The sequence below is a fragment of the Lithobates pipiens genome, unplaced genomic scaffold (genome assembly GCF_037356315.1).
Source record: "Lithobates pipiens isolate NorthernLeopardFrog02 unplaced genomic scaffold, aLitPip1_a1.2 Scaffold_10, whole genome shotgun sequence".
NCBI lineage: Eukaryota > Metazoa > Chordata > Amphibia > Anura > Ranidae > Lithobates > Lithobates pipiens.
Window position 1 is genome coordinate 181,344,623 of NW_027507686.1, and position 288,358 is coordinate 181,632,980.

At 44.5% G+C, this 288,358-nt stretch overlaps 1 protein-coding gene across 1 annotated transcript; it reads right to left on the reverse strand.

The window, feature by feature from the left end:
- Positions 1–63,156: 63,156 nt before the first annotated feature.
- Positions 63,157–193,091, reverse strand: LOC143925970 (intestinal mucin-like protein). Its single transcript, XM_077450218.1, has 11 exons — positions 192,999–193,091; positions 158,752–158,880; positions 124,778–124,876; positions 122,290–122,415; positions 119,638–119,736; positions 117,048–117,176; positions 115,157–115,255; positions 96,767–96,895; positions 89,594–89,639; positions 82,776–82,881; positions 63,157–64,378 (listed from the first exon to the last, which is right to left on the reverse strand). The coding sequence occupies exons 1-11, from the start codon at positions 192,999–193,001 to the stop codon at positions 64,195–64,197; spliced, it is 1,149 nt and encodes a 382-aa protein (XP_077306344.1). The 5' UTR covers positions 193,002–193,091; the 3' UTR covers positions 63,157–64,194.
- Positions 193,092–288,358: the final 95,267 nt, after the last annotated feature.

Sequence of the window (288,358 nt, forward strand, 5' to 3'; positions counted from 1 at the left end):
GAACAGGTCTAGCTAAACTGAATACAGTGTATAAATATATATACACAACACCTAGGATGCATAAATATCCTCTACACACTGTAACAGAAGCTAACTGACTCGCCTGCCTACTCTATCTAACTCAAATTAAATGACACTGTCTCTCTATTTCTGTCTTTAACCACCGCCGCAACACACTACACAAGGCCACTACGCAGGCAGCCTTATATAGTGTGGGGCGTGTAGTAAACCCTCTGAGACATAATTGGTGTAAGCCACCCTGGCTTTGGCCAATTATGGCTCTCCGTTTATTCTACACTGTGATTGGCCAAAGCATGCGGGTCATAGTGCATGCTTGGCCAATCATCAGCCAGCAATGCACTGCGATGCTGCAGCGAATTATGGGCAGTGACGCACCACTCGAATTTGGCGCGAACGACCCATAATGTTCGAAATTCGGTGACCGGCCGTACAGACGATGTTCGAGTCGAACATGGGTTCGACTCGAATTTGAAGCCCATCCCTAGTCATGTGTACAATTGCGATACATCCATAAATATTGCCTGAATGGAATAGACCAAATAAGGGGCACAGGGTGAGCACTGCCAGCATGTAGATTACTATTACACACTTTATCCTTTCGATACAATGCTCTAATTAATCTACCATCTTTTTCCTTCAATATTGTGATAATGAGGAAATTAATAGAGGAATTTCTATATGTCATGGCAAATTTCAAAATGTATAGATTTCTATTCGTGGCATCCAAACAGACAATTAACAGATCGGGGGGACCAGACCAAACAATTCGGATATCATCTATGTAACGGTTCCAACTTAAAATTGACTTGGTCAGAAGCAAAAATGTATCTTCAGACAAAAAAGATTGTTCCCACTCCCCCAGGTACAAGTTGGCGTAGGATGGGGCACAACAAGACCCCATAGACAAGTTACTCATTAATGATTTCAAAGCCTGTCTTTCATCAAAGGATATATTGTCCTGTTCAGAGTGTGATATATTCATTTTACAGATATCTTTATAGGTGAGCTTGATAAATTCTGGTTTCGAGGGAATTTCCTTAGAATATAGCTGTTTTATAATTAATTTCCTTGCAAATAATTGCAAATCTTTTAAAACTTCAAATTTATCCAAGTTTTGGTTGGGACAAAAACTAAGTCCACAGGCCAAGACTCGTACTTCATTTGGATCAAGCTTATAAGAGGACAAGTTTACCACATTCAAATCTGCAGCATTACGAGCTGGGGTGGAGGTCTCAATTGTACTTACCCCGTCCCCGGTTCATTGTGGGTCGCTGCTGACATTGGATCTGGTTTTTCGATCATCCCGGGGGAAATATTTGCATGTAGTGCCTTTCTACCTGTGGATTGAATTTTAGAGACAGTTTGTGTTTTAACCAGTTGCCGACCGCCGCACGACGATGTACGTCGATAGCATGGCACGGGCAGGCATATTGGCGTACATGTACGTCCCTTGCCTCCCGCGGGTCGGGGGCCCGATCGGGCCCCCGCCCGGTGCCTGCGGCGGTCGGTATTCGTGCGGGAGCGATCCCGGACGAGGGGACGGCCATTCGTTCATGGCCACCCCCTCGCGATCGCTCCCGACGAATAGGAATCCCCCGTGACATCACTTCCTCTCCTGTAATGTAAACACAGGAGAGGAAGTGATGTATTCTCTCCTCCGTGTCGGTATTTTTCGTTCCGACACGGAGGAGAGCGGATCGGTGAGTTGCACCAACACTCTACACACACAGTAGAACATGCCAGGCACACTCACACCCCCCCTTTACCCCCCGATCACCCCCCCAATTACCCCTGCCCCCCAGTCACAGTGACACCAATGTCATTTTTTTTTTTTTTTTTTTTTTTTTTTGCATTGGTGTCATTTGTGACTGTAATAACTGTTAGGGCAGTTAGAGTTAGCCCCCTTTAGTTCTAATGTACCCCCCTAACCCCCCCAATAAAGGTTTAACCCCGTGATCACCCCCCGTCGCCAGTGTCACTAAGGCTGGGTTCACATTGCAGCGGTTTATGAGAACGAATGTGATTCGCACCGCACTGCAGTGCAAATCACATCCGATCTCTGTGCGATTCGAGTTCAGCCATTCGCCGCACCCGCCGCACCCGCCACACCCGCCGCACCCACCGCAAATTCGCACGGGACCCTTTTTTTGGCCCGCAGCAGAATCGGATCGCATGGGTGTTCACACCATGCGATCCGAGTTTGCAGATCGCACTGCGATATGCGAACTGATCTGGGGGTGTCAGTAACATTTCACTGACACTCCCAGCAGTTCGCATAGGGCAGTGTGAACTGCCGCCGGGAGGCATGCGATGCGGGAACCCGCCGCGCATTCGTGGCGTTCCCGCATCGCTCCAGTGTGAACCCAGCCTAATAAGCGATCGTTTTTCTGATCGCTGTATTAGTGTCACAGGTGACGCTAGTTAGGCAGGTAGGTATTTAGGTTCGCCGCAGCTTTTTATAGCGCCAGGGACCCCCATATACTACCGCATAAACCCCCCTGATTGCCCCCTAGTTAACCCTTTCACCAGTGATCACCATATAACTGTTACAGGTGACGCTGGTTGGTTAGTTATTTTTTATAGTTTCAGGGCACCCGCCATTTATTACCTAATAAAGGTTTAACCCCCTGATCACCCGGCGGGTGTCATTTGTGACTAATAACTGTTAGGGCAGTTAGGGTTAGCCCCCTTTAGTTCTAAGGTACCCCCCTAACCCCCCCAATAAAGGTTTAACCCCGTGATCACCCCCCGTCGCCAGTGTCACTAAGGCTGGGTTCACATTGCAGCGGTTTATGAGAACGGATGTGATTCGCACCGCACTGCAGTGCAAATCACATCCGATCTCTGTGCGATTCGAGTTCAGCCATTCGCCGCACCCGCCGCACCCGCCGCAAATTCGCACGGGACCCTTTTTTTGGCCCGCAGCAGAATCGGATCGCATGGGTGTTCACACCATGCGATCCGAGTTTGCAGATCACACTGCGATATGCGAACTGATCTGGGGGTGTCATTAACATTTCACTGACACTCCCAGCAGTTCGCATAGGGCAGTGTGAACTGCCGCCGGGAGGCATGCGATGCGGGAACCCGCCGCGCATTCGTGGCGTTCCCGCATCGCTCCAGTGTGAACCCAGCCTAATAAGCGATCGTTTTTCTGATCGCTGTATTAGTGTCACAGGTGACGCTAGTTAGGCAGGTAGGTATTTAGGTTCGCCGCAGCTTTTTATAGCGCCAGGGACCCCCATATACTACCGCATAAAGCCCCCTGATTGCCCCCTAGTTAACCCTTTCACCAGTGATCACCATATAACTGTTACAGGTGACGCTGGTTGGTTAGTTATTTTTTTATAGTTTCAGGGCACCCGCCATTTATTACCTAGTCTCACTAGTGTACCCCTAAATTTAGGGGTGTCTACTTTCCAAAATGGGGTCATTTGGGGGGGGTTTGTGCCATCTTGGCATTTTATGGCCTTCAAAACTGTAACGCCCTTAGAAAGCCTGAAGGCGGTGCTTGGTTTTCGGGGCCCCGTACGCGGCTAGGCTCCCAAAAAGTCCCACATATGTGGTATCCCCGTACTCAGGAGAAGCAGCAGAATTTATTTTGGGGTGTCATTTCACATATGCCTATGGCATGCGTGAGCAATATATCATTTAGTGACAACTTTGTGAAAAAAAAAAAAAAAAAAAAAAAAGTTTGTAATTTTCCCGCAACTTGTGGCAAAATATAAAATATTCCATGGACTCAACATGCCTCTCAGCAAATAGCTTGGGGTGTCTACTTTCTAAAATGGGGTCATTTGTGGGGGTTTTGTGCCATCTTGGCATTTTATGGCCTTCAAAACTGTAATAGGTAGTGAGAAGTGAACTCAAAAATTTACGCCCTTAGAAAGCCTGAAGGCGGTGCTTGGTTTTCGGGGCCCCGTACGCGGCTAGGCTCCCAAAAAGTCCCACATATGTGGTATCCCCGTACTCAGGAGAAGCAGCAGAATTTATTTTGGGGTGTCATTTCACATATGCCCATGGCATGTGTGAGCAATATATCATTTAGTGACAACTTTGTGAAAAAAAAAAAAAAAAAAAAAAGTTTGTAATTTTCCCGCAACTTGTGGCAAAATATAAAATATTCCATGAACTCAACATGCCTCTCAGCAAATAGCTTGGGGTGTCTACTTTCTAAAATGGGGTCATTTGTGGGGGTTTTGTGCCATCTTGGCATTTTATGGCCTTCAAAACTGTAATAGGTAGTGAGAAGTGAACTCAAAAATTTACGCCCTTAGAAAGCCTGAAGGCGGTGCTTGGTTTTCGGGGCCCCGTACGCGGCTAGGCTCCCAAAAAGTCCCACATATGTGGTATCCCCGTACTCAGGAGAAGCAGCAGAATTTATTTTGGGGTGTTATTTCACATACGCCCATAGCATGTGTGAGCAATATATCATTTAGTGACAACTTTGTGTAAAAAAAAAAAAAAATTTTTTTTTTTGTCATTATTCAATCGCTTGAGGCAAAAAAATAAAATATTCAATGGGCTCAACATGCCTCTTATCAATTTCCTTAGGGGGTCTACTTTCCAAAATGGGGTCATTTGGGGGGGTTTTGTACTGCCCTGCCATTTTAGCACCTCAAGAAATGAGATAGGCAGTCGTAAACTAAAAGCTGCGTAAATTGCAGAAAACGTACCTTAGTTTGTAGATGTGACAACTTTTGCGCAAACCAATAAATATACAATTATTGACTTTTTTTTTACCAAAGACATGTGGCTGAATACATTTTGGCCTAAATGTATGACTAAAATTGAGTTTATTGGATTTTTCTAATAACAAAAAGTAGAAAATATCATTTTTTTTCAAAATTTGCGGTCTTTTTACGTTTATATCGCAAAAAATAAAAATCGCAGAGGCAATCAAATACCATCAAAAGAAAGCTCTATTTGTGGGAAGAAAAGGACGCAAATTTTGTTTGGGTACAACATTGCATGACCGCGCAATTACCAGTTAAAGCAGCGCAGTGCCAAAGTGTAAAAAGACCTCTGGTCATTTACCAGCAAAATGGTCCGGTCTGAAAGTGGTTAAAGATCGGTGCAACTGACTCATCCTTAAATAATTACGGAAAAGTACCTATAGTACCTACTGAATTACCCGTTAATGCTTGGTTGAGATTCAGGGACATTGATGTCCCTATTGGCTCAGTAATTTGTTTCTTATATTTTTTTTTCATTTGAGCTATTTCCATTAGAGTCTCTTTTGGCTTTTTTCGACTTTCTGGGGCCTTTAGAGCCTCTAGAAGAAACAGACGAAATTGAGGAGGCATCTGACAGACCAGGATCTTTATTTTGTTTTCTGGATCTAAAATTTGGCCTTGCTCTGGCCTGCAAATTTTTCCAACTGTATGCCTTCTGTTCATGGAATGATCTCTGGTCTCACAGAAATTTATTTTCCTTTTTTATCAGTATTCATCTGTTAATTTATTCCAAATGTTGATTCAGTTCATTATCATACTGATTGTATAATGCATGTTTCTTAGGCTGACAATTGGTTATAAAGTGGTTCAATCTCCTTGTCCAGGCCACTAATAACTTTTTGGTATTCCTCTATGAGTAAGTTCATCATTCTATTTGAACAAGTCAAAAGTTCTCTTCCCAATCTTTTTTGAATCCAGGTCCAACATTTTCCATAGTAGGCAAAATCTGGACCCGTAGTCCAAGAGGGTTGATCTTATTTTTAATGTAATTCTTAAATGATTGTATATGCCAGTAATGTGCAGACTTTTTCTCTAACAATTTACTCCGATTAGAGAAAATAGATATTAGCTTAGTATCCCTTTGTTCGTTTTTTGCAAAATTCCTGTAATGGCCCGACATGGCCGTGTCCCAATTGGGACCCGCATAGTTGGTCATGTTGGAGTAAATAATATCAAGTACATTATTACAAGTCACAAAAGAAAAGGGGCTAGACTCAACCTCACCCCAAAGAACAGAAAATGGAACAAAGTTTTTCCTCTATGGGGATTTTGAGATAGGGTGAGTCGCCAATGAAGTATCAAGCGCATATTAAAAAGTATATCTTTTAATGATGATATAAAAAAATGAGCACATACATAATGAAAACATAATCCTATACAAAAATATTTATAGGAGGCTGGAGAACACACATAATAATTCGTACAATCAATATAAATCATACTTATTCCGCTGCACTATAAAGCAGTGTGGCAGAGATACTCAACGTGTTTCAAGACTATGCTTATATTGCTTTCTCTTCCTCAGAGGTGTGTGCAATTAACGCAGAACAAACGTCTGCAATCAAACAGAAAGGAGTTACATACACATAAATGTTACAATGAGAAAAAAACTATGATCTTTGTATAGTCTCTAATTCCATTTACTATAGTTTGAAAGCGTATACACTGACCATATAAGTTATAGGTGCTCCAGCATCCAAGTAAAAAAAATATATACAATATATGGGTAGGCATGTCACTGATGTTAGTGATGGAGTATGTCCGAAAAGTCTAATTTGTCATCCTCGACCGCATCCATTCTGGGATGCGGGGGGACGACTGGAACTGGACTCTACTCCAGCATGAACAACGCTGGATTTTTTGCCTAAAGGCCACCGTACCCCCAGGCTTGAATGGAATGATATCATTTAGGCCGTTTTTGGAAGGGAACCACCTGATAATAATTAGGTTGTTTTTTTGTTCAAAGTTTATCTGTCTGTTTTTTTTCTATTATTCAAAGTTTATACTACATTACAATATACAATGTATTTATCAGATATGTGCTTTATTATATGTATGAATATTTTAGCTCTTTTTTTTTCCCGTTTCATTTTTCCATACTTATGTACTGTACCCCCTCTCTGGCCCTGGGTCTCACATGGCCCCTTTACCGTTTTCATTGCAGTATCCGTCGATTTGTGTTCCCTCACTCTGTGCACAGGGGCCGCCGTTGTTGTATATATGTTGACGGGGTCTACAGTGGGTCACATGACTGGACTGTTCGGGTCATGTGGCTGTTGTGTGTGCATCGTGGGGGGCTACGCGGGACAACGCAGCCTACACTACACCTCCATCTTCTCTGATCAGGGCTGTGGTCCTTGCATCACTGCATCCCTCCATCGACACAGGACGCTTGCCTGGTAACCATGGTAGCGGTGGAGGCGTTGTCCATGCGCCACCCTCCCGGGGGACGTCCCGGCTGGCCCTGCCCTCCTCACAGGAAAGATGGTGACTGATTGGTTTATTGATCCCAATCAGGCACTTTAAAAATACTTTACCCACAGAGTTATTTGTGATGCGGATGGTGAGGACTGCCTTACACCATGGGCGCACATAGCAGGTATAATTCGATACAGCATTATAGTTAACCTTCTTGCCTACGCTATCACTGTGGCTGTCAGACTGGGTGTACATGTAATCGTACTGTGCATGCTGGACTGTCTGGCTTCGCCACTCTGTAGCTTCATGTATGGTTTTAATCTACTTTGGGACTTTCCCCTCTTGTTCTTCTGCTTACTCTAGGGTAGTGTACCTGACTACATTTAGTACTTTGATACATTTGTGTGGATGAGTGCCGATTGCGGTCTGTTTCATGAACATCAATAGATCCTCCCAATAGTTGGCCTCCCCTCTAAAGGTAGTCTTACATATATTGATTGGCTTATTATTTATTATGCATATACCTAGATAGCAGTGCTATGCATGTCTGTGTATCTGTATAGAGAGGCATGTTGCCTGATATACCCTTGGAAATTAAGCATATGGTAAAAATATTTAAAGCCGTGCTTTGCTTTTCTATGGAGTATGGGTATAAACCCCCCCCCCCCCCCCCCCTTCCCTGTTTGAATAAGTCTCTTTTCATTGCATTTTTCTGCTACTTTGTGAAAGGGTCTTGGTGCATTATACGTACATATTGGTGTATATATGTACAGAAAAGCTAACTTACTGAAAACACTGAATAGGTGTATATCTGCATGGAATGTGCACTATATCTGGGATACAGATATGCTTCTTAAAACCCCGCTATGCTACATTTATAATTATTGGTGTAGTAATTTGTGTAATACAACAGGGTTATCTACCTGCATTCCTTGTATATCATTGTTTATTTTTCTTCTTCTTCTTTCTTTCTTTTTCTGGGGGGACGTAGATGATTTATCCTCATACGGCTACACTGGGGCATCCTTTGTGGGGAAATTCACCTGCCTTGGAACTTGCTGTATCTGGAGGGCATGTTGAATTGGCCGGTGGAGCTGGAGACCAGAGAGGGGTTAATTTCCGCATTGTATATATATATTTTTAATATAAATTATGATATAGCGCTCTTAGAAAATATAAACAACATATGGAAAACTAAATTCTTTTAAAAGTTCAATTTGATAATTAGCGACTTCCAATGCGATATCCTTGGATATTGTAATCAGATTCATACGTAGAAGAGGGAATGATCATATTCCATTTCATATGCAAAAGAAGGGGGGAAACCGTCACCAACACCCAAAATCACTGACTCTTACCATCAGTCTGCGAATATAAACGCATGTAGTGGATCAAAAAAGAGAGACGATCTTCTATGCTGATTTCCCTTCATCTACAAGAACGTAATCCTCTCAAAGAAAGTCATCCAATGGGAAAAGAATTATTATTCCTGCTTAGTGGGCACTTCACTCCCCAGGAATTCATCTGGTTGTTAATTTTCAGACCAATAGTTCTCCCAATAACCATAAAAAATATAAGAAAAGTGGTCTCATTGCGCAGATTTAATGATAGGTCAATAACCTTTTATTAAATAAAATGATGTTCAACTCACATTTAAGATGAGGTAAAAAAGCATCAGATAACATTCAGCACCAGATGAAAAAAGGATGAAGACCACTCCCGTGCTCCTTCTAGTGTCACAAGTCCCAAATACGCCCATGTGAGTTGAACATCATTTATCAGATATGTGCTTTATTATATGTATGAATGGAACAAAGTTTTTCCTCTATGGGGATTTTGAGATAGGGTGAGTCGCCAATGAAGTATCAAGCGCATATTAAAAAGTATATCTTTTAATGATGATATAAAAAAATGAGCACCAGTGTGAAAGGGCTCTAACACTGTCATCTGTACACTAAGAATGTCTCTTACATTGGTGGTCAGTAGAAGAATGTTCCTTACATTGGTGGTCAGTAGAAGAATGTTCCTTACATTGGTGGTCAGTAGAAGAATGTTCCTTACATTGATAGTCAGTAGAAGAATGTTCCTTACATTGGTGATCAGTGAGAAGAATGTTCCTTACATTGGTGATCAGTGAGAAGAATGTTCCTTACATTGGTGATCAGTGAGAAGAATGTTCCTTACATTGGTGATCAGTGAGAAGAATGTTCCTTACATTGGTGGTCAGTGGGAAGAATGTTCCTTACATTGGTGGTCAGTGAGAAGAATGTTCCTTACATTGGTGATCAGTGAGAAGAATGTTCCTTACATTGGTGGTCAGTGAGAAGAATGTTCCTTACATTGGTGGTCAGTAGAAGAATGTTCCTTACATTGGTGGTAAGTAGAAGAATGTTCCTTGCATTGGTGGTCAGTAGAAGAATGTTCCTTACATTGATAGTCAGTAGAAGAATGTTCCTTACATTGGTGATCAGTGAGAAGAATGTTCCTTACATTGGTGATCAGTGAGAAGAATGTTCCTTACATTGGTGATCAGTGAGAAGAATGTTCCTTACATTGGTGGTCAGTGGGAAGAATGTTCCTTACATTGGTGGTCAGTGAGAAGAATGTTCCTTACATTGGTGATCAGTGAGAAGAATGCTCCTTACATTGGTGATCAGTGAGAAGAATGTTCCTTACATTGGTGATCAGTGAGAAGAATGTTCCTTACATTGGTGGTCAGTGGGAAGAATGTTCCTTACATTGGTGGTCAGTGAGAAGAATGTTCCTTACATTGGTGGTCAGTGGGAAGAATGTTCCTTACATTGGTGGTCAGTGAGAAGAATGTTCCTTACATTGGTGGTCAGTGGGAAGAATGTTCCTTACATTGGTGGTCAGTGGGAAGAATGTTCCTTACATTGGTGGTCAGTGGGAAGAATGTTCCTTACATTGGTGGTCAGTGAGAAGAATGTTCCTTACATTGGTGGTCAGTGGGAAGAATGTTCCTTACATTGGTGGTCAGTGGGAAGAATGTTCCTTACATTGGTGGTCAGTGAGAAGAATGTTCCTTACATTGGTGATCAGTGAGAAGAATGCTCCTTACATTGGTGATCAGTGAGAAGAATGTTCCTTACATTGGTGATCAGTGAGAAGAATGTTCCTTACATTGGTGGTCAGTGGGAAGAATGTTCCTTACATTGGTGGTCAGTGGGAAGAATGTTCCTTACATTGGTGGTCAGTGGGAAGAATGTTCCTTACATTGGTGGTCAGTGGGAAGAATGTTCCTTACATTGGTGGTCAGTGGGAAGAATGTTCCTTACATTGGTGGTCAGTGAGAAGAATGTTCCTTACATTGATGGTCAGTGAGAAGAATGTTCCTTACATTGATGGTCAGTGAGAAGAATGTTCCTTACATTGATGGTCAGTGAGAAGAATGTTCCTTACATTGATAGTCAGTAGAAGAATGTTCCTTATATTGATAGTCAGTAGAAGAATGTTCCTTACATTGGTGGTCAGTGGGAAGAATGTTCCTTACATTGGTGATCAGTGGGAAGAATGTTCCTTACATTGATAGTCAGTAGAAGAATGTTCCTTACATTGGTCACCCCACCGGTTCACCCTAGAAACAATCAGATGATGTGGCCACCTGCTCCCGTACCATTGTTGCACTTTAATGTACATTTTATTTTTCTTTAATACCTATAATAAACATTTATTTTGAATATAGTGTAGAGAAATTATTTGAACGCATGCAATGTGGGCAGTGCAATATGTAGGTGGGGCTTTGTGTGGATGTAGCTTGAACGTGGGCGGGGACACATGGGCAGATACACAGGGGGCCCCATGTTCTCCTTTTGCCCGGGGGCCCCATGAGCTGTCAGTCCGCCCCTGGCTGAAGGTAATTGGTACTGTGTGACAACTCTTTAATTTTTTCAACAAGTTGCTGGTTGTGCTGTCCTGTGGCAGAGGATTGCACAACGATTTCATTTAAATTGACAAGTCTGTGGCAGAGACTTTGTTTGAGCATCTCACCAGCTGCTAGGTCAGTGAGAGAGGCCTATCTGGTGATTGCTAGATCCAGCCTGTGAAAGCTGTTTGTCCTCTGGATCAAGGAAATACCTCTAACCCGCAATTACAAGGTACCTGAACTCTCTTTAACCCTCTATCCCTCTATTGCAAAACTTTATGTTTATTTCAAATAAATCTTTGGAAAAAGGACTAAGTGTCGGAGATAACATTCTTTAATCCACTCTACAATGGGACCCCTGAGACGGACACAGTGAGCAGGTGAGGTAACGGTAAGGCCAATAAAAACCAGCAGCTCCTTCGGGGGGTCAGTGGTACAGTAGTATGGTTGCAATTTTTGGATACTATATTGCTTTCTTTATCCCCTCTTTTTGCTGTACATGCTTTGATTCACAATGAGGGTTTTGTATGGTCTTACATGACATTAAAAAATAAATTAATTCTTTCTCTCCATTTTACATTTTTCAGTGTCTCCCACCCGGCACACCCAGAGATGTACATGCCTTTCTTGGGTGATGTCATCCCGATTTTATTCATGGCTTTTGCTATGGATTGCATCAGTGCATGGTTAGCGCAGGGCATCACTCGCTTCCTGGGGTTGTGCCGGTGCACTTCTCGTGCAGGGGGCTCCCTCCCTCCCCCAATCGGGACTGTAATTTGCCGCCCTCTAGACACCAGTATTTCGCATTTGTTCTCTACAATGCAACGCACACTAGGTTTATTCTCTTTCCAGGCACACCAGCATATTGTTTCCATGCAATTGGTTTGCATTGTTTCTGTGCTGGTGTGTCTGAGTTGTTATGGTAACAATATGCCGTTACATACTTGTGCGCGTCATCTACCCATGACCCCTTCTACTTGCCATCACGATTACGTCACACCTTGGCATGCAACCTGGCAGGAAAAGAGGAGAGGGAGAGCGCCCCCCATGAACCATACCAGGCCACATGCCCTCAACATTGGGAGGGTGCTTTGGGGGAGCCCCCCAAAGCACCTTGTCCCCATGTTGATGGGGAGAAGGGCCTCATCCCCACAACCCTTGCCCTGTGGTTGTGGGGGGGACTGTGGGCAGGGGGCTTATCAGAATCTGGAAGCCCCCTTTAACAAGGAGACCCCCAGATCCTGGCCCCCCATGTGAATTGGTAATGGGGTACAAAGAAGAAGAAATTAATAAAGGAATTGTCAAAAACCATCTCTTGTCTTTTTTAACTTTTTTGACACTTTTTTTATGAAATGGTATGGGTACATTTGTACCCCATTACCATTTCAAACAGGGGGGGCGGGATATGGGGGCTTCCAGATTCCAATAAGCCCCCCACCCACAGACCCCCACAACCACTGGGCAAGGGTTGTGGGGATGAGGCTCTTCTCCCCATCAACATGGGGACAAGGTGCTTTGGGGGGCTACCCCAAAGCAGCCTCCCAATGTTGAGGGCATGTGGCCTGGTACAGTTCAGGAGGGGGGGCGCTCTCTGGTCCCCCCCTCTTTTCCTGTGGCCTGCCATGTTGCGTGCTCGGATATAGGTCTGGTATTGGATTTTTGGGGAGAACCCATGCCATTTTTTTTTTTATTTTGGTGCAGGGTTTCCCTTAAAATCCATACCAGACCTGAAGGGCCTGGTATGGAATTTAGGGGGACCCCACACATTTTTTTTTATTTTGACTCGGGGTTCCCCTGTGGGGAAATCCAATGCTGTTTTTATCAATGAACTTTTATGTGTATTGCCTGGACCGACAATTCATTATAGCCGCGAGTAGTTGTAAATTACTTTTTTCCTTTAGAAATGTCATTTTGCTGTCAGACTGTTCTAAACAGGGGAAACATACGCCACTTTACAGGCATACTATAGACACTCCCCAGGTACGAAATGGAACCACTTCAGCCCCGGAAGGTTTTACCCCCTTCCTGACCAGAGCACTTTTTACAATTTGGCACTGCATCGCTTTAACTGCTAATTGCGCGGCCATGCAATGCTGTACCCAAACAAAATTTGTGTCCTTTTTTTCCTACAAATAGAGCTTTCTTTTGATGGTATTTGATTGCCTCTGTGATTTTTATTTTTTGCAATATAAATGGAAAAATACCCCAATTTTTTGTTAAAAAATGATATTTTCTACTTTTTGTTATAAAAAAAAATCCAATAAACTATATTTTATTCATACATTTAGGCCACATGTCTTTGGTAAAAAAATGTCAATAAGCATATATTTATTGGTTTGCGCAAACTTTATAGTGTCTACAAACTAGGGTACATTTTCTGAAATTTACACAGCTTAGTTTCGTTTATGACTGCCTATCTCTTTCTCTTTCTTGAGGGCAGTACAAACCCCCCCCCCCCCCCCAAATTACCCTATTTTGCAAAGTAGATACCCTAAGGAAATTGCTGAGAGGCATGTTGAGACCATTGAATATTTGAAAGTAGACACCCAAAGCTATTTGCTGAGAGGCATGTTGAGTCCATGGAATATTTTATATTTTGCCACAAGTTGCAGGAAACGTTTTTTTTTTATTTATTTTTTTGCACAAAGTTGTCACTAAATTATATATTGCTCAAACATGCCATGGGCATATGTGGAATTACACCCCAAAATACATTCATGTGTGGGACTTTTTGAGAACCTAGCTGCGTACAGAGCCCCCGAAAACCAATCACCGCCTTCAGGATTTCTAAGGGCGCAAATTTTTTATTTCACTCCTCACTACCTATCACAGTTTTGGAGGCCATAAAATGCCAAGATAGCACAAAACACCCCCAAATTATCCCATTTTGGAAAGTAGACACCTCAAGCTATTTGCTGCGAGGCATGGTATTTTGCAGCTCTCATTTGTTTTGGAAAATGAAGAAAGACAAGAAAAATATATATATATATTTTTTTCAATTTTCAAAACTTTGTGACAAAAAGTGAGGTCTGCAAAATACTCACCATACCTCTCAGAAAATAGATTGGGGTGTCTACTTTCCAATATGGGGTCATGGGGAGGAGTTGTGCCATCTGGGCATTCCATGGCCTCCGAAACTGTGATAGGCGGTGAAGAGTGAAAAAATGTACACCCTTAGAAAGCCTGAAGGTGGTGCTTGGTTTTCAGGGTCCCGTACGGGCTACGCTCCCAAAAAGTCTCACACATGTGGTAATGTCGTACTCAGAAGCAACAGAATGCATTTTGGGGTGTAATTTCACATATTTCCATGGCATGTTTGAGCAATATATAATTTAGTGACAACTTTGTGCAACTTGCGTCACAATATAAAAGCAGCATCATTGGTTAGAATTATAAACTGGCAACATGATAGTAAAAATAAACAATGGGTAATGTTGGAAGAGGATATCATGGGGACACAGTTAAAATTCTTGCCGTGGATAAAACCTGAATTAAGGGGAAAAAAAGGAACTGCCAATCTTTGCGAGAGCTACTTTAAAAATATGGGATGCGATGCTGAAAAAAGGTAAGCTATCCTCCAGGACTGGACCCTTGTCTCCAATGATGTCCAACCCAGAATTTAAGCCAGCATTGGAAAGCGTTAGCTATTTGAAATGGAACAAGATGGAGAATATAAGACTGGTCCAGATCCTGGTGGATGGAAATATGCCTAGCTTAATTGATCTAGGATTAGAAGTAAAAAAACACTGGTTACAATATCATCAACTAGAAACATTTATTGAAACAAAAAAAAGTTTAATAAATAGACCATTAACTAAATTTGAGCAGATAATATTGAAGGAGCAGAATCATAAGAATAAACTATCTAAAGTATATGTATCGCTGTTACCCACAGGAGATATTAGAGATTTAATAGGAATAAGAAAGTGGGAGGAAGAATTAGGAGAGATAATTACAGAAGAAGAATGGAAAAAAATTATAGGAATAATACATAAAACCTCAACGGCGTTAAAACATCAAGAACGAAACTATAAAGTGACAATGAGGTGGTATTGGAGTCCAGTGGCATTAAAAATAATTAATAAAGGAAATACAGAGAAATGCTGGAGGTGTGGGATAGAAAAAGGGACAATGGAACATATCTGGTTCAGTTGTAAGAAAGTAGGAAACTTTTGGTTAAGTGTTTTTGATATATACCAAAAAGTGACTGGAAACAAAAATGGCTCCAGATGTGAAGGTAGCATTATTCTCTCTTACGACAGATACAGTGGATAGTATGAAACATGGGATAATACAACATATGACAACAGCAGCTAGAACAATAATAGCACGTAAATCGAAAGAAACAGCTAGTCCAACGGTGTGGGAATGGATATGTGAAATGAACAAAATATGCTTCATGGAAAAACAAATAAGAGAAGGATATATAAATAATCAGTTACCAATTGTATGGAAATAATGGGAAGAGTTTCGGTTCTCAAATGGATTGAAAGAATATTTATAATTTAAAAGAAGGGGGGAGGGAAGAAGAGAGAGAGGGTTAAAGAGGTGAAACATTGATACTAGGGGGGAGGGGAGATAGGTAAGGAGGGGGAAAATTTAAGAAAGGGAATAAGGACTGGGTTTTTTTTTTTTATGTTCGGGGGTATTTTGGATGTTAATAAATGTGGAATATATTGAGTGTGTTTTATGTATGATGTTGTAAATGAATCAGTATGTATTATGATTATTTTTAAAATAATAAAAAGAAGATTTGAAACAATATAAAATATTCCATGGACTCGACATGCCTCTTAGCAAATAGCTTGGAGTGTCTACTTTCCAAAATGGGGTCATTTGCGGGGGGGGGGGGGGGGGAATTGAACTGTTCTGGCACTTTATGCACAACATTTAGAAGCTTATGTCTCACATCACCCACTATTATAACCACTTGAAGACAAGGCCATTTCTGACACTTTTTGTTTATATGAAAAAAATATTTTTTTTTTTTTGCAAGAAAGTTACTTTGAACCCCCAAACATTATATATTTTTTTTAAAGCAAAGGCCCTACAGATTAAAATGGTGGGTGTTTAGTTTTTTTTTTTCACACAGTATTTGTGCAGCGATTTTTCAAATACATTTTTTTGGGGAAAAAACACACTTTTTTAAATTTTAATGCATTAAATACACTATATTTCCCAAATGTTTGATGAAATAAAAAAGATGTTCTTAGGCTGAGTACATGGATACCAAACATGACATGCTTTAAAATTGCGCACAAACGCGCAGCGGTGATAAACTACATGCATTTTTAAAAGCCTTTTAAAGCCTTTACAGGTTACCACTTTAGATTTACAGAGGAGGTCTACTGCTAAAATTACTGTCCTCGATCTGACCTTCGCGGTGATACCTCACATGCATGGTTCAATTGCTGTTTACATTTGACGCCAGACCGCTTGCGTTTACCTTTGTGCGAGAGCAGGGGGGACAGGGGTGCTTTTTTATCTTATTTTTAAACTGTTCTTTTAATTTTTTTCATCATTTTATTGTTATTGTAAATATCCCCTATGATAGTAATAGGTAGCGACAGGTTCTCTTTTTTTTTTTTTAATGGGGTCTATTAGACCCTAGATCTCTCCTCTGCCCTCAAAGCATCTGACCACACCAAGATCAGTGTGATAAAATGCTTTCCCAATTTCCCACATTCCATCCCACTGCTTGTAAAAGCAGTCTAGAGGCTAATTAGCCACTAGGATTGCTTTTACATGAAAGCCAACCGCTGGCTGAAAAGAATGATACCAAGATGATACCTAAACCTGCAGGCATCATTCTAGTATAACCACTCAAAGTCCAGCAACATACCAGTACGTTGCTGGTCCTTGTTGGGCATATATTGTAATCTTTTTTTTTCATGCAGACTGTGGGCTGAATGAAAAAAAAAAAAAGAGATTGATCGTGGTTATGCCCACCATCAGAATACCTCCCTTCATCCATCCACTTCCAATGATGGGCATACATGCACCATTTATATATGTCTAAGCATGGGGGCATCCTCCCCAAAAGGTAGGAGCAAATTGCTCCTCCAGCCCTGCTGCCCTCATGCTTCGGCATATATGCTCTTTTTTTAACTGTGGTGGTGAAATCCTACAATGCTGGAGTCATGGCTTTATGTATCGTGGGGGGAGAGAGAGAGAGAAAAAGAGAAAAAGAGAGAAAGAGAGAAAGAGAGAAAGAGAGAAAGAGAGAAAGAGAGAAAGAGAGAAAGAGAGAAAGAGAAAGAGAGAGAGAGAGAGAGAGAGAGAAAGAGAGAGAGAGAGACGGACGCTATAAAAAGCTGGCGGCAAACCTAAATACCTACCTGCCTAACTAGTGTTATCTGTGTCATTAATACAGCCAAAAACGATTGCTTGGTGACAGGGTGATCACAGGGTTAAACCTTTATTGGGAGGCTAGGGGGTACCCTAGACCTAAAGGGGGCTAAGCCTAACTGCCCTACCACTTATAACAGTCACAATGCACCAATGCAGTAATCAGTAAAAAAAAAAACTGCTATTGGTGTCACTGTGACAGTGGGTGAAAGGGGGGGGGTGACTGGGGGTGAAATGTGTGCCTATGTGTTCTACTGTTCGTGTTGTGTTGTGTTGGTGCAAATCACTTTGGATGTCTTCTCTCCACGGGAGTCGGAAAGAAAAGGCTCCACGAGGAGAGATGACATCACTTCCTCTGCCTGTTTACATTACAGCAGCAAAGGAAGCATTTCATTCACCGAGAGCGATCACGAGGGGGTGGCAATGAATCAGTGGTCTTTCCCTCAGCATGGATCGCTCCCGCAGTGATGCTGACCGCCTCGGGCACCTTTGCCTGGCCGTGCCATTCTGCCGAAGTATATCATCACGAGGTGGTCGGCAAGTGGTTAAGCTTTTTGGATAACATAGAGAAGGGTGATCATCACCCCTGTAACATTTGTTTTGCTGTCTGTGCCCTGTTCAAAAGATTTCACCTCACTTTCTGTACCAATGACAACTGGTTTTTGAAAATTTGGGGTTATTAGGGAAACAAGGATTGGTAGTAAAGCATTAGTGGAGACACCTTTTTCCCCATATTAACTCTTACAGGATAGAATTTCCATTCCTAGGGGTAGATTTCCCCTCACTTCCTATTGTCGCCCTCTGTTTGTAAGGAGAGATGACATCACTTCCTCTGCCTGTTTACATTACAGCAGCAAAGGAAGCATTTCATTCACCGAGAGCGATCACGAGGGGGTGGCAATGAATCAGTGGTCTTTCCCTCAGCATGGATCGCTCCCGCAGTGATGCTGACCGCCTCGGGCACCTTTGCCTGGCCGTGCCATTCTGCCGAAGTATATCATCACGAGGTGGTCGGCAAGTGGTTAAGCTTTTTGGATAACATAGAGAAGGGTGATCATCACCCCTGTAACATTTGTTTTGCTGTCTGTGCCCTGTTCAAAAGATTTCACCTCACTTTCTGTACCAATGACAACTGGTTTTTGAAAATTTGGGGTTATTAGGGAAACAAGGATTGGTAGTAAAGCATTAGTGGAGACACCTTTTTCCCCATATTAACTCTTACAGGATAGAATTTCCATTCCTAGGGGTAGATTTCCCCTCACTTCCTATTGTCGCCCTCTGTTTGTAAGTAGGAGTCATTTGTAAGTTGGATGTTTGAAAATAGGGGACCGCATGTATATATTATACGGCCTGCCCTATACAGTCTGTGGAAAATTGTGCCTTAGGTGTTGGTGGTACCAGAACACTGTAAGCCCTCACAGTTACTCTTGGTGGGCACTGGAACGGGCCCTGCTGTGAAATATTATATCAAGAATTGTAATTACATGCCCCTGTTAAACAGGGGCAGAAAAATTGGGCCTTAGGCGGTGGTGGCACAACACTGTAAATCCTCACAGATACTCTTGCTCAGCGCTGGAACAGGCCTTGTCATGAAATATTAGAGCAAGAATTGTGATTACATGTCCCTGTTAAACAGGGGCAGAAAAATTGGGCCCTAGGTAGTGGTGGTGCTGCCATAACACTGCAACCCCTCAAAGATACTCTTGTTGAGTGCAGGAACGAGCCCTGCTGTTAAATATTTGATCAAAAATTTTAATTACGCACCCCTGATAAATAGGGGCAGAAAAATTGGGCCTTAGGCAGTGGTAGTGGTGCCACAACACTGCAACCCCTCAAAGATACTCTTGTTGAGTGCAGGAACGAGCCCTGCTGTTAAATATTTGATCAAAAAATGTAATTGCACGCCCCTGTTAAACAGGGGCAGAAAAATTGGGCCTTAGACAATGGTGGTGGTGCCCTGCTCCCTCTATGAAGGCTGGATAAGTTCTGCAACCTTACCCTTGTAATGTGAATCAAGAAGGGTTGCCAGCCAGTAATGATCCCTCTTGATATCACAAATCCTAGGGTCCTTTCGCAGGCTTTGCAGGATCAGGGAGGCCATGCAGCATAAGTTTGCAGAGGCATATGATCCAGAGTCCTCTGGGTCACTAAGAATCACATGATCCTCAACCACCTCCTCCCTGCCACGTACAGCTCCATGGGTTCTGGGGACGATCCCTTGAAGACTGCTGCTGTGTTATCCTCCACGCTGACACAATCCTCCTCCTCCTCTTCTTCTTCTTCCTGTGTGATCGGCGGGCCCACAGGAATATTATCTGAAAAAAAGGGGCATTGAGAGGTAAGGAAGTAGTACTCCTCTTCCTCCCGCCTTAAGTGCCCTTTCCATCATTCCATGAAGCGTGTGTGCCAACAGGAAGACAAGAGGGACAGTATCACTGATGCAGGCACTGTCACTGCTCACCATCCTCATGGCCTCCTCAAATAGTGACAGGAATGTGCATGCATCCATGATCAGTAGCCACTGGCGTGGCAAAAAAAGCCAAGCTCCCTTGACCCTGTCCTGGTGCCATACTCACACGGGTACTCATTGATGGCCCTCTGCTACATGTGCAGCTGCTGCAGCATTGCCAATGTTGAGTTCCACCTGGTGGGCATGTTACACATGAGGTGATTCTTGGGCAGGTTGCATTCCCTTTGAAGGTCAGCCAGCCGAGCACTGGCATTATATGACCGGCGGAAATGACCAAAGACTTTCCTGGCCTGCATCAGGAGATCCTGTAAGCCCGGGTACCTGGTCAAGAACCACTGTATCCCCAAATTCGGGACGTGAGCCAAACAGGGAACATGGGTGAAGTGTCCCTGTTGGAGGGTGGAGAGGATGTTGGTGCCAATGTCGCATACAACCATTCCTGGCTGAAGCTGGTGTGGCATCAACCACCTCTGAGCCTCTACTTGCAGAGCTGACAGAATCTCTGCCCCAGTGTGGCTCCTGTCCCCTAAGCAGACCAACTCAAGCACTGCATGGCATCTTTTTGCCCGAGTGCTTGCGTAGCCCCTTGAATGCCTATGGAGCACTGCTGGTTCAGAGGTCCTGCATCCTTTCCAGCTGCCAGCAGTTACCCAGTGCGCCGTGAAAGAAAGGTAACTTCCCTGTCCATGCCTGCTGGACCATGAATCAGCGGTAATATGCACCTTACTGCTGACCACCCTGTCTAACGAGACCAAGACATTGCCTTCCACATGCTGGTAGAGAGCAGGAATGGCCTTCCATGAAAATAAATGGCACTTGGGAACCTGCCACTGAGGTACTGCACATTCCACAAATTCATAAAAGGGGGCAGTCTACCAGCTGAAAAGGCAGCAGTTGCAGTGCTAGCAATTTGGCCAAGCTAGCATTCAGATGCTGAGCATATGGATGGCTGGGAGCGAATTTCTTTTGACGGTTTAGCAACTGGGGTAGGGAAATTTGCCTGCTAAAAACCGATGTTGGTGTACCACTAACAGATTGGCCGCAAGTACTTGAGACACCTATTTCTATACCTTCATTCCTCTCAGTGCATGTTTCTGAGAGGACTGGAGGCATAGTGGGGTTGGAGATCCCAGCTGATGAGGAGCAAGGAGAGGTCCGCCTTGTTCTTTGATGTGGGTCTCTTAAGTGCTGTTGCCAACGGATTGCATGGGAGGTCGTCATATGTCTGGCCAAACATGTGGTGCCCAAGCGGCTGCTGTTTTGGCCACACATCTGCTGCACACTGCCTGTCATTTATAACTCACGCAAAACTTTGTATCAAAAACTCCAACTTCTATACACAGAGACTCTGGAAAATAAAAGATCTGTTTTTGCATGAAAACCGGCTAACTATTGTACAGGGCCTTGTGCATTCCCGGTTGGATTGCTCTAACATATTTTTTGTTGGACTTTCATTGAAGTGTCAAAGAAAATTGTGAGCAACTCAGAATCAAGCTGCTCGCCTGGTCTCCGGATGCACCAGAACAGACCACATCTCTCCCGTGCTGTAAAAACTGCACTGGCTTTCAATCGGCAAGTGAGCACTATTCAAGGCAATGTGCTATATGTATAGGGCACACTGGAAACTGGGCCCAATTTAACTGTCTGAATGGGCCTCTCACTATGTATCATCACGACCACTCTGATCGGCCAACTTACTTCTCACAGAACCGACAATCAGCAGACTAAAATTTACTGGTAACAGACGCCTGGTTACAAATGAGCTGTGGAACTCCCTTCCAGGGTCTCTAAGGTCCTTACCCTCCCTCCTGAGTTTCAGGAAGAGTTTAAAAACCTTCCTCTTTATCCAGGCCTACAGATAATCTGATGAAGAATAGGAATCATGCAAAAAACATGGATTTTGTATGCTCTTTCTCCTCCCCCATCTGGAGAGTTAGTGCCTCCCCCCGGTTTTTCTCCGTTTTACTTTACCTCTTTCATATTGGGCACCCTAGGCTTCTTTTTTAACTTTCTATTGGAAATCTCAACTTGATTTTAGGGTCTCTGTGTGCTTAGACGCGATCCTAACAGAGCGCATTTGGCTCAGTACAAATCCCATATCAAATCAGATCAAAATCAAAGCAAAAAAGGCCCACACCAAATAACTTTTCAAAATATGCGGGGAGTCAGCACTGCCCTGCACCTGCTTAGCTCTGCGGTGTGAACACCTGGAGGGCATCCTGCCTCGTTAAAGATTTGCCTCCTCCTCCTCCTCTCTTCTATCAGGCACCCAAGTAGAGTCAGTGACCTCATCATCCCCTCCCTCCTCATCACTGGAGCAAACTTGGCAGTATGCTGCAGCTGGGGGAACATGACTGACAGTTTTTGGCCTTCTTGGGCACCCCCTCTCTCTAGGCTCACTTAACTCCCTTCCTCAACCTGGGTACCATCATCAGAGCCTTCAGATCGCTGTGCATCCTTCTGCAGCATGTACCCGACACTGGTCGAATAGTTCGGGGGACTCCTCCCTGCATGATGTTGAGGCTAGGAGTGAATGTTGACATGGAGCCCATGGAATAGGCTGCTTTGGCAGCTGCATTGGCAGGCAAACTACTCTGAGCCTGGGTGACAGAGGATGGGGAGGATGAGGACGGCATTGTTATCCAATCCACCAACTCTTTTGCATGTTGTGGCTCAATAACATGGCCAGCTGCAGAAAAAAAAGGAAAAGTGTGCCCCACAGCCATGTGCTGAGGATGCACTGTGTCCATGAAAAGCATTGTTGACTGTAGACACAGAGCCTGCTTGCCCTCTTTTAGTGGCCTATGAGCATCTGCCTCTCCTTGATGGCCTTCTGGATATGCTGTCAATTTTGTTTAGAAAAACTACACTACACTGTATTGTGTACAGTGTACACCACCAGAAAAGTAGTAGCAACTGCACTAGGGGTGCACGGTACTGTGTACACCACCATAAGTCTAATAGCAACTATGGGTGCACTGCACTAGGGGTGCATGGTACTGTGTATACCAACAAAAGTGTAATAACTATGGGTGCACTGTATGTATTGTGTACACCACCAGAAAAGTAGTAGCAACTGCACTAGGGGTGCATGGTACTGTGTACACCACCATAAGTCTAATAGCAACTATGGGTGCACTGCACTAGGGGTGCATGGTACTGTGTATACCAACAGAAGTGTAATAACTATGGGTGCACTGTATGTATTGTGTACACCACCAGAAAAGTAGTAGCAACTGCACTAGGGGTGCACGATATTGTGTACAACACCAGAAGTCTAATAGCAACTATGGTTGGAATGTATGTATTGTGTACTGTGTACACCACCAGAATAGTAGTAGCAACTGCACTATGGGTGCACGGTACTGTACTGTACATATATGTACCGATTCAACTGTAAGGCTCGATTCACATCCATGCACTGCTGCAGTTTTGCTTGAAGAGGAAGCCGAAGAAGAGGAACAAAGGAGAAAACATCGATTTTGGGTGCATCCAGCAACTGCTAATAGGGAGCAGAGAGGGCAATTCTGGATAATTTACAACAACCTCTGAGCCCATAAAGACAAGTTTATGGATTACACACGTCTATGTCTATTAAAGGATGAGTTCAAGATTTTGTACCATTACTTATCCCTACTCTGGTTTAGAGTTAGGTTAGTTTTAAAAGTCGGTTTTAAAATTTGGTTTAGGGTTAAAAGTCGGGTTAGGGTTAGAAGTAAAAGTAGGGTTAGGGTTAGAAGTAAAAGTTGGGTTAGGGTTAAAAGTCAGGTTAGGGTTAAAAGTCGGGTTAGGGTTAAACGTCGGGTTAGGGTTAGAAGTAAAAGTAGGGTTAGGGTTAGAAGTAAAAGTTGGGTTAGGGTTAAAAGTCAGGTTAGGGTTAAAAGTCGGGTTAGGGTTAAACGTCGGGTTAGGGTTAAACGTCGGGTTAGGGTTAGAAGTAAAAGTAGGGTTAGGGTTAGAATTAAAAGTCGGATTAGGGTTAAAAGTAGGGTTAGGGTTAGAAATAAAAGTCGGGATAGGGTTAGAAGTTAAACTAGTTAGGGTTAGAATTAAAAGTCAGGTTAGGGTTAAAAGTAGGGTTAGGGTTAGAAGTAGGGTTATGGTTAGGGTTAAAAGTCAGGTTAGGGGTAGAAGTAAAAGTCGGGTTAGATTTAGAAGTAAAAGTCGGGTTAGGGTTAAAAGTAGGGTTAGAAGTAAAAGTCGGGCTAGGGTTAGAAGTAAAAGTCGGGTTATTGTTAAAAATCAGGTTAGGGTTAGAAGTAAAAGTATGGTTAGGGTTAGAAGTAAAAGTAGGGTTAGAATTAAAAGTTGTGTTAGCGTTAAAAGTCAGGTTAGGGTTAGAAGTAAAAGTGGGGTTAGGGTTATAATTAAAAGTCGGGTTAGGGTTAAAAGTCGGGTTAGGGTTAGAAGTAAATGTAGGGTTAGAATTATAAGTGAGGGTTAGGGTTAGAAGTAAAAGTTGGGTTAGGGTTAAAAGTCGGATTAGGGTTAGAAGTAAATGTAGGGTTAGGGTTAGAATTAAAAGTGAGGGTTAGGGTTAGAAGTAAAAGTCGGGTTAGGGTTAAAAGTCAGGTTAGGGTTAGAAGTAAAAGTCAGGTTAGGGTTAGAAGTAAAAGTCAGGTTAGGGTTAGAATTAAAAGTCGGGTTAGGGTTAAAAGTCGGGTTAGGGTTAGAAGTAAAAGTCGGGTTAGGGTTAAAAGTTAGGTTAGAAGTAAAAGTAGGATTAGGGTTAGAATTAAAAATCAGGTTAGGGTTAGAAGTAAAATTCAGCTTAGGGTTAGAATTAAAAGTTGGTTTAGGATTAAAAGTCGGTTTAGGGTTAGAAGTAAAAGTCGGCTTAGGGTTAGAAGTAAAAGTGGGGTTAGGGTTAAAAGTGGGGTTAGGGTTAGAAGTAAAAGTAGGGTTAGGGTTAGAATTAAAAGTCAGGGTTAGGGTTAGAAGTAAAAGTCGGGTTAGGGTTAAAAGTCGGGTTAGAAGTAAAAGTCGGGTAAAGGTTAGAATTAAACGTCGGGTTAGGGTTAAAAGTCGGATTAGGGTTAGAAGTAAAAGTAGGGTTAGGGTTAGAAGTAGACATGTGCATTTAGTTTCAGTCCGAATTCGAAATTCGGACGAATTTTCATTATTCGGACATTCGGATGCATCCAAATTACCGAATTACAATGCTAACAAAGTCAACCGAATTCGGACGAAATTTCGAATCGAATTCGAAAAAATAATCTTATTTGAAAACAATTCGAATTTGAATAAAGATTGAAAAAATATAAATCGATTTCTAAAAAAGAATACAGTAAAATAGAATATATAAAATAGCACAATAGAATGAAAATAAAAGAATAGGAAAGAACAGAATAGAATTTAATAGAATGTAATAAAAGACAATAGAAGAATATGACCTTCTTCTGAAATTATAATTTCGAATAGTATAAATTTGAATTCGAGAATAGATTTGAAAATAACTCAAAACAATGGAAACTAAAATAATATATATTATTATATTATATTTTATTATAGTCTATTCTTAGTCTTTTCTTTTATATTCAAATTTGATCCAAATTTTTATACTAAATTAGAATTTCAGAAGATGGTTATATTTTATTTATATATATATATATATATATATATATATATATATATATATATATATATATAACCATCTTCCGAAATTCAAATTTCCTATAGAATGAATTAGAATAGAAAAGATTTGCATAGAAGAGAATAGACTAGAATAGTATGAAATATTTTAGTCTATTCCAATCACTGAGTCCAAGCCTTAGTCTTCAAGGGGAAACCCTATCCCCAACCCGAACCCCAAGTTGTGGATTGTCCACTTGTCACATCACCTGCCACAAGTTGTGTATTGTCCACTTGCCACATCACCTGCCACAAGTTGTGTATTGTCCACTTGCCACGATACCTGCCATAAGTGCCACGTGACTGACCACGAGTGCCACGTAACCTACCACATTACCAAGTTGTGGATTGTCCACTTGCCACATCACCTGTCACAAGTTGTGTATTGTCCACTTGCCACGATACCTGCCATGAGTGCCACGTGACCGGCAATGAGTGCCATGTAACCTGCCACGTGACCAAGTTGTGGATTGTCCACTTACCATGTCACCTGCCACAAGTTGTGTATTGTCCACTTGCCACATCACCTGCCACAAGTTGTGTATTGTCCACTTTTTCACATCACCTGCCACAAGTTGTGTATTGTTCACTTGCCACAACACATGCCACAAGTGCCATAACACCTGCCATGAGTGCCATGTGACTGGCCACGAGACCGGCCACAAGTGCCCCGTTACCAAGTTGTGGATTATCCACTTGCCTCTTCACCTGCCACAAGTTTTAATAGAATATAAAATAATAGACTAGAAAAACAATAGAACAGAACAGAATAAAATATAATATATTCTATTCTGTTTTATTGTTTTTCTAGTCTATTTTCTTATAATCTTTTCTATCCAAATTTAAAATGAATTAATTAAAAAAAATTTAATTCATACTATTCAAAATTCAAATTTATTCTATTCGAAATTCGAATTTCAGAAGATTTTCTTTCTATTTTATTCTATTAAATTATATTTTTTTCTATTCTGTTCTAATATTTTCTATTTGAATTAAACATTTTGGAAGATGGTTAGTTACTTATATACATCTGTCACATGAACTTCTCATACTTACAGTGTACCAGTGCAAAAAAACACACATCTTATTTCATTGATATTTATCGCATCAATGAAGTTGTAAGCATGCCTGATTGAAGAAGTCACGGATGTCGATCGCAAGGCAAGTACATATGCTGTATTTCATTGTCCACTTGCCATGTCACCTGCCACAAGTTGTGTATTGTCCACTTGCCATGACACATGTCACAAGTTGTGTATTGTCCATTTGCCACATCACCTGCCACAAGTTGTGTATTGTCCACTTGCCACGACACCTGCCACAAGTGCCACGTGACTGGCCATGAGTGCCACGTGACCTGTCACGGGTGCCACATGACCTGCCACATGACCTGCCACATGACCAAGTTGTGGATTGTCCACTTACCATGTCACCTGCCACAAGTTGTGTATTGTCCACTTGCCACATCACCTGCCACAAGTTGTGTATTGTCCACTTGCCACATCACCTGCCACAAGTTGTGTATTGTTCACTTGCCACAACACCTGCCACAAGTGCCATAACACCTGCCACGAGTGCCACGTGACTGGCCATGAGTGCCATGTGACCGGCCACAAGTGCCACGTTACCAAGTTGTGGATTATCCACTTGCCCCTTCACCTGCCACAAGTTTTAATAGAATATAAAATACTAGACTAGAAAAACAATAGAACAGAACAGAATAAAATATAATATATTCTATTCTGTTCTATTGTTTTTCTAGTCTATTTTCTTATAATCTTTTCTATCCAAATTTAAAATGAATTAATTAAAAAATTTTAATTCATACTATTCAAAATTCAAATTTATTCTATTCGAAATTCGAATTTCAGAAGATTTTCTTTCTATTTTATTCTATTAAATTATATATTTTTTCTATTCTGTTCTAATCTTTTCTATTTGAATTAAAAATTTTGGAAGATGGTTAGTTACTTATATACATCTGTCACATGAACTTCTCATACTTGCAGTGTACCAGTGCAAAAAAACACACACATCTTATTTCATTGATATTTATCGCATCAATGAAGTTGTAAGCATGTCTGATTGAAGAAGTCACGGATGTCGATCGCAAGGCAAGTACATATGCTGTATTTCATTGTCCACTTGCCATGTCACCTGCCACAAGTTGTGTATTGTCCACTTGCCATGACACATGTCACAAGTTGTGTATTGTCCACTTGCCACGACACCTGCCACAAGTGCCACATGACTGGCCATGAGTGCCACGTGACCTGTCACGGGTGCCATATGACCTGCCACATGACCTGCCACATGACCAAGTTGTGGATTGTCCACTTGCCACGTCACCTGCCACAAGTTGTGGGGTTTCTAGCACCAAGTGACCCCCCGAGATATGTGGCCCCAAAGTCAAGTCATAAAATGTCATTCTCTGCTGCAGAAAAGTGCTTGACATTTTGCGTCCCGACTTTGGGGCCTCGTCCTTTGGGGTCACTTGGTGCTAGAAACCCCAAATTTGGAGATGTTGTAGTGCTATACCAAATTTAGGGTTTCTAGCTACAAGTGGCCCCGAGATATGTGGCCCCAAAGTCGGGTCACAAAATGTCGGGTCACAAAATGTCAACCACTTTTCTGCAGCAGAGAATCACATTTTACAACCCGACTTTGGGGCCACATATCTCGGGCCACTTGTAGCTATAAACCCCAAATATGGTATACAAACACAATAGAACTAGCACTACAACATCTACAAATTTGGTGTTTCTAGCACCAAGTGACCCCGAGATACGTGGCCCCAAATTCGGGATGCAAAATATTTTTGAATCCGGTTGAAATAGTTTTGAAAGCGGTTGAAATAATTTCGAATCATTTCAAATCATGTTGAAATAATTTTGAATCCGGTAGAAATATTTTCGAATTCGGTTGAAATATTTTTGAATGCGACCGATTTTTCGAATTCGGTAGAAAACTAAACAAAATCTGAAAACAAATTTAATGAATTTAACTAATATAACTAAACTAAATTAATTAATGAATTAAAACTAAACTAAACTAAACAAATTTGCACATGTCTAGTTAGAAGTAAAAGTCAGGTTAGAGTTAAAAGTTGGGTTAGGGTTAAAAGTTGGGTTAGGGTTAGAATTAAAAGTCGGATTAGGGTTAAAAGTAGGGTTAGGGTTAGAAGTAAAAGGTTAGGGTTAGAATTTAAATGTCAGGTTAGGGTTAAAAGTTAGGTTAGGGTTAAAAGTAAAAGTAGGGTTAGGGTTAGAATTAAAAGTCGGGTTAGGATTAAAAGTTGGGTTAGGGTTAGAAGCAAAACTCGGGTTAGGGTTAAAAGTTGGGTTAGGGTTAAAAGTCGGGTTAGGGCTAAAAGTAGGGTTAGGGTTAGAAGTAAAAGTCGGGTTAGGGTTAGAAGTAAAAGTCGGGTTAGGGTTAAAAGTCGGGTTAGGGTTAGAAGTAAAAGTAGGGTTATAGATAGAATTAAAAGTAGGGTTAAATCTAGCCCAAAATTTAAACCTAAACCGAAAGTGAAATCTCCTGACTAAATAGGTTCAATGTAGGTGCTTGTATAGGCGACATTGTGCTTGTGGTTTTCTCAATGCCCTTTTTTCCCCACACAGTTTTGATGCTTTGCTTGGTTTACTCAGCAGCAAGCTGCAACTTCAGAACACATCCTTCAAGGACTGCATTCCACCAGTTGAAAGGCTATTACATTGAGGTAATTTTTTACTTTTTGTTTTATACTTTAACACACAAAGCGTTAATCAATTGAACAGGCACAGTAAGCTGGGAGGACAAAGAAGGAGCACTTTCTCCATAGTGCTGGTCCTGAGCAAGACTGAGCATTTGTGAAAGGTTGGCCCCCTTTTTGCCCACATCTGGTGCTCCAAAACTGGATCCTGGTGGCCCAAGTGCAGATGTTAGAGGAGGTTGTTGGTGATCAAGCTGTCTAAGTTGTGGTCTAAATGGGTATTGATTTCCTGGTCTGTAACTTTGTTGCATAGGCATCTGGTAATATAATGGAGGGTTTGGGAAAGAAGCATAACTGGCTGTCTGCGTTGGCTGCAGTGGAAGATTTCTGTCTGTCTGGTAACTGGTTTGGGGACTGGGGAGATAGGATTTGATGCATTGCATCACTGAAATTTGCATCTCCATTTTCAGGGCATCGGGCACCTGGTCAAAATAGGGCACAAGGGTGTTTGCAAATTGTTGGGAGAGAGACAATTGCCCGGTAAAACGATCAGCCAGATCCTTTAATAAAGTGTACATTTTCTCAGACTTTTTCATTTGCCCGTTTGGTAGCACCCCCTTCTTAGTTGTGCGCCAATTGTGCACTGGTGCAGCAGCCCCCCCCTCCTCCTGTTCCTCTTCTCCAGCTTGCTCAGCCATTTGCTTATTTGGAGATCCTGGGTTTGGTGGCTCCTGTGTTGGCGCTGATGAGTCTTCTGCAGCTTCATCATCCCAGCAGGTGTCTGTGCTGCAAATCGCAAAACAAACCAGACCATTATTTTTAGGGGGACGGGTAATATTTGGACAGAAACACAGATTAATTTTACCCTTTTTCAAAAAATTATCTTCGCATCTCCAGAATGGGTCTAAACAATTCAAGGTCTTTGGCATACGAGTATGGTGTGAAGGACTTTGCAGCCGAACCACTTCTGTGACTCCTTTCCTTTTTTAACTGACTGTTAAAGCTATCCTTGGCGCTACGCCATCTGGTTTGCAAAGCTTTTACTTCAAAATAATGAAAACATATTTTTGTTATAATTTCAGATACCTGGCAACTAGACACTCCATTTCTAGCCTGCATTTTCTGTTCTTGATTGGGAAATCTACTGCTAGCTACATAATCCGGGACACATGCTCCATCATTTGGGATGTTCTTAAAGAGGTGGTCTTCCCGAAACCTACAACTGATGAATGGGCAAAGATAGCAGATATCTTCTGGCAGTAGTGCAATTTCCCAAATTGTGTGGGTGCTATTCACGGAAAGCATATACGCATCCAAAAGCCAGTAGGCAGTGGCAGCAACTTTGATAACAATAAAAAATATTTTTCATTTGTGCTTTTTGCAATGGCAGATGCCAATTACCGTTTTGTATATGTTGATATTGGGTCCTACGGCAAAACTTCAGACTCGAGTATATTTAGCCACTCAACCTTAGGGCATTTTCTACTTGAAAATAGGCTGGGACTACCAGCCAATAGACCTCTCCCTGTAACTAGTGGGCCTGCAATACCATATGTCTTTGTGGCTGATGAAGCATTTGCACTAGGGGAACACCTTCTCAGACCGTATTCAAACCACTCTTTGAGCCCCGAAAAAAGGGTGTTCAAATATAGACTCACTGGGGCCAGGAGAGTTGTGGAATGTGCTTTTGGCATACTGGCCAACAAATGGCATTTGTTGCACACACCAACCTATCTCAAAATGGAACATGCTATACAGGCTGTGAAAGCTGCTTGTGCTCTCCATAATTTTATTCGAGAGCATGATGGGTTCCAAATTGAGGACACCCTTGCCATTTAGACTATGCCAAGAGCTGAAATAAGATCCACTCTGGGCAGCAGGAGTGGTGCTGCTTTCCGAGAAAATTTCTGCTCATATTTTATGTCTCCAGAAGGTCAGCTGCCATGGAAGCTAGATGCAATAGCCTAGATAGACCACATTTTACACATCTTCTAAACATTGTGAATGTGTTTTTTTTTGTTAAGGTTATATTTGTTGGGCAGTCCAATACAGCTGTCAGGGAAATATAAGTCCCATGAAGCACTGCAAGGCTGACAGTTAGAAGCATCAGTGACTAGACATGTGCATTCGTTATCGTCCGAATGCATTTTCGTCCGAATTTCAGCTATTTTCGTTTTCGTTTTGACAAACGATAACGAAAGCACAAAATCCGAAAAACGAAAGATCCGACATAAATAAATGCTTTATTTTCGTTTTCATTGTTACAACAGTTCGATATAGAATAGGAGATTCGACATGACTCTGACAATAACAATCTGTCTATAGAACCTGTGGTCGAATGTGCCTAACCTTACCTCTATTAGTCCAAGATTATATAGAGAAAATATTCGACAGAGAAAAAAGATTTGACAGAGAGAAAAGATTCTGTAAGTTACTGTCCTAAAAAGTGTTTGGGGACCCGGGTCCTGCCCCAGGGGACATGTATCAATGCAAAAAAAAGTTTTAAAAACGGCCGTTTTTTCGGGAGCAGTGATTTTAATAATGATTAAAGTGAAACAATAAAAGTGTAATATCCCTTTAAATTTCGTAGGGGGGGTTGTCTATAGTATGCCTGTGAAGGGGCTCATGTTTCTGGTGCTTAGAACTGTCCCTGCACAAAGTGTCATTTATGCAGGAAAAAAAGTCCTTTAAAATCACTCGCAGCTATTATGAATTGTCGGCTCCGTAATACAGAGAACACTCATTGAAAGTCATTGATAAATAAAAAAAAAAAAAAAAAGCGTGGGGGTCCCCCAAATTCAATTACCAGGCCCTTCAGGTCTGGTATGGATATTAAGGGGAACCCTGCCTCAAATTTAAGAAAAAATTTGATGTGGGGTTCCCCCTAAATATCCATAACCAGACCCTTCAGGTCTGGTATGGATATTAAGGGGAACCCCGCGTCAAATTTTAAAAAAAATTGACGTGGGGGTCCCCCTAAAAATCCATACCAGACCCTTTATCCGAGCACGCAACCTGGCAGGCCGCAGGAAAAGAGGGGGGGACGAGAGCGGCCCCCCCTCCCTCCTGAACCGTACCAGGCCACATGCCCTCAACATTGGGAGGATGCTTTGGGGGTCTGTGACCCCTCAAAGCACCTTGTCCCCATGTTGATAAGGACAAGGGCCTCATCCCCACAACCGTGGCCGGTGGTTGTGGAGGTCTGCGGGCGGGGGGCTTATCAGAATCTGGAAGCCCCCTTTAACAAGGGGACCCCCAGATCCCGGCCCCCCCCTGTTTGAAATGGTAAGGGGGTACAAAAGTACTCCTACCATTTCACAAAGAAAGTGTAAAAAATGGTTAAATAAAACAAACACACTTTTGAAAAATTCCTTTATTAAAAATAAAAAAATAAAAAAAAGATTCCAGCGGCGGTAATCCACTCTTGCTATCCAGCGACGGACGGTCATCTCTCCAGCGATGTCTCATCTCATCCAGCGCAGCGAATACATCCTTCTTCTGTCTCCGTGGAGGAGACACTGCAGGCATTCCGGCGGCGACGTATGGGTGACCCCGCACCCCTCTGATGTAACACAGGCAGGTTTCCGTTACATCAGAGGGGGGCGGGGTCACCCATACGTCACTGGGAACCCCGGGTTTCCCCTTGCGTCAGAGGGGGGCGGGGTCAGGTGACGGGTGGCCCCGCCCACCGTATATAAGAAACGTCAGGCCGCCGGAATCCTTGCAGTGTCTCCTCCACGGAGACAGAAGAAGGATGGATTCGCTGCGCTGGATGAGATGAGCCATCGCTGGAGAGATGTCCATCCGTCGCTGGATAGCAAGAGTGGATTACCGCCGCTGGAATCTTTTTTTTATTTTTTTATTTTTAATAAAGGAATTTTTCAAAAGTGTGTTTGTTTTATTTAACCATTTTTTACACTTTCTTTGTGAAATGGTAGGGGTACTTTTGTACCCCCTTACCATTTCAAACAGGGGGGGCCGGGATCTGGGGGTCCCCTTGTTAAAGGGGGCTTCCAGATTCTGATAAGCCCCCCGCCCGCAGACCTCCACAACCACCGGCCACGGTTGTGGGGATGAGGCCCTTGTCCTCATCAACATGGGGACAAGGTGCTTTGAGGGGTCACAGACCCCCAAAGCATCCTCCCAATGTTGAGGGCATGTGGCCTGGTACAGTTCAGGAGGGAGGGGGGGCCGCTCTCTCGTCCCCCCCTCCTTTCCTGCGGCCTGCCAGGTTGCGTGCTCGGATAAAGGGTCTGGTATGGATTTTTAGGGGGAACCCCACGTCAATTTTTTTCCTAAATTTGAGGCAGGGTTCCCCTTAATATCCATACCAGACCTGAAGGGCCTGGTAATTGAACTTGGGGGACCCCCACGCTTATTTTTAAATTAATTAATTAATTTATTGATCAATGACTTTCAATGAGTGTTCTCTGTATTACGGGAGCCGACAATTCCTAATAGCTGCGAGTGATTTTAAAGGACTTTTTTTCCTGCATAAATGACACTTTGTGCAGGGACAGTTCTAAGCACCAGAAACATGAGCCCCTTCACAGGCATACTATAGACACCCCCCCCTACGAAATTTATAGGAATATTACACTTTTATTGTTTCACTTTAATCATTATTAAAATCACTGCTCCTGAAAAAACGGCCGTTTTTAAAACTTTTTTTTGCATTGATACATGTCCCCTGGGGCAGGACCCGGGTCCCCAAACACTTTTTAGGACAGTAACTTGCAAATTAGCCTTTAAAATTAGCACTTTAGATTTTGAACGTTGGAGTCCCATAGACTTTAATAGGGTTCTAAAGTATGCTATATACTAGCTCCGTCGAATCTTCTTTATACATTCGACAGACACCATAAGCCTTCAAAGACAGATTCGACCGTAATTCATGTGGATTTTTGGACGAATGCAATTTTTGAACGAAAAACTAAATAAATAAAAACGAATTTCGGGAGTAACTAAATAAATTAAGTTTTCGGACGAAAACGAAATTCCGAAACGAAATATTTTACTCTGCACATGTCTATCACTGACAAAGGTCGAGGCATGCTAGAACCAGCAGGACCACAGGCTCAACACATATTATGCAAATGTCTATTAACTTTCAAAACAAAGGGACATTTTAATCTCCTACACTTTGGGGGCTACAATAACTGGATAGTGACTAGACGTGCAGTTTGTCAAATTTGTAAGAATTTATAGAAAATAGGACATTTGGAGGTCTCTGAATTCATTTTTTACAATAGTAACGAATTTAAACAATTACTAAATAATCAACCAGAAATTGAGCATAAATTATAATCAATTCAAATGCAAACAAAAAAATGAATAAGAATTTGCTCAAAGTAAAAAAAAATTAAAACATGACAAGAGAATCTAAAAAAAAGACAAAAAAAATAATAAAATAGAAAGAGAATAGCTATATTGTTTCTATTTTATTCTAGTCTCTATTAATTATTTTTCTAATCTTATGTAGTTTAATTTGTTAGAAATGATTCTGAGTTTTAGCAAATTTGGAAGAATTCAACACAAATTCGGAAGAATTCAACTCAAATTCTGAAGAATTCTACACAAATTCGGAAGAATTGGCCCAAATTGAGTTAAATTTGTCACAATTTTAATGCAATTTTGCCCAATTTGAATGGATTTTTGCCCAATTTGAATGCAATTTTGCCCAATTTGAATGGATTTTTGCCCAATGTTAATGCAATTTTGCCCAATTTGAATGGATTTTAGCCCAATTTGAATGCAATTTTGCCCAATTTGGCACAAATCTAAAGCTGAACTCCACTAACACCGTAATAAAAATGTAAAAATGTAACAAATGTAAATGAATTAATTTAGGTAAATAACTAATTAAACAAAACTAAACCCTCAAAAATGTTTGGGTCCTAAGTTTTTCTGTTGTACAGTTTATAGGTCACATTAAGGTGTAAAAAGTTCTTCAAATGATTTTTGTCTCATTTTTCAACATCACATAAACCTCAAAATTGAACAAGTGTGTGTAAACCTTTTCAATTTTACGTACATTTCATGTCTGCTTGTTTCTTGGAGAAACTATCCCATTGTGGATACAACTCCTTGGCAATTTCAAGCCACCCCTGGTCCCATTTTCTATGATTCTTGTGTTGGGGATCAGCAGGAGTGTACAGATATGCTCTTGGCCTCACCAGGCTGATCAGATGCTCAGTCCTCACCATGTTTGCTGTAGTCCAAACCTGGGATTTCCTGGTTCTCAAGGCATCCTGGGTAGTTTCTTTTTAAAGGGAAGGTGTTTGATCACATGCTGCTTTCAAAAACGCAAAATTCAAAACACATCAAAAACACATCAAAAATGATGGGCTTGCATTTTTCTTGCATGCTCATTGAATTCTATTACATGCAAAATGCTGCATTTTGTGGGAAAAAAGTCCAGACCCTTTCCAAAAATGCAGAGGCACTAAAATGCATGGATGTGAACATGTTCCATAGGAACCCATGTTAAAAAATATTCCTGCATTTCTGCAAAATGCATCAAAAAACACATTAGTGTGAATCAAGACTTAATGGTCATGGTAATCTCACACCTAAACTTGTTATGGTTACTGGTTATCAAAAGCAATTCACAGGCATGACCCCAAAGACAACACTACTTTTGTAAATGTTTTTATCCAGATAAGCATAGAAATAAAGCATCTTCTTAGAATATCTGGTGAACAATCAGCAAGTGATATCAAAAACTGTTTTAGCCACAAAAAAAAATCACTATGTCTGACCAGTTTTATTGATAGAGAATGGGGGGTCTTACTTAAGCATAGAAGGTGTGGGACTTCATGACCTTGAACCTTTGACAGCCTTCTGGCAAGGTCTACCTGGAAAATCATCATAAATGAATGTCACTATTTATCTGCTTTTTTTCCTGTCCTCATTATTGCTTTCAAAGATTTGTTGGAACGTCACTATGCGACCTAACCAATCATGTGTCCTTTAAAGTGAGCACACTGAAGTCGACCATAAATGGTTCGAATCTCAGGCAGTTCAGTAGGAACCATGTATGGGCAGGCAGAATGTACCCAAGTTTATTGATCGATCAACTTGGGTACAAAAAGCCTGTCAGATTTTACATGTGATTATTGCTAGCTGCTAGGAGACCACAATGTCTCTGAGGAAGGGATTCCCCCATCAACACTGACTGTTGCAGGAAAGAAAATCACTTCGTCTATGGTTTAGAGCTGAACTCCAGATAAACAGCTAAACATTACAAATGATATACAGTATATATATACATATATAAAAGGGGGCTGTTTTAATTGTCAAATTATTTGTATATCTGTTCACACCAGGATATTGTAAAAACGTGCCTGGTAATGCCCAGTAATGTATATTATGTGTGCTGGTGAGCTGTACTATGGATTCTATATGTCTGTAGATTTGGCCATAATGTTGTTGGTCAGGCCATCTTTCACAAAGAAGCTGAATACTCAAGAAGTCTAAATTACACTTCTTTGATCAGATTTACAGCAAATATATTCTCACCTGAGCTATATTGAGTCGTTAGGACAGTTTTGCTTGATTTTTCAGAAGAATCTCCACCGGGAGAAATATCATAAATTAACGTCACCATTAGGGCTCTTTCACACAGGCGGTCTGCCCAGCAGATTCCGCTTTGCTCAGCGGGGGATCTCTCCACGGATCCCAGCTGAGCAGGTGGATGACAGGTCTGTCTCTTCTCACTGTGCTGAAATGGACCAGTCAGAGCCCCGTTCCCCTCCATAGAGTGAGATTGGATGAAAATGGACCACCTGTCTAAGGCCCCTTTCACACAGGCTTTGCGGTCAGGTCTGCCTGCCAGTTTTTCAGGCAGACCTGATCGGACACTCCATTCACCTCAATGGAGCAGCATATGTCAGCAATGACATGTCCACTGACACCCACTGCTATCCGATCCAATCCTGTCCGTGATATCCAGATGGATGCTGACCTTATTTTCCATCTGTCTGGAGGACTAGACAGACGGGGCTCTGACAGGTCCATCACACCATAGTGAGCAGGGATGGACCTAATCAATCATTTGTTCTTTTAAATGCACACATTTATATCTGAACTCCAGACAATCAGCTAAACATACAGGTTATAATTATATATATATATATATATATATATATATATATATATATATATATATATATATATATATATATATATATATATATATATATATATAAGGAGGCTGTTTTAACTGTTTTAACAGTTTTATCAGTTGGATACATACATTTTCGCATTGTCAACCGGACAAGTCAAACTTTTATTCAGAGGCTATAGCAGCGTTAATTACTGGTATTCTTCACATCTTAGTGAATTTTTGCTCCATAGGATAAAGTGTTGAAAACATTTTAGGAGGGAAAAAATGCTTATGTGGGTGATCCCACTCAGAATATATAAGCTTTTCCAGCAATGAATGTACAGGAAAGGCACGCAAGGCTTGAGGAGGCTTTAGTGAACTCAATAGTTAATAGTTTAGTGAATAGTTTAGTTAACCCAAGAATTGGGCTTTTCCACTGACTAAGGGTAGCTTAAATGGGGAGTGGACCATTTCAGTAAGAGAATGCACCAGCAACTTCTCAGCATATGAAGCTTAAGAAGGTCCTTCCCCACTTGATCCCTCAGAAGAGGAGTCAGTCTCTCCATGGTCCCCTGAGAGGGATTCATTTCCCCCCCTCCCACGGTTCCTCTGTTTAAGGATCCTGGGTGGTGGAAGGGGACCTAATGCGCTTTCTTCCACTCTGTGAAGATGCAATTAAAGTCACTAACTTTTACTCTAATCCACTGATAGTTGAGGAAAAAACCTCTTCAGTTACATAGGCTGAAGTATCAGATGCAATTGCAGCTCCTGATGACTCCCATGACTCATGCTGACCAGCCTCCCTAGATCTTTCAGGGGGGATGGTGTTGCAGAGGGGGGTCCTTAGGGCCTGAGGGTGACCCTTTTGTGCCCTTATCTTTTGCGGTATTTGTACCATTCCCTCTAGTTATGGTGCTGAGCACAAACGCAGAGGTACAGCCAAGAAAATACACCTACTGCTGAGCAATAGTCCAGCAACTGCCGCTGCTATTAAGCTCAGCTCTATGTCCCTCCTTTAGCTGTATGCCCCTGAAAAAAGGTGCATTTTATAGCTATACAGCCCGCGTTGAAGCATGCCGATGCTGCTAAGGCGCGTCCCCCCTTTTCTCCGACTACCCGCTGCACCCCCCTCCTTCATCTTTTTCAAAGATACAGATTTCCCGCGTGAGCGGGCTCCAATCCACCGGATCATATAAAGAGGAGGGCTGGGGTGGAGGAGAGGAGGAGAGCCGCCGGATGGAGGACCACCGTAATGGTGGCGGGAGTTAGCGCGGCACACCGACTGAACCATGCTTCCTCGGCCTCCTGGGGTGAAGCTGTCCAGGAGGGGGAACATTCCCAAAAGGAAAAAAAAACCCTTCCCTGCATCTTACCTGGGGCTTGGGCTGAAGGAAGTATGCAGCTTGACACAGAGGCGAGATTGACAAGCATAGAATCAGGTACGTGCTCTTGACAGCCCCCGGTGGTGATTATAGGCATGACAACATTTACTGTAAAGGAGAAATACCCACAAGAATTAGAAAAATTCCTTAGGAATCTCCCTTACCTTATCCAGCTGCATGGTCCTGTGGTAACAGACCCAATCTTCACCTCTCACCGTAGGCTCCATTAAAAAATCTTCAGAGACTGGGGCTCCCTTTTTAACGGGGGACCCACAGCCCTGGTCCTGTAAAAAGCACCCTGCCAGGAAAATGGCTGAAAAAAACAAATACTGGATCCCGGGGTTCAGCTCCAGTGTTACAGGTAAAACCTTGTTTCTTCGGACACAAGGCCCAGGTACCATTCAATTCAGTATGGAAAAGATACTTTGAATGGATCTGGTTGCATGGCTTGCCCCAGTAAGGAATAGTCCAGCGGAGCTCAGCACAACACATCTTTACTCATGACCAACACCTAAGACACTGGCAAAAAAACTGAGGTACTCTCAGTAAGGGGAGGGGTTATATGGGGTTTTAATTGAACTTCCTGTCTAGGGTGTGCCAGTGTCCATCAACTGAAGGTGCCATATAACCCATACAGTAATTACTGTTGCTCTGTGTCCCATAATGTACGATAAAGAAAAGGCTTTATGCCAGGCATGTATGTCACCGGATCCCAGTCAGACTAGGCATTCCCCAGTATATATACCCCTTAAATTCTTTAAGGCTATGGACAATAGCAGACAAACTACCCTGGTGCACTTTAAAGAATCTGGCCTCTTTAGAACTCGCTGCACTTTAGCCTATATTAACTTGCAGCTCAATTGTCCCATTTCAATTACATAGATTAATTCCATCTCCGTTATTCAGACCCTGAGTGCCTATGCTGTGATGTTTCCACGCGCCTCTGCCTTGGAAGAGCGGAACTCCAACATTGATGGCGGGATCCTGGCATCTTTTAGAATGCTGTGTGATGTTTGCAAATATTGGATTAAACTGCAAGAAGGCACTGTTCAACATGGTGAAGGAAAGTTAAGGACAGTCTAGTCATTGCACCTAGGTTTCAATCAAGCTTTAGCGTGATGGTTGTTGTTGCTTCTTCTGGTAGTGGTTGGGAGGGCCTCCAGACAGTCATGCATAAATACAAAAAAAGAGAATGTCAGTGTACAATTATTGGAGGAATGCCGGACAGGAGCAGCGGGTTGGCCATTAAGGCTAAATACTTATAAAGGGGTGTAATGTGGATGAGTAACGTGGGATCCCCACAGGGTACAGAGTCCGAGCAACAGCCATTATCATCTATGGCCCTTGATGGTAGGGATAGTCAACACTGCTTGCTATTGCCAGGTCCCTGGGTTCACCACACCTGCTCACGGGGCTCAGGTTAAAGCAGTAGGCAGACTAGGGGAGGTAGACTTACATTAAGACATAAGACCTGGATGTCCAGGGATACTTTGTGAGACCGTTTATCACACACATTGCACTTTATATCAGAGTATTGAATCGGCATTCATGAAAACAAAACAAACAATATATAACTGTCCAGGAAAATTATTATAAAGTGCCTTAAAAAATAATATATTGCAGCTGTTGAAGCAGCAGCTTGGCAAAAAAAATAAAATAATAATAATAAAGAGGAACAACAAAAAATAAAAATAGATAACTCCTCTCCCATATTAGTGATCAACAGGTGAACAGGATCACTGTCACTAAAAATCTACAGGTCGGGTACAAAAAATATTAAAAAGGAAAGACTAAAACAATGGTTGCCAAAAACTTTTAGAATTTAGGCAAACCTGACTGCACTTTATTGCTCAAAATTCTTTAGAGGCTTTTTCCCAAAACAACAAAAAGAAAAATATAGTTCTAGGGTCCTCTTTATAAATGCACACAATACTCTGCATTGGTCTCTTAATAGATACCCACATCTTGACAGCAACAAGATAGAGTTTACTAAAGCTGTGGCCCTAAGACTGTACCCGAATAAACTTTTCCCAACAAGAAACCTTAGTTTGAGACACTTGGATTAACCTATTTTGATCTTGAGATCACCCAAATCATCCACTTCACTCCTCCTAAGCCCCTGTACACACGGTCGAAGATTCTGCCAACCAAATCTGTCGGATTTTGTCCGTCAGATTTAGTCTGACGGATTGTGTCTGAAACTGTTGCATACACACGGTCGGACTAAGTTGTCGAAAAATCTGATCTTTCAGAACGTGATGACGTAATTTCGTTCAGGCTAGTAGCCAATAGCTTTGATGTAGGAATTTTATCTGAGCATGCGTGGCACTTGGTCCGATCAAAATTCTCTACACATGATCGGATTACGTCCGACCGGCCCAGTTGGTCGGGAAATATTTCCAACATGTTGGAAAATTGGGTCCGACGGAGATTCGGACGGTATCAGTCCGATGCATACCACACACAGTTGGATTATCTGACGACACGGTCCGATAAGACGCATTCAGACGGATTCTCCGACCGTGTGTACGCGGCATAAGACATCCTAATTTCCAGCTCCCTTGTTACCTTTTCCCCATGCTCAACCTCAGGCCTGCTCCACAACCTCTGGAACTCTCCACCCCAATATGTCCAGCCAGCTCCTACCCTGTCCACCACTAGGTGATCCCTAAAAACTCTTTTATTCTGGGAAGCCTACCCTGCCTAAAATTTTACCTCAGCCAGCTCGATATCAGATAATTCCCAGAAGCTATTATTTTTGTTTCACCCTCCTCCTCTTAAGTCATAAACCCCTTGAGCAGGGCCCTTCTATTCATGCCCTGCATAAACTGTTGGCACTAAACTAATCCCGTTGCCCAAACTACCCAACTCCTCCCGAATCCCAACGGAAGTTTCAGTAAGGTGTAAGGGGATGTCAGGTTTGCTATAAAACCTTTCTTCAGGGGTGATTGGGGTACAACCCAGTGTTCCTGCTATATCCATGCTAAGGGCAAGAGGAGATGTACAATAGACTCCCTGAGGTAGTGTACCCTGCTGAGTACCATTTATCCTGATGCTGAAAACAGTGCATCATTAGACGTGATACCAGCACCAGTATCCTGGTCTCTGGTCTTAAGTATTTTTAAGTTTGTTTAGGACCAGTTGGGACACTACCCCGGCATCCCTTAGATACGACCCCCTCCTGTGCCAGCATTGTTGCCTTTTCTCATGGCACAACACCTTCCTTTCTTCAGCATTCATCAGTACCAGTCAACTAAGGCTGTCCAGACTCAAACCATTAGAACAAGATGGACTCCAGGGTGTAACCCAGTAGAGTGACAGGATAGTACCCATATTGACCGTGATATCTGCACAATGATTCATCCCTGCCATTAGGGATGAGAACAGTGCAAGTTAGATTTTGACAATTCTGGAACTGAGGCCCTCCAGTTTAAACAGTGAATGCGTGTGATCGTGCGCGCGCATCCCTGTTCCCTTGGTGGCGGCATGTCACAGAGACCCCGCTCGCCACCGAGGGTGGTAAACAGTCATTGGTCATAGCTGTTTACCACGTGATCGGCCGTGGCTTCACAGATAGTTCCAGCCTAATGTGAACGGCACATGCGCGCGATCTGGAGCGCGCTGCTCGTTCACATCGGTGGCGGCGTGTTCTCCGGGAACACAGCTCATCACTGATGCCGGTAAACAGCCATTGACTGGCTGTTTACCCATGTGAGTGGCTGTGAACCTTTCACAGCCGATCACTAAATGTAAACACAGAGCGGTAACTGGCTGTTACCAGCTCTTCTCTCCTCACACACCGTTTCCAGTGTGAGAAGAGACGAGCCTGGAGCAGTGAGTTACCGATTTGTGTTCTGTAGTGTCTGCACAAACACCTCACATATCAGATCGCCCCCCCCCCCATTGTCATCTGTCACCCAATAAAGGGAACCTGTCACATAGGAGACTGCCATCAGTGACCGTCATCGGTGCACCTGTCACCCATCCCCCATCAGTGACCGCCAGCCATCATCGACCAGTGACCGCCAACCGTCACCCATCACCCATCAGCCACCGTTGGCCATCACTCGCCACCCATCAGTCACCGCCAGCAGTCACCCATCAGCCATCACCTGTCACCCATCAGTGACCGCCAGACATCATCCATCACCCATCAGCCACCGCCAGCCATCACCCATCAGCCATCACCTGTCACCCATCAGTGCCCGCCAGCCATTGCCCGTCATCCATCAGTGCTCGCCAGCCATTGCCCGTCACCCATCAGTGCCCGCCAGCCATTGCCCGTCACCCATCAGTGACCGCCAGCCATTGCCTGTCACCCATCAGTGACCGCCAGCCATTGCCTGTCACCCATCAGCCATTACCTGTCACCCATCAGTGACCACGAGCCATCACCCATCACCCATCAGTGACCGCCAGCCATCAGTGACCGCCAGCCGTCACCCATCAGCCATCACCTGTCACCCATCAGTGACTGCCAGCCATCACTTGTCAACTGTCACCCATCAGTGACCGCCAGCTATCAACCGTCACCCATCAGTGACCGCCAGCCATCAGTGACCATCACCCATCAGTGACCGCCAGCCATCAGTGACCATCACCCATCAGTGACTGCCAGCCATCAGTGACCATTACCCGCCACAGTCCATGGCCTGTCACACCGTCATTACCGGACACCCATCGCACAGTCCATCAGTGACCGTCACCTGTCACACAGCCATCAGCGTCATGTCCAAAAGAGTATACACCAGTGAGGAGGTGTTCCAGATCCTCTCCATGACCGATGAGAGCAACGGGGAATTCTCATCAGATTCCAATTCCAATTATGATTCTGATTCCGAATCAAATTTGGCATTTAACCCGAATAGTGAATCGGAAAATGATTCGGAGGAAGAATGGGTCCCTCCTAAAAAGGCAAGGCCCTCTGGAAACCAGGATTATATTCCCAGGCCCAGTACCAGAGCTCCTGCCAGCAATAGGCCCCAAGAACAAATTCTCAGGCCCAGTACCAGTGCTGCCGCCAGCGTTAGGCCCGGGAACAAATGCCTAGTACCAGCTTTGCTGCCGGTGATGGGCCCCACCAACAAATGCCCAGACCCAGTACCAGTGCTGCCACATCATGCCTGAGTACCAGCACAGGAAATTCCAATCCAACTACTGGAGTGTCACATCCCCCAAGAGCCAGGGCCTCTACATATATGCCAGATGGTCTTGCCAACCCATCATGGTTGCCTTCCTACTCGGCATCACAAATTATTCCCCCTTTCACAGCACAGCCAGGTGTGCAGACCAACACCTAAAATTTCTCAGAGATCGATTTCATTCATCTGTTTTTGCCCGACACATTTCTGTAATTAGTTGTGGATCAGACAAATTTATATGCCCAGCAGTATATTGCCAATAACCCCCAGTCATCATACGCCCATCCCTTTGAGTGGAGAGATCTCACTTTGGAGGAGTTCAACATTTTTATGGGCCTCACCCTGAACATGGGGATTACAAAAAAAAAAATTAAGGACATGCCTATTGGTCCACCCACCCCATCCATCACATGACCATTTATTCTGCCGAAATGTCCAGGTCCCGATACAAGAAGATAATGCGCTTTCTTCACTTTAGAGACAACACCCAGTGCCCTCCCCACAATCATCCAAATTATGACAAGTTATATAAACTTTGCCCACTGATAAATTTCTTTTCCCAACAATTTGCAGAACTCTATTTCCCCGATCAAAATATATGTGTCGATGAGTCCCTGGTACCCTTTTCAGGCCGGCTAGGAATAAAGCAATATATACCTAGCAAAAGGGCCAGATATGGAATAAAATTATACAAGCTGTGCGAGAGAGCCACGGGATATCTGTATGCGTTCCGCATATATGAAGGAAGAGATTCCCAGCTCCAGCCCCCTGAGTGCCCGGCCTACATGGGCACAACTGGAAAGATTGTATGGGACCTAGCATACCCACTTCTGAATAAAGGATATCACATATACCTTGATAACTTTTACACCAGCCTGCCCCTTTTCAGACACTTATACCTTGCAAAAACCCTGGCCTGCGGAACCTCCAGAAAAATAGGAAGGGCTTCCCACAATCACTGGCAAACAAAAAGCTGCGAAGGGGGGAAAGAGCATCACTGAGATGCAATGAAGTGCTGGCCTTGAGGTGGAAGGATAAAAAGGGATGTGCACATGATGTCCACCATCCATGAGGACACTACAATTGAGGTTCAAAAAAGACGAGGTCCCATTGAAAAGCCAACGTGTGTCCAAGATTATAATCTCTACATGGGGGGGGGGGGGGGGTGGATTTCAACGATCAAATGATTCAGCCCTATTTGTCAATAAGGAGGTCCCGATTCTGGTACAAGAAAGTAGCAATCTAATCCATTTGCCCATTTATAATTCCTATGTAGTCTACACCAAATCCATGGAAAACCCCGCCCCCTTCCTAAAATTCATCGAAGAAGTTGTCAGGTCCCTCGTCTATCACCAAAGACCCCCCCAGAAGACCTTCGCTCTGAGGCTGTTTGCTGACTTCATTCCCGCCACTTACCCTTCAGCATTCCATCATCTGAAGCAGGCCCAAGACGGCAAAAAAAATGTCACGTGTGCACCAAAAGAGGGTTTTGAAAAGATACCAGCTACCATTGTCCCCAGTGTCCCTCCTAACCTGGCCTTTGCATTGGTGAATGCTTCCAACTTTATCATTCATCCCTAAAATATTAGCCCATATTTTTAACCATTTCCCCATTTTCATCATCTGTGCTGACCATTTTTCATGCTTCCCCAAATAATCATGCCACTGCCTTCCACGTGAACTGACCCTGGCCTGTTTTTTGACTATGCCTCTGCCTACTGTTTGGACTGCTTCTACGTGAACTGACCCTGGCCTGTTTTGTGACTATGCATTTGCCTACCATTTGGATTGCTTCCACATGAACTGACCCTGGCCTGTTTTATCAACTTCGCTTATGCCTACCGCTTGGACTGTATATTTTTGGAAACTTCTGCGCTCTATGGGAAATAGAAAAGTAACTAATGGAAAAAAGCTGCAATCACTAAATGAGTTGTCTCTCACCACTAAGAAATTGAAATAAAGGATGTGATGCGCTGATTTCCAACCATACAATGATCGCAATAGGCCACAGGTATGCGATTATCAAATAAAGTGCAACTGTGCATAAATTAATCAAGTGATGCTTCTGTGCATATATAACAGTAATAACTAGTGCATAAAACCATAAGGTGACTCTATGTGCAAACAAACGCAGATTTGTCATATAGACCAAAATACATATATGAAGTGTGTAAACTTAATTACAAAATGTATATAGTGAAGCAAAGACAGATTCTGGATATAAGTTATAACTGGATATACGTTAAAGTGATAACTGGTGCAAAGACCATAAAGTGACTGTATGTGCAAAAAAACACGCAAGTTTGTCATACAAACCAAAAAATTTAAAAAGTGAATGTTACTTATCAAAAAGTGTGTAAAATGGAGCACAAACAGGTAAAGAAAGAAAAAATATAAAATATTCAATTCAAGTGGCCGGCGTGATTGAAGGTAAATGTCCCATACACAGTCAGATCATGCAATCCGGTGAATACACTAAGTAAAACGTGCAGCGTGCTGGGCAATTAATCCATCCGTGATGATCCGTGCAAAAAAGCAAATATTATGCAATTACCTCACTGCTGTGAGTGAACAGCAGTATAGATGATGAACACCAGGATGATTGCAAAAAACGGCTGTGTAACACAATCTATAGGAGACTTCTCTCACTTCCTCGTGCATGGCAGGTAAACTCAGAAAAATAGATTAAGAGGGACCGCCATAGTGTAGTATTTAAAGCATAGAAATTTTATTAAATAGGTTTAAAAACTACTCACAAACGAAGCTGATAAAAGCACATCTGACAGACAGCATTAAAGTAAGACCGGATATGAACGTCACTTCCGGGTTCCTACGCGTTACGTCTTGGAGACTTCAACTGGGATGATTACACAGGGTACAGGAAGTGACTTATAGGTGTACTGGGCGGAGCTACGTCGCCCATTTCATTAGTATGCCGATGCGCCGCTTGTGTAGCCATAGTAATGCTAGTGGGGGGCGGGCCAATTAGACTTGAATGTTCTGAGTGACCTCCCATGTAAATAAATAAGGCATTAAACAACAGCGCAACGGGAAGAGTAGATACAGGGGCAGAGCAAAAGAGCGGGGGAAGGGGGTTTGGCCGGACATTATGCTAGGTTTGGCGAACTGATTAAATTATAACTGCGGACTGCGCCGTGCCATAGACCGTGCTATATGTTACTATAATGCTGTGAAGCAATAGAGCACGTCCGGCGGCCATTTTGTTGGAGCTTAATTCTAAATCTGTAGGTGGCCATGTTTTTGGAGGTTTAGTAACGTCTGGAGCAGTAATTTAAATAACAATAAAGCCAGAGTTAAAAAATAAAAATAAAAGGTACGGAACCGCACCAAACACAAGAAACCTCAATAGATATTAATATATCTTATTGGGTCAGCAGAGGAAGGTAAATAATGAATAAGAAAAGATGTCTTATATCAATAGATACAGAAAGCTATACATAAACAGCTGTCTTTGGGAGACAGAAAAAATAATTAAAAACAATTTAAAATATTGTTCAATTTTGAAATAAAATAGTGTCCAAAGGGAGGTTTCTGGGCAGATTACAAATGCACATAATGTGGAGACACGGAGATGACGTTCACATTAGGGATGCGATACAAACATAGCAAGTTAAAAAAAATTTAAAATACATAAAATCGCATAAAGTGTTTAACCTAAAATTATAGGAACATATGCTTAAAAATCGCATGACATTAAAATGACAATATGCAAATAAATCGTTATTAAAAAGGTATAAGAAAATTAAATGTTAACAGAACATAAAAGCACCATAGCACGAAATCGCACATAAAAAAGTATATCATTGGGGGGCTAAAAATCGCTAATAAAGCAGTTCAAGTCGAACTCTATATTTAATCCCCTGGGGGCAAAGGTGTCGAGGGTATATATCCGCTTGGACTGCTTGCACGTCATCTGACCCTGGCCTGTTTTATGGACTATGCTTTTGCCTACCGCTTGGACTGATCTGTTGCCCTGCTACACAGGGGTCTCACATATGTGAGGGGCTCCAGAATAGTTTTTCTGGATGGAGGAAACAATGTTTATTGTTTTTTCCGGTTTTCAGATTAGGGTCTGGAGTCAGGAGGCTTCACAGAGATTTGGTTGGGTCGAAGTTTCTACCTCTGTGCCCCTGTGCACAGGTCTTACCTAATTGCGGCCCTCAGCCTGCCGCTGACTTACTGCCACCATGCCCCTGCCTGCTGCATGAACGGACCACACCGCTACCTGAACTATGCAAATAATTCACTGTAGCAAGAGGCTGTATGTTTATGAAGGGCTGGAGAGCGGTACGATAATGAGTGTCTGCAGGTAACAGTGTACCAGGACCAATATTATGGCTGTGCTAGCTGTCTCTGCCTGGACAATTTCTATGGACTGCTGTGCTGACAATATCCTTGTGCTGACTATAGACAATATTCCTGCCGGCTGCCTGGATAATTACTATTGCTGTCGCTAAGCACATCCCTGCCTGCTGCCTGGACCAATTCTCTCTGTGGATACTGCTAAAAGCACAGGTAATGCTTTTTTTTTACCCTTTCCACAAAAGAATTTATTTTGGATTGTAATTCTTGGTATATACATGCTATGTGTTAGAAATATGAAGGGCCTTCAAAAATTATAGGTTGCCAGGAAACTATATGTCATTTATGCTCCTAGAACGTCAACTTGGATGTTGGGCCTTTGTATGTGGCCAGGCTGTGTAAAATTTTCACACATGTGGTATCGCCATACTCAGGAGGAGTAGCAGAATGTATTTTGGTGTGTCATCTTTGCTATGTACATGCTATGCGTTGGAAATATCTGATAGACAACTTTGTGTAAAAAAAAATGCGTTTTCATTTTTTTTCACATTTTCCAAAAACTTCTGGAAAAAAAATGAACCATTCAAAAGACTCATTATGCCTCAGACTATACGTTGGGGTGTTTGCTTTCCAAAATGGGGTCATTTTGGGGGAAATTCCATTGTCCTGGTGCTCCAGGGCCTTCAAAATTGTAATAGGTGGTTGAGAAATGAGATGTGTCATTTATGCTCATAAAACGCCTGAAGATGCTTCTTCAATGTTGGGCCTTTGTATGTGGTTAGGCTGTGTAAAAGTTCCACACATGTGGTATCGCCATACTCGGGAAGAGTAGCAGAATGTATTTTGGGATGTAATTTGTTGTATGCATATGCTCTGTGAGAGAAATAACCTGTATATGACAATTTTGTAAAAAAAAAAAAAAAAAATCTTCATTTTGCAAAGAATTGTGGGAAAAAATTACAACTTAAAAAAAATTCATCATGCTACTTACTTAATACCTTGGAATGTCTACTTTCTAAAAAAGGGGTCATTTGGGGGGTATTTGTACTTTCCTGACTTGTTAGTGTCTCAAGAAATGAGATACATCTGATATACTGAAGGCCTGATCAGATGTGATAAATTTTCAGTGATTAGCACCATAGATTGTAGACTCTATAACTTTCAAAAAGACCAAATAATTTACACTAATTTGGGTTATTTTTACCAAAGATATGTAGCAGTATAAATTTTGGCCAAAATGTATGAAGAAAAATTATTAATTTGCAAAAAAAATTGACGGAAATAAAGAAAAAGGCATTTTTTTTCAAAAAAATTATGGCATTATTTATTTATAGCACAAAAAAAAAAAGCCACTAGTGATTAAATGCCACCAAAAGAAAGCTCTATTTGTGTGAAAAAAAGGATGCAAGTTTCATATGGGTACAGTGTTGCATGACTGAGTAATTGTCATTCAAAGTGTGAGAGCGTTGAAAGCTGAAAATTGGTCTGGTCAGGAAGGGGGTGTATTGAGGTGGTTAATATTGACTGGACCCTAGCAAACATTTTCTTGGGCCCCCTCTTCCACCCAATTTTGCTCTCCACTTGCTTTGATATATACAATAAATAGCATCTAGACTCAAAATCAGTTTATTGATTCAGATCAGGCAGTGATTGTGATTTTTTTTGCCAGAGGCTACAGTGTATCATTACCGCTCACTGACTGGCTGCTAGAGATTAAAGCACACATTATGGGTCACTGTTATTTTCGAGGTTACAGCACATGACTTCTGCTTGTTGATTGGTTGCTAGAGATTACTGTACATCAATACTGCTCACTGATTGATTGCTATAGGTTACTGAACATCTATACCACTGACTAATTGGTTGTTAGAGGTTACTGCAAATTATTACTGCTCACTGGTTGCAAGAGGTTAGTGCACAGCATTACTGCTCACTAATTGGTTGCTAAAGGTTACAGCACATCATCGCCTCACTGCCTGCCTTCATATTCACATGCACCAAAATTCAGGGTGCTGTGGCACCTTGTTATTTTGAAGAAGGGTTCCACCTCCAATTTGCTTACTTTTGCAGAACAGGCTGATGTTAGGCTTAATGACCACAGTTGTAGGCAGGACTTTCAAGCATGCTCCTTTACCTCCCCAGTGGGCAGTATTCAGCAGACATAATGGTGGATGTGACCTCAGGGGGACATGATATACCTATGAATGCCACCTCTATTTACATATCAATGCTGTGGTCCACGACTATTTACATATTAATGCCATCACTATTTACATATCAATGCAGGTTATGTACATGTAAACACAGGCTCTGCAGGTGAGTCATCTCTATATGGCAGTAGGGCAGAGCTGGGTAGCAGCAGCAAAAGTTTACACTGAGATATCGGGACACAGCACATGACTAAAACTTCAAGGAATAAGGGAATTTAAACTGGGATAGTTGGCAAGTATGAGGCAGCTGCTTTGGGCCTCACAACAATGATGGGGACCCGGGTAGCTGCCCCTTTTGCCCTGCCTTAAAAAACTTCCTGATTATGACTCATAGGCAACCTGGATACTATCCCCACCTGTCTGTCCTTGCCAAGTGTAAATTGTCCCATTGAGAAAGAGTCATTCACTTCTCTGAAGTCCTGCATGCTGGACAGAGCTAGTTGGCTTTCCTAACCCCTTTCCTCATATGTAGCATAAGACCTCCCAATGTGATTCTGAGTATCTCCAGCTCCATAGTGTTTTAAAGGTACCCAGTGCCCCACCTACAGCTCCAAAGGCAGTCTCCATTAAGCCTCTCTTTATCCTAAGTATGAGAAATAGTCTGAATACCCGAATTGAAAACCGCCTGCCAACGGGTACACTTGTTTCTTTATAGAGGCCTCACACCTTTTCCCTCCTTTATCAATTTGGTAATCAGACAATGTTATTCTTCACCCATACAAAATACATTATCTACACTCTTCAGACAGGACTCACATGAATGACAGGGGCATAGTGTAGCACTGGGGCACTGGTCTTCCTGGCATGCAGGACACAGACAACTAGTTAAGGAACACAAGCAGTATAGGACAGGAATGACACCTATGGGTATTAACTGAGGAGAATACAGCATGCCCACACATATAACCAATGTGAGGGTCCATGTAACAGCCAAGAGCTGGTAACACACCACACAATCTTCCTGCACAACTCTTCTCCAGACTCACCCAAAACTATACAATATGAGGCCAGACCTATATACTCTCAACTTGTATGCCATCAGGCAGGCCCTTGTACTACACATCTGAAGGTAAATCTAAAGGAAACTGAACAAAAACTGCATGTGTATCAAGCTCAATGAACTGCTGCAACCAGACACAACTGGCCAACAGGCAAAGAAAAATCCCTTGCAGCACTGAGGCTCTGGGATCACTGAAGAGTAGGGGGTACAATTCGAGCCAACCGATGTGTCTTGAAACACCCAGATATTAGTGACAGATATGCCACAGGCACATTAGACAATTTGTAAAAACCAGCCACGTAGAAACAAACAGGAAACTCTAGGAGCAAATGGCGATGCAAGGTGACACTGGGCAGGAAGCAGGCCTGAAATACACTTGGGGACACACAGACTTATAAGGGACATTAACATACCTTAGCCTACCTTAGGCAATGAGCAGAGCTTGAACAGCCAAGCATGGCTGGGCATGTAACTAATTACAATAACAGCAGGGGGGTTAAGCAGTCTTAAACAAGTCTACACAAAAGTCAACATAGCTACTGATTTTTGAGGATTGGATCCAACAAAAAGAAAAACAATTTTTGTATAAAGTTGGCTATAGAGGCTGTGATTTACCTTTGTTCTGAATGTCATGAAATCCAATCATCGAATCTGAGGGATAAAACACCAATAGAATTTTTGTAACATTCAATTTTTCCTCCTAGACACAAAATAAACCAATGGCTATATACCTGTAACAAGACATTAGCATATGAAACACAAACATACATTACATTATATTCCATAAAGAAAGTTTTATTTGTTTTGGAACAGTGCACTTTTTAAAAAAATACCAAATTGATTAGCTCAAATTTAATTCTATGTGGATTTGTTTTATGGTATACCATTAATTTCCCCCCCAAAAATGTATTCACCATGGTGAGAAAAAAAATTGCAATGCGTAGTAAACCTTTTAGCGGTACCAATTTATCTACAACTCATAATACCTCACCCCAAAGAATCTCTTGCAGAACTGTCTCTCTGGAAAACAAACACATTTTAGTAAATACACATTTCAATTCACTATTACAGATATTTATCTTGGCTCAGATAATTTGCATGGCAACAAAGTTCGCTTTACACTCTCACCGACCTGGTCAGAAAGAAGGGGGTTCATTTGGGTGGGTTCTCAGCAGTTGAGACAGTAGACCTCAGAGATAGAAGACCCAACATATATTCCATATTCCACACCCACACACTCACACAATTAGCTAGGTTAAAGACGAACTCTAGACATCACACATATCAGCATGTTTTCTATAATGACATGTACTTTTTCTAAAACCCATAACATCTGTTTTGTAAGATTGTAATTCTTTCAGAGATCCATCCCATTTCATTAGCCCCTTCTCAGCCTGTATGGATGCATTCTCAGGATTTTGGAATGGGACCCATGACCTGTGGTCCATACTTCTTACACCTAGGCCACGTGGCAAAGCGTGCAGAGTACACTTCAAAATCACGTCTTGTGATCCTATATGGATTATGTTTACAGACTTTTTCACTGGAACTCGATAGACAGAACCTTGCAATGTGACCAAACACCCCACACAAGTGACATTTTATCTTATCTAAAGTGGTACAATATCTCTTAACAAACGGCTTTGTTATAGATGACTGAGAATGTTTGATGGCTACTACTGGATAAGTAGCTGGCTGTTTACAAGAGAAAGGGGCAATTTTTAAAGAACTCTTACCTTCCAGGGATTTATTCTTGTTGGTACATACCTTAGGTGTGGAGGGTGCCCCCCTGAATTCAGACCTACCCAAATCAGTTGCTTTGTTATCCACTCTGAGAACTGAGCAAACGGCTCTTGGCAGCTGACAGATAATGGTTTCACTTCACTTTCTGCATCCTTCAGTCTCTTCCCAATTCGATGAACGTCCTCCTGTAATTTCTGTTTTTCTAGTACTAATTGCTGGTGGATAGCCTCAGAATTTGACATAGAAGCTTCTAAAGTACTGATGTTACCTTTGGTTATTTCTAGCGCTTCTTTTAGGGATGTGTTTTGCACTTTCAAATGTTCGTAAGAACAGAAGTAGCGACCCTCTGGACTGTGATTGGGTTGACAGGTACTGCCCCTGTCACTGTTGCTGATTTTCACTACAATTTCTCTGTTTGTAACGATAGTCCTTCAAGTCAGCCTGGAGATTTTCCCAAACTCTTTTGTTCAATCTCCCCCATGGACATTTCAGAAGTATAAAAAAAAAAGGCTTAAAGTAGGGCTATTACTTTTGTTATCTCAAGAATGATTAGAGCAGACTTTGATAACAAAAGAAAATATATGCATCCTTGGAGTACAGAAGGCAGTCAACTGATGGACACTTATTTGCAATATGATTTGTATCAGTTACAGTGTAGCCAGTATCCCTAATTACAAAGCTTACAGTTCCCAAGTTTGTAACCGCAAAGAAGAAAGATTCATACACAAGATCATTCAGTGTGATTTAGTCTCAATTTCCCATGATGCAATTTGTCATGCAACTTTGGACACAAAGTTGCATTACAAGTCGCAGCCCATTGATTTCAATAGCACCCGTTCCAATTTATGCAACTCAAAGCTGCAGCGACTCTGAAAAGGTACCTGCTCTACTCTGATACGAATCTGGATGCGACTCTGACCCAGAGTGTAAATTTGGATCAAAGTCACATTCAAAGCTACACCACAGTCACACTAAAATCGCACCTCAGTCACACTCTCAATCGTGCCACCTTGGAGTTGCACCAGTGAAAACATAGCTTTATGCCCATAGGTGCATTTCAGTCACAACGATTGGCCTAATCTCATTCAAAGGGTCAACTGAAATTGCTTTTTGGCAGAGAGGCACAAATCCTTTTCCACTGCCTCCAAGATTCCAAATGGAGCCCTTATCATTCGCAATTACAATTTCATTTTATATATACACAAAATCAGCCTCATTAAAGTATTAGTATAGACAAAAGGTAAAAAGGAAAGTTCTGATAAGTTTGTTAGTCTGGCTATTCAGACCAGACAGGAGACAGGTAAACACAAAAGACATAAGAAAAAAATGCTTACCATTTCTGGGGTTAGGTATAAACCAGCTCTGTTTTTCATACAAGAAATCACATTCACCCAAACGTTAAAATTTCTCACACAGGGGCACCATCTGATAAGGCAATTTTTACCTACCTTACTTAAACGATTAATGGTACATAAAATAAGTGATCAAAACCTTTTATCTATATATGAATCAACCCATGCGGTTGTAGCTATAACCCGTGAAATCAATAAGGAATGATACCCTGTTTCCCCTAAAATAAGACCTAGCGTGATTGTCGGTGTTGGCTGCAATATAAGCCCTACCACCCAAATAAGCTCTACTCTGTTTCCTCAAAAATAAGCCCTACCCTAAAAAGAAGACCTACAAGGACTTTAACTAGGGCTTATTTGGGGGGTAGGGCTTTTATTGCAGCTATCACCGACTGTTAGAAAAGGTAAGATAATTTAAATTATTCTTAATTATTTCTGAGTCTTTACTTCTCTTTGCTTCTGGTTTAATGTGTTGTAATTGCCGACATTGGTATTGATCGTATAATATCTAGATGATCCAGTGCTCGTAGACAGAGACACTTGGGGACGTTGTCTAAGGTAAAAAATTACGTCGCCCGCTGTCCGGACAGATAACAAAAAGATTTGAGGTATACCGAATGTCAGAGGTTGAATGCCTGACTATTTAAGCGCTGTTTAGTTAAGTGATCTACAAAGATCGCAAGGCTAACTTTCTTCTGTGTGTGTTTACTTTATCTTTGTTCATGTTTAACCCTTTTTGATTCTCTCGATAGTGTGGGGAGTGCCGATATTTTTTTTCTCTTGTATTGCTTTGTTCGTTTACACGTTTTGTGCTGCATATTTCTAAGGAGATAAGAAGTCATTCTTCACCTAAGACACTGCACTCACTCTCCCCCTCCCCCTCCCCTCATGGAAGGATTGCTTCTGCAAGAAGTTGTAAAAGTTAACCCTTGATTAGCTATGACAATACAGAAGGGTTATATTGTAAATATTGAAACTTAGCATAAAAGAAAAAGAAGGTAGATTGCACTTTGGAGTAAATAGAATGTTGTAGAATTATCAGGTGGCTTGATGAATGTGAAAAGAAAGAAAAAAAAAAAAAAAAAAGGCTGAGAATGTTTTCATTGCTATGAAGGTCAAGAAGCTGTTTCTCGGAAACAAGAAAATGCAGATTGCCTGACAGAGGTTAATTTGTGCATCTGTGAAAATATTAGGACTTTTGGTGGGAAAAGAGTCTGAAAAATAGTCTTAAAGTAAATATTTATATTGGATTGGAGTTATTTTTAGAATTCATAGACTTTCAACTGTGAAGTGTTAATGATGCAATGCTGTTTATATTTGGGTACATTTATAAAGTCAAAAGGCAAAGTTCAAAAAAGGTATGGGTTGGAAATGGCGGAGTATTGGCTTCAGCATGCTAAAATTAGGGTAGAAGGAAAAAGAACAAAGGAAAAATGCCAAGACCAATTGTCCCTAGTGGACAAAGAGGATGATCTCATCTGCTACACCCAGAGACCACCTCCCTATAATGGTCCTCCCCCTCAGGTGCAAGTAACTGCCCAGAGTAACACCTTCCCTGTGACATCCACCCCTGTCAAAGGAACCGCCTCTGAACAAAATCCCAACTCCACATCCTCAATCTCTCCAGACAGTAGTTCAGTCCTGGAGATGAACAGATCGATCCTTGAAACATTAACTGATGCCATAACTCATGTACTAGGTGCCCCAGCAGGAGCCAAGAGACTAAGTAAACCTCCTATTAGGTATGGTGTGGAGGACGGTGAGGAATACCCCTGCGCCCCAGAAAATGCACAGGGACGGGGGGATCCATTGCCTCCAGAAAGCCCAGACTTAGGGAACAGGTTGACTGCCTTATTGAACAGATGCCGGCTTAGATGGGTACAACGGACTGATTGGCAAAAAAATAAATATGACAGTACAAGAAGACAAAGAAAGTGTCAGTGACTACCTAAATAAATTACGAGAGATTTTTAGAGTGTTCTCCGGGCTCCCCGAAGCTGAGGATGTGAATAGTGCATATCAGCAACAGCTAAAGATTGCTTTTTAAATGGATTGAAACAGGATCATAAGGATTACATTGTTAAAAACATGGTTACTTACCGAACTGCATCAGTTTTAGATGTTTTACAATATGCTAAGCATTCTGAGAAGTATTTGAAAGCAAAAGCAAAAAAGAATGTGAAAGTAAAGGTTCTTATGCAAGGTGATGAAGGAGAGGAGGATGCAGAAGAGTACACTGCTGAGGCAGAACTAGAGGGGTCTCATAGAGGAAGGATTACTCTACAGAAATAGACAGTGCAACGAGAGTACTTCCACCCTGTGTACAAGCACTGGTAGCATCAGCGGTGTAGTGGTTAGCACTCTCGCCTAGCAGTGAAGGGGGTCACTGGTTCGAATCCCAATCATGACGCTGCCTGCCTGGAGTTTGCATGTACTCCCTGTACCTGTGTGGATTTCCTCCGGGTGCTCTGGTTTCCTCCCGCACTCCGGGGACATGCAGGTGGGTTGATTGGCTTCTGTCCCGGTTTGGCCCTGGTATATGAATGGGGACGTTGGATCCTTGGGGGTGGAGAACGATGTGGGTGTACAGGGGTAGGGGCTAGACACTCACTCAGGCTGAACCGGATGGACTGGTGTCTTTATTCAACTTTACTAACTGAAAAGGTACCACATGCAGTGTTTGTTATCCTGTTACAGCAAAAGATATCACATTTGAGCCCAGCACGACACCTTTCCTGTATGACAATACTCTTGACACAACCTCACTTAACAATACAGAGGTGTACTACATTAAACCCATCCACGCTACTACCACTTCCTACTGACGGGTATAAACATGACTGCACTGTTGCCATCGCTGAAAAGGTACTGCCACGAAGTGATCTGAAAGATGTACCATTATCTAACCCTGACATGATACTTTTTGTTGATGGTTCTAGTAAGAAAAATCCAGATGGCACAAATGCAACAGGATATGCAGTAGTGACACAGGATGAGATTTTGGAAGCGGGGCCACTACCAAAACATTATTCAGCACAAGTTGCAGAACTTGTAGAACTGACAAGAGCATGTATACTGTCAGAAGGAAAATCTGTAACCATATACACTGACAGTCAATATGCCTTTTCAACAGTGCATGTTTTCGCACAACAATGGAAAAACAGGGGGATGGTCACCTCCAGTGGTAAACCAATTTCACATACGGACTTCATTTTAGAACTCCTAGATGCAATACAGTTACCAAAAAAGCTTGCAATCTGTAAATGTCGAGCACACACAAAATATACGGACCCCATCTCAAAGGGAAATAAAAGGGCAGATGAAGCTGCACATAAAATAATGACGAGAAATCATAGTGATAGATCATACAGTCCTTACTGATATGCAGCAAAATGCCCCCCCTGGGGAAAACAATATTGGAAAACAAAGGGTTGCATAATAATTGATGACATTTACACATCACCTGAAGGGAAACCGGTATTACCAAAATCTTTATTTAGGTATGCAGCAGTATTGACACATGGAGTAACGCATGTGTCAAACAGGGGGGTGACTGAGATGTTAAATAAAGTATGTACAGCCTATGGATTCACAAACTACTCAAAAACTTTTTGCTCTCAATGTCTTATATGTGCAAGACACAATGCTCAGGGAGGTATAAGACCACAGAAAGGGAAGTTCCCTACACCACAATATCCATTCCAACACATTTGCATGGATTTTATTGAATTAGACAAATGTGAAAGGAAGGAATATTGTTTGGTACCCAGGCACCCTGACCAAATGGGTGGAGATATTCCCGACAGGAAGTGCAGATGCACAGACTGTAGCCAAAGCATTACTAAGAGATATTATTCCTAGATTTGGAATCCCTGAAAGGATTTACAGTGATAATGGACCCCATTTTGTAATTAACAAATATACAACATTTGACAGAAGTGATGAGAATTAAAGGGAAATACCATTGTGCCTATCATCCCCAATCAGCTGGATTGGTAGAAAGACATAATGGCATTCTAAAAAGCAAACTGAGAAAAGCTATGGAAGAAATAGGTAAAAATAATTGGATGTATTGCCTACTAGTAGCTGTGACTAGTATGCATATTACACCCACAAAAGAAGGTTTGAGCCCATTTGAAATAATATATGGAAGGCCATATAAAATACCCTTACTGCCAAATGAAACACCAGCTGAAGAATCTGAACGTACTCTATCAGAATATATGTCTAATCTGTTGAAACAGAAGCAAATTAATGAAGTCTGTTCTATTCCAGAAGGTCCAATCCAAGGAGAAGAGAAAATCCATATTGGAGACTGGGTCCTGGTAAAAATAATAAAGAGAAAGCATTGGCACTCACCTAAGTGGGAGGGACCGTATCAAGTTCTTCTCATCACTCCCACGGCTATAAGGATAGCAGAGAGGTCTACCTGGATTCACCAGTCCCATTGTAAGAAGGTTTTACAGGCAGAGTAGGGCCAGTTGGCTACAAGAGGTCCAGAAAATCCGGCTACAAAGGGAGGTCTCACACAAGGTGGGACTTGTCTCAAACCGGTGAAGTCTCCCTCCCCTTCCAACTCCCCTATCCTATCCGCTGGAACTCTGTAGCTGGTTAGGATGAAAGGGACAGTAATTATCCTTGGGTTACTGGTGACTCTAGGAGAGGCATCCATAAGAGGGGGTAGGCGCTACGGAAGAGTAGAGGAACCTTTGAATTAGGAAAGAACAGGAAAAGCATTAAATCCAAAACTTTATAGAGGGAATAACTAGCACTATACTGGTAGACTTCTGTCAGATTGCAGATTGTGGGGATACAACTGGGGCTAGAGGACTTCTATGGGCAGATAAATATATCTGCTGGCTCTGGAATAAGGCAGGATGTCAAGCATGGGATCAGGCCCTGTGGACTACAGCGCATCAAGATTGGGGGTATAATCAACCAGGGGCTAAAAAGAGTGGTATAAAGGAGAGACTCATAATCACAAAAGCGGCCAACTCCCCCTGCACAAATAGTAAGAACTGTAACCAACTATTAATAACATTAACGGAGCCGAGGAAGGAAGATCAGCGGTTGTATTCCATGGGAGCATGGGTGTCAGGAACTGATCCCTCAGGAACATTTTTCCTTGAGGTATTACCACCTAATAAAATTAAACAACAGGAAAAAGTAGACTCAGAAGGGAAAGAAGAAGGCCATACTAAAATAGAAGTTCTGAGTATAACTATAAGATTCACTAACGTAACAATAGAAGATGCCATAGCTTTGGAGACGGGCTACCAAGAAAAAAATGAGTGGTTAGAATGGTTGAGGTACACGGTTAGAACTCTGAAAAAGGAAAACTGTTTAGTTTGTGCCGGAGCCAGACCACATTTAGCAACAGTTCCTTTTCCTCTAGATCACAATACAGATCCAGAAGGTTTAAAATGTATGTTGCAATTGTATAATAAGAGCTATAAACCTGAAGCAAATTCTACTTGTCACACATTGAGTTTGTTGTTTCCCCCAGTACAGAGACCTCAGATACCTCCAGCGGTTACCGCTTATCCGGGCAACTTTACTTGTTTTGCACTCCCAGGGAACCGTAGCGCGGTGGATCTTGGGTCACTGCCTGATGACTACTGTGTGGAGAGGATTAACACGGACAACGGTGACTGGGTTGGACATGACATTCAGAGAGCTGATGTCGGGTGGATGTGTGGGGATAAGAAACTGCGAGCTAGACTACCAGCCAATGCCCAAGGGGATTGCGCTATGGTCCAGCTGGCTATGCCCCTGAGAATCCTGTCAGAATACCCGTGGACTAAGAGTCACCGACAGTATCGTAGGGACACCTCTCCCTTGGGGTCATTTGACTCTCAGATCTACATAGATGAGATTGGGGTTCCTCGCGGGGTGCCGGACGAGTTTAAAGCCAGGAATTAGGTGACAGCTGGGTTTGAGTCTCTTCTCTGGTGGGTGACTATAGATAAAAATGTTGACTGGATTAATTATATATATATATATATATATATATATTATAACCAACAACGATTTGTAAACTATACTAGGGATGCTGTGAAGGGCCTAGCAGAATAGTTAGCCCCCACATCTCTAATGGCCTGGCAGAACTGAATGGCTTTAGATATGGTCTTAGCTGAAAGAGGAGGGGTATGCAAAATGTTTGGTAGCATGTGTTGTACCTTTATCCCCAACAATACAGCTCCTGGAGGGACAGTGACCAGAGCCTTGGAAGGACTGACTGCGCTATCGAATGAATTGGCGGAAAACTCAGGTATTAATGATCCATTCACAACTTGGCTTGAAGGATGGTTCGGTAAATGTACTGGATTTATCACATGTTTGATCTCAATCGCTGTGGCTTTGGCTGTTTTGGTCACTTGCGGATGCTGCTGCATTCCCTGTATTCGAGGACTTTCACAAAAACTCATTGAAACTGCAGTCTCAAGAACAATGTATCAAACCCTCTCTACCTCTGAGGATACCTATGTGGACATTGAAGCTCAACTTAATGACATACAGTCCGAAAGTGTATAACACAGGGACTATCATCGAAATGTGTGGAGATAAAATAGTCACACAAAGAGGAGGGAATGTTAGAAAAGTTTTAAATGATTATTGTGTGACTATTAGAAAAACAATAGTCCTGAGACTGATTTGTTAAAAAGCTTACTTCTGAGCACATTATTGTATTAACTCATTGTATTGTTTTGTCCTAATTAACTCCATAGTAAGTAGGATGATTAGATTGAACTAAATATGATAGCCTAAGAATGTACGGAACATGAATAGCTAATAAAGTGCTAGCCTGTGCCATGACAACGTTATTTATGTTCCCTCAGCCAATAGAAGCATAGAGATGTTATTCTTATGGGGTATGTGAGGGCCGAACACAGTCTTTTGGCAGACATTTTTCTTCAGCTTTCGTGCTGTAAGCATGTCTCTCTGTTGTGGGCCACATCAGAAATAAATTTTCCTGCTTCTCAGAACACCTGAAGTTTTTTTACTGATCACAAGGGAAATTCCTAACACCGACAATCACACTAGGTCTTATTTTAGGGGAAACAGGGTAACTGTGCAAAAAGAATAACAATCACATTTATTTATACAGAAAAGAAAGATTAGAATAATGAGAGATTACCACATATAGCATAGTGATGTTACAAATACAGTGTTGCCAGTCTACAAAGATAATTAATGCAAAAAGGAGATATGGTTACAACTGACATACACATGCTATAAGGCTCGGTTCACACAGGGGCGACTTTTTCAGGCGACTTCGCCGCCTGACAAGTCGCGCTCCGTTCTGTACTACGGAACCGTTCTAATAGGAGCGACTCAAGTCGCTCCGACTTAGAAAAAAGGTTCCTGTACTACTTTTGCGGCGACTTCGGACGACTTGCATTGACTTTTATACAGAAGTCGTTTTGCAAGTCGCCGCTGATCGTGTGCAGGTCGCGGCGCTGCAAGTCGTGCCGCCCGTTGTGTGAACCGAGCCTTAAAGGTAAGGCAACTCCTAGGAGAGAAAAAGTTAAGAAGAGAGACATAAGAGATAATACATTGTATAGAGAGGTCTTACGTGACCATCCTTCAGCTAGACCATGAGCCAAAGAGAGATAGCCAGGGCTGTGTATTCTGATATATACACACACTTGTAATCCCCCCCCCTCCATATGTTAAAACTGCTACATTGAGTCAATGGTGGGGGGGGGGGGCGCTCTCTTACCAGCTACCATTTTATGACCACGTTATTCTTGTTTCCTTCCCACCTCCTACCTCCTTTGAAGTGACATTCTACCAAATGATCAGAGAAGAGGCTTTTGTCAGATAGCTACTCCAGATAAGATTCTACAGCCGGGTATGGTGTCTCTGTTGATTCTAAACATGTTCTGAAACTATCGAGTCATTGAAAGATCACTGTAATGCCCCATACAAACGGTCGGACATTCTGACCACAAAATCCGTCTGATTTTTTCCGAAGGATTTTGGTTGAAACTTGTGTTGCATACACACGGTCGCACAAAGTTGTCGGAAAATCTGATCATTCGGAACAAGGTGATGTACAAAACATACGATGGGACTACGTAGAGGCCAGTAGCCAATAGCTTTTGTCTCCAATTTTTTTCTGAGCATGAGTGGCACTTTGTGTGTCGGAATTCTCTACATACGATCGGAAAAAGTCAGATCGGATTTTGTTGTCAGAAAATTTTAGATCCAGCTCTCAAACTTTTTCCATCAGAAAAAGTCTGATAGAGCCCACGCATAATCGGATTTTCCGACAACATAATCTGATCATACTTTTTCCATCTGAATTTCTGACCGTGTGTATGTGGCATTAGTCACATTAATAATAAAGTCCATCACCTTCAGGGCCCAAAATTCCACATCAGTGTCCACTAAGGTATCAGACCGCCTCAGACAAATGTATCTCCAGGACAAGGCTTAAACTCCAATACGTATGTCAAAAGTTTGCACCTAGCAAAATCCTCTATGCCTGATGTGCTTAGTTGACCTAGATATGTTTAGTCATCTTTTGTGAGCTTGTCCTAAGTATCCAGGGTTTTGGGCACAAAATGTTTACATGACAAAATGGGGTCATTGTTGTTCTTGAACCCTAAACAATGTCTGCTGGTACCATATACTTATCCCCATTTAGTTCATATTCATATATGACATACATGGTCTGAAGACAATATTGGAGTCTGATTTCAGCAGCAGTCAGTTTTATTACATGTTGAAAAAGCAACATTGACATCTATGCATTGTTTTCACATTCTCAATAAATGATCTTGCTATGATTTAAATGCAATCTAATTTACTCATCATTATGTTTTAATACATTGAATGTGAAACTTTCACAATTACAGTTACTTCAAATCTCAATATGTAACATAACATGGGCACAATACATCTGAAATATCCAAACATTGTGGTTTAGAAACATTAAAATGTTGCTGAAACTAAAAGTTCATTACATACATTTAAAAATCTTCCACCACCTGCCTGCCACTAGTGACAGTGAACCAATTGCCTAAGAATTTTAAAAGGCTGGGTAGTTGGAAAATGGGAAATCCTTAACAAAGCAGCTAAATATCTTTACTGCCAATTTCTAGAACATCGGCTGCCACTTGTGGTCATACTTTTTTTTTTACCTAAAATTGCAAGCATTTTGTAATTGTAGCTTAATTTCGAGAGAAATTGGGCACAGCCATAGCACAAATAACTATAACTACTAACTTTATCTATCTAGTCTACACATAGACTTAAGGCTGATAAGAAATCAAATCGGAATGAATATTGAATCTTTTAGGGAACATATTTTCATGTTCTGTGCTTGCACAATTTTACATGTTTATATACTGTAATTTGTTTTGATTAATTGGCAATCTAAAATCTGAAACTATTCATATTTTACTACGTATGTAGTGTAAATGCTCACCTAATAACAAATCACTAGCTGTTACCAATTTATAGTGAGGCAATGGTAAGGTTTTGTTACTTTCAGGATCACATGGAGATAATGTTACATAAAAAATAGTCTAAATACTTAGTAAGACGTATCTGCAACCATGTAAAAGGGTTTTCTGAAGAATGCATTACACACACTGAAAGCGCACACAGTAGACAGTGCTTGAAAGATGCAGTATAGTAAAACAGCCAAACTTTAAAACCAACCTAAGACCGCTCAAGAAAGTAGCTTAAACAATAGGAAATGTATAAAAAGCGACACACAGCATGAATTTTCTAATCATTTATATTGTATGTATTCTTGCACATCAGATTGTCACAGCCACATTTTTCAATGTATTCATATTTGTAGTTAATTGTTTTTCCATTAGGACACTTTAGTTTCACTGTTCTCATATTTGACTTCTGTATACCACAACACAAACATGGTTTTTCTTTGCCTGAAGATAACATGGGGCCTCTGCAAAGAAAGAAGTTGCTCAATGAAAATTAAGTTGCAGATACGTGCCAACAATCTGAAAAAATTCAATGAAATCTAAAGCAGAGCTCCAGTCTCTGAAGTGAAAATTAAAAGTCAGCACCAAAAAACTGTAGCTGCTGACTATTAATAAACAGCTACTCACGTGTCCTATGATCCAGCGCTGTGCTCACCCCAGTTGTGTTCTCCCTGTGTCCTCCCTGGCTTCACAGCCAGGTGCCCACTGCACATGTGAGGTTGGCAACCCGCTCTTTGACTGGTTACAAAGTTTTTTGCAATCTGTCATGTGTCCCAGAAGACTTCAGGAGGGAAAGGGGAAGGAGAACTTCCTCTTCTGATCTCCTCAGGCAATCAAGTAGAAGTGGGAGCCAGGTACATGTCCTCCCATTCAGGTTGAATGACACTGGCAATTATTTAACCTGGAAGATTGAGGGCATCTTTTGATAGAAAAAAGGGACTGCTGGGGACAACATCAGACATCATTTGTTAACACCCCCTACCCTAAGCATAAATATAGCCATTTGTACTAATTATTACAGTAAGCATTATGTATTCTGGGGGAGGGAGTGTATCTGGCCAGTGGAAGGAAAACTTTGTGCATGGAGAGTGAACTTGACATTTGAATCTTGGCATATTAATCTATTTGACAAGAAGTAGCTCAGGGATGCTCCTGCATAGTTACTAACATTTAAAAATAGTTAGGGGAATGACACCTTGAGGGATTGGGCGTGGCTTATAAAGTGAATGACACTTCACAACGTATGCCTTGTAGTATATGCCTTTTGTTAAGGGACCTTGTGGTATACTAAAAGTGGTAAAATAAATAAGCCTCAACATTTTTTTTAGTGGCACTAATAATCACCAGTATTGGTGTCAGTGAGAGGAGAAGTGAGGAAACACTACCTTGATTTATACGGAGCCATTCCATTGTAGCAGCCACATTAAAACGTATTCTTTATTTGTATTAATTTTACAATAACATTTTACTTGAAATGCATCACCACTATTTATCTCTACTCTCCTAAACGATTGAACTTTCTCTATTATTTTGAACATGCAATATCTATATTGGGGGAACTAAACTTCCATCTTACTTTCTAAATGTGTTTTTTTTTTTTTTTACAATACCTATAGAACTTGCACTAAGCTTCTCTATGTATTGGCTAGTTGTATATGTATATCTGAAAAACATGTTAAAATATTATTGCCTTCCTTCAAATTATTTTAAAGTATATATATATATATATATATATATATATATATATATATATATATATATATATATATATATATATATATATATATATTTATATTTATATATTTTTTAATAGCAAACACATTAGAATAGAATTGTACAGAACAACCCTGACTCTCTTCTTCTGGGGTCTCTTGCCTGCACTGCACGTCTGCCTCTTCTCAGTGTGCCAAAGGAAGCCGATTCCTAAAGTGATGTACCTTTGGGCTTGATCCCGAACCATACTGCCTGTATCCATAGACACAGACAGTGTGGCTTAGCCCTGCCCCTCATCACAGTCAATGGCTCCTGCTGGCTTAACAAAGCCTGTGAGAGAGCGGGGAGAGCCACTACAGATGGGCGCAGTGATGGATTGAGTGAGGGCTCAGGTAAGTATAAGGGGGCATGAAGGGGCAATACTAATACCTAAAAAATTTTTACCTTAAAGTGGTAGTAAACTTTGCCTTTCAACTTGTACCTATAGGTGAGCCTATAGGGCTAATCCCCTGTACACACAAGCGGAATTTCCGACAGGAAAAGTCAGACAGGAGCTTTTCATCATATATTCCGACTGTGTTTATGTCCCATCTGACTTTTTACAGTGAAAATTCTGAGGGACCTAGAAAGGGAGCATGCACTATATTTTTCCAACGGAACCAATTCCTATCGGGAAAACCGCTTGTCTGTATGCTATTCCGATGTACCAAAAACGACGCATTCTCTGAAGCAAGTACAAAACGGAAGCGCTCGGTGTGGTAAAACTAGCGTTCGTAATGGAGATGGCACATTCCTCACGCGCCAAATTCTGTGATCTTTTAATGCAGCGCATTCTTTTGTTCTTTATAATGCTAGAACAATGAAGTTGTTTTACTGCTGATATTCACACAGAGTTCTCACAAACTTATTTCTTGATTATTTCTCATGATCTCATGAATAATCTTTTATTTTCTAAAAGCCAAATCTCCATAATAATGTTTACAATTATTTTTTATAGTTATCTTTTATTTTTTTTTATCTCATCAAGATATCCTTTTTTTTGGATTATTGAAAAATTATTTTCTAGTGATCTCCATATATAATTGTTTTTGTGTGTGTCAAGTTAAAACAATAACATTATTATCTTGTAATTTAAAACCTCAAGGAGGTTGGTGTCCCTTGTTAATTTGACATTGTCTTTTTGAAATGTACCTGCCTACTCACAAACTGCCCTATTTGAATAAAAACGCATAGGCAAGTATTTTCCAAAAATAAAATCTCCATTTATTCTGGGAACAAAATAAAGAGGAAGGCAATGCTGGATAAACGTTTGGAATTTGCGAAGCCTTTTGGCCCCCCAGGGCACACATCAAGTCTGTTGAAAAGAAAATTATCTTGAGAAGTCCATATAATTTGTAGCCCAATCTGGTCCAGGACTCCCAGAGATCAGGACCACCAGCAGATAACATATCTGTCCCCAGGCTTTCGTACTACAATAGAAGATAGAAGATAGTGTCTTCTGTCAGACCAGACTGAAGGCAGGCCATCACTTTCGTCTCTTTGCTGCAGCCTTCCCTGCACACTTCCTTGGAGGCTGTGGCTCTGGTGGTGTACTTGTGGCAGGAGGAGGAGTAGGAGGATGGGCGAGCTCACATACATGGCTGTTGTCAGTCAGCTGGCCCCTCAACCCCTTTTGAAGGGCCTAAGCAAAAATACCCTCACAGAGGAGGCATTTGCCCTCCTCCAATTTTTGCAATCTGGTGGCTAGATAGCAGTCACAGGCCTCTTCAGCGTCGGGGGGGGGGGGGGGGGTCCTGAGGACCTCGCTTGATTCCCTTATGAGGCCCAGTGCTGCCTCCTCCATCATTGTACCCTTCCTGGGCCTTTTGGTTGTAAGGCAGAGGGGAGGCACTTGTGACAGAATGAGGCCACTGGCCCCGCTGACCTCCTGGCTGACACTGGGCCTGCCCACCTCCTGGCTGACACTGGGCACAGCCCACCTCCTGGCTGACACTGGGCACGGCCTCCTCCTGGCTGACACTGGGCATGGCCTCCTCCTGGCTGCCACTTTCCAGACCTTCCTCCTGGCTGTGCTCATCCTGTGTATAAAAAAAGGACATAGTTTTAGTTTTTGGTTCATCAGTCACACACAATTTTCAGCTCATGACTTGCAAATTCAATGTTAATAAATAGAAAAGACTATCAATCTGACCCCAGCATTTTTCATTCTTGTCCAAAACATGTTTGCCCCCTACTGTCTATTGATATGCAAACGTCACTTTTGTTTAAATCATTAATTTGTTATCAATTATAACATCTAGTTAACATCATTAATATTAGGACAAAAAATATGTCTAAAAATAATATACCTGACTCCAGCTGGATGCATCCACTTCTTCCAGGATGGAAGGCCTAGGTTGTTCCTCATCAGCCTCTGCTGTGGTTGAAGGAAGGGTGGAGGGAAGGCTGCAGGGAAAGGTAGAAAGTGATTCCCTGGCTTCACTCTGGTCACTTAGAAACCACAGTTTGTTGAAGTATCACAGCCTGGGTACATACACATCCTCTGCTGATGCTCCTGATTTCTGGATCTTATTAAGCTCCTTCTTATACATGTTCATCAAGAATCCAATTTTCTTTTTCAAGAACTGGAGGGGTTGCATCGGGTACCCGAGTCTTCACAAATTCCAGAAGTTTCTGCAGCGTTGACCTCCTAGCTTGTTTATTATAATCTAAGCTGTGTTTCACCTCTTACAAATTCCTCATCTCCCTGTACTTGTCAATGAAACTGGCCATGAACTCTGGGTCCTTAAAGCGATTCATATTTTCTGTAAGACAATACACAAGACAAAAACAGCCTAAACTCTCATAATCTTATCCCAATATAGGCTTCAATCTCGAAGCAGTATAGGCCACTGATGTACCAAAGTTAAGATGTTACCTTCATTAGAACATTCGTCCTCCTTCCTCAGCACACCGAACGTACGTACGACACATGCGTGTTACTTTATATACACTGTGCATGTGCCGTACACCCCTGATGTGCTTTCTAGTCTATTCCCTGCCCCTTCTCTGCACGCACTAGGAGTAACATGGCGGAGACACAGCAGGTGTCTGTTATTAATAATTTGAGTAACGAGGAGGAAAGCCGGAGGCAGAAACCTCTTGATCCCAGAGGCAAAGATTTAATGCCTCAAATATGTCCTTTGGTGAGATGGTGGAGATGGTGGACATCTTGAGGACGACGACTATGATGTGAAGTATGGACTGTACCTAAACCCAAATGTGAGAAAGGCCAAGATCATGTCTAAAGTTGTAAAGAGTCTGCACAGAAATTTTGGGGTATGACGACCCAAGGAGCAACTGAAGAGACGCTGGTCAGACCAGAAACTGAGGGAGCTGAATTAGTATAGAATGTGCCTCAAAAATGTAATTATTTCTCCTGTGTTCTTCTTCTTATTATTATTACTTGCATGCTGCTCCATGTGCTTTTTACTGTGTGGCAAGTTTCAGGTTAGTGGGCACAGTAATCGGTCATAGTAAACATTGTTCGCTCATTAAATATGATGTTTTGGACAGATACAGGTTAAATACATTTGGTCATGCCTAAATATCTGTGTGCTAAGTATACTTTTTGTTTCATTCTCATAGGGGACCAAAGACTCGGAGGACACCACTCAGGCCGCGTACACACGGGCGGACTGTTCGCCCAACCTTGTCCGCTGAACAGTGTTTGGGCGGACAGTCCGCCCGTGTGTGGGCTTTCAGCGGACAGTTTCAGAGGACAGTTGGACGGACAAAGTCTTTCGGAAATTCCGAAAAACTGTCCGCTGAAACTGTGTTTGAGCGAACAGTCCGCCCGTGTGTAGGCTACTTTCGAAATGAGCAAACTGTTCCCGCTCGGAAAGTCCGCCCATTTCGAGCGCGTGTACAGGTAGGCGGGGCCCGCGAGGGAGACGTCGCGGGCTCCGCCGCCTGGAATGGGCTTAAAGGGGAACCCCAACGCCGAAAAAAATCGGCGTGGGGGTTCCCCCAAAGTCCACACCAGACCCTTGTCCGAGCACGCTACCCGGCCGGCCAGGAAAGGGGGCGAGCGAGCGCGCCCCCCCTCCTGAGCCATACCAGGCCGCGTGCCCTCAACATGGGGGGTGCCTTGGGGAAGGGGGGGCCGCACGGCCCCCCCACCCCAAAGCACCTTGTCCCCATGTTGATGAGGACAAGGGCCTCTTCCCGACAACCCTGGCCGTTGGTTGTCGGGGTCTGCGGGCGGGGGGCTTATCGGAATCCGGGAGCCCCCTTTAATAAGGGGGCCCCCGGATACCGGCCCCCCACCCTATGTGAATGAGTATGGGGTACAATGTACCCCTACCCATTCACCTGTGAAATAAAGTACAAAAAAAAACACAACACAGGGAAAAAATATTTTATTGCACAGCTCCGGGGGTCTTCCGTCTTCGGGGGTCTTCTCGCCGGACTCCTCCGCTATCTGTGTGTAGCTCTTTTACTAGCGGAGGAGCCCGGCTTTCTTCCTCCCCGCCGCCGGCCTCTTCTCCCGACTTCGGGGGTCTTGTCCCCCTCTTCGGTTCTTCTGCCGGGCCACCGCGCCTTCTTGTAGCTCTTTTACAGGCGGTGGCCCGGTCTTCTGTCGCTGCTGCCTTCCGTTCTTCTGTCGCCGCCTTCGGTTCTTCTGCCGGGCCACCGCGCCTTCTTGTAGCTCTTTTACAGGCGGTGGCCCGGTCTTCTGTCGCCGCTGTCGTCGCCGCCGCCTTCCGTTCTTGTTCTTCTTCTTCTTCTCCTGGAGATGTTGACTCGACGATCTCTCCGGCCGGAATGCCAGAGCCGCGCTGTGCGGTCACTTATATAGTGACAATGGGGCGGTGTCACATGGTATATGTCACATGGGTTGGTCACATGGGTTGATGTCACATGGGGACTATGACATCGTAAGGGGGCGGGGTCACCATGTGACCAACCCATGGGACATATACCATGTGACACCGCCCCATTGTCACTATATAAGTGACCGCACAGCGCGGCTCTGGCATTCCGGCCGGAGAGCTCGTCGAGTCAACATCTCCAGGAGAAGAAGAAGAAGAACAAGAAGAAGAACAAGAACGGAAGGCGGCGGCGGCGACAGCGACAGCGGCGACAGAAGACGGGGCCACCGCCTGTAAAAGAGCTACAAGAAGGCGCGGTGGCCCGGCAGAAGAACCGAAGGCGGCGACAGAAGAACGGAAGGCAGCGGCGACAGAAGACCGGGCCACCGCCTGTAAAAGAGCTACAAGAAGGCGCGGTGGCCCGGCAGAAGAACCGAAGAGGGGGACAAGACCCCCGAAGTCGGGAGAAGAGGCTGGCGGCGGGGAGGAAGAAAGCCGGGCTCCTCCGCTAGTAAAAGAGCTACACACAGATAGCGGAGGAGTCCGGCGAGAAGACCCCCGAAGACGGAAGACCCCCGGAGCTGTGCAATAAAATATTTTTTCCCTGTGTTGTGTTTTTTTTTGTACTTTATTTCACAGGTGAATGGGTAGGGGTACATTGTACCCCATACTCATTCACATAGGGTGGGGGGCCGGTATCCGGGGGCCCCCTTATTAAAGGGGGCTCCCGGATTCCGATAAGCCCCCCGCCCGCAGACCCCGACAACCAACGGCCAGGGTTGTCGGGAAGAGGCCCTTGTCCTCATCAACATGGGGACAAGGTGCTTTGGGGTGGGGGGGCCGCGCGGCCCCCCCTTCCCCAAGGCACCCCCCATGTTGAGGGCATGCGGCCTGGTACGGCTCAGGAGGGGGGGCGCGCTCGCTCGCCCCCTTTCCTGGCCGGCCGGGTAGCGTGCTCGGACAAGGGTCTGGTGTGGACTTTGGGGGAACCCCCACGCCGATTTTTTTCGGCGTTGGGGTTCCCCTTTAAGCCCATTCCAGGCGGCGGAGCCCGCGACGTCTCCTTCGCGGGCCCCGCCTACCTGTACACGCGCTCGAAATGGGCGGATTTGCCTCCTTACGTGGGCGAGTCCGTTCATTTCAAAAGTTGAGCGAACTGTTTGGCAAACAGTTAGCTGAAACAGTCCGCTCGTGTGTGGGCAAGTCCGCTCATGCAAATTTTGAGCGGACTGTTTGCCGAAACTGTTTGACGAACAAGGTTGGGCAAACAGTCCGCGCGTGTGTACGCGGCCTCAGAGGACACCAGAAACCACCCACCTGAGAAAGAAGGGGAACGCAGAACAACACCATACCCGAGGATCTGGAGGAAGGAGAGGTGGTGGAAGTGGGTGAACTTGTCACCACAACAGGTGAGTGTCTGACACCCCAGCTTCAGGTAATATATGTATTTCTGCATATTTATAATACATGTTTTTCACAAAATTATTAGGTGATTTGCTGGTTGTAGAAGAGCAAGCAAGAGCACAACTCCTAATCCAGGACATCATGGTGTGGAATCGGGAAATCAACATCATAAGGAATAAACTAAATGTTCTTGAACAACAAATGAAGAACATGATTGATGTGTTGGGGAGAATATAAAAGATCTTCAAAATGCAAACATTTTATTAAGATTTCTGGCTTTAGAAAACCAATTTTTTTTTTCAAATGTTTAAAAGCCAAATTTTTAAGATGCAAACAGTGTGTCAACATGTGCTATCTGCCATCACGGGAGATCGATGTATGCGTTTTGTGGGTGCAACCCCTTTTCTCCAAAATTAAGCAGGTGAGAGGAAGGGGTTGCACCCCAAAACACGTCCATTGATCCCTGATGATGGGAGATACCACATGTTGACATTAGGCCTGGGATCAGGAGAGAACTACCCATTTTGACTTGCAAATTGTGTGCATCTTCAAAATTTGGCTTCTACATAAGCCCATCTGATGAAGGCAATATCAAGAAATTTTGGACATACTAAAATGTCTGATATTGCCTTCAGTTTGTCTAGGTTGAACTTTGTAAGTTCCAGAGTTTTGTATGTTATGTTTTTAAAAATGCCTATTTAGAACAAGAAAAAAAAAAGACTGTAAAAAAAAAATGAATTTTTATTTTATTTTATACAACAATTTTAGAACGCACATGTGTGAATGTGCACACAGTAAAAAGTTTGATAATCAACAATGTGTGGCTTCTTCTTTCAATGCTCAATACCAGTTTTTTAAGTAATTTTGTGTTTACAGTGACAATGGGGTTTATTTACTAAAGGAAAATCCACTTGACACTACAAGTGCACTAGGAGACAGCCAAAAAGAAACACAAGCAACAAAGAAAATTCAAGATTTTATCAGATTTTTATTTTTTTTATTAAAAATGTTTTTTTAGACATTGTCTGGCATAGCAATGGCCCCCTACCCATAAAATAATTGATGTATATTTCTAGCGAACTTCACGGGTGCTTTGGGGGGCCAAGCCAGTATGGCCAGTATCCAGGACTGTCAGATTAGCACTAATAAGTCCGGCCTCAGGCCCAACTGAGGCAAGATAATTTTGGGAATTTGTCTGTAAAAAATTGTGCAATATGCAGCAGCATAAGATGATGTGGTTGATTTTGTAGTCCGCCACATGGATTGCTGTCAGAAACAGGTGGAACCGGCTGGCCATTATCCCAAAAGGTATTCTCAACAACTCTTCTTGCTCTGGCCAGCCGGTAGTTAAAAACCCTCCTCTCTGGGATGAGGGTCCTCTGGAGGAATGGCCTCATCATGTGCTCACCCAGACCAAATGCTTCATCAGCAAGAAAGACAAATGGGAGTCCTTCCAAGTTGTCCACATCAGGTGGCAATGCCAGGCCACCAGTCTGGAGACATTGGTAAAACTCCGTCTGGGTGAAGACTCCTCCATCCGACATCTGGCTATTCTTCCCCACGTCCACATAGAGGAACTCATATTGTGCCGACACCACCACCATTAACACTATACTATTAAACCCCTTATAGTTATAATAGTAAGACCCCGAATGGGGTGGTGGCACGATGTGGATGTGCTTCCCATCTATAGCCCCTCCACAGTTGAGAAAGTCCCAATGGTCAGCAAAATGGGAGGCCGCAGTCTGGCATTCCTGTGGCGTTGAAGGAAACCGTGGAGTCAAACCAGAAAAAAAAATTGTACTTTTGCACATAACATTGCAAGCAGATTACACAAAAACATTCTTGGCTAACATCAGTATAACATTTATTTTAAGGAGTATTTAAAGACAAAATTTTAGGAGGGGGGCTTTGAGCTGAGTTTGGGACCTATAAAAAAAAAAGCTCTGGCACTCTGCCTGAATTTAAGCACACACATAACATTTGTACACACTTTCAGAGGTGTTTAGGGTAAAGCACTACAATGGAGCTGACAAAATACATTAAGTGACTAGGCTAGGTGTAGATGGGCCCAGGTTAGCATGCTGGGGAGGTTAGTGAAGACAAATATGCATGTAGGCCAAAAAAGGAGCATTAAAAGCTTACAGCATGCATGAGGATAAAGGGGACACTCACAGCATATTACAATCAGGGTAATTAGGGAATGATGAAAGAAATACAATACATTAGCAAACATTAAATAGATAGAATGTGATGTTAGAGGAGAAAACTTACCCTGAATGAATGAATGAATGAATGACTTATATAGCGCTACCTATACGAACTGAATCGCCCTAATATAGTCCTTCTGCAGGACCTGAATGATGGCAGAACAGGTCTCTGGAATAATGATCCCCAGAGCCCGGGGAGAGATGCCTGTAGAGAACTTGAGGTCCTGCAGACTTCTCCCAGTTGCCAAATACCGCAACATGGCGACTAGTCTCTGCTCGGGAGTAATGGCTTGCAATATAAGTAATATAAAGGGTCAGCAGATGGTGAAAAATGGGGTCCGTCATCCTGAGAAAGTTCCTGAAATCATCAGGATTATTCTCCTGGATCTCACGCAGCAAAGGCATATGAGAGAATTGGTCGTGCTGGAGTAATCGATTCTTGGTCCATGAACTCCTCTTCGCCCTGTTTATGGACTGGACTTGGGTCAAAGTATGAACCCCAACACCAAGCCCCCACACAGCATGAACTCTACAACGAGTACGTACCTGCAACATGGCTTCAAAACCGTCGGCTGGTCAAAACTAACTAACCAAACACACTGAAGAACAGCAAGGCCTATGAAGAGCGAGCTGAAAATCAGCCACGAGTGGACAAGAACGCACTGAAAAACAGATACAAACTGACTGCACGCACTGAAGAACAGATACAAACCCACAAGCACAAACTGAACAGCAGTTAAAATGATCTGAAAAGCACAAGTCTGAAAAGAGCGAATCGTCTCTGACCAAACTTCTAATAACACGAGATTAGCAGAAGGAGCCCAAAGGGTGGCTCACTAGGTATTGAACTTCCTTTTTCTAGTTCATGTTTTACGTCACAGGGCATTACCTGTAGGTACAGTGAATGTCTCAGAAAGATGTGGTGCTTCAGAGATATTCACACCTAAAGCAATTGGTGACGTCACCAGCACATGCTCTGAATTTACAACGGCTGCCCAAATTCTTTTATTATTACAGGATTTTACTACTGCTTTAGGCAATGCATTAAAAGGGGTTGTAAAGGTTTTTTTTTCCTTTTTTTTAAAAATAACAAACATGTCATATATACCTCTTGCACAGAGGGGCCTCCGCTCTTCTTCTTCTGGGGTCCCCCAGCAGTGCTACTGGCTCCTCCTATTCTCGAGTGCCCCCACGGAGACCTGCATTCTATGGGGGCACATGTGCAGGCATGCTCCCGAGTCTTGTTGCTGCGTTCATTGACACAGACAGCAGGACTCGGCCCCATCCCCGGCTTCTGCGTCACTGGCTTAGATTGACAGTAGTGGGAGCCAATGCTCTTGCTGCTATTAACTCAGCCAATGAGGACCCGAGACAGCGGCTGGAGCTTCTCTCCTCGTCCCTGTAACAATCGAGTTCAGGTAAGTAAAAGGAAGGAACTGGGGGGCTGCTGCACTACAAAAGGTTTTTCACCTAAATGCATAAAATGCATTAAGGTTACCCTCCCCTCAAACTTGTTCCCTCTACACCCCCCCTCCCCCAATTCTCCAACCTCCCAGAATCTATCCCTTGCCCCATGTCCCATTGCAACTCTTACAGCCTAACTTATCACGCTTTTTGGTGTCTTGTTAATACAGTCCTTGCTGCTGTAGATGGTAAATACCCCTACTATGGCACCTACCCCGCCCAGCAGCCATAAACCTCTTATCAAAATTAGCTCGCTTAACACAAAAGACTCAATATTCCAGAAAAGCGATTCCAGATCCTCCTCTCCATGCAAAAAAATAAAGCAGATATAATATTTCTGCAGGAAACGCACTTCCGCATGGATGCTACACCTAGACTAACAAACTGATACTATCCTACTGTGTACCACGCAACCAACCGAACGTCCAAATCAAAAGGGGTCTCCATGCTCCTAGCAAAACATTGCCCTTTCCAACTCACTGACACATAATCTGATGAGGAAGGTAGGTTCCTCTTTCTGAAAGGGACCTGCCACTGTCAAACAGTTCTCTAGCGAACATATACGCCCCGAAAAAAAGCAAGTGACCTTCTAAAAATACAGCAGAGTGAATTATATCCAAACATGGCATAACATAGCAAAAAATAGAAATAGTACTCACAATATCCGATGTGGAGAGAATACACAGACCATGATGGAGAGATGGGGCCTCAGGTCTCAGAGCTGTTTGTAAATGGCAATTGTATACCAAAAACACGGAACCCCCCATTTTGGAAAGCAAACACCCCAACGTATAATCTGTGAGGCATAATGAGTCTTTTGAAAGGTTCATTTTTTTCCAGAAGTTTTTGGAAAATGTGGAAAAAAAATGAAAACTCATCTTTTTTACACAAAGTTGTCAATTTATAAGATATTTCTAACACATAGCATGTATATGGCAAAAATTACACCCCAAAACACATTATGCTACTCCTCCCGAGTATGGCGATATCACATGTGTAGGACTTTTACACAGCCTAGTCACATAGAGAGGCCGAACATTGAAGTAGTACCTTCAGGCGTTCTAGGAGCATAAATGACACATCTCATTTCATTCCTACCTATCACACTTTTGAAGGTCCTGGAGCACCAGGACAATGGAATTACCCACAAAATTACCCCATTTTGGAAAGCAAACACCTCGACGTACATTCTATGAGGCATGGGCTGCAAATAGGCACTCGGGTACTCTGATGGGCTGCAGAGAGGTACTCTGGTACTCTGATGGGCTGGTGACAAGTACCGTATATACTCGAGTATAAGCCGAGATTTTCAGCCCCTTTTTTGAGGCTGAAAGTGCCCCCCTCGGCTTATACTCGAGTCACCGCCGTCTGTCTACCCGATCAGCGTGTCGAGCAGACAGACGGCGGCCATTCCATTATTCAAAAGCCGCGCCTCCCTGTCTGTGATAGGCGGAACACTCAATTTCCCAGCAGTCAGTGGTCCGCCTATCACGGACATCCGCTCATCCTCGTACTACGGACGAGGATGAGAGGATGTCCGTGATAGGCGGAACACTGACTGCTGGGAAATTGAGTGTTCCGCCTATCACAGACGGAGGCGCGGCTTTTGAACAGTGGAATGGCTGCCGTCTGTCACAGACGAGAAGAGGTGCGGCGATCCTGGCATGTTTTTACATGCAGATCGCTGCAGAAGGACACAGGCTGCAGAAGGACAAAGAGGCACAGGACACAGGTAGGACGGACACACAGGGATGGACGGACACACAGGGATGGACGGACACACAGGGATGGACGGACATACAGGGATGGACGGACACACAGGGATGGATGGACACACAGGGATGGACGGATACACAGGGATGGACGGACACACATGGATGGACGGACACACAGGGATGGACAGGCATGTCTCACCCTCGGCTTATACACGAGTCAATACGTTTTCCTATTTTGTTTGTGGTAAATTAGGGGCCTCGGCTTATATTCGGATCGACCTATACTCGAGTATATACGGTACTTGAGTTCTCTGATGGCCTGGTGACAGGTACTCGGGTACTCCGATGGCCTGGTGATAGGTTCTCTGATGGCCTGATGACTAGTATTTTGGTACTCTGAAGGATAGGCACTCAGGTACTCGGATGGACTGGGACAGGTACTCGGGTACTCGGATGGACTGGGACAGGTACTCGGGTACTCGGATGGACTGGGACAGGTACTCGGATGGACTGGGACAGGTACTCGGGTACTCGGATGGACTGGGACAGGTACTCGGGTACTCGAATGGACTGTGACAGGTGCTCGGGTACTCGGATGGACTGTGACAGGTACTCGGGTACTCGGATGGACTGTGACAGGTACTCGGGTACTCAGATGGACTGTGACAGGTACTCAGGTTGGGCTGTGACAGGTACTCAGGTACTCTGATGGGCTGCGACAGGTACTCGGGTACTGATGATGGACTGTGACAGGTACTCTGATGGACTGTGAGTGACAGGTACTATGAGGGGTGGTGACAGGTCCTCTTTATTGGGTGGCAATCAGTATGATTGGTGTGTACACTGTAAGCGGTAACGAGATGTTACCGCAATCTCCTTCTCACACACGATTGGTGTGTGAGGAGGAGAACCCGGTAACATCTCGTTACTGCGGTTTGTTTACATTTAGTGATCGGCTGTGAAACGATCACAGCCGATCACGTGGGTAAACAGCCGGCCAATGGCTGTTTACCAGCGTCGGTGACGAGCAGTGTCACCGGGAACATGCCCCCACCGATGTGCACGCGCAGCGCGCTTGCGATCGCGCACACACGATGTGCACAGTGGGGGTGTAGCCATCTGTGATCGGCCGTGACTTCTTCACGACCGATCACATGGTAAACAGCCATATCCAATGGCTGTTCACCCCCCTCGGTGGCGAGCGGAGTCTCCGTGACACGCCGCCACCGAAGGAACAGGTCATATGACACCCTCCTGCTACAATAGGTGTGCCACCTGGCCGTCATTTGATGGCCGGCAAGTGGTTAAACAAAAGCCAGAAACTGGGAGAATCCCAGGTCTGCGTTTTGTCATATGTTAAAGTGGAAGTAAACTCCCCTATCGTTTTCAGCCAAGGAAGCTGCCATCTTTGCCTCTGTTTAATCTTCAACTGCTATGGTGCTGCACATGTGATTCATTATGACACCAGCCATTTTTTGCTAGATTGCGCTTCTCTGAATTATGGGTGTTCCTTGTGAGCCTTGATTTGCTACTCTGGGGTATAGGCAATGCACACCTTAACATATGACAAAACGCAGACCTGAGATCCTCCCAGTTTCTGGCTTTTGTTTAAAGCACATCAACCTTGAGAGTTCCCTGTTTTTGGTATACGGTTGCCATTTACAAACAGCTCTGAGACCTGAGGACCCGTCTTTCATTATGGTCTGTGTATTCTCTCCACATCGGATATTGTGATTACTATTCCTGTTTTTTGCTATGTTATACCATGTTTGGATATAATTCACTCTGCTAAGCAAATATACAGATATATACTTTGCATTGTATGTTTTATCATATTAAAATACAAACCCCTTTATTTCTCCATTAGACATATAACGGTTTGCTTCCATTGAACCCGAGGAAGGAAATTTACATGTTTACTCTATTCCCCTGCTTTTCCGAAACAAGTTGGGATTTTTTTGCGATCATATTATCCGCATGATCCCTCTTTTGGAGTCTATTTGTGATCCAAGAATTTAGCAATGTTATATGTACCTGTAACCTATTTACTGGTTTTAAGAATATTTATATTGTATAATATTGTTATTTTGTAATAAAATTACTTGTTTTTTACATATACTTTTGTTTTTTCTTCCCTTACACATACACCTACCCGCACAATCCGTTAAGGGCATTCTTTTTCCACGTTCCAGGAAGCCTGCCGTAAGCACAAACTATCTTCAACACCCGGCCCTATGAACCCACTCCGACAAAACCCAGATTTCCCTCCAGGAGCCTCCACTTCCTTTCTCACAGACTCGTGGCCATACTCTACAATCTGAGCAGAACAATTCTACGTGAGAGGCTGCCTTCTCACACAATCTCAACTAGCCTCCCAGATGACAAATCATACATTCCCATTTTGGACATATGTATAGATTCAACACTTCCTCGAAAATCCTAACCCTCGACCCGACTGGTCCAGTCAGAAGACCCCTTTTGAATCACTGTTCCTGAAACAGAACCCCAAAATCACCTAATTTCTGACACATATGCCCGGATAATTGCAGAAATTGAACCCAAATCTAACCTGGCAGTCGCAGATGGGAGCACAAACTCTCCACTGATCTATCAGATCAAGAGTGGGAGAATATCTATTCATGTATCCACAAGAGATCTGTATATGTGTATGCCTAAAAGAACATAAACATTCAAAATAATTTTCGAGATGATACAGGACCCCCATAGATTGCATGCAATATTCCCATCAGTCTCCGCACAATGCTGGAGATGTGAAGGGGAGCTGGGATCACTTCTACACATCTGGTGGGCCTCCCCAAACTCCAACCTTTCTGGAAAGAGGTTCACAGACTCACAAACCAAATTACCACTTAGTCTCTCAAATTTTCACCAGCACAGATTTTGTTACACCATTCTTCGATTCCAAAAACTGCTTATATTAGCTCACTTGCCATGCATATGGTAAATGCAGCAAAGATGTGTATACCAGCTATATGGCGCTCTCTAGAACCACTGACTATAGCCAACTGGTTCAAGTGCATACAAAAAACTGCAGAAATGGAGGACCTCATTCACCAAGCCACCCCCTCCAAATTTGGGAAAATATGGTCTTGCTGGCTACATTTCGTCACCACCGATGAATACAAACAACTCATGAGTTGACACACCCTCAAAGATTTGTGGTGGGAGAGGAGGGTTAAATTCTTGACCCACCCTCCCCATTTTCCCCACCCTCATAATGCGAGACCTCAGATCACATTTCTATATTCCATTGTTTATTACAGCGGCTGCGCCGGCAAATATGCTTTCTAATGTTCTGTCTTTATCCCATAAAATAAAAAAATCTTTAAAAAAAAAGAATGCATTAAGGTGAAAAACCTTGAGGATTTACAACCCCTGTAAGGTAAAAAAAAGTTTAGGCTTTAGAACTACTTTAACCATGTGATTGGTTGGGTCACATGTAAACACGGAGATGTCGGTAATTGGCGCTCCTAGCCTCACATTGACAGAGCGTGTGGAGAGGAGAGCTGATCAGCGGCATCTCCTCACAGGAGACATCTAGGCATGTAATCAGGACACTGATAATCAGTTCCCTGATTACAATAAAGCGCCCACAGTGCCAAAAGTGAGTGTCCACCAGTGACAGCAAACAGTGCCCACAGGTGTCAGCAAGTAAGTGCTGGCTATCACTGCTGCCCATTAATACCCATCACTGCTGCCCATCAATGCCACCCATCAATGCCCATCAGTGCCGCCTATCTGTGCCGCCTATCTGTGTCTATGAGTGGCACCTATCTGTGCCCACCAGTGCCCACAATGCCACCCATTATTTCCCACCAGTGCCGCCCATCAGTGCCCATAAGTGCAGCATATTCGTGCCTCCTCATCAGTGCCCCCTACCCCGTCTCCCCGAAAATAAGACCCAGCGTGATTGACGGCGATTTCTACAATATAAGCCCTACCTCCCAAATAAGCCCTACCTTGTTTCCCTGAAAATAAGCCCTACCCTGAAAATAAGACCTACAAGTACTTTAACTAGGGCTTATTTGGGGGGCAGGGCTTATATTGCAGCCATCCCCAACAATCACACTAGGTCTTATTTTCAGGGAAACAGGGTAATTAGTGCCCATAAGTGCCACCTCATCAGTGCCCATCAGTGAAGGAGAAAAATTACTTATTTTCAAAATTTTCTGACAGAAACTAAGAAAAACTTTTCATTTTTTCCAAATTTTGAGGTTTTTTTTTTTTAAGAAAAGATAAAAAAAAACAGCAGTGATTAAATACCACCAAAAGAAAGCTCCATTTGTGTGAAGAAAATTATAAAAATGTCACATGGTTACAGCGTATTGAAGTAGTTAAATAAATGCTTGATCTTAGAAGATGGCAAACCTTTGGATATCCAACATCTATTTATTTAGTAATGACAGAATGTGTGTCAGATTTGCCTTAAAGAAGAACTACATTTTTGTTCAGAAAAAATATCCCCTCTGGATAATTAATGCACATTTCAGGGATTTTCAATAATTTTGTAGCAGAACTCTTTTTTTTTCACCAGACTTGCATACTCATTCTGAATTGAAAAACTGATGTATGCACTTTCTGTGTTTTAAAACAGTTTTTCAGCCAGAAAATGAAAGTACCCATTGCCCACCTCTCCTCCACTCCACATATACACACGCGCACACACACACACACACACACACACAAACACACTTTTTTTTTTTGCTGTTTCAACTTTTTTTTCCTGTAGAAAAAATGGTTTCGACCCGCCTCGGCAAATGACATGTACTGTGCGTACTGTACCTCTTGGGATATATACATCACATATCTCAGGAGGCCTTAGTGTGTAAGTAACAGAGCAGGAGGAGCAGGGGTGGGGGGGCAGGCCTCTCAGTGGTGTGAGCGATAACATTGTAGCACAGGACTGAGCGGTAGCAGGGCATGAGAGGATCTCCATAGGACAACGCTGTATCTGGTAAATGGGTATCTGAAATGAAAAAAGCTGCAGCGTCTGCATCCCTTTAAGGTGATTAACCCTTGGTAGTTTCTCACAAAAATTTATATTTCAGGGTTGCCCAAAATCTCACTTGTATCAAACTTATAAGAAAATGAATGCATCAATTACACAAGGAGGGAATTAAATTTTTGGAGGCTTAGTGTTGACCAGCTGTGTACACAACGCCTCCAGGTTGCCATATTGCATTGAATTTTACAGAAAATTACAGTGCTGCAGATTAATAAGGAAAGGTCATTTTTAATAACTTTGAAATCCAACATCTCTTGTGTAGCAATTCTATATGCTATATTTTTATTTACTATATTTTTTCATAACCCTTTAAAATATTAAACTTGTGTAGCTAAATTAAAGATGAATTGCAGTCATTTCATTTTGGTATACCCCTCAATAGTCATAAAGGATATTAATACACACTGTGTGTACCAATATAAGCAGACAATGTAATATCACATTGTGGCTAGTATGTAATAATTTATAATACTCACGGCTTTGTGATGCAAACACCATCACAATATGGAACATTCTCTTGAAGTTGACAGCCCTTTTCTCTCAGTGTTGTAATGTTATTCACTGCCCTGCAGGTCTTGGGAGCTAAAACAAAATATATTTCATATTCAGCTTGTTTTGTATTCATGTAATTATGGGGCATATATAAATAACAGTATATCCAACAATCATCAAACATTCAGTGCAGGTAAATCTTCTAGGTCAGGGTTTTTCACTTCCAGTCCTGAAGGTGCACCAACAGGTCATGTTTTCAGGGTTTCCATTATTTTGCACAGGTGATTTGATCAGTTTCACTGGCTTTGTAATTACCACAGCCGTTTCATCTGAGGGAAATCCTGAAAACATGACCTGTTGGTGCACCTAGAGGACTGGAATTGAGAAACACTGTTCTGGGTTCACGTGTTTTAAGTGGCAGTGGCTGATTTACCACCAGTAAATGTTTGGTGAAAATCACGGTTGCTTCTTTTTAAATGGACCCCTAAGGGGTCTATTTATAAATGTTTTCATGCAAGATTTACATATCATCTGGGTACCAATTATTTTGTAATTCTTTGTTAGTCTTTTAAACTTACACTTATCTGCCACCTTGCAAAGCTAGAAAAATGCTTCTTGATTCAGTTTACAGGTTACACTGGGAACCTTATTCCCCCTGAGATGATGATAATGATAGCAATGAAGTTTCTATTGAGCAGGCAGGGGGCAGAAGGTTTACACAGGAAGTTGCATTGCTGAGCCAGAAAATATGGGAGGCACCTGGCTGGCTAAGCGTGGTGTGTGAATCAAAAGACTGGCTGATTAGAATGACAAATTCTTTGAAAGATAAACAGTAAGCCCCCATTCACACTTGAGCATTTTCTGTTTGTTTCCTTACATCTGATTATACTTTACATGTAGAATCCAATTCTTTCTGTCTGTGTTCACATGTGTACGCTCAGTCACTCTACATTCTACACTCAAAAAAGTTAATAAGCTTTTTTGATTTCATACTGTCATTTTTACCCCATAAACTTCATTAAGAGTGTCTGCTAACAAGCAACACACGCCTTTGTGCGTTTTTACGCCTGAAATATTCCTCTCCGGAAACAAACACCTGAAGCTTGGTACATATGCAAAGCATCTGGGAAAAAAAAAATTCAAAATCACTAGAAATATGCTCTGCTCAGGTGCAAATGCAGGCCAAGTTTTTATGTATCTAATTTGTATATTTTGCTCTTTGTTTTAAAGACATCCTGTCACCATAGAGGTCTTCCTGTAAAAGAAGTGTGCACATGCTTACCTTTTCTGCCTCTCTCACTGCTGAACACTGCTGAGAAATGGTCTCCCAAAGTCTGCTAGGAAACTGACTTATCCAGGAGTGTCAATTTCATGGGTCCCCTGCAGTGCTGTGGAGGTCAGCACAAGGGGCCTTTGAGAGTTGTAGTGTTTATCAGCAGATTTTGATAGACCATTTCTCAGCAGCGGAGTAGGATTCAGCACTATGGGCAGCAAGAAAAACAAGTATTTATGCTCTCCTTTCCAAGTAGACCTTCTCTTGGAAACTTTAGTATACTGATCAAGACTTCTCTTATTTACTCCCTTGTGGTTTGCTAACTATACTATTGAAAAAAATGTGTTATATCTGTCTGATAAGCACAAACATTCCTGTTGATTTTGTCATAAATTTTTTGATCTGGCAACTTCCAGTGAGGTCCGGAACGGAAAAGACAGAAAAGAAAAAGTAGTGCAAGGCCGGGCATGACCATGTGTTTAGGGGAGACAATGCATGGGTTAATATGAAGAGATAAGAGGGGAGGGGACACTGAGTAAAGTCCAAGGGGGAGTGGTAATATATAAGGAGGAGGCGGGGCTGGGCTGGGGAACAGAAAGTTGTGGAGAAAGAAAGGAGGAGGCAGTTTTTTGCTCTGCTCCTCCAACATGGCTGAGATGTCACTCGGATGAGGGTCTTTATGGATGACCAGATGAACTGATTGAGGCTGGGAGGTGAGGGTTGCTGTGCATGCAGGGTTGGCAGCCTCTGGCACTCTGTTTTCACCAGGGCCCTCATCTGGGGACATGCGGCAGGCGAGGAGCCCTCTGGGGGGAACAATCCGGTCCCCCAGCAAGGAATAGCCAGCCGTCTGCCTGAGTAGAGTCTGGGCGGACTCCGCGTCACCAGCCCAGCTCAGTGGGCGGCACCACGGGCCGTTATGGTGCCTCTTCCCCGCCCATGAGTCACAGGACTACTACCTCCTCTGCCTGCATCGCTGCGTGGGGAGGAAGGTTTGGCAATGGAGACTTATTAGTATGGCCGTCAGGCTGCTTATACAAAAAAAAAGGGGATGGAGCTCCATGGGTGGGCGTGGCCTATACGGGCGGCGCGAGATGGCGGTGGAAGGATGAGGTTGACCTTCCAGGTCATAGTATGTGAGGGCATGTGTGGAACCATGGCAGGAGGCGGAGCTTCGGGGGTGAGACAGGCACTACAACGGAGGGACTCCACGGCCCCCAGGACCTCTTTGCCTGGGGGGCTGATGACACCACCGGTCCTGGTCTAGGACGACAGGTCGGAAGGCGAGCTGACAGTGTGCGAGGAGGAGGAGCCGCAGGAATGCGAGCCAGCGATGGAGGCAAGCAAAGCGGCTGTTGGGGTTCCAGTCAGCCCAGTAAGTCAAATAATGTCTAAATGTTTTTTGTTTAAGTTGCATTGCAGGATTTGTTGGGGGGTTGGAAAGGGGGGTGCAATGTCAGCGGCAGTTGTTCCTCCAGGAACAGAGGTGGTGGATGCTTGCCCACAAGTGGCGGGCGGTGCACCTGCCAGTTTGGGGACAGTGGTGCAGTGGTGGGGTTTTCAAGTAATGGTAGGATGGAGATGGTAAGGATTGCAGTGCAGATGCAATAAATAAATAAATAAATAAATAAATAAAATGTGAGATGGACGGGTGCTTTGAGGGTCCCCTGGGAGCACAATTAAATAGGAGGTCCAGGATACGATTTGAAAAGGCAAGTGTGTGGAGAGCTTCTCGTTATGGCTCCCTTAAAAAAAAAGGGGGGAATTTACATTTTAAGTGTATAGGGTCATGCAGGAAGATTAAGGGAAAAAGGATGAAGGTAAGAGGAGGTACCAATTGATTTTGTGGAAGGCGGTCGCCATTATGCGATTGTCATGGGAGGGAAGAACCCGAACATGGTTCGGCGTTGTTCTGTTATATGTAGGCCATTGGTAGGTGCACATGTTAAAAAGGGGGATCTGATTGGCTACGGGATGATGAGCAGTTTAGACCGCGCAGGTCGGTATGGTTGTCTCTTAATGGGGATCAAAGGATAGCGGCTTCTGGATGCGGTTTCTGTAGTAGTAGAGGCCCCCGAAGCAGTTCCTTCGGGGGGGGTATACCCCCCTCTGGATGGTCGGCCGAAAAGAAAGGGGGGTGGGTTGGCAGTGCAATGTGAGCTCCTGTCAGTTCATTGTTTTTTGATGCTAAACACGAGTGTTAAAAGGGTGGGGGGACCCATCCATTGTATTGTGGCTTCATGTGAGGGCAATGTACAGGCGAGCCTAGTTACACAAGGGATGACTTTTGGAAGGGGGTGAAAAGGTTGCAGCCTTTCATAAGTAGATGCGGAAATGGCGAGACTGCTTGCCTCCGGGGTTTTTAATGGCGTCTACAGCGGGGGTGGTGCCTGAGAAGGAACCAAACAAGTTTTACCTCATTTCCCCACTTATCTGTCAAAAAAAAAAGAGTTCTGTCACAATCTGATGCGGTGCACTGTGTCCGATACTTCACGTACACAGCTATAAGGTGGGTTAGGTGTGATGAAAAAGGGGCACCTATGGCACACTAGGAATCCGTGTTCCACTTGCTTACAGTTTATTCGGAGAGCTTTGGCTGCTGTATAGATGCTGGCAAGAGGAGTTTTTTACTTGGAATGATGCTTGCCCATGGGTTGCTCAATTTAGTGGGCCATGGTTAGATGTTTAGTTCTTTACTGGAGTGGGGGGGTAGAGACGTGTCGGTCCCTGATTCAATCATACATGGCTTGGACGTTTTGGTGTGTTGGGCCGCCTTCCTCCGATGTGTGTGTGATTATACTTTATACATTGCAGCACATTGCAGGTAGGTTCATTAGTGCCATTGGCTGCAAAACATAGGGGGCCAATGAGGGATATTGTACCATTTTGTTCTGGCATTGTGATTGTTTCAGAGTTTACGGAGGGTCATCTGCCGGTTGGAGGTACTATAGAAGGGGGTATGGGAGGCCCAGGGACGGCGTGAGGTACAGTTGAGGACTTTGCATTCGTTGCTGGGTAAGTTCAATTTCACCTGCCGGTTTTATTCCGATGAGTGGGTTATGGCTGATAGCTGACGTCTGCTACAGTGGGGGTTTCAGGCCCTGGCTGATTTAAACAGTTAAATGCGGAACATAGGGAGGGTTAGAAGGTTTGGTATGAGTTCTTGACCACATATAACAGACAATAGGTGGATGCCAGGTCAATGGGAAAAGAGGTCACAGGTTTGGGGAAAAATTTTCTTTGAGGGGCAATAGAGTGAGGAAATTTGGCCCCAATTTTGTTGGGTGGAAGTGGGGTGTTCATTCGTAAATGTGTGCTATTGTAATTTTTCTAGTGGTTCCGGCTATGGAGCTGGGGTAAGGGTCAAGCAGGAACCTGACACAGAGTTGAATTGTGATTATGTGGGTGTGGTTTACGTGGTCAACCACATATCCGCGTTGTCACAACTGGTCATACGGCGGCTACGCCATTTTGTGTTGCGTTAGATGCAGTTGAACATTTTCTATATGCTATTCATCTTGCAGGCTTCGGAAACACGGGGGCCTTACTCCTTGCATCTATTTTTGGTGGGATAGGTTTAGAGAGTTAGCCGGCCACAGAGGGGGAGGAGTTCCCTACTCGGACTGGATATGAGAGTTGGCATTGGAGTCACCACGGGAGGTAACAGGGCGGCTTACGTGAAGGTATGAAAAGAAGGGTGGGTTGTTCGGTGCAGGAGTCTGAGGTCAAATATGGCTATTTGGGGGGTAAGGTTGTTGGTGGTACTGTGGTTCCAGGAACTTGGTAAACGGAGTTGGTATCTGCCATTGAGCAGAAACTGGTGGGTTTTTGGCTTTTGTTTAACCTGCTGTGCAGGGTGGATTGAAAAAAGGAGTTTGGGTTGGACAATTAAAAAAAAAAAATGATCAAAGAGTTAGAGGGGTGGAGGTGCTACGGCTTGTGTTACCAGGATTCAGGGTAATAAAAAATAAATAATATAAAAAGGGATAAAGGATATGGGTTGGATAAGGTGACGGTAAGGAGTAATGGTAGGTGGGAAGCAAAGCGATTACGCACTTACCTATGCCTTCATGTGGTGGTGGAATAAATAATAAAAAAATACAAATAAAAAAATAAAAACAAGAGTGGGGGAGTAGTCTGTACATAAAAGCTGTGTTGTTTGTGGTATGGGGTACATTTGTTTGGCGGTTTTTTCGTCCAAATGGAGGACTTATATGCCTTGTCTGGATTTTCTTTGTTATCTGTATGTTTGTTGGGGGGCCAGGAGAGCAGATGCTAGATCGGTTGGCAGACAGTTGGGTAGTTAGAGGAGGGAGGCATGTATTTACTGGCTAGGTGTATGGGGGTTGAGGTGGAGCAAGGTGATATGGGAAGTGTAACGTTGGGCGCGGTGGGATAAACCACCGGCCGTTTGGGTTATGCATGCAAGGGGTAATGCTTTTGGGTTCGAATGATCAGGGAGCTGATCTCGGACGTTAAGTCAGATATTTTACGACTTTGTACAGTTGTCTAACACTCAGGTGGTGGGGAGGTTGTGGCTCAGAATGGGGGGCCTGGTGATCAGGCAAGTAGAGGTGGAAACAAATGTGGGCCTGTAATTGAGGGTGTTAGAATACACCTCTAGGTAGTGGGGATTGTTTTCTGGGCTCTGGGGCTGCAAGATGGGATCCAGCGGGCCCCGGGGGTGTGGGGGAGCCCTTAAGGGTAAGGTGTCATCCTTGCGGGCTGTGGCGGTGTTTTGTTGGTCTTTGACGGTGGCAGTATACATATGTGATGGAAAGGGGCTCATCGGTAGTATGTGCCCCTCCGGTGTATTCCAGCGAAAGGTTAGCTGGAATACTGTAATGGTTGCACTGCGGGAAGGGGGTTGTCTCCGAGCTGATTATCCGCTGGAGGCCTATCATGTGGAAAAAGGTCCCGCAGTGTATTGGTGGAATATGTGTTGGAGTTCGGGGGTGCCGTCAAAGACCAACAGACTGGAGTTAAACAAGTTGTTACGGAGGTGATATTTTGGCATATATTTTATATTGGAGTTATTTATATGGTGTGAATAATAAATAGGCTGCTATGGCCATTTATACTCCAAAATTAAGGTGTGGTCTCATCATTTTAGAAGGGTAAGAAATGGGGGATGTTGGAGTACAAGTGTTATAGCAGTAAGAGGCAGGTTGGGTACCTCTGAACTACACTGGTCATGTGCTCTTTGGCTTATGGAGATGCAGAGGAATCTGATATAATCCATCAGAAATTAAGTAGGCAGCACTGGCACCATCTGCTTATGTTGCCATATCAAAGAGGAAGGTAGAAGTAAACTATATTTCTGGCACACGAACAATTCTTTTCCTGTACTTTCCTGTTTTAAAATATAAATGGGGAAATTTGTGAGTTCCAAAAACATATCAAATATGTTTTTTTATATATACTTTAACTATTGCAAAGAATGTTGCATAAACTTACAAAATGCCTGCCTTGATATTGTATAAATTAGGTAATAGGAACTCATTAACAGAAATTTGACAATAAACTTACGTATGCATTTAATGCAACAGCCATCTGCACTTAGTTGAAAGGTGCCCTGTTAACAGAAAGAAAAATAGAAACTTAATATTTGAGTATATGGCTTGCAAATAACCTTCAGCACACTAAAATAATACAAGCAGAGCACAAGGAAACAGAATTTAAAGCTATGAGCAAACTAGGGAAGATACAGGGCATCTCTCCTTAGCCAGAACCTCAACATGTACAGTAAGAGCAACATGGACACAGAAGGGATATACTGATAATGAAAGTTCACATTTAAAGGCATAGTTCACCTTTACCAGAAAACAAATTATGCAGATAATGGAAGTCTGTAGATAAAAACAAGCTCTGTAGCTTTGATTAACATTGTTAAAGTACTTTCTGTAGGTGTAGGCCATTTACGCACCTGATGAAGCCTGACTGAAACACTCCCAAAGATTGCATCTCCCTGTCCTGCCTTATTGCTAGGCCATTGCAAAGACATGCCCAGCTGATGTGAAACAACTCTAATTACCACATACTTGCCATCTTTGATTCAACTGGTAGAAAACAATCCTAAATTAGCATTGTGCGTCACTTTTCTGTGTCACAATTAATAGTGCAGTGGCAGCAGAACAGGAAACCAGCTCAACTAGCAACTTCTCATAAAGTGACTATTGTCAATAAATTGAAGATGCCCTCTCCCAGAGGACAAAGCAGTTTTCAAGTAAGACATCATTTAAAGGCTGTTTTTAAAGTGTATATAAGTTCAAATCATTTTTTTCTTTGGTTTGAATAGAGTAGAGAGAGGTTAAAACCCTCGTCGGGTTATTTTTTTGCTGTCCTGTGTTTCTGTGATCGTGCTTGCGGCTTTTGAGACTGCAGTTGGAGCCGATAACTATATACAGTAACCATGCTTTTGTGTGCTAGTGTTGGGCAGACACGTGTGAAAATGTGAGTGCTTTTAAAAAAGTTTTAATAAACAAGCATTATTTTTAACAGTATTACGCTGTGGAAATCTTTTTTCCTTCCTCCTAAAAATCCTACCATTCATTTGGGAGAGAAACCGACAAGAGAATATGTCAGAGACAGCATGGTGGAGAGGGGATTTGCTTGATATACAACACAAAAAGAGCCGTTGCTGGTTTATAAATTGACCAGCTACAATTTCTGGTACGCTACTTTAGGATTTATGGTGAAGGAGCACATTGGGTGTACAATTATATGAAGTGTTGGATTACGGTTTTGCCTTTAATCCTTTGTGGGACTGGAAACTTTTGGATTATACTTTTGGCTGAAATTCAGAATATGAACTTTATTTTTTGCACAATTGCACTTTATTTATGAAATAGATTTATTTTAGACTGAGAAACACATTATATATATATATATATATATATATATATATATATATATATATATATATATATATATATATATATATATATATATATATATATATATATATATATATATATATATATGCATTTTGAAAAAAAAAATTCAACATATGAGATTTTTTGGATGTGAGCACGTTTGTACAGTGTATGTTTTCACATATCATTGTGTTGACACTTTACAACAACCCTGGTTCGGTTTGCAGCAGAACATGCGAACAGGAAAAAAATTTGTGCGAACATGAGAACACCGTTAAAGTCCATGGGATACGAACGTGAAAAAAAAAAGTGCTAATTTTAAAAGGCTTATATGCAAGTTATTGCCATAAAAAGTGTTTGGGGACCCAGGTCCTGCCCTAGGGAATATGTATCAATGCAAAAATAGTTTTAAAAATGGCAGTTTTTTCTGGAGCAGTAATTTTAATAATGCTTAAAGTCAAACAATAAAAATGCAATATTCCTTTAAATATTGTGCCTGGGGGACTCCTTAGTCTGCCTGTAAAGTAGCACATTTTTCCCATGTTTATAACAATACCACAGCAAAATGAAATTTCTAAAGAAATTTAATTTAAAACTGGCTGTAATGTATTCTCAGATCCTGGCATTATAGATAAAAATCTATGAAAAAAAATGGCGTGGGTTCCCCCAGTCCTTTACCTGGCCCTTTGGGTCTGGTATGGATATTAACCCCGCACCAAAAAAAAAAAAAAAAAAGGCGTGGGGGTCCCCCAGGCACTACACTACACTACTAGTGGTGGCCCGGTCTTCTGTCGCCGCCGCCTTCTCTTCTCTTCTTCTTCCTTGAGATGTTGACTCAACGCTCTCTCTGGCTGCAATGACAGGGACGTGTTGCTCGGCGACTTATATAGGGACAATGGGCGGGGTCACCGGGTGATGTCCCCGCCCATTAAGATGTCACAGTTCCAGCATCCCCTTGGACTGTGACATAAGGGACGGGGACATCACCCGGTGACCCCGCCCATTGTCCCTATATAAGTCGCCGCGCAACACGTCCCTGTCATTGCGGCCAGAGAGAGCATCGAGTCAACATCTCAAGGAAGAAGAAAAGGCGGAGGCGACAGTGGCAATAGCGGCGGAGAAAGAAGACCGGGCCACCGCTAGTAAAAGAGCTGAAAGAAGGAGCCGAGGCCCGGCAAGAAGAACCGAAGAGGGGGACAAGACCCCCAAAGTCAGAAGAAGACCCCTGGGCGGCAACGAAGAAGAAAGTCGGCCTCCTCTGCTAGTAAAAGAGCTAGCAGAAGATAGCGGAGGGGTCCGGCGAGAAGACCCCCCAAGACGGAAGAAGACCCCCGGAGCTGTGCAATAAATTATTTTAAACCCTTGTGTGTTTTTTTTTTTTTACCAGGTGAATGGGTAGGGGTACATTATTTAATAAGTATCTGGGGGACCCCTTATTAAAGGGGGCTCCCAGATTCCGATAAGCCCTCCGCCCGCAGACCCCCGACAACCAATGGCCAGGGTTTCGGGAAGAGGCCCTTGTCCTCGTCAAAATGGGGACAAGGTGCTTTGGGGTGTGGCTCCCCCTTGCCCAAAGCAATCCCCCATGTTGAGGGCACATGGCCTGGTATGGCTCAGGAGGGGGGAGTGCTCGCTCGTCCCCACCCCCTTTCCTGACCGGCTGGGTTGCGTGCTCGGATAAGGGTCTTATATGGACCTTAGGGGGGACCCCCACGCCATTTTTTCGGCGTAGGGCTTTCCCTTTAAGCCCATACTAGGTGACAGGGCCAGCGACGTGTCAATCTCGCCGCCAAAGGCACCGACATTGACTTCCTTCGCTAGTCCCGGCTACCTGTAGCTGCGTTCAAAATGAATGGACTTTTCTCGGTGTGCGGGAAGGTCCATTCATTTCAAAAGTCCGGCGGACAATTTTTGAGTCAAAACTTCTCTTTCTAAGTATGCCGGACTTTTGGGGGGAAAAAAAGTCAGTCGGTGCCCACGTGCAGGCAGACTGTCCGGCGGACTCTGGTCAAGTCCACCGGATAGTCTGATCGTGTGTACGTGGCATCACAGTTACTCTTGTTGGGCACAGGAACGGGCCCTGCTGTGAAATATTATATTAAAAATATTATATAAAAAATATAGCAATTTGGCCAAGCTAGCATTTAGATGTATGTGGATGGCTGGGACCAAATTTCTTTTTATGGTTCAACAACTGGAATAGGGAAACTTGCCTGCTAAAATAAATTGGTGGTGTATTGATAGCAGATTGGCTGCAAGTACTTGGGACACCTATTACCATATCTTCATTCCTCTCAGTGCAGCTTTTTGAGAGGACTGGAGGTATAGTAGGGTTGGAGATTCCAGATGAAAAGTAAGGAGAAGTCTGCCTTTTTCTATGATGTGGGTCTTTCAAGTGCTGTTGCCAATGGACTGCATGGCAAGTCATCATATGTCTGGTCAAGCATGTGGTGCCCAAGCAGCTGCTGTTCTGGCCATGCTTGATCCGTTTCAGACATAGGTTGCAAACAGCAATGGTGTGATCTGATGAACACGTGTTGAAAAAGGCCCACACCAAGGAACTTTTAAAAGGTAGTGGGGAGTCAGCAGTGCCCTGAACCTGTGGAGCTCTGTGGTGTGATGCAATAGGATGGGATTCAAAATGCTAAGCTATCTCCAGCAGCATATAACCGACACTGTAGTCTAATAATTCTGGGGATTCCTCCGTGCATGATGGTGGGGCTATGGAAGAAGTGGCTGTGGACAAGGAGCTGGTGAAATAGGCAGCTTTAGCAGCTGCGTTGGAAGGCAACCTACTCTGAGCCTGGGTGACAGAGGATGAGGACGGCTTTGTTATCCGCTCCACCAACTCTTCTGCATTTTGTGGCTCAGTAACTCGGCCAGCAGCAAAAAAAAGACAAGCATGCCCCACGGCCACTCGCAGAGAATGCACCATGCCCACGACTATCACTGTTGACTCTAGACACATAGGCTGCTTGCCCTCTTTTAGTGGCCTGTGAGCGTCTGCCTCTCCTTGGTGGCCTTCTGAACATGATGTATTTTTTGTTTTGCAACACCACGCTACACTGTATTATATACTGTGTACACCGCCTGAAGTGTATTAGAAACAGTACACCACCGAATAGACATGTGCATTTGTTTTTGTCCGAATGCATTTTCGTTCGAATTACGGGTATTTTCGTTATTGTTTTAACAAACGATAACAAACATGCAGAATCCAAAGACCGAAAGATCCAACATAAACAAAGGCTTTATTTTAATTTTCGTTGCGACAACAGCTAGATATAGATAGAAGATTCGACATGGCGCTGACAATAGCGTTCTTTGTCCATCGAACCTGTGGTCGAATGTGCCTAACCTTAGCTCTATTAGTTCAAGAGATTATTCTACATAAAGAGAAAAGATTTGACATTATAGAGACAATGGCAAAAAAGTTTGAATGTGCCTAACCTAAATCTATTAGTCCAAGATTATTCGACATAGAAAGAAAAGATTCTACATGAAAATTCGACGAAGCAGTCGACACAAGTGGACATTTATGGTCAAATGCTCTGCCCATAGGCTATAGGCTATAGAAGAATTCTAATGTTGGTTGACTAGTAATAATAATTAATAAATATAATTACTACTAGTGTCAAACAACATTAGAATTCTACTATAGCTTGTAGGCTGAACATTCGACCAGAAATGTATGATTGAGGCGTCGTACAGTTTAGCTGCTCCGTCAAATCTTCTTAGAACATTCGACAGACACCATAAGCCTTCAATGACAGATTCGACCTTAATTATTTTGTATTTTCGGACGAATTCATTTTTTATCGAAACAAAATAAATAAAAATGAATTTTGGGAATAACTAAGTAAATTAAACGCCCCTTATGTTTGGTTTGTTTTAGAACAAACACACACCTGATGTTCAAGTCAAACTTACACTGGCTCATCCCTAGTGGATATACACATTGCCATATGTTAGGAGAACAGTGCTAGTAATGGCATACTATTCACAGGGTGAATTGATTTGTTTTAAATGTGTTTATTGCAAGTTATTTATCATTAGGAGGTGCTCATTTCCCTTTTTATTTGTACTAACTAGTGTTTCACTAGTACCAAGTGGCAGCATTTCTAGCTAATAATCCTCCCCCATCCATCAATATTTTTGGTGCCGTTTCTTATTTTGTTCTAGCTAATAATCCTCCACCATCATGCTGTTTCTTATTTTGTTTTCTCCCGACATTTTAGTGCACCTAAGAGGGGCAGGTGCAGTATTCAGCCCCACTGCCTATATCCTGTTAAAGTGCATGTCAGCCTGCCGCCTGAACAGGCTGGCAGAGCTTCTGCATTCGGGGCACTCATCCCAGAAGTCAGAGGGCTCTAAATGCTGATACATCTCTGTACAGCATTCAGCCCCATCCAGCTGTAGCATAATTGCCAACTGTCCCGAATTTCCCGGGACATTCCCGGGATTAGGACATTTTTCCCGAATTAATTTTGTCCCGGGAAATAACCCGGAAAATTCGGTTTGTCGCAGGCCGCTAGAGGTCTGCGGCTAGCGGAGACAATGTCTCCGCCGGGCGCCATTTTTAAGAAGACCAGAAGTTGGTCTTCAATAGAGAACCCGTGGCGCCGCCCACCCCAGCTGCTGTGTGCTTGTAAAGTGCAGTGGGCGGTGCCACAGTTCAATGTCTCTGCGCAGCAACGGCGGCATGTCGGGGGCCAGTCTGTCACTGTGGATGTCGGGGGCCAGTCTGTCACTGTGTGGATGTCGGGGGCCAGTGGTATGATAATGTCAGGGGCCAGTCTGTCACTGTGTGGATGTCGGGGCGGGGGCCAGTCGGATGTCGGGGGCCAGTGGTATGATAATGTCAGGGGCCAGTCTGTCACTGTGGATGTTGGGGTGGGGGCCAGTCGGATGTTGGGGGCCAGTGGTATGATAATGTCGGGGGCCAGTCTGTGGATGTGGGGGCCAGTCTGTGGATGTCGGGGGCCAGTGGTACAATGTAATAATAGAAATAATGCGCTTCAATCATCCTGACACCATAACAATCATGGTGCCCGGATGATTGAAGTGCTAACACCAGGTATTTGGAGTATCTTTATCTGCTGATTGTCAAACTCTGGAAAACACATATTGCTATTGTAGTGTAGGATCGGGGGGCTGCTGCCCCTCCTTTCCCTCCCCCCCCTCCTTTCCCCCCCCTCCTTTCCCTCTCCATCCCGTATTCATCTCAGACTCTAACCACACCCCTTTGAGCCACGCCATCATGTAAGCCACGCCTGCTATTTTACGTAAACCACGCCCATATTTTGCCGCGACATAGTTGGCAACTATGCTGTAGCCTGCCATAGATTTTGACATGCTACAGGTTGCGGGGCTGGATGCTGCAGCTGTCTCTCCTGGGTGCACTAAAATGCCAGGAAGGAATAACAAGCAGCTAGACGCCCCCATGTGTGAGGGGCATAATAGTTGTTACAAGCACTAGGTTATTTCAATTGTGAAAACTTATGTTTTATTTATTTGTTCCTTTTCCTATTATTTTTTTCTGTGACTGACATAGCATATTTTTGGCAAATAATTAGTCACTTTACAAAAATGCAGTTAACCATTCTCTGAGGAGCAGGAGTCTCTTTAATACTCTAGTCTCAGAATAATTATATTGCTTTATTTTCAGAAGCAAAATCTGTTTATTATTAAATAGGCTGCAGCTACAAAAAATATAACCTATAGACTACATAATCAAATTCTAACACGGTCTTTCTATTTTATTCTATATAATACCTTATATTCAAATTTCTAATGATCACAACATATAAAATTCCACATGACTTACACATCCGCATTCCTGTGGCGTCAAAGTTTGACATGTCTTGTTCATAAGCATAGAATAAATCTGTCCATTTGACTTGATACAGCCGTAGGATATACAGGGATTACGTATTGAAGTCCAGTTTTCCCCTACCTTCAAGAAAATAAATTTAGGATTAAAGGCTACTCAACCATAGACTGATAGACTATATAATAAACAAAGCCTCTCTTTAGACCCCTTTCACACAGTGCCACCACCGGTGCATCATCGGTAAAGCGGTGCTATTTTAGCGCCGCTTTACCGTCATTTTGGCGGCTCTATTTGGCCGCAACTGCGTTTTGCCAGCAGTATAGCAGCGGTGCCCCATTGATTTCAACGGGGAGGAGCGGTGAGTTCACCGCTCCTTCACCACTCCAAAGAAGCTGCAGACGCCCTGCCAGCGCTCCGCTCCAGTGTGAAAGCCCTCGGGCTTTCACATTGGAGTGCATGGAGCAGCTGTTTTAGGGCAGTTTGCAGGCGCTATTTGTAACGCTATAGCGCCTGCAAAACGTCCCCAGTGTGAAAGGGGTCTTAGTATTATTTTATTTATATGCAAACCTTTTAGAAGCTTGTTTTGAAAGGCATCATTTGTGTAGACTGTCATTTGCATTAAGCTTAACCACATCACATCTGGGCCAATTGTGTAATTTTTTACATACATGTAAAAATCAGCATTATTTGCAGCACCATTATAGATTTTCTGAAAGCCGAGGCCCTGGAGAATAAAATGGTGGTTGTTGCAATTTTGTTTGTTGTATGATATTTGCGCTGCATTTCGAAAAATGCAAATTTTTAGGAAAAAAATACACTTCCATGCATTTTAATGCACACAAACACAATATAATACCATTGTTTTTGGTAAAATATAAAAATGTATCTTGCACCAAGTAAATAGATCCCAAACATGTCAGGATTTTAAATTTTGTAGACCTCTGAAATGAAGACAAACTACAGTATCTGGTGCTACAATGATGTTCACGGTGATATCACACATGTGTGGTACAATCACTGTTTATGTATGTGTATGAGACCTATGCTCATGTTTGCATTTTCGCGTGAGCATGGAGGGCTGAAGACACTTTAATTTTTTTGTTTTATTTTATTTAAATGTACTTTTTTACAATTTTTTTCCCTCCTCTGCCCTCCAAGACAGCTGATGAAACCTAGATTGGATTGGGCAGGTAACAGTATGTAGCACCCTCTAGTGTGCTAGAATAGCAATTGTTAGGTTCTTCTTGTTAGTGCAGTTAAAATGTTCAGGCTTGGCTAACACAGCCTATGTTTCTTATCTGGGTGAAGGTGAGTGACTTAAGGAGGCTGGAATGACTCAAAGGCAGTCTCTAATACCTCCCCCTACTTCTAGAAACTTGGAGAATATTCTAGAACAATGGGAGTGGAGGTTAGGAGGATACTCCAGTCCAGTGACAGGGGAGCAGGTGTGAGGACAGCAGAAGCAAGAGAGCACGTCTGGGAAATCTCCAAGGAGAAGACAGCCAGGTGGGCTAATGAGTGATACAGTCAAAGAGGACTGAGAGGCAGCCTGATAGGACTGGGTGAGAGCAGTCTGAGATGGATGCAGAGTCAGTCTAGGAGGACTGTGGAAGCTTAGCTAGGAGGGCTAGAGAAATGGGGTGTCAGGGCTGGGCTCCTCGTTCCTGTTTAAAGACTGGCTTTGCTGACATCTCTTCTGGCTACAGATCCTGCTTGCTGTTCCACTACTTGATCCCTGACTCCTGGCTTGGCTTACTATCCTTTCAGGTTATTGAACTTTTGCTATGTTTTGACTACATTTGTTCTTTTTACTTTTATTATTAAACAAGTGTGATTTAACTGTACTTCTGTCTTGGTCTGATTTCATGGTTTCTGACATGGGGCAACTGCATTCAGGTGGGCTGGCAGTACCCGAAGAGGTGGTGCTGGGATCAAAGGGGCCCACGGTTCCTGCCTCTAAAGGGTATTTGCTACTAATCTGACTGAGCCCAATTGTCAGATTCCTTAACAGTATGCCAGCTGGTCCTGGGAGTTGTAGTGCTTCAAGCAAGAGTTGTACTGAGGGAAGCTGAGTGTAAATTGTCTGTACAGAAGAAGTTGTGAATGAAAAGTTCTGCTAAATTCAAGTGGGCATCCCACAATCGCCCTATCACCATTCACATTCGAAACCCCTAATAAAAACAAAAAAACAAAACTGCAAAGACTGTTTGACTCTCTGACTCCAGAGTGCTGTGGAAAATTTGTGGAATATGTGTGTGCCTGGCTGTGCAGGATGGGGGGGATCCCTTATTTACCGGCGGCTCCTACAGGGGTGGTGCTACAAGTAAATGACCTGATCCTATGTGAAGTGTCTAGTCTAGAAGAACTAAGGTCAACAAGCAGGACAACTTTTTTTGTGGAGTCACTTCTATCAGGTCTCCCTTGCTTTCCATCCTACCCATCTGTGAATAGTTGTTTTTCTTTCTAAAAGCTGACAAGATGGCTAAAGTTTTTTATCGCTCCAAAAAGCTACAATTTAAAAGAGAATTTTGGAATTAGAAAAAAAACAAACATTCTCACTTACTTAATGCAGCAGCTGTCTTCCGCTAACTCTAGACCCAGAACTGAGCGATCGAAAACTGCTAATCACTCAGTTCTTTGGTGAGCAGAGAGGCGGTGACTATCAGTCCCCAGCTCTCTGCCTACTCCTCTGGTGCTTACTGGCTGTGGAAGCTTGCTCAGGCCCTTGGCTCTTGGCGGCACACTGAGAGGTTGTAAAATAAATGTGTATGATTCCGTGCAAGGAAAAAGTACCAGCAAAAAAAACAAAATAGAAAAAGAAAAAAGAAAAAGGAAAAGAGAACTGCTGCCTCTACTAATTACACCACCTGGGTGGGGTAAGCAAAAGTTAAAGAAAATAAAAATAGATGTGGTGCTGCTCATGCGATTCATACAATATATTCTAATCTAAATATAAATCAATAATGTAGTCTCAGTAAATTGAAGTCTCATCCATCTAAAAACTAAAATATGTGCTGTCAATGGTTTACACAAAATGGTCCCCTACACCTAAAACCTTAATTAAATACAGCCCTTCTCTCCTTTCATATGGTAAACAAGTGGAACACCAAATAGAATATCCTGGATTGGCTAAGCCTAAGCCCTTGTACACACGGTTGGAAATTCCGATGGAATGTGTCCGATCGGACCATTTTGTCGGATATTCCGACTGTGTGTGGTCTGCATCGGACTGATTCTGTGGGAGTATCCGACGGACCAACTTTTCCAACTTGCCGGTAAAATTTTCAGACAAAATGCTCCTATCGGACATACTCCGATCATGTGTAGAGAATTCCGATCGGACAAAGTGCCACGCATGCTCAGATCGATTTCCTACACCAAAGCTATTGGCTACTAGCGTGAACGTAGTCCCGTCGTAACAAAATAACGTAATCACGTCGGATTTTCCGACAACTTTGTCCGACCGTGTGTATGCAACAGTTTCGGACAAAATCCGTTGGACAAAATCCGACAGACAAAATCCAACGGATTTGGTTGTCAGAATCTCTGACCGTGTGTACACGGGCTTAGGGTGCTACACAGTGGAAAATACTGTGAATGCCTCATATCCCAGGAGGGGGTGGAATGTCTGGTGAGTGCAGTCACAATAAGAGCACAAAAAAGTCACGTATGCTTTGATCACATTGAGAAGAGGATTTCAAACCAGCTTTTGAATTTCTTATTTCTTCACCAGCACAAAGCACTTTATGAGCACAAATATTGAACTTTAAAGGGAAATCATCCCTAATTTTTTCATTTATTTATGTGTACTAATTTTCATTCAGATTTCATCATATATTTTTTCACTCTATCACCTAATTTTTAGTTTTCAGTTTTAGATATTTTTACTCACGTTCATGATTGATATCCACCACTATGATGTTTTTTGCACATAACTGTATTTAATTAAGGTTTTAGGTGTAGGGGAGCATAAACTATTGACAGCATATATTTTAGTTTTTAGATGGGTGAGACTTCAATTTACTGAGAGGTTGAGCTGGCTGCTGGTCCAGGCATCTGGATGGATCCCAACATTAGAGCCTGAACCAGCTGAATTGCATCAGCCAACAGTGGGCTTTAGCTGAATGGAGTTCACAGGAATGCAGAACTAAGTGCACTCCTGTGACCTACGGGAGAAATAGGGCCAAAAAAGCTTTGGCCCTACTTCTCCTTTAAAAGAGAAGTAGGACTTAAAAAAATAAAAATAAATAAGCAATCATACACATCTAGATGGCTGCAGCACTGATCCCTTCTTTAGCTGTTCCCTGCCACCTCTAAGGCCCCTTTCACATTGACGATCCGTTCAGGTCCGCCTGTCTGTTTTTCAGGCGGACCTAAACGGATGCTCTATAGAGGTCTATGGAGTGTCAGATGTCAGCGGTGACAAGTCCACTGACACTCGACTCACTCCGATCCGAAAAAGTGTGACAGAGGAAAAAGCAATTTTTCCATCCGTCATCGGATCGGGTGACGACGGACACTACGGTCCGTCGTCACTCGATCTCCCATAGGGGAGAGCGGCGCTGTGACAGATCCGTCCCTGCGTAGTCTGCAGAGACGGACCTGTCATCTTCCTGCTCAGCAGCGATCGCTCCGGCAGTGATCCGCCCCGTGTAAAAGGACCCTAAGTCCGAGACCTGGGCAATCAAAGACCAATGACACTCAGTTCTCAGTCTTCAGTGAGTAGAGAGCCGGTGATTGAGTCAGCTGCCAGTCCAGGCATCTGGGTGGATTCCCACTGTAAGGTCCACTGACTACACTCCTGTGATCCATAGGAGAAGCATAGCCAAAATTGGCTATACTTCTCCTTTAACCGCTTAAGGACTGCCCGCTGCAGTTGTACTGCAGCAGGTTGGCTCCCCTGCACGAACCACCGTCATTGCACGTCAGCTCACACAGGACTCTATGTCCGCCGGTGACCCGCGATCGCAGGGAGGAGAGGAAGGGCATTTCCCTATTCTGCCTAGTGACATGACAGAGAACACGCTAAGGGAACACACTTAACCCCTTGATTACGCCCAGAGTGTTAACTCCTTCTCTGCCAGTGTCATTTTTACATTGATTAGTGCATTTTTATAGCACCGATCAATGTAATAATGTCACTGGTCCCTAAAAAGTGTAATTTGGGGTCAGATTTGTTTGCCGCAATGTCGCAGATCACCGCCATATGCAGTAGAAACAATGAAAAAATAAAAGTCGCTAAATCTATCCCGTAGTTGTAGACGCTATAACTTTTGCGCAAACCAATCAATATACGCCTACTGTGAAAATATGTAGAAGAATATATATTGGCCAAAACTGACCAATTATTTTTTTTATATAGATTTTTTGGAGATGTATTATAGCAAAAAGTAACAAAAAAAAAGTTTTTTTTTTTCAAAATAAATACCGTATTTTCCGGTGTATAAGATGACCTTTTACACTTAAAAAAATTGGCCAAAAACCAGGGGTCGTCTTATACGTCGGGTCAGCCCCTCGGATGTCTGCTGGGAGTTCAGTAACACTGTATGTAGCCAAAGCTGAGCCAATAACAGTGAGCGATGTATTCAAATGAATACAGAGCCTGCTCAGATTTGAGTAACAACCTTTGCCAATCCGAGCAGGCTACATAGATTAGCCTACTCGGATTGGCTTTGAGAGTCAGAGACGCATGGGCTGATGTTACAACCTCTGCCAATCCAAGCAGGGTTTGTATTCATTTATAGAATGCATCACTCACTGGGATTGGCTCCAGCAAGCAGGAAGAAGGACATGGTGCCAGCTCCAGCAAGAAGGAAGAAATATGAAGCGTCGGAAGCCTCGGAACGGGGCTCATCTTAAACGGTACATACAGACAAAAACGCTTTAACAACTGTAAAATTAGGGAGACATCTAATAGGCCGGGTCGCCTTATACACTGGGAAAAAAGGTAATAAAAACTGCAGAGGTGATTAAATACCACCAAATCAAAGCTTTATTTGTGGGAAAAAAAGGACATCAATTTTGTTTGGGTACAGTGTCGCACGACCGTACAATTGATAGTTAAAGGGATGCAGTGCCGTATCACAAAAAATGGCCTCGTCATTAAGGGGCAAATCCTTCCAGTCCTTAACCACTTCAGCCCCGGACCATTTTGCTGGCCAAAGACCAGACCACTTTTTGTGATTCGGCACTGCGTTGCTTTAACTGACAATTGCGCGGTCATGCAACGTGGCTCCCAAATGAAATTGACGTCCTTTTTTTCCCACAAATAGAGCTTTCTTTTTGTGGTATTTGATCACCCCTGCGGTTTTTATTTTTTGTGCTATAAACAAAAATAGAGCGACAATTTAGAAAAAAACGCATTATTTTTTACTTTTTGTTATAATAAATATCCCCCAAAAATATATAAAAAAAATTTTTTTCACTCAGTTTAGCCCGATACGTATACTTCTACATATTTTTGGTAAAAAAAAATCACAATAAGCGATTATTGATTGGTTTGCGCAAAAGTTATAGCGTTTACAAAATAGGGGATAGTTTCATGGCATTTTTATAAAAAAATTTTTTACTAGTAATGGTGGCGATCAGCGATTTTTATTGTGACTGCAACATTAGGGCGGACACATCGGACATCTTTGACACATTTTTGGGACCATTGTCATTTATACAGCAATCACGGACAGTCAGTTTAATCACTAACTATATAAATGGAGTGATTCCTGTGTAAATGACACTGGCAGTGAAGGGGTTAACCAGTGGGTGGCAGTGTAGGGGTTAAGTGTTCCTAGGGGTGTGTTACTAACTATTGGGGGCTGGGCTTTAATTTAGTGAACACTGATCTCTGCTCCAATCACATGGAGCAGAGATCAGCATCACTAGTTGCTAGGCAGAACGGGGAGATGCTGTTTACAAAGGCATCTCTCCATTCAGCCACCCCGTGAGACGATTGCGGGTATGCCTGAGGCGATCGAGTCCGCGGGACCCACGACCGGACTCACGGGGGCCCGACCAGCCGGCGGCGCTCTCGCGATGGCAGGGCGGCAAATTTAAAGGGACTTACAGGTACGCCCATTTGCCTGCCCGTGCCATTCTGCCGACGTACATCGGCGTGCGCTGGTCAGGAACCGGTTAAGTGGTTAAAGAAGTTTTTATGGGGGTATAATAGTGCAATGAAAGCACTAACAAATACAAAATAATATAAATGATCATTATAGTTGTTACTATTATTATACCTAATTATTCTACAACACAGGTCTTGGCTATGCTCACAGCTTTCTTGCTGCCTTTTTTTACACCTACTTTATGGTAAGCTCAATTACACTATTGTCTCAGTTGATACTGTCAGGTACCACAGATAGAGGTCATGTGAGATCTCATCAAAAAATTGCTATGGGCACGTGTCACTCCCCTACTCTGCATTTATTCTAAATCAAATAAACAAACTGGATTATATATGAGCAATTTATGTATGAGTGAATTAATGTGTTCAAATCTTAAAAGAAAAATTTTGGATTTTTTAAAATTATATTTACCAAAGAAGATGCTGCATCGATCTGATGCTGCATCTGTCCCCCGCTGGCTCTTAGGCTGAGAACTGATCAATCAAACACAGCTGAGTTCTCCCTGCCGCTCTGAGCAGAGAGTGGCAACTGTCAGTCACTTCTGTCTGCTCTGCCCTTCCAGTGCTCATTGAAGTCCTGGGCTATGGAGGGGAGAGTGAAGCTGGCTAAATCAGCTGAGAGGCTGATCCAGGTGCCAGTCCAGGCTCCTTGGTGGATCCTCACCATATCCCCACCTTTCCCCAGCTTGGACTGACCCAGTGACGTCAGTCAACAACAGGCTTTAACCCAAACTGCACTCTTGTGGTCCACAGGAGAAGTACAGTCAAACCAGCTTTAGCTGTACTTCTTTTTCAGCCTCCTAACTGGGAAAATACATCATTGTTTTGAAGTGCAATATCGGGGTTATGGCTGCAGCTAGATGAAGAATTTCAGCAGCCACTGCTCTTTCTGTTAACAGTAATATGAGCAGCTGATTAGCTGCTGGATCACTTTTAAAAGCAGTGGGAGGGGCCCCCCCCATACCCCTTTCCAGTGGTTCTCAGGCTTATCTGGCTCATCATGAAGCCTGGGAAATGACCTGGGGGTGGTGGCGGCTGGCCATAGAGATTAGCACAGGAAACATGGCCTCTGCTCATGGCTAATGTAAACAAGGCCTTTTTTTGGAAAGATTTTTCTATCTGATGCTTTCCATTGTATAGGAGTAGAGATGGCCTTGCGGTTCGCCCTGGCGGTCAGTTCGCGGCAAATTTTGCTCTTTCGCGATTCACCAAACCGGCCGACTTCTGGCGCAGTTCGTGGCAGCCATATTTGTTTACATTGTGAAGAACTTTGACCCATGACACATCCATCATGGGGTACAGGACAGCCAATTGAGACATTTCAGCACATGGACAATTGGACATTCCCCATACCTTATAAATAGACCTGATCTGGCGTCCATTTTACATTCTGTCTTTTGTCAGTGTAGGGAGAGGTTGTTGTGTGGAGCAGGGACAGACTGTAGTGACACAAATCGCTAGCTATTAGGTCCACAAAAGTCCTTTTAAGGACTGGTATAGGTGTACAGTATATAGGGTTCTGGTGCACTGCTGCTGACTGCTGTGCTGCTGATTGCTGAGTGCACTGCTGACCGATTCTACAGCTGTCTTTTGTCAGTGTAGGGACAGGACCTTGTGTGGAGCAGGGACAGTCAGTTTAATCACTAGCTATTAATATTAGGTCCACAAAGGTCCTTTCAAGGACTGGTATAGGTGTACAGTATATAGGGTTGTACACGTATAATATACTTTCTTTCAAATATACAAAGTATATTATGGTGCACTGCTGACTGCTGAGTGCTGCCCGATTCTGTAGCTGTCTTTTATCAGTGTAGGGACTGAGGGACAGTTTGGTATTCTGAGCAGGGGCAGTCTGCAAATCTCTAGCTACTAGGTCCACAAAGGTTCTTTTATAGGTGTACAATATATAGGGTTGTACACGTATAATATACTTTCTTTCAAATATAGACAGCATATTATACTTGACTGCTGTGCTGCTGAGCTGATTGCTGCCCCGATTCTGCAGCTGTCTTTTATCAGTGTAGGGACTGAGGGACAGTTTGGTGTTCTGAGCAGGGACAGTCTGCAAATCACTAGCTACTAGGTCCACAAAGGTCCTTTTATAGGTGTACAGTATATAGGTGTTGTACGCGTATAATATACTTTCTTTCAAATATAGAAAGCATATGATAGTGCACTGCATGCAGTGCAGCTGACCGATTCTGCAGCCGTCGTTTCTCAGTGTAGGGAGGGACAGTTTAGTTTTTGGAACCGGGACAGTCTGCAAATCACTAGCTACTAGCTAGCTACAATTAGGTCCACAAAGGTCCTTTTAAGGACTGGTATAGGTGTACTATTTGGTGTGCAGTATATAGTGGTGTAATACACGTATAAAATACTAGCACATATAGAAAGCATAGTATAGTGCATTTCCACTGTGCAGCATTGTGACTGCTGAGCGGTTCAGCAGCGATACTACAAAGAGTGACAAACGCAATTAAAAAAAGTATTATAACTGGTGTGATAGACCAGTGGCCCCCAAAAACGACAGATTGAAGCGAGGTGTTATATACCTTCTTCCACATACATACTGCACTTCTCTAGAGACTTTTGTCACAGGGTCATTTAAAAAATGACAGGCAGAGGAAGAGGCAGGCCCTTCCGCAGGGGTAGTATGGGTAGGGCAGGAGCAACAGGCTTGAGCCAAAGTGGCAAATTGCAGAAGGTGCGTGCGATTACGTCAAAAGATGCACCAGACTTGGTTGAGTGGCTCACTCAGCCTTACTCTTCTGTACCCTCCTCATCCTCTCGATCTGCACCCTCTTCTTCACTCTCTGCTGTGTGCACCCCCAAACACACTACCACCAACACCACCACCACCACCATATACCCTCCGCTTAAGTCACAGGAATTATTTTCCGATCCATCACAAGACATTGCCGATGCGCAGCCACTCTTGGATCAGGAAGAGGAGGTAGCAACCGTACCCAGATCAGCCCAACAAGGAGGTTGGTGCCCGGTGTTGCTACCTACTCCAAGATCTCTAATTACAGCGGTGGGGAAGGTGACGTCGATGATGACGTGTCTAGTGATGTCACGTGGGTGCCCAGAAGAGAGGAAGAGGAGGGAAGTTCAGAGGGAGATATGGACCAGCAGATAGGGAGGAGAAGCAGGCAGAACTTAGATTGCACAGGAGGGACAAAGCAGACTGCTAATGTATCAGGAGCAAGGCATCAACCATGTACGGTCACATCTGCCGCTCCCAGGACGCCGGCACATGGCTCCGCAGTGTGGGCTTTTTTTAACGTGTCCCATGCTGACAATAGTGTTGCCATCTGCAGCCTTTGCAGTCAACGCATACGTTGCGGTAAGCCCAACACTCACCTAGGGACGACCGCCTTAAGAAGGCACATGAGCTGCCATCACCGAACCCAGTGGGAGCAACGGAACCCACAAAGCCACACTCCAGGCTCTCACCGTCCAGCCTCGTCTTCTACTTCTCCTTCTCCTCTCTCCTCACAATTGTCCTCCACTCCACCTTCCATCATGCCATTCTCAAGTTTTTCTGGAAAAAAGCAGGCTTCCGTGGGCCAAATGTTCGAGCGTAAAAAAATGATGAAGCCAGATAACCCTCTTGCCCAACGGTTGACGGCTGGCTTGTCAGAACTGATAGCCCGCCAACTACTGCCATATAAACTGGTGGACTCGGAGGCATTTTGAAAAATTGTGGCCATTGGAACACCACAATGGAAGATCCTAGGAAGGAACTATTTCTCAAAGAAGGGCATCCCAGAGCTATATGGCCATGTTCAGCGGCAAGTGAATGCATCTCTGGCACACAGTGTCAGTGCCAAGATACATCTGACCACAGACAAGTGGTCTAGCAAACACGGGCAGGGAAGGTATATAACTTTTACTGTCCACTGGGTGAACCTTCTGAGGGCCGTCAAGCATGTAACCCGTGGCACCCGTTTTGATTTGGTTTTACCACCATGGATTGCATGCAGGCCTGGCTCTTCTCCTTCTTTTCTGATGCTAACGTCTCTTCTGCTGCGCCGCCCAAGCTCCCCAGAACCTATTCGACATGCCAGGTGAGACGTTGCCATGCTGTGCTGCGTCTGTTGTGCCTGGAAGCCAAGAGCCACACTGGCCCTGCACTCCTTTCAGCTTTGCGTTCACAGGCAGATCAGTGGCTAACACCGCTCAATTTGACATTTGCTAAAGTGGTGTGTGACAATGGTGCCAATCTGCTTAGCGCATTGAAACAGGGCAAAATTATGCACGTGCCATGCATGGCACACGTCTTAAACTTGGTCGTGCAGCGATTTGTTTTCAAATACCCTGGGGTCCAGGACATCTTGCGGCAGGCAAGGAAAATCTCGGCCCATTTCAGAAGATCTTACACGGCCATGGCTTGCCTTGCTGACATTCATCGGCGACACAATCTGCCAGTCAGACGTCTTATTTGTGATTGTCCGACGCGATGGAACTCAACCTTCTATATGCTTGATAGGCTGCTCCAGCAGAAACATGCCGTTTAACGACTACCTGTACGAACTCTGCAGCAGAACAGGTTCTGGGGAGCTTGGCTTTTTTTCACCGTGCCAGTGGCTGCTCATGCGCGACGCATGCAGACTTCTGTGCCCATTTGATGAGCTCACCAAACTGGTCAGTCGCAGCCATGGCACCATCAGTGACATCGTACCTTATGCCTTCTTTATGGAGCGTGCATTGCGTTGTGTCATTGATCAAGCTGTGGAGGAGCAGGAAGATGAGGAAGTCGCAATGTTGGATGAATTCCCAGGGGGGGCTACTCTATCTGAGACAAGTCAATAACAGGAGTCTTAAGAGGAGTCAGAGGAGGATGGTGCCGGGGCGGATGAGGAGAAGCAAGAAGAGCATGCTTAAACCTTTCTGGGATCCCTGTTGTTGTGCGTGGATGGGGAGAGGAGAACGAGGAGGACGACATTATCCTGGATGATGAGCAGGAGCCAGGCCACCACACCGCTTCCAGTTTAGTGCAAATGGGGGCCTTCATGCTCCAGTGTTTTAACAGGGACCCCCTATAAAATGCATAAAGGTCAAGGACCAGTACTGGGTGGCAACGTACTTAGACCCCCGGTACAAACACAAAATGGCAGAAATGTTACCACCATCACAGAGGGCTGTCAGAATGGAGCACTTACAGACAAATGCAGACACTTGCTTCGACAAATGCTGCATTCTGCTTTTGCGTGCGCTGGCAGAGGAGGAATTCCCACTCCCAGAGAAAGAGTTGCGGGTACCAATCCAACAGCGCCTGCAAGAAGAGGGTGGTTTGAAGATGTGTTGGTGACTTCTGATATGAGGTCCTTTTTTCAGCCGACCCATCGACAGGTGTCATCCGGATCCAGCATCAGGGAACGCCTAGACCGACAGGTGTCCAACTACATCGGGTTAACGGCCGATGTGGAGGCTCTGAGAAGTAATGAACCCCTGGACTACTGGGTGGGCAGGCTTGACCACTGGCCAGAGCTTGCCCAATTTGCAATGGAACTGTTGGCTTGCCCCTCGTCCAGTGTCCTGTCCGAAAGGACGTTCAGCGCAGCAGGGGGGATCGTGACCGATAAGCGCACTCGCCTAGCTCACGTCAGTTTTGACTACCTCACATTTATAAAAATGAATGAGGCATGGATCTCGGAGGAATTCAACACATGTGACCAGTAGACCATGTATATGCATAACTCTATAAACTATTTATTTAATCGAGCACACAGACCTTTTTTCTACCTTTGGCTCACTTCCTTGTACAAAAAAAAGCACACCGTACTATATGTCCGTACCCTCCTGTTTGAAGAGGTTGAGCGGTGTCATATTTTTGGGTCCCGCAGCGAGTTGCTGGTATTAGTGCTGCTGTCAGTGCTCTCTATCTCAGTGCTGGTGTCAGTGCTCTCTCTCTATCTCGGTGCTGGTGTCAGTGTTCTCAGTGCTCTCTATCACAGTGCTGATGTGGTCTCAGTGCTCTCTAAAGCCACGTACACACGGGCGGACTGTCTGGCCAACTTAGTCCGTCGAAACACATTTCAGCGGACAGTCCGCTCTTGTGTGGGCTTCAGCGGACTTTTTCAGCGTGCAGTCTGGCGGACTAAGTATTTCGGAATTTCCGTAATATTGTCCGTCGTACTTTGGTTTCAGCGGACAATCCGCTCGTGAGTAGGCTAGTTCGACGGACTAAGCATGGTGCATGCTCAGAAAGGATTTACACGGCGAAAGGTTGCATTGCTGTGTATTGGACTTCCTATTTCTAGTCCCATCGTACGTGCTGTACACGTCATCGCGCAAACTTTCGACGGACTGTCTGTGCATCCGTGTGTGGTCAAGTCCGTTCATTCGAAAGTAGGACGGACTGTCCGTCGGATTGTCTGACGGACTAAGTTGGCCATACAGTCCGCCCGTGTGTACGCGGCTTATCTCGGTGCTGGTGTGGTCTCAGTGCTTTCTATCTCGGTGCTGGTGTGGTCTCAGTGCTTTCTATCACGGTGCTAGTATGGTGTCAGTGCTCTCTATCTCGGTGCTGGTGTCAGTGCTCTCTATCACGGTGCTGGTGTCAGTGCTCTCTATCACGGTGCTGGTGTCAGTGCTCTCTATCACGGTGCTGGTGTCAGTGCTCTCTATCACGGTGCTGGTGTCAGTGCTCTCTATCACAGTGCTGGTGTCAGTGCTCTCTATCATGGTGCTTGTGTCAGTTCTCAGTCTCTATCGCGGTGATGGTGTCAGTGCTCAGTCTCTATCGGGGTGATAGTGTCAGTGTTCTATCTCAGTGCTGGTGTCAGTGAGGGAGATAGCAGCGGAGAAGTCAATCAACAGGCAGTGCCAGCACCATGGCTGAGGATCAGCACTGGACTGGCACCTCTGGACCTCCGCAGTGGAACCCTGCATAGGTGGGGGTAAGGGCTGGGCAGAGGGAGGGGCTCAAGCACAGGTTGGCACACTGGGACACTGGCACAGGACTTCGCTGCCCTGACTGTGGCACTGATCATTTCCTGCACCCCCTTCATAGCCTGCCCTGACCTTGCCTCCTCTCCATGGCCTTCATGCGCTCCTGAATTGTCAAACTTTCACAGATAAAAAAGAATGCTTGTAGTTGTCGATCCCAGATTCACTTAATACTTTTGTTATGTCAGTGTCCATGTTGTGGGACTATGTGTGCACAGCTAGTAAGTATTTTGTGGCTGAAAATATGACCTGGAGGTTTTTAAGGTTCGCCTGCCATTAAAGTCAATGGGGTCCACTACGAACTTTGCAGTTTGCGAACTTTTGGCCGAGTTCGCAAAACTTCCCATCGGAAGTTCATCCATCACTATATAGGAAAGATGTGGGGTCTTATTGACCACAGATTTCTCTATAAAGAGGACCTGTCATACTTTATTGTGGTCAGAAGGGATGTTTACATTTCTTGTGACAGCAATAAAAATGATCAAAAAATAAATAAAATATAAAGGGACAGTCTAAAAATAAAAAAAATCATGCAGTGTGGGAATGCATGCAAAGGTCATGCCAATATATGTAAATGTGTTTGCACCACACATGTTAGGTATCACCATGAACGGTTTAGCAAGACCAATATTTCTAGCACTAGACCTCCTCTGTAACTCCAAACTGGTAACCTGTAAACATTTTTTAAAGCATCACCTTTGGTGATTTTTAAGTACCGTTTAGCGCCATTCCACATGCGTGCACAATTTTAAAGCATTACATGTTAGATAACTATTTATTCGGCTACATAGCTAAGTCCATAGAGCTTGTACATTAATTATATCAGAGTACAGAGAAAAGCCTTTAACAAATGTAAGGTAAAAAATTGTGTTTAAAAAAACGCTGTGCAAATACCATGTGACATAAAAAATTGCACTGAATATATATAATGTTTGTGGGTTCTAGCAAAAAAATACAGATTTTTACTTGTAAACAAAAAGTGTCAGAATAGGCTTGGTCATTAGTATATTCCTATGCAATTTTAAAGGGACTATTACATCTGTACATGACTTTGCTAACACTCTCCACCCCTAAAATAAAGTCAGCCAAGCAAATTGTGGGGTAGTGATTATGCTCTTGTTGAGGTCATGTGGTCAGCGCACTGCACATTGGTGCATGTCTGGTATTCAAATGTAGTTCATCATCTATTGTGTTAATCATTACATGGTATACTATTTAGATGTTCCAAAACTGCTTGGGTTTTACCAATGGCAGAGAAGTGGGGTAGGAGTGATAATTTTCTGTGTAGATTTTGTAAACAGAAGAATCATTTCACCAGCTCTTTATATAAAAAAAGTAAAACACAACTGTTATTTCTGTGTAAATAACCAAATAAAGGATGTTAAACAATAAATCAGCATGGCAGTAATTGTAACCAAATACTAAGATTCCTACTGCATCAAAACTTAATAGTTCAAATAACTGTACTTTTTATAGGAAAATGTAAAAAATATATGAAATAATATACCCTTTACTGTAAATTATATTAAAGCCCAAGCAACCTCTTATAAAAAATGTTACCCATGGTTCCAACTCACACCAAAATGAGAGGTTAGGAATGTTTTACCTGTCATCTCAGTGTAAGAATGCCCCATGGTCACTTACCCTTTCCACCTCTAACCTGCAGCTAATAGACCATTGTTTGTTGTGCTTTGTGATAGCAGTGATTTTGCCATTTTGCTGTAGCGGTCTGACACATCACTCTGCTGAGTCAGGCCAATAGCTCCGCAAGCATCAAGGAGCTTAACGATTGCAGAGCTATTGGACTGAATCAGCATGGCTTTGATAGGCACAATATTTTGCAGTTAAAAAGCTAAAAAAGACCACTGCTCTCTAAAAGTACTCACATTTTATTTGGTGGTTTATTCATAAGCCCCACCTGTATAGCTCTGAAATCAGGAAGGAGCCTGGGTTCAATTTTTGGGATTTAAGATTCCCAAGATCAAGAAAGTAAATCACACAAGAAAGTTCTATCGGTTTTTCTTCTGGTTGCTGTTATGGGTTCAAAGCACTCTAACTGAACCCTTTGTGTTGGTACCAGATCTAGATAATAAAAATCACCCCTACTCTGCTAATTTGCCAGGATGAAAATATCCAAAATATACAGACACTAAATTTGTATGTGTTAGAAAATACAAAACAATATTAAAATTGAATTCATACAAAGCTTAAAATCCCTATGTAGCAGTGTGTAAATAAACTTAATGTGCAATGGATGAAAATACATTAATAAAAATCTATAAAAATTCTAAAAATGTATTGAATATATTCAAAAAGCACGAGTGACCATGGTCATGAAATGTACACCTAGTCTTGCCAACTTTTTCATGTCTGAGTGGGGAGACAGGAAAGGAGATCTGAATTCCAGTTTTACAAGAGGTTTATACTATAGATGACCTCTTCTTCATATAGGAGGGCACCGAGGGAAGTCTCTGTGAGTTGTTGAATAACAACAATACCATTAGATTGGTGTATAAATTATATTTAAAGGATTAAATGTTTTGGATGTTACTATATCCTAGGATGATGAAAGACTGCATTCTAAAGTTTTTTCAGGGAAACAAATATACATTTTGAACCCCCTATTAATAGTCCCCTCTGGCTAAAAAATATCCAGGTCATATGATAAAAGTGAGGAGGAAGTGTACCAGCGATGATATCATTGAGCAATCACATATATTAAAACAGAGGTTTGTAGATAAGACTTATGCCACGTACACACAATCAAACTCTGACTCTGGTCCGCTGGACAATCCGCCCATGTGTGGGGTCCGGTGGACTTTTTGTTCCCAAAAGTTCAGCAGACTTAGAAAGAAGTTTTGACTCAAAATTGTCTGACTGACAATCCGTCCGCCTGAGTGCTAGACCGCCAGACTTTTGAAATGAACGGACTTGCCCACACACGGAGAAAAGTCTGTTCATCTGTGACATCATAAGGGGTGGGGTCACCATGTGAAATCACCCGGTGACCCCGCCCTTTGTCCCTATATAAGTCACCGCACAACACGTCCCTGCCATTGCAGCCAGAGAGAGCGTCTTCTCAACATCACAAGAAAGAAGAAAAGAGGAGAAGTCAGCAGAGGTGACAGCGACAGAAGACCGGGCCAATGCTAGTGAAAGAGCTAAGAAATTAGTGGAGGCCCGGCAAGAAGAACCGAAGAGCAGGACAAGACCCCCGAAGAGTGGGACAAGACCCCGAAGTCTGAAGAAGACCCCCGGATGGCAGTGAAAACGAAGAAGAAAGCCGGGCTCCTCCTCTAGTAAGAGAGCTAGCAAAAGAGCAGAAGATAGCAGAGGAGTCTGGTGAGAAGACCCCCAAGATGGAAGAAGACCACCGGAGCTGTCTAATAAATTATTTAAAAAAACTTGTGTTGTGTTTTTTTATTTACACTTTTTTCACCAGGTGAATGGGTAGGGGTACATAGTACCCCATACTCATTCACATAGGGTGGGGGGTCGGTATCTGGGGGCCCCCTTTTTAAAGGGGGCTCCCGGATTCCGATAAGCCCTCTGCCCGCAGACCCTGACAACCAATGGCCAGGGTTGTCGAGAAGAGGCCCTTGTCCTCATCTACATGGGAACAAGGTGTTTTGGGGTGGGGGCGCAGGGCCCCCCCTTCCCCAAAGCACCCCCATGTTGAGGGCACGTGGCCTGGTACGGCTCAGGAGGGGGGGTGCTCGCTCGTCCCCACCCCCTTTCCTGACCGGCCGGGCTGTGTGCTCGGATAAGGGTCTGCTATGGACTTTGGGGCGACCCCCACGCCATTGTTTCAGCTTAGGGGTTCCCCTTTGAGTCCATACCAGGTGACAAGGCTAGTAAGGTGTCAATCTCGCCTATGGAGGCAGCGACATTCACTTCTTTCGCTAGTCCCGTCTACCTGGAGCCACGTTCAAAATGAACAGACTTTTCTCTGTGTGTGGGTAAGTCCGTTCATTTCAAAAGTCTGGCGGACTCCCGCCATAGCCCGATGGATTGTCAGCCGGACCTAGTACGCCTGAAAAGTCTGGCCGTGTGTGGGCAGGGCCGCTCGTTCAGAAAGTCCTGTGGACCTCCGCTGCTAAGTCCGGCGGTTTGTCCGCCGGACTAAGTCCACCGGATAGTTCGATCGTGTGTACACGGCATTATTGATAAAACCATACAGGATGTATTGATAATTCTAAAAGAACAGTGGATATTTAATATTGGTTCCAGATCTAGCACTTCAAAACTGAACATTTATCACAAAATGCAGTCATTGTTTTGGATTACTTAAATATGAATTAATAACATACATTCAAAGTTTTGTTTACTCCACCAGCATCTATAATCAGGCATTGTGTCTGGACACACTGACCACAGCACTGACCAGGGACCTTCTGATATTTTTCTCCCTGGAGAAAACAAAAAACTGTTCAAAAGCAGGTTTATGATGACTTTGGCACTAAACATAATAATGGAAGTGGATATTGCATATTACTGGAATAAAACAATTATTTTTTTTTTTTACTATTTCTGTAACTGCAAGTCAAGAATTTTTTTTATTCAACTTAAACGTGAACCGCAGGAGATGGAAATATGCTCAATCACTTGGATCATTTCTTGACATTTGACATGTATTTTCATTTGCTAAAAGCAGAAGAACTCCAACCTGCACTGACAACACTCGGCATAAAGTGGATGGTTCATTAGATTTGAATGGTGCTTTTGGGCCAGCATGGCTTAGCCCTCTAGAGTAAAACCATGAATAAAACCCCTTATTTTTCAGATTTGTCATGGAAAAAAAGACATGTAGATGTGTTCTGTTTAACCACTTCTCACCCAGCCTATTGTCAAAGGATGACTTGGCGGGACCTTTGACATCTTCCCAGAACAGGCCGCGCTGTGGCGCTATCTGTCCCTGGCTGTGCCTGAAGACTGATCAGTGTAGCAACCCACTGCTGGTACCAGGTGATCACTGTGACCATTCACAGCAGATCACATTACAATTGTACACAATGAATGGCTTTGATTCATGCCATTCATTGTGTGCAATTGTGTTGCCAGCTGTGATTGGTAACAGGTGATCTCTGTGATCAATCACAGCAGATCACATGACAAATGTAAACAATAAATGGCTTTGATTCATGTCATTCATTGTGTGCAATTGTGTTGCCAGCTGTGAGTGGTAACAGTGGTCACATGGTATACACAGGTCCAATCACAGCCCATCTGACCCATGTGATTTGCTGTGACAAATCATAGCTAATCCCAAAAATTCACACTGAATGAATCCATTTCATTCAGTAAAAATGGTTTCTTATACCATAGAAAAAAATAAATCTTGATCGCTTCCCTAGACTAATACAATGTTACTATGGTAACACTGTATTGCTCTGGTCGCAGTGTGTTAAAGAAGAAGAGTAATAAAAAAAGAAAGTAATAAAAATTGAATTGAATTGTTTAAAAAGGCCATGCTGTGATTCATAATAAATTCACAGGTTTTTTTGGGCTTCTTTAAAGCGGGAGTCCCACAAAAATATTTTTTTTAAAGTCAGCAGCTACAAATACTGCAGCTGCTGATTTTTAAAATAAGGACACTATCGGCACGCAGCAATGTCGGCACCTGAGGTCGAACCGTTCCTCAGTCCTTGGATGCTGGTGCCGCCATCTTCGGTAAGGGCATCAGGAAATTAAGCCTTGCGAGTCGCGATGCGCAATCCAAATGGTCCCTGCTGTCTCTGGAACCTGTGTGTGTCCCAGCAGACAGTGTGGGGAGACGGGAAGAGGAGCAGACTCCCATGGGTGTCTTTGCCCAGAAGTGGGTGCAAATACCCGTCTTATACAGGTATCTGCACCCTCTCCCCCCCTGAAAGGTGCCAAATGTGACACCGGAGGGGGGGGGGAGAGTTCCGAAAAGCGGAGGTTCAATTTTTGTGTGACGCTCCGCTTTAAGTCCACCTTACCATACTGTGTCTAATTATATTGTGTCGTTGGTCCCAAAGCCATACGTCATAGAAGTCATGGTTTCAATACACTGCAATAATGATGATCAACATGCAGTTTGGAATAAATAGCTCTATATTGTCAGACTGTATCTCTGCTGTAATGCGATATTAGTGGATCCACAGATGGCCTGGTGGTATCAATAAAATTGCAGATAGATAGATAGATAGATAGATAGAGATAGATTTCCCTTTAACTTACAGCTTTGCAGTCCCGAGCACTCACGTGCTCACATGTCTTCTTTACTGACAAAGTTAAAAATTGTCCATTTGTCTTCTTACAGTTATAAACTGTACAAATGTCGCTAGGTTCAGGTAAGGTTTGTCCATCCTTTTGCAAAGAAAAAGTAGTAGTTACACAGAGACTCAAACCAGTTTTGCACAATGCATTGTAACGATATATGCATTCCTTTTTATAGAAATAGTTTATTTTATGTTGATTTCCAGTGTGATACCTCACCTGTAAGGTTTCACTGCATTATCAGTTATAGTGTACGTGAAGCCAAAAACTTTTTTTCTAGCTTTGGATAGAGTGGCTCCTGTTTCTCTGTGTCTCCTGTGCGACCAGAAAGTGAGAGCAGCAGTGCTGTACCCGAGACATCACTCAAGCGTCAACAGGAGTCAGGTAAGTGTAAAACTGGTTTTAATAAATGTTTAAAAAAAGTAATAATAACTTTTTAATAAATGTTTTTAGCTGCTTCAGCCCCGGAAAATTTTACCCCCTTCCTGACCAGAGCACTTTTTGCGATTTGGCACTGCATCGCTTTAACTGACAATTGCGCGGTCGTGCGACATTGCACCCAAACAAAAATTAACGTGCTTTATTTCCCACAAATAGAGCTTTCTTTTGGTGGTGTTTGATCACCTTTGCGGTTTTTCTCGGTTTAGGCTGATATGTATTCTTCTACATATTTTTGGTTAAAAAAAAAAAAAACGCAATAAGCGTATATTGATTAGTTTGCGCAAAAGCTATAGCGTCTACAAAATAGGGGGTAGTTTTATGGCAGTTTTAATATTTTTTTTTTAATAGTAATGGCGGCAATCTGTGATTTTTATTGGAACTGTGACATTATGGCGGACAGATCGGACAAAATTTTTTGGGACCATTGCCATTTATACAGCGATCAGTGCTATAAAAATGCACTGATTACTGTAAAAATGTCACTGACAAGGAAGAGGTTAACACTAGGGGATGATCAAGGGTTTAATTGTGTTCCATAGTGTGTGTTCTTACTGAAGGGGGAGGGGACTGTGTAGGGGAGATGACAGATCGCTGTTCATACTCTGTATGAACAGACAATCTGTCTCTATCCCCCCAGAGAAGCGGAAACACCCACAGATCCCAGTTCTCCGTGTGTCAGCAGCAATCGTGACTTCCAGGCAGCTCCGGGGGCGAGCAGCAGGCACTCTCCTAGTGGCTACAGGGCAAAGCGACATAACATAACGTAGTTTCACCCAGCCGTGCCATTCTGCCTCAGTAAAACTGCATGATTATTGCACATGTGTGGCTTAGGCTGGCCACAATAAAAGGCCACTCTAAAATGTGCAGTTTTACTGTATTGGGGAGGTGGGGGTATTTGGGGGGTCCAAAAACATGTTAGTATCTGGCGTAACCACCATTTGGATCAGGTTGTTGATTGTGGCCTCTGGATTGTTGGGCCATTCCTCTTCAATGGTTGTGCAAAGCTGCTGAATATTGGCAGGAACTCGAACACACTGTCGTATACGCCGATCCAGAGCATCCCAAACACACTCAATGGGTGACATGTCTAGTGAGTATGCTGGCCATGTAAGAACTGGGATGTTTTCAGATTCCAGGAATTGTGTGCAGATCCTTGCAACATGGGGCCATGCATTATCATGCTGCAACATGAGGTGATGGTTGTAGATAAATGGCAGAACAATGGGCCTCAGAATCTCGTCACGCTATCTCTGTGCATTCAAAATGCCATCCATTAAATGCACCTGTGTTTGTTGTCCCTAGCATATGCCTGCCCATACCATAACCCCACTGCCACCATGGGCCACTCGATTCACAACGTTGACATCAGCAAACCGCTCACCCACAGGATGCCATACACACTGTCTGCCATCTATCCTGCACAGTGAAAACTGGGATTCATCCGTGAAGAGAACACCTCTCTAAAATGCCAGACGCCATAGAATGTGAGCATTTGCCCACTCAAGTCGGTTACAACGACGAACTGCAGTCAGGTCAAGACCCTAATGAGGACGAACAACATGCAGATGAGCTTCCCTGAGACGGTTTCTGACAGTTTGTGCAGAAATTCTTTGATTATGCAAACCAATTGTTGCAGCAGCTGTCCGGAGGATCTTGGAGGTGAAGATGCTGGATGTGGAAGTCCTGGGCTGGTGTGGTTACACATGGTCTGCGGGTGTAAGGCCAGAGATGGCTTATGGTAGAAAAATGAACATTCAATTCAATGGCAACAGCTCTGGTGGACATTCCTGCAGTCAGCATGCCAATTGCATGCTCTCTCAAAACTTGCGACATCTGTGGTATTATGCTGTGTGATAAAACTGCACATTTTAGAGTGGCCTTTTATTGTGGCCATCCTAAGGCACACCTGGGCAATAATCATGTTGTCTAATCAGCATCTGGATATGCCCCTCCTGTGAGGTGGATGGATTATCTCAAAGGATTAGTGCTTGCTAACAAAGATATAGACAGATTTGTAAACATGTTTACTGTATGTAAAGCACCAAACAAATACAAAATATTATGGAATAAAAACATTATCATTTTTATTTAAAGAGTTAACTAAAAATACCTCTAGGGTTGTAAGCACTCCATTAGCTGTAGTGAACACGCATGACTTCTGGACACAGTTTCCACAGCACTGATTGGGAATAGTCTGGTATATATAACCCTGGCGATACACAACCATAAATATGAACTTTGCATTGTTGAATAACAATGTATTAATAAAAAAAACAAAAACATATTAGGAGTCCTATGGCAATTCAAATAAAAACATTCTAATCAGTTGGTAGCAAAAAGGCAATAAGCACTTATTCACACTGGTGTGTAATACACCACACTGTGTGCATTTGTGTGTGTTGTGGAGCACTGTATTAGGGAACCAATTCAAAATAAAAAAATTGTTATGCACTTCCTATCATATCATAGCACTATCATATGAAAATAAAGTTCCTGCTGTCGTTTTTTTTTGCAGTTCAGCATACGCATTGTGACGCCCAATGCACAGCTAGCCGATAAGTGACTGATCCCCTTAACAGGAAAGGCTGCCAATATTCTGAGGGGTAAATTTCCTGATGATTTAACCCTAATGCCGAGTACACACAATCAGACTATTCGGAGGACAATCCGCCAGTGTGTGGGCTGTGGTGGACTTTTCCTTCCCAAAAGTTTACACTTTTTTTCCCCAGGTGAATGGGTAGGGGTACATTGTACCCTATACTCATTCATATAGTGTGGGGGCTGGAATCTGGGGGCCCCCTTATTACAGGGGGCTCCCGTATTCCGATGAGCCCCCCCGCCCGCAGACCCCAACAACCAACGGCTAGGGTTGTAGGGAAGAGACCCTTGTCCTCATCAACATGGGGACAAGGTGCCCCCCTTCCCCAAAGCAACCCCCCCATGTTGAGGGCACGTGGCCTGGTATGGCTCAGGAGGGGGGGTGCTAGCTCATCCCCACCCCCTTTCCTGACCGGCCCGGCTGCGTGCTCCGATAAGGGTCTGCTATGGACTTTGGGGGGACTTTCAGGTTAGGGGTTCCCCTTTAAATCCATACCAGGTGACGGGGCTAGTGAGGTGTGAGGTGTCAATCTCGCCGATGGAGATGGCAACACACTGACTTCCTTCGCTAGTCCCGTCTACTTGGAGTCACGTTCAAAATTAACCGACTTTGTGGGCAAGTCCGTTCATTTCAAAAGTCCGGCGGACCCCCGCCATAGTCCGGCAGATTGTCCGCCAGACCTAGTCCACTGAAAAGTCCGGTCGTGTGTGGGCGTGTGTGGGCACATCCGCTCGTTCTGAAAGTCCGGAAGACCTCCGCTGCAAAGTCTGGCGGGTTGTCCACCGAATACTCTGATCGTGTGTACAGGCCATAAAAGGAGACAATTACATTGGGGCACATGCTTATATGTTTTTTTCTCTCTTTTTTTATTAGAGTTTAAAGCTGAACTGAAGGCAAAGCATTAAATTAGAGCTTCACCCAAAAGGGGAAGTTCTGCTTTTCCGGCTCCCCTGCCCCCTTTGGTTTTTTTTCTCTGGGAGGGGGTACCACATCTGGTTGGATCACCGTGGCAGACTTTCCAGAGGTTCTCCTCAACCCTCCTTGCCTGCAGCCTTCTGGGACACGTCAGAGGTCCCAGAAGGCTACGGGACCTTTCACTAAATGCAGTACAGCTGCTGCCCACAGTAACAAGTTAGCACCAGGGACCAAAGACCAGGGAAGAACTGGCTCAGGTGTCCTTTTGTAAAAGTCAGCATTAGCATCTAACCCCTCCTTACTCTCTAAAAAATGATATACAATATATGTCTTTAGATATAATTTAACAAACTTTTTTTGCGGTGCAAGAGCACCTTATATAATCTCTAATACCTGACATTTTTATGAACTACAAATCTGTTCCCACCCCTGGCACATCATCTGGATGGACAGCACAGTTTAGAAAGGGCAGTTATAAATCTTCATGGCACAATGGAATCCAAAGTGGAAGGAGCTTAGAGCCCACTTAATGTCCAGGGGACCAAGCTACAACTTTCATGCTCCTGTAATAAACCAGGGAGATGAGACAATTGTACAAAGCTGTGCACCTGCCTGTCAATACATAAGTGAGTGGAGCTGGCAGGCAGGCAGTGCCTGATTGAGACATGCCAGTAAATATATTGCATAGCCAAACAAGACTCATTGGGTCTGAGGACCAAAGGGCAAAAAGAGAATTATTTGCATATTAGTGACACTATACCTACAACTGAAAAGAGTATGGAAAAACTGCCCCACCATTGTACTAGTTCTGTTTTAGGTTTACAGACAGAGTGAGCGAACTGTAAACACTATTACACCAATAAAAGTGGACCGACTCTGCAGTAAAATTATCAGTGATGACCCAGCAAGACTGCACTCGCAGGTAGGCAGTCTGGAACCTTTTGCTATACACAGTAATGCATTACTGACAGAAACCCCTGGTACTCTAAACCCTGACATATGCTGGCTATGTGGAAATCCATCCACACATACACATTACTCACTGGACCTATGAAAAAGACAGATTTTTCCTTCTTGAGAATATATAAACCCAATCAGTGGAGCTGGAGATTATTTTAACCGTGTTTCTGGATGCACCTTCTTTTAGGCATTTTCCCTTTTCCTCTGTATTGCTTTAGCTATTATTTAACAGAGAGCCTTAATTTTCACAAAACTGTAACAAACTGTTTGAATGTATTTGCAACTTACAAGTCCACAGTCCTTTGCACTGGTGTAAGTGCATGTCTCTGTCACTGAAGATGTAAAAAATTGTCCATTTATTTTTTTACAAGTAACAGTGGTGCAACTGTCATCAGATTTCCAATTTTCACTTTCCTAAAAATAGGAAAAAATAAAAAAAAGCGATTAATATGAAAGTCTCTGCTAGTTTGCTTTATAAATTAAGCCAAAGTGCACATGTCAGTTGCTTTTTGAGGGCTGCCGTTTTGTGACCTAAACAGATTCCAAATGTTTCCTAACATATATAAACATTACATTATCATCTTGTCTCCAAGCTGTGGTTTCAATTGACTTGCCAGGTAAAATACAAAATCACAAAGAACCCCAAAGAAACTCTAGTGGACCCACAGAAAGAAGAACAAATTGTTTTTGATATTATGGTTGGGCACCAATAGATCTTACTGCACTTTGTTCATATATTCTACCAAAAAGTTCCAAAAAGTTTGATTTTCAGAAAGCAGACCTTCCAGGTGGATTGTAAACTTGTGCAGGAGAAGGCGTTTATTAATTTCATATACATTTGATAAATGCTTCCCATCAAGATATTGTAATTACCAGCAGATGAAGTTGATTCTAAAGCTGGCCATAGATGTACAAACTTAATTAAGCGACCAGTTTTTCTGCTGGAAAAATCTGAACACTGTTCACAAAATGCCCATATTTTTCCATTTTCAATTCAATCTTTCAGTCAATGTATTATATATTGAATATATATATAAAACTACGCATAGTGCCAATCTAAATGTACATATCCCAATTACTACAGCCACACTCTAAAAGCATAAAAAATACAAATGCATAACACATAAATACATTTTAAAAAAGAGTTGCGCTGTGTTTGCCCTTGTACACACGGTCGGAAAATCCATCGGAATGTGTCCTATTGGACCGTGTCGTCGGAATAATCCGACTGTGTGTGGTATGCATCGGACTGATTCCGTCTGAATATCCGTCCGACCCAATTTTCCAACATGTTGGAAATATTTCCCGACCAACTGGGCCGATCGGACATACTCCGATCATGTGTAGAGAATTTTGATCGGACCAAGTGCCACGCATGCTCAGATCAAATTCCTACATCAAAGCTATTGGCTACTAGCCTGAATGTAGTCCCATCGTAACGAAATTACGTCATCACGTTCTGAAAGATCGGATTTTTCGACAAACTTTGTCCGACCGTGTGTATGCAACAGTTTCGGACAAGATCCGACAGACAAAATCCGACAGGCAAAATCCGACGGATTTGGTTGTGGAAATCTCCGACCGTGTGTACAGGGGCTTAGTCTAATCAATCTAACAAATAACAAAAAAGTAATCAAACACAATTATAAATGATGTGTCTGCAAGAACCACCTAATAATTAGGTGAAATCTATTATAAGTTCCATAAAAATATACTCAGTGTCCAAAAAGTGCCTCTCTACTTCTAAGAAAAACTTGTCTTTGAATTCCACAGGAATATTCAATAATCAAGTGACAAGTAAACCCACCACCACCAAGAGGCAGTCTGTTTGGCAGTGGTGGGTTCATTCGTCACTTGATTATTGAATATTCCTGTGGAATTCAAGGACAAGTTTTTAAAAGTTGAGAGACACTTTTTGGACACGTAATATATTTATATGGAACTTATAATAGGATTCACCTAATTTTTAGAGGATTCTTGGAGATACACCATTTATAATTGTGTTTGATTAACTTTATTGTTATTTATTGGATTGATTAGACAAACACAGCGCAACTGGTACTTGGTTTTGATCAAGGAAGAACTGGCTTGGGTAAGGACAGGACTGGATCCTTGGACAGGTAAGTGTCTTGTTTAAAAATCAGCAGCTATAGTATTTGCAATTTATTCCTAGGGTGACCACTTTAATTATGGTGGTCAACCAAACTCAAGGGTGATAGATTGCACAGTTTCTGGCGATAACTACATAATTAAAGTGGTTTTAAAGGCAGAATTTTTTTTACCGTAATGCATTCCCTGTATTACTGTAAAAAAAACCTTGCCCAATCTTGATCCAGCGCTGTGCCCGAGAGCACCACCTCTCCCTGCTCTCTCTCCTCAATTTACAGGAGCCCTTGGCTCCTGTTGCTGTCAATCACAGACAGTGAGCAGAGTGCTGGAGGCAGGGCCAAGCCACGCTCTGCGTGTCAATAGACAAACAGCTTGTGTGCAGCTTGGGATCGAGCAAGTGAAATGCTAAGTGGGAGAAAGAGCCAGAAGTGCCAGCGGGGATCACAGAAGTGGAGAGTCAGGGCTGATCTGTGAAAAATAAGCGCAGATAAGTATGACACGTATGTTATTTTTAAAAAATAGCTTTACGGTCACTTTAAGTGATTGACAGAAATAGTTTTTTATATTGTCTGGATAATCTGAGAACATGAGTGAATTTTTGCAAATTCCCTTGCAAAGTGAGCAGCCTTTTTGCATTTATTAAATCAACCCCAATGTGTTACCGTACTTTTAGGAGTATGGTCTTTCCATCTGGAGTTATGTATACGCAAGATGTTGGCACACATTTTCCACAGCACTGCTCAGAGAGTATTTGATACTGGTAACCCTGGAAGGCAAACATGGTAATGTTAATTACATCAAGAAACTGAAATGCATCACTAATATGTCACATAAGACTAACATTTTAACCATATACAGCTGAGCAGTTGTATTGTGCTAATAAGGAGAAGGCTGCTAGTGTGACTATAGTGCACTCAGGGACTGATTTATGATATACTGTATGTAGCTAGCATAGAGCTGATGTTCTGAGTAATCCGAGGGGGACATGTAAGGAGAATAAGAAACAGCATTTTATCTTACACATGATTGGATGATAAAATCAGCAGAGCTTCCACTCATTTCAGACCCCCCCCCCCCTTAGATTTAGAGCGACTGCATTTCCAAGTGCACTTGCAGTGCAAAGTGGATTTGCCTTTCGTGAATAACCACCATTGTATTATGCTTAGATAACTCTACATGAAAAAGGTATTAATAACCTAAATTATTGGCAGAGTATTGTAGATTATTGACAGAGTATTGACAGAGTATTGCAGTTTATTGGCAGAGTATGGGCAGAGTACTGCAGAGTATTGCAGAGTATGGGCACTGAGCAACTCTGTGGGCACTACAGATCCAGCCCACAGCACTGCTGCAAACCATCTCTCCCCTCTCTTCCTCTCCCCCCGCGCTGTACAGATCAGTACAGAGAGGGGAGGGAGGGAGGGAGGAACCGGCGTCATGACATAACGCTGGTTTGTTTACAAGTGATCGCTTCGTCATTTGACAGAACAATCACATGGTAAACGGCCACTACCAGCGGCCATTTACCGTGATCTGTGATGCGCTGGGTCTTCTGGCAGTCACGGTCATGGACGTCCTCCCAGAATAAGCCGACCACACTGTAGCCATCTTTTGGCTATGGCCCGGTTGGCAAGTGGTTAAGTAATATAGCTTGGTCCAGGACCCACCCAATCTCTAACTGAAAAATAAATTAATGGTAGCACATTGATTAAGTCAAACCTGTGTTCATCCCTTCTGCAAGCATGCTCGTTGTGTTGGACTGACAGCAATTTGCTGAGACCATGGTGAGTGTTGACCTTTCCTCTACTAGTATACATTTGGCTGTACAGGAGGCTAATTTTAAGACATATTTCAATATACAGTAGCTCACAAAAGTGAGTACACCCCTCACCTTTTTGTAAATATTTTATTATACCTTTTCATGTTATAACACTGAAGAAATGACACTTTGCTACAATGTAAAGAGTGTACAGCTTGTATAACAGTTAGACATGTGCGGGTTGTTTCGTCCAAATTGAAAATTCGTACAAATTTCCGAAAATTCGTACATTTGGAAGCATCTGAAAAATATGAATTTCTATGCTTCCGAATTGTATATGAAATACTAAATTTCGTTGACGAATTTCAGATCCAAATTCCGTAACGGAAACGTGACTGGTGTTTTGTTGACCAGAGTTTTTCTTCTGCTGTTGAGTGAGGGTTGGGAAAATTACCTTTTTTAATATGGGAGTGGGAGACTAGTACTGGTAGTCGATGGGAGATTCAGAATCGGACAATATAAGAATGTTTGTTTATATTGTTTTATTATTGTCATAATAATTATGATTGTTTGTTATGATGAAGTTAAAAACTCAGGAAGTCAGCACAGGGATGGTGGGAGCCCCTCATAATGAGCACAGCAGGGGTACAGCCCCAGGAGGAAGTCAGCACAGGGATGGTGGGATGGTGGGAGCCCCTCATAATGAGCATAATGAGTTGACGACTGCCATATCGAGAAAGGTATTTTTTGCTTTTTAAATTCATCATAACGAACGTAATTGTTCCAAAAAGTGAATGAACCTAGCGAAAATTTGTATTTCGTAAGAAAAATGAATTTAGGACACAAATTACAAAATACTAATTAACAGCCAATACGAAACGGAAAGAAACAAAACAAATTTATTGTCATGTCTAATAACAGTGTAAATTTGTTGTCCCCTCAAAATAACTCAACACACAGCCATTAATTTCTAAACCGCTGGCAACAAAAGTGAGTACACCCTAAGTAAAAATTTCCAAATTGGGCCCAATTAGCCATTTTCCCTTCCCGGTGTCATGTGACTTGTTAGTTCTCATATGAGTTACTGGAAGTTTAACATGGCACCTCATGGCAAATAACTCTCTGAGGATCGGAAAAAAAGAATTGTTGCTCTACATAAAGATGGCCTAGGACAGGGGTAGGGAACCTTTTTGGCTGAGAGAGCCATGAACGCCACATATTTTAAAATGTAATTCCATGAGAGCCATACAATATGTTTAAAACTAAATACAAGTAAATGTGTGCATTTTATGTAAGACCAACACTTTGTACAGTACAATAAGTCTCTTAATTAAACAATCAGGTGTTCTTTATTAAGGGATAAATCACAGAACAAAGAAATACAGCGAAGTTGCAGAACATGACATGACCTCTGAATTCTTTTTAATAAAAGTTGTTATGCTGGTGCTAACCAATGATGAATAAAGTACTTCTTACCATTAATGCGACATCTGGTGCTGCATGGTTTTGCTGATGGCTTTGTAGTCTGGTTGATACGTGGTGAGGTTAAACTTCATGCAGGCATTGAGACTTCCATCCATTAAATGTGATCGTAATTTCAATTAATTATAACTGTAATGTCATCTTCTTCCCCACTGTAATGTCCACATCTCCCCCCACTGTAATGTCCACATCTCCCCTATGATTGTCTTGCTTGCTTACCACTACATAAGCAGGCCGATCCACGAGCAGTTGAGGTGGGTGATGATGACATTAGCGTGCCGCTCACCTAGGCTGCCGCCAGGTGTCCCAAGATGGCGGCCGCTCCGGAGCTAGGCCGAAGCCGCGGCCTTTCTTATGGGCTCAATCCATGGATCGGCACACCACGTGATCTGTGGATTGAGAGGCGAGAGCCAGATGCAGCCATCAAAAGAGCCACATCTAGCTCGAGAGCCATAGGTTCCCGACCCCTGGTCTAGGCTATAAGAAGATTGCCAAGATACTGAAACTGAGCAGCAGCATGGTGGCCAAGACCATACAGTGGTTTAACAGGATGGGTTCCACTCATAACAGGCCTCGCTATGGGTTGCCCAAAGAAGTTGAGTGCATGTGCTCAACATCAAAAATAGATGTATGAGTGCTGCCAGCATTGCTGCAGAGGTTGGGGGGGGGGGGGGGTCAGCCTGTCAGCGCTCAGACCATATGCCGCACACTACATCAAACTGGTCTGCATGGCTGTCATCCCAGAAGGAAGCCTCTTCCAAAGATGATGCGCAAGAAAGCCCACAAACAGCTTGCTGAAGATAAGCAGACAAAGGACGTGGATTACTGGAACCATGTCCTGTGGTCCGATGAGACCAAGATTAAGCTATTTGGTTTAGATGGTGTCAAGCTTGTGTGGCAGCAACCAGGTGAGTACAAAGACAAGTGTCTTGCCTACAGTCAAGCATGGTAGTGGGAGTGTCATGGGCTGGGGCTGCATGAGTGCTACTGGCACTGGGGAGCTACAGTTCATTGAGGGAACCATGAATGCCAACATGTACTGTGACATACTGAAGCTGAGCATGATCCCCCTCCCTTCGGAGCTTGGGCTGCACTGCAGTATTCCAACATAATGGCCCCAAACACACCTCCAAGATGACCACTGCCTTGTTAAAGAAGTTGAAGGTAAAGGCGATGGACTGGCCAAGCATGACTCCAGAGCTAAACCCTATTGGGCATCTGTGGGGCATCCTCAAATGGAAGGTGGAGGAGCGCAAGGTCTCTAACATCCACCAGCTCTGCAATCTCGTCATGGAGGAGTGGAAGAGGAATCCAGTGGCAACCTGTGAAGCTCTGGTAAACTCCATGCTTAAGAGGGTTAAGGCAGTGCTGGAAAATAATGGTGGCCACACAAAATATTGAAACTTTGGGCCCAATTTGGACATTTTCACTTAGGGGTGTACTCACTTTTGTTGCCAGCGGTTTAGACATTAATGGCTGTGTGAGGACAGCAATATATATAATAAAATATTTACAAAAATGTGAGGGGTGTACTCACTTTTGTGAGATACCGTATATGCTAGTTTAATGTTAATATATTTAATCATTAACTCAATAAATAACATGAATACATTTTGATTGTTCTAGCGTTCCGAAATTGAGCTTTGAAGCCCAATTCCTGCCAGGTCCTTTTTTGTTAAAGTGGGAAGGGGATTATAACTTCAATCAGATTTTTACTGCTATAATTTATCTGTTTGAGAGGTATCTCTTAATTTTCTCTGTGAACACCAGGGAAAAAAGTAATGTATTTAGGTATGAAACCTACTATTTACAGCAGGAGTCTCCGACCCCCGGGCAGCGGCCCACTATCGGGTCGCAGCCTGTTTACAGGTGAGCCACGAATCCACAAAGTCTGCACAATCTGAGGTGCAGTGGTGGCGAGCGAGCAGAGAGGTCACTGCCAACACCGCACTTCCACCCACCCAGCCCAGCTGCTACACTGTTGGGGGAGAAGCAGACAACCAGAGAGATAACATCATCTCCCACCACCCGCCAGCATCACCGCTGTTCCACCCATACAGCCCGGCCAGTATACTGTTGGGGGTGAAGCAGGCAAGCAGAGCAATGACATCATCTCCCACTGCCCGCCCACATTACCGATGTTCTGCCCACACAGCCCAGCTGTTGGAGGTGAAGCGGGGGAGCAGAGAGATGACATCTCTCACCGCCTGCCCCTCATCACAGCTGTTATTTCTCACGCGGAACTCACCACTCCACTGCACTGCCTCTGTGCTTAGTGAAAATTTGCGTTTGGGAGGCAGGAGACAGTGGCATATGCAATCTGCATATGGTGGCATGTGGCTGTGGCAATCTGCATCTGGTGGCAAGTGACTGTGGCAATCTGCATCTGGTGGCAAGTGACTGGCATGTGGCAATCTGTATCTGGTGGCATTGGCAAGCTGCATCTGGTGGCATCTGACAATCTACATCTGGTGGCAATCTGCATCTGGTAGCATGTGGCAATCTGCATCTGGTGGCATGTGACAATTGCATGTGGAAATCTGCATCTGGTGGCAGTCTGCATCTGGTGGCATATGGCAAGTGGCTGTGGCAATCTACATCTGGTGGCATGTGGCAATCTGTGTCTGGTGGCATGTGACTGTGGCATGTGGAAATCTGCATCTGGTGGCAGTCTGCATCTGGTGGCATGTGGAAAGTGACTGTGGCAATCTGCATCTGGTGGCACGTGGCAATCTGCATCTGGCGTCATATGGCAAGTGACTGTGGCAATCTGCATCTGGTTGCATGTGGCAATCTGCATCTGGTGGCATGTGGCTGTGGTATGTGGAAATCTGCATCTGGTGGCCATCTGCATATGCTGGCATGTGGCAAGTGACTGTGGCAATCTGCATCTGGTGGCATGTGCCAATCTGCATCTGGTGGCATGTGGCAAGTGATTGTGGCAATCTGCATCTGGTGGCATGTGACTGTGGCATGTGGCAATCTGCATCTGGTGGCAAGCAATGTGGCAAGTGGTAATCTGGTGATAGGCACCGTAGCAAGCTGCAGCATCTGGATTCTGCATTATGGCGAGCTGAACTATTTAATTTTATATTACAATATAATAATAAAAATAATGTGCTTCAATCATCCTGACACCATATTAACCATGGTGTTGTGATGATTGAAGTGCTAACGCCTTTTTCTGACAAATTGCCCGCAAAAAAACGCATTGTCACCCAGAGCCCCCCCCCCCTCCCCCCTTGGGCCTTGCCACAATTTTCATTCACAATGCCGATCCCCGGTGCCAAAAAGGCTGGGGACCACGGATTTACAGTGTCCTGTGTAGTGTCTGCAAAGGTTCTCATTTATCCAGGTCAGCATGCATCGGGAAACAAAGCAATCACTCTACAAACACACAGTCCACCAAAGAAGGGGTCCTCTGCAGGTCATAACTAAGCAGTCTTCCTACAACGTAAAGCTGAACTTTACTCACTCAGTCAACATTAACTATTTTTAATCTATATACTGCTAATCTTCGTACATATTTAGGAAGGTACTGTATATTAAAGTTACTAGTTTTAAACCTTTGTGTTTATATTGGATCAGTTGCTTCCTGGTTTCTGGTCTAGGCCAAAATGATGTCATATATCCCAGAAGTCTTAATAGACATTTTTTTTCTTTCATCTGGATGAAGGGAGGAGGGTTTTTCTTAGCCAAGCATACCCTCCTGCCTGCACGCCTGAGCTAAGAGCAGATGGATTCCAGGAAGTAAATGCTATATGAATCATCCCCCTTACTCAAAATGGCCTCAGCTAGAAACGCTAGTGTGGAGTGTTTTTCAAAGTGATTTCTCAGCAAAATAAAGAATAAAGACATGGACGGATAGATGAGCCCAATTTGAATATTAAAAATTAATTAAATAGCGATTTCAGTTTGTAGTGCTCAGATACAGTTAGGTTCCACTTTAAGGTGCAGAAAGACAATGAGGTTCAGTTCAGAAGAAACTGGTTTGTAAAAGACATGAATAAGTCGATCTACATTATACTGGAAAACTATCCCTTTAAAGGAGTGTAGGTCTTCAACTTTGCCTGCCACTCAGATCAAAAAAATATTTTTTCAAGGTTTGTCAGGTTAACAACAAAATTATGATTGACAGGTAAGCATGGAGTTGCAAAATACAAGGAGATTAATGCAATACATCATCTTTTGTACAGATGTTCTGGAGGGAGTACAAAGGTTAGTGTCAATTATGCATTCGGGCAACAATGCTAATAAGAGTAACGTTTGTACTTCAGCTTAGGTGTTGCTAACATCATGAGTTTTAATTAAAGAAAAAAGGAGGAAAAAAGAGAAGAAAGAGAAAAAGATATAGGAAAGCAGATAAGTCCACTTATAAAGGGTTAAGTCAAAAAACTGCCCTGATTGAGTCCTTATTTAAGGTGTTAGTGCCGTAACCCAATAGCATATACAAAACATCATGAGGCTTCTGCTTCTGATGGTGTAAAGTATGCCATAGTGGCAACAGTGGTGTTTTAAAAAGCCTGTGTCTCTGTGTGAGAGAGTTGGGGTGCATGTGAGGCTCAGGGCTCAGATGGTGGTTTGGTATATACCAACGCGGGAAAACCCAGGGCCCATTCACCCTTATAGAGACCTTGCTGTTAATGGGTGGGAGCCAATGGCAATTGTGTGTGTTAAGTGCATATGTTCGGTATAGTAAGGCCTACCAGGTAGCCCCATGAGGGTGTTGGGTTTTCCAAGGGTGGGGGGGGGGTAAGGGTATCCAGTGACCAGTCGTATTTCTACCTTTGCCTGGTACTCAGTAGAAGCGATGTTTGGGTCGGGTTAGGTACATGTGGAAACCTCCTAGGTTCACTTTTAGGGGAGCCTTCAAGTGTAAGGAAGGAGTGGGAGAGGAGAAGCTCAAGATCAGTTCATTGTAATCATCAATGGGAGGTGGTCAATTGGATGGGTTGGTCTATGCCATGGACTCCATGAAGTGGAGCCAACAGGCCCAAGTGTCATTACATTTGGTTGGGTCATCTTTTGCTTGGCAGATGAGTTTTTCCATTTCGGCAGTTCTGTCCACCCGTCTAAACCAATCAATCACCGCGGGGGGTGTAGCGTTCCACCAGAGGACTGGAACACACATGTTGGCCGCATTGATGAGGTGTAGTGTAAGATATTTTTTGTATGAGGGGGGGGCGGGAGTATGATGGAGCATGTATTGTGCAGGGGAGAAGTCTGGAGCGTATGTGGTGATTCGGATAATTAAACGCTGGAATTCTGACTTAAATGGTTGGATGAGAGGGCACTCCCACCATATGTGGACTAGGGTGCCTCTCGCCGCGTTGCATCTCCAGCATGTTGGAGGGACGGTGGGGTGGAAAATGTGAATCTTATCTGGTGCCCTGTACCATCTGGAAAATATTTTGTACCTATTCTCCTGCATCAAGACATTAATCAAGCCTTTATGATTGTGGCTGTGTATGCGTTCCCATTCAGCTGGTGTGAGGTCTATGGACAGGTCAGATTCCCATTGTCATGTGATCTTGTCTGCCTTAACAATGTGGTTTGGAAATAGGAGAGCATAGACAGTTGAGATCAGGTGATTTGGGGGTTTTTCACTGGTGGTCTTGCCGTATAAAGAAAGTTGCAGGTATTTGTAAAAGGGGATGTTGTATTCTGGGAGTTTGGCGGAGACGGCTGGGTGAGATAGGAGTGTACAATTGTGGAAATAGAGTTGTGACCTGGCATGAGAGTTGTGTGTTTCACTAGCTGTCGAATGGTCTGGAGTTCAGGTTGGAAGTTTCTAGCATAGAGGGCGTGTAGATTAGCAGGAATTTTGATGCCAAGGTATGTTATTTCCTGGGGTTTTCAACCGAATGAGAAGTTGCTTTTGCATTGCATAACAAGTGTGGTTGGAAGGGTGATATTGAGTGTTTTCGATTTCATGAAATTGATTTGAAGGTTGGATAAGGTTTTGAATAGTCAGAATTCTGCAAGCAGGTTACTGATAGTAGTGATGGGGTCTGTGAGGAAGCGTAAAATGTCGTCTGTATAGGCGGCTATTTTATACTGTTTCTGGTTAATGTCTATGCCCTTGATGGCAGGGTTGTCTCTCAGCCTGCGAAGCATAGGTTCCATGGTCAGGATGAATATTAACGGGGATAGGGGGCATCCCTGGCGGGTTCCATTTTGACAGAGAAGGCGTTTGACAGGCGGCCGTTGATCCTGAGCTTAGCTGTCGGGGAGGAATATAGAGCTAGAATCATTTGTAGTAGGCAGGGTGGGAAAACCATTACACGGGACATTGCTTCCATGTAATCCCAGGTCACTCGAACGCCTTCTCCGCATCCAGGGAGAGGAAAAAAACAGGGGTGGAAGTTTTGGAGAGCCAATGGTGGATATTTATGGCTTTGGTGGTGTTATCCCTGGCCTCTCTGCCAGGGACAAAGCCAACCCGATCTAGCGAGATTAGTTTGGGAATGAAGGGGAGAATGCGGTTTGCCAATGCCTTGGCGTAAAGTTTTAAGTTCATGTTGAGAAGCGAGATAGAGCGGTAATTGGAGACCAATGTGTGGTCTTTGCCCTGTTTGGGGATGAGAGTGACGTGTGCTTCAAGGATGTCCCTGTTTGCAGTGGAGTCCGGAGAGAGGTTATTAAATGCTCTGGTGAGATGGGGGATCAGGATGTCTGGGAAGGACTTATAATAGCTGACCGTCAGGCCGTCAGGTCCAGGGCTTTTGCCTGTTTTCATCTGTTTTAAGGGTGTTAATGTCTCTTCTACTGAGAGTGGGAGATCTAGATCTGACGATTCATCAGGGGTGAGAGGGGATGGACTGTATTTTGCTAGAAAGTCTGTGATCTGTGATGGCTGTCATGCGGTCTGAGGTGGCTGTGGTCGGATGTGTGGGGGTGAGGTTGTACAAATTGGAGAAGTAATGGACGAATTGTTCAGAAAAGTACCGGAGGGGTGTTTGATTTTGTGGATCGTGTGGGCAGCTTTTTTAGCTTGAAGAGCCCTTGCCAATAATTTACCGGCTTTGTTGCTGAATTCATAAAAAAGTTTTTGGGTCAAGGCAAATTTATGTTTTAGCGTATGGTTAAGTTCTTCTAGGAGTTCTTCCCTAGCCATGGTTAGTACTGCCAAGGAGGAGGCAGCTGCTTTGTGTGTATGCTCAAGTTTGTGGATAAGTGTAGTTAGTTAATTTAGGTGTGCTTTCTTGATTTTATTCTATCTTTATTTTAGCTGCCAGGGATATAAATTCCCCCCGTATGATGCATTTATGTGTGGCGTAGTTAACTGGGAGCATCGGGTTAACCTCTTGCCGACCGCCGCACACGCCAATGCAGAATGGCACAGGCAGGCATATTGGCGTACAGGTACGTCCATGCCTTCCCGCAGGTGGCCCCCCCCCCCCCCCCGGCGGTCGGATTCCATTCAGGAGCGATCCGGGATGAGGGGGCAGCCATTCATTCATGGCCACCCCCTCGCGATCGCTCCTGATGAATGAAATGCTTCCCCTACATCACTTCCTCTCCTGTAATGTAAACACAGGCAGAGAAAGTGATGTAATCTCTCCTCATGTCGGTATTTTTTGTTCCGGCACCGAGGAGGGAGGATCAGTAAGTTGCACCAAACACTACACTAACAGTAGAACACGCCAGGCACACTTTTCACCCCCCCCACCACCCCCGATCACCCCCCCCAATCATCCCCTGCACCCCCAGTCACAGTGACACCAATTGCAGTTTTTTTTTTTATTATTGCATTGGTGTCATTTGTGACTGCAATAAATGTTAGGGCAGTTAGGGTTAGCCCCCTTTAGGTCTAGGGTACCCCCCTAACCCCCCAATAAAGGTTTAACCCCGTGATCACACCCCGTCGTCAGTGTCACTAAGCAATCCTTTTTCTGATCGCTGTATTAGTGTCACAGGTGACGCTAGTTAGGCAAGTAGGTATTTAGGTTCGCTGCAGCTTTTTATAGCGTCAGGGACCCCCATATACTACCGCATAAAGGTTTTAACCCCCTGATTGCCCCATAGTTAACCCTTTCACAGTGATCACCATATAACTGTTACGGGTGACGCTGGTTAGTTCGTTATTTTTTTATAGTTTCAGGGAACCCGCCATTTATTACCTAATAAAGGTTTAACCCCCTGATCACCGGGTGATATAAGTTAGGTTTTAGGGTCAGATAGGGTCTGCGTCGCCCCAAGCAGCGTCAGGTTAGTGCCAGTACCGCTAACACCCACACGCAAAGCATACACCTCCCTTAGTATTATAGTATCTGAACAGATCAATATCTGATCTGATCAGATCTATACTAGCATCCCCAGCTGTTTAGGTTTCCCAAAAATGCATTGTTAGCGGGATCAGCCCAGATACCTGCTAGCACCTGCGTTTAGCCCCTCTGCTCAGCCCAGCCCAGCCCACCCAAGTGCAGTATCGATCAATCGCTGTCACTTACAAAACACAACACACATAACTGCGGCATTCGCGGCATTCGCAGAGTCAGGCCTGATCCCTGCGATCGCTAACCGTTTTTTTTGTAGCGTTTTGATACAGTCGCAGACAGTCTAGGTGCTTTTTTACCTGTGAGTCTCACTAGTGTACCACTAAATTTAGAACCAAAAATGGCAAAGCGAAGGTACTTTTGTTGTTGATGTGCAAGATTCGCAGGTCCCTTGTATGGAGCAGAGAAGTACTAGTGCCGCTATTCCTTCTGGTGAACTGGCAAGCACCAGCAGCCTAGTACACCCTGGTCGTACATCCAGCACTGCAGTAGCACGTGGTGACGTGGCGAATCCCATAAGTGCAGTTCAAGCTGGCGAGGTGGCAAGCACAAGTAGTGTCCCGCTGCCACCAAGAAGAAGACAAAAACAGGCCCGTCGTGCCCATAGTGCCCTTCCTGCAGAATTTGCCAATCCTGATTGGGTGCCCACCACTTCTGCAGAACCCGTACTAACCCCCATTCACTGGCCAACCGGCATTAACGTGGAAACAGTTGATTTTACGCCACTTGATTTTTACTCCCTGTTTTTCACCGAAGATCTCTATAGATCTACTATTCCCCAGTCCTCCCTTGCCAGACAATGGAAACCAATTACGGTTTCCAAATTTAAAGAGGGATTCCACCTACAAAAAAAATATTAAAAGCCAGCAGTTATAAATACTACAGCTGCTGACTTTTAATAAATGGACACTCACCTGTCCCGGTGTCGGCTCTCGGCTGCTGCCGCCACCATTCTAGGTGAGGGAATCAGGAAGTGAAGCGAATCGGCTTCACTTTCCGGTTCCCTACTGCGCATGCGCGAGTCCGCGCTGTCTCTGAGATCCGTGTGTGTCCCAGCAGACAGCGCGGCAGGAGTCTATGCCCGGAAGTGGGTGTAAATACCTGTCTTTGACAGGTATCTCCACCCCCCTCCCCCCTGAAAGGTGCCAATTTTGACACTGGAGGGGGGGAGGGTTCCGATCAGCGGAGGTTCCACTTTAGGGTGGAACCCCGCTTTAAGATCTTTCTGGGCCTTTCCCTCAACATGGCCATAACCAAAAAGAGTGAGTTGCGGTCATATTGATCTACTGACCTAATTCACCATATGTACGTGTTCTCTGCTTCTATGGCCAGGGCCTAATACGAGCAGATTTTGCGGTTCATGCACTTCAACGACAATGAACTCTGACGTCCTCGTGGAGACCCTGCATACGATCGGCTCTACAAAATTCAGCCCCTCATAAACCACTTCAACCAACGTTTTGCAGACTTGTTTACTCCCCTTCAAGTTGTCTGCATTGATGAGTCCCTGATTAAGTTTTCTGGCCGCTTGTCATTCAAACAGTACATTCCCAACAAGCGTTCCAGATACGGGGTCAAGGTGTATAAGCTCTGTGACAGGGCCACAGGCTATACACGTAGTTTTATGGTTTATGAGGGCAAAGATAGTCACGTAGAGCCGGACAACTGCCCTGACTACATAGGAAGCGCTGTCAAGATTGTGTGGGACTTGGTGTCACCCTTATTCGGAAAGGGGTACCATTTGTATGTGGACAATTATTACATGAGCATGCCACTGTTTAGTCATTTGTTTGATCAGCAGATTGTGGCACCATGCGACCTAATCGCCGGGGCTTTCCCCAGCGGCTTGTAGATTCTCGTCTTAGGCTGGGGGAGAGAGCCTGCTTGCGGTGTAATAATTTTCTCTCTATGAAGTGGAGGGATAATAAGAATGTTTTCGTTCTTACCTCCCTTCATGCAGACACGACAGTCCAAATTCATATGGCGACTGGTGTTGTGGAGAAACCCCTCTGTGTCCACAAATATAACCAAAATATGGGAGGGATGGACCTCAATGACCAGTTGTTGGCACCGTACCTCGTTGCCCATAAGGCCAGACGCTGGTACAAAAAAAGTGTCTGTTTATTTATTCCAATTGGCTATGCTGAATGCTTATGTGCTACACAGCGCTTCAGGATGGACTGGATCCTTCCTTAAATTCCAGCAGGATATCGTCAGAGCCCTTCTGTATCCAGACGGTGCTCCACCTCACCTATTCCAACCAAATGCAGTAAGCCAGCTGCATGAGAGGCACCCAACGAGCCCCCCAAAGAAAATGTCGCCTATATCCACGCTTTCTGCAGACACAACATTTTCTTTGGGGGGCTCGTCGATTTGCTCCTACCTTTTGCAGGAGGATGCCCCCATGCTTCGGCATACCATATATACTCGAGTATAGGTCGACTCGAATATAAGCCGAGGCCCCTAATTTACCACAAAAAAACTGGGAAAACGTATTGACTCATGTATAAGCCAAGGGTGAGACATGCAGCAGCTACTGTTACAGCTTAAAAGAGTGGAAAAGAGGGTCAACAGTGCCCATCTGCAGCTGTATACCTCCCTGTGTCCATCCCTGTGTCCATCCCTGTGTCCATCCCTGTGACCATCCCTGTGACCATTGCAGCCTACCTGTGTCCTGTGCATGCCTCCGTGTGCCAATCTGCAGCCTCTGTGTCCTTCTGCAGCCTCTGTGTGCCATTTTGCACCGATCTGCATGAATAAAAAACATACGGCGGCCATGCCATTCAAAAGCCGCACCTCTCCTCCTCGTCTGTGACAGACGGCGGCCATTCCACTGTTCAAAAGCCGCGCCTCCGTCTGTGATAGGCGGAACACTCAATTTCCCAGCAGTCAGTGGTCCGCCTATCACGGATATCCTCTCATCCTCGTCCGTAGTATGAGGATGAGCGGATGTCCTTGATAGGCGGACCACTGACTGCTGGGAAATTGAGTGTTCCGCCTATCACAGACAGGGAGGCGCGGCTTTTGAATAGTGGAATGGCCGCCGTCTGTCTGCACGACGTGCTGATCGGGTAGGCAGGCGGCGGTGACTCGAGTATAAGCCGAGGGGGGCACTTTCAGCCTAAAAAAAGGGGCTGAAAATCTCGGCTTATACTCGAGTATATACGGTATATATATTTTAGGCACAGGTTGCGTTAAATGTTTTATTTTTTGATACTTTTTTTTTGTATTTGCTTTGCAGGTATGGTAAGTCCTACTGTAATGTTACGTTATTTTATTGTTAACCATCATTTGCTTAGCAGGTATGCCATTCAGCTTCAGCACGGATTTATTTATCTTGACAGCAACAGCGTTTGCTCCCACAATACATAAAGCCGTGACTCCAGCACTGTCAGAGGTGATTTCACCATCACAGTTAAAAAAAAGAGCATATATGCCGAAGCATGGGGGCAGCAGGCGTGGAGAAGCGATTTGCTCCTAACTTTTGCGGGAGGATGCCCCCATGCTTCGGCATATATAAATGGTGCATGTATGCCCACCATTAGAAGTGGGTGGCTGAAGGGAGGTATTCTAATTGTGGGCATACCCACCAATCAATATCTTTTTTTTCCGTTCAGCCCACAGGCTGCATGAAAAAAAAATTACAATATATGCCCAACCAGTTCCAGCAACGTACTGGTATGTTGCTGGACTTTGAGTGTTTATACTTAAAGAATGATGCCTGCAGGTTTAGGTATCATCTTGGTATCATTCTTTTCAGCCAGCGGTCGGCTTTCATGTAAAAGCAATCCTAGCAGCTAATTAGCCTCTAGACTGCTTTTACAAGCAGTGGGAGGGAATGCCCCCCCCCCCCCACCGTCTTCCATGGTTTTCTCAGGCTCTCCTGTCCAAACAGGGAACCTAAGAATGCAGCCGGTGGTTCCGCCAGCTGACCATAGAGCTGATTTGAGACCAGAATGGCTCCAATCATCTCTATGGCCTAAGAAACCGGAAGCTACGAGCATTTCATGACTCAGATTTCGCGGGATGTAAACAGCGCCATTGGGAAATTGGGAAAGCTGTTTTGGAAATTGGGAAAGCCGATCTTGGTGTGGTCAGATGCTTTGAGGGCAGAGGAGAGATCTAGGGTCTGATAGACCCACATTTTTTCAAAAAAGAGTACCTGTCACTACCTATTGCAATCATAGGGGATATTTACATTCCCTGAGATAACAATAAAAATGATAAAAAAAATATATAAAATGAAAGGAACAGTTTAAAAATAAAATAGCAAAATAAATAATAAAAAAAAAAACACACCCCTGTCCCCCCCTGCTAAGGAGCAACGTCGAACGCAAGCGTCGGTCTGGCATCATATGTAAACAGCAATTTCACCATTCATGTGAGGTATCACCGCGAAGGTCAGATCAAGGGTACTAATTTTAGCAGTAGACCTCCTCTGTAAATGTAAAGTGGTCACCTATAAAGGCGTTTAAAGGCTTTTAAAAATGTATGTAGTTTGTCGCCGATGCACGTTTCTGCGCAATTTTAAAGCATGTCGTGTTTGGTATCCATGTACTCGGCCTAAGATCATCTTTTTTATTTCATGAAACATTTGGGCAATATAGTGATTTTTAGTGCATTAAAATGAAAAAAAGTGTGTTTTTTCCCCAAAAAATGCGTTTGAAAAATCGCTGCGCAAATACCGTGTGAAAAAAAAATTAAACACCCACCATTTTAATCTGTAGGGTCTTTGCTTTAAAAAAAATACTTAATGTTTGGGGGTTCAAAGTAATTTTCTTGCAAAAAAAATTATTTTTTCATGCACACAAAAAGTGTCAGAATGGGCTTTGTCTTCAAGTGGTTAGAAGAGTGGGTGATATGTGACATAAGCTTCTAAATGTTGTGCATAAAATGCCAGGACAGTTCAAAACCCCCCCAAATGACCCCATTTTAGAAAGTAGACACCCCAAGCTATTTTCTGAGAGGCATGTCGAGCCCATGGAATATTTTATATTTTGACACAAGTTGCGGAAAAAATACATTTTTTTTTTTTGCACAAAGTTGTCATTAAATGATATATTGCTCAAACATGCCATGGTTATATGCGAAATTACACCCCAAAATACATTCTTTTGCTTCTTCTGAGTACGGGGATACCACAAGTGTGAGAACTAGCTGTGTACGGTACCAAAAAATCCAAGCACCACCTCCAGGCTTTCTAAGTGTGTAAATTTTTGATTTCATTCCTCACTGCCTATCACAGTTTTGGAGGCCATGGAATGCCCAGATAGCACAAAATCTCCCCAAGTGGCCCCATTTTGGAAAGGAGACACCCCAAGCTATTTGCCGAGAGGTATGGTGAGTATTTTGTAGACCTTGATTTTTGTCACAAAGATTTGAAAATTGAAAAAAAGAAAATCTTGGCATTTAATGGCCTTCAAAACTGTGATAGGTAGAGAGGCATGAAATCAAAAATGTATGCCCTTAGAAATCCTGAAGGTCGGGCGTGGCCTGGCGAGCTGAGGAGATGGACGCTTAGAGACAGAGCTCCGGAGCAGGCTGACAATCTCCTCATAGGCGTGATCGTCAGAGCAGAGAATGGACAGACTATCTAGAGGAGGAACTCACAGTAATCACCCCCGCACATCGGGAACCACCAGATCCAAACAGATTCCCGACATCTTCAACCCACAGACACAGGGAAGGGGAGACATACCCAGAGACAAGATGGCGCGCTCACACACGCGGGAGGAGGAAGATGAGTTTGACACAGATTCCCTGATGAACTCAGAAGACATGGTAAGAGACTACTCACCCCCTGATCTACCACTTACTCATGCAGCAATGATGGAAATTGCTGCAGACATAAAGAGTTCTTTTTCCACTGCTATCACAGACTTGAAGGCTGACATTCTCATGCTAACAGAACAAATTGCGGCAGGGGAGAGGGCAGGCAGACACAGGGACAAGGCTATACAAAGGCTGGAGGATATCTCTCATACCCACTCACAACATCTGATTGCAGTTAATAGACACTTAGAAGATCTAGACAACCGGGGCAGAAGGTGCAACATCAGGGTTAGAGGAATTCCAGAATCTGTGTCTGCTGAGCAAATCAGACCTGTTCTCTGTTCTGTCTTTAACAAGTTACTGGAGAGACCACAAGAATCACCCATAGACTTTGACAGAGCACACAGGGCATTGAGACCAAGGGCTCCAGACCCTGCACCACCACGTGATATTATTTGCTGCCTCACTAGCTTTACTTTAAAAGAAGAAATCCTGCAGATAGCTAGGCAGAATGATCAAATCCTTTTTAATGAGACTGCCATTCAACTGTTCCAGGACCTCTCTCCCATAACTCTCAAGAACAGGAGAGCGATGAAACCACTCCTAGATGCCCTAAGAGAGAAAGGGATACTGTATAGGTGGAAATTCCCTTTTGCAATTCAAGAAACTATTAATGGCAAACAACACCTCCTACGCACCCCTGACGAGTTACCTGCATTTTGCAATAGCATTCAGATTGATCCAGTGGAACTGACTGAATGGTACCAGGAGTTTTGCCTCCCGCCACCAGGGACCGCCACGTATATCACCATGTAAATCTCCCTATGTTAAAGGATTGGGAGGGAAGAAGCAAAAGCTTTCCGAAAGCTACCACCCTGCAACACCACCACAGAAGTCAAGCAGAGCAAGAGACAATCGCTAATTCGCTTGACTTATGATTTAGGATGTATCGACAAAAGATAACCCTGATCATCTCCCGCTTTGAACAATAGACAAGCCCGTTCTGAAGTTCAACAATTCCTCCTTAACTGAATGCTTGAAAATATTATTTACTGATTTTTTATTTATTTTTTCCTAACGGTGAATATCTCAAATAAGATACACCTACCACTACCTACCACTAGATGGAGACAACGTTAAGATTAACAACGTGATCACTACCTGTCACTTCTTCACAGTGAAGTTGGATCCCATCTTAAGCAGACTGTTTTGAGCTCAGGTAATGGCCCTTTACATACAAAATGCCCCATTTTCACTGTTTCCACTGTTTTGATTACCTCAGGAACCTGCAGCCACAAAGTCCACCACACAATTCAGAAAAGCTAAACCTTACCACAGTAAACTTTTTTACAGTATGGCAATGTTGCTTTTCTATGTGGATCGATTCTTACCTCTGCCATATAACCTCTCCCGAATTTCAAAGGCTCAAAATAACGGCTCTGGCAGCCAGGTGAAGTATGTTATTCACCCTACGAGACTCATATGAAGACTGGACAATTAATAAAACAAAGCATTGTTCCAAATGAGCCAAGCGTGATCCGAACTGAACCACAGACATTGGCTACAGTTTCCGATTTTTCTCCCCTGTCCCCAGACCGTTTTTGCTGTTTTTTTTTTACTTTTTCTGTTTGTTTCTGGTTGACCCTTAAAAGGGAAGAAGGACCCTCAGTATGTACTTTCTCATTGGTATAATTTGGAGGTTACAACTCCAATCTGATATCTCTTATTATAAGACAACTGAACATCACACACCCATGGTACAAATGGTACACCTGAAATATGTAGGCGGGGAGAGAAAGGGGTCTAATGTAAGAAGACATTATTTCTATCTTACTGTTTCTTATAGCCCCTTCAAGCTACTAGGTATGTAGTAGAATGACATATACCTTTATAAATCTTCATACCACTTTAGTCTGGTCTATGCGGACTTGAGGGACCTTCCTTCTCCCAACCTTACACAGGGCACGGCTATTATTCAACTAGATTGGTGCCTGTGGGAGGGAGGTGCAAATTACCTTTTGGGGGGGGGGGGTGACCCTTACTCAATGGGTTACTCAAAATGCCTTTTGAGCCGCATGCAGGACTAAGACTCCCTGGTGAACTTTCACTAGACAATTCCTCTGTTCAGGCAGTTAATATTCACTTTTCTGAATGTTTTGGTTTATTTTTATAGTAAAATATTTTCGACAGAGTGCTACATGTGTTTGTAGGATTATGCATATATATTGGCGCACTTCTTAGATAAGATGATTGTTGAACTTACCGTTTAAGAAATATAAACGATCACTTTTCATTACGAGACTATAAAGAGGCAGTTAATTTCTCAAGTGACACCCTTTGGGCTCCTTCTGCTAATTTCCTGTTAGTAGAAGTTTGTTGAGTGTTGATTTGTGCTTTTCAGTTTGATTCTGAATGATCGTTCATCAACCAGCCATGTTGCTTAATTGGAGGAGAGAACATGTCATTATTGGGTTTGGAGTTATTGCTTTGACCCAAGTCCAGTCCAGGAACAGGAGGAGGAGGAGTTCTTGGACCAAAAATTGCTGGCTTAATCGGGACCAATTATGTAATATGCCATTGCTACTGGAGCCCCAGGAGAATAATCCGGATAATATTCGGAATTATCTCCGGATGACCCCTGCTTTCACCAATTCTTGGCATCGGTGACCCCCTATATTAAGAAACAGGGCACATGCATGAGTCAATTTAATGATACAAGCTATAATAGATAAAAAAAATCAAAGAACAATTAAATAATCATAATAATAATTTCCCTTCGCTCCTTGCAAGTTTTCTTTTTGAAACTTGCCTCCTCTCTTTCCTTTCTGCCTCGTAGTGTATCATATATATGTAGCACTGACATATTTTCGCCTATTAATGTGATGTAAATGTTCTACAATCCAAGCCTATGGACAATTCTATGGCTTAGTATTTGGCATATCTAGCAGTCAAATACAGGAAGTGGACTGTGATAACAGTTTTTTCTTAAGTGTTGAACACAATCTCGTTCTCGTTTGCCATCCTCATTGACTCCAGACTCAGAGAAAGACTTTCTCTTAAGGAGCACTTGTGGAAGCCTCCTTTACATTTGCCTCCGAGCTTTGTAGTCCCACACATGCCTCCCTCACCTCCCATGCCTCCTAGTACCGAGTTGGTCAGTGAAGATGAACCCATGCACCTGGGCTTCACGAGTCTCTCTGCGGATGAGAGAGCCTTTAGGAGGAGGGAGAGATTGTGCCTTTATTGTGGCCAGGCAGGTCACTTTTTGATGTCTTGTCCTACCCGTCCAGGGAACGCCCGAACCTTGAGGTCCTGTCATGGACAGACCTTAGGTGGCGTTGTTTCATCCCCAGTTATCCAGAAGGATAAGCCCCTGGTTTTGGTCACCCTTTCTTGGGCTGAGTCGTCCATCGAGATACAGGCTCTAATCGACTCTGGGGCTGCAGGCCTGTTCATTGATGCTGCATTTGTTTCACAGCACTCAATTCCGCTTGCCATTGAGGCTCTTGACAAGAGATCTTTACAGCCTGCCCATGTGACTCATGAGACAGTTCCATTGTCCATGGCCGTAGGGGCTCTTCACCATGAGATAATCCAATTCCAAGTTATTTCCCCTGGTTATTGGTTATCCCTGGTTACAGAGGCACAACCCCTCTTTTGATTGGCTCCATGCTGAGGTTCTCTCCTGGTCACCACAATGCAGTGAGACATGCTTCCTGAAGGTATCCAAGGTCCTGTGCACCACTTCACTCCCCTCCCTGCCAGAGGAGTACCGTGATTTTGGCGATGTCTTTGATAAAGGTCAAGCCGGTAGTTTGCCTCCACAACGGCCTTATGATTGCACAATTGACCTTCAACCTGGTGCCATACCTCCTCGTGGCCGGGTTTACCCTTTGTTGGTCTTGGAGGATAAGGCCATGGAGGAGTATGTTGCTGACAAACTTTTCTCTAGGTTTCATCCGCAAGTACTCGTCTCCTGCTGGTGCTGGTTTCTTCTTTGTGAGAAGAGCGGTGAACTGAGACCTTGTATAGATTATAGGGGTCTCAATCGTGTCACGATTAAGAATGCCTACCCGATTCCATTGATTGCAGAGTTATTTGACCGCCTCAAGGGAGCAACGGTTTTCACAAAGGAGAATACAATCTCGTGTGCATTAACCACTTCCCGACCAGCGCACGACGATGTACGTCGACAGAATGGCACGGGCAGGCATATTGGCGTACAGGTACGTCCAATATTCAATGCTGCCCTGCCATCGGGAGCACGCCGCCGGTGGCACGCTCCTGCGCTGGTCGGGACCCCCGTGAGTCCGGTCGCGGGACCCGCGGACTCGATCACCGCGGGCATCCCCGCGATCGTCTCACGGAGTGGCCGAATGGAGGAAATGCCGAGTAAACAGCATTTCTCCATTCTGCCTAGCAACTAGTAACACTGATCCATGTGATTGGAGCAGAGATCAGTGTTCACTAAATGAAAGCCCAACCCCCCCACAGTTAGTAACACACCCCTAGCAACACTTAACCCTTACACTGCCACCCACTGGTTAACCCCTTCACTGCCAGTGCATTTATATAGAAGTGATTGCGGTATAAATGACAATGGTCCCAAAAATGTGTCAAAAATGTCCGATGGGTCCCCCACAATGTCGCAGTCACAATAAAAATCGCTGATCGCCACCATTACTAGTAAAAAAAAAATAATAAAAAATTATTAATAAAAATGCTATAAAACTATCCCTATTTTGTAAACGCTATAACTTTTGCGCAAACCAATCAATAATCGTTTATTGCGATTTTTTTTACCAAAAATATGTAGAAGAATACGTATATCAGCCTAAACTGAGGGAAAAAAATGTTTTTTTTATATATTTTTGGGGGATATTTATTATAACAAAAAGTAAGAAATAATGCGTTTTTTTCAAAATTGTCGCTCAATTTTTGTTTATAGTGCAAAAAATAAAAACTGCAGGGGTGATCAAATACCACCAAAAGAAAGCTCTATTTGTGGGAAAAAAAGGACGTCAATTTTGTTTGGGAGCCACGTCGCACGACCACGCAATTGTCAGTTAAAGCGACGCAGTGCCGAATCGCAAAAAGTGGTCTGGTCTTTGACCAGCAAATTGGTCCGGTCTGAAAGTGGTTAAAGAGGGCGACGAGTGGAAAACTGCGTTTATTTTCCAAGTCCCTGGAGAGCCACCACACAGATGTATGTCGTGTACTTCAGAAACTAAGAGAGAACAATCTCTATTGTAAACTGGAGAAGTGCGAGTTCCATCGTGAACAGGTTACATTCCTGGGCATGTCATTTCCACTGCTGGTTTTTCGATGGACCCAGAGAAACTTTCGGCAGTGCTACAGTGGCCTCGACCCGTGGGTTTATGTCCTCTGCAGTGTTTCCTGGGCTTTGCCAACTACTATCGGAAGTTTATTTATAACTTCTCGTTTCTGGACAAGCCTCTGACTGATATGACCAGAAAGGACGGTAACCCACAGAGTTGTTCTCCGGAGTCCATTAAGGCCTTTGAGACTCTCAAGGCTGCCTTTGTTTCTGCTCCTGTGTTGGCACATCCTGATCCTACGTTGCCTTTTATCCTAGAAGTTGATGCTTCTGAGACTGGAGTTGGCGCCCTTCTGTCTCAACGTCCTAACTCTGAGAGCACTATGCATCCGTGTGGCTACTTTTCCAAGAAATTGTCACCTGCTGAGTGCAATTATGAGATTGGTGACAGAGAGCTGTTGGCGATCATTTTAGCCCTGAAAGAATGGAGACATTCTCATTGAAGGTACCACTGTGCCCGTTGTTATTCTTACTGACCATAAGAATCTTATTCTTGTCTGAGGCTAAGCGACTCTCTCCCAGAAGGGCACGATGGGCTTTTTTCTTGTCGAGCTTTAATTACATTGTCTCATTCTTACCCGGTACTAAGAATGTAAGGGCTGATGCCTTGCCACGACAATTTTCCTCCACTTCCAAGTCGGAGTCGTTTCTGGTTCCTATGATTCATCCTGATCGTATCTTGGCTACGGTTCGCACCAGTCTTACTTCTCCTTTGAGGATAAGATTAATAGGTTATGGCGCTAAACCCAAAGTATATATAAATATGCTCTTAGTGACCTTTCTCCAACCTCAGTGGTATTATAAGTGCTAGTTGAACCCTATAGGAATTAAAGTGCAAATGCGTGCTGACTCTACTTAGTTAAATCAATATGAGTGTCGTATGGTAATGACCTCAAAAAAGGAAAACATAATCAAAAAATCAAAAAATTCATATAAGTGCCATATAACAATAAATCAAACTGCAAAAAATTCATATGGAAAGTAGTTCATATGAATAATAGTTGATACCAAGTCCTTATGCATAAAGGAAACTTTTCAAAGCCGCATAGAATCACTAAACATGTCCCTCAGTAATATCCTGGCTATCTGTGACACAGGATAAAAAGTGACCAGTGAAAAAAGTACAAAGAGGTGCTAATCTTCAATTCAGGAAACAGTCGCATAAAAAACGCTACAAGTGTCCAATATTGGTATTATAGATGATAATGATGCCAAATCAAGTGACTGGTGCAAACAGTGCAAATCTTCAATGGAGAGAAAACATTCATCCCCGGTGCGCCACTCAGTGCTATGGTATGTGAATGCTCTCACCAGAACTTGTGCCCCTATGGGGCTAGATGGACCTTCACAGTGTGAGCTACTGTGTTGCTGTCTGGGTGCTGCTGCTGGTTCGCTGAGGAGATGTTCTCACAAAAAACATATAATATATATATATATATATATATTGTGGTAGTGTGGTACCCCACCAGTGTATGTACCCAGAATTTTCAACCAGATGGGTTGAGGGGCTCCAGGGAGCTTGCAACGTTAAAAGGAAACTGACTTTTCAGTTTCCTCATTATTTACTAAAATCTGTTTTGGGATCTGGAGCCTGGAGATTTTGTAGCGATCTGGGTGGGATGAAATCCCCAGTCCTGGGTCCAGATTTTGGGACTCACCAGCACACTGACTGGCCAAGTGTGTGTTGGACTATTTCTAGACACCTGACCATGGTTCTGGGCTCCACCCTCCTGAGGAGTCCAGGCAAGCAAGGGAGAAGTGTGCATGTCTGCATGGCTCTGTTTGTCCGAGCAGACAGAGGGTCAAAGCCGGGGGGTGGAAGAGCAAGGAAGCTGGGAAAGAGTGCTGAGGTACAGTAATACTGTTATAAAGTCAAGAGGGCTGAAGCAAAGCCTGAGCAGCAGAGCTGACCATAGAGCCAGGTGGCTTGGTATTTTTTTGTTTATTACTGCTGTGAAATTGAAACCCCTGCATGGGAATTATCGATGGACACTTTCTTTCTTTAATAAAAGTGGGTCAAAAAGCCCTGAAATAGAATTTCTGGTGTGGATTGGTCTCGCTAATGGGTACACTTGAGTTAAACAACCCCCGATATCACTATATATATATATATATATATATATATATATATATACATATATATATATATATATATATATATATATATATATATATATATATATATATATATATACATATATACATATATATATATATATATATATATATATACATATATAAATATATATATATATATATATATATATATATATATATATATATATATATATATATATACACACATACACACACACTGTATATAGCAAAGGATGTGGCGCTAAATAAAATAACATAAAAAATCCATTTGGTGAAAATAATGATTCAAATAATATACAAAATCCAACATAGCTAAAAGTTCACCAAAACTGTCGATTAATATTGAAATGTGCATAAAAATATTTTCAGGAAAAAAAATCTAAAAATTCATATATAAACCATGCTTATAATTATAAGCATGGTTTATATATGAATTTTTTGGTGAAATTTTTTTTTATGCACATTTCAATATTAATTAACACTTTTGATGTACTTTTAGCTATGTTGGATTTTGCATATTATTTCAGTCATTATTTGCACCAAATGGATTTTTGATGTTGTGGGTTTGTGTTAACCTATTTGATGTTGGCAGCTTCTCACTACTGCAGTTGATTAAAAATAGGTGTGCGCACTAGTTGTTTATTTTAAAATATATAATGCAGAGCCAGGCTTCGGGCAGGTGACAGGGGGTAGAGGGGGGCTGGAAAATAAAAGACCATCAGGGGGCCCACAGAATGAAGAGGCTCTTGTGGGAAGAAGGGGCCCTAAGGAATGGGGATTAGAGATGTAGAGGCCCTATCAGAAGGACCCTATGGAATGAAGGGGGCCCCAATGAGAAGGACCCTACGGAATGTAGGGGGTTGTATGGTATGTAGGGGGCCTAGAAGAAGGACCCCAGAGAATGAAGAGGGCCCCAATGGGAAGAAGGACCCTATGGAATTTAGAGGGTGGTATGGTATGTAGGGGGCCTAGAAGAAGGACCATATAGAATGAAGGGGCCCCAGAGGGAAAAATTGGTGTTATGGTTTCTGCATCAGTCTTGATGACATCAGAAGACCTTGGAGCATGGGGGGAGAAGACTCTGAGGACCATTCTAACAATATGGAGGATCAAGTAAGAAAATCTTCCATTTTCATGCCTGGACCTAAACAAGCCCTTGCAGTGTGGGCACGATTTTATTGTCGCATTACAAACTTACCTTTGAAGCAAAGCCCTCCAGCAGTGTGCTGTCACTGCTCCCAGGGGCTTCCCCCTTCGCCTGGTCTAGCTTCTGGGTTTGCATACTCTTGCTATGTGGCTAACAAGGCCATGATGACGTCACTCTCGTGCAAGTGCGCAGAATACTGTTTTTGTGTGTGTTTGCAAAATTAGAGTGGGTCGGTCTGGATGAAGTCCAGGGCCAAATTTTTGTCCGAGTCCAGCCCTGGGTGCAGACACCTCTGTCCACTTACTTTGTCAATAACTTAGACCCACTTCTAACTCGCTTAAAGTAGAAAACTAAACAGTGGATGGACCTGACCCTGGATCTCATGGGGAGGGCAAATACCCTCAAAATGATCTATTTACCAAGATTGCTATACATCCTGGCCAACTCCCCATGCAAAATACCTAAATCTATTTTCAAACGTATAGACACAATCTGTACGTTCCTGTGGATTGGCAAATCCCCCAGAGTGGCGCTTGAGACACTAAGGTTACTGACACACCTGGCAGGATTGGCATTTCCAAACTTCTTTCTATATTACCTAGCATCTGAACTGGTGCATATCCATGACTGGCTACACCCGATAGCAGAAAATGTATGTACTACCACTGAGGGGGCCATTGCATCCTCCATGGAAACCCTTCACAATATTGTTAATAGGGGCAAAGTCTCGCCCCACCCTGGCACCTCTATGCTGGCCAAATCCCTTTCATTGTTCAAATACATCACCAACAAAATAACACGGCACACATGGTCGGTATCCCCAAATAACCCTCTATGGTTCAATTCCACCTTACAGGAGCTTTACTCTTTACCTGACCCTAAACATTGGTACTCCAAAGGGATTTAATACCTTTGTCACCTATACACTGCACAAGGCTTTAAATCCTTCCATCAGCTCAGACTTGACTTTGATGACTCAACTAACCTACCACCACTAGAGAAATTGCTGAGACAACCGGACCCTACAAAACTTATATCTGCTTATTTCACTGCCCTAATGACTGACTTTAACCCCAGATTTAGTAGGGCACAGGAAAAATGGATCTCTATGGACATCTCCCTTGCAGAGGAGGACTGGACAAAGTTTAGTGACATGTACAAAACATCAGTTGTTTCATCAAGAGACCGCATTATACAGGTAAAAAATTTCCATCAATCTCACCTCACCTCAACCAGGTTGAAAAAGATTGGTTTGTCGTCCACGGCTGAATGTTTCGGCGGCTGTGGCCAGGAAGCTGACTTCCTACACTGTTTTTGGGCATGCCCAATGGTTCAGGACCTCTAGGCAAAGGTGGGCTCCTTTATCTCCACAGCCCTAGGCCTCCCTAACATTATTCACCCCAAGAATTGTCTGCTGGGCATCTTTGGTGACCTGCAAATATCGATGCCTGCCAAAAGGCTACTCCACATTCTCCACTTTTATTCTAGAAAAGTTATATTGTTGTAATGGAAGCGAACACCTTATGGTTGAAGCTAATCAACGATGCTATCCCAATGTACAAACTTGCCTTTGAACTTTGGAACGAAGCAAAACATTCCACAAAATACGGGACAGGTGACTGGCTAGCCCCTTGACCCTCCCCTCACAATAGAAATAGATTGCAGATTGCCTGTAGGTCGTGCCACTCTATAAACTATATATATATAAAATTTTACTGGTGCTAAGTAACCGACACCTTGATCGTATTCTACATACAAATGTATCAGGGGCGGACTGACAACTCATGGGGCCCCCGGGCAATAGGAGATTATGGGGCCCCCGGGCAAACATGCATGAGGCTTGCCATCACTCCCAAGCAAAGGACCTCAAGTTTACGACTGGGACCCCCCCCCCCCCCAGGCTCTGGAACACATTATTCCAGAGACCTGCTCAGTTTGCGTTTAGAAGCGTTTTATATATATATATATATATATATATATATATATATATATATATATATATATGTATATATCTATATAAATAGGCAAAAAAAATAGCCACATTTAGAAGCATTTGGCGCTTGAAATGCCTGTAAACTCAGCTTCTGGATTAATTCCAAAAAATGCATCTAAGCTCAACTGCCTAGAAACGACTATAAACGACCCTGTGTACATGTACTGATAAGGTAACATTGAAGAGAGTTCAGGGGCAGCTGAAAAAAAATGCCCAACTGCTCCTAAATGTTTGTTTACCAGCAGCAGTGTACATGAGGCCTACATGGACACATGTACATTTACAGCTGCCACTTCATAGAGGAAAATGGAGGTTCCAATCAGGTCTGCTAGAGAAATGGACAGGTGGACCCAATCGGAACATGTGAAGGGGCTTTAGAAAGCCCCCACTCTGGAAGAAGCATAGGGGGCACTGCAGACAGCAGCATTGCCAGTCTCAGGGGAAGGGGAATGTTAGTGTATATAAATCTGCTAGTACACCTAACACATTGAAGCCAAACTCCAGCTCACATTTTATGAGTTACAGTAAACACCTGTTTTCTGCTTTCAATGGCAGCAGTTATATATCCAACTCGGAATAAGTGAACAGTGTGGACGGCTTAGCTGTGACATCCTCTCTGTGGGAGATAAGATCTGATATTGTGCACTTCATCCCGGCCTTTGGAATCTAGTACCTTTTGGTTAAACATAGGATTGAATAGCCTGAATTGTCAATCCCTTTGTATTGGACCCTTTCTTGGCTTTTGGGTGAAGCTCTTCCATTTGACCCCTGGTCCGTCTGTCACAGACAGATGCCCGGTTCACATTTCAATGCTCTGGCAGGAATGTGTAATGCCTCTAGGGGGCTTGCCAAAGTCAATATATACCAGAATAACTACATTTATTTCCCTACAAAGAAACCCAGACCCCTGAAGAAGCCGACAGGGCAAAAAAAAGGACAGGTTGTGCATCTCCTCATATATGTGAAATATTGTCTGTTATGGTTATCCATGACTGCCTATTACATTTATCTATAGAGGATTTACTATACTTTGGAGGGGTGGGGGGGGGGGGGTTGTTGTATAATCTATTACGTTACAATGTATAAATCTTGCTTTTACAATATGTCTATTTTTTGGTAAAGACATAATTTTAATAATTTATTATAAAATGAAGTTTTAATATCACGTTGTAAGATTGATTATTCTAGGAGGAGGTTTCAGCACTTACAAAGTCCCAATATTTTGTGTTTTCTTGTTGTAGATGAATGTACGTTAAAGGGAGCTTGTTCTTTTGAAAAACAACAAACCTACTGGCCAGATCACCAGATGAAAATAGAAGAAAGAAAGCCTAAAAATGAAAATGAGTGCAGCCATTACATGTACTAATTGGTAAGCTGCAATGTAATAAATGATTTATTTTTGGTTTATTACTGCTTTAACCTTAACAGAAAGGCAATTAAGCAGGTTGAAAGGTTTTTCCATTTTAGGTGGAGAGGCAGCATTTTTGAAATTAATTCATTGCAAGAAACTCTAGGATTTGAAGACACACTGGACATTCTAAAGGACTTTAAACTGTGACACAGATGGACTGTTTTCATTTGTTTATATTCTTTTGTAATTGTTTTAATGTAATATATGGACTAATTTAAAGTGGTTGTAAACCCTTACAAACCACTTTGACCTACAGGTAAGCCTAGATTAAGGCTTACCTGTAGGTCCAAGAAATATCTCCTAAACCTATACGGTTTAGGAGATATTTACCCGAAGACAGCCACCGCTGTCTACGGCGCATGCGCCGTAGACAGAGGCACGCAGGTGCACTGGGCAGGCCGCAGATCGCGGCAAGTGTCAGCTCCTGTGCACATGCCGGGAGTGACATCATCGCGGCTCCGGCAAATCACAGCACCAGAGCAGTGAGACTCGGAAGTCACTCCGGGATCCATGGCAGCGACGAAGAGGAAGACGGAGGACCGCTTCGGGGGCTTCGTTCTCAGGTAAGTTATTCATAATGAGCTAGTATGCTATGCATTATGCCTGTGTTTTTTATTTTTTATTTTTTTTGCCTTTACTTCCTCTTTAACATTATATTTCTGGATATACGGCTTTTACCTTTAGGTGGTACTTGGCATCTTAGGGGCCTTCTAAATGGTTGACAGTGGGTGCCAAATTGCTCAACCTCCCACCCTGCTTCCTCTTGGATAGGACAACAACCCACTGCTATAGCTAATCATCTAACAGCCTAGGGCCAGACCCCTCTGTACTATTTTACTGATTGTGTGGGTGTATTGTCCTTAGATGCATGGCATATATGCTCATAGCAATAGGACGCTGTATGCAGGCATGTTCCTACAGCTATATAATGTCACACATTTCTGACATCATCTGACCTCAGATTTAAAGTTGTAGGCAGGTAGAGTTTAATGCCGCCCCACCCGGGAAGGCTAGTGTTTTCTTCGGTCCGACTCTAAGGTCCTGGGACAGACCCAGGAGGACTCACACACACACAGAGGTAAAGAAATATGTGGGAAGTGCTCACTGCTATTGCCGGAGTCTGGGTCGCCAGCGCCATGCCGAGTTCAGAGATTGCTGAGACTTGCAGTCCTCTCTGAAGATACCATCCACGGATTCTGACAAGAATGGGCTCTTGTATGTTAATGTATTCTTCAGTAAAGCTTTGAAACTTTGCCTTTGCCTGGTCTAAAGTTACTAAAGGAGTGTAATGCAAGTAACGGACACATGTAGTCTACAACTGGGGTCACTAAACACATTGTGATATGAAGACATTAGTGTGAGAGCTAACACAGTGTCTAGTACAAGCAAGTGGTTACCAAGGGTAGAGAAGGTTTCTCTAGCAGCCTAATAAGCATGCACATGTGACAGGAGGGAAAGCTTCTAGCAGGAGGAGTTATTGTTGGCACTCTCTCAATAAGAAGGTCTATCTCTCATAGCAATGGGAGCAGATCAGCACCACAGAGGTCCCCATCCTATATGGAAGAGTTAAGTAAAGTGTCCACACGTGAAGTCAGAGCTAGGTGCACGGCGGGGCTTCATCCAGTTACTGGGAGTGAGGTAGCGGTTATACGCTGGACAGGTAGAGAGGGCATAGACTCAGCATGTCCCTCTTAAATGCATCAGGAACCATAGTGGCAGAGGCGGCTCTAGGCTTTGTGAGGCCTTAGGCATAACTTAGAAATGAGGCTCCACTCACGTCCATAAGGGAAAAAATAATTCAAGCAATAAAATTGAATTGCATATTAAGAGTACTGGTGTCTGTGTCCTCTATTTCAAAGCTGGTGTCAGGGCTGGCATGCTCTCAGTATTGGTGTCAGGGCACTCCATCCCACTGCAGTATGCTCTCTCTCTCAGTGCTGGGGTCAGTGCTTTGTCTCTCTCAGTGCTGGTGTCAGTGCTCTGTCTCTCTCTCAGTGCTGGTGTCAGTGCTCTGTCTCTCTTAGTGCTGGTGTCAGTGCTCTGTCTCTCTTAGTGCTGGTGTCAGTGCTCTGTCTCTCTTAGTGCTGGTGTCAGTGCTCTGTCTCTCTGCTAGTGCTGGTGTCAGTGCTGTCTCTCAAATTGCTGGTGTCAGTGCTCTGTCTCTCTCAGTGCTGGTGTCAGTTCTCTGTCTCTCTCAGTGCTGGTGTCAGTGTTCTGTCTCTCTCAGTGCTGGTGTCAGTGTACACTCTGCTAGTGCTGGTGTCAGTGTACACTCTGCTAGTGCTGGTGTCAGTGTCTCTCAGTGCTGGTGTCAGTGTTCTGTCTCTCTCAGTGCTGGTGTCAGTGTACACTCTGCTAGTGCTGGTGTCAGTGTTCTGTCTCTCTCGTCATCCCTGTTGGGAAGCAGTAGGTCCCCTCGGACTCCTCATAGTGGAAGAGCTCCTGGTGGGAGCCACAGAGAAGCCGATCATGAGCACTGCCAGCGCAGAATGAAGAGCGCCTTGCCCACCATGGCTGAGGATCACACTGGACTGAGCTGGGACCTCCCGACCACCGCAGTGGAGCCCTGGGTGGCTGGGGATGAGGCTGGGGTGGAGTCAGGTCAGGAGGACACGGGTTGTCACATTGGGACACTGGCAGAGGACTGAGCAGACCTGACTGTAAACCCCAGTCACATGTACCCCCCCAAACACATTCGCACCTCCCGTTGCATGCTGACCCCCCCCCCCCCGTCGCATGTACCCCCCCAGTGGGATGCACACCCCCCAGTCACATTCACACACCCCCAGTCACATGCATACACCCCCAATCCCATGTTCACCCCCCTCTAGTGACATGCACACCCCCCCAGTCACATGCACACACCCCCAATCACATGCTCACCCCCTCTAGTGACATGCACACCCCCCCCCCCCCCCGGTGACATGCACACCCCCCTGGTGACATGCACACACCTCCCCCAATCACATGCACACACCCCCTAGTGACATGCACACACCTCCCCCATTCACATCTCCTCCATTCACATGCACACACCTCCCCCAATCACATGCACACACCTCCTCCATTCACATGCACACACCTCCCCCAATCACATGCACACCCCCCCGGTGACATGCACACACCTCCCTCATTCACATGCATACACCCACCTATTCACGTGTTCACCCCCCTAGTGACATGCACACACCCCCCAGTCACAAGTTCACCCCCCTAGTGACATGCACACACCTGCCCAGTCACATGCCCAGCCCCCCAATCACATGCACACACCCCCTAGTGACATGCACACACCTTCAATCCCATGTTCACCCCCTAGTGACATGCACACACCCCCAATCACATGTTCACCCCCTCTAGTGACATGCACACACCCCCAATCACATGTTCACCCCCTCTAGTGACATGCACACACCCCCAATCACATGGTCACCCCCCTAGTGACATGCACACACTTCCCCCATTTACATGCACACACCCACCTAGTCACATGTTCACCCCCCTAGTGACATGCACACACCCCCCTAGTGACATGCACACACCCCCCCAGTCACAAGTTCACCCCCCTAGTGACATGCACACACCTGCCCAGTCACATGCCCAGCCCCCCAATCACATGCACACACCCCCTAGTGACATGCACACACCCCCAATCACATGTTCACCCCCTAGTGACATGCACACACCCCCAATCACATGTTCACCCCCTCTCCCATTCACATGCACACACCTCCCCCATTCACATTCACACACCTCCCCCAATCACATGCACACACCCCCCGGTGACATGCACACTCCTCCCCCATTCACATGCACACACCCACCCAGTCACATGTTCACCCCCCTAGTGACATGAACACACCCCCCTAGTGACATGCACACACCCCCCCAGTCACAAGTTTACCCCCCTAGTGACATGTACACACCTGCCCAGTCACATGCCCAGCCCCCCAATCACTTGCACACACCCCCTAGTGACATGCACACACCCCCAATCACATGTTCACCCCCTAGTGACATGCACACACCCCCAATCACATGTTCACCCCCTCTAGTGACATGCACACACCCCCAATCACATGGTCACCCCCCTAGTGACATGCACACACCCACCCAGTCACATGCCCAGCCCCCCAATCACATGCACACACCCCCTAGTGACATGCACACACCCCCCAATCACATGCACACCCCCCAGACACATGCATGTACCCCCCAGTCACATGTTCACCCCCTAGTGACATGCACACACCCCCAATCACATGGTCACCCCGTCGCATGCACACACCCCCAGTCATATGTACCTCACACATAGATGCTCTGTCCCCTTACAGCTCAGTCAGCACATCATCAGCTCACTGAGCTCAGTAGTCAGTCGGGTGCACACAGACAGGCTACAGCGAGAGAACTTGAATTGGCTCCGCCTCCACCACAGAAGCCCCGCCCTGGAAGGAGGGTGGAGTCGCAATCCTGCTGAAGTGTGAAGTGCTAGCTGTGCCCAGCCTTTGCACAAGGTATCAACTCAAGGGACGGACAGCATTTGCTGGCAGGGCTGTGAGGGGCGGGGCAGTTGTCAGTCTCTGCCGGCTGTTCCAATGGAGACTGGGCAGTCATCTCATGAGGCATGGTGTAACAGAGCAGAGAGGAGGAGGACTGTTTATAAACTGAACGAGATGGGCACAAAGCTCCCCTGCGGTGACTTTACTAGAATTGATGCAGGATGATAGTAGAGGCAGCTCTTTAGGCAAACTAGGCGGTGGCGAGGACCCTGAGAGGGCGAGGCCTTAGGCCATCACCTAATTTGCCTAATTAGAGAGCCGCCTCTGCATAGTGGTATATAATTGCATTGAGAAAGTTTATTAGAGACTCATCATCTGTTCCAGTAAAGGTACCCTGTGTGTGGGATAGTATTCATTGTCTAACATAGCCCATAAAAACCCACCCCAGGGGAAGGCATTTCATGTGGCTCTCTCATTGACACCGAATGAGGAAGGGAACATAGAAGACTCAATTACCATCCCATTACTTTACCCTCCTACACTACTCATAAAGTGCCTGGACAGAGGATTCTTTGTTTCCATTGATGCTTTGGGAGTTACTATAGATTTTTAGATTTGCCACTTTGGTTGTGACTTGGCTTGTCTCCAAGCAAAAGACATGTGTTGCAAAAAAAACAGCAGGAAGTACCAAGGCAAGAAAATGAAATAAATAGCATATGTACATTAAAATTACCCCTGGTTGTCAGAACTGATGTTTTGATATTGCAGTACTTACATTAATTATTTAAAGTAAAGATTTATAATGACTTGTTGGCTACAAGCTTAAATCCAGGAAAAAATACAGTACAAAGCATAATAACTTACAATTCCACAGTCAGACTGAGATTGATGCTCACAGCTTTTCACTTGTTTTACAGCACTGAGCTTCCCCATTGAGATCATGCAGGTGTAGTTTATACATTTGTCATCAGGTGAGGGAATTGTCTGTTTTTCCTTGAAGTCAAAATCAATGAACATGTTAGAGATATTAAAAGACAGTCTGTGTAGTAAAGTACATTTTCCTTTATCACCACACAAGGATGAGAGCATATATATATATATATATATATATATATATATATATATATATATATATATATATATATATATATATATATATATATATATATATTAGAGAGCCATCACTGTTATTTTGATTAAAACATATTACAAATAAATAATCACAAGAAAAGGTGTAACTACCTTATTAAATAAATTATGACATAGCATTGTTATTACTCAAAACATTATTTTTAGTTCCTAAGTTATTTTTTTGGCCTCCTGAAGGTTAAAAAACTGATATTGCTGCAATACTCCTCTTCTCTCCAGTGCTCCCACAGTACCTCTTCTAAGCCTCAAGATGTTTCAGGCTAGGTTGTTATAGCCTTCTTCAGATAAGAACACATGTCACAATACAAATAACCATATACATTTACTGTATATACTCATTGAAAAGTCTGGAATCAATCTCTTAATTATTTAATTTAATTAACCATTCAATTACTATCTTTTTCTCAAAAACACCACAATATACAATTGCATGTACTCATTTTATAGAGAGAAGAGTCAACATGAGAAATCATTCTCCCACATCAATTGAATGCAGTCCCGACATGGCACCTTAAAGTGGATGTAAACCCACTCTCATCCTTTCTAAACTACTGCCATAGTGGTTATCTATAAGGATATACAAGCCTCCTGCATGTATCCTTACCTGTCAAATGTCTCCCCTCTGTCTGTTATGAGACCCAAAAAAACTGCAGATTCTGTGGTTGGGTCTGGAACTCAGTGGATGGAGTCGTGATGTCAGACTCCCCGCCTACCTCTAAACTTCCCTTTCCACAAAAACATTTCTCCTGTGTATTTATGCTATGATCACTAACATCAAGTCAAAACCCAGAAAAGTCACCAAATGACTTGAAGGGGTTGTAAAGCTTTGTTTTTTATTTTCTAAATAGGTTCCTTTAAGCTAGTGCATTGTTGGTTCACTTACCTTTTCCTTCGATTTCCCAGCTTACTGAACATCTTACTGAGGAGGAACAGGAAGTGAGAAATTCAGACGAAGAAAAAAAACATTTAGAAGGGAAATCGAAGGAAAAGGTAAGTGAACCAACAATGCACTAGCTTAAAGGAACCTATTTAGAAAATAAAAAACAAACCTTTACAACCTCTTTCAGTATGCCCAATCATGATGAGGTGTGGAGCAGCCAATCCTGGGAGAGCTGGAGAAGTAATTAGGAGGGGATGAGGAGAGGATTGCTCAGAGCTGGATTAAAGGGGTTGTAAAGGTTAGCTTTTTAATTTTTAAAAATAACAAACATATCATACTTACCTCCACTGTGCAGCTCATTTTGCACAGAGTGGCCCCGATCCTCCTGTTCTGGGGTCCCACGGCAGCTCTGTCGGCTACTCCCCACAATAGCTAACACCCCAGGAAGCTCTCTCCCGAGGGGGTTACCTTGAGGGCACGCTGCCGTCTCATACACTCTGCATCCATAGATACAGAGTGTATGTCTCGGTCCCGCCCCTAGGTTGCTGCATTATTTGGATTTGATTGACAGCAGTGCAAACCAATGGCTGCACTTCTATCAATCTATCCAATGAAGAGCCGAGAATACCAGGCCGAGAAGAGCCAAGAAGCCAGTGCATTCTAAACGCGGTACTTTTGAGGGCTCAGATAAGTAAACCCGGGGGGCTGGGGGGCCTGTAACTATCAGATGTTTTTTTCACCTTAATGGATAGGATGCATTAAGGTGAAAAAAACGTAAGGTTTACAACCCCTTTAATTCTTCTTGGCAAGACTGGGCACAGATGACATGAAATCCTATACTATACAAGGTGCAAACCTTAATTTAAAAAAAAAATTAAAAAATCGGGTTTACATCCACTTTAATGTCAAAGAGGAATATAATAAATAATCAGAACTTCAAAGATTGATGGAATAACAAACATCACACATTGTTACAGTCACCAATTAAAGACATAAATACAGATTAAAATCGTCCCTCTTGGACACAAAGGGGTTGATTTACTAAAGGCAAATAGACTGTGCACTTTCAAAGTGCAGTTGCTTCAGAGCTTAGTAAATGAGATAAAGTTTCACTTTGCAAAGATTCGCTGCCCAATCACATGCAAAGAAAATAAAAAAAAACATAATTTTTGCTTGCACATGATTGGATGATGGAAGTCAGCAGAGCTTCTGCACATTTAATGGGCTCTGGAGCAACTGCTCTTGCAAACTGCACAGTCTATTTGTCTTTAGTAAATCAACTCCACAGTGCCCAATCGATTTAATTCAATTTTTTTTTCTCTTCTTTTGTTATTCTCTCTATATGTGCTGGGTTGTATGTTATCGTTGTTTGTATATAAAAGAAATAAAAATTTGATTTAAAAAAAGTGGATGAAAACCCAATTCATGAAATTTGAGCTGGGTACATATATCTGCAGTGTTTTGTTATCTCTCTTTAAAGCACTAAGTCCCGTAGCTGTCTCCTACGCTGTTCATCTGTTATCAGCCTGATAATTCCTGGCAAATTCTGTCACATATGATAAAAGTAGTCTGAGTTTTGTGTTGGAGAGGATGCTATAAATAGATCAGCAGAGTGCTGAACTGTTCAAAGAACAGAGCTGAAAGTCTCTACCTATGAGGAGAGGGGGTGTGTGCATTTCTTCCAATCAACTTTCTTGGCTTTATGCCCAGGTTTCACTGCAATGCTAACCAGGAAGAGAAAATCTCCTAACATTCTGTGCACTTTCTAAACAGTATATAAAGATGAAGACAGCAGATATTATGTAGGGAGATTTGTTTAATCTCTGTATATCATCTGAGGCTGTTCACTTCACTGGGTATATATGAGGGTTTACATCCACTTTAAAGCCAATTCCCTGTAACCTCCACACCTATTGTGGGCCACTCCATAAATTACCATGTAATTAAGTTCAGAAACGGTATGTCCTCTTTCCACAAAGTGTCAGGCTAAAGGCATTTGCACCAATTTGTCCCTAATAGAATATTTGTGATGAGCAATACAGTCTTTGACATTTTGTGTGGTCTCTCCCATATACAATAAACCTCAAGGACATTTTATGATGTAAATTACATATGATAGTTGACAGGTATAATGATCTTTAATATTTATACCATATCCCTTATGTGAATGAGGGAAAGATTTCCCTTATATCACACTATTGTATACAGGTCAGGCAGTGATGAGAACCTGTATTAGGAGGACCTAAAAATGTGTTTAATGGGATTGATGGATGATACTGGTGAGATCTTATCAATTTGCTGTGTATGGTCCTTTCCTGATAATTAAATTCTGGTATCTTAGGGTAATTTGTACTTAGCACAGATCAATGTTTGTTTTAATTATTATATTAAACACTTTTTTTTTAAAAGGAGTGATATTGCAAATTGTCAGGAACGGTGTCATTACTGGTTTCACCTTCTGGTGGCACTGATACACTCAGCACCAAAGTGTGTAATTCTGGTGGCCACAAGTGGGTGTCTCTCTGCCTGGACTACGAACCAGCTATCAAGCACACCTGTTGGTCTGCTGGTCTATATAAACCCATCCTGAACCAAAACTCAAATGCTTCAGAATTCCCTCTGCTAGACTTGTCCCTGCCCGTACCTGATTTTGTTCCTGCTTGTCCTGGATCCTGTTCTGTGTATCCTGTCCTTGACGCCTCTTACCTGCTCCCTTTACGGTCTGCTTCCTTATACCTGGCTTCTGTTCCCCTGTTGCTTTTGTCCCTGCCGTGTTTATTTCATGTTTGTTAACTTTGCTTGTGTATATATATTAGTTCATTGGTTAGGTGTTTTTGGGGTTTGCACATATTTACTTGTTTATGGTTTGCACATGTGTCCTTATCTTAAATAAACATCCTTTTTCATTTATTCATTTGTCACTGATTCCTTGGTGCAGCCCAATGAACTGATCACCCGTATTGGATGTTTGTGTATAACATCCTTGACAGAATTCTGAAGCCATACAATAAGATTGGTTGCACCTGGGAATTGGGTCTGAGTACTTGCTATTATTAAAGATGCATCTGGAAGATATTCTGTATTTATCACTCCTGGCAACAGATGACAGAGATTTTTGTTATCAGACATTAGGTGAATGCACTAAGGAACAATTGTTAGAATACATCCGTCTAGCTCATGTTTTTATTGCTCAAGGCAGTTTTTTGTTTGAAGACGTGCAACCATTAATTCAGATCTGTGCTGAGTCGGCCATGTCTAATGCCTCCAGGGGAGGTGATGACTATACACCCCCTTTTAGTGCAGCTCAGGTAGAGTCTTTGGTTTGGCTATTGGAATATGACTCAGCCTTTTTCTTTGAACATTATTCAGCTTGCCCTCAACAGGTGGTTGCAGAATATATTGGTTTAGTGCAGTGTCTGGTCAGACGAGCAATGCGCAAACCTGTTTTTGTGCAATCACTATTACAAGCCTGGTCAAGTTTGTTGCACTCTGCCTCTATCAGCCCCAACCTCCCATTTCGGTGGCTAGATACCAGCCTGCTGAAATGTCTTCCTCACCTTTACCCCCAACAACCACAGTTGCCGCCCAATACACCCTTCTACCAATGAAGTACCAGTACCCCGTTTCCTCCTGCTGCACCTACCCTGCCTTTAACCCCTCTGCTTCTTCTTGGCTGCCTCCATCAGCTCCACTCTTTGCTTCTACCAGCGGCATCCACTACCTACAGCCCTGTATCCACATACAAATCTTCAGTGGCTAAAACCAAAAATAATCTGGAGTTTTTCACAACCCATACCATGATGCCAGTATCCAATCTTGCCTCCACGCCAGCTGATCTGTTCCAGCCTGAAGTTCTGGTGCCGGCGGTCCAGCCTGAAGTTCCGGTACCCGTTACCCAGCCTTAAGTTCCGGTGCCCATTACCCAGCCTGAAGTTCCGGTGCTCATTACCCAGCCTGAAGTTCCGGTGCCCATTACTGAGCCTGAAGTTCCTGTGCCCGTTACCCAGCCTGTGGAGCCAATGCCTGTTACCCAGCCTGTGGAGCCAGTTCCTGCTAACCAGACTGCTGAACCAGTGCCCGTCACCCAGCCTGTTGAGCCAGTATCCATCACCCGGCTTGCTGAGCCGGTGCCCATTGCCCAGCTTGCTGAGCCGGTGCCCATTACTCAGCCTACTGAGCCAGTGCCCGTTACCCAGCATGTTGAGCTGGTACCCATTACCCAGCCTGCTGATACGATGTTCATCGTAAAAGTTTGTTTTTATTTGATCAAGCCCCACCCACTTGGCATCCCATGTTATTAGATACTTTTATTATTTTTATTATTATAATACAGGATTTATATAGTGCCAACAGTTTGTGCACTGCTTAAAAAAATTAACGTATACATTACAATTTGGTACAAGAGGAATCAGAGGACCCTGCTCATTAGAGCTTGCAATCTAAAAAGGGAGGGTCAATTGATACAAAAACGTAATAGCTGTGGGGGATGAGCTGATGGAGGAAGTAAAACAGTGTATTAGTTAGAAGCAGGATAGGCTTCTTTAAAGAGAAGAGTTTTCTGGGATTGTCTAAAGATGGATAGATTAGGGGACAAATCAGACCGATTGGAGTAAGGAGTTCCAAAGGATGGGAGAAGCTCTGGAGAAATCCTTGAGTTGAGCATGGGAGGAGGTGACAAGGAAGCTAGAGAGCAGGAGGTCTTGGGAGGACTGAAGAGAGTGGCTTGGTTGGTATTTTGGGACTAGCTTAGTGATGTAGTTGGGGGTAGTGTTATGGATGGCTTTGTAAATTATTGTTAGTACTTTTTTTTTTTTTTTTTGGTGAGTGGAAGCCAGTGGAGAGATTGGCAGAGAGGGGTGAAGGACACTGAATGGTTAGGTGGATGAGTCTTGCAGCGGCATTCATTATGGACTGAAAGGGGGGATAGTCTATGTAAAGGTAATCCAATGAGGAGGGAGTTGCAGTAGACAAGGCGAGTAACAGGGGTTTGGACCATCCAGGCGCCTCAGCCGTGTCCCTGCGTGCATGCGCGACGGAATGGCATTCCGGCGCATGCACATTCGCGGTCCGGCGCTCAGGCGCACGCACATGCGCACTGGCGCACTCCTGTGCGCATTGGCGCACATTTAGAGTCCCCCTGGCAGCCTATAAAAGCTGCTCTGACGCACACATCAATTGCTGGTTTGTCTTCAGCTCCTGTTACCTGAAACCTGTTCTGTGCATCTGATTATCCGTTGTGACCCGGATTGTTCTTTGACGCTGCTGCTTATCTGCTGGACTTGACCCTTGGCTTTGTTATATGAACTCTGCTTCTCTCCAGTGTTTGACCCTCTGCCTGTGACACGGACCTGCCTCCTGTCTCCTGCCCTGACCCATGGCTTGTGACCTGGACTTGCTTGTGTCTCCCAAAGACACCTTACCTGAGCCTGTGTTTGCATGGACTGTCAGTGCTTGACCCCCAGCCTGGTTTCCTGTCTACTACAGCTACCACCCAGTCAGTCGCTACACAAGGTGCTCACCCCTACCAGACCTTCACGCAAGGCTCCCTCCTGCCACCTGGGTTGCCTGTGCCTCTTTGGGCCATTTGCTCCCTGTACCACCTCCAGGGGGCGAACTGCGCTTAGTCGCAAGGGTGAACCGATAGCGAGATATAACCAGGGAGTGAATTAGAAGCTTGGTGGTGTCATTGGTTAAAAAGGGGCATATTCTGGAAATGTTGCGGAGGCTAAAGTGGCATGATTTAGACAGGGATTGGATGTGGGCCTGAGATGTGGGCCTAAGGTTACCCCTAGCATCCTGGCATGTGAGGACAGACTGATAGATGTGCCATTAATCTTGATAGAGAAGTCAGGGGAAGGGGCACATGGAGGAGGAATTATTAAGAGCTCAGTTTTAGATTCAGTTTGAGGTAGTGGTTTGACATCCAGGCTATTATGTCTGTTAGCAAATTAGCAATGCGTGAGGAGATTGATGGGGTGAGCTGAGGGGCAGAGAGATAAATTTTGGTGTCATCAGTATATAAATGGTAGTGGAAGCCATGGGAGGCTATCAGCTGACCCAGGGAGGACGTGTAGATCAAGAATAGTAGAGGTCCAAGGACAGAACCTTGGGGGATCCCAACGGTAAGAGGAGTTGGAGAGGAGGAAGTGGAGTTGTAAGTGACACTGAAAGTGCAATGAGATAGATAAGATTCAAACCAATGGAGAGCACAGACATGGAGACCAAGCAAATTTAGTTTTTTGAGGAGGAGGGGGTGGTCAACTGTATCAAAGGCAGCGGAAAGGTCCAAGAGTAAAAGTACGGAATAATGACCATTGGTTTTGGCTAATAGTAAGTCATTTGTGAGTTTTAGGAGGGTAGTTTCTGTGGAGTGCTGTGGGCAAAATCCAGACTGAAGGGGATCAAGAAGGTTATTGTCAATAAGGTTGCTCAGTCGGTTGTAGACTAAACGTTCAAGGAGTTTAGAGGCAAAAGGGAGTAAAGAGATGGGTCTTAGGTTATTAAGATTGGTGGGGTCTAGTGAGACCTTTTTTGGTATGGGAGTGACTAGCACATATTTTACAGGGTTGGGGAAGATGCCAGTAGAGAGTGAGATGTTGAAGATATGAGTTAAAGAGTGTAGGATAGAGCCAGATGGTGGCTGTAGTATTTGAGAAGGAACAGGGTCCAGTGGGCAGGAGGTTAGGTGGGCATTAGAAAAAAGTTAACTTCCTCTATAGTATATAGGTTAAAAGAGGGAAGTATTGATTGTGCAAGAGGACAAGAAGTGTAAAGTTAGGGAAATATCTGTAAAGTTGAGAACTCGAGACAAATTGTCTCAATCTTATTTTTGAAGTGATCAGCAATCTCCTGGGCAGTGAGTAAGTAGGTGGGTGGAGGTAATGGATGACGAAGTAGAGTGGTAAAGGTAGAAAAGGGTTGACGGGGACTGCGTGAAAGGGTGTTAATGAGGGTGATAAAGTAGGTCTGTTTGGCAGTGCGGAGGCAGGAATGGTATTTTTGAAGGGCAGATTTATATTGGCTGAAATCTTGTGCCTTTGCGGCTCTGTTTTTGAGGCATCTGGTATTGTCTGTCTTCCAAGGTTGTAGTGTTCAGGGCCTGATTCTGTGTGTAGTGAGGGGGGAAAAGGTATCCAGGGTGGATGACAGTGAACTGTTGTAGATAGAATTGGCCAAGTTGAGGCAGGACATGGATGAGATTTTGTCTGTAGCAGAAAAAAAAAGAGAAGGGTTAAGATGGTGAAGGTTTCTACGGGTAATAGTTTGGTTGTTGGAAGGCAAGGAGGAAGATAAGGAGAGCACAAAACTAATAAGGTGGTGATCAGAGAGAGGAAAAGGAATATTGGAGAGGTTGTGCGGAGTGCATAGGTAGGAGACTATCAGGTCAAGGCAGTTGCCAACAGAGTAGAAGCGTGTGTTCATTGTTTTAGGTCAAAAGAGGATGTTAGGCTCAGCAGCTTAGAAGTAGCCCGAGTGTTAAGATTAACAGGGATGTTGAAGTCACCAAGAATGATTGCTGGAATTTCAGAAGAGAGACAGTAGGATAGCCAGGCAGAGAAGTTGTCAAAGAGGCTTGATACCGGTCCAGGGGGACGATAGATCACAACAATTCTCAACGAAACTGGAGAAAATATACGAATACAGTGAGCTTCAAATGAGGAGAGGGACAGGGAGGGGGGTGAATGAAGAACCTGAAAAGTGCTTTGAGGGGATAGAAGGATTCCAACACCACCTCTTTCCGTCCACTAGGCCTGGCAGAGTGAGTCCACAGGAGGCCAACATAGGAGAGAGCAGCAGCAGAAGGAAAGTCAGATACTGGAATCCAGGTCTCAGTAATTGCAAGTAGGTTCAGGGAGTTTGTGATAAATAGGTCATGGACGGAGATGAGTTTGTTACAAACAGAGCGGGGCACAGAGAAGGGCACAGGAGAAGGGGAGGCTGGTTCTAGGCAGAAGAGGAATAGAAATGCGATTGTGTGTATTGCAGCTCCTATCAGAGGATGGGGGTGCCGGGTATGTTTGCCAAAGGTAAATGATGGCAGTCCAGGATTTGAGGAAATATCTCCAGAAGTTAGGAGAAGCAGAAGGGTGAGAGAGGTGATATCGGAGTGTGACTTATGTGGGGGGACACGTCCCAGTGTCCTGCAGGTTTTATTGGTATATGGGTTTAGAATTAGCAGAAGCTGATGCATGAAGTGATAAGGTGAAGATAGTAGTGAGGGTGATAGATATAAGCTGGGGGGTGGAGAAGAGGGATGAAGAAGATAGAGTTTAAGGAGTGAGGATGCAACTGTAAGAAGGAAAAGTAAGGAGTGCATGATACAGAGTGGTGAGATTGAGAGGAAGCCTAGATGACAGATGAAAAAGATGAGAGATAACAAATACACCAGTTTGGCTTTGAAGATATTAGACATTATATTTAATCAAACTCCACCCACGCCCACTTTGCACCCCATGTGATTAAATATAAAACCAAATATACCATTCGTTCTTGCTGATTTGTGCCACAAAAATAACATTTGTGCTGGTTTGGTTTTGGAGAAATTGTACATTATACTTGATCAAACCCCCTCCACATGTGAGAATCACGTGCTAACCATTTCTTTTTCACCCAGACAGTACTTTTTCAACATTCCGAAACCATTCTTCACATAAAAAATGAGTGCACGTGAAAAAAAAAAAAATCATTTTGTGCCATTTTGCTCTTGTAAGAGGTCTGGGTGAATACATAGTCTGGAAAAACAATTGCTAATATCTTAAAGAGAAAAAAAAAAAAAGAAAAAAAGCAGCACAAACGTAATTTTTTTTGTCACAACACAGCACAAATATAATACAAAAAAAACACACTTGAGTTTTTTTCTGCTGGCAAAATAAAAGTACATTATAGAGCTTGTTTGTTGTGTTTTTTTTTCCCTCTTTTCTTTCTTCTTTTTAATTAGTTTTGGGGGTGGTGATTTTGGTGAAGTGCAATTTTTAGATCTTATCATTTCTATATGTATTTGCGCGCAAAAAAACGAATCTCTTCAGCACACCTGCAGATACATGTTAAGTGGAAGCTTTATATATAATTGCTGTGGAGAATAGCAGGTAATGAATTCAGCTGGTGGATAGGCAGTGTTGTATGTGTCAGCCCTGGTTCACATTGGTGCGATTTGACATGTTAAATCAGCGGAAATTGCACCGTTCTAATTGGTGCGGCGCGGCAATTTCCAGATGTAGTTTCTGTACTTCTTTTTGGCGACTTCGGGGGCAATTTATTTTTTATTTTTTATTGACATAAGTGCAGTAGCACAGATGTCTGAAATTTCCCCCGCAGTCGGTACTGACATGTGGGAATGAAATTGTGATTTCAGCTGAACAATTTTTCCCCGCTTTCAGTGTGAACCAGGGCTCAAACTGGGCCTTTGTCTTTGTAATTCACCTGCTGCTATCCCAGGGACACTATTTCTTATTGAACTTCCTTAAGTTTACCTTCAAATATCATTATATGCATATCTGCAAATAAACAAAAATAAAACAATTCTAATTATGGTTGTGATCAAAAGATCATGGTTTCACCTTCTGACCTGGAAATTAGTCATTGTAATCATCCAGAAGTTCCTGTGCTGGTCAGGATCTCCAGCTAGGTAAACATGGCAAGGTTCCTCTTTAGCACAAAGAAGGTGCTTCTCATTTGCTAGGTAAGTGTAAAATATGTTCTTGTGCTTACTCAATGTGGAGGTGGATGTGGTAGTTAGAGTTGGTGTGGTTCATTGATTTGTTTGGCATCACCACACATTTGCTTCTGGCCCATGTTCACACATAACTTCCTGCATTTGTTCTGCTGATGTAAATCAGCAAGGACTACACAAATATAAATAAGAGTTCCTTTCTATTAAAATATATATGATTTGTTTCACAGTTGGGTGACTTTTCCAGAAAATGTGGACCTCCGAGTTGCATGACAAGTTGTACCCTATGATTCTCAATGAGATATATATATATATATATATATATATATATATATATATATATATATATATGCTACTTCAAGTTGCAACAACTTCAAAGTAGTCCTTGTACTACTTTGATGTGACTTTCATCTGACTTGAGGTACAAAAGGCACAATATTACACAATATTGCACAATATTACACAGGCATTCCCAGAAGTTGGGGCCAAGTTGCAGCAGCAAAGTAGTGTGACTTTCGGGTCGCAGCAGTGTGAATGAGATTCATGGATAATACCTTTGAATTAGGCACTGTTCTGACTTGTGCATCCTGCAAGTGGGTCAAATTCGTCCCTGCACTACTTTGGTTTGACTCTGATGCAACTTGAGGTCCATATACCGCAAGATTACACAGGCATTGGTCGCAGAAGTGCAAATGGGGCCTAATTCAAGTGTGTTATCAATGAATCTCATTAGGTTCCTTTCACACTTGGCCGAATTTTCATACAACTTGAGGTCCATGAGGCCCCTTTCACACTCATGCGACCTGAAAGTACAGCGATTTTGCAATGCTTTGTGCTGCAAATTTGATGTGATTTGAAGCAATGCCAGTGAAATCTTGAGGTCTATGGACAGTCGCAGGACAAGTCACACAAGTGTGAAAGGGGCCTTAGGGCTGGTTCACACTGCTGTGCTGTCCAACATCGGATGTGATTTGCCCCACACTGAAAATCACATGCGATGTCTGTGTTATGCAAACTCAGCCATACAGATTGTATTGTTGAATTTGCATCACATTTGGACCAAACTCGCACAGGACCCTTTTTTTAGTCCACAGCAGAATCAGATCGCATGGGTGCTGTCTGAATTTGCACTTCACTTTGTTATATGCAAACTGATTTGGAAGTGTCATTAGCTTTCTACTGACAATCCCAGCAGTTCGCATATGGCAGTGTGAACTGCCTGCGAGTTGTATGTGATACGGGAACCCACAATGGATCCGCAGGGCTCCCACATCTCTCCAGTGTGAACTGGCCCTGACCAAAGGTTCCTCCTATGCATTTTTTGTGCGTTTTGCAGTTTGCAGAAACAATCTACAGTCCATTTAACATGGTTTCCTATGGTACTAGTTCACATCTATTCATTTTGCGGCCAGTGCATATTTGGAAATGATCGGGGACTTTTTTCACGCGATTTGGGGTAATAGATTTTAATGGAACAGCACCAGAAATGCAACTGTTGCGTTTGTGATGCAATTTTTGATGTATTTTGCGGTTATTATTTTAACACTGCATATATCTGGTTGCTAACCAGGGAGCCAGCCACCGTGTTCTTAACAACCAATGAGTCATCAGCTGTCGACGGCTTCCCCACTGAAAGCCAAAAAAAAAAAAAGATTCCAAAAAAAAATGCATAGGGTCCCCCTCAGGTCTATACCAGGCTCTTCGGGTTTAGTATGGATTCAAAGGGGACTCCCCATGGCGACATTTAAAAAAGAATGATGTGGGGTTCCCCCCCCAGTCTATACCAAGCCCTATGGCTCTAGTATGGATTTGGAGGGGACCCAATTTAAAAAAATTACATGGGGTTACCCCAAAATCCAAACCAGACCCTTATCCGAGCATGCAACCTGGCAGCCCACAGGAAAAGAGGGAGGGACAAGAGAGCGCCCCCCCTCCTGAACCATACCAGCCCACATGCTCTCAACACGGGGAGGGTGCTCATCCCCACAACCCTTGCCCGGTGGTTGTGGGGGTTTAAGGGTGGGGAGCTTATCGGAATCTGGAAGCCCCCTTTAACAAGGGGACACCAGATCCTACCCACCCCTCCCTATGTGAATGAGTATCGGGTACATTGTAGCCCTATCCATTCACCAAAAAAAAGCAGTGAAATGTGACAAAAAAACAATAGCCAGTTTTTGACAATCCCTTGTAATACTGTAAAATAGCTCTGAGTGGTCTTCTCCCCCGAGCCGTGTCTCCTGCCGACATCGTCTCCTGGTGCTGTCTCTCTTGCCGCCATCTTTTTTTGCCGTCTTCTGTTGCCATCTCTCCCACCAACGCCTACTTCTCCTGCTGCTGTGTTCTTCCTCGCTGCTGTCTCCTCCATTGTATTGTCACTCACTGTCTGGTGTTTCTTACACAGCCATGGGGCGTGACCATCCGTTGACGTCACACGGAGAGCCCAATCCCCTTTATTTTTTGGGAAAAAAGGGGGAGGGCTTTCTGTGTGTCATCAACAAATGGTCACTCCCCATGGCTGTGTAAGAGACACCGGACAGCGGGTGACAACACAACAGAGGAAGACAGCGATGAGGAAGAACCAGGCAGCGAGGAAGAACAAAGCAGCGGGAGAAGTAGGCAGTGGTGGGAGAGTGTCAGGTCACCTTGAGGCGAGGTGACAGGCGCACACCGTAGGGATCAGGAGTGCACCGCAAGGTTGTGGACCCTACGGCTGACTGCTGCAGACGGGGGACAGATCTCACTGGGGTTAGATTGTAAGATTCCCTGGGGCGTGGAGTCTAAGAGCCAGCAGGTGTTCACCAGCGCCTCTGGTGGTGAGGATGGACTTGGCTGCAACTGGCTCCAGGTCGCGACCCCCAGGATCCCCCAGCTCACACCCACAGTAGGCAACAGGAGGATAGGGATGGTGAGGGACAAAGCCAAGGTCGGGGCCACAAGCAGACAAGAATAGTCGGGTACACGCCAGAAGGTCAGGATCACAGGCAAACAAGGATAGTCAAAACGCACCAAAGTCGGTAATGGAAAACAGTAGCAGAGCACACGGCAGGAAACAGGAAGCTAACACACAAAGGAATACACAATGGTTGATCAGATTGATGGCCTGCAGTGCACAGGTTAATATAGGGCTCCCTGATAGGGCCTGGGGTGGAGCCATGCTTAGAGGAGAGGTTATTAAAACCACCAGGTGGAAGTGGCTGGCCCCTTAGTCTGAAGACACGAGGGGAGGTAAGCAAACACAGGAAGATCACTGCATAACCATGACAGAGAGACAGCGACAGAAGATGGCGGCAAGAGAGACAGCACCAGGAGAAGATGACGGCGAGAGACATGGCTCGGGGGAGAAGACCACTCAGAGCTATTTTACAATAAAGGAATTGTTAAAAACCATCTATTTTTTTTGTCTCATTTCACTGCTTTTTTTAGGTGAATGGGTAGTGGCACAATGTACCCGATACCCATTCCCATATGGGGAGGCGGGATCTGGGGGCCCCCTTGTTAAAGGAAGCTTCCAGATTCCGATAAGCCCCCCCACTCGTAGACCCCCACAACCACCAGGCAAGGGTTGTGGGGATGAGGCCCTTGTCCCCATCAACAAGGTTTTTTTGGGGGACCCCAAAGCACCCTCCCCATGTTGAGGGCATGCGGCTTGGTGCGGTTCAGGAAGGGGGGCGAGAGACCCCTATTTTCCTGTGGCCTGCCAGGTTGTGTGCTCGGTTAAGGGTCTGGTATGGATTTTGGGGGGACCCCCACGCCATTTTTTTTTCACATTTTTGTGCAGGGCTCACCTTAACATCCATAACAGACCTGAAGGGCCTGGTATGGATTTTGAGGGGACTCCCATGCATTTTTTTTATTTTGGTGTGGGGTTCCCCTTAATATTCATTCCAGACCCAAAGGGTCTGGTAATGGAATGGGGGAAATGCTGTTTTTTCAATGATTTTTATCTATATTGCTGGTATCCAACAATACATTATAGTCGCAAGCAGTTTTAAAAGACTTTTCTTTTAGCAATGTAATTTTGCAGCGGTACAGTTATAAACATGAGAAAGATTCTCTACTTTACAGGCATACTAAGGACACCCCCAGGCATGATATTTAAAGGAATATTTCATCTTTATTGTTTCACTTTAAGCATTATTGAAATCACTGCGCCTGAAAAAAACTGCAGTTTTTAAAGCTTTGTTTTGCATTGATACATGTCCCCTGGGGCACGACCTGGGTTCCCATACCCTTTTTATGGCAATAACTTGCATATAAGTCTTTAAAATAAGCACTTTTAGTTTTTCATGTTCATGTCCCATAGATTTTAACGGTGTTTGCACACATTTTTTGCCTGTTCGCAAGTTCTGGTGCAAACCAAATTGGGGGTGTTTGGCTCATCCCTACCCAATAGCCAATGGTACATGAGTGTGGTTGGTACCATAATATTAATGCCTCAAATGCAAAACATTATTGTATAGAATGAAAAGAAGCGGAGGAAGGTAAAAGAAGAAGTGAGGGAAGAAGAAGCTGGAGGAAGAAGGAGAAAAAAAAAAAACAAGACTGGAGGAAGATGGAGAAAGAAGCGGAGAAAGAAGAAGACATTTTTTAATAAAAGAATTGTCAAAAACTGGCTATTGTCTTTTGTCACATTTCACTGCTTTTTTAGGTGAATGGGTAGGGGTACAATGTACCCGATACCCATTCACATGGGGGGGATGGGATCTGGGGCCCCCTTGTTAAAGGGGGTTTCCGGATTCCGATAAGCCCCCCCGGCTGCAGACCCAACAACAGCCAGGCAAGGGTTGTGGGGATGAGGCCCTTGTCCCCATCAACATGGGGACAAGGTGTTTTTGGGGGGACCCCAAAGCACCCTCCCCATGTTGAGGGCATGTGGCCTGTTATGGTTCAGGAGGGGGGGGTGCTTGCTCATCCCTCCCTTTTTCTTGACCTGCAAGGTTGTGTGCTTGGATAAGAGTCTGGTATGGATTTTGGGGGGACCCCTACGCCATTTTTTTTTATATTTTGGTGTGGAGTTGCCCTTAATATCAATACCAGACTCGATGGACTGGTGGGGGGAACCTACATCATTTTTTTTCTTTGAGTTTTACTCTATATTCCTGGGAACCAGCAATTCATTACAGCCGCAAACTATTTTAAATTACATTTTTTCCTTTAGAAATGTCATTTTGCTGAGGTACAGTAATAAACACGGGAAAGATGTGCTACTTTACAGGCATATTAAAGGAAACCCCCAGGCATGATATTTAAAGGATCTTTTTCATTTTTATTGTTTCACTTTAAGCATTATTAAAATAACTGCTTCCTGAAAAAATTTTAGTTTAAAAAAACAAAAATTCCAATTGATACATGTCTCCTGAGGCAGGACCCAGGTCCCCGTACACTTTTTTATGGCAAAGAACTTGCATACAAGCCTACAGTGAGAACTTTGGATTTTGCAGGTTCGAGCCCCTGTGACTTCCACTATACCCTTAGATGTGATCTGACATGTTCACCGGCAATAGCGCTCCTTTACATTTGCATTAGAGCCCAGTTTCTGAGAGTTTAAGTCTTAATTGGCCTTAAGGCTGGATTCACACCTATGCAGATTTGCACTACAGAACGTGTTCTGAAGGAAACCATGTTACATGGACTACAGTGCAAATCTGCAAAATGCAAAAAGCACAAAATGCATAGGTGTGAATCCAGCATAATTGGTTGCTATTTTCCGGGACTGCAGGATCATTTATTGGCACTATTGTGTCCAAGAGGGTTAAACTAAGGTTTTGAACTGTATTTATTTATTTAATTGGTGATTGTAACATTTTGTGATGTTTGTTATTTCAGGAAAGAAGTTCTAATTGATTATGAATTATATCCCTATTTGACATTGATGTAGGAAAATGATTTCTCCTGTTGACTCTTGATTAATACATGCAATTGTATATTGTGTTTTTTTTTTATTTTTAGCAAAGGATAACAATTAGATGGTTAATTCATTTACATAATAAATAGATTGATTCTAGACTTTTGAATGAGTATATACTGTAAATGTATATGATTATTTGTATTGTGGCATTTGTTCTTATCTGAGGAAGGGCACTAAGAACCTAGCCTGAAACTGTCGTGGAGTACACTATGCATTGTTTGCAACCTTTTTGAATTTTTAAATACATTTTAAGTGCAGCAATCCTTTGTGTGTGTATGTATGTATGTATGTATGTATGTATGTATATATATATATATATATATATATATATATATATATATATATATATATATATATATATATATATATATAGTGACAGTGGGGAATGTTTTACTCAGTGGTAGATGCCTGTTCAGTAAGTTCACAGTGAACAGGAACTTTAGTTTAACTAGTTGCTGACCGCCAGCTGTCAAATGACGGCCAGGCGGTGCAGCTATTGTGGCGGGTGGCCGTCATATGACGGCCTCCCGTTTAAACAGGGAATGCGTGCGATCGTGCGCGCGCATCCCTGTTTCTTCGGGGGCGGCGTGTCACGGAGACACCGCTCGCCACCGAAGGGGGTGACCAGCCATTGGTTATGGCTGTTTACCACGTGATCGGCCGTGATGAAGTCACGGCTGATCACAGATGGTCACACCCCAACTGTGCACGGCGCATGCGCGTGATCGTGAGCGCGCTGCGCGTGCACGCCGGTGGCAGCGTGTTCCCCCGGGAACACTGCTCGTCACCAATGCTGGTAAACAGCCATTGGCCGGCTGTTTACCCACGTGATCGGCTGTGATCCTTTCACAGCCGATCACTAAGATGTAAACAAACCGGGTTCTCCTCCTCACCCACCGATCGTGTGTGAGGAGGAGATTGCGGTAACATCTCGTTACCTCCTACAGTACACATCAAGCACACTGATTGCCCCCCCCCAATAAAGAGGACCTGTCACCACCCCTCATAGTACCTGTCAATCACAGTCCATCAGAGTACCTGTCACAGTCCATCAGAGTATTTGAGTACCTGTCACAGCCCATCTGAGTACCCGAGTAACTGTCACGGCCCATCAGAGTACCCGAGTACCTGTCACAGCCCATCAGAGTACCCGAGTACCTGTCACGGCCCATCAGAGTAGCCGAGTACCTGTCACGGCCCATCAGAGTACCCGAGTACCTGTCACGGCCCATCAGAGTACCCGAGTACCTGTCATGGCCCATCAGAGTACAGAGTACCTGTCACAGTCCATTAGAGTACAGAGTACCTGTCACAGTCCATTAGAGTACCGAGTACCTGTCACAGTCCATCAGGGTACCCGGGGACCTGTCACAGTCCATTATGGTACCCAAGTATCTGTCATGGTCCATCAGAGTACCCGAGTACCTGTCACAGCCCATCAAAATACCCGAGTACCTGTCACGGTTCATCCGAGTACCCGAGTAGCTGTCACAGCCCATCAAAGTACCCGAGTAGCTGTCACAGCCCATCAAAGTACCCGAGTAGCTGTCACAGCCCATCTGAGTACCCGAGTACCTGTCACAGCCCATCTGAGTACCCGAGTACCTGTCACAGCCCATCTGAGTACCCGAGTACCTGTCACAGCCCATCTGAGTACCCGAGTACCTGTCACAGTCCATCTGAGTACCCGAGTACCTGTCACAGCCCATCTGAGTACCCGAATACCTGTCCCAGTCCATCTGAATACCCGAGTACCCGTCCCAGTCCATCTGAGTATCTGAGTACCTGTTCCAGTTCATCTGAGTACCTGAGTACCTGTCACAGTTCATCTGAGTACCTGAGTACCTGTCACAGTTCATCTGAGTACCTGTCACAGTCCATATGAGTACCTGTCACCGCCCTTCAGAGTTCCCAAATACCAGTCACCAGGCCATCAGTGTACCCGAGTACCTGTCACCAGGCCATCAGAGTACCCGAGTAACTGTCACCAGGCCATCAGAGTACCCGAGTACCTGTCACCAGGCCATCAGAGTACCCGAGTACCTGTCACCAGGCCATCAGAGTACCCGAGTACCTATCTCCAGCCCATCAGAGTACCCGAGTACCTATTTGCAGCCCATGTCTCATAGAATATACGTTGGGGTGTTTGCTTTCCAAAATGAGGTCATTTTGTGGGTAATTTCACTGTCCTGGTGGTCCAGGACCTTCAAAAGTGTGATAGATAGGAATGAAAGGAGATGTGTCATTTATGCTCCTAGAATGCCTGAACGTACTACTTCAATGTTCGGCCTCTCTATGTGGCCAGGCTGTGTAAAAGTCCTACACATGTGGTATCGCCATACTCGGGAAGAGTAGCAGAATGTATTTTGGGGTGTAATTTTTGCTATATACATGCTATGTGTTAGAAATATCTTATAAACTGACAATTTTGTGTAAAAAAAAAAAATGCGGTTTAATTTTTTTCCACATATTCCAAAAACTTCTGGAAAAAAAATTAACCATTCAAAAGACTCATTATGCCTCACAGATTATACGTTGGGGTGTTTGCTTTGCAAAATGGGGTCATTTTATGGGAAATTCCATTGTCCTGGTACTCCAGGGCCTTCAAAAGTGTAATAGGTGGTTGAGAAATGAGATGCGTCATTTTTGCTTGTAGAACGTCTGAAGGTACTACATCAATGTTGGTGCTCTGTGTGTGTCCAGTCTCATACATGTGGTATCGCCGTACTCGGGAAGAGTAGCAGAATGTATTTTGGGGTGTAATTTGTTGTATGCATATGCTGTGTGTGAGAAATAACCTGATAATATGACAATTTTGTAAAAAAAATAATAATTAAAAAAATCTTAATTTTGCAAAGAATTGTGGGAAAAAATGACAACTTAAAAAAACTCACCATGCTACTTACTTAATACCTTGGAATGTCTACTTTGTAAAAAGGGGTCATTTGGGGGGTATTTGTACTTTCCGGACTTGTTAGTGTCTCAAGAAATGAGGTACACCTGATGTACTGAAGGCTTGATCAGAAGTGATCAATTTTCAGTGATTGGCACCATAGTTTGTAGACTCTATAACTTTCACAAAGACCAAATAATATATACTAATGTGGGTTATTTTTACCAAAGATAGGTAGCAGTATACATTTTGGCCAAAATTTATGAAGAAAAATGACTAATTAGCAAAAATTGATGACAGAAACAAAGAAAAAGGTATTTTTTTCACAAAATTTACGTTTTATTTTATTTATAGCACAAAAAAAAAACCCACTAGTAATTAAATACCACTAAAAGAAAGCTCTATTTGTGTGGAGAAAAGGACGAAAGTTTCATATGGATACAGTGTTGGATGACTGAGTAATTGTCATTCAAACTGTGAGAGCGCTGAAAGCTGAAAATTGGTCTGGTCAGGAAGGGGGTGTAAGTGCACTGTATTGAGGTGGTTAAGGGCATGGTAGCTCACTTTTATTAAGAGGAACAAAATAAAGTTCATACATGCACTTGGTTGCCCACACAGGGGTTCATCTTCCAAAAACAATAAATGAAAAATGCAGAGCCACCTGGCTCTCTTCAGCAGTACTGCCACTTAGGCTTTACGCTTCAGCCCTCTTGGCCATATAACAGGGTTCCCGTACAACTACTCTACCTCTTTTCAGCTTCTTTGCTGCTCAGGCCTTCCAATTCAGGCTCTCATCAGTCTCCTTAGATGCACACAGTTTCAACACACACAGCGTCTATCTAGAAAGCAGCTCCCCCACTGCTCTGATCCTCAGACTTGGGTTTCTGGCTTTCACTAGTGCACACCTGCACTCTCTGGAATCCTGGAGATCTCCTATCTCTCTGGGTGGAGCCCAGAACCCTAATCCTGACTCTGCTAAAAGCCCAGGACCCACCTGCTCAATCAACCAGCCAGACTCCTGGCTGTTCCTAAACCCCGATCCCAGGATTGAAGATTCCGTCCCACCCCTAAGGCTGGGTTCACACTGCTGCGGGGGGAGATCCAGATGTGATTCGCACCGCAAATCACATCCGATCTCCGTAGCGATGCGAGTTCAGCCATACAGATAGTATGGCTAAATTCGCATCGGTCCCGCAGCAAACTCGCACGGGACCCTTTTTTTGGTCCGCAACAGAATCGGATCGCATGGGGGTTCACACCATGCGATCCGATTCCTGTGCGAGTCGGCAGATCGCACTGCGATATGCGGACGGATCTGGGGGTGTCATTAACATATCATTGACACTCCCAGCCGTCCGCATAGGGAAGTGTGAACTGCCGGCGGGAGTAATGCGATGCGGGAAAACGCCGCGGATTCGCGGCGTTCCCGCATCGCAGCGGTGTGAACCCGGCCTAACACTATGGAATCTCCGGGCTCCAGGTCCCCAACTGAATTTTACAAACTTTGGAGGAAACTGATAAAACAGATTCCTTCACATTAAATACCCCTGGAGCCCCTCAACCTGCCTTTTTGAGAACCCTGCGTGACAATTACTAGGACAGGGAACTGTACTGTCACTATATATATATATATATATATATATATATATATATATATATATATATACACACACGCACACACACACACACAGTACAGTGGATATAAAAAGTCTACACACCCCTGTTAAAATGTCAGGTTTCTGTGATGTGAAAAAATAAGACAAAGATAAATCATTGCAGAACGTTTTCCACCTTTAATGTGACCTGTAAACTGTACTCAATTAAAACAAACTGAAATATTTTAGGTGGAGGGAAATAAAAAAAATAAAAAAATAAAATAATAATAATATGGTTGCATAAGTGTGCACACCCTTAAACCAATACTTTGTTGAAGCACCTTTTGATTTTATTACAGCACCCAGTCACATCTTGACTTGCCAATATTTGTCCACTCTTCTTTGCAAAAACACTCCAAACCAGTCAGATTTTCACTCTTATTCAGGTCTGGGCTCTGGCTGGGCCATTCCAAAACTTTAATCTTCTTCTAGTGAAGCTTTCCTGTTGATTTGGATGTATGCTTTGGGTCGTTCCCATGCTGAACAATTAAGTTCCTCTTCATGTTCATCTTTCTAGCAGAAGCCTAAAGGTTTTGTGCCGATATTGATTGGTATTTTGAACTGTTCACAATTCCTTCTACCTTGACTAAGACCCTGTTCCAGCTGAAGAAAAACAGCCCCAAAGCATGATTGTCAGGTTACCTTGAGGCTAGGTGACAGATGCACACCGTTGGGATCAGGAGTGCACCGCAAGGTAGAGGACCCTACGTCTGACTGCTGCAGTTGGGAGTGAAGGTGGTAAGGATGGCAGGGACGCTGGAACACCAAGACATATCCCACCGGGGTTAGAGTGTAAGATTCCCTAGGGTGCGGAGTCTAAGAGCCAGTAGGTGTTCACCAGAGCCTCTAGTGGTGAGGATGGACTGGGCTGCAACTGGCTCCAGGTCGTGACCCCCAGGGTCCCCCAGCTCACAGTAGGCAACAGAGGGATATTGATAGTAAGGGTTAAGCCAAGGTCAGGGCCATAAGCAGACAAGGACAACAGAGTTCACACCAAAGGTTCAGGGTCATAGGCAAACAGGGATAGTCAGGGACGCACCAAAAAGGTCAGGGTCACAAGCAGACAAGAATAGCAGAGAACACGCCAAGGTAAGTAACAGAAAAGACAACAAATGTGGAGCACACGGCAGGCAGGTAACAGGAAGCCAAACACACAAAGGTTGATCAGCAGGGTTGGCCTGCAGTGCACAGGTTAATATAGAGTTCTCTGATAGGAGCTAGGGTTGAGCCATGCTAGAGGAGGGATTATAAAAGCAGTCAGGTGAGAGTCAGCTGGTCTCTAGAGACGAACATATGGAGACAGGTAGGCTGACAGACAAACTCTATTGCATAACCATGACAATGATGCTGCCACCACCATGCTTCACGATGAGTACGGTGTTCATTTGGTGATGTGCAGTGTTGTTTTCGTGCCAAATATATCCTTTGGAATTATGGCTAACAATGTCAACCTTGGCTTCCTCAGACCTTAATACATTTTCCCACATGCTTTTGGGAGACTTCAGATGTGTTTTTGCAAAATTTGGCTGGGCTTGGATGTTTTTCTTGCCACTCTACCCCATAGCCCAGACATATGATGAACACAGGAGATTGTTGTCACATATACCACACAGCCAGTACTTTCCAGATATTCCTGCAGCTCCTTTAATGTTGCTGTAGGCTTCTTGGCAGCCTCCCTGACCAGTTTCCTTCTCATCTTTTCATCAATTTTGGAGGGACGTCCAGTTCTTGGTAATGCCACTGTTGTGCCATATTTTCTCTACTTGGTGATGACTGTTTTCACTGTGTTCCATGGGAAATCTAATGCCTTGAAGATTCTTTTTTACCCTTCTCCTGACTGATACATTTTAACAATGAGATCCCACTGATGTTTTGGAAGCTGTCTGCGGACCATGGCTTTTGTTGTAGGATGCAACTAAAAAAATGTCAGGAAAGACTGACTAGAACAGCTAAACTTTATTTGGGGTTAATCAGAGGCACTTTAAATGATGGCGGGTGTGTACTGACACCTACTTAATATGAGTTTGAATGTGATTGCTTAGTTCTGAACACAGCTACATCCTCAGTAATAAGAGGGTGTGCAAACTTATGCAAACACATTTTCATCTTTTATTTTTACACCCCCCGAAAGATTTCAGTTTGTTTTTCAATTGAGTTGTACAGTTTTTAGGTCACACTAAAGGTGGAAAAACTTCTAAAATGATTTATTTTTGTCTCTTTTTTTTAACAGGGGTGTGTACACTTTTTAAATCCACTGTATATATTCTGCGTCTTTGAACAGGTATTTTTCTTTTCTTTACAAGCCATCATTGTTATGTCAGAGACTTTACTTCTGTATAGCAATTATTGTTAAAGCGGTTCTGTAGGCATACACTTGAACCAGTAACAAACGGTAATGTACAGCTCTTGGTCTATGGCAGGGAATTATTTTGAGTAGACACTGCTTTGCATGCTTCTAGTTGCCCTGTTTTTGAAGCAGTATTGAGTTTATTTAAATTATATATATTTTTTATTCTTTATTTATTTCAATATATTATCATTACAAAAAAAAAAGAGAAAAAGAACAAAAGGGAGAACAGTCTTGCCCCTACCCTACTACATAAGGTAAAACCTATAAAAAATTCTTTACTTTACACATTTCCCGTTTCCCTTTTCTAACCTTCCCCCTTCTACTCCCCCCCCCCCCCCCCCACAACCCAAACACCTCACTGTATCCTTGTTAACTTAAATGTTTTCCATCTCTCCCACCTTCCTTGGGGCTCCCGACTTCCATCCTCCTCACCTACCCTGAGCTCTTCCAATCTATATATTTCATCTATTTTCTCAAACCATTCACTTATTTTAGGGCCCTCTACTTCCTTCCATTTTTTTCGGGATCAGGCACGTTGCAGCATTTATCAGATTGATTGTCAGGGAGTTGCTGTATTCTTTAAATGGGGTGTCACCCCATGGAATAGACATATCCAGGGGTCTTTGGGTAACTGGGTGCTAGTTATCTCCTTTATATACCTTAATATTTCCCTCCAATAATTTTTGATCTTTGGGCAATTCCACCATATGTGTCCCATAGTCCCTGTTTTCTTGCATCCCCTCTAACATCTCATAGGTTGACCCGTTTCATATTTCGCTAATATATCAGGTGTCCTATACCACCTTGCTAAACATTTATAGTTTGTGTCAATCCTCCCAGTGTTTATCGAGGATCCATATACCAATTTTAATAGTTTCCCTACCCCCTGCTTCTCACCTCATGGACCTATTTCCCTCTCCCAATTTTTTATATATGCCGGTACCTCCAGCCCATTTTCTCGCACAAGCATCTTATAGATCTGCGAGATCCCCGCAAGTTCTGTTTTCCTCTCACATATATGCTCAAAAGCTGTCAGCTCTTCTCCTCCTCTCAACGGCCGTGGCAGGACTGAAACAAAATGTCTAAGCTGGAGGTATCGCCATTCATTCAACTCAAACAAATCTTTTTCCGTCTTTAATTTTTGCAGTGGGCATATTTTCCCCTTATATATTATGTGTCTCAATTGAACATTTTCTCTTTTTATCCAATTCCCTCCTAATACTTTTGCCTGGTGGAAAATAGTCATTCTCTTTTAAAAATATTAGTGGAGAATTGTGTTACCATTTATTGTGGTTGTGTACTTCAAATATTCCTCCCCAGATATGTGTCTGCCATACTGTGCTCTATTCAAACCCATCTTTTTTCACTCTTTAACTTTGTCCATTCTACAACCCGTGTTAGTATCATTGCTTCATAGTACTTTTTAAAATCTGGTACACTTAATCCTCCCTGATCTTTTTCCATTTGCAGGGTCCTTAAAGATATTCTGGGTTTCTTATTTTGGCAAATGAGTTTTGTAATTAAGGTTTTGATAATTCCAAAATATATACCTGGGGTATATAGATTGAGAGCATCTGGAATTTATACAATATTTTGGGCAAGATAGTCATTTTTAGTGCGTTTATCCTACCCATCCAGGACAAGGGTGTCAGGGTTCCGCTCGCACTTTGCGAGCGGATCGCCGTTCGTGCATGCGCACTCGCGCCGCGGGTCAGCCTGGACTTCAGCACTTCCGAGACTCGCGCATGCGCACTAGGGAACCGGGAAGTGAAGCCGCTTCACTTCACTTCCCGATTCCCTCACTTAGAATGGTGGCGGCAGCAGCCGAGAGCTGAGCAATCGATCGGCCTTGGCAACGTTGGACTCCGGGAAAGGTGAGTGTCCATTTATTAAAAGTCAGCAGCTGCAGTATTTGTAGCTGCTGGCTTTTAATATTTTTTTCCACAGTGCAGTCCCGCTTTAATGCATAGACTGCATTAAAGGTGAAAAATATTTACCTTTACAACCCCTTTAATATTTATATTCATATTTATATTCATAATATGATTTGCCTGGGTTAATCTTGAATTTTGATAGTTACCCATATTCCTTTAAAACCCTTAATAGGTTTGGCATTTAGATTTGAGGGTTGGAGATGTAAAGCAACACATTGTCTGTGAACGCAGCTAACTTGTGTGTCTCCTCGCCAACTCTCACACCTCCTATGTCAGAGTTTCCCCTTACCATCGCTAGAAGTGTTTCTAATGCCAGCACGAATAATAACGGTGCACCCTTGCCTGGTCCCATTATACAACTTAAAGGAGGGGGATAAAATTCCCTTAACCTACTTTACACATTTCCCGTTTCCTTTTTCTAACCTCCCCCCCTTCTACTCCCCCTTTTTTCTATGTAATTTTTTTTCCTTTATTCATGTCTTTTTGTAGATTGCTTAATGGATGTACTTATTCACTACGGTCATGTGAAACTAGCTTGTTGACTATCATATGACTCGTTGGTACTATTGCTATGCTCATGGAACCTCTAACGCATAACAAACTATATGCTTGCCTCCTGAGAAGTCATTTTAGACCCTTACTATGCTAGAACCGCTAAAACATATTTTCTTATGTATAAGAGGCTTAAAGTTTAGGTTTAAGCTTTCATTCATGTTTGAAGACCTATCATCACATGGATTGCATGTCCTATTTCTTCAGGAAACCCATTTAAAGTCCTGACTGATTCAAGTGGCAAGTGCAATTCTTTATCTTAGAGCAACATCATATGTATTTGTAAATATATACTTTCAACCTCCGTTCAATCCTAAATTGCTCTATACCATCTAGGGAAGCTCTTCCACTTCCAGCCTCTCAAACAAATTATTGTGGGTGATAGATGGTTCTAAACTAGATAGTAATAGATTGTGATAGATAGTGATAGATCGTTAGATGCTACTAATCCACACAGAGCTCATTTACAGCAAAAGAAAATGTAAATATACTGTAGAATATATTAATTGTAAACCCTAATCACTTTCACATATTTTAAAAATAAACATTTTGAACCTTTTATAAATTATTTATTAGGTAACCATGTGACCTCACAGCCTTCCTTCACATACCATTCTCATAGTCTAGGTGTGCCTGTTTAGCAAACAAACATACAGTTCTGACATCACACATGGCAGAGCCATGGTCTTTATACATAGATTTATTTGTCAAGATTAGGTTTTTCTGCTAACCATAGAAATTCTGCCATGAAATAAGCAGATCAGGTCTCCAAATAATGGAACCACAAGTGTCAATATTTACTTTAATCCCCAGGTTACTCAATATGTTGCAGAAGCAGCAATAGTGTCTTTCCAGCTCTGCAAAAGGCATGCTATTTACTGTGATCAGCTGCTGTTTTAACAGTGAGGCTTCTGCTAGGAGCCACTGTCAATCAACTCAGCAAGGCTAAGCAGTGGTGGACTGACTTCAAGAGATACGGGCATACTGTGAGTTGGCACAGCATCATGAGTCTCCAAAGAAGCACAGATGTGAAAACTGATCATGGCAGTACATTCTTCCATGTTTGCTGTGGTTACTTAAAAAGGGGGACCTGGCAAAATCACTAGATATTTCTGAGCAATTTCAGAGCAAAAAACAAACAGATTGTCCTAATCATTTAGACCACTATACCGAGTATTCTGTGGTTTCAAAGAATTTCATTTTGGAGATTGGAACATTTTTTGATGGGGTTTACTATCTCCTGAGGCAAGGCACTTTCACGGGGGCAAAGTTTGCTCCTATGCATGTTAAACTTTATATGGGTTGGTGGGAGGAGCGTCACATCTTTGGGGATGTCAACCCCTTCAGCGAACAAGTGACATTTTTCTTTCATTACATCGACAATCTGAAGTTTGTTGTACACCAAGATCTAGTGGTAAGCAATTTTGTAGGTATTTGGACAATGACTATAAACTTTGATTTACATATGACAAGCAACTGGTTCAGTTTATTTATCTAGATATGACTGATTCCTCAGAAGATCAACAGTCCTCCTACTACAATACTTAGTTCAGTTTAGAATTCATTGAGGTACAACAAATCATTTGCAGATGTTTACCATTATTAAAAGGCTATCCAGATTTAAATAGGGTCTTATATCCAGGTGTCCAGGTGTATAGTTTGCAGCTAAAAAACATCCACTTTTGGTAGTATCTTATACCCCAGTCTGTTTCAACCAAAGAAATGATTGTGTACATGTTTGGACACTGTTGGAATGCTTAGATGTGGATCTATTCTTCAATTTGCTTATTATGGAGGGATCCCAATTGTGTCCAAACTTTTTAAATGGTTGTTTGTTAATATTAGACAATTAGTAAATTGCCAGACTAGATGTGTCATTTATGTGATTTCCTGCAAAACAGTATGTGGGGAAACCACAAGATGCTCATATGACTGGGTTAGGGATCATCTTTCCAACATCAAAACCAATAAAAATACTAATGCTGCACACCACTTTGTGGATATACATTGGTATAATATAGATTTCCCTAAGGGGATTTTTCACCCCTTTTAAAAAAATTCACATCTGTATGTTTCACTGTATGCTGTTGTGAAATCATCTAATATTGATTTAAATAAAAAAAAAATAAAAAAAAACACACACACACACACACACACTTTTTTTTTTTTTTACTTTGCTTACCTTTTATTGCATCCATTTCCTGGCCGAATAGATGCTGCCTGGGAAAGCAATGTCCATAGTGACTTCAGGGAGATCCTGTACCCAAGCATGAAGTACGTCATCTCGTGCATGTGCAATATGGCATTAAACTCATTTGTGGTTACAAAAAAAAGAAAACCTTTCTCCCTAGAGCTCATGAGATCTTGGGGGAAGGTTTTTTAAACAGATGAGTGTGATGTTGTACGGAGCACTCACAAGCTGAGGTGCTGATGTCACATGCTCCATCTTGTACATGCACAGGAGGACATACATTTTCAAAATGGTGGCACAGGAGAAGGAACACCAGCTGCACAGAAGCAGTCTGAAAAGGCAACCACACAAAGGAAAGGCAATATGGACATAGGTGTGTGTACTTGTTTATGTACAATGTATTACATAGTGACGAGGGGGCTAGAATCATTTGTCTCTCTTCACAAGGAAAGAAGTGCATGAGCAGCTAATTCATGTTTCCCTGTGTCCTTTTTCCTTTTCTATTTATACCTTTCCCTTTTACTCTTCCTATTCTACCTCCCCCTTTCCCTTCTTACCCCCTTTCCAGTACAACCCACCCCTCACCTCCTATCCCCTTCTCTTTCTCTTTTTTCCTTTTTTCCTATCCGACCAAATATGGATAAAATATACAGTACTCACTTTCCCTTATTTTTTAAGGGAAAAGGGGTCATTTGTTTCTTTAGTTTAAAATTATTAGTAAATTGTAATTATTTTATGGAAAAAACTTGTGCAGTTGTCAAACTATGGTTTGTAATGTTGTGTGAAATAGAGTATTGGACAGGTAACATTTCCCTTTAATGGGTGTAATTGAATTATTGGTTTGATTGATCTACTGCCTTGTCTATCTATACTAGGCCAACCATCTCTGGAACAAACCCTCGTGAAAGGGGCAAAACACATCAGAGGGGGCAGTCTTTATGGTGGGACTGTTGTATACCATATGTATATGCTCAGCTTTCAATTAAGCTTTTTAACCACTTCCATACAAGGCATTTTCACCCCCTTCCTGCCTAGGCCAATTTTGAGCTTTCAGCGCTGTCACGCTTTGAATGACAATTGTGCGGTCATGTGACAGTGTACCCAAATTAAATTTTTATCATTTATTTCCCCCACAAATAGAGCTTTATTTTGGTGGTATTTGATCAACTCTGCTTTTTTTATTCTTTGCGCTATGAACAAAAAAGAGTGTAAATTTTCGAAAAAAACACAATATTTATTACTTTTGTTATAATAAATATCCCATTTAAAAAAAAAAAAAAAAAAATTCCCTCAGTTTAGGCCAGATATGTGTTCTTCTACATATTTTTGGTAAAAAAAATCCCAATAAGCGTATATTGATTGGTTTGCGCAAAAATGATAGCGTCTACAAAATGGGGGATAGATTTGTCATTTTTAGTTTTTTTACTACTAATGGAGGCGATCTGCGATTTTTATCATGACTGTGACATTGCGGCGGACAGATCGGACACTTTTGACATTATTTTGGGACCATTCAAACTTATAAAGCAATCAGTGCTATAAAAAATGCACCGATTTACTGTATAAATGTGACTGGCAGGGAAGGGGTCAACACTAGGGGGCGCTGCAGGAGTTAAATGTATGTCCTAGGGAGTGAATTTAATTGTGGGGGGAGGGGACTGATGAGGGGAGGAGGGAGTTGGTGTTCCTCTGTACAAGGAACATCCGATCAGTTCTCCTTTCCCCTGACAGGACGTGGATCTGTGTGTTTACACACTGTTACCGGGAAATCGCGCACCGGGTTCCCAGCGATGCGGCGAGTGCGCACGCACTCTCCACAATGCCGAGAAGCAGATGATGTCATAAGATGCACATTCAGAGGGAGGAACAGTTCCTGCCACCGTCTTTTTACAATACGGCGGTAGAGAACTGGTTATAGAGGACATCATCTGAATGCAACTGCTTCCTTGTATTCAAGTATACCAGACACGTGGAGCCTTACGTGGCCTGCAGTTCCTGAGGCAGCATTATTACGAGTTATGGAATGGTGACAATCTACATTACTACTTTTATTTTCATTGCAAAGGTATATGCAGAGATATATTTTTCTGTTTGTTTTTTTTAGTTAAAATTGTTATTGTGAAATGTACTTTTATATAGGAAAAAAAATTGAATTTTTCAATAATAAACATTCTACTTTGTGACACTGTTGGCGAATGTACTGTAAATTCCCCAGGACCCCTTTTTGTTGCAACAATTTTATTTTGGGATTAATAAAGAATTCTGATTGTCCCTATATTGCAAACTGTACCTCACACCAGGGGTGTTGCTAGGTGGTAAAAAGACCAGGGGCTTCAGCCTGAAGTCCAAGGCCGGCAGCGGTGGTGGCGGGGGGGGGGTTGACTGCTTGGGGGGGGGGTTTAGGCTTACTTGCTGGTTGCTGCCTAACTCACCAGTTCTGAACCATGCTGACCACTAAATTGGCCTACCTGACCATTACACTGACCCCCCTGACACCTACACTGACCCCCCCGACACCTACACTGACCCCCCCGGCACCTACACTGACCCCCCCCGACACCTACACTGACCCTCCCCCCTGACACATACACTGATCCCCCTGACACTGACCCCCTGACACATACATTGATCCCCGACGCATACATTGATCCCCCCCCCCCCCCGACGCATACATTGATCCCCCCCCGACGCATACATTGATCCCCCCGACACATACATTGATTCCCCCGACACATACATTGATTCCCCCCCGACACATACATTGATCCCCCCCGACACATGCATTGATTCCCCCCCACGACACATGCATTGATTCCCCCCCACGACACATGCATCGATTTCCCCCCGACACATGCATCGATCCCCCCCCACGACACATGCATTGATTCCCCCCCCCCACGACACATGCATCGATTTCCCCCCGACACATGCATCGATCCCCCCCCCCGACACATGCATCGATTCCCCCCCGACACATGCATCGATTCCCCCCCCGACACATGCATCGATTCCCCCCCGACACATGCATCGATTACCCCCCGACACATGCATCGATTACCCCCCGACACATGCATCGATTACCCCCCAACACATACATCGATTCCCCCCGACACATACATCGATTCCCCCCCGACACGTACATTGATTCCCCCCGACACATACATTGATTCCCCCCGACACATACATTGATTCCCCCCGACACATACATTGATTCCCCCCCGACACATACATTGATCCCCCCCGACACATACATTGATTCCCCCCCGACACATACATTGATTCCCCCCCGACACATACATTGATTCCCCCCCGACACATACATTGATCTCCCCCCGTGACAGGTGACCTCTTGACACTCCTGTAGCTCAGCCTTACCTGTGTAGTGCAGCCCATCTCATCCATGACCACTTTGAGACTGCAGGCTGCACGCACCAAGGAGAGAGCTGCTCTGCTGCCCTCCCATTTACACAGAGCGGGGATCTCCCAGTGCCCAGCGCAGCCGCAGTGTCATTCCCGCCTCTTCCTGGACCCAGCAGCGCCTATGATGGACGTCACATGTCCCGTAATCTTGGCATTGGACCAGTGGGATGTCCATCATAGGAGCCAGGTCCCGGAGGCAGGACTTTTATATGTCACTCCGCCACGCTGGATTAGCGGGAGATCGTTCCCTGTTGCCTGTGTAAATGGCTCAGAGCGAATAAGGAATTTAGCAATATCGAGACCCGAGGCTTTTTGGGGGCACAATTGGGGATCCAGCCCCCATCAGCCCCCCCCCCCCGACGCCACCACTGCCTCACACTAAAGGACAAAGCACTTAAAGGGTTTGTAAACCCTTGTTTTAAAAAAAAAAATTAACATGTCATACTTACCTCCACTGTGCAGTTTGTTTGGCACAGAATGGCCCCAATCTACCTCTTCAGGGGTCCCCCTGGTGGCACTGGTAGCTCCACCCCACATCAGGTGTCCACTTTGGAGAAGCGCTCTCCTTGGTGGACATTGGTGTAGGCGGGCTCCCAAGTCATGCTTTTTTGTGTATTCACGCAGAAAGCAGGACTCGGCACTGCCTCTGGCACCCGCACCATTGGACTTGATTGACAGCAGCAGGAGCCAATGGCCGCGCTGCTATCAATCTATCCAATCAGGACACGAGACACCAGCTAGATCTGGTGTGCTTGTTCCCGGCCGGAGAAAGACAGCGTTCAGGTAAGTAAAACGGGTGGGGGGGGCTGGAGGGGCTGCAGCACTACAGGAGGTTTTATGCATTAGGGGGAAAAAAAACATGAGGGTTTACAACCCCTTCAACCCTTCCCTTGTCTAATCACTTAACATGAAACCCAATAGTGTCTTAACTCTCACTTACTCATAATGCTTTAATATTTTACTTGACCCTTCACTGAATCTTTCCCCTATTATAAAACACTTAACATCCCCTCAAACCTACTCGTAACCCTCATACCTAATCTTAATGTTTACAGAACTTGCACCAGAAGTACAATTCCTATCCTATCACAATATAAGAAAACAACTTAACACACAAAAGTAACCTGAGTTACTAGAGGCCAGGGTTGTATGACTCCTGGCAGCTTTCTGGTGCTTCCTCCTGGTGTCTGGAAGGTTGGAGAACCTTCTAGAACTAGAGGGCAGGGGTTAGTAGGAGTTGCCTTGAATATTTGTGGGGCCTCAGCCAAACCCCAGAAGTGGGCTGGCAGGGGACAGAGGCAGCCTCATAAATAGACATGGGCCATTCCACCAGGGCAGTCGGGTGGAAGATGAAGAAGCAGTGCTGAGGAGAGGCTGTCGGTGGCTTTTGAGGGGCCTCTTACCGGTAGTGGGTTCTACCTTGGATGGGGTGCTCAGGAAAGGTGGCCTGGAAGGATCCTAACACCTGGGGCAGTGGAAGGATTAATGCTGGAGAGGCAGCGAGAAGGAGCAAGAAGAGACAATGAGTAGATCAGCACAGTGTAGGGACAGACAAGAGGGAGAGACTGCCATCTGTAGCAGGCCTCTCTTGAAGACACGTAGTGCCAAGTCTTTATCTAACCTTGCCCTGAGAGGCCTCCATGTGTCTGAGCCAGTAAGGCAGGTTTGGGGCAGAAAGTCAGTCAGGAGGACTGAGAGGAGGGTCAGCCAGGCAAGCAAGTGGAGCTAGGATCAGTGGCCACAGGGAAGCAGAAGGAGGAATGTCATGCTGTTCACTCACATTGCACTACTTTGTCAAGGGACTGACAGTTCCTGCCTGTAATGGGCCTTTGCTGAGCTAGTAACATCCTGCTAGTTCCCACAGGAGTGAGCAGCAGGTGTTGTGCACTGGAAACCAAGTTTGTGCAGGAGGAAGGAAGAAGAAGACTTTTTGTCAATAGGGGGAAGTCATTTGTGTTTTTTAATTGACTATGATAATGATATGTAAAATAATTACCATTTGCACATTGCTAAATATAGTGAAGATCATTAGGTTAAAGTATCTACTTGCAGCCCCTTTTTGTCTTTGAATTTTGGATATAGTATCTCTTTATCTTTCCAGCACTATGATACACAAAAACCAGGCTTTCTCAACCTTTTAACCCTAGAGGAACACCAAAAATAATTTCCAATTATTAGAAATTTTACTAAAACCAAATCATCAGGGCTCAATAGGAACAATGCTCCTTATATTAGTGGTCAATAAGAAGAATGTCCCCCTTAAATTGGTGTTTAAAATGCCACCCTTAAAGACATTTCAAAAGATATTTGGTATAATGCTGCTGGCTTTGCTAAGTGGTGCTGAACCCTGAACTCCGTAGGAGTCATCAAATAGGTGGTTCATTAGCCACAGCTCAAGGAACCCTTAGCAACCTCTAGAGGAACCCTCGTTGAGAATGGCTGACATAGACATATGTAAAGGTGGCTGCAAAAAAAAAGAACTATTATTTTATATTTACTGGTGACTTACCATCAGGAGAATGACAGTTCCATTTGCAGAAATAATCACACACTGAGTTTGTATGCATCTTCCGCAACATTCACCTGGATTTTTCACAAAGTTCTGACCCTGTTAAAAGGACAATACATTGGTCAACTTTATATAATCTCTAGAAATTCTAGAAACTAGCAGCATTGCAGATGAAATTTAAACTGTATCTAAATCCAAGTTTACCAGTCCTTGGATGCCGTGGCTGCATTTGTTTTCTTTGTTTCTGACTTTTCTTCCTTTATATTTCCTGGTGACCCATCCAGTAAGGCCTCACTCACAATGGTGTAAAAATTCATACACCTGTACAAAGGGTCATCTTCATTTGCCTGGAATGCACATGTTCTATATATCAGAATTTATATGGAGTGTGGAGGTTCATGCAAGTCTCTGCAAACGGCTGCCTAACATCAATTTCAACAGGCTGCCTGCACACCCTGGAACACCTGTGCCACCTGGGCAACTGAAGATGGCCCTATGCATGGGCATTGCAGATCACTATGCCCATCTATATGAGGCCTAACACAATTTGTATCCTACAATGCTCACAAATGTATTGAAGAAGCAGCAGTGTCATCAAAGGACAAACGTATGTTAGGACAACAGAACGCTTCCCTCTTTCCTTATCTCCATAACACAGAAGGGGGGGGGGGGGGTAGAGTGTAAAAAATATACTATGGCTGTGAAAGCTGATAACATTGTTTGAGATTTCAGTTTAGTGCACTGCAATTTTCAAGCACTCTGGGTTTTTAATCAGGATCAAAAAGTATTTTTATTATACTTGAAGAAAATGTACTCAGCCTAGAAAAGAGCAAACATATGCAGCCACCACGTCTAAGGTCTAGAAAGTTGCAATAAATCAAAGTTTTGTTTTTGGGTTTAGATACACTTTCATTCCTTTAGTACCGTAATTAAACATAACATTTATTTAGATTTAGTCATGTGTAATTTTCATACATTTAGGCTAGGTTCACCCTAGAATGCTAAGCAAGAAACACACTATCTGCGCGTTTCCTGCATGAAGTTCAAAACGCACTGCAGCTGCAATTGGCACCGGGTGTCAATGTTAACGACACCCCAAATGCAGGTTCCTGCACTAGATCACATGGTATACATGTACCATGCAATCCGGTTGCTGTTTGCTTGATGCAGTGCGATTTGAGCCCATTCAAAATCAATAGGCTCAAATCACTCCACACTGAATCACATGTGAATAATACAGGAACGTGCTGCGCATTCCTGTGCGATTTAAAGTGTGAACCGAGCCTTAGATACCATTTGTCATTGAACCAAAAATGTCACTTACCAAACCCCACACAACTGACACATTTAAAATAGGCATACAAAGGTGCCCGCACATACCTTTATATATCGTTTAGGCTGGGTTCACACCTATGCAAATTGGAATGCGGGTTTCTCCGCATCCAATTCGCATTGCAGGAGAATGTGACTGGCTCTCTATGGAGCCGGTTCACATATCTCCGGAGGCGGCTGCTTAGTGCACTGCACAGACACGCTGTGCTTCTTTGGCTCCATTTCAGGGCCAAATTCAAGCAAAGATTCGGCCCTAAGTTCATCCCTGAACCTGAGAATGGGGACGTACAGCGTTCCTGTGCAATCCACAGCCGGTTCCATTGTGAACTGAGCCTCAGAGTGCCCAGATATCACCTAAATCTAGGACAAAACCCCAGCATTCCTCAGTTCAGTGCTTTAAAGCTCTATAACCAATAAAGAAGCTTATATTGCAAGGTGCATGAGGCAGAATCAGGACAAGAACCTCTGACCCTAAAGATGCCAAAGTGTCACTCCCCAAACTCACACATCTTCCCCTCCTCCTGAACTGAACCAGTTTGCACCCAGGGTTCAGAAATGACAGATGCTACGTACCAGTGTTACAATTGCTATATTTAGGTTGTGATGCATTTAAAACAGTGGAATTTTGTCATGAATAGCATAATAGTATACATAGTATAGAAAGGTATTCCTGCGCCGGATCAGAGGATAGATAGTTAACATACTGCTGCACGCACTGAGGGACATGTCTGAACCCAAAGAAAGATCAAGATAAAAGAATAGTGGTGCGCTGTGTAATATATATATATATATATATATATATATATATATATATATATGTGTAAAGCCAAAATCTCAAATGTCCATAAAATATGCAGAGTGTAGCGATTATCTCCAAAATCGCATAAAGGATAGGAACGCCAGGATCCGGGACACTACAACGGGAAAGGTCACCAAAGACCCCAAAGACACATTATTTATATGCTGTTACCTTACAGCAGTAAGGTAAGGGGACACCCATAAGAAGATTACACAGGACCACACAGGCTACACCCACCATCATTAGCACTACTGTATTGAACTTTGTTTTCCCACCACAGTTTGTACTACTGTATTGAAGCACTGGCACTTTATGCGATTTTGGAGATAATCGCTACACTCTGCATGTTTGGCTTTACTTGTTTATCTGTGCACTTTATTGCACGTTATGCTAAATACATTTTCAAATTTTCTAATTTTTCGAAAATAATTTTCCAATGTCTAATTCAGTAGACCATGAGTCACGTTACTCACGGGAGTAGCACAACTATCATTACTGTCTACTGCTGACCTTTCGTTTGGCAGTTTAGATATTTCTTTGTACAGCGCACCACTATTCTTTTAACTAAGATACCCATACTTCATCAAATGTTCGTTTTTATTCAGTGATTTGTCCCTTTTAAAAATCCTCTTAAACTAGGTTTCTGGTACAAAGCATGATGAGGATATTTACAATGGAATAGAGGCTTGAAAATTTGGTTTTGGTTAAGATTGGTAAAATGTACATATGTTTCATACAAATTGGAAAAAAACACAGATTAGGTGAAAAGGTGAGGAAGAAGTTAATTAGAACTAATTAGGGTTAACTAAAGCTGGCCATAAACAGGAACCAGCCAAGATTTGAACCATGTATGGGCAAGGCTGATTGTATCCAAGTTTACCGATCAATCAACTTACGTACAACCGACCTGCCAGGTTTTACATGTGATTATTGCAAGTGGCTGTTATAGCCACTAGCAATAATCATGTGATCTCCCAGTGGGAGAACACAAAGGCTTGGTGGGAGGGATTCCCTATGGTTGCATGAAAGAAATATGTCTATGGCCAAAATTACAGGCTTGCTGTAACTGGCATTACAGTGCCTTGCAAAAGTATTCACCCCCTTGCCATTTTTTGTGTTTTGTTGCCTTACAACCTGGAATTGTTTGAGGGTTTGCATCATTTAATTTACAGAACATGCCCACAACTTTGAAGATGTGTTTTTTTTTTTTTTTTTACGGGAAATTAACAAATAGGAAAAAAATAACAGAAAAAGTCAATGTGCATAACTATTCACCACCATAAAGTCAATACTTTGTAGAGCCATCTTTTGCGGCTATCACAGCTCCAAGTCACTTCGGATAAGCCTCTGAGCTTGCCACATCTTACCACTGGGATTTTTTCCCATTCCTCCTGGCAAAACTGCTCCAGCTCCTTCAAGTTGGATGGTTTATGCTTGTGAACAGCAATCTTTAAGTCTGACCACAGATTTTCTATTGGATTGAGGTCTGGGCTTTGACTAGGCCATTCCAACACATTTACATGTTTCCCCTTTAGCCACTTAGAGCCGGTTCACACAGGGGCGACACGACTTCCAGGACGACTTTGTGAGGCAACTTGAATACGACCTGGGGCGACTTACAACAGGACTTTAAGTCGCCCCAGGCCAGGTGACTTTTGCCGTGGCCAATCAGAGAATAAGCTCTCCACGCCAAATTTGTCGGGGTCTGCGGGCGGGGGGCTTATCGGAATCCGGGAGCCCCCTTTAATAAGGGGGCCCCTGGATACCGGCCCCACACCCTATGTGAATGAGTATGGGGTACAATGTAGCCCTACCCATTCACCTGTGAAAAAAAGTTTAAAAAAAACACAACACAGGGTTAAAATTGTTTATTGCACAGCTCCGGGGGTCTTCCGTCTTCGGGGGTCTTCTCGCCGGACTCCTCCGCTATCTTCTGCTAGCTTTTACTAGTGGAGGAGCCCGGCTTTCTTCTTCGCCGCCGCCCTCTTCTTCCAACTTTGGGGGTCTTGTCCCCCTCTTTGGTTCTTCTTGCTGGGCCACCGCTTCTTCTTCCAGCTCTTTTACTAGCGGTGGCCTGGTCTTCTGTCGCCGCCGCCGCCTTCCGTTCTTCTTCTTCTGGAGATGTTGACTCGACGCTCTCTCCGGCCTCAATGCCAGGGACGCGGTGCACGGCGACTTATATAGGGACAAGGGGCGGGGTCACCGGTTGATGTCACATGGTGACCCCGCCCCATTACGATGTCACAGTCCGGGGGAGAAGACCCCCAAAGTTGGAAGAAGAGGGCGGCGGCGAAGAAGAAAGACGGGCTCCTCCGCTAGTAAAAGAGCTAGCAGAAGATAGCGGAGGAGTCCGGCGAGAAGACCCCCGAAGACGGAAGACCCCCGGAGCTGTGCAATAAACTATTTTAACCCTGTGTTGTGTTTTTTTTTACTTTTTTTCACAGGTGAATGGGTAGGGGTACATTGTACCCCATACTCATTCACATGGGGTGTGGGGCCGGTATCCGGGGGCCCCCTTATTAAAGGGGGATCACGGATTCCGATAAGCCCCCTGCCCGCAGACCCCGACAACCAACGGCCAGGGTTGTCGGAAAGAGGCCCTTGTCCTCATCAACATTGGCACAAGGTGCTTTGGGGTGGGGGGGGCGTGCGGCCCCCCCTTCCCCAAGGCACCCCCCATGTTGAGGGCACGTGGCCTGGTACAGCTCAGGAGGGCGGGGGGGGGGGGCGCTCGCTCGTCCCCACCCCCTTTCCTGGCCAGCCAGGTAGCGTGCTCGGATAAGGATCTGGTATGGATCGGGGGATCTGGAGAAGACCCCCGAAGTCGGAAGAAGGGGGCGGCAGCGAAGAAGAAAGCCGGGCTCCTCTGCTAGTAAAAGAGCTAGCAGAAGATAGCGGAGGAGTCCGGCGAGAAGACCCCCGAAGACGGAAGACCCCTGGAGCTGTGCAATAAACTATTTTAACCCTGTGTTGTGTTTTTTTTACTTTTTTTCACAGGTGAATGGGTAGGGGTACATTGTACCCCATACTCATTCACATGGGGTGTGGGGCCGGTATCCGGGGGCCCCCTTATTAAAGGGGGATCCCGGATTCCGATAAGCCCCCTGCCCGCAGACCCCGACAACCAACGGCCAGGGTTGTCGGGAAGAGGCCCTTGTCCTCATCAACATTGGCACAAGGTGCTTTGGGGTGGGGGGGGGGGCGTGCGGCCCCCCCTTCCCCAAGGCACCCCCCATGTTGAGGGCACGTGGCCTGGTACAGCTCAGGAGGGCGGGGGGGGGGGGGGGGCTCGCTCGTCCCCACCCCCTTTCCTGGCCAGCCAGGTAGCGTGCTCGGATAAGGATCTGGTATGGATAGGGGGATCTGGAGAAGACCCCCGAAGTCGGAAGAAGGGGGCGGCAGCGAAGAAGAAAGCCGGGCTCCTCTGCTAGTAAAAGAGCTAGCAGAAGATAGCGGAGGAGTCCGGCGAGAAGACCCCCGAAGACGGAAGACCCCTGGAGCTGTGCAATAAACTATTTTAACCCTGTGTTGTGTTTTTTTTTACTTTTTTTCACAGGTGAATGGGTAGGGGTACATTGTACCCCATACTCATTCACATAAGGTGGGGGGCCGGTATCCGGGGGCCCCCTTATTAAAGGGGGCTCCCGGATTCCGATAAGCCCCCCGCCCGCAGACCCCGACAACCAATGGCCAGGGTTGTTGGGAAGAGGCCTTTGTCCTCATCAACATGGGGACAAGGTGCTTTGGGGTGGGGGGGCGCGCGGCCCCCCTTCCCCAAGACACCCCCCATGTTGAGGGCACGCGGCCTGGTACGGCTCAGGAGGGGGGGCTCTCGCTCGTCCCCACCCCCTTTCCTGGTCGGCCGGGTAGCGTGCTCGGATAAGGGTCTATTATGGATCTGGGGGGGACCCCCACACCGTTTTTTCGGCGTAGGGGGTTCCCCTTAGAATCCATACCAGACCTAAGGGCCTGGTATGCTCTCGGAGGGGGAACCCACGCCAATTTTTTTTCATAAATTTGGCGTGGAGTTCCCCCTTGAGAGCTAATAATTCTGTCAGAGTCACCTCCGTATAGACGGAGATCCGACTTGGAGGCGACCTCCATTGAAATCAATGGGTACAAGTCGGATTGAAGTAGTACAGGAACCTCTTCTGAAGTCGGAGCGACTTCAGTAGCGTGCATTAAGACGGCTCTCATTCACTTACATTGATTTTTAAATGTTGTCCGACCTGAGGCGACTAGGGGCGACCTGAAGTCGGATCTGAGTCGCCCCTGTGTGAACCGGCTCTTAAGTGTTGCTTTAGCAGTGTGTTTGGGATCTTTGTCTTGCTGGAAGGTCCTAGCCTCAAATCTCACACCGAGTGGTACAGGTTTTGCTCAAGAATATCCCTGTATTTAGCACCATACATCTTTCCCTCAACACTGATCAGTTTCCCAGTCCCGAAAAAAATCCCCACAGCAGGATGCTGTCACTACCATGTTTCACTGTGGGGGTGGTGTTCTTTGGGTGATGTGATGTGTTGGGTTTGCGCCAGACATAGCGTTTTCTTTGATGGCTAAAAAGTTCAATTTTAGTCTCAGACCAGAGCACCTTCCTTCATACATGTTGGGAGTCTCCCACATTACTTTTCGCTAACTCACATGCCATTTTGTTTTTTGCTGAAAGTTATGGCCTTCTTCTGGTCACTCTGCCATAAAGCCCAACTCTATGGAGCATACAGCTTATTGTCATCCTATGTACAGATAATCCAGTCTCTGCTGTGGAACTCTGCATCTCCTCCAGGGTTACCTTAGGTCTCTGTGCTGCCTCTCTGATTAATGCCCTCCTTGCCCGGTCCGTAAGTTTTGTTGTGCGGCCGTCTCTTGGTAGGTTTGCTGTTGTGCCATGTTCTTTCCATTTGGTTATGATAGATTTGATGGTGCTCCTAGGGATCATCAATGATTTGGATATTTCTTTATAACCCAACCCTGATTTGTACTTCTCAACAACATTGTCCCTTACTTGTTTGGAGAGTTCCTTGGTCTTCGTGGCAGTGTTTGGTTAGTGGCGCCTCTTGCTTAGGTGTTGCAGCCTCTGGGCCTATGTGACTTCTGAAGGTAATTGGTTGCACCAGAGATTTTTATGGGCTTCATAACAAAGGGGGTGAATACATATGCACATGGCAATTATCAGTTTTTGATTCCTGAAAAATAGTTTTATGTATATATTTTTCTAATTTAACTTCAACTTAGACTATTGTGTTCTGATCCATTACATATAATTCAGATTAAAAAAAACATTGAACTAAAGGCTGTAATGTAACAAAATAGGTAAAAAGCCAAGGGGAGTGAATACTTTTGCAAGGCACTGATGTATAGATAAAAAATACAAATAGTACAGTACTAAAATATATAAAAACACATGCAATAATACATGTAATATAGAAAATATAGAGAATTTAACATCTACCAGGAGGTGAAAGGTTTATGTATTTACGGCATTCACCTACCTACTTCCCTATGATGCCACTACACCCAGAGACAGGGGAGGCTATTCAACAATGTGGGGCATTGGTCTTGTTTTTGTAAATGAAGTACAAATTGATCACTCTTAACTAGGAGGGTCACACAATTTCTGGTAAGCACGGCATGAGATTTGGCTGGTAACACCTACTCTGTCTTTCTTTTCTACTACTATCACGACATGTAGGATTCCTCATCCTAACATATCACCTTGGAATATCCATAAAATATTTTTTGGAACTATATAACTTTCCTGAAATCATGATTTATATATTACATGTTTATCACATGTTTTTTATATATTTTAGCGCTGCATTATTTGTATTTTGTTTCTTTGATGTCAAGTGTCAGGATATTGTGTTCAGCAGCTTTATTTGCAACTTTTCACCATTAGGGCAGATTTTATTTATTTATTTTTGTTTTTTACATTATGTACAGATAAAAGCACAATTTTTGCATTTGCTTCTACGCACAAGTAAAAATACATCACAATATTGTTACAATTTTTCAATAAATGGAGCTTGCAACTACTGTTTGAAGGCTTCATAAATACAGGTGCCACCGTCAGTGTGGGAGAAACCCACACCCCTATGATTATATCAGGAGAGTTGACCTCACATTAATCTACAGGAGGGATGGGTCAATGGCACCAGTTGCACCCCCACCCCAAAGCACCTTGTCCCCTTGTTGATGAGGACAAGGGCCTCTTCCCGTAACTTTGGTTGTTGGGGTCTGCGGGCGGGGGGCTTATCGGAATCCGGGAGCCCCCTTTAATAAGGGGGCCCCCGGATACCGGCCCCACACCCTATGTGAATGAGTATGGGGTACAATGTAGCCCTACCCATTCACCTGTGAAAAAAAGTTTAAAAAAAACACAACACAGGGTTAAAATAGTTTATTGCACAGCTCCGGGGGTCTTCCGTCTTCGGGGGTCTTCTCGCCGGACTCCTCCGCTATCTTCTGCTAGCTTTTACTAGTGGAGGAGCCCGGCTTTCTTCTTCGCCGCCGCCCTCTTCTTCCAACTTTGGGGGTCTTGTCCCCCTCTTTGGTTCTTCTTGCTGGGCCACCGCTTCTTCTTCCAGCTCTTTTACTAGCGGTGGCCTGGTCTTCTGTCGCCGCCGCCGCCTTCCGTTCTTCTTCTTCTGGAGATGTTGACTCGACGCTCTCTCCGGCCTCAATTCCAGGGACGCGGTGCACGGCGACTTATATAGGGACAAGGGGCGGGGTCACCGGTTGATGTCACATGGTGACCCCGCCCCATTACGATGTCACAGTCCGGGGGAGAAGACCCCCAAAGTTGGAAGAAGAGGGCGGCGGCGAAGAAGAAAGACGGGCTCCTCCGCTAGTAAAAGAGCTAGCAGAAGATAGCGGAGGAGTCCGGCGAGAAGACCCCCGAAGACGGAAGACCCCCGGAGCTGTGCAATAAACTATTTTAACCCTGTGTTGTGTTTTTTTTTACTTTTTTTCACAGGTGAATGGGTAGGGGTACATTGTACCCCATACTCATTCACATGGGGTGTGGGGCCGGTATCCGGGGGCCCCCTTATTAAAGGTGGATCCCGGATTCCGATAAGCCCCCTGCCCGCAGACCCCGACAACCAACGGCCAGGGTTGTCGGGAAGAGGCCCTTGTCCTCATCAACATTGGCACAAGGTGCTTTGGGGTGGGGGGGGGCGTGCGGCCCCCCCTTCCCCAAGGCACCCCCCATGTTGAGGGCACGTGGCCTGGTACAGCTCAGGAGGGCGGGGGGGGGGGGCGCTCGCTCGTCCCCACCCCCTTTCCTGGCCAGCCAGGTAGCGTGCTCGGATAAGGATCTGGTATGGATCGGGGGATCTGGAGAAGACCCCCGAAGTCGGAAGAAGGGGGCGGCAGCGAAGAAGAAAGCCGGGCTCCTCTGCTAGTAAAAGAGCTAGCAGAAGATAGCGGAGGAGTCCGGCGAGAAGACCCCCGAAGACGGAAGACCCCTGGAGCTGTGCAATAAACTATTTTAACCCTGTGTTGTGTTTTTTTTTAACTTTTTTTCACAGGTGAATGGGTAGGGGTACATTGTACCCCATACTCATTCACATAAGGTGGGGGGCCGGTATCCGGGGGCCCCCTTATTAAAGGGGGCTCCCGGATTCCGATAAGCCCCCCGCCCGCAGACCCCGACAACCAATGGCCAGGGTTGTTGGGAAGAGGCCTTTGTCCTCATCAACATGGGGACAAGGTGCTTTGGGGTGGGGGGGCGCGCGGCCCCCCTTCCCCAAGACACCCCCCATGTTGAGGGCACGCGGCCTGGTACGGCTCAGGAGGGGGGGCTCTCGCTCGTCCCCAATCCCTTTCCTGGTCGGCCGGGTAGCGTGCTCGGATAAGGGTCTATTATGGATCTGGGGGGGACCCCCACACCGTTTTTTCGGCGTAGGGGGTTCCCCTTAGAATCCATACCAGACCTAAGGGCCTGGTATGCTCTCGGAGGGGGAACCCACGCCAATTTTTTTTCATAAATTTGGCGTGGAGTTCCCCCTTGAGAGCTAATAATTCTGTCAGAGTCACCTCCGTATAGACGGAGATCCGACTTGGAGGCGACCTCCATTGAAATCAATGGGTACAAGTCGGATTGAAGTAGTACAGGAACCTCTTCTGAAGTCGGAGCGACTTCAGTAGCGTGCATTAAGACGGCTCTCATTCACTTACATTGATTTTTAAATGTTGTCCGACCTGAGGCGACTAGGGGCGACCTGAAGTCGGATCTGAGTCGCCCCTGTGTGAACCGGCTCTTAAGTGTTGCTTTAGCAGTGTGTTTGGGATCTTTGTCTTGCTGGAAGGTCCTAGCCTCAAATCTCACACCGAGTGGTACAGGTTTTGCTCAAGAATATCCCTGTATTTAGCACCATACATCTTTCCCTCAACACTGATCAGTTTCCCAGTCCCGAAAAAAATCCCCACAGCATGATGCTGTCACTACCATGTTTCACTGTGGGGGTGGTGTTCTTTGGGTGATGTGATGTGTTGGGTTTGCGCCAGACATAGCGTTTTCTTTGATGGCTAAAAAGTTCAATTTTAGTCTCAGACCAGAGCACCTTCCTTCATACATGTTGGGAGTCTCCCACATTACTTTTCGCTAACTCACATGCCATTTTGTTTTTTGCTGAAAGTTATGGCCTTCTTCTGGTCACTCTGCCATAAAGCCCAACTCTATGGAGCATACAGCTTATTGTCATCCTATGTACAGATAATCCAGTCTCTGCTGTGGAACTCTGCATCTCCTCCAGGGTTACCTTAGGTCTCTGTGCTGCCTCTCTGATTAATGCCCTCCTTGCCCGGTCCGTAAGTTTTGTTGTGCGGCCGTCTCTTGGTAGGTTTGCTGTTGTGCCATGTTCTTTCCATTTGGTTATGATAGATTTGATGGTGCTCCTAGGGATCATCAATGATTTGGATATTTCTTTATAACCCAACCCTGATTTGTACTTCTCAACAACATTGTCCCTTACTTGTTTGGAGAGTTCCTTGGTCTTCGTGGCAGTGTTTGGTTAGTGGCGCCTCTTGCTTAGGTGTTGCAGCCTCTGGGCCTATGTGACTTCTGAAGGTAATTGGTTGCACCAGAGATTTTTATGGGCTTCATAACAAAGGGGGTGAATACATATGCACATGGCAATTATCAGTTTTTGATTCCTGAAAAATAGTTTTATGTATATATTTTTCTAATTTAACTTCAACTTAGACTATTGTGTTCTGATCCATTACATATAATTCAGATTAAAAAAAACATTGAACTAAAGGCTGTAATGTAACAAAATAGGTAAAAAGCCAAGGGGAGTGAATACTTTTGCAAGGCACTGATGTATAGATAAAAAATACAAATAGTACAGTACTAAAATATATAAAAACACATGCAATAATACATGTAATATAGAAAATATAGAGAATTTAACATCTACCAGGAGGTGAAAGGTTTATGTATTTACGGCATTCACCTACCTACTTCCCTATGATGCCACTACACCCAGAGACAGGGGAGGCTATTCAACAATGTGGGGCATTGGTCTTGTTTTTGTAAATGAAGTGCAAATTGATCACTCTTAACTAGGAGGGTCACACGATTTCTGGTAAGCACGGCATGAGATTTGGCTGGTAACACCTACTCTGTCTTTCTTTTCTACTACTATCACGACATGTAGGATTCCTCATCCTAACATATCACCTTGGAATATCCATAAAATATTTTTTGGAACTATATAACTTTCCTGAAATCATGATTTATATATTACATGTTTATCACATGTTTTTTATATATTTTAGCGCTGCATTATTTGTATTTTGTTTCTTTGATGTCAAGTGTCAGGATATTGTGTTCAGCAGCTTTATTTGCAACTTTTCACCATTAGGGCAGATTTTATTTATTTATTTTTGTTTTTTACATTATGTACAGATAAAAGCACAATTTTTGCATTTGCTTCTACGCACAAGTAAAAATACATCACAATATTGTTACAATTTTTCAATAAATGGAGCTTGCAACTACTGTTTGAAGGCTTCATAAATACAGGTGCCACCGTCAGTGTGGGAGAAACCCACACCCCTATGATTATATCAGGAGAGTTGACCTCACATTAATCTACAGGAGGGATGGGTCAATGGCACCAGTTGCACCCCTTATTGCAGTGGATGAGCCTTGATTTCTGGGGTTCCCGCTGTTCTTCTAATGATAAAAAAATACAAGCACATTTCTCTTGGTTGCTTGATTTTTACATTTTTGTGTCAGTTTGTGGGTTTTAGTATAGTGGCAGGTGTATTAAAAAGAATCAAGTATCTTTAAGACTAGAAAACATTAGTAGTGGAACTTCTAAAGAAAAATCAGGTGCATGCACAAGACATTATTAGCAATAAAAATAATAGCATCATATATCAACGTTGGAAATGATACATTTTTTTCCACCATGCATTTTGATCTGCTGAAGCACAGCACTAGAGACATCTATGGGTTAACATTCAGGGTCATTAGTCTCAGAAGCTAGGTAAATGCAGCATGCTTTTGGAAAAATGGTTCGCATTTGAGATGCATTTCAGTTGCTTTTATTTGCATATCCACTGGCTGCGTAGAGAAAATCTGTTGAGATGCAGCAGCCTAAGATATGCTACATTATCAATGAGATGCATGGCATGTGCAAAAATAAACACAAATGAACACTGAACAAGAGGATGACGGTCAAATCATGTATTTCAGATAATGGAAAAATGCTCCAGGTTTGACTCAAAAGAAAGTCAGGTACAGCATGCTTTAAAACTGAATTTCAGACAGGTACAATATATAAGTGTAGCGCGTGCTCCTGAAGAGCACATGCTATGTTTTTGTCAATTTAAAAGTTCCTAAGACCATAGTTGGGTTTTAGGGTTAATTACAGTAAATTATGGTCTCAGTATCAGTTTGGCTGGGCTGTATTGTGTTCTGCCTGGTCATAGGTGTAGGTGTCACCTTGCCAGCTATTGAAATGCAGTCTGGTTGGACGCATTGGGTACCAATCTCTCTGTCAGAGCCAATCAGTGGGTGCTTTGTTTTGCTGTGTATTCCGGGAGGGGGTACTTAAGGTGCTGAGGTCATGTGATTCTGGGTTCCGCTCCAGAAGTATGTTCTGACTCCCTGGTCCTGGTCCTCCTGACCAGGCCCAGGGGCCCTCATGGCCTGGGGTGCAGATCCATCCGTTTCCGAGTCTCCGTTTCAGAGCCATTCGCAACTGCCACAGTCTGTGCCCATCAAACACAGCCACTGTGCCCCTCAAAAGCTGCCACTGTGCCCATCAATTGCTGCCACTGTACCCATCAATTGCCGCCAATGTCCCCATAAAACGCAGCCACTGTGCCCAACAAACGCAGCCACCACTGTGCCCATCAAACACAGCCACTGTGCCCATCAAACACAGCCACTGTGCCCAAACACAGCCACTGTGCCCATCAAACGCAGCCACTGTGCCCATCAAACGCAGCCACTGTGCCCATCAAACGCAGCCACTGTGCCCATCAAACGCAGCCACTGTGCCCATCAATTATTGCCACTGTGCCCATCAATTACTGCCACTGTGCCCATCAAAAGCAGCCACTGTGCCCATCAATTGCCGCCACTGTGCCCAAACGCAGCCACTGTGCCCATCAAACGCAGCCACTCTACCCATCAAATGCAGCAAACTCGAGGCATGCAAATCATAATGTCATGGTTGGGATTGGAACCAGCGACCCCTTTGCTGCTAGGCGAAAGTGCTAACCAGTCGCTATACCACTGTGTAGGGAAGAGGTTAACATCAGGGCAATCAGAGGGCTAAATGTGTGCCTAAAATGTGCTTCCTCACTGTGTGGGATGTGCTTGTGTTCCTGCTTTCCCAACCGTCACAAAACTGTGATTGTGTGTGCTAATACAGAGAGAAAGACGTGGAGCTCTAAAAAGAAAAGGTGGAGCCTAAAGAGGAAGTGGTGTGGTTTACAGATGACAGGGCGTGTCTTAAATAGGAAGGGGTGTGGCCTTAACAGGAAGGGTGGGTCATATTTAAATTAGGGGGTGCATGAGTCTAGTCAGGCCTAGGGCAGCACAAAACCTAAATACACCACTGCCCTCACCCCCTCCTCCTTTTTACCTACCTGAGCCCTGATTTAGCGCCGTGCACATCTGCAGATCTTCTCTCCCCTCACTTATTTGTCTCACTGGCTTTGCTGGGGCACTTGGAGCCAATGGCTCCCGCTGCTGTCAATCAAAGCCAGTGATGAAGGCGCTCCAAGTCCTACTGTCAATGGATGCAGCAGTGGGGTTCAGGTGCAAGCATGCAAAAGTGCCCTCATGGAAAGCTGCTTCACATGAGGAAACTGGACAAAGAGGATGGGCCAGGAGTGTTGGCGGGGGACCTGAGAAGAGGAGGGCCAGTGCCACTCTGTGCTATTCCATTAAACAGAGCAGGTAAATATTGAGATTTTTTAGTTTTTTTATTTCCTTTATAATCACTTTAAGTAAAGATAAAAAATCTTGTTTGCTTGCTAGCTTTTGAACGGATTTGCATTGAGCGACACATTTATATTAAAAACAATAGGACATGCAGTGTTCACAAAAATTCAATATAGGACAAACGCAACAACAAACATCACTCCCTACAATCCAATTTATACATTTAAAAGCACTGCATTCTATATCCTTCAAAGATATATAGAAATACATAGTGAAAGAATTTACATAAATGCCTGAAGCAAGTCACCATAACTTATGCCCATGTGACAGAGCCCTTGTGACCTATTTCATAGCCATTTTTTATATAAGCACACACTCTGATCTTTGGTGTTAAAAATTTATCCATTGGTGACTTTATGCAACATTTATGTCTTCCTTAAAGTGGAGCTCCACCCAAAAGGGGAAGCTCGGCTTGTTCGCTCCTGGCAGCGAAGGCTTCACTGCCGTTTTCCCTTACTTACCATGCTGGCGCTTGCACCCAAGGCCAATTAATGAATCGGCTCAGGGTGCAGACATTGTGAGATACCTGGACACTGGTAAGTGTCCTTATAATAAAAGTCACTTTTATTTTTTTTCTTCCAGACTGAAGCTTCTCCTATATTATTTTAAAAACTGTTATTGACTAAATATAAATAATATGAAGGACAAAATGCGACCAAGCAAAGATAAAATTCAACTTTTTTAACTCACAGGTCCACAGTCTGCAATGCTGTTATATTCACAGATGCCTCTTTTAATATTGGTGACATATAAACCATTTACTTGAATGCAAAGATAGTATGTACAGTTTTCATCAGGAATACCAAATCCACCCTAAAAAAAAAGAAAGAACAGAATGCATTTAATTTGTCCTATATTATACTGAATTCAGTGTATATGAGTAACAATAGTACACTACCTATATATTCGTAAAATTCTTAGGATTGCTCATCAATACAAAAAATAGTAATCTACAAACCATATATAACTGCAAATAAAACTTATATTGTGTAGACCAACACGTTCACATATAATTTCAAATGTTAACAATATACGTGAATTGTTGATGGATATTGAAAATGGCTATTTACTGTAGCAGACATGGTTGCATTTCCAGCTTGTCTGCCAATCATGACTTCCTCAATAGATGCAATGGGTAATCATAGCCAGTGTAGGACAGAGAGCAAACAATTTGCAGAAAAAAAGCCTGACAAAAAACAAAAACAAACACTGGTAGAATGTCAAGTGAACATTCATATAAAAAATCTTGTCCATGTATTTGATAATGCCGACAAAGACTTGATGAAGGTCGTTCAAAATTACTATAACAAGTTCTCCTGGAGTATTTTTTCCTTCTTGTATATCATGAATAATTCCAATGCCGCATACACGCGATCAGACCAGAGTGCGCCAGACAATCCGCCCGAGTGTGGGCTCCGGCTGACTTTTTCTTTCCAAAAATCCGGCGGACTTAGAAAGAAGTATTGACTCAAAATTGTCCGCCGCACTCGGCAGTCCGGTGGACAATCCGGCCGTCTGTGTGCTAGTCCGCCAGACTTTTGAAATGAACGGACTTGCCCACACAGGGAGAAAAGTCAGTTAGTTTTGAACGCAGCTCCAGATAGACGGGACCAGCAAAGGAGGTCAATGTCGCCGCCTCCATCAGCGAGATTGACACCTCGCTGGCCCCGTCACCTGGTATGGACTTAAAGGGGAAGTCCTACGCTGGAAAAACAGCGTGGGGGTCCCCCCAAAGTCCATGTCAGACCCTTATCCGAGCACACAGTTTGAGACCCCTGCTCTACGTATTCCTGTCGTACGCAACGAACGTCACCACGTTCTAAACGATTGGATTATCTGACAACTTTGTCAGACCGTGTGTATGCAACACCAGTTTTGGACAAAATCTATTGGAAAAAATCTGACGGATTTTGTGGTTGGAATGTCCGACTGTGTGTACTAGGCATTATGTGCCACGTTGAAAAAAAGGGGGGGTTAAGGTGCGCTATGGAAATTAAATTATTGCTAGGAATTTTTTGAATCAAAGTATATGAGACCAAAGTGAGAAGTAAAATGTGAAAAAAATATGAACGTGGGATTGTGTAAATGGGAAATAATGTTAAAATAAACAAAATTAAATAAAAGGGGAGGTAAGTTAAATTCGTAGAAAGAAGTTCGTTTAAAGATAAGGGGGCTGCCACTACCTTATATGACCAACCTGGGCAGGTTGGGAAAACATAAAATGCTAGGGAGGTAGCTACGGCGCTCACCAACTGCTATTACTACACCTGGTCCATATAGGGACCAATCTAAAACCAAAAGGTGTGACTAAATACCTGTCCCCCAAAGGGCTTGAATATAATATACACAGATACATGTGAAAAAATGTGAAAAAAATGCAAATGTGCAATATTAGAATATAAACATACGTAACGAGTAGCAGTATTAAAAATGCATAAATATATTCTAAGGACCACAGGTTATGCTATTACAAATAGTGATGGCCGAACGGTTCGCCCGGCGGTCGTTTCGCGGCGAATTTCCGACTTTCGCCGTCCGCGGGTTCGAACGCCTTTTTCCGTCGTTCGCCCCGGCGGACTTACGTGTTTAATGTATACAAGAACTTTAACCTTTCGTGACACGTTTATCATGTGTTACAGGACAACCAATTGAGACATGACAGCTCATGGACACTTGGACATTCCCCCTAACCTATAAATACACCCGATCCGGTGGCCATTTTACATTCTTTCTTCTGTCACTGTAGGGAAAGGATCCTGTGTGGAGTAGGGACAGAGAAAACGCTAGCTATTTGGTACACAAAAGTTCTTTTCAGGACTGGTATAGGTGTTAGGTCAGCAGCCTGAGTTTCTTTTGTCAGTTTAGATAAAGGGACAGAGCGCTGTATGCTGCTATTTTAGGGACAGCTCAGCCAGATTAGTCTTTCTTCATCATCATCATCATCATCATCATTAGCTGTTACTATCAGGTCCACAAAAGAGCTGTTCCAGCTAATCGTTCCAGCCTACTCTTTTTTGCCAATTTGTATAGGGACAGGCAGGAAGCAGTGTGTCAGGCAGTGAGGATAATTTTAAAGACTTGCTGTTACTATTAGTTCCACAAAGGTTCTTTTCAGGACTGGTATCAGTGGTACGGTAATAGGCTTGTACACGTATAATATTCTTTCTTCCAAATATAGAAAGAATATTATACTTGACTGCTGCCCTTCTGCTGCAGTCTGCTAATCATTCACAACTCACTTGTTCCACAAAGCTCTTTATCAGGACTGGTAACTTGGTCTGTCTAGGGTGCTACGGTACATAGGCTTGGGTGCGGTACAGTCTGCTGTTCTGTAAGGACCGCTATCGGTCCACAATACATAGGGTTGCCGTGCACTACTGCTGACCGCTGCCCTATACTGCAGCAGTCCTTCAGCGGTATAGGGACTGACGCACAGTCTGCTAAACACTAATACACAACCTGCTTGGTCCACAAAAGTTCTTATAAGGACTGGTAACTTGGTATAGGGTGCTACGGTACATAGGCCTGAGTGCAGTACAGTCTGCTGTTCTGTAAGGACCGCTATCGGTCCACAATACATAGGGTTGCCGTGCACTACTGCTGACCGCTGCCCTATACTGCAGCAGTCCTTCATTGGTATAGGGACTGACGTACAGTCTGCTAATCACTAACACACAACCTGCTTGGTCCACAAAAGTTCTTATAAGGACTGGTAACTTGGTATAGGGTGCTACGGTACATAGGCCTGAGTGCAGTACAGTCTGCTGTTCTGTAAGGACCGCTATCGGTCCACAATACATAGGGTTGCCGTGCACTACTGCTGACCGCTGCCCTATACTGCAGCAGTCCTTCATTGGTATAGGGACTGACGTACAGTCTGCTAATCACTAACACACAACCTGCTTGGTCCACAAAAGTTCTTATAAGGACTGGTAACTTGGTATAGGGTGCTACGGTACATAGGCCTGAGTGCGTTACAGTCTGCTGTTCTGTAAGGACCGCTATCGGTCCACAATACATAGGGTTGCCGTGCACTACTGCTGACCGCTGCCCTATACTGCAGCAGTCCTTCAGCGGTATAGGGACTGACGTACAGTCTGCTAATCACTAACACACAACCTGCTTGTTCCACAAAAGTTCTTATAAGGACTGGTAACTTGGTATAGGGTGCTACGGTACATAGGCCTGAGTGCGTTACAGTCTGCTGTTCTGTAAGGACCGCTATCGGTCCACAATACATAGGGTTGCCGTGCACTACTGCTGACCGCTGCCCTATACTGCAGCAGTCCTTCATTGGTATAGGGACTGACGTACAGTCTGCTAATCACTAACACACAACCTGCTTGGTCCACAAAAGTTCTTATAAGGACTGGTAACTTGGTATAGGGTGCTACGGTACATAGGCCTGAGTGCGTTACAGTCTGCTGTTCTGTAAGGACCGCTATCGGTCCACAATACATAGGGTTGCCGTGCACTACTGCTGACCGCTGCCCTATACTGCAGCAGTCCTTCATTGGTATAGGGACTGACGTACAGTCTGCTAATCACTAACACACAACCTGCTTGGTCCACAAAAGTTCTTATAAGGACTGGTAACTTGGTATAGGGTGCTACGGTACATAGGCCTGAGTGCGTTACAGTCTGCTGTTCTGTAAGGACCGCTATCGGTCCACAATACATAGGGTTGCCGTGCACTACTGCTGACCGCTGCCCTATACTGCAGCAGTCCTTCAGCGGTATAGGGACTGACGTACAGTCTGCTAAACACTAATACACAACCTGCTTGGTCCACAAAAGTTCTTATAAGGACTGGTAACTTGGTATAGGGTGCTACGGTACATAGGCCTGAGTGCGTTACAGTCTGCTGTTCTGTAAGGACCGCTATCGGTCCACAATACATAGGGTTGCCGTGCACTACTGCTGACCGCTGCCCTATACTGCAGCAGTCCTTCAGCGGTATAGGGACTGACGTACAGTCTGCTAATCACTAACACACAACCTGCTTGTTCCACAAAAGTTCTTATAAGGACTGGTAACTTGGTATAGGGTGCTACGGTACATAGGCCTGAGTGCGTTACAGTCTGCTGTTCTGTAAGGACCGCTATCGGTCCACAATACATAGGGTTGCCGTGCACTACTGCTGACCGCTGCCCTATACTGCAGCAGTCCTTCATTGGTATAGGGACTGACGTACAGTCTGCTAATCACTAACACACAACCTGCTTGGTCCACAAAAGTTCTTATAAGGACTGGTAACTTGGTATAGGGTGCTACGGTACATAGGCCTGAGTGCGTTACAGTCTGCTGTTCTGTAAGGACCGCTATCGGTCCACAATACATAGGGTTGCCGTGCACTACTGCTGACCGCTGCCCTATACTGCAGCAGTCCTTCATTGGTATAGGGACTGACGTACAGTCTGCTAATCACTAACACACAACCTGCTTGGTCCACAAAAGTTCTTATAAGGACTGGTAACTTGGTATAGGGTGCTACGGTACATAGGCCTGAGTGCGTTACAGTCTGCTGTTCTGTAAGGACCGCTATCGGTCCACAATACATAGGGTTGCCGTGCACTACTGCTGACCGCTGCCCTATACTGCAGCAGTCCTTCAGCGGTATAGGGACTGACGTACAGTCTGCTAAACACTAATACACAACCTGCTTGGTCCACAAAAGTTCTTATAAGGACTGGTAACTTGGTATAGGGTGCTACGGTACATAGGCCTGAGTGCGTTACAGTCTGCTGTTCTGTAAGGACCGCTATCGGTCCACAATACATAGGGTTGCCGTGCACTACTGCTGACCGCTGCCCTATACTGCAGCAGTCCTTCAGCGGTATAGGGACTGACGTACAGTCTGCTAATCACTAACACACAACCTGCTTGTTCCACAAAAGTTCTTATAAGGACTGGTAACTTGGTATAGGGTGCTACGGTACATAGGCCTGAGTGCGTTACAGTCTGCTGTTCTGTAAGGACCGCTATCGGTCCACAATACATAGGGTTGCCGTGCACTACTGCTGACCGCTGCCCTATACTGCAGCAGTCCTTCATTGGTATAGGGACTGACGTACAGTCTGCTAATCACTAACACACAACCTGCTTGGTCCACAAAAGTTCTTATAAGGACTGGTAACTTGGTATAGGGTGCTACGGTACATAGGCCTGAGTGCGTTACAGTCTGCTGTTCTGTAAGGACCGCTATCGGTCCACAATACATAGGGTTGCCGTGCACTACTGCTGACCGCTGCCCTATACTGCAGCAGTCCTTCATTGGTATAGGGACTGACGTACAGTCTGCTAATCACTAACACACAACCTGCTTGGTCCACAAAAGTTCTTATAAGGACTGGTAACTTGGTATAGGGTGCTACGGTACATAGGCCTGAGTGCGTTACAGTCTGCTGTTCTGTAAGGACCGCTATCGGTCCACAATACATAGGGTTGCCGTGCACTACTGCTGACCGCTGCCCTATACTGCAGCAGTCCTTCAGCGGTATAGGGACTGACGTACAGTCTGCTAAACACTAATACACAACCTGCTTGGTCCACAAAAGTTCTTATAAGGACTGGTAACTTGGTATAGGGTGCTACGGTACATAGGCCTGAGTGCGTTACAGTCTGCTGTTCTGTAAGGACCGCTATCGGTCCACAATACATAGGGTTGCCGTGCACTACTGCTGACCGCTGCCCTATACTGCAGCAGTCCTTCAGCGGTATAGGGACTGACGTACAGTCTGCTAATCACTAACACACAACCTGCTTGTTCCACAAAAGTTCTTATAAGGACTGGTAACTTGGTATAGGGTGCTACGGTACATAGGCCTGAGTGCGTTACAGTCTGCTGTTCTGTAAGGACCGCTATCGGTCCACAATACATAGGGTTGCCGTGCACTACTGCTGACCGCTGCCCTATACTGCAGCAGTCCTTCATTGGTATAGGGACTGACGTACAGTCTGCTAATCACTAACACACAACCTGCTTGGTCCACAAAAGTTCTTATAAGGACTGGTAACTTGGTATAGGGTGCTACGGTACATAGGCCTGAGTGCGTTACAGTCTGCTGTTCTGTAAGGACCGCTATCGGTCCACAATACATAGGGTTGCCGTGCACTACTGCTGACCGCTGCCCTATACTGCAGCAGTCCTTCATTGGTATAGGGACTGACGTACAGTCTGCTAATCACTAACACACAACCTGCTTGGTCCACAAAAGTTCTTATAAGGACTGGTAACTTGGTATAGGGTGCTACGGTACATAGGCCTGAGTGCGTTACAGTCTGCTGTTCTGTAAGGACCGCTATCGGTCCACAATACATAGGGTTGCCGTGCACTACTGCTGACCGCTGCCCTATACTGCAGCAGTCCTTCAGCGGTATAGGGACTGACGTACAGTCTGCTAAACACTAATACACAACCTGCTTGGTCCACAAAAGTTCTTATAAGGACTGGTAACTTGGTATAGGGTGCTACGGTACATAGGCCTGAGTGCGTTACAGTCTGCTGTTCTGTAAGGACCGCTATCGGTCCACAATAGATAGGGTTGACGTGCACCACTGCTGACCGCTCACCTATACTGCAGCAGTCCTTCAGCGGTATAGGGACTAAGAGTTTTGTCACAGGGTCATTTAAAAAATGACATGCAGAGGAAGAGGCAGGCCCTTCCGCAGGGGTGGTAGGGGTAGGGCAGGAGCAACAGGCTTGAGCCAAAGTGGGAAGTTGCAGAAGGTGCGTTCAATTACTTTAAAGGATGCACCAGACTTGGTTGAGTGGCTCGCTCAGCCTTACTCTTCTGCACCCTCCTCATCCTCTCGATCTGCACCCTCTTCTTCACTCTCTGCTATGTGCACCCCCAAAGACACTACCACCAACAACACGACCACCACCACCACCACCACATACCTTCCGCTTGAGTCACTGGAATTATTTTCCGATCCATATCAAGAGGACATTTCTGATGCGCAGCCACTCTTGGTATTGGATCAGGAAGAGGAGGTAGCAACAAGCGCTACTCAGCAGTCTGACGCCAGTACCCAGATCAGCCCAAGGAGGAGGTTGGTCCCCGGTGTTGCTGCCTACTCTACTTATAGCGGTGGGGAAGGTGACGTTGATGATGACGTGTCTAGTGATGTCACGTGGGTGCCCACAAGAGAGGAAGAGGAGGGGAGTTCAGAGGGAGATATGGACCAGCAGATAGGGAGGAGAAGCAGCAATGACTTACATTGCACAGCAGGGACAAAGCAGACTGCAAATGTATCAGGAGCGAGTCATCGACCATGTACGGTCACATCTGGCGCTCCCAGGACACCGGCACATGGCTCCGCAGTGTGGGCTTTTTTTAACGTGTCCGCTGCTGACAATAGCGTTGCCATCTGCAATCTTTGCAGTCAACGCGTTAGTCGCGGTAAGCCCAATACTCACCTAGGGACGACCGCCTTAAGAAGGCACATGAGCAGCCATCACCGAGCCCAGTGGGAGCAACGGAACACACAAAGCCACACTGCAGGCTCTCACCGTCCAGCCTCGTCTTCTACTTCTCCTTCTCCTCTCTCCTCACAATTGTCCTCCACTCCACCTTCCATCACGCCAAGCTCACATTTTTCTGCAAAAAGGCAGGCTTCCGTGGGCCTAATGTTTGAGCGTAAAAAAATGATGACGCCGGATAACCCTCTTGCCCAACGGTTGGCGGCTGGCTTGTCAGAACTCATAGCCCGCCAACTACTGCCATATAAACTGGTGGACTCGGAGGCCTTTCGCAAATTTGTGGCCATTGGAACACCACAATGGAAGGTCCCAGGAAGGAAGTATTTCTCAGAGAAGGGCATCCCAGAGCTATATGGCCATGTTCAGCGGCAAGTGAATGTATCTCTGGCACACAGTGTCGGTGCCAAGATACATCTGACCACAGACACGTGGTCTAGCAAACACGGGCAGGGAAGGTATATCAGTTTTACTGCCCACTGGGTGAACCTTCTGACGGCCGTCAAGCATGTAACCCGTGGCACCCGTGTAGATTTGGTTTTACCGCCACGGATTGCATGCAGGCCTGACTCTTCTTCTCCTCCTCCTACTCCATCCTCCTCCCTCTCCTCCTCAGCTGCCTCCTCCTTTTCCGCTGCTAGCGTCTCTTCCACTGCACCGCCCAAGCTCCCCAGAACCTATTCCACATGCCAGGTGAGACGTTGCCATGCCGTGCTGCGTCTGTTGTGCCTGGAAGCAAAGAGCCACACTGGCCCGGCACTCCTTTCAGCTTTGCGTTCACAGGCAGATGAGTGGCTAACACCGCTCAATTTGACAGTTGGTAAAGTGGTGTGTGACAACGGTGCCAATCTGCTTAGCGCATTGAAACAGGGCAAAATCACGCACGTGCCGTGCATGGCACACGTCTTAAACTTGGTCGTGCAGCGATTCCTTGTCAAATACCCTGGGGTCCAGGACATCTTGCGGCAGGCAAGGAAAATCTCGGCCCATTTCAGAAGATCTTACACGGCCATGGCTCGCCTTGCTGACATTCAGCGGCGACACCATCTGCCGGTCAGACGTCTTATTTGCGATTGCCCGACGCGATGGAACTCAACCTTCTATATGCTTGATAGGCTGCTCCAGCAGAAACGTGCAGTTAACGTCTACCTGTATGAACTCTGCGAAAGAAACGGTTCTGGGGAGCTGGGTTTTTTTTCACCGCGCCAGTGGCTGCTCATGCGCGACACATGCAGACTTCTGCGGCCATTTGAGGAGATCACCAAACTGGTCAGTCGCAGCCATGGCGCCATCAGTGACATGGTACCTTATGCCTTCTTTCTGGAGCGTGCATTGCGTCGTGTCATTGATCAGGCTGTGGAGGAGCAGGAGCGGGAAGATGAGGAAGTCGCAATGCTGGATGAATTCCCAGGGGGGGCTACTCTATCTGAGACAAGTCAACAACAGGAGTCTGATGAGGAGTCAGAGGAGGATGGTGCCGGGGCGGATGAGCAGGAGCAAGAAGAGCATGCTTTAAACCTTTCTGGGATCCCTGTTGTGCGAGGATGGGGAGAGGAGAATGAAGAGGACGACATTATCCTGGATGATGAGCAGGAGCCAGGCCACCACACCGCTTCCACTTTAGTGCAAATGGGGGCCTTCATGCTCCAGTGTTTTAATAGGGACCCCCGTATAAAAAGCATGAGGGTCAAGGACCAGTACTGGGTGGCAACGTACTTAGACCCCCGGTACAAACACAAAATGGCGGAAATGTTACCGCCGTCGCAGAGGGCTGTCAGAATGCAGCACTTCCAGGCCTTGCTTCGAGAAATGCTGCATTCTGCTTTTGCGTGCGCTGGCAGAGGAGCAATTCCCACTCCCAGAGAAGGATTTGCGGGTACCAATCCAACAGCGCCTGCAAGAAGAGGCCGGTTTGAAGATGTGTTGGTGACTTCGGATATGAGGTCATTCTTTCAGCCGACCCATCGACAGGTGTCATCCGGATCCAGCATCAGGGAACGCCTAGACCGTCAGGTGTCCGACTACATTGGGTTAACGGCCGATGTGGACGCTCTGAGGAGTGATGAACCCCTAGACTACTGGGTGGGCAGGCTTGACCTCTGGCCAGAGCTTGCCCAATTTGCAATCGAACTGTTGGCTTGCCCCTCATCCAGTGTCCTGTCCGAAAGGACGTTCAGCGCAGCAGGGGGGATTGTGACCGATAAGCGTACTCGCCTAGCTCACCACAGTGTTAACTACCTCACATTTCTAAAAATGAATGAGGCATGGATCTCGGAGGAATTCAACACATGTGATCAGTAGACCATGTATATGTCTATAAACAATTTTTGGAATCAAGCACACAGACCTTCTTAATTCATTTGGCTCACTTCCCTGACCCAAAAAAGCACACCGTACTATATGCCCCTACCCTCCTCTTTGAAGAGGTTGAGCGGTGTCATATTTCTACTGGGGCTGCTTATTATGAGGGGTTCCCACCATCCCTGTGCTGTGCTGACTTCCTCCTGGGTGTTCTTATTATGAGGGGCTCCCACCATCCCTGTGCTGTGCTGACTTCCTCCTGGGGGTTCTTATTATGAGGGGATCACACCATCCCTGTGCTGTGCTGACTTCCTCCTGGGGCTGCTTACGGTGCTGCTGTCAGCGCTGTATGTCACGGAGCTGCTGTCAGCGCTGTATGTCACGGAGCTGCTGTCAGCGCTGTATGTCACGGAGCTGCTGTCAGCGCTGTATGTCACGGAGCTGCTGTCAGCGCTGTATGTCACGGAGCTGCTGTCAGCGCTGTATGTCACGGAGCTGCTGTCAGCGCTGTATGTCACGGAGCTGCTGTCAGCGCTGTATGTCACGGAGCTGCTGTCAGCGCTGTATGTCACGGAGCTGCTGTCAGCGCTGTATGTCACGGAGCTGCTGTCAGCGCTGTATGTCACGGAGCTGCTGTCAGCGCTGTATGTCACGGTGCTGCTGTCAGCGCTGTATGTCACGGAGCTGCTGTCAGCGCTGTATGTCACGGAGCTGCTGTCAGCGCTGTATGTCACGGAGCTGCTGTCAGCGCTGTATGTCACGGAGCTGCTGTCAGCGCTGTATGTCACGGAGCTGCTGTCAGCGCTGTATGTCACGGTGCTGCTGTCAGCGCTGTATGTCACGGAGCTGCTGTCAGCGCTGTATGTCACGGAGCTGCTGTCAGCGCTGTATGTCACGGAGCTGCTGTCAGCGCTGTATGTCACGGAGCTGCTGTCAGCGCTGTATGTCACGGAGCTGCTGTCAGCGCTGTATGTCACGGTGCTGCTGTCAGCGCTGTATGTCACGGAGCTGCTGTCAGCGCTGTATGTCACGGAGCTGCTGTCAGCGCTGTATGTCACGGAGCTGCTGTCAGCGCTGTATGTCACGGAGCTGCTGTCAGCGCTGTATGTCACGGAGCTGCTGTCAGCGCTGTATGTCACGGTGCTGATGTCAGTGCTCTGTATTACGGTGCTGCTGTCAGTGCTCTGTATCTCCTGCACCCTCTTGTTTGCCTACCCTGGTCCCTGACCTTCCCTCTCCTCCATTGCCTTCATTAGCTCCATAGTCCTGAATTGTCAGAACAATTTCCCAAATAAAAAAAAAATGCTTGTAGTTATCGATCCCAAATTCACCTCATACATGTATTATGCTATTGTCCAGGTGGTGGGACTACGTGCTACCCCCTAATAATTACCCCGTGGCCGCAAATTCGACCTAAAGGTTTGCGAAATTCGCCTCCCATTGAAGTCAATGGAGCCCGCGGCGAACGGTCGTTTTCGCGAACGTTTGTGTCCGTTCGCGTTTCGCGTTCGCGAAACGTCCCGTCGGAAGTTCGTCCATCACTAATTACAAAAGTGCTTGCGTGTTAGTGCAAAAACCTATTCATTCAATGCTTTACACTTTATGCAGTGTTAGAAAAGTGCAAAGGTGCGTTATGCAAATCACTGTTTGTACTAATACGAAAGTGCTATGTGCTTATACAGATATGTATGATATATGATATGTTTTTGGCATCTGTATAAGCACATAGCACTTTCATATTAGTACAAACAGTGATTTCCATAACGCACCTTTGCACTTTTCTAACACTGCATAAAGTGTGAAGCATTGAATGAATAGGTTTTTGCACTAACACGCAAGCACTTTTTTAATAGCATAACCTGTGGTCCTTAGAATATATTTATGCATTTTCAATACTGCTACTCGTTACGTATGTTTATATTCTAATATTGCACATTTGCATTTTTTCAATTTTTTTCACATTTATCTGTGTATATTATTATTATTATTATTATTATTCAAGCCCTTTGGGGGACAGGTATTTATTTAGTCACACCTTTTGGTTTTAGATTGGTCCCTGCATGGGCCAGGTGTAGTAATAGCAGTTGGTGAGCGCCGTAGCTACCTCCCTAGCATATTATGTGCCACGTTGTTTTGGTCTATCACATAAAATCCCAATAAAATACATTTACGTTTTTGGTTGTACATAACAAAATGTGGACAATTACAAGGGGTGTGAATACTTTTTCAAGGCACTGTATTTTTCAAAGTGTATGTTTATTTTGAAAAATTAAGTTTTCTTAGCTTAACCCCCCTGACGGTATTCCCGAATCTGGCTCGGGGTGGAATTTTTATGCCAAAAGCGGTAACCCCGAGCCAGACTCGGGACCGCATCACTGGATCCAGGAGGACGCTTACTTACCTTCTCCCTTGTATCCAGTGATGTCCCCCTGCTGTACGAGCGAGCCGTGTCTCACTCGATTCATCACATCGCCAATCTCCGTTCCCTGCGAGCGTTGCGACGCAGGGGGACAGAGATCGGCGCCAAATTCAAAAAGTGAAACACACACATTACATACAGTATAATGTAATCTTACAGATTACATTGCTGTATGTAATTATTTCACATCCCCTTTGTCCCTAGTGGTCTGTCCAGTGTCCTGCATGCAGTTTTATATTATAAATACTGTTCTTTATGCCTGGAAACTGGAGATTGTCCATAGCAACCAAAACTGTCCCTTTATATCAAAAATTATTTTAGACCAGCTAGAAAACAGCGATAATAAATTAGAATCACTCGCAGAATTGAGCGATAGTGATTTGTGGGGAAATTCGTCATCAAATACTGAAAAGTAATGATAGCGACAATTCTGCAACTGAGCAAATTTCTGTGTTTTTGTTTTGATTACATTATTGAATCATTTTTATTATTGTTTTATTATTATTTGGTATAATTATTTATAATTATTTATTATATTATAATTTATGATTTCATTTTTCAAACTTTATTATACCCAGGATGTCTGCTAGACTCTGGTTTGGACAGATTTGAGTTATTCCTAAGAATTACAGGACTACAATATAAAACACCAAATTTTCATGCAAAATAATGGTACCGCTTTCAGCACCTAAAATCCGAAATAATCATACCGCCAGGGAGGTTAATAGATGGTGTAAAATTTGTGTTCACAATTGAATACTCTAATATCTTCACCCATCTTGATTGGCTGTCCTGGAATGGTATTACTTCCTCATATACACACAGACGTTAATTCCTCCTACCACCCAAGGCATGCCAAGATACACCAAATTGCACATACAAAGCTCAGTGTGCAATATAAACTTGCTAGCAGACAGGTAAGAAGAATGTTTTGCAGAAGAGACACACTGGGGTTCATTTACTAAAGGCAAATCCACTTGGCAATGCAGTCGCTGTAGATCTGAGGGGGACATGCAAGGAAAATAAAAAACAGCATTTTTGCTTGTACATGATTGGATGATAAATTAAGCAGAGCTTCCCCTCATTTCAGATCTTTCCCTCAGATCTAAAACAGCTGCACTTCCACCTTTAGTAAATCAAGCCCATTGAGTTTCTGCAATAAAAGCCTCCCTATTAGAATTTTTTTTTTTTATAACAGTAATGATCCTGTTTAAATTCCTTTTCTTCAGACTTTGGTGTGTTCCCCAAAACAATGCCTTGATTTAAGAAGGTATGTATATATTTCTTTTACCAGCAACCTATGTGAACGTAGATATTACTTACTGATAAAACCACCTTCTCTCCAGTGGACAAAATAACCACACAGCCATTCGGAACACATTCTCCACAGCACTGTCCTGGAATAATCTCATATTTTGTACCCTGTGGGAAAAGGCATTTTTAATCAGGATAAAAAAAAAAAAACACACTTTTTTCCAAGGTGACATGAATAAACTTTTTATTGTACTTAAAGTGTACCGTATATATAGTTAAATATTTTTCCTAATTTTGGATAGCGAGGGGAAGAGTTAGAATTCCAGTGAGCATTTTACTGCTATCCAAGGCTTTATTATAGAGATCTGATCTACATTCACTTTTGCTGGCCATACACGGTTCAAATTTCGAAATAATTTTCTTTCGAAAATCGTATCTAAGAATTTTCGTATGAATTTCGCACCATTAGTGGGCTGCAGCAACAGCCCATTTTCGTGCGGAAATAAAATTTGAGGAATCGGACATGTTGGAATTTTTTTGAAAAACGATTTTCTAATCAATGATGGGAGAATTGTGCGAGAAGTGTAATAAGAAAAGAAAATTTACAGAGATAAAAGAAAATTTACGGAGAGAAAAGAAGATTCCCGGCCAAGAAGATTATTTTCTGTAGCAACATGAGGTGAAATTGAAGGCTTGGTCGGCCGAATTTCGAAAATCAATGGTGGCACGAAAACGAATTTTCTGATTTTGAAAAGAAAATTTGTTTGAAATTTGACCATGTATGGCCTGCATTACTGTCCTGTTAACAATGTTTTACCAAACAGAAAACGAAGGGAACCCTCAAACAGCAACATAAACAGAAATGTTTGTCTCTATCAGAGTAGGGGTAAGAATAGAACCCCTATCAGATTTGTATTACTATCTATGTTCCTGCTGCAGATGTTTTCCTACTTTTGTGAAACCGTTGTTAGCAGGACATGTAGTAAGTATTAATTTTGCTAACGGAGCCCCGGATAGTTATAATCCTTCTCCATTGTATCCAAAACTAGAAAAAAAATGGCTTGACAATATATTTTAATATGCAGTTTGGATAAAAGTAACTTTTTGAATAGGCAAGAAACCTGTTATATCATAGGGATCAAAAGAAAAAAATAACAAAGACACACATGAGCAGGGCAATATACAAAATACAAAAACTTCACAAGAGACTTTCCAGCTGGCCAGTAAAAAAAAAACAAAAAAAAAACCTGACCAAACTGTTCCAAATACTCAGATTAACCACTTGCCTACTGGGCACTTAAACACCCCTCCTGCCCAGACCAATTTTCAGCTTTTGGTGCTCTCACAATTTGAATGACAATTACTCAGTCATGCAACACTGTACCCAAATGATTTTTTTGTCCTTTTTTCCCACAAATAGAGCTTTCTTTTGGTGGTATTTGAACACCTCTGGGTTTTTTTTTGTGCTATAAATGAAAAAAGAAAAATAAAACGCATTTTGCTTTGTTTCTGTGATAAAATTTTGCAAATTATTAATTTTTCTTCATAAATTTTGGCCACAATTTATACTGCTACAGATCTTTGGTAAAAACAACCCAAATTAGTGGATATTATTTGGTCTTTGTAAAAGTTAGAGAGTCTACAAGTTGTGGTGCAAATCACACAAAATTTATCACATCTGATGTACTGGTGGCCGATCTCATTTCTTGCGACCCGAACAAAGCAGGAAAGTACAAATACCCCCAAATGACCCCTTTTTTTAAAGTAAACATTCCAATGTATTTAGTTAGAGGAATGGTGAGCTTTTTGATTTTTTTGCTGACCACCCAGATGGGAGAGTAAATACTCTTACTGGAATGCATGGACTATATTGCCAGCAGAAAAGAGTCAAACAAGCATGAATATGGAACTGTATATTGATACTCTGAGAACAGTCACTGGAGATCCGTTACCACAGTATACCACAACTTCTTACTACTGAGTTAAATCTTAGACTCCACACTGTGCTGTCAGATGGAGCCCAAGATTCAACTCAGTGGTGAGTTGTGGTATACTGTGGTGATGGATCTCCAGTGACTGTTCCTCAGAGCATCAATATACAGTTCCATCTTCATGCATGTTTGACTCTTTGCCGCTGGCAATAGAGTCGACACATTGCATTGTCATGCTTGATTTACACATTTAATACAGATTGGGGGTTATTTACTAAAGGAAACTCCACTTTCCTCTGCAAGGACACTTGAAAGTGCATTTGGAAGTAAAGTCGCTATAGATCCGAAGGGGACTTGCAAGGAAAATAAAAAAACAGCATTTTAGCTTGGACATGATTGGATGATATAATCAGCAGAGCTTCCACTTATTTCAAATCAACCCCTAATGCTGCGTACACACGATCGGACTATCCGGCGGACAAACCGGCAGACTTTGCAGCGGAGGTCCACCAGACTTTCCGAACGAGCGGACCTGCCCACACACAACCGACTTTTCCGGCGGGCTAGGGCTGGCAGACAACCCGCCGGACTATGGCGGGCGTCCGCCCGACTTTTGAAATGAATGGGCCTGCCCACACACGGAGAAAAGTCTGTTCATTTTGAACGTGGCTCCAGGTAACCGAGACTAGCAAAGGAAGTCAATGTCCCTGCCTTCATCTGCGAGATTGACACCTCACTAGCCCCGTCTCCTGGTATGGATTTAAAGGGGAAACCGTACGCCGAAAAAATGGCATGGGGCCCCCCAAAGTCCACAGCAGACCCTTATCCGAGCACACAGCCCGGCCGGTCAGGAAAGGGGGTGGGGACGAGCGGGCGCCCCCCTCCGGAGCCTTACCAGGCCACGCGCCCTCAACATGGCCCTGCGGTCCCCCACCCCAAAGCACCTTGTCCCCATGTTGAAGAGGACAGGGGCCTCTTCCCGACAACCCTGGCCATTGGTTGTTGGGGTCTGTGGGTGGGGGGGCTTATCAGAATCTGAGAGCCCCTTTTAATAAGGGGCCCCCAGATACTGGCCCCCCACCCTATGTGAATGAGTATGGGGTACATCCTCTGGGACTGTGACATCATAAGGGGGTGGGGTCACCATGTGACATCACCCAGTGACCCCGCCCCTTGTCCCTATATAAGTCACTGCGAAACACATCTCTGCCATTGCGGCCAGAGTGAACGTTGTGTCAACATCGCAAGGAAGAAGAGGAGAAGAAGGCGGCGGCAACAGAAGACCAGGCCAAAGCTGGTAAAAGACCTATAAGGAGATAGCGGAGGCCCGGCAGAAGAACCGAAGAGCGGGACAAGACCTCAGAAGAGCGGGACAAGACCCTGAAGTCGGAAGAAGACCCCCGGGTGGCAGCAGCGACTACAAAAAAGAAAGCCGGGCTCCTGAGCTAGTAAAAGAGCTAGCAGAAGATAGCGGAGGAGTCCAGTGAGAAGACCCCCCAAGACGGAAGAAGAAAACCGGAGCTGTCTAATAAATTATTTTAAAAACTTGTGTTGTGTCTTTTTTATTTACACTTTTTCACCAGATGAATGGGTAGGGGTACAATGTACCCCATATGCATTCACATAGGGTGGGGGGCTGGTATCTGGGGCACCCTTATTAAAGGGGGCTCCCGGATTCTGATAAGCCCCCCTGCCTGCAGACCCCGACAACCAACGGCCAGGGTTGTCGGGAAGAGGCCCTTGTCCACATCAACATAGGGACAAGGTGCTTTGGGGTGGGGGGCCCCCCTTCCCCAAAGCACCCCCCATGTTGAGGGCATGCGGCCTGGTATGGCTCAGGAGGGGGGCCGCCCGCTTGTCCCCACCCCCTTTCCTGACCGACCAGGCTGTGTGCTCAGATAAGGGTCTGCTATGGATTTTGGGGGACCCTCACGCCGTTTTTTTTGGCTTAAATCCATACCAAGCGACGGGGCTAGCGAGGTGTCAATCTCGCAGATGGAGGCAGCGACATTGACTTCCTTCGCTAGTTCCGTCTACCTGGAGTCACGTTCAAAATGAACTGACTTTTCTCCGTGTGGGCAAGTCCATTCATTTCAAAAGTCTGGCGGACTACCACACAGATGGGCATATTGTCCGCCGGACTGCCGAGTCCGGCGGACAATTTTGAGTCAAAAATTCTTTCTAAGTCCGCCGAACTTTTGGAAAGAAAAAGTCCGCCAGAGCCCACAAACGGGCGGATTGTCCGGTGGACTCTGGTCAACCGTACCAAGTCCGCCGGATAGTCCGATCGTGTGTACGCGGCATCTGATTTACAGCGAATGCACTTCCAGGTGCACTTTCAATATGCAAAGTGGATTTGCCTTTCGTAAATAACCCCCTTTATGTTCATATTTGCATATCTGCACATTGTTATTGTTTTTGCTTGTTTTGCACATGCAATACGGTTTATTTTCTATCTATGCACCTGGTGATCTGCCAGTAAGTCATTTGTTTTTTTATGTGAAAAAAAATGTTTGCTGTAACTGCTTACAGAGTGTTAGCTGGAGTTTGCCTTCAATGTGTTAGTGAATTTAAATACACTAGTATATCTAACACTCCTCTCTCCCCAGATTAACAACCCAACTGACAAAAAGTGTCTTTGTTGCTCCTCCATCCAGAGTGGTGAAACTTTAAGACAGTAAGCCAGCCCAGGAAAAACCCTCCAGCTACCAGCATGCCTCAGATTTGTAGCAAAGCAGTACTGAGACCATGATCATACAGAGGGGCAGTACCTGTGTCCCTCAGTACACTCCAAAAAGAATGATTTTATGGTGAGTAAAAAATCGTATTTTCTTTCTTGTCCAAGTCCACCCTATTGCAGTTTTACTGCTACAGGACAGCACTTGTGCACTGGATCACATATATATATATTATGGTAGGGGGCAAGCATGCGTGCTGCCAGCGGCTCACTTCAGCAGTGATTACACACAGCGGAAGCTGATTGGTGGGTGCAGGGTACTCAATGTCCTCTGGCATCCGCTGATCGTCAGGCAGAGACACAGAACTGTGTTATGCCTGCGTTGTCTATGCCGTGGTGTTGTCTGACTGAAGATTGGAAAACTCTCCAGAAAGATGGTCCAATGATGCACAGACAGTCAAATCACCTAAAGCTTCAGGATGTTTATCGGGAGATGACCAACCTCACTGCACAGACCAGGTGCCCAGCATTGCCCCTCATGAGCTCAAGCGTTTCTCCTCAGGAGGATCTTCCAAGACTTGGGAGGGAAAGACTAGAGAGCCGGATTCCTTAGCCATAGCCATCCAGCCAGGAAACACCTGATCTAGAGATTGGACCGACTTGTCCCACAACAAAAAAATATTGTGTTCAAGATGTCTGAAGTGAAACTGGGCAAAGAGAACTGTCTCGAAGGAAACTACTAGGGATCAGCTTCGTGTTCGAGTCGAACATACGTTCAACTCGAACATCGGCTGTTCGCACGTTCGGCGAATACCGAACGTTATGGGCCGTTCGTGCCAAATTCGTGTGGTGCTCACGGCCCACAATGCACTGCGCCATCGCAGTGCATTGCTGGCTCATGATTGGCCAAGAATGCACCGTGCCCCCGCATGCTTGGCCAATCACAGCGCCGGCAGCGAGGAGAGCCATGATTGGCCACAGGCAAGATGCCTGTGGCCAATCATAGCTCAGGCTGTGTAGTACACTCCCCACACTATATAAGGCCGCCAGCGCAGCGGCCTTGTGTAGTATGTTGGCGTCTGTAGGAGTTAGTGGGTGTTCTCTGTGTACCTTCAACACAGTATACACCATTCGTTAACGGCCGATTTTGCGTTCTTGCTCTTCTGTAATTGAGCTTTTAGCAATCTGCAGAAGTTTGTGGGTGTTGTCTGCGTGCCCTGACCGTACTATACACCATTATATCCACCTATATAGCTAGCTTTACTGCTCTTCTGTAATAGAGCTTGCAGTCAGTTGTAGGAGATTGTGCGTGTTGTCTGCGTGCCCTGACCGCAGTATATACCATTTTATCCACCTATATAGCTTGCTATATTGCTCTTCTGTAATAGAGCTTGCAGTCAGTTGTAGAAGATTGTGTGTGTTGCCTGTGTGCCCTGACCGCACTATACACCATTGTATCCACCTATATAGCTAGCTATATTGCTCTTCTGTAATAGAGCTTGCAGTCAGTTGTAGGAGATTGTGCGTGTTGTCTGCGTGCCCTGACTGCACTATACACCATTATATCCACCTATATAGCTCTTCTCTAATTGAGCCATCTGGCATCTGCAGGAGTTAGTGGGTGTTGTGTGCCTCCAGCACAATATACACTACCCAATTGCTGGTTTTCCCATCTCCCTTCAGGCCATTACCATGTCTGGAAGGTCAACAAGCAGAGGCAGACAGGCGCGAGCTGTTAAAAGAGGGCAAGCAGGCTCTGTGTCTAGAGACAACAGTGCTGGTCATGGACGCGGTGCATCTTCATCATCAGCACGTGGCCATGGGACACGCTTGTCCTTCTTTTCGGCAGCTGGACGTGTTGAGCCGCATCATGCCGAAGACTTGGTAGAGTGGATGACCAAGCCTTCTTCATCCTCCTCATCCTCTCTCACCCAGGCTCAAGGTACTAGCAAAGCAGCTGCCAACGCATCATCTTCCCTCGTCTCAATGTCATCATCAGTGACTCCTTCCCTAGACCCACCACGTCTTTCTGAGGAGTCCCCTGAACTATTTGAGCACAGTGTTGGGTACATGCTCCATGAGGATGCCCGGTGTTTTGTAGGCTCTGATGATGATACTCAGCTAGAGGAAGGCAGTAGCGTGAGCGCAGAGAGGGGATGCTCAAGAAGGACAGCAATCTGGCAGTCATGTTCCACAAGCTGCAGCATACTGCCAGGTTTGCTCCAGCGATGAAGAGGGAGGGGATGATGAGGGCACTGACTCCACGTGGGTGCCTGGAAGGAGGGAGGAGGAGGAGGAGGCATGTGTCCAACGAGGCAGGATGCCCTCTGGGGGCCAGCTTAGGGGCAGCACACCGACTGAATCACACCGCAGAGCTCCGCCTGTGCAGGGCACTGCCTCTGCGCATTATTCTAAAAGTTCTTTGGTGTAGGCCTTTTTTGAGACGAGTGCATCAGATCGCACCGCTGCTATTTGCAACATCTGTCTCAAGCGTATTCTTCTACATATTTTTGGTAAAAAAAAAAATTGCAATTAGCGTTTGATTGGTTTGCGCAAAAGTTATAGTGTTTACAAAATAGGGGATAGTTTTATAGCATTTTTATTAATATTTTTTTTTTTTTTACTAGTAATAGCGGCGATCAGCGATTTTTATTGTGGCTGCTACATTATAGCAGACACATCAGACATTTTTGACACATTTTTGGGACCATTGTCATTTATACAGCAATCAGTGCTATTTAAATTCACTGATTCCTGTCTAAATGACACAGGCAGTGAAGGAATTAACCACTAGGGGGCAGGGAGGGGGTTAAGAGTGTGTGTGTGTGTGTGTGTGTGTGTGTGTGTGTGTGTGTGTGTGTGTGTGTGTGTGTGTGTGTGTGTGTGTGTGTGTGTGTGTGTGTGTGTGTGTGTGTGTGTGTGTGTGTGTGTGTGTGTGTGTGTGTGTGTGTGTGTTTAACTGTAGGGGGGTGTGTCTTGGCAGACTATCAGTGACAGGCTCAGTAGGAAGCACAAGGAGAGGTTTGTTTACACAGACCTCTCCTCGGTCTTCAGCTCTGTGACCAGATCGCGGGACACCAGCGGCGATCGGGTCCGCTAGTCCCGCTGCCGTGGTCACGGAGCTCAGGACCGGGGAGTGTCTATAGTATGCCTGTGAAGTGGCACATGTTTCCCATGTTTAGAACAGTCCTTGCACAAAATGACATTTAACGGAAAAAGTCATTTAAAACTGCTTGCGGTTTTAATGTAATATCTGGTTCCGGCAATACGGATGAAAATCATTGAGAAAAAAATGGCATGGGTAGCCCCCCTGCCCATTATCAGCCCCTTTGGGTCTTGTACGGATATTAAGGGGAACCCCGTACCCAAATTAAAAAAGGGAAAGGCGTGGGGCCCCCAGGCCCTATATGCCACGCGCCCTCAACATGGCCCTGCGGCCCCCCACCCCAAAGCACCTTGTCCCCATGTTGAAGAGGACAGGGGCCTCTTCCCGACAACCCTGGCCATTGGTTGTTGGGGTCTGTGGGTGGGGGGGCTTATCAGAATCTGAGAGCCCCTTTTAATAAGGGGCCCCCAGATACTGGCCCCCCACCCTATGTGAATGAGTATGGGGTACATCCTCTGGGACTGTGACATCATAAGGGGGTGGGGTCACCATGTGACATCACCCAGTGACCCCGCCCCTTGTCCCTATATAAGTCACTGCGAAACACATCTCTGCCATTGCGGCCAGAGTGAGCGTTGTGTCAACATCGCAAGGAAGAAGAGGAGAAGAAGGCGGCGGCAACAGAAGACCAGGCCAAAGCTAGTAAAAGACCTATAAGGAGATAGCGGAGGCCCGGCAGAAGAACCGAAGAGCGGGACAAGACCTCAGAAGAGCGGGACAAGACCCTGAAGTCGGAAGAAGACCCCCGGGTGGCAGCAGCGACTACAAAAAAGAAAGCCGGGCTCCTGAGCTAGTAAAAGAGCTAGCAGAAGATAGCGGAGGAGTCCAGTGAGAAGACCCCCCAAGACGGAAGAAGAAAACCGGAGCTGTCTAATAAATTATTTTAAAAACTTGTGTTGTGTCTTTTTTATTTACACTTTTTCACCAGATGAATGGGTAGGGGTACAATGTACCCCATATGCATTCACATAGGGTGGGGGGCTGGTATCTGGGGCACCCTTATTAAAGGGGGCTCCCGGATTCTGATAAGCCCCCCTGCCTGCAGACCCCGACAACCAACGGCCAGGGTTGTCGGGAAGAGGCCCTTGTCCACATCAACATAGGGACAAGGTGCTTTGGGGTGGGGGGCCCCCCTTCCCCAAAGCACCCCCCATGTTGAGGGCATGCGGCCTGGTATGGCTCAGGAGGGGGGCCTCCCGCTTGTCCCCACCCCCTTTCCTGACCGACCAGGCTGTGTGCTCAGATAAGGGTCTGCTATGGATTTTGGGGGACCCTCACGCCGTTTTTTTTGGCTTAAATCCATACCAAGCGACGGGGCTAGCGAGGTGTCAATCTCGCAGATGGAGGCAGCGACATTGACTTCCTTCGCTAGTTCCGTCTACCTGGAGTCACGTTCAAAATGAACTGACTTTTCTCCGTGTGGGCAAGTCCATTCATTTCAAAAGTCTGGCGGACTACCACACAGATGGGCATATTGTCCGCCGGACTGCCGAGTCCGGCGGACAATTTTGAGTCAAAAATTCTTTCTAAGTCCGCCGAACTTTTGGAAAGAAAAAGTCCGCCAGAGCCCACAAACGGGCGGATTGTCCGGTGGACTCTGGTCAACCGTACCAAGTCCGCCGGATAGTCCGATCGTGTGTACGCGGCATCTGATTTACAGCGAATGCACTTCCAGGTGCACTTTCAATATGCAAAGTGGATTTGCCTTTCGTAAATAACCCCCTTTATGTTCATATTTGCATATCTGCACATTGTTATTGTTTTTGCTTGTTTTGCACATGCAATACGGTTTATTTTCTATCTATGCACCTGGTGATCTGCCAGTAAGTCATTTGTTTTTTTATGTGAAAAAAAATGTTTGCTGTAACTGCTTACAGAGTGTTAGCTGGAGTTTGCCTTCAATGTGTTAGTGAATTTAAATACACTAGTATATCTAACACTCCTCTCTCCCCAGATTAACAACCCAACTGACAAAAAGTGTCTTTGTTGCTCCTCCATCCAGAGTGGTGAAACTTTAAGACAGTAAGCCAGCCCAGGAAAAACCCTCCAGCTACCAGCATGCCTCAGATTTGTAGCAAAGCAGTACTGAGACCATGATCATACAGAGGGGCAGTACCTGTGTCCCTCAGTACACTCCAAAAAGAATGATTTTATGGTGAGTAAAAAATCGTATTTTCTTTCTTGTCCAAGTCCACCCTATTGCAGTTTTACTGCTACAGGACAGCACTTGTGCACTGGATCACATATATATATATTATGGTAGGGGGCAAGCATGCGTGCTGCCAGCGGCTCACTTCAGCAGTGATTACACACAGCGGAAGCTGATTGGTGGGTGCAGGGTACTCAATGTCCTCTGGCATCCGCTGATCGTCAGGCAGAGACACAGAACTGTGTTATGCCTGCGTTGTCTATGCCGTGGTGTTGTCTGACTGAAGATTGGAAAACTCTCCAGAAAGATGGTCCAATGATGCACAGACAGTCAAATCACCTAAAGCTTCAGGATGTTTATCGGGAGATGACCAACCTCACTGCACAGACCAGGTGCCCAGCATTGCCCCTCATGAGCTCAAGCGTTTCTCCTCAGGAGGATCTTCCAAGACTTGGGAGGGAAAGACTAGAGAGCCGGATTCCTTAGCCATAGCCATCCAGCCAGGAAACACCTGATCTAGAGATTGGACCGACTTGTCCCACAACGAAAAAATATTGTGTTCAAGATGTCTGAAGTGAAACTGGGCAAAGAGAACTGTCTCGAAGGAAACTACTAGGGATCAGCTTCGTGTTCGAGTCGAACATACGTTCAACTCGAACATCGGCTGTTCGCACGTTCGGCGAATACCGAACGTTATGGGCCGTTCGTGCCAAATTCGTGTGGTGCTCACGGCCCACAATGCACTGCGCCATCGCAGTGCATTGCTGGCTCATGATTGGCCAAGAATGCACCGTGCCCCCGCATGCTTGGCCAATCACAGCGCCGGCAGCGAGGAGAGCCATGATTGGCCACAGGCAAGATGCCTGTGGCCAATCATAGCTCAGGCTGTGTAGTACACTCCCCACACTATATAAGGCCGCCAGCGCAGCGGCCTTGTGTAGTATGTTGGCGTCTGTAGGAGTTAGTGGGTGTTCTCTGTGTACCTTCAACACAGTATACACCATTCGTTAACGGCCGATTTTGCGTTCTTGCTCTTCTGTAATTGAGCTTTTAGCAATCTGCAGAAGTTTGTGGGTGTTGTCTGCGTGCCCTGACCGTACTATACACCATTATATCCACCTATATAGCTAGCTTTACTGCTCTTCTGTAATAGAGCTTGCAGTCAGTTGTAGGAGATTGTGCGTGTTGTCTGCGTGCCCTGACCGCAGTATATACCATTTTATCCACCTATATAGCTTGCTATATTGCTCTTCTGTAATAGAGCTTGCAGTCAGTTGTAGAAGATTGTGTGTGTTGCCTGTGTGCCCTGACCGCACTATACACCATTGTATCCACCTATATAGCTAGCTATATTGCTCTTCTGTAATAGAGCTTGCAGTCAGTTGTAGGAGATTGTGCGTGTTGTCTGCGTGCCCTGACTGCACTATACACCATTATATCCACCTATATAGCTCTTCTCTAATTGAGCCATCTGGCATCTGCAGGAGTTAGTGGGTGTTGTGTGCCTCCAGCACAATATACACTACCCAATTGCTGGTTTTCCCATCTCCCTTCAGGCCATTACCATGTCTGGAAGGTCAACAAGCAGAGGCAGACAGGCGCGAGCTGTTAAAAGAGGGCAAGCAGGCTCTGTGTCTAGAGACAACAGTGCTGGTCATGGACGCGGTGCATCTTCATCATCAGCACGTGGCCATGGGACACGCTTGTCCTTCTTTTCGGCAGCTGGACGTGTTGAGCCGCATCATGCCGAAGACTTGGTAGAGTGGATGACCAAGCCTTCTTCATCCTCCTCATCCTCTCTCACCCAGGCTCAAGGTACTAGCAAAGCAGCTGCCAACGCATCATCTTCCCTCGTCTCAATGTCATCATCAGTGACTCCTTCCCTAGACCCACCACGTCTTTCTGAGGAGTCCCCTGAACTATTTGAGCACAGTGTTGGGTACATGCTCCATGAGGATGCCCGGTGTTTTGTAGGCTCTGATGATGATACTCAGCTAGAGGAAGGCAGTAGCGTGAGCGCAGAGAGGGGATGCTCAAGAAGGACAGCAATCTGGCAGTCATGTTCCACAAGCTGCAGCATACTGCCAGGTTTGCTCCAGCGATGAAGAGGGAGGGGATGATGAGGGCACTGACTCCACGTGGGTGCCTGGAAGGAGGGAGGAGGAGGAGGAGGCATGTGTCCAACGAGGCAGGATGCCCTCTGGGGGCCAGCTTAGGGGCAGCACACCGACTGAATCACACCGCAGAGCTCCGCCTGTGCAGGGCACTGCCTCTGCGCATTATTCTAAAAGTTCTTTGGTGTGGGCCTTTTTTGAGACGAGTGCATCAGATCGCACCGCTGCTATTTGCAACATCTGTCTCAAGCGTATTCTTCTACATATTTTTGGTAAAAAAAAAAATTGCAATTAGCGTTTGATTGGTTTGCGCAAAAGTTATAGTGTTTACAAAATAGGGGATAGTTTTATAGCATTTTTATTAATATTTTTTTTTTTTTTTACTAGTAATAGCGGCGATCAGCGATTTTTATTGTGGCTGCTACATTATAGCAGACACATCAGACATTTTTGACACATTTTTGGGACCATTGTCATTTATACAGCAATCAGTGCTATTTAAATTCAGTGATTCCTGTCTAAATGACACAGGCAGTGAAGGAATTAACCACTAGGGGGCAGGGAGGGGGTTAAGAGTGTGTGTGTGTGTGTGTGTGTGTGTGTGTGTGTGTGTGTGTGTGTGTGTGTGTGTGTGTGTGTGTTAACTGTAGGGGGGTGTGTCTTGGCAGACTATCAGTGACAGGCTCAGTAGGAAGCACAAGGAGAGGTTTGTTTACACAGACCTCTCCTCGGTCTTCAGCTCTGTGACCAGATCGCGGGACACCAGCGGCGATCGGGTCCGCTAGTCCCGCTGCCGTGGTCACGGAGCTCAGGACCGGGGAGTGTCTATAGTATGCCTGTGAAGTGGCACATGTTTCCCATGTTTAGAACAGTCCTTGCACAAAATGACATTTAACGGAAAAAGTCATTTAAAACTGCTTGCGGTTTTAATGTAATATCTGGTTCCGGCAATACGGATGAAAATCATTGAGAAAAAAATGGCATGGGTAGCCCCCCTGCCCATTATCAGCCCCTTTGGGTCTTGTACGGATATTAAGGGGAACCCCGTACCCAAATTAAAAAAGGGAAAGGCGTGGGGCCCCCAGGCCCTATATACTCAGAACAGTAGTATGCAGGCGGTGCAAACAAGACAGGGACTGTGTAGGTTTGTTGTGTTAAGTAGAATCATTTTTGCCATTTTGAACTGGTACATTTTTTAAAGTGTAGCTCCAGTCAAAAAATCTATTTTTAAGCTTTTTAGAAAACATAGGGAAGGGTTATCACCCCTGTATAATGTTTTGGGCCATCCGTCTTTTTTCATCTCACTTCCTGTTGCCTCCTTCCATTTGCAAGTAGGAGACGTTTGTAAGTTGGATGTTTGAAAGTAGGGCCTGCCCTATATGCTCTGCAGAAATGTGGGCCTAAGGTGTTGGTGTTGCCACAACACTGTAAGCCCTCAAAGTGACTCTTGGTGGGCGCTGGAGCGCCCTGCTGTGAACGATTATATCAAGAATTGTAATTACATGCCATTGTTGAACAGTGGTAGAAAAATTGGGCCTTTGGTGGTTGTGGTGGTGTTGCTGGTGCCACAACATTATAAGTCCTCACAGTTACTCTCGGTGGGCGCAGGAACGGGCCCTGCTGTGAAATATCATATCAAGAATTGTAATTACAAGCCCCTGTTAAACAGTGGCTGAAAAATTGGGCCTTAGGCACTGGTGCTGGTGCCACAACACCGCAACCTCTCCCAGATACCCTAGTTGGAGTGCAGGAATAAGCCCTGCTGCAAAGCATTGCATCAAAAATTGTAATTACATGCCCCTATTAAACAGTGGCTGAAAAATAGGGCCTTAGCCACTGGTGGCATCACCCAGAACTAAAAATGTTCTTCCAAGCTATCAGCAGGATCATTGAGGAGGAAGCGGATAGTCAGTCAACATAACAGGACAGTCACTCAGCATCAGCATAGGCAGTCTTGAAGGGATGTGACATTTAAAAAAAAAATATTTGGTTACAACAGCTTCAGGTGCTTGGTAACTGGTGGTGAGCCAAGACTGATTCATCTTTATGAAGGTCAGTCGATCAACCGGGTCGGTGGATAGGCACACCCTGTGATCGGTTACAAAGCCTCCAGCAGCACTGAAGGTGCGTTCTGAAAGAACGCTGGATGCAGGACAGGCCAGTAGCTGAATTGCACACTGTGCAAGCTCTGTCCTGTGATCCATCCTCAAGACCCAGTAAGCCAGAGGATTTTCGGTGGGAAAGGTGTCCAAGTCTGACCTTGCCCCCAGGTATTCCTGCATACCTTGGGGCTGCAGACTAAAAAATTGTCTGAACGCATCGGTCAGACGGACACTTTCTCTACCGCTCCTTCTGTGACTGACCGAAGCCTTAGCAACACATTGTCTAGTACCAGGAGTTTGTAACCTCCCAGCCTCTGGGAACGCATTGAACAGACTTTCTGCAAGGCCTCCTGGAGATGTCTAATCCTCTGCTATGGCAAGATAAGGTCCACAACCTTACCCTTGTACCGTGGATCAAGGAGAGTGGCCAGCCAGTAATGGTCCGTCTCCTTGATCCGAAGAATACGAGGATCCTTCCACAGGCTTTGCAGGATCAGGGAGGCCATGCAGCGTAGGTTAGCTGAGGCATTCGGTCCGGAGTCCTCTGGGTCACTAAGGACAACATGATCCGCAGCCACCTCCTTTCAGCCACGTACAAGTCCACGGGTTTCTTGGGACTGTAAATCATCCCAAAAAGACTGCTGCTGCTGATGCTGAGTGCCAGACTCCACCTCTATACTGACACAAGCCACCTCCTCCTCCCTCTCGTCCTCCTCGTCCTGTGTGATGGGTGAGACAGCAGGAACACTGTCTGGATAAAGGGGGCCATGAGAGGCAAGGAAGTCCTCCTCTTCCTGCCTCTGTTCTGCCTCAAGTGCCCTGTCCATTATTCCACTGTGTCACTGATGCATGCACTGTCACTGCTCACCATCCTCGTGGCCTCCTCAAATTGTGACAGGACAGTGCATGCATCCCTGATCATGCCCCACTAGCGTGGTGAAAAAAAACCAAGCTCCCCTGACCCTGTCCTGGTGCCGTAGTCGCACAGGTACTCATTGATGGCCCTCTGCTGCGTGTGCAGCCAATGCAGCATGGCCAACGTTGAGTTCCACCTGGTGGGCATGTCACATATAAGGCAATTCTTGGGCAGGTTCAACTCCTTTTGGAGCTCCACCAGCTGAGCCCTGGCATTATATGATCGGCAGAAATGCACACAGACTTTCCTGGCCTGCCTCAGGACATCCTGTAAGCCCGGGTACCTGCCCAAGAACCGCTGCACAGTTGTCCCTGTCGAGGGCGGAGAGGAGGTTGGTGCCATTGTCACAAACCACCATTCCTGGCTTAAGCTGGAATGGTGTCAACCACCTCTCGGCCTGCCCCTGCAGAGCTGAGAAAATATCTGCCCCAGTGTGGCTCCTGTCCCCCAAACAAACCAGCACAAGCACGGCATGGCATCTTTTTGCCTGCGTACTTGAGTAGCCCCTTGAACGCCTACGGAGCACTGCTGGTTCCGAGGACAAAGCACTAAAAGAGGCCATGGAGGAAGAAGAACAGGAGGGGGTGGAGGAGAGAGGTGTGTCACAACCAGTAGTAGCATTTTGGAGGCGTGGTGGCGGAACAACCTTCAACACTACTGCACCTTGTCCTGCATCCTTCCCAGCTGCCAGAAGAGTGACCCAATGGGCAGTGAAAGATAGGAAATGTCCCTGTCCATGCCTGTTGGACCATGAGTCAGCGGTAACATGCACCTTACCACTGACCGCCCTGTCCAGCGAGGCATGGACATCACCTTCCCTGAGAAAAAGTGGCGTTTGGGGGCCTGCCACTGAGGAACTGCACATTGCACAAACTCACGGAAGGGGGCCGAGTCTACCAACTGAAAAGGCAGCAGCTGAAGTGCTAGCAATTTAGCCAAGCCAGCATTCAACTGCTGGGCATGTGGGTGGCTGGGAGTGAACTTCTTTCAATGGTCCAGCTAGCAGAGTGCCTGCAAGTACTTGGCTGTAACACACCTAATTCTACACCTTCATTCCTCTCAGTGCAGGTTTCAGAGGGGACTGAAGGTCTAGTGGGGTTGGAGATCCCAGCTGATGAGGAGCAAGGAGAGGTCCGCTTTGTTCTTTGGTGTGGGCCTTTAAGGCACGCTTGCCAATGAGCTGCATGGCAGGTCAACATATGTCTGGTCAAGCATGTGGTGCCCAAGCGGCTGATGTTTTGGCCACGTGAGATATGCTTGAGACATATGTTTCAGATAGCAGCGGTGCGATCTGATGCACTCATCTCAAAAAAGGCCCACACCAAAGATCTTAAGGAATAACGCGCAGAGGCAGCTCCCTGCACACGCGGAGCTCTGCAGTGTGATTCAGTTGGTGTGCTGCCCCTAATGTGGCCCCCAGAGGGCATCCTGCCTCGTTGGACACATGCCTCCTCCTCCTCTCTCTTATCAGGTACCCACGTGGAGTCAGTGACCTCATCATCCCCTCCCTCTTCATCACTGGAGCAAACCTGGCAGTATGCTGCAGCTGGTGGAACATGACTGCCAGATTGCTGTCCTTCTTGAGCATCCCCTCTCTCTGCACTCACGCTACTGCCTTCCTCTAGCTGGGTATCATCATCAGAGCCTTCAAAACACTGGGCATCCTCCTGGAGCATGTACCCAACATTGTGCTCAAACAGTTCAGGGGACTCCTCAGGAGGACATAGTGAGACTAGGGAAGGAGTGACTGATGAAATTGAGACGAGGGAAGAGGACATGTTGGCAGCTGCTTTGCTAGTACCCTGAGCCTGGGTGAGAGAGGATGAGGAGGATGAAGAGGGCTTGGTCATCCACTCTACCAAGTCTTCGGCATGATGCGGCTCAACACGTCCAGCTGCCGAAAATAAGGACAAACATGTCCCATGGCCATGAGCTAATGCACCGCGTCCACGACCAGCACTGTTGCCTCCAGACACAGAGCCTGCTTGCCCTCTTTTATTGGCTCGTGACTGTCTGCCTCTCCTTGTTGGCCTTCCAGACATAGTAATGGCATGCAGGGAGATGGGAAAACCAGCAATTGGGTAGCTTTAGTTGCACACTGAGCAGATGACACAGCACACCGACTGTAATTACTGCAGCTGCCTGCCTGTGTTACAGAAACAGAACAACATCGACAATAAGGGGTAGCTTCAGGTGTATACTGTGCTGGAGGCACATAATGCCCAATTTAACTGCTGCAGATGCCTGTATTACAGAACACGAGTAATAAAGGTTAGCTTCAGGTGTATATTGTGCTGGAGGCACACAACACCCAATTTAACTGCTGCAGATGCCTGTATTACAGAACACCAGTAATAAAGGGTAGCTTCAGGTGTATATTGTGCTGGAGGCACACAACACCAACTTTAACAGCGCTAGGTTCACAAGAAAAGAACACACTGTCCCTGCCTATCCTGCTCTCTCCCTGAATGCCACAACACTACACAAGGCTGCCGCTCTGGCAGCCTTATATAGTTTGGGGCGTGTACTAAACCCCCTGAGCTATAATTTGCCACAGGCATCCTGCCTGTGGCCAATTATGGCTCTCCTCGCTGCCAGCGCTGTGATTGGCCAAGCATGCGGGGTCACAGTGCATGCTTGGCCAATCATTAGCCAGCAATGCATTGCGATGGCTTAGTGCATTGTGGGCCGTTCGCGCCACACGAATATGGTGTGAACGGTCCACAAAGTTCTGATTTCGCCAAACAGGCGGACGGCCGATGTTGGCGTCGAACATGCGTTCGACTCGAACACCAAGCTCATCCCTAGCCCCCATGCTTCGGCATATTATATATATACAGTGCCTTGCAAAAGTATTCGACCCCTTTGAACTTTTCAACCTTTTGCCACATTTCAGGCTTCAAACATAAAGATATAAAAATTTTATTTTTTGCGAAGAATCACCAACAAGTGGGATACAATTGTGAAGTGGAACGAAATCTATTGGATAATTTAAACTTCTTTAGCAAATAAAAAACTGAAAAGTGGGGCGTGCAAAATTATTCGGCCCCTTTACTTTCAGTGCAGCAAACTCACTCCAGAAGTTCAGCGAGGATCTCTGAATGATCCAATGTTGTCCTAAATGACTGATGGTGATAAATAGAATCCACCTGTGTGTAATCAAGTCTCTGTATAAATGCACCTGCTCTGCGATAGTCTCAGGGTTCTGTTAAAAGCGCAGAGAGCATCATGAAGACCAAGGAACACACCAGGCAGGTCCGTAATACTGTTGTGGAGAAGTTTAAAGCTGGATTTGGATACAAAAAGATTTCCCAAGCTTTAAACATCCCAAGGAGCACTGTGCAAGTGATCATTTTGAAATGGAAGGAGTATCAGACCACTGCAAATCTACCAAGACCTGGTCGTCCCTCTAAACTTTCAGCTCAGACAAGGAGAAGACTGATCAGAGATGCAGCCAAGAGGCCCATGATCACTCTGGATGAACTGCAGAGAACTACAGCTGAGGTGGGAGAGTCTGTCCATAGGACAACAATCAGTCGTACACTGCACAAATCTGGCCTTTATGGAAGAGTGGCAAGAAGAAAGCCATTTCTCAAAGATAACCATAAAAAGTCTTGTCTAAAGTTTGCCACAAGCCACCTGGGAGACACACCAAACATGTGGAAGAAGGTGCTCTGGTCAGATGAAACCAAAATCGAACTTTTTGCCCACAATGGAAAACGATATGTTTGGCGTGAAAGCAACACAGCTCATCACCCTCAACATACCATCCCCACTGTCAAACATGGTGGTGGCAGCATCATTGTTTGGGCCTGCTTTTCTTCAGCAGGGACAGGGAAGATGGTTAAAATTGAGGGGAAGATGGATGCAGCCAAATACAGGACCATTCTGGATGAAAACCTGTTGGAGTCTGCAAAAGACCTGAAACTGGGACGGAGATGTATCTTCCAACAAGACAATGATTCCAAACATACCGCAAAATCTACAAAGGAATGGTTCACAAATAAACGTATCCAGGTGTTAGAATGGCCAAGTCAAAGTCCAGACCTGAATCTAATCGAGAATCTGTGGAAAGAGCTGAAAACTGCTGTTCACAAACGCTCTCCATCCAACCTCACTGAGCTCGAGCTGTTTTGCAAGGAAGAATGGGCAAGAATTTCAGTCTCTCGATGTGCAAAACTGATAGAGACATACCCCAAGTGACTTGCAGCTGTAATCGCAGCAAAAGGTGGCTCTACAAAGTATTAACGCAAGGGGGCCGAATCATTTTGCACGCCCCACTTTTCATTTTTTTATTAGTTAAAAAAGTTTCAAAAATCCAATAGATTTCGTTCCACTTCACAATTGTGTCCCACTTGTTGGTGATTCTTCACAAAAAAATTTTTTTTTATATCTTTATGTTTGAAGCCTGAAATGTGGCAAAAGGTTGAAAAGTTCAAGGGGGGCGAATACTTTCGCAAGGCACTGTATATATATATATATATATATATATATATATATATATATACACATATATATATAAAAAATGTTTTTGTTTTTACTATTTTTTTATTTTTTTTATTTGCTTTTCAGGTATGGTAAGTCTTAGCCCCTGTACACACGGTCGGAGATTTCCACAACCAAATCCGTCGGATTTTGCCCGTCGGATTTTGTCCGTTGGATCTTGTCTGAAACTGTTGCATACACACGGTCGGACAAAGTTGGCAAAAAATCCGATCTTTCAGAACGTGATGACGTAATTTCGTTACGATGGGACTACATTCAGGCTAGTAGCCAATAGCTTTGATGTAGGAATTTGATCTGAGTATGTCCGATCGGCCCAGTTGGTCGGGAAATATTTCCAACATGTTGGAAAATTGGGTCCGACGGATATTCCGATGGAATCAGTCCGATGCATACCACACACAGTCGGATTATCCGACGACGCGGTCCGATAGGACACATTCCGACGGATTCTCCGACCTTGTGTACAAGGGCTTACTGTTATACTGTAATGTTACTTTGTTATATTGTTAACCATAATTTTCTTAGCAGGTACACCATTCGGCTGCAGCGCAGATTTATTTATCTTGATAGCAACAGTACTTCCTCCCACGATACATAAAGCCGTGATTCCAGCGATGTCGGAGGTGATTTTACCACCATATATGCCGAAGCATGGGGGCAGCAGGGGTGGACCAGTGATTTGCTCCTACCTTTTGGGGTGGATACCCCCATGCTTCGGCATATATAAATGGTGCATGTATGCCCATCATTAGAAGTGGGTGGATCAAGGGAGGTATTCCAATGGTGGGCATACCCACCGATCAATCTTTTTTTTCGTTCAGCCCACAGGCTGCATGAAAAAAAAAAAAAAAGATTATAATATATGCCCAACAAGGACCAGCAACTTACTGGTATGTTGCTGGAGTTTGAGTTGTTATACCAGAATGATGCCTGCGGATTTAGGTGTCATCTTGGTATCATTCTTTTCAGCCAGTGGTCGGCTTTCATGTAAAAGCACTCCACTTCCGGTTCCGGCGCCGCATGGAGTGACTGCTCCTTCACTCAGCTCCCGCAGTGCGACCCTGTAATCGGCTTATAAAATCGGCCGAGCGGTTGGGAAACCACCAATCCACCCTTCTCATAGCCTTCTAAGCCATGGACAAGTACCTGGAGAAGTCCGGCGCGCGAACGAACGCGGCGCCGCCCGCGACCGCGGCGCGGCCGCAAATTGAGGCCCCGGCTTCGGCCTACTCGGCTACCTTCTCCTCACAGCGCTCTACAGACATGGAGGTGAGCAGTGACCCATCCTCCCCTCGCCCTGCACAATCCCCACTGACCTCTCCAGCTCCTCCATCCCAGGGCACTCTCCCCACAACCCCTGCTGGTGATTCAACTACGGAGCGCATTGCCCAGGCCGTGGCTGCTCTACTATCCCCCATGATCTCTGCATCGGTGGAAAAGGCCGTAAATGCAGGCATGCAACAGTTAAAGGCCCAAATAGGCGAACACCACACCAGACTAAATGACCTGGAACACCGCGTGTCAGACATGGAGGAGGAATTGTACCAGGCCCAAGCCACTGAACGCTCCCAGGACAGGACGAACCAATACATCTTACAGAAGCTCGATGACTTGGAGAATAGGGCCAGACGGAGTAACCTGCGATTCGTTGGCATCCCTGAGTCGCTTCAGACCTCCGAATTATCTGACTTTTGTGCGATCCGCATCCCAGAGGCCCTGGGCCTCCCGGGCCCCTGCACGGTAGAGAGGGCCCACCGTATGGGTCCCGCCGCACCTGAACGCAAATCCCCCAGACCCATAATTGCAAAGTACCTCAATTACTCTGACAAGGCCCTGATCCTACAGAAGTTCAGACAAACCCGTTCTCTTCAATTGGATGGAATCAAGGTCCTGATTTTCGCTGATTATTCCATCGAGGTCTCCAAGAAGAGGAAAGCATTCCAGCAGGTGTGCTCGGAACTTTTCAAAATGCAACTCAAGTTCTCCCTGGCCTTTCCGGCTGTCCTGCGCCTCAAAGCTCCAAACGGCGACCAGCTAACTTTTCAAGATCCCTCCGAAGCGGAGGCATTTCTACGCTCTCTTCACTCGGATTCGCACCCCCACACCCCATCCAAGCCATCATCGCTTAACCGCTCCCTGGACCAATGGAGCCCGCGGAAAGACTCGCCCAAACGGTTCAGGCCCTCTGCCCCGGACCGCCATCCCCGTGATACCCCTCGGTGAGGACATGGCAGTCTCCCTGATTCCTCCTCTGCTCGCCTTTCCGGCGACCCTTTTGCCGGGTCCATCAGACTTGTAAGTTGCCTTGTTAGGTTTTCATTCATCCGACCAGGCAAGGATGATTGCTCTGCCTGATGCATACCCGGTTTCTATTATTTTAAGGCCCCGTGCCAAGTTATGCTCTTATGTAGCAATCTAACCACCGTTGTTCTGTCTTCCTGGCCACCTCTACATCGACTGACTCTTTGTCCTCGCTTAGACGTGGCCCTGCCGCTATTGCGGCCATTATATATGTTGTAATTTTTGGTTACACTAGTATCTTTGTATGTTTCTTTGTTTTTTATATGCTCTTTTGATACGTATATTTCTACGGTCCACATTTTCTTTTTCTTCTATATATATGCTCCCCCCGTAAACTACTCTTACATGACTTATGACGATATTGTGTTCCCTCTGGACTCACTGTGCAAGATTAGCGCCGTACCATGGCACGTATTCTTTTTTTTTTTTGTTTTTTTGGCTCTCCCCTAACACTTTTTACCGTGCTCATACTCCCACCCGAGTGCTTTTGCTCCATGCCTTGGGTCGTGCACTGGGGGCTGGCCTACACAGTGACTCCATGCAGAAAAAAGCGAAGTTCGCTCCAATGTTTTTGTTTATGTATGTGTTTCAGTTTATTCCCCATCCCCCCTGCCCCCCCCCCTATCTTTCTATTGGAGACTACGTCCCCCCTCTCTACGTCACACTTTACGGGTTCCACTGCTACACTGGATTCTTTCTATCCAATCCACAATCTAGCTTACTCGGTCCACTGGCTAGCGTTAAATATACAACATCGGCCCATTTCCCCTTCTCGCTGCCCCTGACATGAACATAATATCCTGGAATGTGAAAGGCCTAAGATCGCCCAATAAGAGAATGAAGATCCTACGGCACCTAAAAAGATTGAAAACAGACATTGCCCTCCTACAGGAAACCCACCTATCCGCTCCAGACTTTCATCGCATGCAGAAACTCTGGGTTGGAAAGGTCCTAGGCTCCGATGCCGTTAACCGTAAGGCGGGTGTTCTCCTGCTGATACATAAAAACCTCCCCTGCGAAGTATTGTCCACACACTCAGATTCTCAGGGCAGGCTCCTCTCAGTGCATATTCGCCTGGGAACCAAAGACCTAGTGATCACTAACGTATACGCTCCCAATAGCCCCGGTAAATCCTTTTACAGCAGTCTGACCTCCTGGCTCCTTCGTTTCACCCAAACACCCCATTTGGTCGGCGGTGACTTCAATGACATCCTTCACCCCGCAGACGACAGATCCCCTCCCCCACGACATAGATTAAAAAGTGCTCCCTCTGACACCTCCGTTTTTGCCTCCACCATGGAGTCCCTACATCTTCGTGATTTGTGGCGCCTGTCTCACCCGGCAGACAGGGAATATACCTTTTACTCCCACCCCCATAACATGTTCTCGAGAATCGACTATTTTTTCGGATCCGACGACCTCATCCCCAATCTGTCTGAAGCAGAAATTCTCGACATTGCTATTTCTGATCATGCCCCGATCTTAACTCGACTTGACAACTTAGATCTTCCACCACACCCTAGACTGTGGCGCTTCCCCTCCTATCTCCACAATAATCCTGACTTCCAACACTTTATGGCGGTATCCTGGCGTGAATACTCGGAAGCGAATTCCCCCCACTCTGATTCCCCCAACCTCTTCTGGGACGCTGGTAAAGCGTTTCTCAGGGGCCGAATCATCTCCTATGCGTCTTCCTTCAAAAGAAACGCCCTGTCCCATTATAAACAGGCCAGCGGGAGACTACATCTAGCCCAAAGATCCCTCTCCACTACTGACTCCCCCAACAATAGAGCCGAATGGCAGGCAGCCAAGCAAGATTTTGACACTTGGGCGGACACACTCGAACGCGCGAAAAGATCTCAACTTGACGCAACGCTCCACAAGTTTGGTAATAAGGCGGGTAAACTCCTAGCGAGGCTATGCAAAGGCGCCTTTCACCCGACGCACATCACCTCTCTTAAAGATACAAAGGGTGTCCTTCACTCCACCCCGCAAGCAATTAACAAGGTGATGCTAAACTACTACACGGCCCTTTATGCTCCAGACCCTATAGATAATGCCTCCGCCCGCTCTTTCCTAGATAGTGTGCCCCTAACAAAAGTCACTTCTGAACAATTAGAAGCCCTTAATGCCCCCATCTCACTCGCCGAAATCTCCTCCACGATCCGCACACTAACCCCATCCAAAGCTCCCGGTCCCGATGGTTTCACCAGTGAATTCTATAAAACCCTCTCCTCCATCACAGAGCCCACACTACACAAGGTATATAATGGCATCTGGTCCGGTGGTCCATATCTCCCCTCTGGGAACCAGGCTGTTATTAAACTCCTCTACAAAAAGGGGAAGGACCCTCTCGAACCAGGCTCGTATAGGCCGATTTCCCTCCTCAACCTGGATGTCAAGATACTGTCCAAAATAATAGCCACTAGACTAGCTGCCATTATTCCCTCCCTAATCCATCCTGCCCAATCTGGCTTTGTGAAGGGCAGAACTGCCACCTTGAACATTCGTAAGGTTATGCTCGCCTTGGAACATGCAAAAAACAACCCTGATGGGGACTTTGCCATTATAACATTAGATGCGGAAAAGGCCTTCGACAATGTCAGTTTTGATTGGCTCTCTATGTCCCTATCCGAAATGGGCTTCAAGGGCCACTTCTGCCACCTTATCAAAGCCATGTATTCTTCCCCTGTAGCTAAATTAGTAGCGGCTGGTGTTCTCTCAGATGAATTTCACCTGCACAAGGGCACTCGTCAGGGGTGCCCACTTTCCCCGCTCCTCTTTAACATCGCCCTAGAACCCCTGTCCAGATATCTAACACACAAGGCTCCCCTTCACGGTATCCGCATAGGCCAACATGATCTGCGCACCTCCCTCTTTGCAGATGATGTGCTCATTTTTTCGTCGGACCCTGCCTCCGACATGATCACCATTAAAGAGGTCTTTGACGTATTCAGATCCTGCTCAGGGCTTCGAATAAATTACGGCAAAAGCGAAATCCTCCCGATAGGCTCCCATCGTACACCCCCCTGGACGCAACACTCTATCTTCACAACCACTAGCTCCCACATCACCTACCTTGGTATTAAAATTGGTAAATTGCCCTCCTCCCTTTACCACCTTAACTACCCCCCTCTGATCACAAAAATTTCTCAGGAAATGGTTAACTGGATGGATCTGCCTCTCTCGCTTCTGGGAAGATGCCACCTTCTAAAAATGGTTAGTTTTGCCAGGCTACTGTACCCACTCCAAACCATCCCTCTGCTCCTTCTCCACAAGGATATCAAGACTCTAGAGTCAGCTTTTTCTTCCTTTCTGTGGCAGGGCAAACGCCCACGTATAGCCCTAAAAAAGTTGCATCTTCCCAGACACGAGGGGGGTATTGGCTTGCCTAACTTAAGATTGTATAATTTGTCATGTTTGTTACGCACTGGCTTGGATTGGATATCCCAATCCTCCAAATACTCCAACTACTCTATGGAAGCCGCCATGGTCTCTCCACTATCGTTGACAGCTCTCCTCCACTGCCGGTGGAAATCGGTACCACCTCTGCTCCAACACAATCTCCTACTCCGGGACACTGCCATAGCCTGGAGAGAAACCAGGAAGTGCCTCAAGCTCCCCCCTTTTGTTTCCAGGCACCTCCCGATACAGGGGAACCCTACTTTCTCCCCTGGCCTTCTCCACAAGACATTCCACCTCTGGAAAGAGAAGGGCATCACAAGCTTTGCTACACTTTGTGACCTGGACTCTGGCCGCCCTCTGTCATTTGCTCTCCTAGCAGAAAAGTTTTCCCTCCCTCCAGCCCATGCCTTTCATTATAGGCAATGTACCAGCTTCTTAAACGGCATCTGCAGAGAGGAACATAAACGCTTCACCCTAACTTTCTTGGACCGTCTGCTCAGAGATGATACCTACAAAATATCAGACGTCTACAAACCTTTGCTCCAGCGATGTTCCTCCCCCCTGACATCTTCATCTGTCGCCAATTGGAAGAAAGACTTTCCTGACCCGGATCTAGTAAACAAAATTCTGCAAGGTCTCAACAAAGTCTATCGTCTGACTCCCAACGAACTTTGGAGAGAATCGCAACTGAAAATTGCCCACCGGGCATACCTTCCCTTCCTTCCATCTGCCACTGACCAGGACACCACCAAGTGTCCCCACTGTCTTCTTAACAGGCCCTCGCTGGCTCACCGCTTCTGGTCCTGCTCCTACATCTCATCATTCTGGGATCGGATACTCGCCTACATCTTCAAAGTTACCTTATTGAAACTACCAAAGGACCCCCTCCTCCTCATTTTTGGTTATTGGGACCCCCTCTTGCTTCCGTGGTCTCCCACCGGTGGCCTCGTGCCCCCTAACTGCACGCCTTGCAAACCTTCCCACAAAGACTGGGCTCTCCTCTGCTTGCTACTAGCCAGGAAATCTATTCTGAAAAACTGGACTTCTTCTCTTCCCCCCTCCGTTGATCAGACGCAGAAAGACCTCCTTTCACTCCTCTACAAGGACCGATGCAACGCAAATTTTCGGGACGAAAAAGCAAAGTCTCGCTTCTACGCGCTGTGGCTTCCCTTCATATCATTCACTCTCTCCCCGGTGGACATTACCAATTTGGATCACTACACTTTTTTCTACTATGGCGCTTCTCCATCTGCTCTGGGGGTCAGCCCCCTCCCCCCCCCCCCCCTAATGGCTAATCTGCTCTCAACAACCCACTACCCCCCAGGACCCACCCTACGGAACCCCCCCGCCTCTGGAACTAGACACGAGAACCCATGGCTCCTTGCCCCCTCCCCCTCCTTCACCCCCCCCCCCCCCCCCCGTTTGCCCTTTCCTGTTTGTGTCCCTTCCTCCCTTCCCCCCCCCCCTTTTATCTTTACTAAATCTTGGGAAATGTCATTTTCTTGGTTAACTCTATATTGCTATCGCAACAACCTTTTGCCTCAGGATCCATCCAGTTATTGTTAGTTTTGCTGCTCTGTTTTACTTGAGTTATTACTTGCTATTTGGTTCCTTTATTACAGTATGTGATGTACGATTAATATGTTGCAGCTTTACTCTGTTCTCCTTCTCTTCGCGCACCTCATCTGCGATGATGGTCCTACTGTACTGCACTTACTTTTGTTGCATATGTACTATTATGTCTGTTTCATTTCTCAATAAATACTTTAAAAAAAAAAAAAAAAAAAAGCACTCCAATTGGCTAATTAACCTCTAGAATGCTTTTACAAGCCGTGGGAGGGAATGTCGCCCCCCCCCCCACCATCTTCCATGGTTTTCTCCTGCTCTCCTGGAAAATTGGGAAAGCATTTTATCACACTGATCTTGGTGTGGTCAGGTGAGAGATCTAGGGTCTCATAGACCCCAATTTTTTCAAGAAAGAGTACCTGTCACTACCTATTGCTATCATAGGGGATATTTACATTCCCTGAGATAACAATAAAAATGCTAAAAAATAATATAAAATGAAAGGAACAGTTGATAAAAAAAAAAGCAAAAAAAAAAAAAGCAAATGTGACCGCAAGCGTCGTACATGTGAGGTATCACCGTGAAGTTCAGATCAGTAATTTTAGCAGTAGACCTCCTCCGTAAATCTAAAGTGGTAACCTGTAAAGGCGTTTAAATGCTTTTAAAAATTTATGTAGTTTAACGCCGCTGCACATTTCTGCACAATTTTAAAGCATGTCGTGTTTGGTATTCATATACTCGGCCTAAGATCATCTTTTTAATTTCATCAAGCATCAATATAGTGTGTTTTGGTGCAATACATTTTAAAAAAGTGTGATTTTACCCAACAAAATGTGTTTTAAAAAACGGTGCAGTGAAGAAAAAAAAGACAATCTGCACTTTCAAGTGTACATTGATACCATTATTAAATAGGACAATTCTACTTACCAGGTCGCATGTGGTATTGCAGATAATGGCTTGGCAATTAATTTCATGCAGTAGTGTTGAGTTGCTAACCATAGAAGTACAATTGCACTCATAGCAGCTATTTGGAGCAGTATAAATTGGAGAGCCAGGCTATAAATGAAAGGCAAGAAGCACATGTAAAATAAAATGCAAAATAGATACTTTCACAAGTGACATTTAACCCCATGCAATGGTAGAACCACCAATGCATCCATCAATTCATGTGCAGATAAAATAAGTAAACAGAATTTTTCTTTTCACATGACTGGATAATTGAAGTGAATCTTTACATAATGTATTGTATGAACATTACCAAAGCCTTAAGTAAATAGGTTTCATAGCCTAGACATTCCTGTTCTGTAGATTTATAGTCTTATATCTGCAGTGTGCAATCATCTAAGGCAGTGGTCTCCAAACTGTGGCCCTTTGTTTGCCTTTGTAAGGCCCTTGGTTTACTATTTCTCTCACTGTCAGCAAGGTTAAGGCACCATTCCTTTCACTGAAACCAGTAGTGGGGCACTATTTTTCCCATTGACACCAACAATGGGGCACTATTTCTACCACTGACATCAATAAATAGGCACTATTCCTCCCACCAATACCAATGATGTGGCATTATCCCTCCTCCTTTTAACCACATGTGCTTTGTAATTTTTTTTACTCCAACTGACCACCAGGTCTGAGAAATTGTTTACTGCCTTTGACATTGAGGCAGTTTCTACTTCCACCAGCCACAGTCTGACCCCACTAAATTCTGACAGACAGAAAACTGTCCCTTTGCTTAGAAAGTTTGGAGACCCCCGATCTACGGTGAAACTGCCTCTGACTTCAGAGATTTGGAGTAAGATTGGATGATACCGCTACAGTACAGCTGTTCTCCTGAAGGCTTGCTGGCAAAGGCCTGCAGTGCATGCATCATCCTGCACCTGCTTTATTCATTCTGTGGAACTGTGCTTCCTATATCTTTATTGGTCACTATCCCCCACTTATCAGATCATCATTAGAGGCAGCTCTGACATATGGTAAATCAAAGCCTATGTTTGCTATCAAAATATCTACCTCCAGACAAAGTCAACGTGCAGAACAGGGGTAAGTGGTAAGTCAGTATTAAGGAAAAAGCAGCTACAAGCAATATTGATGACAAGTCCGTTACCCCCACCCACTTGCATTTTTTGTGGACAACTTCCCTTTTAGTCTCAGCATTCCCCAATTTTCTTGGGGTGGCTAGATTGGGATCAATGGGTGTAGAAAATATTCTGGCGTGACTGGGAGGAATAGTACCCCATCTTTGGTATTAGTAGGAGGCATAGTGCCCCATTGTTGGTTTCAGCAGGAACAAGAGTATATCATTGTTGGTGTCAGTGGAACAGATAGTGCCCCACCAGTGGTATTAGTGGGAGAAATTATTACCCATTGTGGGTGTCAGTGGGAGGAATACTGCCCCATCATTGGTGTCAGTAAGAGGAATATCAGTGGGAGGAATAGTACCTCATCACTGGTGTCAGTGGAAGGAATCATGTCTCACTGTTGGTGTCAGAGGGAGGAATATCAGTTGAAAATGGTATAGAGATCCAAAAAAATTTACTGGCCACATCCCTATATGTAATATCAAAAATGATACATGTTTCCCATGGGGGTTTGAAGGGCTGTAACCATAACTTCTATGTAACAAATATAAAAAAGCTTTATTTCACAAATCAATAGTCTGGCTATTACAGTCATTTGTAAGCATACAAGACATCAATCTGGTATCTAATTGCAAGCTTCCAATATTGTCCACAATTGTTTTCTAAACCCAGGATCTGTCATATACCCCTAAAGAAGAGGACAAAGGAACCACTTTGAAACATGTTGGGTGTAAAAATATATGCACTTTGAGGGATTGTGGTATAATATACTATATGTATTTTGTAATTATGTAAGGCTCCATTTAGTGAAGATTGCTTATGCGCATTTTTTGGTGCTTTGTATACAAAAAGACACTAGCCGCGAAGGTTTTAAGTCTTGTTTTTATTTATTTGTGAAATACATTTTTTTTACGCATAGTAGGTGCCAGCGATATTGTGTCAATCTCGCCACTTTTATCGGCAAGATTGACACCCTGCGAGCCCCGTCGCAGGAGCCAGTGCCGAGCCGGCTCGCATCGGGAAAGGAAAAATGTTTCTTTTCCTTTCCCGATAAGCGACAAGCATCGCTGACATTGAGGCTGGGTTCACACTGGCGCGGGGAACCCAAATTGGATTCCCGGCAATACCAGGCACTGTATTTGGTATGAATCTTAAGGGAGAACTCCACGCCAAATTTTAAATAAAAAAACGGCACGGGTTCCCCCTCTGGAGGCATACCATGCCCTTAGGTCTGGCAGGGATTTTAAGGGGAACCCCCTACGCAGAAAAAAAAGGCATGGGGTCCCCCAAGATCCATAACAGACCCTTATCCAAGCACGCAGCCCGGCCGGTCAGGAAAGGGGGTGGGGACGAGCGAGCAGCCTCCCTCCTGAACTGTACCAGGCCGCGTGCCCTCAACATGGGGGGTGGGTGCTTTAGGGGAAGTGGAGCGCCCTGTGGCCCCCCACCCCAAAGCACCTTGTCCCCATGTTGATGAGGACAAGGGCCAGGGTTGTCGGGGTCTGCGGGCGGGGGGCTTATCGGAATCCAGGAGCCACCTTTAATAAGGGGGTCCCCAGACACCGGACCCTCACCCTATGTGAATAAGTATGGGGTACAATGTACCCCTAACCATTCACCCGGTGAAAAAAGTTTAGACAAAAAAACAACACAAGTTTTTTAAAATAATTTATTAGACAGCTCTGGTGGTCTTCTTCCATCTTGGGGGGTCTTTTAGCCAGACTCCTCCGCTATCTTCTGCACTTTTACTAGCGGAGGAGCCCGGCTTACTTCGTCATCGCCACTGCCAATCCGGGGGTCTTCTTCCGATTCCGATTCCGATCCCGCTCTTCTGGGGTCTTCTGCTGGGCTTCCACTATCTTCTTATAGCTCTTTTACTAGCGTTGGCCCGGTCGCGCCACCGTCTTCTTCTCTTCTTCTTCCATGAGATGTTGACACGATGTTCTGGCCGCAATGGCAGGGACATGTTGTGCGGTGACTTATATAGGGACAAGGGGTGGGATCACCAGGTGATGTCACATGGTGACCCCACCCACCTATGTCACAGTCCCAGCATCCTCCGGGACTGTTGCATCAAAAGGGGTGGGGTCACCATGTGACATCACCCAGTGACTCCGCCCCTTATACCTATATAAGTCACCACACAACACATCCCTGCCATTGCGGTCAGAGAGAACGCCGTGTCAACATCTCAAGGAAGAAGAGAAGAAGGCAGCATAGACAGAAGACCAGGCCAACGCTAGTAAAAGAGCTATAAGAAGATAGGGGAGGCCAGGCAGAACAACCGAAGAGCGGGACAAGACCCCGAAGCCAGAAAAAGACCCCCAGACGGCGGCGGCGACAAAGAAGAAAGCCGGCCTCCTCCGCTAGTAAAAGAGCAGAAGATAGTGGAGGAGTCCGGCGAGAAGACCCCCCAAGATGGAAGAAGACCACCAGAGCTGTCTAATAAATTATTTTAAAAACTGTTTTTTTATTTACACTTTTTTACCAGGTGAATGGGTAGGGGTACATCGTACCCCAAACTCATTCACATAGAGTGGGGGGCCGGTATCTGGGGGCCCCCTTATTAAAGGGGCTCCAGGATTCCGATAATCCCCCCGCCTGCAGACCCCAACAACCAAAGTTACGGGAAGAGGCCCTTGTCCTCATCAACAAGGGGACAAGGTGCTTTGGGGTGGGGGGGCCGCAGGGCACCCCTCTTCCCCCAAAGCACCCACCCCCTCATGTTGAGGGCACGCGGCCTGGTACGGTTCAGGAGGGGGGGGGGGCGCTCGCTCATCCCCACCCCCTTTCCTGACCAGCCGAGCTGCATGCTCGGATAGGGATCTGGTATGGATTTTGGGGGGACCCCCACGCTGTTTTTTCGCCATAGGGGATTCCCCTTAAAATCCCTACCAGACATAAGGGTGTGGTATGCCCCTGAAGGCATGCAGGTCTTATTAGAGAGACGACATTGTCGCTGATCTCTCACGCTCACTACTATAGGAAAATTTGACATTTTCCTATTGCAGCCAGCGCGAGAACCAGTGCGACAGGATCGCGCTGGTTAGAGAAGCCTGTCGCTGGGAACCAATGCGTCAGGATCGCGCTGGAAACACAATATCGGCGGCACCTACTGTATAAGTTATGGTTACTGCCCTTCAATGTCCCACGAGAAAAATGTATCCTTTTTGCATTAGAGGAAGAAATATGTGCACCAGGGGCCAGGTAAATGAGAGCAAAGAGCTGTATCTGGCCCCAGTTTGGGGACGACTGGCCTAAGCTATGCATATAGACTAGAGATGTGCCAAACACTCCCCAGTTCGGTTTGTGCCAAAACTCTCAAACATCGCAAACGTTCAAACCCCATTGAAGTCTATGGGATCCAAACAGGAAAAGTCAAAAGTGCCAATTTTAAAGGCTTATATGCAAATTATTGGCCATAAAAAAAAAATATATGGGGGCCTGGGTACTGCCCTGGGGGACATGTACCAATGCAAAAAAAAAAAAAAATAATAACTTTAAAAAAAAGATAGTTTTTAAAAAAGCAGTGATTTTAATGAAGCTTAAAGTGAAACAATAAAAATGAAAAATTCCTTTAAATATAGTGTCTAGGGGGGTCCCCGTAGTCTGCCTGTAAAGTGGCACATCAATGTCATGTATAGAACCTGTTGTAGAAAAACTGACATTTATAAAAAAAAAAAAATGATTTTCTCTGCAAGCTTTCTTTATTTTGTAAACAATGGCTTGCTGAGCCCTTCTGTATGATGAGGCCACAATTTATTGCACTTGGAACAGGATTAGAGATTTTTAGGCTAAATTATGGTGTCTCTTTGGCAGACTTTGAATGAAAATAACAAAGTTTTGAACCACAATGAGCAAGCCTTATGTGAAGAGCCACACACTACTCCCAAAGATTTCTGGGGACTGAAAACCATCTCTTAAGGTTTGACGTTTGTCTTCCTCTGCTTCTATGCCTCCAAAACTGCCAAAATCATCCTCCTCCTCCTCCTCCTCTTCATCCCTCTCCTCTTGTGTGTTCTGTGGTGTCGCAAGAATGGTGTCTGCATAAATCAGGCTTTGAGAGGAAAGAAAGTCCTCCGGTTCCTCGAGTGCCCTGTCCATAATGCTACGTGGAGTATACTCCAGCAGGAACACAGGAGGGATTGTGTCACTGATGCATGCATTGTCTTGGCTCACCATCCTTGTCGCTTCCTCAAATAGTGACAGTACAGTACATGCATCCTTTACCAGCAGCCATGAGCATATGAAAAAAAAAAAAAACCTGAGGTGTTCTGAGCCTGTCCTTATGCCATACTCACACATGTATTCATTGACAGCCCTCTGCTGCATGTGCAGCAATGCCAAAGTTGAGTTCCACCTGGTGGGCATGTCACAAAACAGGCGGTTTACGGGTAGGTGGAATTCCATCTGAATTTCAGCCAACCGAACACTGGCTGTGTATGACCGCCTGAAATGGCTGCAGGCTCTTCTGGCCTGCTTTAGAAGATCTTACAAACTTGGGTACCTGTTTAAGAAATGCTGCACCACCTAATTGAGGACATATATCAAATTTCCTTGCCGAAGGGCAAACAGAATGTTAGTGCTATTATCGTACACCACCATTCCTGGCCCAAGCTTCCATGGCGTGAACCACCTCTGGGCCTGCTTGCTGGACTATGTGTCAGCAGTAAGGTGGACCCTGCAGCTGACTGCCTTGCCCAACAATGCCAAAACATTGCCTTCAGTGTGATGGTACAAAGCTGGAATGGCCTTGTGTGCAATGAAATAGCCACTGGGAACCTGCCGTTGTGGTACAGCACATTCTGAAAATTCATGGAAGGTGGCAGAATCCACCATACAGAAAGGCAGAGGTAGTAAAGCCAGCAATTTGGACAAGCTGGAATTTAAAAACTGGGCATGTGGGTGGCAGGGAGTGTATTTTTTTTCGCTGCAGAAGCTGGGGCAGAGAAATTTGCCTGCTATAATCTACAGCTGGTGGTGTGCTGCTGGCAGAGGTGTTGCATGGACCTGTGACACCCTTTGCTATATCATCATCCCTGTCAGTGGAGGCTGCCGAAAAAGGTCATAAAATATAGCAGGAGTAGATATGAAAGGTGAGGAGTGAGGAGGAGAATTGTGTGGTGTGTGGCTTTCAGGTGCTCTTGCCAACAGAGTGGCGGGAGGATAAATTCCTTGTCAAGCATGTGGTACCCAAATGGATGGTGTTTTTGTTCTGCTTGCGGCGGAGATTGCAAATTACAACAGTGTGATCAGCTGCACATGTGCTAAAAAAGGCCCACACAGCTGGGTTGTGCGAAGTGGGCTGGGATATAACAGCTCCACAATCTGATGAAATAGGGTGGCTGCTCTCTACTCTTCCATGATGGCTACCTCTGGAGCTCATCCAGCCTCAATGGGATTGCTTCCCCGTCTCTCTTTCTTCCTCTGCTCTATTTGACACCCAACTTGCATCAGTAACCTCATCATCATCCCCTCCATCCTCATCATTACTGAAGCCAACTTGGCAATATGCTGTGGCTAGGGGAACATGGCTGCCAATTTGTTGCTCAGCAGTGTTCTTCCCTCTTTGTAGGCTTATGTTACTTCCTTCCTATACCTCAGAACCAACATCAGAATCAATTAATATTCGTGCATCCTCAAGAAGCAAGTGACTGATGCTGTGTTCAAATAATTCAGTTGACTCCTCCATGCATGATGCTGGCATGGCAGGAATAGATGTGGATAAGGAGGCAGAATAAGTCGCTCTGGCAACTGTGGTGAAATGCGCACTAGTGTCCGTTTGGGTCATGGAGGATGAGGATAATTTATTAAGCCAGACTAGGCCTTGCAAGAAGCTCTGCATGTCTTACAGTACTTCTCATAGGTCTCTGGGGCTATTTCCCTGGCCACCTGGGGCCAGCTGCAGTGAGTACAACTGTTTACTTACTTAGGGGTGATGTTATCGTGTAATGTCAAAATATATGATGAATTGCACTTAATTCCTGTACTGTCAAAAGCTAAAAATAGGCTCAAGGTGTGGAGAAATTTGCTTTTATCTTTCACTGGGTACATAAATCTGATTGAAATGAAAGGTCAACCAAAGCTTAACAAACTCTTTTGAAATCCACCCTCCTGGAGACCCAAATACTTTTTTAAACTGCTTAACCAACTATTAATCTCTTTTTTATGAGAATCCCAAGCCCCATGTTACAAACAAGAACGACCTTGCAGGGTGGACTGCCATGCCAGATTTCTACAAGTATTTTATAGCTACTCTGTTGCTTACCGCCTACTGATGGCTGGTGCCAAATTTGAGCAACCCCTCCACCATGTTAGAGGTGACTGTTCTACGCTCCTTGGAAGCCTTTCAACATCTCCTCTTCTGTGGTGTTAGAGCTTCATATTCACTCAGTTGCCTCATGGAGATTACTCTCAAAGCCTGGTCATCGGAGTTTAAATAGGAAGCGCAGGACTCTGCTGACCTTTCTTACACCTATTTCTGGAACAACCTCACCCTGCCTTCTCTCACATAATTCTCGACCCCCATTGTTGGGCTAAATTCATAGGCTACATAGGTTGAATCCTGCTCTGTCCCCCACCTGCTGTGGCCACCTGGACAGAGACTTTTTTCAAATTTTTTGGAACTGCTCCCTTATTTCTCAGTTCTAGACAAAGGTGGTGGATGTAATTAATGCAGTTGCTCAGACCTGCCTTAAACTCAATCCAAAATTGTGCCTACTGGGCCTAAAAGAGGACATGGCTCCCACATTAGTTGAATGCTCTTGGGCTTGTTTCTCTTTTACACAAGGACATTTATTACTATGCATTTGAGAAAAGCAACTCTTCCTTCTCTAGTCTTTTTAAAATGTCCGATTAATTCAAATTTCCCTCTGTACTCGGATACATATGAAAACAGGGGCAGGAAAAAAAAAGTTCAATGTATGGGCAAAATTGTTGGAAGAACCATCCACCACAGGCCCTTGAATATGTTTCACTACCTCACTTGGAGGCTAATTAGGGCCCACTTTCATCTGTCATGGCTACCCAGGGTCTCTAATATGCAGAGATATTCTGCCTCATGGATACTGGAATTGCGAACTGGTGCATGACCCATCACAGATTCTGTAGACTGTGAGTTGCATTGTGTATGTGAACCTACCAGTGAGCTCCCCTGCATGGGTTGGTGCTCTGGAGTTTTAAACTCTTTATCTAAAGTATATAAAAGCCAATAAAACAGATTTATAAAAAAAAAAAAAAAAGGCTAGATCAGATGAACATCTTTGCATGTCTATTGAAACATTTAGGAATGTCTAATCGGTGCATACCATAAGTAGAGTAGAGGAATAGGTAAAAATAATGCTAATCAAACACTGGTTAAAGACCTACCGGGTATTCAATGCCATCCTTAACACAAACTTCTTTTGGTACTGTGGGGAAATAAAACAATTTTTAAAAACAAAAATGACCATAGAAATAATTAGATCATTCTGTTCTGCAGCAGAGTGACTAAAATTCTTTGCCTCTTCGTATTTCAATAAATTAGGAAAACAAATTTGTAGCTCTAGACAGAAGCAGACAACTCTAAAAATAAAAAATAAATCTAGACAATGCTAACAGGTGCTTTAAAGACTCCTTTGATTTCCTGCCACAACTTATCTCACATATAAATTGTCGGTTTGCAGTGGAAAACTCCATATTTCTCTCATGACAGGTCTTCTTTAAAATGGCAGTAATATTGGGGTTAAAAATGCAATGACTTTATTTTGTTTTATTTCACACATTAATTGGGCAAAAAAAGATGAGCGCATCAAACTTTCTTAGCAGAGATCTTTAAAAATCTGTTGTGGTATTTCTATACTGTGCACAATCCTTTGCTGGATCCTCCATAGAAAGTAACAGAACTGGAGTGTGGAGCTACACTGCTACAGTAAGCCAGACTACAGCCCAAAGTTTTTTTATTTTTTTTATTTGTGAATATAATGACTTCCTGTGTTAGGAAATTATTAGAAATTACATTGTAGTGATCGAAAGCGGGAGTGGTTGAGTAATGTGACAAAACACTCTAGGCAAAGCTGACACCACTCAGTCCACAAAAATGCTGCGTGTTGTCAGCCCACAGCGGAGCGCAGGATCTCAGTGCATTTCTCTTAAAGGTATACTATTTTAAAACTTACCACAAGTTATTTTGGGACAGCAGCCTTCCATGGTTACTTCTGGCCGAAAACCAGGTTGACATGAAACTTGGGGTAGTGAGCATGAGCCTGGAAAGCATGCTGACAAAATATAATAATGTTATTTCAATGTACAATATACTGTATATGTAAAGAGCTGCATAAATTGTCAGTACTATATAAATACCAATAATAAAAATGAATTGAATAAAATGTTATGTTTTCTTCTCAGGTATAACTTTCAGATTATTCACACATTTAGCCTAAGTAATTACATATTCTGATTTGGTATATAAAGCAATGTAACAAAACATCATGTGTTTTGCCACATTTTTTGTACATATTATAAGTGTATTTTTCAGACTACGTTATTACTGTATTGTGGTATTTACAATATAGGAGAGTTCCCCCATTCTCTTTTGAGGCCTCATGGATGTTTTTTTTAATGAGATGTATGTATGTATATATACACACACACACACACACACACACACACACACACACACACACATACATATATATATATATATATATATATATATATATATATATATATATATATATATATATATATATATATATATACACATACATACATACACACACACACACACACACACACACACACACACACACAGTACATATATACTCACCTTTTCCAGATGCATTCAGGCCAGTCATGTGATACAATACATGTGGTCCTTTTACTCTTCAGTTCCTCTCTAGCTGGCATGTCCTTGATGCAGATCCTTTTTCTCTTCAGTTCCTCTCTAGCTGGTGTGCCCTTGATGCAGAGTCACACTGACTTTCTCCATCACTATACTATGTGTGCAAGGTACAGTAGTGATGCTCCCTCAAGGAACAGGTTCATGATGCATCGTGATGCATCATTCAACCCAAAAACTGAGGATCTATAGTGACAGAGAATAATTACTGCAGCAACAGAGTGAAGAGGTTAGTACTTCAGACAAAATAGTGAATTTTTCACAAAGAAAAAGTTCACTTGGCTTCGTGAATGACGTGAATCTGAATTCCATTTATTGTTGTTCAAGCAAAAAAAAAAATAGGATTTTTGAGTTAATGTAAAATCCTTTTCTTAAAATACAATACATGGCACAGGATCAGTGTCTTAGACCAGTAGTTCTCAACCTCAGTCCTCAAGTACCCCCAACGGCCATGTTTTGGGAACTTCCCTTAGATAAAATAGCTCTTATCAATAACATGTCCTTGATATTGATTTAAAGCAGCTGTGCAAAGTAAAGGAAAACCAGAAAACATGACCTGTTGGGGGTACTTGAGGACTGAGGTTGAGAACTACTGTGTTAGACCATAGGTTACGCAGATACCTTTAGGTAATTGGACATTGGTAAACAAAGTTGTAAGTATACCCCTAATAAAACCTCTCCCCCACTCCAAGCAAATCCTATGTTTTGCAGTAAGCAATAGGAACTGAATAATAAGAATATGGGTGAGGTGTGTTAAACAACACAGCAATGAACACCATCAGGCCCACATAACAGACTGGTCAAAAGAGGGACTCAAAAGAACTCAGAGAGCAGCTTGGAACACTTTACAATTGAAACCGTCATGAGGTGAAGTGTTAACAACCCCCTGGTAAAACTTAAAGGTGTGAATAGAAAACCAGATGGTAGCCATACAAAGCTGGGAAAAGCACATTAAGCACTAATAAACCTGGTTATGTGTTCCTTTAAAGGGAAGGGTAACCCCTATTCTTTAAAATATAGGCTTGAATAATGAGTGAGCTAATCCACTTATCAATAGTGGAACAAGAGACAGGATGTTCCCAAAGGAATCTTCAGGAATGATAAGTAGTCTTTGGATCCATGGTGGTTGTCAAACCCAATAGCAGATCCAAACTCGATGGGATTTCCTAGCCTTGCATTATGTAGTATGCCATCCAGATGCAACATTAGACTGCAAGAAGACAATTTTCTATCTTTTAACAGCATAGGGATGGTTGGTGAAGGACACTGCTGTGGCAATGACTGACTGAATCCTGGTTGGGTAACCCTGCAGCCAAGTGGTCAAGTGTTGAAGGACAACAAAATAGTCCTGTGTTCCAGGATATTGATGAGAACCAAACCTTCTTCTGACAAGCATGTCCGCTGCACCAAGAGTATGTCCAGGATTTCTCCCAAACCTGCCAGGCTGGCATCATTCTTGAATATGGATGAGTTTAAGGTTCAGTCAGAACACAAGTTCAGCCAGAATCCTGGCTGTTCAGGTGTTTAGACAAACATTTACCCATTCAGTGTTATTTGAACATAATGTATAATAGTGGCTACTTTAATGTACTGACGTTACCAGACCCTATTTACTTACATGGCTGAGAATCCCCAACCATGTAAGAAAAAAGATGGGGTGGTGGTGACATCACTGATCATATGGTCATAGACCAAATGAGGCTATGTCCATATTTGGTCAATGATGTCATTGGTGCATTGATGGGTCTTTTCTTTCAAGGATCGGTGGACAACGTTCATTGTTGGATATAGAAAGCTGGATTTTTTTTATTAAATGGCCAGTGACCCAACAATTTTGTGTGTTAATTTACAACTGAATTGTTTTGTGAATTACTAGGGGTTATCCAAAAGGGCCTTTCTGCTTCTGATAAGTTTCGCCCTCTGTGCCCCCACAACCACTGGACCTGGATTGTGGGGAACAGGCTCTTGTCCTCATCAACATAGGTGCCCCCAACATGGAAACTCTCAAACCTGACTCTTCTCTAGTCATGAGTACCTTTCAGGTTATTGGGAAAAATGATTTTCTCAATTCATTATTTTTTTTTTTTTTTTTGTATTATGCTTTATCATTCAGGTGGTTTACCAGGCACATATTTATAAATCTCTGGTCACACAGCTTCCCAACCGCACATTCACTTTTGAGTTCGGTGTTATTGTTATTGTGTTATACCGTATGTATGTTTTCCCAATTCCAGTGCCGGGTTAGAAATTCCCCATACCAGGACAAGCTTGGATTTGCTGGTCAGACATATGGGGGTGATCTAAAGATTACTCACACTGTTAGAATGTTACAATGGCCTAGAATGAAACTAGGCATATGACACTGACTCAATAGAGGCTACTATTAGTTCCAAAACCCTAATGAAAAAGCCAATGGTTTGGTGGCTCCTGGACCATAGGTTCCAAATGTGGGAGTGGGATCTGCACTGTCCATTGCATATTGATTGACCGAGTCTGGAGCAATTGTTCCTTTAGCAAGAGGTTTTCCATGTATCACACAATGGGAATGCCCTAAGTATGAAACAGACCTAGGAAGTGCTGTAGACAGGCCAACTGGTAATGTTGCATGCATACAGAATGCTGGTAGAGTTAATGTGGTGGGAAAAACAGGACTTTTAACTTTCCAGTCAAATCCATTTCTTGGAGTACAGAGGATCTTTAGTCATTACCATGCATGCAGAGAAAGCCCATATATAACCTCTCCCACAGTTTTGTAGCAAGTAATAGGGAGATCACAAGAACAGAGAGGAGGGACCCGTGTCCCATACTGTACTCCAGAAAAGAGATTTAACTGGTAAGTCAAGAATATAATTTTCTTACTCATACAGTAAGGTAGACAAGATCTATTGTCATTACCATAGGATGTTCAAAAGCAGTCCAAATGAGAGGTGGGCAAACACCAACAGGACCACATAACAAATGGGTCAAGAAAGGCTTGACAGACTAAGAGCAGCTTGTAGCATCTTACACCCAAAACTGGCATCCACCTTTTAGAACAGGTGGCAGCCATTTAAATCTGTAAAACAGATTTCAGATGCTGATGTGCTAACCGATCTGGTGGAGTGCACATGGAAGGGGGAGAACTCTATCTTTTATAAAATAGGCTTGTACGTTAACGCATATGATTTACCTAATGGTGGTAGAATGAGAAGCAGGGAGGCCCCAACACAAACCCTCAAGAAGTACAAAGAATACGATTGCCTAAAAGACACAGTAGCTGAGAGGTAAACTCCTTGTCCTTGACCTTGTGCTACTGTAGTACCCCAGTAGGCTACTAGTGATTACATTTTGTTTTTGACTTCCTAGTCAGGGAGAGCAATGATTGTTTTGTTAACCACTTGCCCTACGGAAGATTTACCCCCCTTCATGACCAGGCCATTTTTTACAATACGGTACTGCGTTACTTTAACTGACAATTTCCCACAAATAGAGATGTCTTTTGGTAGTATTTTATCACCTCTGCAGTTTTTATTTTTTGCACTATAAACAAAAAAAGACTGACAATTTAAAAAAAAAAAACAATATTTTTTATTTTCTGCTATAAAACACATCCAATAAAAAAAAATCGAATTTCTTTATAAATTTAGGCCAATATGTATTCTGCTACATATTTTTGATGAAAAAAATCCCAAAATGCATATATTGATTGGTTTACACAAAAGTTATAGTGTCTACAAACTATGGGAGTTTTTTTTCTTACTAGTAATGGTGGCGATCAGAGACATAGGTAGTACTTAGGATGTATCTAGTACATGATCTAGCACTTCCGGGTAGGCGGCGAGCCACCAGCAACTCAGCACCGCTGTGATTTTACACAGCAGATGCCGATCAGCGGGTGCCGACAATAGATTACTGGAGGCACATGCCATTCGTCCGGAACACACACAGGATAGGGCTCTGCCTATGTAAACAAGGCAGAGCTCTGTCCTATCAGAAGGGAAGTGAAATTGATTACTTCCCATAGTAAAAACACCCCACACATTCCCCAAAACTGGTTAGGCACACATTTAGCCCTTTGAGCGCCCCTAATGTTTAACCCCTTCCCAGCCAGTGTTATTAGTACAGTGACAGTGCATATTTTTTACCACTGTATTAGTGTCATTGGTTCCCAAAAAGTGTCCAAAGTGTCAGGATGTTCGCTGCAATATCGCAGTCCCAGTATAAATCGATAATCACCATTACTAGCAAAATAAATAAATAAATAAGAATATAAATAAAAATATCCCATAATTTGTAACCGCTACAACTTTTGTGCAAACCAATCAATATACGCTTATTGGGATTTTTTTACCAAAAATATGTAGCAGAATAAATATTGACCCAAATTTATGGAAAAAATCTATTTTTTCAATTTTTTTTTATTGAATATGTTTTATGGGCGTTTCATGGGCGTGGCTTCATGGCAATCAACTGAGCAGGGCATAGGACGGCGATACATGACTCGCTGCACTGGGTCTGTTTCCTCTATTGTACTAAGAATCCCAGCTTAAACTGTCGAAGTCAGAGCACCCAAGGGATTATTGGTATGATCATATTGTGCTCCAAAGATTGAGCCACTGAAAAATAGTCAAATAAGTGTAGAATACTGTCTTCAGCATTCCTTCTTTGACTGCCACCATTTTCTCTGGTGGAAGCCGAACAGAGTAGTTGGCAGAGTACCTCCTGGCACACTGTTAAGTTAGAGAGAGTTATGCCAGTCATATCCACGCAGGGTATTAATGAGAATCTCTTGGTGCGTCAGAAATAGTTTCAGACCTCTGGATAGTAAAATAATGTTGTCCAGGTAGCGGCGCACCCGCAGAACTTGTTCTCTGAGTGGGCACTGAGAACCCTTGTGAACAGTCTCGAAGACCTGCATAGGCCAAAAGGCAGACTGTTAAATGGGAAATGCATCTAGCCGATCGCAAGCTTACCAGTTATGAAAGAAAGAAATATTTTGGGATGTATAAATAGTCATTGTGAAGATCCAAAAATAGCATTTTGCCATCTGGCTGCGCTGGTTTAATCGACTACATTTTGAAGATCTCTAAGCCCTTGTACACACGGTCAGAGAATCCGTTGGAGTGTGTCCTATCGGACCGTGTTGTCGGATAATCCGACTGTGTGTGGTATGCATCGGACTGTTTCCGTCTGAATATCCGTCGGACCAAATTTTCAAATTTGCTGGAAATATTTTCCATCAAACTGGTCCGATAGGACATACTCCGATCATGTGTAGAGAATTCCGATTGGACAAAGTGCCACGCATGCTCAGATCAAATTCCTACATCAAAGCTATTGGCTATTAGCCTGAACGTAGTCCCATCGTAACGAAATGACGTCATCACATTCTGAAAGATCGGATTTTTCGACAACTTTGTCCGACCGTGTGTATGCAACAGTTTCGGACAAGATCCGACGGACAAAATCCGACTGACAAAATCCGACGGATTTGGTTGCCGAAATGTCCGACCGTGTGTATGAGGGCTAAGGGGATAAAAAAGTTTAACGTCTTCAGATCTCTAACCGGAAGCTAGCTACCATCCCTTGCAAACTACTTACAGGGTTGAAATTAAGCCTGTATATATTTTTTTGTGAATGGAATCAGGACGAAAACCCCCCTAGGTCTGATATGTATGTATTATAGCAGCCCATCTGCCTAGAACAATGGAACCTTCTAAGAGGAGGAACATTCCCTATCCCTTTGCTCCCCATCTTGCGGGAGCCGGACGGACATCCTATCACTCCTGGTATGACTGAGTTAAGTCTTACCAACACAGAGATTTCTTGTTATAAAGTATCTTACGCCAAACTTGCCTAAGAAAACAAATGCAGCCCAAAGTTTCAAACATCGGATCTACTGTAGGATTAAAGCGATGCTATCCAATCTCTAACAAGGATAAAACCTGCATAGACAAATAAAGGAGATTTTCTCTCCAGACTTTGCCGTTCTGATGAAAGGTCAATATGACTTTATCCATATAATTGGCCTGCTTGAGTGTCTAGATACATCAGGCATGTCCAAAGTCCGGCCCGCGAGCCAATCACGTTCCGGTTTTGGATGGCCCGTCTGGTCATGTTCCCATATATATCTTTTGTGGCCCCCAACAAATCCCCGATCACCAAGGGCCCCAAAAGATATATATGCTGGCTGCCATGGAGGGGGCGGGACAAGTGCCGTGGATACAGGACGAAGTATTTCCTGTTTACACAGCGTCCTGTGTAAAAGGAAGTCCTGTCCTGCGCTGCCATTGGACAACTGTTTTGTCCATCACAGGAGGCGGGACTTTCAATTAAAGAGGCCGTCGATAGAAACAGGAGTTTCTCCTGTATGTCTGTCGGCTCTCATCCCGCCCCCCTCCCTGTCTCCTCCAAGGCTGCAGAGAACATGAATCAGGCTGCACTGATGGCAATGGTGAGTCTGCTATCATGGCAATGTGTGGGCTGCATTCATGGCAATGTGTGGGCTGCATTCATGGCAATGCGTTGTGGGCTGCATTCATGGCAATACAGTGGAAGGAAAGGAAGCAAAAAAGTTCAAACAAACAGTAATCTTCCCTCGCAGGGGATTCCACAATCACTGTATAAACAAATGATAGCTTCCTGGCTTACTCACTGTCAGCTTTGTGCTGTTTTAGTCACAGGCTACACCTGCCTGCTTCAGACATACACACAGACTGTCACCTGCAGTCTTAGACTCCGAGACCTCCTGTCTCTTTCTTCTGGAGCCGTCTCCTACTGGAACCCTCCTGGCCAGACTTCCTGTCTGCCGGGCGGAGCTGTCTCCAAGTCTGAGCACTGACTTCTTTTCCTGGCATGTTTATGAACCCAGCCCACAGGTGTGTAATTAGTATTCCTGCCAAAATCAGGCATATACCGCTTATATGCACCTGTGACATGGGGTTGCATCTCCACAGTACATATAGTTGGGAAGGTGGAATAAAGACACTGGTCCATCTAGTTCAACCTATATGTGTATGTATGTGTGTGCTTGTCACTGTGGATTCTAATATTCGTATATATTGTGATTCTGGGAAACTCATTTAAGAATTTAAGTTTTGTAAGTTAATTACACTCTCTGCTGAAACCAAACTGTGGAAAGTAGTTCCACATCTTTATCAGTCTGCCTGTAATGAGTGCACACAGCAGGATGAAACACACCTGCCACTGCCTATGAAGCAAAGTAATAAGCCAAATAGACAATATAAGCTGCTTCTTCTTTTTTCCCTTTCTTTGCCCCCCCCCCCCCTTCTTTTTTCTCATATGTGTTTTTTTATCTCCAGATATGTCAGTGCTTCTCCTGAGGAAGCAAGTTTTTCTACCTCACAAAACGCGTCAAGAATTTCAGCAGTAATCCTCATATTTGCCTATGGATATTAGCATGGACAAATCTGGCGCATGGAAGGATTTTCCAAATGTGTATATAGTAATGTGACGTCTGTACTTTTACTGTAGATATATTATGATACTCGTGTTTTGATATGTGTGAATTATTTCTGTAAGCAATAAATATGTTTTTAAGAAAATACATTTTTTGTGATGTGACACACAAAGTCCTTTGGGCTATAAGTAGTTGTGGTGTATAGACAATATAATCTTAACCTACATACTTGGTTGTGTATGTTAGGGTAACCAGACATCCCCATTTTGAGGGACAGTTCCTGAGTTTTGGAGGATGTCCCTGGATAAAAAGTGTATCCAATAATTCCCCATTTCAAAGATGGAATCCCTGATCATTTCTCAGTTTCTATAATAGTGTCCCTAGCTTGGGACTGCAAAGAAATTCACCAGTCATAACTCTTCTGGGCATCAGTGTCTTTCCTGCAATATCCTACCCTGGACCTACAGGCTGTTAGCAGCTGTGGATAATATCTGCGGTACTTAGCGCCACCCCCAGCCCTCTGTACCTTCATCTGTAGAAGTAGGAGTCCTGCTCATCTCCCTAAAACTTCAGATAAGCTGTGAGCAATGGGGCAAGAGGGCTGCAGGCTTAATAGGCAGCAAGAAATTAGCAGTGTTAGAAGAGAGATGCAGGGTTAAATAGTTCTGGAAGAGGGGTTCAAGGGTGAGTAGTAGGGATAAGCTGAATGTACATGGGTTTGGTTTGAGCAGGGTTTGAAGAGCATGAGATAAGTTGCAGAATCTGTAATAGCTTTTAAGCTAGGGATTGTCAAAGAAATGCCATGGGGAGCTGGGCAATGACCTGGGAGATAATGCAAGAAGAATTTATACAATAATGTAATTCTGCCGAGTGCAGCGTTTTACAAATGCAAATTTCCTTTAACCACTTGCCTACTGCCTCATTTAGAAGTATGGTGGCAAAGTGGCCTTGGTGTGCTGGAGAACATATGGGATATGTGATCCAGCACTTCCAGGGTAGGGAGCGTGAACACAGATCAGGGAGTGTTAGCCAACTGACTGCCGGCACCCCCTGATCGGCTCCGTCATTCAGGGAATAACACAGAGCTCTTAATAGTTATAGGCAATTTTGCTGTTTTTTTTTTTTTTTTATTGCCTGCAAAGCAGGTAAAAAGACAGCAAGATTGCTTAGTAAAAGCACCACATCACACATTACCCATAGTTAGGCACATATTTAAAAAAGGAAAAGAAAGGCGCCTCTAAGTGCAGTATGCAAAATTTAATAAAGTGCAAAAAGGGTTAAAAGCACTTGCAGGACTGTTGAGTGTTAAAAGACATGATACAATCAGGAGTCCTCATCTGTGGCATGTGTCCATCCTCAGCATGGTGGTAGAGAGCAGTGTAGAGCCATCCAGCAGCTGTAAAGCGTTCTCATATGTGTTGGGGAGAGGAGGCAGCAGGGAAGCCTGTATTCGCTGCGGGACACACAATGCTGATGGTGTCAGTGGAGAGAAGGGAGCGGCTCTTAGAGGCGCCTTTCTTTGCCTTTTTTATATCTTCAGAGTTGCCTCTCTTCTAACCAAAGTGCTGCCAGAAGTGCCACCTCATCACTTCATCCCTCTGACCAGCTATCCACCTCCACCAGAGTGCCCTCATCTCCTCTCTGTTTTAGGGCCACATGTTTAACCTCTTGATTGCCCCTTGATGTTAACCCATTTCCAGCCAGTGCCATTAGTAATACCGTTCGTAATGGAGATGGCACATTCGTCATGCTGAATTTTTTTTAAATAGTTTAATGCAGCGCATTCTCTTCTTCTTTATAATGCTAGAAGAATTACGTTGTTTTGTTACTCATATTCGTACAGAGTTCTCACAAAATGATTTCTTTATTATTTCTAGTGATCTCATGAATAATATGAATTTTGTTTTTCGTCACAGCTCCATAATAATGTTTTTTTGTTTTTTTATCAAGATCTGCATTTTTTATTTTTTTTCTAGTGATCTCCATAATATTATTTCTCGTTTTGTGTGTCAAGTTACCACAACACCATTATTATCTTGTATTTTTTTAACGCAAGGAAGTTGGTGTTGGTGTACCTTGTTAATTTGACCTTGTATTTGTGAAATGTACCTGCCTACTCAGAAACTGTCCTTTTTGAAGAAAAACACATAGGCAAGTATTTTCAGATAAAAAAATTTCAGATAAAAAATCTCCATTTATTCTGGCACATAACAAAATAAAGAGGAAGGCAACGCTGGAGAAACTGCTGGAATTTGCAAAGCCTTTCTACCCCAGGGCACACATCAACTATTTGTAAAAAATAAATTGGTAGCTTGAGAAGTCCATATAATGGGGAGCACAATCTGGTCCAGGACTCCCAGAGATCAGAAACAGTAACAGATGACATACATGTCCTCAGGCTGTGGTACTACAACAGCCTGCATTTTCTGTCAGACCAGACTGAACCCAGGCCATGACTTTCTTGTCTTCCCTGCAGCCTTCTCTCCATGCTTCCGTGCAGCCTTCCTTGGAGGCTGTGGCTCTGGGGGTGGACTTGTGGCAGGAGGAGGAGGAGGGGGAAGAGGAGGATGGGCAAGCGCACATAAGTGCATGTTATCACTTATTTGGCCACTCAGTCCCTTCTGAATGGCCTCAAAAATAAATTTCTCACACCTGAGGCATTGGCCCTCCTCCATTTGTTGCAATTTAGCAGCTGCATAGCGGCCATAGGCCTCTTCAGCATCGGTGGGGCTTCCTCCACGTTACTCCCCTTCCTGAGACTTTTTGTTGCAAGGCGGAGGGGAGGCACCTGGGATTGGGTGAGGCTACAGAGCCCCACCACCTCCTGGCTTACCTCCACCTCTTCCTGTCTGCCACATTCCAGAGCTTCATCCTGGCTTCCTGTGTATGAAAAAGGGACATAGTTTTAGTTGTTGTTTTATCAATCACACACAATTTTCAGCTCATGACTGTTGCAAATTAAATGTTAATAAACAGAAAAGACTATAATTCTGACCCCAGCATTTTTTATTTTTGTCACACTAATTTTTGCCCCCTACTGTCTATTGATATGTCAAAAACATTTTGTTAAATCATTCATTTGTTATCAATAATAACATCTAGTTAACAACAATAATTTTCGGACAATTAAATACGTAAAAAAATACTATACCTGACTCCAGCTGGGCTCCTCAACATCTTCCAAGATGGAAGGCCCAGGTTGGTCCTTGGTAGTCTCAGCTGGGATTGAGGGAAGGGTGGATGGAAGTGTGGAAAGTGATTCCCTCGCTTCAATCTGGTCTTCCAGAAACCGCATCCTGTTGTAGTACCACAGACTGGGTACATACACATCCCCTGCTGCTGCTCCTGATCTCATGGAAGCCTGGAGCTTATTAAGCTCCTTCCTATACGTGCTTCTCAAGCTACCAATTTTACTCTCCACAAACTATGTCTGCATCGGGGACCTGCGTTTTCGCAAATTCCAGCAGTTTCTCCAGCGATGCCTTCCTAGCTGCTTTTTTTCGATATAAGGGGTTTTTAAGCTCCCACAAATTTCGCATATCCTTGTATTTGTCTATGAAGTGGCCCATAAATTCAGGGTCTTTGAATTGTTTCATATTTGCTGCAAGACAAAACACAAGACAAAAACACTAATATCAGGCTAAATTATCCTAATCTTATCCCAATATAGGCCTCAATCTCTAATCAGTCTAGGCAACTGATGCACCAAAGTTAAAATGTTACCTTTGTTAGAACATTTGTCCTCCTTCCTCAGCACACCAAACGTATGTACGACACATGTGTGTTAACTTTTTATACACCGCGCATGCGTGAAACTCCACCCGCGTCGCCCACCCCTCTGTCTCTTTCATCACAGTGGGAGAGGAACATGGCAGAGGCACAGCAGGTGCTTACTACTAGCAGTAGCGAGAAGGAAAGCTCGGAGGCCAAAACGTCCCTGTCCAGGAGGAGGTTTAAGGCCTCCAATATGTCCTTTAGTGAGATGGTGGAGATGGTCGCCATATTGAAGAGGGCCTACTATGATGGGAAGCATGGACCATACCTAAACCCAAAAATGTGAGAAAGGCCAAAATCATGACTAAAGTTGTGAAGAGTCTGCAACGTAATTTTGGGGTACGACGATCTAAGCAGCAATTGAGGAAACACTGGTCAGACCTGAAATTGAGGCAGCAGGATCAGTACAGAAGGATCAAGAGAGTACTTCTAAAGTAAGTAGTTGTCGTGTGACCCTATTATGATTATTACTTGCATGCTGCTCCATGTGTTTTCTTTACTCTTGTACAGATTAAAATGGCTACTTTCCTGTTCGTGGGCACAGTAATCATTCGTAGGAAACATTTGCCAACTAAATACAATGTTTTTGGCAGATACAGGGTTAACTACATTTGATCATGCTAATTTGTATTAAAAGACATTAGGACATTGTTGTCTGGATGCCTTTGAAACTAGAATGAATTGTAAACTTGATTCAGTGTAATGGAAGGAAAGGACACTCAGCAACTGTTTACACATCTGCACTCACTAGTGTGGGACACCAGAACACATTTTTTAAAGTGTCCCACACAGGTACTCCGATGGATACTTGGGGTGTCTCCATGTGTGAATGTGTCCAAAAAAGGTAAGTATTCCAGCTTGGTTAAGAGAATTACAAAAAAGGGGGGGCTGTGTATAAACACAGGTGGGACTTTAAATGAGGCACAAGCTATTTGCCTCCATCCCTGGTACATATAAGCAAAAAAGGGGGAATTTTGGGACTTTGAATGAAGTTCTAGACCAGGTGCTAATAAAAAAGGAAACACATGTTTATTAACACAAAATGTGCTGTAATAAAATATCTGCATTCTGGGACCGTACATCATGATACATGCATGTCATGGACATCAGGGACATATATTCATATCAGCTTGGAAACTCATGGCAATATGTCAAATGCATACAGAGCATGGACATCAAGGGTACAAAGTAATATCAGCTTAGAATACATGACAGCATGAACATATAATGAACAGTTCCCATGATCATATACATATATACACACATGACATTCCTTGAGGCGGCACTGTACATAACAAACAAGAAGTAAAAAATGTAACCCAAAGTTACTTTTGGACCAATGATTGAATTTGCTGCGTACAAATGTATTGGCATCCTAGATTGTCCGACGCGTTTCGTGTTAATACACTCATCAGGGGCGGATGCGCTCAACTAAAAAAGAGAGTAAAATAAAATATATTAGGTCTATAGTGACAATGTGTATGACAGGAAACGACATATACGCCAGTCCTGAGATACTTACATACAGAGTTGATGGGGATATATGGAATGATAAACCGGGGCCGACCAAGTGGTGTCCACCCCGGAAGCTGAGGCAATAAGTCCACGTGCATGCCGAGACGTAAGCATAAAACTTATCCCAAGGGCAATTAGCCACACTTGGTTGAACACTGAAATGATAATCGAATAACAGGAGTGCTATAAAATCTAAATAGATAGATATAGTATGTATTAGTTAATAAGGTCGCATTAAGTAGCGTCCAGTAGCCTATCTGAACACCTACAAAGTTACTTAAATGTAGAGCGTCAAGGGACAGGCAGGTCCCCGATCCATCTAGCATACTCCTATTAGGGCAAAAGAAAGCATGTGTGGGCGGATATAATATACCCCCGCACGCATAATTACACGTGGACTCCCGCCAACGTCACGCCCGCCAATCACATGCACAGAGGGGCTCCGATCGGGGCGGTGCACCCGCTCACGAAAGGAGCCAACCTAAATATGCTGTGGGAGCTGGAATGGAAAAAAGCGCACCCGCAACATGATGCCAAAATGACGTCAGACGCGGGACACGTGGCGTGATGTCGATGCGCCATGGAGACCCCCCCATCCCCCGAACAGCCCCTTACCCAATAAGGGTGAAGGGGAGGGTCAGGAGGGAGGATCCACAGGGCGCATCGCAGCTTCCGGGTAAGAAAACAAAAGGAGGCTTCCGGTACCAGCCCATACATAATCCCCACCAAACTAAAAAAGAAATAAACAAACAACTGCCGCTCCACTCATGGACATGATAAACATGTCCAAAGTGTAGACCAGGGACCCAGATGGGGTGCAATGCCACAAAAACAGGGAGGGCAATCTAGGATGCCAATACATTTTTATGCAGCAAATTCAATCATTGGTCCAAAATTAACTTTGGGTTACATTTTTTACTTCTTGTTTGTTATGTACAGTGCCGCCCCAAGGAATGTTATGTGTGTATATATGTATATGATCATGGGAACTGTTCATTATATGTTCATGCTGCCATGTATTCTAAGCTGATATTACTTTGTACCCTTGATGTCCATGCTCTGTATGCATTTGACATATTACCATGAGTTTCCAAGCACATTTTGTGTTAATAAACATGCGTTTCCTTTTTCATTCCCACCTGGTCTAGCACTTCATTCAAAGTCCCAAAATTCCCCCTTTTTTGCTGGTTAAAGCGGAGGTCCTCCCTAAAGTGGACCTCCGCTCATCGGAACCCTCCCCCCCTCCGGCGCCACAATTGGCACCTTTCAGGGGGGAGGGGGGTGCAGATACCTGTACAGTACAGGTATTCTGCACCCACTTCCGGGATAGCTCTCTGCGGAAAGGGGCGTAGATTACGCCCCTTTCTGCAAGTGCCCCGCTGCCTGCTGGGAAACACACAGATCCCAGAGGCAGCGGGGACCATCCTTATTGAGCAGCGCGATTCGCGCATGCGCAGTAGGGAACCGGGAAATGAAGCCGAAAGGCTCCATTTCCTGATTCCCATACCCAAGATGGCGGCGGCAGCACCCGACAAGACGATCTAGAGATCGGCTTCGGGTGCCGACATCGCGGGCGCGCTGGACAGGTAAGTGTCACTATTTTAAAAGTCAGCAGCTGCAGTATTTGTAGCTGCTGGCTTTTAAAAAAAAAAAAAAACGCGGAGTCCCGGCGGACTCCCGCTTTAAGAGAATTAAAGCGGAGGTCCACCCTAAAGTGGACCTTCCGCTCATCGGAACCCTCCCCCCCCTCCAGCGCCACAATTTGCACCTTTCAGGGGGGTGCAGATACCTGTACAGTACAGGTATCTGCACCCACTTCCGGGATAGCTCTCTGCGGAAAGGGGCGTAGATTACACCCCTTTCCGCAAGTGCCCGCCCCTTTCCGCAAGTGCCCTGCTGCCTGCTGGGAAACACACAGATCCCAGAGGCAGCGGGGACCGTCCTTATTGCGCAACGCGACTCGCGCATGCGCAGTAGGGAACCGGGAAATGAAGCCGAAAGGCTCCATTTCCTGATTCCCATACCCAAGATGGCGGCGGCAGGACCCGAGAGACGATCTAGAGATCGGCTTCGGGTGCCGACATCGCGGGCGCGCTGGACAGGTAAGTGTCACTATTTTAAAAGTCAGCAGCTGCAGTATTTGTAGCTGCTGGCTTTTAAAAAAAAAAAAAACGCGGAGTCCCGGCGGACTCCCGCTTTAATCATGGAACTCTGCCCAAACAGACAATTGTACCTGACTTCCAAGCAATGTTTCACATTCATATTTCTGGCCACAAATATCTGTGTGCCAAGTATCATTTTTGTTTCATTCTCATAGGGGAGAAAATACTTGGGACATCAGAGGACAACAGGAACCTCCCACCTCCGAAAGAAGGGGGGTAGAGGTCACAACCAACTGAGGATGTGGAGGAAGGAGAGGAGGAAGAAGTGGTTGAGACTGTCACCTCAACAGGTGAGTGTCTGACACCACAAATTCAGGTAATAGATGGATACCTGCATATTTATAATACATGGTGTGTCTTTTTATTTTAGGTGATGCGCAGGTTGCAGAAGAACAATCTACTCATTTCACATGACAGTACACAACGGCTTAGCCAGGACATAATGTGTTGTAGTTGGGATGTAGACCTTATCAAAGAAAAAAATCAAGGAGATTGAACAAAGACTGAAGAACATGATTGATGTACAAGCGAGAATCTAGATCCAAAAAAGATTACAGTTCTTCCTAGTGCACTTGCAGTGCAAAGTGGATTTGCCTTTAGTAAATAATCCCCAGTGTGTCAACATGTGCTATCTGCCATCAGGGGATTTCAATACATGTGTTTTGTGGGTGCAACCCCTTCCTCCCAACTCTAGTAGGTGAGAGGAATGCATTGATCCCCCATGGTGAGAGATAGCACATGTTGACATTAGTTATGGGATCAGAAAGCAAATCCCCATTTTGACTCACAATTTGTGTGCATCTTCTAAATTTGACTTTTACAGGGGTGACTTCATCCCATCTGATGAAGGCAAGATCAAGACATTTTTCACACTATAATGTCTGATATTGCCTTAATTTTTAAATCACCAGGTAAAACTTTTACAAAAAAAATGTTTTTTTTGTTTTTTTTACAACAAAATGTTTTAGAACACACGTGAATGTGCACAGACTAAAAGGCTTTCCACTCAACAATGTATGTCTTCTTCTTTCAATGCTCAATAACATTTTTTGTATTAACTTGGTGTTTACAGTGACAATGGGTGTTATTTAAATAATGTTAAAATCACTTGGCACTACAAGTGCACTAGGAGAACCTAGGAGACAGATAAAAGAAACACAAGGAGTAAATCCAAATCAAGATTTTCTCATATCAATTTTTTGTTTATTTTAAAAATATAAAAAAAAATTAGCTGGCATAGCAATGGCCCCCCTACCCTTAAAATATTCCACATATTTTTCATGCACTTCACGGGCGCATTGCCGGGGGGGCAAGCCAGGATGGACAGCATTGGATTCATCATGAAGTCTGGCCTCAGGCCCAACTGAACTGTGGCAACATAACCAGGTGTATTTTGCTTTAAAAGGTTGTGCAGAATGCAGCAGGATTAAACAATGTGGTTAAGTTTGTACTCCACCATGTTAATTGCTGTTAAAAAATATGTGGAACCAGCTGGCCATTATCCCAAAGGTATTCTCCACGACTCTTCTGGCTCTGGCCAGCTGGTAATTAAAAACCCTCTTCTCGGGGGGCGTGGCCTGGCACCGGAGCGAGATGGCCGCTTAGGAGAAGAGCTCTGTCCTCCATTCCTCCTATAAGCCCTTTCATACGCAGGGAGTCCTCCACAAAAGCGCCACGGATGGCTGGGAGAAGCCGCTCTACCTCCCAGTCACAGCAGGATCCGGCTACGCCGCTCGGCAGAAATATACCGGTGATGTTTCGATCGCAGCCAGCCGAATCACAGGCCACACCACAGGCCACATCCCAGGCCACGCCGCGAGCCGCGGCCCAGAGTGGACACCTCCCAGCGGACATGGATCGCACGGACAGCCACCAGTCAGGTAGGGGCGCTCCACATATCTCACCCCTCTTATGCCTGGCTGACCTACAACAAGTGGCAGCTGATATTAAATGCTCATTGAGTGCAGCAGTCTCTGACCTAAAATCAGAGATTAGAGCAGCTGCTGGCAGGCTAGACCAAGTAGAGACATCCACAGTAACACATGGGGCGGCCATTCAGCAATTGCAGCAGACATCTACTGTACAGGCGCAGCACCTTATTGACATGCATAGACATATGGAGGACCTTGACAATAGGGGCCGCAGGCGCAACCTCCGCATCAGAGGGATCCCAGAAACAGTGGATAGCCCCCACCTACAAGCTGCAGTATGGGCGATCCTCAATACGCTTTTGGGCAGACCGCCGGACGCCCCGGTGGAGATGGAGAGGTGCCACAGAGCGCTTAGACCAAGAGGCAGGGACACTGACCCACCTAGAGATGCTGTATGTTGCTTGGTTAATTTTGCACAGAAGGAAGAAATTTTGCGACTTGCACGTACCCACGCTAACCTGGAACATGAGGGAGCACGTATCCAGATATATCAAGATTTGTCCACCATTACCCTCCAACACAGAAGAGACCTTCGGCCGCTTCTCCAAGTTCTCAGAGAACATCGCATCCCCTACCGTTGGAAATTTCCATTTTGCCTGCAAGCTACCGTTGGAAATCGCACGGCAATACTGAGGACACCAGGGGACCTTCGACAATTCTGTGATATTCTTAACATACCGTATGTAGAGGTGCCAGACTGGTATGGCGCTTTTATGCAACCGGAGCCCTGGATCTCCTCACGGCAGGAAGTTACAACTTGGACCCAAAGAAGCAGACAACGACGAAGAAGATCCTCTTCAATTACCCCACCAAGAAGACGTGGAGACATGGAGACAGAAGAGAGCCCACGTGCCTCACCGTCTTCAGTACGCCGCAGAACTGACCGGCTATAACACCATACCTGGCTTGGTAAGCTGAATCCCTGACTGATTTGACTGGGCCCTTGTTCTCTAATGCCACAATCTCACCCCTTTGCCCCCTGCTACCCCTGAGTCCCGAGAGTACACCTAGCCTTGCGACCCTAACTGAAGGACACCTAGCTTTTGAACATGACCTTAAACTACTTAAGGCTTTTGGAAGCACCCCGGGGTTACACTATATGGTCAGGCCTTCACTCCTCTTTAGGTGGGAGAGGGGGGAAGACGCTTTACTGGACTACCTGATACAACCGGGTTTAGCCAGCTACAAGGAAGGAGACTTCTATGTTCTGGCGCTGCATCGCTACGGTTATGGAGTGTGCGTCCACTTCACAGGCTCCCAGGCGTTTTCATCATCCCTCTGCCTTAGGAGCGGTCATCCTTCATTTGGTCCGATGCAGAGCCGTATCTGAAGTATGGGAGGAATGCAATCCCCCTTAAGGAGTTAACCCGGCTATGGTCTGTGCCTTAATCTTCCATAGCCCGGACTACTTGACATGGAGTTGTCCCCCCCCCCCCCCCCCCGATGTGTTGGACTTGGAACTCATAAAGCAGTTGTTCCCGGACTATATAGCCACCCCCTTTTTTTTTTTTTTTTGGGACAAGAACTGACTGACATCGATCTCCACTATGGAAGTTGCTATCTCCCCCCTTTTTTTTTTTTTTATATTTTGTCCCCCACTATCTCCATCTCTTGAGGGTACCGGAGACTTAACCATCACATAGGGGCGCTGGTTAAGGGGGGTAGGTGCCCCTCAGACAACTAGCCGAGGCACCGGGGAACAGGGGTCCATGTCGACTAGGTGAGGGGTAGATATAGAGGTAATTTGACAGGTAAAGAGGCGAGATAGTTGGAGAATTTTCTTTTGTGTTATAGTTCTCAGCATCAGTAGCGCCCTAATATCCTGAACGGTATGGGGGTCGAGGTAGACGCTAGGCTACATCAGGGAGTGGTACCTCATCCCTTGCTCAGAGCAGGCCCTAGGCTCCCAGGAGAGGGGGTCTAAAGCATCAACCCTGGTTAACAAATTGATTCCAAGTTGAGGATTAGGGTGCCGATGAAGCTAAGATTGAAGCTAAAAGTCATCACTGAGGAGCTCTGAAGTTCTGGATACAGGTTGAATAAGTTACTGGATTATATGTTTGGGTTTACAGTTTTTATTTGTATTGCTTACGACAATGTTTCTGCTTATGCCTTATATATATACCTCTGCCGAACACCCGACTACAGGTGGACTAGGTTTGCGCATTTCGGTCTCCTGGGGCTCCCCCCACGGATGGGGCCTCAGGACACCGGAACTCTGGGACGCCGGCCACAGAGGGATCCTCCACAAGGTGTGTAGTGGGCAGTCAGGAATCTTGTGCTCTTGACTTTCCCTCAGCGGCACTGGTATTATGTGGGGGCGTGCTGTTGGGGCCCACTCCCCTAATCGGGGGTGGGCTGTGATGGCGGGCTCCACATGCTCTTTGCGGGCCGATGCCGAGGACTCCCCCTCACAAGCTCACCATGGTATATGGAGGGATTGGAGGACGGACGACTATGTTGGTTTTGGTGTTAGGTTTCTTCCCCACGCCAGAGTAGGCTGGTTCCCCCTCTTTAAAGACCCGGTTGGGACTTACAACAACATTGTCCCGCAGGGCTACCCTGCCTAGATAGCCTAGCAGGCTGATGCTGTCTCCGGTTATCACCTCTCTAGTTTGAGTAGGTGTGCTTTTGGGGCGAGAAGAGTGTCCCGTCTCTCAACCTATTGGAGTACGTGGTCACCCAGGGTTTCAGATTGGGGTCCACGGGCCCTTGCCCGAATCTCTGCTCAAGCTCGCATATCCTTCCCTACCCACCTGTCCCCCCCCCCCCCTTTTCCCTCTTCCTACCCTTGTCCCTCTCTCGCCCATCCCCACCCTCCCCCTTACTGCCGCAGGCCCTCTCCGTCTACCACTAGTTGGAGCGACTTCTACCTTGTAGTGGGGTATTAGAACACCCTTTGAGATGCAGTCCTCAGCTCCTCTATCCCTCAAGGTCTACTCTCTAAATACAAAAGGACTTAATGTTCCAGAAAAGCGTAGTAGTTTACTAACCGAAGTCCAGAGGCAGAAAGCCCACATCGTATTTATTCAAGAATCACACTTCAAAACGGGGTCCATTCCCCGGCTTTCCAATCATCGTTTTCCAACGGTGTACCATGCAACTTGTGCTGATTCAAAGACTAAAGGGGTAGCTATCTTACTGGCGAAGACGTTTACATTTATTATCACTGATCAATTGGTGGACTCGGAGGGCAGATTCCTCTTTTTGAAAGGTACTTGGAAAGGTAAACCGCTGACCTTGGCAAACATCTATTGTCCGAACTCAAAACAAATACGCTTTCTAAAGGAAACCCTACTGAAACTGACCTCGTTCATGTCAGGCCTTGTGATTTTGGGGGGCGACTTTAACATGGCTCTAAATCCACTTTTAGACACTTCCACGGGCACTTCGTCTATACCATTTTCAACTTTGCAACAAGCAAAGTTACAGCTAGCTTCACTAGCGCTCCATGACTCTTAGCGTACCCTGAATCCAACGGGGAAAGATTTCACATTCTACTCGACCCCTCATAACCGTTACTCGCGGTTAGATTACCTGTTCGTGGCCCAGAGAGACTTGAGTTACCTACACAAAGCAACGATAGAACCCATGGTGATCTCAGATCACCCTCCGGTCACCATGACCCTCCGGTTCCCCCAGAGGGATACGTTCTCAAAAATTTGGAGATTGGACTCATCACTCCTTACGGACGTAGGGGACGTGACCACAATTAAACAAGCCATTAGCGACTTTTTCCAACATAATGACACACCAGACGTTTCCCCTATGGTACAATGGGAAGCACACAAATGCGTGGTACGCGGGCACTTTTTGGCTCTCGCTGCAAAAAAAAAACGGGAACATCAAGCCCGGATTTTGGAGCTGACAGCCAAAATCTCAAAGTTGGAAGCGCAACATAAACGTTCAGGGGCAGCTAGAGTGGCGACTGAACTGGTCGCAACTCGGGTGCTCCTGCGAGAGGAACTGTACAAAAGGGCGCGGGAACAGCTGTTGAGATCGCAGAAGTTCTTTTATGAAAATAGCAACAAACCAGGTAGGCTGCTAGCACGATGCATACAGAAACGCACCCTTTCCCATACTGTTCATCATATTGTAGACAAGAAAGGGAAGATTCATACGAAAAACGAAGAGATAGCACATCAGTTTCACGAGTATTACAAGGGTCTCTATGACATACAGAAGACGGAACCAACTCTAGGCCCGGTGGGGGATAGGGCGAGCCTGATTGGAGATTTTCTCCAACAGCACAGCCCTACAGCCTTATCACCTGAAGACCAGCAAGCCCTGGAGGCCCCTTTGTCTTCAGAGGAATGGTTGGCAGCTCTAATATCCACGAAACCGGGCAAGAGTCCAGGGCCAGACGGCTACTCCTCACAGTATTATAAATGCTTCCCGGACCTTCTTGGACCGCATTTTCTGAAGGCCTTTGATGCCCTGACAAACACTGTGAACCCCCCACATAGCCTATTAGCTGGACACATTGCGGTGATTCCGAAAGACGGCAAAGACCTTACCAACGTAGCTAATTACCGACCGATCTCGCTTTTAAATGTGGATGTAATAATCTTCTCCAAAATGTTAGCGAATAGGCTTTCTTATCATGTGCCGGCGTGGGTGGGATTGGACCAGGTGGGCTTTGTCCCCGGCAGAGAGGCCAGGGACAATACCATTAAGGCTCTAAACCTACACCACTGGTTGACTTCTACACGCAGCTCAGGATTTTTCCTTTCTATGGATGCGGAGAAAGCCTTTGACCGCGTGGCCTGGGATTATACGGACACGGTCCTGGCGAGATTGGGCTTGGGTTCACGTATGCGAGCATATATTATGTCCCTGTACACAAATCCAAGCGCCAGGGTCCGCGTCAATGGCCACCTGTCGGAGGCCTTCCCCATCCAGAATGGCACCAGACAGGGCTGCCCCCTATCCCCCATACTTTACATACTTACACTAGAACCCTTTTTGAGATGTATTCGCGCAAACCCTGATATAAAAGGTATTGAGGTTCATAACCGGGAATTTAAAGCTGCAGCGTTTGCAGACGACGTCCTTCTCTTCCTCTCTTCTCCCTTAACGACCCTACCGAACCTGATGAAAATTCCGACTTATTTCTAATTTGAAAATCAACTTTTCTAAATCTTTCGCTCTAAATGTTACCTTACCATCTGACGTAGTTACACACTGCCAGAGGAGTTTCCCCTTTACTTGGAAAACAGACGCTATTACTTATTTGGGTATTCAACTGCCAAGTAAGTTGGCGGATCTATACAACATAAACTTCCTGACAGAGTTGAGAAAGTTGAGGCTAGACTTGAATAAATGGGATGTACCCGGCATCTCCTGGTTTGGGCGTGCGGCGATCTTTAGGATGATGGTGCTCCCGCGTATTTTATATAAAATGCAGACAATACCAATCGGCTTACCACCCTCCTTTTTTACAACATATAAAAAGCTCTGTAGAACCTTTCTATGGGGAACTAAAGGGGCTAGAATCAACTGGGCGAAATTGGTGCTACCAAAATCCGAGGGCGGTATCGGGCTGCCAGACTTGCAGAGATATCACCGGGCTGCGCAGTGAGCCCGAATTGTAGACTGGAGAGTACACATCAAATGTAAGGGCTGGGTGCGCTTGGAGAACCTAATGGTGGACTCTGACCTCAAAACGATTCCATGGTTAGCCAAAAGACATAGAACGATAGATGTACGTACTCACCCTCTAGTCAATGTGAACTTAGAGGCGTTTGATCGAGTATGCAAAATACATGCAGTCTCAGATATAGATTGTGCTCTCACCCCACTCAGAGGAAACCCAGCCTTTACCCCAGGGCTAGCTAAGGGATTTCTATCTCGGGAATGGCCACACGAAGAGATGCAAACCAGGCACTTCTTCTCGAGAGGTAGACTCCTTAGCCAAAGAGACCTGGCAGCCCAATCGCCAACTAAGTCTTTCCCCCTATGGCCCTATCTACAACTTAAACATTATATAGCCAGCTCAGGAGCCAAGGGAAAATTCACAAAAAACCCTACGACATTTGAATCTATGTGTCTGGAGCCATCCCCCCAGAGACACGTTATTTCGGTGCTTTATGCTTCCATGTTCCATGAAGCACAGAGCATCCTAAAAGCTGAACATGACTTTTGGGGGAAGCAATTAAATACTGAAATCTCACACACAAACTGGGAACGAATCCACTTATATATTCACAAAGGCTCGCTGAATGTCCACGCTCAAGAGAATGGGTACAAAATTAAGACACGGTGGTACAAAACGCCAGAGGTTCTCCATAAATTCATACCCTCGGTTACTGAACGATGTTGGAGATGTGGCCAAGAACAAGGCACTTTCCTACACATCTGGTGGAGCTACCCTCAGATTCAACCATACTGGCAAAAAGTTCATGAAGTAACGTCTTCTGTCTCGTTGCTCCCCTTGGAATTTACTCCAGCACAATATCTCCTTCATCATTCAAAAATAACCAAAAAGAAATACTTCAAATCAATTGCAATGCATATGATTAATGCGGCCAGGCTTTGCCTGCCTGTACATTGGAGGTCCACGACGATCCCAACATTGACTGAATGGACTTCGCGCATTGACCATATTGCAGGGATAGAGGAACTGATATTTTCCTCTCAGCATAAAATCACCAGATACACGGCAATTTGGGAAAATTGGCACAAATTCCGTAAATCTCAAGAATTCCAGCAGCTACTGGCTCATAACGGGCGATGATAGCAGACACTAAAGCCTAACAGCTTCACTAACTACACACTGAACTGTCACTGGCAAGGTGACAGGAGCTTAGTACACGGTAGACGGGGAGGGCGGGGGCTGATTCCCTTCAAACCTCCCCCAAACGTTCCTGATTGTACCTTTCCCACCTTTCCTGTCCCCCTTTCCCAACTTTACTTGCCGAACTCCCCACCCCCTAACCATCTACGTTGGGCACTGACCAAGGGAGGGGTGCAGATAGCGGGGCCTGCTGTGAGATGGACCTGCGGTTGGCATCCCCCCGAACAAGGATTGTACAAATGAGGATGGGGTTACTCTAAGAGCCTGTTCTTTACCTTACCAAGTTTACCCTACATGTTATAGATTTTCCTTGTATAGATGATGGGCATACACATAGGGCCAAACGTAGATCTGTTAAAATCACTTGAACACTTTGCTTGTAATCAGACCGAAGATGATGTACCATATTCTTTTCTGTAATGAAAACACTATTTGCTTGATTATTGCATTACTGTAAGGTATTATATCTGTCTTGTTTACCATTATCTTTAATAAAAGAAAATTTTTATGGAAAAAAAAAAAACCCTCTTCTCTGGGGTGAGGGTCTTCTGGGGAAATGGCCTCATCATGTGATCACCCAGACCAAATGCTTGATCAGCGATAAAAACAAATGGGAGTCCTCTGAGAAAAAAATATGGCAAACTCAGAAACAGTCACTTTTAGGAGAGATTCAGGCTTTGGAACAGCTACATAAAAGATAACTTGAGGATATATGGCAAGAAAAATAGGATTTTTGTATACAGCTTACCTGTAAAATCCTTTTCTTGAGAGTACATCACGGGACACAGGAGCTCATTACATAGTGGGTTATATAGGCACCTCTGGTGATGGGACACTGGTTAACCCCAAATAAGGAGAATTCCTCCCCTATATAATCCCTCCCATATGGGAGGCACCTCAGTTTTGTAGCAAAGCAATAGGAAACCACTTAAACCCAAGAGGGGCGGGACCCCTGTGTCCCGTGATGTACTCTCAAGAAAAGGATTTTACAGGTAAGCTGTATACAAAAATCCTATTTTCTTGATCATACATCACGGGACACAGGAGCTCATTACATAGTGGGATGTCCCAAAGCAATGCTCAGATTGAGGGGAGGGAGACACAGATCATAATTATAGACCGCCATGGGCCGGAGGCCCTAAACTGCAGCCTGCAGTACACTGCGCCCAAAGGCGATATCCTCTTGCCCTCTAACATCCACCTGATAGACTCTGGTGAATGTGAGGACTGATGACCAAGTTGCAGCCTTACAGATCTGAGCCAGGGAGGCCTGGTGATGCACTGCCCAAGAAGCACTTACAGCCCTAGTAGAGTGCGCTTTCACTTGAAAAGGAGGGATTTTCCCTCTAACATTATAGGCCTGAGAAATAATCTGTCTAATCCACCTTGAGAGAGTGGATTTTGATGCCGCCTGGCCCTTCCTAGGGCCTTCCGGCAAAATAAATAAGCAATCAGTTTTCCTTATCTGAGCCGTTGCTTGAAGATAGAATCTGATTGCCCTAACCACATCCAAAGTGTGCAAAGATTCTTCTTCTGCGGACTGTGGGTCCAGAAAAAAAGGATGGTAGGATTACATCTTGATTCAAATGGAATCCCGAAACCACCTTAGGTAGAAAGGACCTGTTGGGGCGCATGACCACCCGGTCCTTATGAACAATTAGATACGGCTCTTTGCTGGAGAGAGCTGCTAGTTCTGACACTCTTCTAGCCGTGGAAATGGCTACCAAGAAAACCAATTTTTTGGTCAAAAGAACTAATGAAGCCAGATGCAAAGGTTCAAAAGGTTATCCCTGCAAAGCCGAGAGAACCAAATTTAGATCCCATGGGCATACCGGAGGTTTGACTGGCAGCCTTATCCGCATAGCCCCCTGGATGAAAGCCCGCACCAGGGAATGCGATGCAAGTGGCTTCTGAAAAAATACTGACAAGGCCGAAATCTGCACCTTGATAGTGCTTACGGCCAAATTCATTTCTAGGTCTGACTGGAGAAAGGCCAAGATCCTGCTAATGACATACTTTCTAGGATGCCATTCCCTGAGTTCACACCAGGAAACATATGCCCTCCAGATTTTGTAGTAAATAAGCCTAGAGGCCGGCTTTCTGGCATTAACCAGAGTAGAAAGGACTGGCCCCGAAAGCCCACGGTCTCTCAGAATGTGGGTCTCAGCAGCCAAACCGTCAAATTCAGACTGTGTAAAGCAGGATGGTAGATTGGACCCTGTGAGAGCAGATCTGGTCGGAGAGGGAGGACCCATGGCCTGCCTACTGCCAACTTCATGATCTCTGCGTACCATGGTCGCCTGGGCCAAGCCGGGGCTACCAAAAGGACCGACTTTGTTTCCCTCTTGACTCTTCCCAGGAACCGCGACAGAAGCGGGCACGGGGGGAAGGCATAAATCAGATTTTACTGATCCCAGGGAACTGTCAGAGCATATGACCCCTGAGCAAGTGTATCTCTTGTTCTTGACACAAATTTTTCAAGTTTTCTGTTGAACCTGGATGCAAACAGATCTACGTCTGGAGTACCCCACCTGCGACATATGTCCAAAAACACGTCGGGGTGCAGAGCCCATTCTCCTGGGCACAACTGCTGGCGGCTCAGAAAATCCGCCTGCCAATTTTTTTACTTCTGGAATGAAGACTGCAGAAAGGCATGGAACATGCTTTTCTGCCCAGACAAGTATGCGCTACCAGACTCCTGGTACCGCCCTGGTGATTGATATAGGCCACTGCTGTGGCATTGTCGGACTGAACCCGAACAGGGAGACCCTGTAGTCTGGAAGACCACCTTATGAGAGCCATATAAACTGCCCGGATCTCCAAGACATTTATGGGCAATAGCTTCTCGATCGCAGACCATTTCCCCTGCGAGCATGTCTCCTCTAACACTGCTCCCCAGCCTGTCAGGCTGGCATCTGTCATAATAATCTTCCATGGAAGAGGAAGAAAGGTTTTGCCTTTCAGCAAATTCTCAGTTTGTAACCACCAGACGAGACTCCTGTGTGTCCCTGGGGATAGACGCATAGGAAGATCCAAGGATTGAGGCTTCCTGTTCCAAGCCAAAAGGATGCATCTTTGCAGCGGCCTTGAGTGGAACTGGGCAAATGGAACGTCCTCGAAGGAGGCGACCATTTTCCCTAACAGTCTCATGCACAACCGAATGGGGGAAGATCTCCTGCTCAGAATTAGGCGCACCAGATCCCCGATGGCCAAGGCTTTTGGCCTTGGAATTAACACCTTGCCCTGAGCGGTGTCGATAAACATACCCAGGTATTCCAACCTGGTAGCAGGCTGTAGGGACGACTTTTCTAGGTTTATAATCCAACCTAGGCGTTCCAGGTGTTCTAGTGTTCTGGAAACACTGTGGTTCAGGAACACTACTGTTTTCTCCATGAGAAGCAAGTTGTCTAGATAAGCCATGACGGCTATACCCTGAGCTCTTAGGTTTGCCAAGAGAGGGTCCAGAATCTTTGTGAAGACTCGAGGGGCCGTAGCGAGCCCGAACGGCAAGGCCACAAATTGAAAATGGCGCCGCTCTACCACGAACCTTCGATACCTTTGGTGTGCGGGAAAAATTGGCACATGGAGATATGCATCCTTTATGTCTATTGATGCCATAAACTCTCCCCCTTGCAGGGAGGAGACCACAGCGCGAATTGACTGCATTCGGAAGGACCGGATGCGTAAAAACCGGTTCAGATCCTTCAGATCCAGGATAGGTCTGACACTTCCAGGAACGGTGAAGAGATTCAAGTAAAACCCTGAACCCTGTTCTTTTGGGTCCACTTCTACTATCACCCCTTGGGATAGTAAGTGATCTAAGGCCAGAAATAGCAGTTTTTGCTTTACTGGATCCCTGGGGATCCTTGACCTTAGAAAGAGAGAGGGTGGAATCTCCTGAAACTCTAGCTTGTAGCCCAGAGATACTGAAGAGATCACCCACTTGTCCCGGATCTCTTCCCGCCAGGCTTCCGCAAACTGCCGAAGCCTTTCCCCCACTTGGCCGAGCAGGGGTGCCCCTTCACAGGGAAGCTTTTGGGCTATGCTTGGCAGGCTTCCGCCCCCAAGTCTTTTTCTGCCCCTGGGCCCGGGCCCGGCCCTGAGCCTTTCCTGTAGAGGAGGGTTGAGAAGGCCGTCACCACTGCTTAGAGCTTGGTGCTCTGGGAGAGAGAGAACGCCTAAATGACGGGCGTTTGCTCTTTTTGACTGGAAGGAGAGTAGATTTACCCCCTGAAATTTTTGGGACGAATTTGTCTAATTCTTCTCCAAACAGACGTTCCCCTTTAAACGGGAACCCAATCAAATGCTTCTTGCATGATAGCTCAGCTGCCCAATTCTTTAGCCATATTGCCCTTGGCATGTGTACCAACAGGAGAGACAAACGAGATGCTTGTTGGACAGAATCCAAAATCGCCTCAATCATGAAACACAGAATTTGAGGTATTTCTGCATAATTCTCCACTTCCTCACTGGGAAGGAGGCCAAGCATCCGCTTAACCTGTTCCTTGAGGAACTGGCACAACCCCACTGTAGGTTGCACTACAGCGCCAGTCATGGAAAAGGAGGCTTTTAATAATGTTTCCAACCTCTTATCAGTTGGATCTTTAAATACCTGAGCATTATCCAACGGACAGGTCAGGTTTTTATTCACACAAGAAACAGCCACATCGACAGATGGGACCCCCCATTTCTTGGTGAAACTTTCCTCCAGAGGATAATGCATAGAAAACCCTTTAGGAGGAGTAAACAGTTTATCGGGATGTCCCCAATCCTCATACATCAATTTATCCATTAAGGGATGAATTGGGAAGGAAAAAGCAGTCGGAGGGACTTTCCTGACTCCCAGGGAAGAAACAGAGGACGTAGCGACTTCAGCAGCAGGCATTCTGAATGTGGTACGCACCAATTCAGTATAATACTGCACCTGTTTTCTGAGCGCCTGGG

Coding starts and splice junctions, on each gene's coding strand:
- LOC143925970 (XM_077450218.1), bottom strand. Junction 117,177..119,637: donor GAGTGCTTACAACCCTAGAG/GTATTTTTAGTT, acceptor TCTTTGCAAAAG/GATGGACAAACCTTACCTGA. Junction 115,256..117,047: donor GTGCTCGGGACTGCAAAGCT/GTAAGTTAAAGG, acceptor TGTTTTCTCCAG/GGAGAAAAATATCAGAAGGT.